This window comes from Carcharodon carcharias, chromosome 4 (assembly GCF_017639515.1).
Source record: "Carcharodon carcharias isolate sCarCar2 chromosome 4, sCarCar2.pri, whole genome shotgun sequence".
Classification (NCBI taxonomy): Eukaryota; Metazoa; Chordata; class Chondrichthyes; order Lamniformes; family Lamnidae; genus Carcharodon; species Carcharodon carcharias.
The window spans coordinates 120,000,571-120,252,956 of record NC_054470.1 but is presented as its reverse complement, the minus strand read 5'-3'; the positions used below and the strand labels follow the sequence as shown (position 1 = coordinate 120,252,956).

Sequence of the window (252,386 nt, the reverse complement as noted above, 5' to 3'; positions counted from 1 at the left end):
GCATGTGTGAGTGTGAGTGCACGTGTGTTTGTGTGTGTACACATGTGTGTGTGTGTGTGTGTGTGTGTGTGTGTTTGTGTATGTGTGTGTATATGTGTGTGTGCGTGCATGCCTATTCTTTAAAATACAGCCAGAAACTCTATTTATCTGATATTGGAATAAACACAATGGGTTCATGTATCTTCGCAAAGAGAATAAACGTTTCTGGAAAAAATCTTGGTCTCCACCCAAAACTTAAATTTCTGTTTTTTCCCTCAGAATCAGATTGACTTGTTTAGGTTCTCATTTTCATATGTCTGTTTAAACTTTGCTTGCTTGAAGTGAAATCTGGATCATAGTAAAACTTAAGTACCGAAAGATTGAAAAATGTGAGGTAACTCTACAGTGCGAGACTGTGACGAGGTCACAATAAGGGTGGTGGCAGGAACCCTGTGAGTAATGGAAGCTCCTTCACCTCAGAACGGAGAACGGCTGTCCTATAGTCACCAAAATGAAGTCCCAATTCCCTGAGTTTGAACACTGGGATAACACAATAGGGGCAAGATAAAAGGCTTCTTCATAAAAATTTCATCATCAACTTTCAAATTGCTGAAGGGAAGGTAGCTCTTTTCAGCTTGACCTGGAACCTGCTTTTCAAGGTAACACTAGCAAGTATCGCAGGATATTAAGGGCACTCCAATTGAATTAACACCAAATCAAACCAGTGCACTTAACAATACAAATGCACTTAAGGGATGCCTCAGAATGATTTGCGACTGAAAAGTTGAAGGGAAGAAGAGGGGGAAGAAAACAAAACAGCTGGTGGATTCCAAGTGGTACTTGTGTCATGTACAGGAAAAGCCATCAGTGAAACCTAAAATACCGGGAAGGGGTTTCAGAATTGCATACCTTACAGCAGGTCATAATGTAGTCTGTCCATTCAGCTTCTCAATATATAAATAAATCACCAGCTTATTTCATTACTGACCTGTAACATCCATTAACATTGACAATACCTGTTCCTGTATTGAAGCAATTTACTATTTAAGTGCGTTAAAGTGGTTTTTTTCACACATTCCAATAACTTCTTAAAATTACTTTCTACCAATTTAATGCTCTGACTTTTTTTTAAAGAAGTATTGCCTACTGTTTTTTTTTTTCTCCGTATATGTTCTAGGTCTCTTCATCCACTCACCAGCAGTAAACATAAATTTATTTGGTAATATAAGATTGTGTTTTTTTTACAGAGATGATGCTTATTACATAGTATTACAAGTGTTGCTGAAAATTGGGGTTTAATGCTTCTATACACATCGACCACACAATCATCACAGTAAAACATTGGGCAGAGAATGATTTCATTACATGATGTGGCAATTAAGAGATGTACAACTCCACTCTGACAGAGCGTACTTGGCTGACGTTTTAGATCCCTATGTTGTGGTGGGCAAGGGGAGTGGGCATAGAGACGGGGCTGATGCTGGTTCCCCAGCTGCATCCAACCACCCCCCCCGCCCCCCCCCGCCCCCCCCCACTCCCCCCCTCACCACCTACACCCCCCCCCCACCGCCCCAGGCCCACTCACCTGGACGTTGGATTGAGGATGCCAGCAAGTGCCATGTGGCCAACTGACTACGGTCATGGCCAGAGGCCGTCTGGGGTTTTCCAATTGGCCTCCAGAGGCATGGGGAACAATGTAGCCTCGTCGAGGCCGCTTCCCTGTGTCAGGCCAAGGGGCCAGCTCTTCAGACAGGCTTGAATACTCTCCCCACCCACCTGGCCTCAGCTGAGCAGGCCATTCAGGGGCAGGAGTTTCCTTACAATGGAGTCCCGAAGCCTGAAGGGAAAATCTGCCCAGAGAATTAACAAGAGACACCCCTGACATACTGGCCATCTACTCAATGTCTAAGGGGTATTATGTTGGATACAGATATGTAGTGGTTGTGTAATTGAATGAATAGTCCAGGGAATGCAAGAACAAAATCTCACAGGGGCAGTTTAAGAATATGAATTCAATTTAAGAAATCTGGAAATAAGAGTAAAAGTGACCATGAAAATTTTGGATTGTCTCAGAAACCTCAATTGGTTCACAAACCTGTCCTTTCCCTGTCTGGGCTAATATGTAACTCCAGTCCCACACCGCCATTATTAATTCTTAACTGCCCTCTTAAGTGGTCTAGCAAGAAACTGAGCCATATCAAAACCACTAGCGATGGGTTGAAAAACCTCCAACCCACCTTCTCAGGGAAATTAGGGATGGACAATAATTTATGTTCTTACCAGCAACGCCTCCATCAAAACCTTTCAGATTTTGAAATTAAAATTTTAAAGGTGCCCATACCTTGGGGGGAATCAGAGGAAATAACTCCATGTTCCTTTCCCAACCAGGGAATGATGTAATGTCTGATGAGACTTAAAACAAAGACGAGAAATGGAAACAAAATAAAATGGGAGGGAAAAGAGAGAAAATTTTATCTCTGCACATCTTTCTAAGAACTGAAAATGTGTGAAATAATAGGATCAACATGAGTATTTCTGTTATTCTTAGTCGCAGGTTGAGTGACTATGCTGATAAGGGAGTGGGTTTATAGAGTTACTGGGCTGGACAGTGTTAAGAAGTTGATTAAGCATCACAGTCATTAACCTGGGATGCTTCATATACACTGGTATACAAGTTAATCCAGATCCTTCACACTCCTATGCTGAGCAGCTCCTCCTGGCCAAGGAACCCAACAGTCTCACCACAACTGAGCGACTAAAGTAAAATATTCCAAAACCAATCACACAATATGTAGAAATTAACAAATGGATTTTAAAATGTGTTGTAATTCTTTTTTTAAAGTATCATTCAATGAAGCATATCGCTTTCCAATTCAGACCATTTGATAATCTTATTTTAACCATCTTGTGCAAACATCATAATTCAAAATGTTTACTTCTACCCCAGAATGTTACAGGGCGCCCATTATTTTGTCTTACAAAAATCTTCCAAGTTTATTGGAAAGTATTATAAATTGGCTACAACTTGGGAGAAAAAGCTGACATGTAACTGTTATAGTAAGTATTTAAAAATTTGGATATTTAAGTACATTTAACAAAATAAATGGCTAGGATCTTAATGTTGCAAGAAGCAGTTATAATAGGTTACTGAACAAAAGGGTTTTCAATAATTATCTAACAAAATTAGCACAAACTTTTAATACTTATTGCGAAATTATACATTTGAGTGGATGTAAATCAAACCCTAGAATAAAAATTACATTTTGGAAATGTACTGTTTTACTTTGCTTTAAAGAATCTAAAATATATTTACAGTAGCTTATACTTGAGAAGGTAACCAATAGGTCTCCAGTTATACTGACAAAGGACAGATGTTCATTTCCATATATATTTAACAATTAAATATACCTAGTGTTATATCTATCCAATTAAATGCAACACTAAATACAATTTAACATTAACAATAATTTACACTTCGTATTATTGAAACTTGAGCAATTTCATTCAGTGGTACCAGAATTTACAGTGAGCTACACTCTGGTACAAAGCATTTAGTATATTCTATCTGTCACTGAAGGACCTCCTCAGAGATCAATAGGGGAATAGTTTGGCTTTCATAAATTTGATGTTTGGTGAAATCAATGCATTTGGAGTTTCTAGAAATCCTTTTATAATAATCATATTATGGAAGCAGTGAGTCTATCTTCGTTGAAAAGGGTGTTAATCCCTCAAAAGGGTTAAACAAACACTAGAATGGTTTGTTACCTGAGCTTTCATTCGTCAGAAAGGTCTGTACAGATTGCTGGCTTGATTTTAAGCCGATTGTAAAAGTTGTCTACTGCGCCCATTTATCTGTAATGGAACTTCATGTTTGGAGCCTGGGAACAGGATATAGTAATGGTTTCTGAATTGCGTCTGACAACTGCAGAAGTCATGCAGGAGGTGAGAAGAGGATTACAAGCCCATCTCGACTTATCTCTGAATACATAGCATTGATGCCATGGTAGGCAGGATCTGTGTGATCAAGCAGGAAATAGGAAACAGAGTTTTGATGACTTTTCCGACAGGTTTCTAGCTAACATGCACTTCAGGAGACAAGATGTGAGTTTATGCAGCCATTCTGTCCCTCTGTGTATTAATGTCTATGAACACACTATCTGCAACAATTTCAGCTAAAATGATCAAATCTGAAACATTTCATCTATGTCACTGTCACTTGGAGACAATTTATTCCGAAGGATGCACTTCAAATAGGGAAAAGAAAAGAGTTTCCATTTACATTAATTCTGCAGCAGCCATTCTCCAATGATCAAAACGTCAGTTGACGGGGCAAATCACTGGTTTAAAATTAACTAACCGGGGATTTCAATGAACACAGGCTTACTTAGAAGCAGAGACATCAATAAATGGAGTGCCAGAGCAATATTCAAACAACTTTCTAAAAGTAAACCGATTAGAATTAAATATTTATCACAGTTGCAGTAGCAGAAATACTGCAGCTATGAAGAATCAAGGAACAGATTGTTAATGAGTGGCACTTTTAACAATGAGTTTTAAAGGTGACTTTATCAAGCGAAACCTGAAATATTTTTAACATAGAAAATGTATCCTAATTAATTAAGCTCAATATTGTTAGTGATGGGGTCGTCTGAATGTAAAAGAAAACAAACAATCAGAAGTTAAGGACTCAATTCTGAGTGTTCAGTCAAATGGCAATGGCTCATGGATGAGAGAAGTGATTGTACACATAATACAAACTCTGCTCCATGGGCAGGGTTTTGGGTTATTGTGCGGGCTGCGGAAATGGTCCACCGCCTGCGATCGGGCCCCGACTGTGATTTCACACTGGCGGCCAATCAAGGACCACCCAGCGTAAAACGTGGCTCCGCATTGGTCAAGGAGGGCTGAGCGGGGGAGGGGGCCTGTCAGCCACCGGGTCCAATGGTGACCTGGCGACCAGTTTAAAAGCGGCCCAGGCAGCCCCTGGAAGGCTGCTATGGAAGGACATCACCAGTACTTTTGCTGTGGACCCGAGTGTGGCTAGACACGACAGGCAGGAGGGCAGGTTGGGTGGGCACTCGCCACCCCCATCCCCCTGCTTTTTGGATGAGGGCCTCCTGGAGGAGGTTGCTGCCAGGAGGGACACTCTTATCCTCAGGGATGGGAGGAGGAGACCACTGCACCTCACCAAGAGGGCATGGGGGGAGGTGGAAGCAATGGTGAGCAGCCATGAGGTGGTGCGGTGCACATGGGTGCAGTGCCAGGAGCGCTTCAATGACCTGCTGCGCTCAGGGAGGGCGAGTACCATGTTGGCATGGGGCAGTGTGCAGATATATTAAGGTGTGGCCATCCCCCCACCCCTGTGGTGTTCAGGGGTGTTAGAGCCTGAGTGCCAAATGTCAACGATGCCGGAGCTAACCAAGTGGGTGAGCCCTGGCTGCTTGGACTGAGTGCCTTGAGGCTCGGGGGCTATGACCTGGATGTGCCCTGTGAGGTGTTCCTCAGGTGGGGTTGCCAGGCTGTAATGGTGCTGCAGGTAGAGAATGGATTCATCAATGCTCCTCTGCTCTTTCAGGAGAAGATGGCCCACAACAAAATAGAAAGGTCACAGAAGGATGAAGGATGCCAGCTAGCCTTCTAATCCTTTCCAGGTATGAGCAAGATGTCCTGGAGCCCAAGAGCCCCGTGCAACTGGGTGTGGAGAGGTGGGGGTGTGAGATGAAGGTAAGAGTTCAGTGCACAGAGGGGAGATTTTTGGTATGTGTAACCATTCTTGCATAGCCTCTTCATTGATGGGAGCCTCAAACCTGGAGTCCACATTGATTGCTAGAAGACAAGGGCACAATGATGTTGATCTCCACTGTCTCACCAGGGTGCCTGGCATGCACAGTGACAGTGTGATGACTCTGTGTAATGACATGTCCTTGCTCTCCCTTTTAGATTCGCCAGCAGGCTCTCTGGATCCCGAAGGTCCACCTCTAACGCTGGAGAGCCACTGAGCTTCTGTAACACCTGCGTCTCACCCACTCTCTGAAGCAGGCAGTGCAGATACCAGCATCTTGGTGGGCATTAGATCAGCAGCTAATATCTTGGTGCACACTTCTGGGGGCTCGTCACACTCGCTTGAGGTGCAGGCTGAGGCAGAGAGTGCCCAAGGCACCGGCAGTCAGAGGGCTGCTGGAGACCAGGACGATGCTCATGCGAAGGCAGATGATGAGACTGTGAAGTCGTCCATTAGGCGGCAGATACTGGATGTCCAGCAAGATGTGCGGGAGGATCTGGCGAAGATCCATGAGGGTCTGCATGCCATGATCTCCATTATGGAGGAGTCCATGTGGATCATGAGCACTCTGTTGACCCTCATGGCCGAGCACACTGCATCTTCCATAGACAGAGTGACGATTCTCGTGGAGAGGCAGCTCCAGGGACAGAATCAGGGGTTCCTGCTATTACACTGGGATCTGCAAGCTTTCATACCAGCAATGACATCAAGTGATCATGGGAGGTAGATGAGGTATCCAGTATCCCAGCTAGGTACCCGCCTATCAGTGGTGAGTAGGGAGGTCCACAGTGATCTCACGTTGGCTCATGAGCTGCCTGTCGCCTCTGCGGGCTCCTCTCACGGTGCTCTGGATGACGGCAGCAGCTCCTTTGCCCCTCTGCCAGTATCTGTGGCACCTGACGGGGCTGTGATGACTGGGGTGATGCCAGCCGTGGCACTGGCTGCTCCCTCCCAGACGGGGCCAGCACAGGCTCCACTGGCCAGAGGACGCCTGCCAAGGTCATTGAGGCCAATAAGATGCAGAGTCAGCAGGCTGTCTCCAATGTCAGTGCCAGCGAGGGGGGGCACCGAGTTGCAGCACTTGCAAACATAAGTTAAAGGCACTGAGAGCACAAAGGGTCAGGTCACGGGTGATATTATATTCATTTATGTTTACTTTATGTATATTGGTCTGGGGTCGAAGACCAGAAACGTTTATGTAAATATTATTGAACTGTCAGAATGAGATAAATTGTGTTTTTGTCTTCACTCGTTTTGTAACGCTTCTCTCCCTCTGTTCTTGGATGGCGAAGAGGCGTCACCAGCCACCTATTAATGGACATCCCTTGTCACCCAGCAGCCATCCATCCAGTCGGGCTGGAGCACTGAAGAGCCTCAGCACCTGGGAGTGTCTCAGGGTGTAAGCATCATGAGAGCTGCCAGGGTACCTTGCACAGATTTGTAGAATCTGCATCTTGTGATCACACACTATCTGTAAGTTCATGGAGTGGAAGCCCTTCCTGTTGACGAAGGCACCGGGCTCACCTGCTGGCGCCTTGATGGCCACATGTGCACAGTCTATAGCACCCTGGACGGGGGGGAACTGAGCAATCGTTGCAAAGCCTCTGGCTCACTTAGCCTGGCTGGCTTCATCCGTACAGTAAAGAATAAAGGTCAGTACCTGCCTGAACAGAGCTTCTGTCACCAGTTTGACAACTGTGGCCAGCTGATTGGGAGACTCCACACAGATTCCCCCACTGAGCCCTGGAAAGAGCTGGAGGCATAGAAGTTGAGGGCCACTGTGACCTTCAGAGCCACTGGCAAGGGGTGTCCACCCACACAGTCAGAGCTGATCTCAGGACCTATCATCTGACAAATGGAGGTCACGGTCTCCCCGGAGAGGCAGAGCCTCCTTCGGCATTGCACCTCGAGCATATTGAGGTAGTTGCTTCGCTGCCTGTAAACCCTGGCAGCAGGATAGTGGCATCTTCTATGGCCCCTTCCACCTTGGACTACCTGCTGGCCCTGAGCCCCTTGTGTCTGTACCTACACCCCCACATGATTCTCCTCTGGAAGCTGCATTGGGATACCTGGCCTCCTCTCCCTTCTGCTCCTCTCTTCCTCCTCAGAGGAGGTGCCACCAGCGGAGGCCACTATCCCCATTACCAGGGTAAGGGGAGGCTGGCTGATACCTGGATGGTTCCATACAGTCTGAATCCTCCGGGGGCCTTGGAGACACCAATAGTCTTGAAATGAAGCCTGGAAATGCTTAGAATGAAGCCCCAAACAGGGAAGAAGCTGCCGATTACCAATAAGCAACCAGCAGCAAACTATCTCCAACACACCTCACAACGCTGCTGACCCTTTTTATTCTGCCCTTTGATGGCCGGTTTTTTGAAGTTTTCTTTTTTTATTCATGGGATTTGGGCTTCGCTGGCTGGGCCAGCATTTATTGCTCATCCCTAATTGCCCTTGAGAAGGTGGTGGTGAGCTGCCTTCTTGAACCGCTGCAGTCCCTGTGGTTTAAGTACCCCATACAGTGCTATTAGAGAGGGAGTTCCAGGATTTTGACCCAGCAACAGTGAAGGAACGGCGCTATATATCCAAATCAGGATAGTGAGTGGAACTCCCAGGGGTGGTGTTCCCATCTATCTACTGCCCTTGTCCTTCTAGATGGTAATGGCCGTGGGTTTGGAAGGTGCTGTCGAAGGAGCCTTGGTGAATTCTGGCAGTGCATCTTGTAGATGGTACACACTGCTGCTACTGTGCGTTGGTGGCGGAGGGAGTGAAGGTTTGTGGATGCGAAGCCAATCAAGCGGGCTGCTTTGTCCTGGATGTTGTCGAGCTTCTTGAGTGTTGTTGCAGCTGCACATATCCAGGCAAGTGGGGAGTATTCCATCACATTCCTGACTTATGCCTTGTCGATGGTGGACAGGCTCTGGGGAGTCAGAAGTTGAGTTACTCGCCACAGGATTCCCAGCTTCTGGCCCACTCTTGTAGCAACAGCATTTACTTGGCTGTCCCAGTTCAGTTTCTGGTCAATGGCAACCCCCAGGATGTTGACAGTGGGGGATTTAGCAATGGTAATGTCATTGAACATCAAGGGTAAATGGTGAGATTCTCTCTTGTTGGAGATGGTTATTAAATTGAAAACTGCTTTGTGAATCTCTCTTTTCCTTCTCAGCCTATTTGCTAAATATTGTCACTATTTGCAGATACTCTCTTACTCCAAATTGTTAATTAATTCTGGCACATTACTTATCACTATATCTAATCTGGCACATTCTCTTGTTGATTCCAAAGCACATTGCCCTACATTTCACTGGATCAAGGAATCTCAGGGCTTCCCCCATTAACTCGACCTGTAAAGTTGCTGGAAGTATAAGCCTTTAAGAGTACAGCAAGGGAAGCAGAGCATTCTTGAGCTTGGTGAACAAGGAGACCAACAGAGGATCTCCAGTTTAATAGGATTCCATGGTGAGCTGGATAACTTAAATAAACAAATTAATTTGCATTTTTGAAGATCTTTTTAACAATTCCTGCTTTTAATAATTCTTGGGAATTAACTTCAAACTATATATCCCACAGCCCTCAAAGCAGGGCTACTTTTGTGGTGGGGAATTACACAAAGAGCTGGTCACTCAAAGGACAAAAGTGTACAATTTTATTCTTGATTAATTAACTCATTGTTTCTATTCAATCAAGAGTTTTTAATCCATGTGAAAGTATTAGCAGGTAAGAAATAGTTAGTGAAAAATAGATCACACTAGCAATGGTAAAAAATAGAGGGTATGGGACAAAGTAAAATTAAGGCTGCAGAATCCATGAGCTGACAATCCCCAGTTCTTTTTGCTATTGTTCCAGAGTAACAGTGTTGTACATTTCGGCATTTGGGGACAGGAACAGAATTTAAATTAGATGACTCAGATTCCTAAGAAGGCTGCTAGCAAATGTTTGCTTTGGAAATAGTTTTGGGTTGTGCTTTTCATTGAAGGAATGTATCCATCGTAGTGCTTTTAGTTGGGAGGTAGCTTTGTGAACTGACCTGTGATCCATGGGCTACTTGGTAACTGACTCAATCTGGGATAGTGACTGGCAGGAATGAACAATTCTTATTTGACACGTCTTCTTGATGGAGAAATATGAAGGAAAGAATACGATGAAAGGAACAGTGCTTTGCTTTTTGCTTCTAATGCATTCAAATGCTTCTCCAGCACTTGCAAAGGGTGCACTCTTAAAGGCCTGTGCTGTCTATTTTTCTTATCTACGAGTAAGAAATTAAATATTATAAACATTGTTGCATGCCTTTTGCTGTTGGCATGCTTGGAAGTAGATGGCAAAAGTCCCAGATGGCTTCACACATAATTTGGTAACATTTCCTTTTTAAAAGTTATTCCTCTTCTGCTGAATTTATCATGAGATTACTTCTCGCTAAGCACCTTCATTACCTGGTCAAAAGGGTGCCAAACGATTTCTTCATGACCCTGTGTCAATTCGGCTATTAAGCTGTCGGTGACTGCTATGGCATGGCTTGTCTACTCATTTTCTCTTCCTGTGCACAAAAGTATCTATTCGCCGCTCAACTTCCTTATGAGTATCTTTGAGATTGGGAAGTCACATCTGGTTTCACATTTTTAGCCCCAAGTGAGGCACAAACCTATGAAGCAGGCAAGTAAAGAATCAAAGATAAAATTGGTAGATTGTCCACATTCGTTGGAGAGTTCTTAAGCACTCGAGAGCTCTTTGAAAGTAAAATTAGAAATCTAAAACAGAGGGTGTAGGACAATAACCAAGAGAACTCGGTGGAAATTATTAAAATTTTCTGAGTGTTGTAACACACAAAGCACTGTGATTATGAAGCTGTTGCACTAGAGAATACAGCAAGGCTGTGAAATTCACTTCCTGGATTAATAGTTCAAGCAGAAACAATGTCAACATTCTGGATTAGATTGGATAGGTAGATGAAGGAAAACGGTTGAAGGGAAATGAAAATAGAGCAGGTGAATGTGGTTATAATTGTTCGCTCATATGGAGGGAAAATGCCAACACTGACTGGTTGGGCTGACTATCTATTTTTCAACTTGTAATTTCTATGTATGTAAATTATTAAGTCAAACCGTAGCCAACTCTGTTCATTGAATTCAACAGTTTGAGGTGCTCTTTAGAACTTCAGGGTAAGTAGAGAGTTCCGCACCATCTGCTCCTGAGTCAATATTAGACTGCATTACCCATAAATTCAAGATCAAATGGGCCACTTTTGCATCACAAATTAGCTGCCAATAGATCATTCCATGTGGTTTTCTCATTTAAAGCATACAATGTGTAGTTCCCAAGTAGATTTACAAATTAATTAATTTTATATTCAACATTAGCATTGAATTGAAAGTCTTGTAAAAGAGCAATAAGATCACAAGTTCATAGAGGCCATGGTTACATTAGGTCAAGCTGCCCTCTAACATGTTCCTTGCCAAAAGACTGGGCATCAATCGAAATTTTCAAGACTGAGTGTCATAGATTTTTGTTGGGTAAAACAATCAAGGAATATGGAGCAAAAGTGAACAAATGTAGCTCAAGTACAGATCAGTCATGGTCTAACTGAATGGCAGAACAGGTTCAAGGAGTTGAATGGTCTTCTCCTGCACGGGGTGTCATACCCAGTGATGGTGTGTCCTATTCATAACTTTAAACATGGACTGCATTCAAAATATTATTTTCTTGAACTGTCCAATGGACACTAACAAGATTGCTAAGATGGCTGCCAAAGGTCAAATGACTTTTGCAATTTCCACACAGACTACCTCAAGTATCTGGAAAGATCCTCATTGAATGACCATGGGCATGGTTCCTCTTTGAATGGACATACCTAGACAAAACCCATTTGTGGAGTTTACACCTACAATGGTTCGTGCAGTCACATGAAACTCAAAATCTATAGACTCCTAGATCCATTCTCTCTGAGCTCAATACATCTTAAAGTCTCCAAGATGTTCCTTTTCAAAGTCAACCAGTACAGAAACTTGGTCTCTTGGTAAGGAAACTACAAGTGACGTACTTTGTGATCTGTTGAATATCCATCTCTTCAAGGAAATCCTGTAATAATTCTGATATAACACACCAGCTATTGATACTAATTAGGCTACCCCTTCAGAATGAAAATGCCTTCTTCAATGGGCCTGTGATGATTGCTTCTTTTTAAGATGAGCCAAACACGACTTACGAACTGTTCCATTGTTTTTAATTGGTAGAAGTGCACTATCTTCTTGAAAATAATCTTGAATATGTGTGAGGGATTGATGCAGTGCTAGTCCTTCAGGGTGAATGTTTGAATAAATAATCCTCTTTATTTAAACGCATCAAAGCTTGCTGCTGATTATTACAAATTAACTACACACAGCAGGGTTGTGAAACACACATACTTCCTTCTTCAAAAACACAATGTTTATGGACAGTAAGGGAAAGAGAACAAGGGTTTCACGGTTTCTCTCTCCTCTCTGTATGTACACTGGACATAAATATTCATATTAGTGAAAGCTGATAAGAACATGAAACAGAAGGTAATGGAAATATACACTGTTAGACTGAGATAAACTATGGTGGATGAGACTGGTGTGGAACATAAACACTGAACACATACACACTGGACTGAATGGCCTGGTTCTGTGCTGTGAATTCTATGTAGTCTTACCTGAACGTTGCTTTAGACCAGAACACAACTTGTGACGGCCCCCACTGCTTTGCTGGCAGGCTGTCGCAGATGATACTGAACAGCTTGATAAAATGGATGAAACATGACAGGGCAGGTCAGCAGTAACACAAAATAACATGTAATTCAATTTTGAAACTAGACTAATGTAAGATACCAGGATAATTTTCCACATGTCACCAGTACTATTATGTGTGTTCTATCAAAGAACCATTCACATGTTGCGAAGTGAGACTTCACTGATCCAAGACAAAATGGCACTTCATACTTTCTCTATTTCACCATTAAAAATATTTTTTCTTTGCCATTTACTTGATGTGACATTTATAGATTGACTGTTTCTATGTACAAATTCCTTTCTCATTTAAGCATTTCTGGTTATACAATGAAGCTTTGAAAATGTCTGATATATTTTGGCTTGTATTTTTTAATTAATCAGCAGCTCAAGATTCTTTTTTGTTTTTACATTTTATGTATTTTTCAAAGCCACAGTTGAGTTTTTTTAACAATCTCCTCACTAGAGTCAAAAGATAGTTTCAGAAACCACATAAGAATTATTTTTTTCTATTCTGCAGCAACACAAAATATACCTTTCCAATTCAAATCACTAAAACAATTTAAAAGGTCTGCTTTATTAATGTACACTCTTTTAAATCAATATGGATGTACAATAAGATGTTGGTATCATAATCTAAGCTCTTAATAATTTAACTACAATCTGCTAAACCGCAAACACATTTCATGAAACCAAGGCTTTTTCCCTCTCTCCCTAAATTACATTCTCATGTCTGTGTTTCAGTGAGACTTGAGCGTACATTCTGAATGAAATACAAGACAGCAAAGTGCCATACCAGAATGGGTAATTTGGCACATGGATAAAAATTGGAATTTTTAGAAACTACTGATGCTGAGATAAATGAGGGCTGATAATGCTGGCTTAGTGATTTATTGTGACCAAATTAGTGGCACCATCCTGTGGAACTATACACGAGGCATGACCTTAATGCTACCTCAGTGACAGAGAAAGAGGAAGTAGGATAAAAATTTGTATTGATCTGCTGATGGGTGCAAGCTGCAAGTATGAAAGCAATGACTTCACTGATGTTACATGAAGAGAGAAGCACAGTAAGTGAATTGTCTTAATGTTAAAAGAATCCTCCGAGATCCAAAGAAAGCTTTTTTTCCATTTTGTGAACATTCAAACGTTTTACAATAGATATAAATATCTGACCTGTTCCAGTTCAAGCACTGTCACGTACTACCTCTGAATCGTTACTGGCAACACAGGGACCACATGCATAGACACAGAGATGGCTGGAAACAAAATTTCAGGGTTCAAACTTTCAACAAGCTTTTTTCATTTTTGTGACTGTGCCTGTCACTTACCCAGCTATTGTTAGTGCAGTTGTTCCAAATTAAAATGCTTGGTATAAATAATGCTAATTAGTTTCTTATGCTAAATATGGAAAAAGAGAAAATAACTCATAAGAACAATAAGCGAAAACTATTGTCCACAAAGATTTTTACATAAGTGGGGAGAGGGAGCTGTGGATAATTTTTAAGACTTTGACAGCACACGACAGGCGCTAGATAATGCAGTTTGCATGATGATGCCATCGCTTTACAACCAAGTTAGTGGTTTGCCGCTCTGAATAAGCAGGTAATTGAAATGATACATAGCTCATAGCCTAACATATTGGTTTAGAAATCCACTAAGAATGTAAGAACATTAGAAACAGGAGCAGGCGTAGGCCATTCAGCCCATCAAGCCAGCTCCATCATTCAATAAGATCATAGCTTATCTGATTGTGACCTTAACTCCACTTTCCTGCCTGCCCCTATAACCCTCGACTCCCTTGTAGATTAAAAAATCTGTCTAGCTCAGCCTTGAATATATTTAATGACCCAGCCTCCACTGTTCTCTGGGTAGTGAATTCCAAAGATTGACGACGCTCTAAGAGAAGAAATTCCTCTCCATCTCCACCTTAAATGGGAGACCCCTTATTTTGAAACTGTGCCTCCTAGTTCTAGATTCCCCCACAGGGGGAAACATCCTCTCAGCATCGACCCTGTTAAGCCCCCTCAGAATTGTATCTGCTTTCAGGTGAAGATGCATCAGGAAGTAGATTTTTGGGCCCATTAATTCTCCCCACAGTAAGTTTCCAATCTAGGCACTTGATGGATGAGATACAGCCCCACTGGGAAGGAAAGAATATTGGCATCTCATCATTCTGGCACAATCTGTGTGGATACTGCTGATCCAGTTAATACACAAGATGATGCACAACATCAGGAGAGAAACATAGGGCTGAATTTAATGCTCCCTTTCCTCCCTCAGCAATGCCTATCTCATGATCCACACCTGTGTCCTGGGGTCCCTTGGTGATCCTAAGCATCTCCCCATGTGCATTACTGGCAGTTGCCATTGCTCCCACTGGCACTGCCTGCAATGGACATCTGCTGGCCAGGAGCTCTCGGGAGCCAGGACCTCCGTCCAGGGTCCTTATTCCCAGGGAAGGCCTGCCACTGTCCACAGATATTTAATTTGGAGGCCTACCCTAAAGGAGGCGACCTGGGACTTTCAGTAGCTCTCCAGTCAACGGGTGAGACCCGTCATCTGCATTAAACACCACTGCCCATAGGATCATGGAATGGTCATTGCACAGGAGGCCATTTAGCCAGTCATGTCCTTGCCGCACTCTAAGATCACTCAGCTCGTCCCATTCCCCTGCCTTTTCCCTGTAGCCCTACAAAGTTTTTCTCTTCAGATTCCCTTTGAAAGTTGCAACTGATTTTATTTTCACCCACACACTCAGGCAGTGCATTCCTGTCCTTAGCCACTTACTATGTAAAAAATGTTTTCTTCGTGTCGCTGCTGCTTCTTTTGTCAATCACCTTAAATTGGTTCTCAAATCTTCTGCCAATGGGTACAGTTTCTCCCTATTGACTTTGTTCAGACCCCTCATGATTTCAGACATCTCTCTTCTCAACCTTCTCTTCTCTAAGGAGAACAGCCCCAGCTTATTTTTATAAAGCCCAGGATCCTGGTCTGCCGTATTAACCACTTTCTCAACCTCTCACGGCAGCTTCAATCATTTGTGCACATATACCCCGGTACCTCTACTCCTGCAATTCCTTTACAATTTAGAATTGCACCCTTCATTTTCTTTTGCTTTTCTAACAAAATGTATCACTTTACACTTCTCTGCATTAAATTTCATCTGCCACATGTCCTCTAGAAGTCTATTAGTACCTTTCTCACAGTTCACAATACTTCCAAGTTTTATCCCGTTTGCAAATTTTGGATTGTGCCCTGCACACCCAAGTCATCCATTAATATTAACCCTAACTCATCACTCATTAATATAGATCAATGAGAACAGGCGTCCTAGTACTGATCCCTGGGAATCCCACTATATACCTTCCTTCAGTCCTCAAAAGTAACCATTCACCACTACTGTGTTATGATCCCAGCTGATGTTACTACTGGACAAGCCAGATCCCAGGGTGGAATCCTGCTTGATAGATTCTAATTTTTGTTTTTTGTTTAAATATGTGGAGAGTGGCTACTGAATAGAGTCACAGGAGACAGCTGATGAACTTTTAACAAAAGAATAAAACATTTATTAAACAAGAAAAGATGAACTATATTACAATACTCCTTCACCCACAACCATACCTTTACAGATATATACAATTTGTAAGGATAACACAAGTTACAAATTCTATCTTATACTCTAATATTCCCAGTAAATACAGAGTCCATGTAAACCAATAGGCGACCTGTGGTCAGACACACCACACTCTGAAACCAAGTGACAGATGCCACCTCAACCAGATGCTATGGATCTCTCATCAACACCCCCCAGACGATTGTCATACCGTGAACCAACCTACCTCACTAAACTCCATCTTTCACATGCATTTTCTCTCATATGCTCATCAGCCATGCCAACAGAACACCACTGCTTCACTTGCCCATAGTGATGAGTTACAGACCTTGGCGGTCTCCTTGGATCTTCTGGCTTCTTGCAAGCCTATATTGCTTTAAGTCTGATTCCTGCAGCTTTCTCCCATTAAGCTTGGAGCCTTCCGCTTTGCGCCTTAATGTCAATTCCACAGAACAGGACCTTTTCCAGACTCCTGTTCTTCCTTTGACTAGAAGGTCTTCTTAGGACCCAGCTTTTCTGTCTCACTCCTTGACTTTGGGACTTTTCAGTTCTTTTGGGAAACCTGCTCCCCCACTCTCCTATTAGACTGCTGACAACTTGGTATCTCCCTTGAGATCCAGAACTCACTTTAGAGCAACTCATCCAGGATTTTTAGACTTATTTTCCTCAGCAGTCTGCTAGTATGTCAGCTAGGAAGAGACTTAAACTGCTCCCTTCACCTTATAGCAGAATGACCAACTGCCCTCAAACTGCTTTTGGTTCCTCTATGTGGGCCTCCTGTTGCTAGGCAACAGCACAGCTTTTCTACCTTGTGTTTGTTTTACCTTTCCTTCAAGAGTCGTAAACTCTAATTAAAATGCAGGCATCTTTTAAAGTGAAACTAAAACTCAAATTCTCCCTTCCTTAACACACAAGTACAGAAATACAAATTAAACTTTATGATATACTTTATTCCTAACACATACAAATATACACATAATTTACTTAAAACCCTTAGTTCCTAACATTTGTTTCCCTTACTCAGCCAGTTTCATATCCATGCTGCCACTGTCCCTTCAATTCATGGGCTTCAACTTTGCGGACCAGCCTGTTATCTGATATTTTACCACCTTTTGGAAAACCACATACATCACATTAACCACATTACTCTTATGAACCTTCTCTACTATTTCATCAAAAAACTCAATCAAATTAATTAAAAGTGATTTTCCCTTAACAAATCCATGCTGACTTTCCCTAATTAATTAATCCACATTTGTCCAAGCGACTGTTAATTTTGTCCTGGATTATCATTTCTAAATGCTTCCACATCACCAAGGTTAATCTGAGTGGCCTTTAGTTCCTGTGTTTATCCTTGCACCCTTTTTTGGACAAGAATGCAACACTTGCAATTCTCCAGTCCTCTGGCACTATCCAGTACCTAGGAATTGGATGATTATAGCCAGTAACTCCACAATTTCCACCCTCAGTGACTTGGATGCATCTCATCCAATCCTGGAGATTTATCAACTTTAAGTACAGAGCCCTCATATAACCGCTCCTCTGCATCAATTTCTTGTCCATCCAGTGTCTCACTGCCTCATTCACTATGACTTTGCAGCATCTTCTTCCTAGGTAAAGGCAGATGTAATCACTAAATGTTCAGGTCTAGATTTTCCTTTTTGCCATTTCTTACATCAGAATGACTAATGGCACATTTCAAACAGATGGCAGTGCAGATCGAAGTGTTATGTTTAAACCAATTTTCTACCCGCTTATTAGCATAACCTCAGGTTAATGTTCTGATGGGCTTAATAAGCAGATAAGTGGTAGGACAGGAAGATTGCGTGTAATTCAAAATTAAAGGAAATTGGGAAATTAAAGTAGAAAAAAGCTGAGAGATGGAAGCTATCAAAGTAATCAAACATTTAATAATCAAGGACAGTAATTTAGATTCCACACAAAAATGCACATTATTGTAGATTTCAATCTGTACACATGGATGCTCCAATAATACACTAATAAAACCACAACTTTAACTTTTCAATCACCTTAAATCAGTGGCCTCAATAATGTACTGTACATGACACAGCAAAAAAAATTTCCAACTCATCACTAACAATACCATGAGAGATTTGTTAGTGTGCCTGTGCATATATATATATTTGATATATATATATATATCAAATACATAATACATATAAATAAATATACACACACAAAGATTGTGTTGAGTATTTAAATTAGCTCAACCCACTCTTGAAACACGTTACAGATGCAAAACAATGTTAAACCAATTATGATGTTCTTTTACCCTAAAGCCTTAAATTAGCATTTTCCAATCAATGTAATATCAACATGCTAACCTGTTATTTTTTGTATAAAGTTTCATTGGTTCTACATTTAATACATTAATTTCAGTGAGGGTTTTATTTGTAATGGATAAAATGCCACCTTTCAGTCATGGTTCAACATTGACAACCAACCTTGCAAGGGGTCATCCTTTCTGAACTTACCGGTCAGAACAGGAGAGAGGATTTCAGTATCAGTTAAAAATCTGAACACTTGACAATGAACTCAAACTTTCCATACTTTATAATATGCATGTTGACCCAATAAATCTGCAGGGAAGAACACCCTGGCCAAAGTGCCAAATTACACACCTAGTAGAACCTCTAATGACCCTGCCAAAGTTCAAAAGCTTAGGGACAGGTCCCTGATTCATGCCACATCACCTCAACTTTTACAATCCAAGTGGAGGTTGGCTGATGGGCTGTGCTTTGACTTGCATGCAGATTCATGCCTAAACCTAGGAGGTTTCCCTTTGCATTCCTGCTGGCTCACCACCTCAGTCACTTGTCTTTTCAGCCTTGGGAAAAGTTGCTGAGAGGCTAAGATGTCTTCTAATGCTCTCCCAGAAACATTCTAAACTCTAAGCCTGTATAATTAACAGCACCAAAATGTAACATGCCAAGAATTATGGTCTGAACCCAGACAAATGGTAAAGATATCACAGCTTCAAAATCAATAAAACCTATATAACATAGAAAAGATATATACTATTATCCACATAAATCATTAACACAAATAAAACACTCATATAGTACATTTTAAACATTATTGGTGACAGCAAGCAAAACATGCAACTACAAATCCACAAAGACAAAGAAAGTCACTAAAGCAATCACTAGCATAAAAACTGAGGCTATATGCAAATCCTGGAAACCAAACCAAAAGCACCTCGAGGGAAATTTTGAGTTTTCAACACAATTATTAGAAATCCAGTCAATAGATACATTCTAAATGGAAAGCTCTTTAATGATCACTAATTTAGTTTAGAATACTGGAAATTCCACTTATTATAACATTATATTGCTACTTTCCACTTGCTAGATTTGGATATTGAACTGAAATGCAAGCTTAAAGCAATTCTGAATTGGCACATATGTTCACTAATTGCGGTTCAATTTCAGGTTTACTTTCTCCGACTTTCCTGACTTATGCCAGCACTTTGCACGTCACGGCTGGCTGTACATACAAGCCCAGAGGTTTCAGTGCACACTCTTCATTTTTTTAGCTGTGCCATTAGAATCAAGGGAGGAGGCTTTCAACCGGTTTGTTGTTTGTTAATCCAGAGGTTGGGGCCCTTTTTGCTGGCAGGAAGGTGGCAAGGGATGTTTTAATATTCTCCAGCTGTCCACCATTCACTTCTACCACTTAATGACACTTTTGTGACCCTAATTCTCACAAATCACAGTTCATCTTAAATATATATATGAAAATTTGCATTTACATTTAGTCCCATGTTGCAGCATACACGTCCCTAGCTTGAGCTAAATGGAGACTATCATCACAATATTCATAGATTGCTGTAGGTGGCTGCAAATACCGAGGAGCTTGTTTTTATTGTGATTTTATTGCAAAATGGTTCACTCGAAATGCGCTCCTGGTGGAAAACTATGTCCAAACTCTGTTGCTGTCACTTCTGTGAATTGAAACGGGTAATAAAGTGACAATGGAGACTCATTTTGCATCTGGAAAGATAGTTAGAAATGTAAAACTATTTTCTTATTGAATATTCTTACCGTACAGCTGCTATTTTGATGATTAAATGTTTTTGGTTGCGGATTTAAACAATTTGCATGAAATACTTTCCATAATTTTTCAATAACTTAATAAGGAATATTGTATTGTGCCAGACAATGAGAAGAAATTTATATTAAAATGGTCTTTCTGAAAACAAAAACGGATTTAAATTTTATGGTACCTCCCAGCGACTGAAAAGCAGCACTGTATTCCTCAATTGCTTAAAGGGTTTGTAAATAAATTTTTAAAAATTTTACAAATTCCTCATTGTCAAGTCAAGTGAAAATACTGCTTGCATCTAAGGGGTTAAAAACTTTAACCAATAGCAATAACTTATAGGGACTATATACTGATGACCAACTGAAAACCACTTCATAAATTGCAGGCACCTAAAAACTTGTCAAAGATGTTGCCAGAACTCGCCTTGTGGTTAGCACTCAGTTCCTTCCTGCCTGACCTATTATTTGATATTTGACCAGTTGGTTTCAAGACACTTGCTCTTTCGAGCTGAAATGTCACAGGGGCTTCATGTCAACTCCCTGACATCTTGGCCTGACACGAGCCTTTTACTTGTGTGTGCTACAAAGCAGAAAATGCAGGGCAACAGCTACGGTTCCGATACGGTGCCATTTCCTTTCTCAGTGAGGGAGGTGGGGGGGCACAATGTAGAGTAGGGGTTAATCAACTACGAGATTCCAAAATGAAATTACATCCTTGTTTTTATTTTTGTCGTCTTCATTTAATCTATCGCTAGCTTCACTTTCCAATACATTTCCCTTCAGCTAAACTATGGGAATGGGTGGAAATTAGGAAGTTTACTCTATCACTATAATAAAAAGGAATGGCAATCTGTATGTGCTTGTTATGAGGCAGGATGAACCCAGTTACACTGTTATAAAACTCCACATCTGGTATCAAAGTGCCTAAATTCAGCATCAGAGTTCTGCAGTGCCACTCGGCATCTGGTTCATGACTCAGGGGTCAGTGTGATTATCTTAACTGCAATGTTTCCAAGCTACTAAGCCAGCTTCTCTGTGCCACAAAGGCCAAAGTAGCAATTACTTCAAAAAAGTCTTTGAGAACATATTAAATGGATTAGTTGCAATAGTGACACTCATTCAGGAACTGACCTTGCACAGTACGTAAACATGTCATCCCCATTTCTTTCAGTACAGTTGTTTCACCTTTCCTTATCAGACAATAACTGATAAGAGGATGAGGTTGAGGGCCTGCAGGGAGCAGATCCAACAGTTAACTCAGTACGTTCAACTGAGCAATGCTATCATCATGTAGCTCAGTGAGAGGCAATCTGACCTTCTCACATTGACCAGGAGTGACATTATTGTGCAGAGAAGAACCAGTCACATCATTTCTGCTCTGCACAACCTGTTTAAAGTTTGCAACTAAATGCTTGTCTTCAGTTCAGTTGACAAGAGAGAAGAGGGGGCTCAGTGAACCATGGCAGGGCTGCCATGAAATGACAGGAATCATTGCTATACATTTCAAATAGCTTTAGCGATCCTATTAAAGTGCTGCATCCCACTTTAAAACAGACATGTATAAAAAATCTTTGATAGATAGAGACTAAAATGGCTTATTGATTTTAAGCCTATGCAAAATTACTTAAAATATGTCACTCTTTTGCATTTAAAATATAGCTGTTCAATAAAAAATGAAAATCAAACATAGATAAGTAACAGATGATCTGTTTAACCATACACACAAGTTTAAAAAAGATTTTCAATCGAAAATTATAACACTAAATACAGGATTGCTTATAATTGCCCTTATTTCAAAAAGGGGTGGTGTTTACTTAATTCAGACAACTGCAAACAAAAAATAGACTCTACAACTGTAATCTAAATGTGCTATGGAAGCCATTATGTTCTGGTCTCGAGGATCCAGTGGATGAACTGACGTGGAGAGAGTAGGATGAGGAGCGGGAACGTGGTCTGCTGTTCCCTGGTGTCTCTCTCAAAAAGCTGTATGAGGTGTCCATTTCTGGACGCAACGGTGCAAAGTCCTGGCTGCTCGTCTTCACGTGTGGTAAGATCACTTGAGAATGGCAGGGGTATGGTTGATCTAAATGGGTCCCAATGGACTGCATGAAGAGGAGAATGGGGGATGATACAGGGGGATGAGGGAGGAAGAAAAACCACAAAAGATTAGATAATCAAATAATAATGGAGTGCAAAAGTGCAATTAGATACAACAAAAATGAATCTAAAAGCATGCTGTGTGCTATCCAAATCTATCCTTCCCATTGCCAAAATTGAGAACCGTAGCCAGTATAAAAAGGTAAATTGACAAATTGATTAAACAGGGAGTTGTTTATAAAATTGATATAAAGTGCAAGCAGAGCAAATTTCTAGAATGCTAATAACCTGCTACAATAAACCCTGCAATTTTCCAAGCCAAGTGGCATTGTGGGTAATGTCACTGGGCTAGTAATCCAGAGGTCCAGACTAATGCTCTGGGGACAGGGGTTCAAATCCCACCATAGTGGCTGTTGGAATTTGAATTTGTTATTACCACATGAGGAGGAGTGAACTGGCTATCCTCTATTCAACCTCCTCTGTTGGTCACAACAAAAGTTTAAGTTTCTTTTTCACAAGGATATGCCCTTTTCCAAACCAGAATGTGTTTAACTATTTGAGCTGTAATAAGGAGCAAATCAAACAATGTTTTTTTGAATCAAAGAACAAGCAAATTTATTAACCACTAAACCCGAGGAAAATAATAAAAACGTGACATCAGGCATTTGGCCTCATGCAGCCATTCAGGTGCACAAACACGGCATCAGAAATAAGGGGAGTCAGAGTCCAATGACAAAAAAGGTAAAAGAACATATGGTTAAGTGTCCTTCTACTGTCCTTGAGATGTAGATTTTAAGTTTCTTGGATGTGGTCAGATGTAGAAGTTATTGCAATTACTATGAGATCTTGGTTCGCTGGTAGGTTTCTGGTAGGGTTGACTTCTTGAAACGAGCAACACTCTTATTCCAAAAGATAGGGAAAGTGAGCAGCTTTCAGCCTGTTTCCTCAGCTGCAGGCTTTCTTGATACCACCTGTGTCACTTGCAATCTCTCGCAAGCGACTGGGCAGCCTTGCTTTGAACTGCCTCACTCATTGTGTATCTATCTCCAAGAGGTTTTGGGTGTGTCTGTCTATAGCACACATTGTTTCAAAATACAGTACTTTGCATTTTTAATGTGTCTTCCTTATACATATCGATAGGTGCCTGGATTATAGGAAATATCTCTCTCTTCACACTCCCCCGAGGGTGGTTTGTTGGTTTCTCACCTTCACCTTGGAATGTGACCTTGCATTTTTAAGCAGTTTCCTCTGTCTCAGTTCAAATTGCAAAATTTCCAGTCGGTTGCAAATTGAAAAATCATGTTTGCAAAAAATAATGGGGCAGAGCCTCATGACATAAAAAAAATGAAATGAGATTCACTCTCATTTCATTACAAGTTATAAAAACACACAAAAAAACATTCACTTCCATTCACTCTCTTAGCCTTAATCTGGATTATCCCATTAATTCTAACTGGATCTCTAAATTCTGGGCAGGGTGTCTGCAATCACATTCAATTTCCCTGCAATTTAGGTGATTTTTAAGTGATATGGTTGGAGAAACAAGCTCCAATGAAATAACCTTGCATTCTGAGTTTTGAATTTCTCCAAAGGTTAAAGGGTTGTGGTTGGTTTAGAATGTGGTCTCTTTGCATCCATCTCAGACATATATCTCAAAGTGTTTGAGAGCCAATAATAAACCTAGGACGTCTTTTCCTCTGTGGAATACTGTTTCTGATGCTTGTTTCGTTTTTTGGAGAAGTACCCCACCTGTCTTTCTATTCCTGATTCATCCTCTTGGATGAGGATAGCCCCTACCCAAAGGACACTAGCATTGATGGCTACTTTAGATACTTGGTTAAAGTCTGGAGCTGCTAGCACTGGTTCGTTCATTAAAATGGCTTTCAAACTCTTGAAAGCTGTTTGGCGTTTCTCGGTCAAAACTACTGCTTCTTTCTGTAGTTGGTCTGTCAGCAGGGCAGCTACAATGCGGGAGTTTGGGACAAACTTGCAATAGAACTCACACATCCCTAAAAATCTCATGACTTCCTGTTTTGTTGTGGGAATGGGAAACTGTACCATTGCAGGTACCTTTGCAGCTTTGGGCAGTACTTGTCATTCATCCACCCTGTATCATAGGTAGGTCACCTGAGCCTTAACAAACTTGCTATTTGTTAGAATGACCATAAGGTCAGCTGATTGTAAATTCTGAAGAGGGCTTCCAGTTTCTCTAAATGAGTTCCCAGGTGTCACTGTACACTAGGTCATCTGGAGACACTACACAATTGGATAAACCTGCGACTACTTGGTCCATCAGCCTTCGAAAGGTGGCTGGGGTATTTCTGAGTCCAAATGGCATGACTCGACACTGGTATAACCCATCCAGAGCCACAAAGGCAGAGATTTCCTTTGCATGGACAGTCAAGGTAACCTGCCAGTATCCCTCGAGTAAATCTACCTTTCTAATGTAGGCTGTGTTACTTACTCTATCTATGTAGTCTTCCAGGTGGGGAAATCGGGTAGGAGTTGGCTCTGGTTACAGCATTGACCTTGCGGTAGTCAATGTAGAGCCATGTGGAACCATCTGGCTTGGGCACGAGCACAACTGGAAGGCTCTAGCTATTGCTGCTAGGTTCTATTAGTTGGTATTCCAGCATGTAGTTAAACTCCTTCCAAACCTGGACCAGCTTTTCCGAATCTAGATGGTAGGGATGTTGCCTTATGGGAGGAAACTCTCCCACATTTACATCATGTAGGGTTGGGTGGTTCAGCCTGGCTTCCTCTCCAGGTGTTTTTAAATGCAGCGAGCAGCCTTGTCATGTTTCCTCACTGTTCTGCATTTAGGTGGGTGAATATGGTGTCCAATTTCGCTGGGATTTCTGTGTTTGTTACCCGGGCAGTAGGGTGTTATTTCCCCACAATACATTAATATTTTGTCCATGTCTCCCTCCAATTCGTTCTCACTGTTCCTCCTGTCCTCCAGGTCTGTTGTTTTTGGACTGACCGTTACCTGCTTGTCCCCTTCTCGGCTGTGATACTGTTTTATCATGTTGCCCAGCCTTTGCTTTTTCTGCGGTGTGGGTAGTTTACTTCTCCAAGCTTCATTGCTACTCTGTACGGGCAACTGAACCGGGCTTTTAGGGATTCACCCAGCATTGGTAGGAGCACGAGCACATAGTCTCCTGGCTGAGAGGCTCAGGCCCTGACACATTTGTCTGTTTTTTCACAGCTGCTTGGGAGAATTTTTAAGTGATCTTGAGCCACATCACAGGTTACCATGAGTCACTCATGGAACACGGTTTCGTAGTCTAACATGGAGACTTCCTCCTTCTGTACTAAAAATTGCTCCTTGAGAGATGAGGACCTCTCACTTGGTGTCCGTGAACCAATTCAAATGGAGTAAACCCGGTCGGCTCATTGGGTGAGTCTCTGGTAGCAAACAGAAGAAAACCTAGTCCTTTATCCCAGTCAATGGCAGTACTCGTGGCAGTATGCCCTGATCTTCGTTTTTAGGGTCTGGTGGCACTGTTCTAGCACCCCTTGTGACTCTGGGTAATACATTGAGGACTTAAATTGGGTCACACCCAGGTTACCTATGACTTCCTGGAATATTCAAGACATGAAATTTGAGCCCTGATCCGACTGGATCTCAGTAGGCAGTTCACACTGGGTAAAGAATTGTGTTAATTTCGTCACCAGTATTTTGGCATATATGGTTCTCAGGGGAATGGCCTCTGGGAAGCAGGCAGCCACGTCAATGATGGTAAGGGTATACTGGTGGCCCCTTTTTGTTTTGGACAGGGGCCCCACACAGTCCACTAGCACCTTGCTGATTGGTTCTCCGAAAGCCGGCACAGGAATCATAAGTGCAGGTTTTATTGCAGGTTGGGGTTTCCCATAAACTGGTGTGTGTGGCAGGTTCTGCAAAACCTTAGTACATCCTCAGGGAGGTGTGGCCAGTAAAAATGCTGGCTGATGCGGACTTGGGTTTTGTTAATACCGACATCGGTACCTCAGCAGCACTGCTACCTGGCGGATCACTGTCCACCCCTTGTTGCAGATGTGAGGGGGGTGGTCTCCACTTCCTCATCAGCACCTCATTTTTAACACAATAGCATTCAGGGATTGTGTCTGCCTCAGCTTTGGTTTGGGCAGCTTGAGCTAACTTTTTTTTTTAAAACAACAGATCAGCTTACTGAGCCACAACCAAGGAAGGTCTACTTATTACCTTCTTAGGGTCTTCTAGACTCCCAAAAATGGTCTCAGATAACCAGACAGTAGGGTGTAGTGCCACTTCAGCCTCCTCTGACAGAGTTTGTCTGGCCAGAGACTGGGTTACCACACAGTCAGAGGAAATTGCAGGCACCTTCTCCTGCAGCTGTTCTGTCTCCCTAACCTTGGTTGGCTTCTTCGAGGCTACTGGGGATGCTATCATTTTTGACTCCACCGGTTCACTACTGAGGAGCAGGGCGACCCTGCTCACAGGAAAACTGGGGACAGCTCCCACATTCACCAGTCCTGATACTAGATTGCACTCCAGTTGCAACTAGTTTAAAGGGATGGGCAAGTACCCTCCTTCAATACTCTTTACCAGCACCTTGCACTTACTGCACTCTTTGGTGGGAAGTTGATTCCTTTCCAGCAGTAGAGTTTTTCTGGCCCCTGTATCCCTCAGTATCACTGTAGGCTTACTCATGTTACTTTGGGGAAATGTAGCCACTCTTCCTTCTGATATATAATCCTTATATCTCACCAGCACTCTCAGTCGTGTGTCTACAGGGATCCCCTGCCGCAGGCAGAGCCATAACCTGGTCTGCTATGCTGTCTGACTCCAATTTTCTGAGTGGTGTATGTGTGCTCCAACAAATCCCACAAGTTTTTCCCTTACGCTCCAGTAATCAACATGGAGGTGTCCGACCTTGTGGCAATTAAAACACAGTCTTCTTAGCCTTACTTCTCTTCTCAGCACCATCCTTTCTTGTCTGACGAGGATCCTGTGTTTCCAGCTACCCCTTCTCTCCCATGGGTGCTCAGTTTCCTATCACTCTCCCGTCTTCTATCCTTCTCAGTTGGTTGGTGGCAACTAGGGAGGGGTTTCCTTTGGGATGAGAGTTTGTGGACTAGCTCATAATCATCAGCCAGAGTTGCTGCCTGTTTGTCCCCTGTTCCTCTCTGTGCTTTCTTATCAGTCAGAAAGGGTATGAAGTTTTTGAACTCCATAATAAGAATTATTTCACAAAGGCTTTCACAGGTGGCATCAATTTTAAGCACCTGTACCCACTGGTCAAAAGCAAGCTGCTTAAGCCATTCAAATTACAGGTACTTCTGGTTGGCTGTTTCTCGAGGGCACTGAATTTTTTGACGTTACGCCTCCAGTATTAACTGACACACATTTAAAATAGCCCTCTTTGCTGCCTCATAGCTTGTTGCTCTTTCTTCAGACAAGCAGGAATAAACCTTGTGAGCTTTCCTGTCAGCTTACTCTGCAATTACAGGGACCAGTGTTGGGCTGGCTATTTTAACTGATGTGCTAACCTTTCAAAAGAGATGAAGGTGGTGTCCACCTCTTCTTCATTAAACTCAGGGGTAAAATTGGAATACTTCAACCTTTAAGTTTGAGCTAGCGGTGGCTCCCTCATCAGGGGTGTCTTCAATGGGCACAGTGGGATCCTTCCTCCTCAGCTCAAGCTGTTTTAATTTAAACTCCCTTTCCTTTTCACTTTCCCTTTCCTGGAATTCTGTCACTCTTTTTCCCTTTCCTCAAATTCTAGTTCTAATTAAAGCTGCTCCAATCTTAATTTCTCCACCTCTAATTTATCTATTTATCACACAAACACATGAAACAGGAGCAGAAGTAGGCCATTTGGCCCCTCGAGCCTGCTCCGCCATTTAATAAGATCAGGGCTAATCTGTTGATGTTTCAAACTCCACATTCCCATCCACCCCCAATAGCTTTAGATTCGTGTTAGGCAAGGGAATCAATCTACCTCAGCCTTAAAAATAGTCAATGACCCTGCCTCCACCGCCATATGAGGCAGAGAGCTCTGAAATCACACAACACTCCGAGAGAAAGAATTCTCCTAATTTCTGTCCTAAAAGGGGAGCCTCTAATTTTAAAACAGGGCCCCCTAGTTCTGGACTCACCCACCAAAGGAAATATCCTTTTTACATCCACCTTGTCAATACCGTTCAGGATCTTATATATTTCAACCAAGTCATCCTTCAGTCTTCTAAACTCCAGTGGAAACCAGCCCAGTCTGTCCAACCTTTCCTCATAAGGCAACCCACTCACTCCAAGTGTCCAAGTATCAATCTAGTAAACCTCCTCTGAACTGCCTCCTATGCATTTACATCCTTCCTTAAATAAGGAGACTAAAACTGCAAACAATATTCGAGATGTGGTCTCACCACTGCCCGTATAACTAATGCATAACATGCTTACTTCTACTTTCGTAATAAAGGATAGCATTCCATTAGCCTTCTTAATTACTTGCTGTACACTACCTTTTAGTGACTCTCGCACTAGAATACCTAGATCTCTCTGCACCTCGGGATTCCGCAGCCGTACTCTGCTTTGGTGTTCTTCCTGCAAAAGTGAACAACTTCACATTTTGCTACATTATACTCCATCTGCCAGATTTTTGCCCACTTTCTCTGCCCATCCATATCTGTCTTCAACCTCCTTATATCCTCTTTACAACATACCTTCCTACCCAACTTTGTGTCATCTGCAAAATTAGCTCCATGCCTTCACTCCCCTCATCTAAGTCATTGATATAAATGGTAAAAAGTTAGGGCACCAGCACAGGCCCCTGTGGGATGTCACTCGTCACATCCTGCTAATTAGACAAAGACTTATTTATGCATAAGATAAAGACAAAATACTGCGGATGCTGGAAATCTGAAACAGAGCTCTGAAGAAATTATGTGGACTTGAAACATTAACTCTGTCTTTCTCGCCACAGATGCTGTCAGGCCTGTTGAATTTTTCCAGCATTTTTTGCTTTTGTTACTCATTTATGCATACTCTGTTTTCTGCCAGCCAGCCAATCTTCTATCCAGGCTAATATGTTACCCCCTACACTATAAGCCTCTAATGTGGCACTTTATCAAATGCCTTCTGGAAATCCAAGTACAGCATACCTACAGGCTCCCCTTTATCCACAGTGTATGTTACTCCTTCAAAGACTCCAATAAATTGGTTAAACCTGATTACCTTGAGTTTCTCTAAGTGCCAAGCTGTAACCTCTTTAATGATCAATTCTAATACCTTCCCCACAACAGACATCAATCTAACTGGCCTACAGTTTCCGGTTTTCTGTCTCCCTGCTTTCTTGAATAGAGGAGTTATATTTGCTACTTTTCAGTCTGATGGAACCTTCCCAAAATCTAGCAAATTCTGGAAAATTAACACCAGCGGATCAACTACCTCATTAGCCACTTCTTTTAACACCCTGGGATGAAGCCCAACAGGATCCGGAGACTTGTCAGCCTGAAGCTCCATCAGTTTGCTCAGTACCGCTTCCCTAGTGCTTGTAATTTCACCAAGTTCCCCTCTCCCTTCTACCTCCTAATTTACAGCTATTACTGGAATGTTTTTATATCCTCTAAGGTGAAGACAGAAGCAAAATATTTGTTCATTTCAAATGCCATTTCCATATGATCCACTATTAACTCCCCATTCTCACTCTCTAGAGGACCAACACTCACTTTACTTATTCTTTTCCTTTTTAAATGTCTGTAGAAACTCTTGCTATCCATTTTTACATTTCCAGCTAAGTTCCTCTCCTCTCACACTCTAATTTCTTTCATAGATTTCTTCTGATTAACTTTTTAGTCATTCTCTGCCATTCTTTATATTCTAACCAATTATCTGTCCTGCCACTCATCTTTGCATAGTTATATGCTTTTTCCTTCAGTTTGATGCTTTCCTTAACTTCTTTAGTTTACCACGGATAATGGGAACTCCCCTTAGAATTTTTCTTTAAAGTAGGAATATACTTATTCTGAGTGTTCAGAAATATCCCCTTAAATGTCTGCTACTGCTTCTCAATGATCCATTCCTTAGCCTAGTATCCCAGTTCAGTTCAGCTAGCTCAGCTTTCATGCCCACATAGTTGTCCTTATTTAAGTTTAAGATATTAGTCTTAGACCCACCCTTCTCCCTTTCAAACTGATTGTAAAATTCAATCACATTGTGGTCGCTGCTACCTAGGGGTGCCTTTACTCTGAGGGCATTAATTAATCCTGTCACGTTACACAATACCAAGTCTAATATAACCTGCTCTCTGGCTGGTTCCAGAATGTGTTGCTCTAAAAAAAAACTCTGAAAACATTCTAAGAACTCATCCGGGCTATTACGGCCAATCTGATTTTTCCAGTTTATATGCAGATTAAAATCACGCATGATTATTGCCATCCCTTTATCACAAGCACCCAATATTATTTCTTGTATACTTTGTCCTACATTGTGATCACTGTTAGGGGGCCTGTAGACTACTCCCACTAGTGACTTCTTTCCCTTACTATTCCTCATGTCCACCTGAACCGATTCTTTCTCCTGATCTCCTGAACTAAGGTCATCGCTAACTATTGCACCAATGCTATCCTTGATTAACAGTGCTACCCCTCCACCTTTACCTAGCTTCCTATTCTTCTTAAATGTCATATACCCCTCAATATTCAGGACCCAATCCTTGTCATCCTGCAGTCACGTCTCCATAATGGCTATCAGGTCATACTTATTTACTTCAATATGCGCTATCAATTCATTTGCTTTGTTATGAATGCTGTGTGCTTGCAGATACAGAGCCTTTAGTTTTATCTTTTTGTTACCTTTGCAACATCTAGTCTTGACTATCCGTGTATTATTAAGTTTTATCTCTGTCCCTTCCTGCTATTCTCGGACCTCATTTCCCATATTACTATTATGGCCTCCTGCCTTGAATCTACTCTTTGATTTGCCACATCTAATTGTTAAGTTTAAAGCCCTCTCTACTTTCCTAGTTATGTGATTCGCAAGAACACTCATCCCAGCATGATTCAGGTGTAGGCCATCCCAATGGTACAGCCCCTAGCTTCCCCAGTACTGGTGCCAATGCCCCACAAACCAGAACCCACTTCTCCCACGCCAGTCTTTGAGCCACGCATTCATCTCTCTAATCTTATTTGTCCTATGTCAATTTGCACATGACTCAGGTAATAATCCAGAGATTATTACCTTTAAGGTTCTGCTTCTTAATTTGGTGCCTAGCTTCTCATACTGACTAAGCAGAATCTCTTTCCTTGTCCTGCCTGTGGCATTGGTACCTACAAGGACCATTATAACTGGATCCTCCCTCTCCCACTGCAAGTTCCTCTCCAGTCCTGAGCAGATGTCCCAAATCCTGGCATCAGGCATGCAACACAGCCTTCTGGATTCTCACTCTTTGCTGTAGAGAACTGTGTCAATCCCCCTCACTAAACTGTCCCCTACTACCACTACATTCCTGTTTGCTCCCCCTACTTGAGTGGTTTCCTGTACCACAGTGCCATGGCCAGCCAGCTCATCCACCCTGCAGACTTCACTTTCTTCCATACAGATTGTGAACAGCTCAAACCTGTTTGACAATTGCAAAGTGTGAGGCCTCACCTCTGCTGTCTACTTGGTCTCATTACCTGCCTCATGCATCCTCCTGTCCCTCACTGCTGACCAAAACAGCCGACCCTATTCTAAAGGACATGACCACCTTCTGGAACAAAGCGTCCAGATATTTCTCCCCTTCCCTTCTGTTGTGCAGTATCTGCAGTTCGGCTTCCAGGTCAATATCCTGATCCGGAATTCCTCAAGCTGCTTACACTTCCTGCAGACGTGTTTGTTGTGAATTGCCTTAGTGTCCAAAAGCCTCCACATTCCACAGCTGCAACATAACACCTGTCTTGCCATTGTTACTTATGTTATTTAGTTAACTTAATTTAATTACTCACTTAATTAACCTAGAATAATTCCTATGTATACTACATCTCTTTCTCCTGTGCTCTGAATTCCCACGTGAGCCTAATTTGCTGCTCACGTAGTCTCCGTCTCACTCTGGCATAGTTGCTTGTCTCCTTGGGTGCCCCTTACTTAATTTCCATCTCTAGATGTTTCGCCACCCAGTTTTTCTGGCTTTTGGGGGGGAACTCCACCTTTAAGTGCCTTGCTACACCTTTTAATTATTCCAAGGGCAGCGCCCTTAACTTCTCCCCGGTTATCTCATTCTGTTCTATGGAAGCATTGACATCAAATGTGGACACCTTAGCACTTTGATATCAGAGACCCAAGAAAACTCTTGCAGATATTAAATTGCTTTTGAAGAACAATATATTTTCCTCACTCCAATTCTCCCATCAGTCTGTGGGAACAATTCTGGACATGGTGCCAGGTGTGAATTTCCTTACAATTCTCCCACTACACCACTGTAACTGTAGTATAAAGCGATTTCTGCCAAACTTCCACCAAAGCTCCACTGCTGCAGCAGGAAAAGCTCTGAGCAAATGCACAGCAGCTTCAGGTCCCACGTTTAGTACAGAAATGTTACAAAAAGTGTTTTTTAAACAACATTTCTAAATGGCTACTCTAAACCAGATTTGTTCTGGCTTAGGCCAATGAATAAAACAGCATTATTAGCAACAGCTAAAAGGAAAATACTCAGTTTTAACCTGCATTAATCCATTTAAAAATGGATTTAGAACTCCTGATTGTGAAAAATGAAACTTCCCACAACAGAAGACATCGAGGTAAAATGCTGGGAGGCATTATTTGGAATAAGAAAGCAATGTTTCTCTATCTGTAGGGAAGAAATTTTCCAAGGAGCATAATTTCTATGAACTTTATAGGGAGGTATTCAGAACACATTACCTTTTCACAGCAAATTTGTGTTCAGACCACTGTATCTGGGCAGACTGCCTTCAGTATAATTGAAAATACTTTACTACAAGATTAATAAATAAAAAGGGTTTTAATTATGTTTTCAGTATTATCTCTTTACATCTGTAAAATTATACCAAATCTCTTTACAAGTTTGTGTCTCCTTACCAAAGAATTATCTTTATTCCATTTGTAAGAGTTCAATACTTATTAGATTACAAAAATATTCCCTGGTCCTTTTCCAAGCAGTACAATTCAGTCTCTACAGAAACATTTATTGTGGGCTCTGGAAAAATAAGTTCCAAGACTTTCCTCCCACTATCCTAAATGAAAGATGGTAAGCTGAACAAAGAAAGTACAAACTTAAGAGAACATTTTCTGATGTCCATATGTTGCTACAGATACACTACTACACATTTTTAGCCCTTCTGGCATGATTTTCCATCATGACAAGATCGATGAGCTTGAAGCTGACATTATTATGTGTACTGAAAATTTGCCAGATTTCAAGTAGGGAAAAGAGTTTCCCAAGTAAAGACAAGAGCAAATAATTCAAAAAACAAGTCACTTCTACATATACCTTTAGGCTTGTTTCTTGAATTGATTTAAATGGGACAACCATTTTAAATAATCCTGTTCCCCCTTACAATGGCACTAAAGTTAAAAAGTTCTTAAAAACTTTGCTTTCCTTCATTGAACATGTTTTCAAATTGTACTTTTTGTTAAAACATTCTTTTTCACATCAAGTAAAAGGAAAGGAGAAATTGGACCACTCACCATCACTGAAAAGGCATTCTGTGCATCAGTGAAAGGGTTGATTACATGCACATCCTAGCTCGAGATAACTGGTGTCAGTTTTATTTGATTAGGCTTGTCTTTGAGACAGTTTTGCGCAGGTACCTTCCATTTAAAAGCACATTATTGCATACAGTAATGAAATGCTTGCTTTGTACATTCGCAGTAGACTGGAGTTTCTACAGGACTGTATTACAAGTCAGGCTTATCTATTCACTCCACCATGATAAATCCACACAGATGTTTAAACCTAAATCATTTGATGATTCAACCCAGCAGAATTCTTTATAATCATATATGCAATGTGATCCGTTCTGCCCCTCTGGGATTGTGACATGGTAAGTGGAGAGACCATAACGATTTCTACAGACTGTACTGTCTACATTTGCAGGCAGTAATTATTCAGATCAGCCATCCCTGCTTTCCGCAAGTATTTCCATTGTCAGACACAACAATGTTTCTGCATACCAGTTAACAATTCCCATCATGTCAAACTGAGCAATAGATGATTAAGATTTCACTTTAAATTTTTTCAATACTAATTGCTGAACCAGATTCTTCACTAGGAACAAGATTGAAAACAAGTTTCAAAATTTAGTTTGCACAGTTGACACAATGCCAGAACCTTTGGTTCAGTCTCTCTGGTTCTGAGCATTTTCACCACTTTTTGAATTCTAAGAAGTTAAAATAAAGCTGAGAGCCACAAATTGCAAACTTCAAATAAAATTAAAAGCTAATTGGTGGAACTTACCTTGAAATGGTAAACATCCCTATAATATTTCAAATCCTAAAATTCTGAAACTACTTTTTGCATCTTTTCTATAATGACTGACATACTTATGGCACACCTATCAGTCATTTTGAATATTTGAATTGTCTGCTGGTCCCACACCCCTTTCTTTTTTCACCAGAATTGGTGCAAATATAGGTTCTCGCCCTGTGTAATTCTTTAAGGTGGACAGCTCTGACCATGGATTTAAAAACCAATGATTGCAGCTTTTATCTACAGATTGGTAAAAACATCCCAAGTTGTGAATTACTAAATGATAAAGAACTATAGTATTAGATATTTTAAAATGTTATTCTATACCTGTAAACTGTAATATTTAAACTATATGAATTTAAGATTGATTTGTTTTATCGGAGTTCTGCTGATTTTAATCATAAATTGTGGTGTCTGACTAATCACTATAATCAACTTTGTGATACATTACAGCAAGAAATTATGTTACTCCAATTAGTCTAAATAAAAGTATTATGTCATTAAACAACATTCTCATGTCAACTGATTCTTGCTACTACTTGGTGGTCTATTCACACAAATTAAGAACCAACAGTCCTTTGAAATAAAAATCAAAAATACAACAGAGTTTTGCAACACGAATAATAGCAATTATTTTAATAGTGGATTACAAAAAAGAAACCATACAAAGAACACAAAAAAGATAGAACATTTTGTTTTCCTTCTCTAATATATTAAATTTTGTAACTTTGATCATAGATTCAACAACAAAAACCTGATATTTGTAAAAACTCCTGAGGTCACTTTCTTTTGAATAGTTTTTTAAAGTTTGTAAATAAATGACTTAAGTTTTCAATGGGATTCTGTAAAAATATATGCATGAACTAAATCAAGTCATGTGATCTAATTCAATAATAATTATTCAAAAAATGCTGTACCTCATTCCTCGTCATAAAACAAAATACATTGCCACAAATAAAAGCTACCAGATACCAAGTTTTGTTTATTTGTTAAGTGACCAAAAAAATCATGATACTGAACAGAATATTTTCCACTTGCAGCAAGGGACATAATCAAGTATCCCCAGATCAGATATGAAAATTAATACTAATGATTCCCTTTATATTATCCTAAACAGAAACTAAACTAGGGTCTTAAAATATTCACTAAACACACCACTCTAAATTTTCCAATTTCAAATTACCTAGTGGAAACATTAAACTGGCAGCATAGTTAAGGTATGTTTATGCCAGGGGCACAAGTTATTTAGGAATTGATACTGAAACTCCCTCAAGAGCCATTAATAACCATCACAAGAGAGTTTGGGGGAGAAATTGGTCCTCGACATTGGCATGAAATCTGGCAATATTCCATGTTACATTACACCCAAACTTCATTCCCATTGGTTCAATGTAAAATGGACTGCCAATTCTTTATTGCCCATGTTCATTCGACTGGCGAGAACCAATCTCACCCATCTGGCTGAACAGGAGTTGCTCCTTAGCAAATCTCATGCAGGCACATGAGATAAAATCTCTTTTAATGTTTCCACAACAGGAAAGGCTTTATTACAATTGGGCAAATAGTTTATTTTTGGATTTACAAAATAAATTCAAATTCATTACAAAATATGTTAAGACACGTTCAATGGTATTTGACTGTAGACTAATGCAAGCATATAACAGTAAGAGTGAGCCAAATGGCAAATTGAAATGAAAGATGTTTTCAAAATCACATTTAGGGAAGGTGAATCTTTGTACTGTAGTAAGCTGCAGTACAGTTTAGCTCTTAATATTACTTTGTAAAACAGAAATTCCCTTCACATTATTAGCCTTGGTGAAATACTGACTTAGCATGTTTCTTCCCAGGTCATTAAAATGTTATTAGATTTGTAAATCTTATAAAAAGTCCTTTTCATGTAGATTTTTAATATTCTGCTTTTTTATAGCTTGTAGCTATCTCCAATTCACTGAACTACAAAATTCAAACAATCTTTTTAAAGCTCCATGCCTTATTATTTTAGGTAGTGTATTATGAGTTGAGAGAAATTTCCTCTATTTTAAAATATAAATCAACACAAATGCATATATTTGCATAGTTTTCTCATTCAGTGGAATTCAACTCTGATTCCATTTGATACCATAAATCTCTGTCACAAATTTGCATTTCTTACATCCCAATCTTTTTATTTAATGGGGAATTTTGTAAAATTAAAATTATTAGTCAAATATTTAATTTAATTAAAGGAAATGGTTGAATGTAACTATTTATCTTGCATAATAGAGCATTGGGCTGTTTCAAATAGGAAACAATACTTCCCTATTTGGTCCTGTTTTATTCTTAATTATGTGCATTTTCTTTCAATGAAATATTTTAATTACTGAATATGTTTGTGAAAAATTAATTTATTTTTAAAAGTATATATTATTAGGAATTGGTAATTATAATATCCATAGATTGGGGTCCAGTCGATCAGTCTAAAGAGTTGAGTGGATACTGCAAATTTTGTTACATAAGCCCACAATTTGTTGAGTATGTTCAATCTTTTTTATCTAACTCAATTATCTTGTTACTTAATGTAGCTTAATTCTCCTCCTCATCCTGCCTATTTAAAATTTCAAAGTGCACCCTACACATGCAAAATGATACCAATGAAGATTGCTGTGTAAACCAAAGTGGTCTTTAAGACCAAACCTAAAGGCAGAATTGTGCAATTAAATAATTCAGTCACAGGGATATAGTTAACTCCATCCCATTATGAATGGCAGTACAATAACGTACAGTGTCAAGACAGCGTTGAGAATTTATTCATAGATTGCACAATTTCAAGAATTGATAGCTGATTTTCAAGTTTTAAAAAGTACGAGTGTGGAGAAATTGTTTACTTTTCATACAGAACCATATCCATATTCTACTGAATAACATGTGATCTTATACCTCTGATATACGGAACATTGAAATGCTTTGTCCAATCATTTGAATGCAGGAACTTGGAAGAAAAGAAATAAGAGTAACAATAGTTGACATATACAGCGTGAAAGCTGAGGTGTCTGCATGCAATAAGGCTAGATTCTGACACATCAGCTCTCTAACAGTGCTGTAGTCCACATGAACTTTGTGACAGGCCTCTGTCTCCTCAGCCACACTTGACTGGCTCTCACTGACACTCAACTGTCAGCTAGCAACCCTTTACCATGGCCCTAACATGCTCTACAGCTTCACCCAATTAACTCGCTTTCACATGACATTGCAGCAAAGAGCTTCATAATAGGTGGTCAAGGTGCAAGGCGCCTGTCTGGCCTGACTGTTCACGCAAAGCAAGAAGTTTAACTACCTGACTTCTGCTTGCTAGTGACGAATAGAAAAGTATAGGCTATATACAAATTACTTCCTTTTTGTCCTCAAAATCCAAGGCATCAGATTACACTCATCTAATACAGTACAATATCTAATAATAAAACTGTCAAGTAAATCACATTACACTCAAGCCACATTTAAAATGTCTTAGGCAAACATTGTAAATATTTAGGGAAAACAAATTCATAGGAATTCCAGATTATATTTCATGCCGTCAAGGAACAAGGGATTGATCACCTTAACCCTTTCATTAAGCTGAGTGTTAATTCATAAGCAGTTAAATCTCTACCTCAAAATGATAATCAAGCATCTTCTCATCTCACTCTGGGTAACCACCCACCCTGCATAGCTAGGACTTATGCTACAAAGTGGCCTTTAAACCTGCAAAATAACATTCACTGAATCCAGTGGGATATAAAGCTACTTGAAGCTTGCAAACATTCCATGGCAACAGCTCAACTGCACCTGTCTAACCAAACATCACCAAAACATCTGAAGGTCAGCTGTGGACTGAAGACAGAGTCTGGTCAAACCCAAACCAGCTATTTGATTTGGTTCTCTGAAGCCAAATTGTTGATGAGAAATCTGAGGCATTGGACTATCATGAAGAAAATATTCATGTAGTTACAATGTCAGAAAGGATAATGTCCTGCAGCATTTCCCTTTATCTCAAAATATTCTTCCCTTTGGTCCTGAAGCTGGCATGAGAGACTGGGTGCAGTTTCATGGACATTAGCACTCTCACCAAAGTATCCACTCTTCCTGGGTGACTTTAGATATTGAATATCAGTTGACTATTTGACAGCAACACGCATGATACTGAAACATGTTCTTGTTAGCTCAGCTGATATTTACATAAGTACGCTTTCTAGTTGTGGTCCTTGGATGGTGATCAGACATAGAAACTCTCCCTAGATCAGCCTAGGCGACACTGAGGCTAACTATTCTGTCCTACCATCATAAAACTCAGGTTATCCAATTCATCCTAGATCAGTATCCAACCTTGGAAGTCCCATCTGTAGGATTCTACACCATATCAGGCTATGCATACATACAGAATTATTAGGGGATTTTTCTTTAAGGCACTAATATACGTAAAAGAACATACTTTAGAATATACTCGGTCACTAAGAGCTAACCTTGAAACTCCTCTAACATTTTTGTAGTCAAAACATCAGTTACAGATTTAAATGCAGTTTGAAAGAGCTGGGCTGTGAAATTAAAGATGTGCAAAACTCTTCATTTTATGTAGAGAGATAACTGTAAAGATATAAAATTTACTATATTATAACGTAATTTGTATTTTTAGTGTATTTTTGTGCTGATTAAGGGGAGGGATGTCAGTGGTAACAAATGGACCATTTTTCCACTTTGGACATCCATTGCCAGAATTAAGCACTCTCAGGTCCGGTGCATCAGACATTAGATGAAGCTTAAAACAGTTTCTGCTTTCCCTGGCAACGTGACTTAAACCCAAACTCAACTCAAAAGTTCCCATTTTTAAACACTGCTGCTGTTTCAAGGTTAACTCGTAATGACCAAGATGCTCTGGATTCAAGAAGCTTAAATCAACATTGTTTGCACAGCTGTAATTAAGTCGTTTAATCAGAAACACATTTGACAGGACAGGTTTTGGAAACCAGACACTACAATAGCTTGTTGTCCAGAGAGCTGATAGTCACGCAAGCAGAATTGTCCAGGTAAATGTAAATGAGGTTAGGAAAATAGTTGGAATTAAGCAGTCCTCCCTTTCCTTATGTTAATATTCTAGTGACAAGAACCAGCAGTCTCATTTCCTGCCCTTTTGCAGAGTCACCATTTCCCATGACAGCTTTATTCAGGAAGGTGGGGACGGGCCAAAGTCAATAGATGAGCTGGTCTGAACTGGCTGTGTGTGTGTGTGTGTGTGTGTGTGTGTGTGTGTGTGTGTGTGTGTGTGTGTGTGTGTGTGTGTGTGTGTGTGTGTTCCAGCTGTAAATTGTGCGAGTGACAAGTGATTATAACTAGCACAGGATGTAGACAACGATACCCAGAAATTTTATTAAAATAAAAGCCTTTTTCTTTCTTTTGGCAAATACACCATTTTTAAAGTAATGAACCACAACAGAACTTTTTGCAAACAGAAACCTTATTTTCTAAGGTGATTATAGCTTGGAAACAAAATTTTCCAATTTCACCCTCTCAACATCTGAATTGGACTGCACTGCACTGACATCCAAATTGCAGTAATTTCTAAATTGCAAGTATTTTTTTGCACCTTATTTTCATGCAACACTAAAGCAATGGTACCCTAGTAAAGTTAGAGATACATGTGCCTTTATCCTCCCCTCTTTGATTGATACGCAGTTTATCAGACTGAGGCATTGTCCTCACAAAGATGGGATCGCTGTTTCTTTTGGGGGAAAAGAGGTTTTGTGACCTGCCTGGAACAGAGTGTCACTACTGCAGGTTTGGCAGGCAGCCCATCTCTTCCTCTAGCTTTCACAGGAATGCTCAGCTTGATTTAATCAAAAATGGGCAAGAGACCAAGCAAAAACACTGGGGCAGGTTCAACCCTGCGAATGCCACGGCACCAAGAATTCAAGCAAAAAACGAGAAAAAAACACCATAGTGGAACAGAACCATGTTGTCACAATTTGAATACCTTTAAGATGGATTACAGAGAAATGCAGATAATAAAAACTTGTCCATTACTGAAGAGAATATTTCCTTCTCTGGTTAGTCCCCTACTGAGCTATTCAAGCTTTAAAACCTGCATTTAATTCTTATTGACAAGCTCCTGAGGGAAAGTATTTGCATGTTGTCTACCCACATTCTGTTTGCTCAGGACATTGTTTCTATATTTGCAAGTTATTTACAAATGGGCACACACAACATCTACACCCTAAGGGCATTTACCCTAGTGGACTATCATCTACATATTATGCATTTAGTCAAAATAAAGAAACCGAATGGTATTGGTCACTAATATTAAATTCAGGAGTCAACGTGGAAGTGAACATTGCATTTTCCATTAATTGATTTATTCAATTAGAAGTCCAGAGACAGCCTCTCTTTTATTCCAAATTAGCATTTCATGGTAGTGAACGACCTTCTGTGGGTTACAAATATAAAATATTGTCACCTGATAGAAAGTCATTTATTTCATAATACACTGTGGCTTCTTGATAATTACAAGCAGCACCATATTGCTCAAGATTAACACAAGTGCCATGTTAAGCTAACCCTGATGCAGGGACAACACAAGACATCTTTGAAACTGTATATCTTAACGTCATTAGCTTCCAGTATAAGCCATGACCATGACCTATAGTACAGTGGAATCTGTATATTGTGGCCACCCATGGGACTAATACAACTGACTGTAATTCACAGATTCAATTTATTAAGCAACTCAGCTGCAGCAGTGAAAGGATTGAACTTTCTAGAATCTAGACATTTTAACACTGTAAAAATTTACTATTTTAGTTCTATGTTGGGCTATATGGAACTGAACTAATGATGATAAATTCTGGAATTCCGAATTCAACTCCAGTTCAATGGTTACCACTCCTCTCAAATATTGCCCCTCCCTCCATTCAACAGGACACAGCAACACACAGAGAAATAACTCGTATCCACAGCAACTTGGACCTCCCCATCTATAGAGATCTTCAAGAACCCCCCCACCAACTCACCACAAGGCTCTATGAAGCCCCCTTTAGACACGAATCAAACATCTCCAACTCCATAACACTGAAACCTGGAGGAAAGCTTGGACAGAAAACACCGTCCCAAATAAACACATTGTTGCGATGTTAGGACGGAGACAACCAGGCTTCAATCTCCCTTGAACAAGCCACAATAGAATACAGACTGGGTAAGGCCAATGTGGCCACCTGATGTACAAGCGACAGCTCAAAACTTTGCCTGGCTGTGACAGTGGAAACCTTGACCGAACCATGGAGCACAGAGTAACATCTTGCCCCCGACTCAATTTTGAGGGTGACATCCTGGAATTACACTTCCTCTCCAGCAGGGCATTGGACTGGTTAGGGGTCATGATATTAAAATTGTGATGATAAGTTCTGCTTCTCAAGTCATACGAAAGAAGAACCACTCCATGTGGTAGCAAGGTCCACGTTCTATCCAGAAAATTGTAAAACCGATTTGTCTAATAACTTTCACAGAGGTAGGTTCAGTGGTTGGGGCGGAGGGGGGCCACGTGACCAGACGGAAAGATGAAGGGTGGAAAACCTGTCACCTGCCCGCCTCCCTCCAATTTATACCAGGGTGAGGAGGCTCAAGGGTGGCCTTTCTGTCCAGAGGTTAATTGAGGCCCATAAATGGCCACTTAAGCGCAACATCCCCTGTCACTGGTGTTTAGAACTGCAGGGAGAACTCTGGCAGGTCGGCCTGGAGACGTGAATGGGATGCCCAACAGAAGTCTAAATACAATCTGAAAGCCTCAGATACTGTGGGAAAAGAGTGGAAACATATGGCAGAGGCAAAAGTTGGGCTCCAAATAGGGCCAGATTGGAGTGGTGGTAGTGGTGGAGGGGGGTGGCCGGGGGGGGGGAGGTGGTGGTGGTGTGTGTGTGTGTGTGTGTGTGTGTGTGTGAAGTGCCAATTGGAGAGGCAAATGCTTGACTCAGCAGCAGGGTACAAACCTTTCATTTACTACCAAAAACTCCTGCTATCATACATACCAGACTAGGCTCTTGAAAGTGGGTCCTGGAGGGAAATATTGTGAATATCATGGTACTGCTTTAGTCAACAGGATCAGTTCTTCTAATGCTCTGTACACACCCGCCGTTCGTGACACCCTCTATCGCAAATTTGTTTACCCACGGGAAAGTGTTTGTACTCCTCATCAGTTTGCAGCCTCAAATCCTTGCCCAGCCGTGATTTAACATCTAAAGCTTCTCATTTAAACATATGTTGGTCCCAAAATAAATAAAAGATTGAATTTAGACACCAAAAGAAATGATGCTTCCATGTTGTCTTTCTCATGTAGAAAGTGCACACTGTGCACGTGTCATTTCGAACTGCATGTGGTTTGCAGTGAGTTACAGGATACAGTAACTCCAAACCAGTATTTTGCAGTAGAGGTACACTGCAGCACTTTACCATAAATGAGTGAGTCACGGCCAGGCAGAAAACATCCCAGGAAAGTGATGACACTTGAACAAAAAGTCACAATTTTAGATGGAATGAAAAATGGTGCAAGTGCTACCATGTTGGCCAGGGAATAATCTGTGAATGTATCCACAATCAGTTATTTAGCATTCTGAAGGAAAAATAAGAGCCAGTGTTAAGTGTTTCTGGTAGTTATACTGTCAGATTAACTTTGGTGAGCAGGAGAGATCCACACTTAGAGGAAATGGAGAAGTTACTCAACTTGTGGATAGAGCACCAGCATCAAAGGAGAACCCCAGTTAATAGTCCAATCATTCGAAACAAAGTACTTGAATTGTACCAGCACATAAAAAGTATTAAAGAGAGTAGTGCTGGTGTCACCAGCGATTTTGAAGGTGGCACAGAGGGTGCCCAGAGGGTGGTGGGAGTCTGGAACTTGCTGCCTGAAAGGGTGATACAGGCAGAAACCCTCATAACATTTAAGTATTTGGATGTGCACTTGCGATGCAATGGCATGCAAGGCTATGGGCCTAGTGCTGGAAAATGGGAGTAGAATAGTTAGGGACTTGTTTGACCGGCGCAGACTCGATGGGCCGAAGAGCCTTTTTCTGTGCTGTAGACCTCTATGACTCTATGTGCCTCTTCTTCGACTTCCAAAGGATCCTCAGCCAGCATTGGATGGTTTGATCACTTTAAAAAGCGCTTCGGGCTGCATGATGTGAAGTTGGTGGGGGAGGCCACTTCAACTGTCCAGGCAACTGCTGGCTGAGAAACTCCAGGAGAGTTTCCCAAGGTGCCGCAGGAATACATTGAGGACAGGGGCTACTAGGCAGTGCAGTTCTTCAACACAGACGAAACTGACTTGTTCTGGAAGATGCCGCTAAGTAAGGCCTACATTTCGAAAGAAGACAGCTCCTGGTTTTAAAGCAGTAAAGAACAGGCTGGCACTTATACTATGTGCCAATTTGGCTGGCTTTAAATATAAACCAATGCTGGTTTATAGGTCAGAAAACCCTCGAGCTTTTAAAGGGAAAAATAAACCTCATCTGCCAGTCTTTTGAAAGGCTAACAGCAATGCCTGGGTTACAGCAGTCGTATTTGAAGACTGGTTTGCCAGAGGTCAGGACTTAGCTGAGGGGAAAGAACCTGTTTTTCAACTTCGTACTAATCCTCGATAATGCACCTGGGCATCCACACCCACTCTCAAAGAGCTATCCAGATGTTGACATTTTGTTTTTACCCCCAAATATGACCTCACTTATCCAACCAATGGACCAGGGGGTCATTGCCTCATTCAAGGCTTACTACATGCAGAGAAGTTTCAGCCACATCCTTCATCTTCTGGAAACAGATCCTTCAACCACATTGCATGATTGCTGGAAGGAATTCAACATCCTCATAGCAATAGGCATAATTAAAGACTCATGGGATGAAGTTAGAGCTTTAACCATAAATGCCTGCTGGAAAAAAGTTTGGCCTGAGGCTGTGAATGATTTCACAGGGATCCCCAATGTAGTTGCAAAAGTGGGCAGGATCGTCGAGTTGGCAAAACAAGTTGGATGAGAATGATTTGAAGACTATCATAAATGTCATGCATGAGTTGTTTCAATCTCATCAAGAGGGACTCTCATGGAAGAATTGGTTGAACTGGTGAGATTAAATGAAACCAAATGGGAGCAGAAAGAAGGCTCAATTCACAACCAAAATGATGGCAGATCTCATAAGACCAGCTGAAGATTTAAAAAACAGGCAACAGGGCATGGTATAAACATGGATCGAAACATTGCCTTTTGTAGACCAATTGACACTGCTATTGCTCCTCACTGAGAACTTTACAAAATTGAAAAATAAAAGGCGAAGCAGTCAACAATATCATTCTTTTCATCCATATCAATGTCTGCATCAGCAACATCACCCACTCCCTCCACTCTCAAGTACAGTACAGTAACATACTGTAATTTGCAATTTGCACTATATTGTAATTGACAAGTTTTACATTGTTGTTTTCCAGCTTTGCCAAACAATTTCTGCAGTAAAATTGTCTTGAATTTACACAAAAAACATAGATTTATTGCCTCTTTTCCTTTACAAATGTCAAACTTTGGTGTGGTTTGAACCCATATAATTTACTCCCATCATAAAGTATGTTCGCCATTCGCTACTTCACCCATCGTGAGATTTCGCGGGAACATAACCCCCGCGAATGGCAGTACTTTACTGTACTGAATTCTGTTTGCTGGTCAAGACTGGAAGAGGATTCAGACTGATGGGAGACCTGCAATAGTCAAGGCCTTTAATGCCCAATGAGAAGCTGAGCTTTACTCTGTTCCTGAATGAAACTGTGAAAAGCACTGAAGACACCAAGTTTGGAGGTATATTTTAACATACTTTAGATTTCAGTGGCTGAGATTTGAAGAATTGCAGCAAAAGGAAGACCACCTCACAACTCCAAATTCAAGATGAAATGTCCACTACTAAACACAGGCCTTCCTAACCAATTGTGTCACTCTCTTTCATAACATGAAAATTAATCTGCATGATGTGATTGCAATTTAACTGCAAATCAGAATGTATGTGTACTTTTGCTAAAATATTTCAGGTTTATTGCATTGCCTTTCATCCCATGGTTTTAATTGCCACTAGGTTTGAAGAAAGTACATTTCATTCTTATATGAACAATCAGATCGAAAAGCTACATTAGAATTCATTGTTGTCACATATCTAACACTGATCGCAAAAGTAAACCAACATTGCGGCAACTCACATAAAGTTGCATCTGGGATTCACTGGCTCACATGACTAACCTGTTGCCTCCCCTCTAAATTTAGATCACAGATATATTAATTACTAAAATTTTGTGTTATTCACTTATTTGATGCAAGGTTTACAGCGAATGAAACTTGGTTCTGAACAGTCTTTTATAGGAAAAATACCTGCAATAAATATCAAATTTTAACATCCACTTCAGAACAGACTCAATAAAATTGGCCCATAACAATCAAACATTCTTTTGTGGACATCTCATGATTTTAGATTATTGTAACCCATTTTATTATTTCAATAAGACAGCAGATTACTCACCTCTAATCACAGGGTCCTTAGTTTTTCAGATATACTCTAGGTACTGTGGTATGGTGCACATATTTTAAGGAAAAGTGATTAGAAACTACTTCCCATCTACCATCTTAAAACTGTAATGATGATCTGTTGTTTTCCAAAATAACACAGAGAAACACAACGCTCTGCAAATTTCTAGAAATAATTGGCTTGAGCGCTTGGAAAGTACTGAGATATAATTCATTCACTGTATTAGAGAACAATGAGACTATGTCAGAGATTATGATGCCCAAGGTTCAAATACAAGAGAAGTATGAATCTTGTAGCATTTAGGATCACAGGGATAGTTTCAACCATTGGATTCAAGGATTTTTGTGTGATTATCCAATCTAACTGAATGATGTTAACTGCTGCTCTTAGCCTGAGATTGTCTTTGCTGGCACAGATATCATAAAACAGTGATATTCTGGGAATGTTGAAACCGAGAACTCTCCAGGTTAAGTAGGATGTCTAGTTAAGTGAAGAACGCTACTGCTTGGAAGATAGCTGATCTTTTCAGTGGTATGCTCCCATCTTTTGGGGACATGTTGGCCTACATGATACACACTTATTCTGTGTACTTAAAGGAGTTGAACTCAGTCATAAGACTTTGTCCCTTTATCTTCAGCGGAGGACATTGTTTGGTGTAAGTACTTGAACAGCTTCCATGCTTCTTTTCACTGTGTGCTGCTGCAGACTCTAAAGGTCAGTAACTTGAGCATCTTTCATTGTGAAACTTACAAAGGACTTCTTACTCTTGAATTTTCTATGCTGAATTTTAAACTGAATTTCTGGGATTACTCAGGATCTCCAAGTAGGACCAACATAAATCTGCAGATCTCACCCAGATTACTGAAAACACAGGTTTTTCATTTCATCTTAGAGATGTTAGTAAAATGGATGTGGCACAATGTTGTACAAGGTACTGACCATGGTAAACAATACACAAAAGGTTTTACTCCTGGGGCTCATCAATTATACTTCCAAAATTAAATAAATCAATCTCAAAATGTGCTTTAGTCAAAAGAATTCTTATCACCAGAGATGGAAGCTGGTCTAGGCGAGAATTGTTTCGCAATTCAGTAATGTTTAAGATGGTCACTTGAGGACCACTATTTATAGGATGCGAGAGAAGGGGGTCAGAGTTCTGACTAGGAAAAGGACCAATGCTCCTTGCGACATCACTTGCTAATATAGTGAACTCATCAAGGTATACAGAGGTTAATAAAGGCAGGATATTTGAATATCCTCAAAGGTATAAATGGTATTTTTACTTCAGATCAAATGTTGCAATCACGTTACCACAGATGAGGAAGGTTATTTGTCCATCTTAGTTTATTTATAGATAAAGATCTTAAAGCTGCAGTATTCACTGATTCAGGGGTTTGCACCTTCACAGATTGACCTTAAAATTCTCATCCGTGTTTTCAAATCTCTCCATTGCCTCATCCATCTCAAACTGTATAACCACCTCTGGCCTATAATGCTCTAAGGTGCACTCCTCCAATTCTGGCCTCTTGCACATCCACAGTTGTAATTGTTCCACCATTGGCAGCCTCGTCTTCAGCTACCTGGGCCCTAAGCTCTGGAATTCTCTCCCTAAACCATCTCACCTCTTGACCTTAAGATGCTTCTTAAAACCTAAGCACTATCCCATGATGTGGCTTGGTGTCAAATTTTGTTTGATAATGCTTCTGTGAAGCACACTGGTTCATTTTACTACATTAAAAGGTGCTATAAAAATCAAAGTTTCTGTTGCATTACATTATACAGGAGTCTACCTCACGTATTTATCACTCTGTGTGAAGAGGGTCCTGATGCCAAGCCTAAATTTGTTTTTCAGTAGTTTGAACCTCTGTCCTTTTGTAATATTTTCCCCTTTCTTTGATCAGGATCATAAAATAGAATAAATTTGCAAAGGCCTATAGCTACAAACAGAAAGCTACTACGAAGCACAGCACAGCATATTTGAAAGTGCTGGATGCGAACAGCATGCTTAAAATTAATTTTCACACCATAAAATATTTATTGTTTGCAGACTAATAGTATGAAATAGAATTTTCAATACACCAAAATGTTGCATTGAAGCTGCCTCACAAGGCACAACTTTTACAAACATTCCTAATTCCCATTCAAATTCTAATAGCTGTTTTCCTTTTATCTGCATACCTCTGTAAAGTATACCCCAAGGAATTATTTTAGCAACCATACTGACACCAGTGAACTGAAGACCTAAACTAACCAATTAAATGGTCCTGTTTTTACAAGCAAGATGACAAAATCAGCAATTTCCTCCACCTAAAAATGCCATTTTATACATCATTACTTGTTTCACCTTAATTTTAATCCAATTAATATTTAATCCGCAACAAATTCACTTCATTTTTATTTTGACTAATTTTAGATCTAAAATGTATACCTTGTACTTATTTCTAGAATTGAATGTGGAAAATTGCCCAAATTATGTCTGGTCAACAAAAAGCAGGACAAATCCAAACTGGCCAATTACCACCCCATCAGTATACTATTGATCGTCAGAAAAGTAATGGAAGGAGTCGTTGACAAGCAGCACTTCCTCAGCCATAACCTGCTCACTGACGCTCAGTTTGGGTTCCGTCAGGGCCACTCAGCTCCTGATCTCAATACAGCCTTAGTTCAAACATGGACAAAAGAGCTGAACTCAAGGTGAGGTGAGAGTGACTGCCCTTGATATCAAGGCAGCATTTGACCGAGTGTGGCATCAAGCAGCCCTAGCAAAACTGGAGTCAATGGGAATCGGGGGGAAACTCTCTGCTGGTTGGATTCATACCTAGCACAAAGGAAGATGGTTGTGGTTGTTGAGGGCAATCATCTCAGCTCCAGGATATCACTACAGGAATACCTCAGGGTAGTGTCCTCAGCTCAGCCATCTTCAGCTGCTTCACGAATGACCTTCCCTCTATTATACGGTCAGAAGTGGGGATGTTCGTTGATAATTGGCACACTGTTCAGCACCATTCACGATTCCTCAGATGCTGAGGCAGTCCATGTCCAAATGCAGTCAGACCTGGACAATGTCCAGGCTTGGGCTGATAAGTGGAAAGTAACATTCGCGGCACCTAAGTGCCAGGCAATGACCACCTCCAACAAGAGAATCTAATCATCTCCCCTTGACATGCAATGGCACTACCATCGGTAAATCCACCACCAATAACATCCATTACCATTGATCAGAAACTGAACTGGACCAGCCATACAAATACTGTGGCTACAAGAGCAGGTCAGAGGCTGGGAATTCTGCTGTGAGAAACTCAAAATCCTGAAACTCCCTTCCTAACAGCACTGTGGGTGTACCTACACTACATGGGCTGCAGCAGTTCAAGTAGATGGTTTACACTATCGTTTCAAGGGCAATTAACAGCAGGCAATAAATGTTGGTCTAGCGAGTGGCACCAACATTCTGTGAAAAAATTAATTTTAAAAATGCATTGCCCAGATTTTGCAGTGGTCATGATGTGAAACTCAGTATTCGGCATCATTGCCGGAAGAAAACTGCAAGTAATTCTAGAGTCTACACATGCAGAATAATGTGGAAATCTACATGTTGCTGTCAATTATTTTACTTTTCTCCAGAAGATGAGCTATTGAGGCACTCCTAGACTATAGTTAATGGAAATCAATTGAGTTGATGAGAACTTAGTCTACCGCTGTCAGTTTCGCTATAAAAACTCTTTAAAAAGTTACACCTTATTGAATGAGGTGGGTGTAATGGGTTTTTAATGTCATACCTCACTGGCCCTGAAAAGTTAGTTTTATATTTGTGAAATGTTATTTTTTTCCATAATGATAAAAGATTCCACATTTTTTTTTACAAAAAGTTAAACCTTTACACTTTTTCAAATGTTTATCTGTCTTTATTTTGGTTTTTACTGTGTTAACTCAATCATAATCATTTAACTCAAACTTTCAGATAACAAATTAAAAAGTGAAGGGTATTTAGCTTCCTGGTTTGCAGTGTGTGAATACTTCAAGAAGACTGGCTGCATGATATCATCACTGCTTCTGCACGCCTGGAGATCTCTTTGGCCTGGCAGCAGGTTCAAACTGTTGTTGGAAAAAAGTGAAATCCACACTGCAGAGCTTGCCAGATCTCTGTGGGCAGCTTTCTTCACAGGTTGGTGGTGAGTAGCATTGCTTTATCGCCGAGTGCAAAATCTGGGCCAATGTCTATCCATCAGATGAAAACTGCCATGGTTTGTACTGGGCTGGTTAAGTTGGCATTAGCAACAACCAATAGACTCTCACTTCATGCTGCGGTCAAAATCGCATTCTTATTGACCCAGAGGCAGAAATTTAAACACTCCAATTACACTATCGTTGAAGTGGAAGGCCATCTTAACAGCAGACTAATATATTGTTCCACTATCAGTATAAAAAAAAGCCCAGCAGCAGGCCAATTGTGAGCCATGTCATGAGAGATCTGCTAGTTTAATATGACTTCTTGGCGTTTTGCATTTAAATGAGATACACAATAAAAATTTCACAACTGTTGAATACATTGTAGCAGGGTCTGAAGAGATTTTCCTAGCATTTTAAAAATAGGCCCAGATTACAAACAGGGACACAAATAAAAAAAGCAATATGTCTGGTAATGGCAGATGGTAGACAGTTGTCAAGCTTTCCATCTGATCTGTAAACTACAGCCTAGAAATTTAATTGTGGCCCTTTTCCAGCACACAGGATGGGGTGGAATGGTGAGGCCCGAGTCCCCCAACTCCCACCTCCAATATTGGGTCTTAATTCCGTTGAACCTGCAAGCTGTGGAGATTGGCAGGCAGCTGGTCTATTCACGATCGAGCAGATGAGGGTAAACTAATCCTGCAGTGGATTCCTCAAACAAACATTAGGTGCAAAGGACTTAAGGTCTGTTTCAGGTGTAGGTACTACATACCTAACTTTTTTGGCTTTAACTAATATGGTGGTCGTTCCATTTCTGGCCCGTAATAAGAATATGCTTCCTGTCTGCTGTGTTGAAAGATTAGAAGGCCGTTTAGTATCCAAGAAACAGTAGCTGCATGACCGAATCTCATGCTGGCATATTTATTAACATGCTAACAGAACATTTAATTTTCTATGGAACATTTTTTTGACAAGCAAGTACACTGCAATGGAAAATGACCACTCATTTGTTTACAGTTTTGTAACATACATGATGAATAGAAATTAATATTTGTTAACTTTTCATAGCAGATAAATTAGTGACAAGCCAAAACATATTTTGTTGTAGTGTTTTTGTTGAAGGCCAAAGTGTCAGCTATATAAATACAAATATTTGCTTAGATTATAGCGAGCATTGTACATCTGCTGCTGCCAACTTAGGGGTGACCTACCTGTAAAGCATTATGTGTGAAAACAGACACTTACTGGAACTAAGCCATTATTTTCACGCAGGCATGCAGTCTGAAGTTCTGCTTTGAGAGCTGCAATGTGTTTTTGATGTGAAGCGATTTCTGTTTCCAGAGCAGTAACCCTGGAGCTAGCCAGCTGGTAAATGTCCATGAAAGTCTGGGTTAAATTCTACCAAAACAGAACAAAAAAAACAAAGGTAATTGTCAACAATGACTAAGCTTATACAGAAATATTTCACAAAGTATTTGATACAGCATATTTTTACTTTTTTATTGAAATGACAGGTTTGGAAAAACAATTCTACTGCTGCTCACAAGTCTTAAACAACATCGCTCCGCTAATATCCTTCATGTTGATTGTATCACAGCTTTTATAAGCAAAGCATTCTGTTTACTGAGGTGTGTGCTTATAGTATACAACACATAATGTAGCATAAAGTGTAGAAATGTCAAGAGTCAAGATCCTGTAACCTTTTGACAGCAACTGTTGTAACCGACAACCTTATCATGAGGCTAAAGTGCATAGTCTATCCAAACATTTTAATATAGTGCTTTATCCTGTCTGTGAACCATATATCAAAACAATTTTTCCCAAAATCACTTATGAAGCTTAGTAAATTATTAGTTTTAAAGTGGTATACAGCTCTCAGAGAACAGTCTGACTGTAGCACATCAGAAAAACAGGAAATAAAATTCTGTTTATGTGTATTATGAAGAACTGATGTCCCAACTGTATACTATTGATCAGGCAAGATAATAAAGTTAACTGCAGAAGAGAGTCGAAATGGTACTGTAGTGCTGGTAACTTTATATCCACTCATTAGTATAAGACAGTTGGGATTAATGGAGTTCTTCATAACAGGTAAACTATATTTCGCTCTTCTAAGAATTGCTTTCCCTTTGGAACTTATCTACTTCCCAAAGTGTAACAGTAAAAATTATTTTCCAAAGCTTGCTAAGTACAGAACAGATTTTAACATACCTCCCGACTGTGCTAATTAGAGGTTACTCCATCTTTGGTGCTTCTGCAATTGAAATCATGTACTATCACCCGAGGCATAATTAGCCCAGATAGCAAGTGTATGTTGAAGAGCCACACAATCGGCACAATTTCGGTATATGCAGCTTGAATAATTAAAAGGGAGAATATTTGTTCAACTTAAAGCTGGAAACACAAGCTGATATAATGATTATACCAGGGAACAGAAATTTCTTACAAGTGTGAAATGTTACTTTGTCCAATGCTAGTACAATATTTGTACCTTACACCATGAAGGAAGAAAAATGAAGCACTGCATCCAATCATGGAAAGGCAACCATTACAGCATTTGGTTGAAAGACAAAATGTATGAAGAAATTAATAAATAGCTTATGACCAAAAACAAATTATTTAAGAGTAATCACTTTAAACAGTATTGCATTCAATGATCAGATAGATTATAAATGCATGCAGTAGAAAGTGATGCTGGCTAAATGCAGATCTTACTGAATAAACTAAGCAAAGAGACCCTTCCATACCTGTTCCCGCTCACTATCTGCAGTAGCTATTCAAATGGTAACCACAACCTTCCATGGTTTGCTTCTCATCTAAGTCCATCTTCAACACTGTGACCACTCTTAACGCTCAAGAAGCTCGACACTGTCCAGGACAAAGCAGCCCACTTGACTGGCACCCCATCCACAAATGTTCACTCACTCCACCACCGACGCACAGTCGCAGCAGTGTGTATCATCTACAGGGTGCACTTCAGGAATTCACCAAGGCTCCTTCGACAGCACCTTCCAAACCCACAACCACTACCATCTAGAAGAACAAGCGCAGTAGATGCATGGGAACATCGCCAACGGGAAGTTCCCCTCCAAGGCACTCACTATCCGGACTTGGAAATATATCACCGTTACTTCACTGTTGCTGGGTCAAAATCCTGGAACACCCTCCCTAACAGCAGCATGGGTGTACCTACACCACATGGACTGCAGCGGTTCAAGAAGGCAGCTCACCACCACACTTTCAAGGGCAGTGGGCAACAAATGCTGGCCCAGCCAGTGAAGCCCACATCCCATGAATGAATAAAAAAAAAATACTGTGCAACAGTCTCAATTTATGATGGTTTCTCTAGAACAAGTTAAGGCAACTTTGAAAGAGCTAAGCACTAAGAGTTCTGCTATAGCACCCCAATAAAAAAAAAATCACAGTATCATAGAACGATGAAGCTCAGGAGACCATTTGACCTATTGTGACTATGCTACCTCTTTGGTAAAGCTATCTAAATAGTCCCTCTCCCCTGGCTTTTTCCCAGAGCCCTTTTCTTTTTTTTTCCTTTCAAGTACTTACCCAATTCTCTGCTGAACATTAATGTATCTGCTGCCACCACCCTTTCAGGCAGCGCATACCAGACCATAACAACGAAGTAAAAATGTTCTCCTCACGTAGCTCCTAGTTTTTTTGCCAATCAATTCTGCGTCCTCTGCTTACCAACCCTCTTGCCACTGGAATCAGTTTCTCCTTATGTATCCTGAGCTATCAAAATGCTTCATGATTTTGAACACATCTATTAAATTCCCCCTTAGCCTCTCTGCTCTAAGGTGAACAGCCCCAGTATCTATTTCTATTCTAATCAAACATTTCAGCATCCTCAACAAGATCTTGGTATCTTTTCTAAAGAATGGTGCCCAGAATTGAACGTAATACTCTAGCTGGGGCCTTACTAGTATTTTATAACATAACGCCCTTGCTTTTGTACTCTATTCAGAAAGCACAAAATTCCACATTTTTAAAAAAAAAATCTGTCATGACCAGGTGGAAGAAGAGTGAACTGGCTTCCCTTCTATTCAACCTACTCAGTTGGTCACAACAAAGGTTTAAATATCTTTTTCACAAGGATATGCCTTTTCCAAATCCAAATGTATTTGGAAAAACTCAGCAGGTCTGGCAGCATCGGCGGAGAAGAAAAGAGTTGACGTTTCGAGTCCTCATGACCTTTCGACAGAACTTGAGTTCGAGTCCAAGAAAGAGTTGAAATATAAGCTGGTTTAAGGTGTGTGTGTGGGGGGCGGAGAGATAGAGAGAGAGAGAGGTGGGGGGGGGCTGTGGTTGTAGGGACAAACAAGCAGTGATAGAAGCAGATCATCGAAAGATGTCAACGACAATAGTACAATAGAACACATAGGTGTTAAAGTTAAAGTTGGTGATATTATCTAAACGAATGTGCTAATTAAGAATGGATGGTAGGGCACTCAAGGTATAGCTCTGGTGGGGTTTTTTTTTTATATAATGGAAATAGGTGGGAAAAGGAAAATCTTTATAATTTATTGGAAAAAAAAAGGAAGGGGGAAACAGAAAGGGGGTGGGGATGGGGGAGGGAGCTCACGACCTAAAGTTGTTGAATTCAATATTCAGTCCGGAAGGCTGTAAAGTCCCTAGTCGGAAGATGAGGTGTTGTTCCTCCGGTTTACGTTGGGCTTCACTGGAACAATGCAGCAAGCCAAGGACAGACATGTGGGCAAGAGAGCAGGGTGGAGTGTTAAAATGGCAAGCGACAGGGAGGTTTGGGTCATTCTTGCGGACAGACCGCGGTCTATCACTTGCCATTTTAACACTCCACCCTGCTCTCTTGCCCACATGTCTGTCCTTGGCTTGCTGCATTGTTCCAGTGAAGCCCAACGTAAACCGGAGGAACAACACCTCATCTTCCGACTAGGGACTTTACAGCCTTCCGGACTGAATATTGAATTCAACAACTTTAGGTCGTGAGCTCCCTCCCCCATCCCCACCCCCTTTCTGTTTCCCCCTTCCTTTTTTTTTCCAATAAATTATAAAGATTTTCCTTTTCCCACCTATTTCCATTATATAAAAAAACCCCCACTAGAGCTATACCTTGAGTGCCCTACCATCCATTCTTAATTAGCACATTCGTTTGGATAATATCACCAACTTTAACACCTATGTGTTCTATTGTACTATTGCCGTTGACATCTTTTGATGATCTGCTTCTATCACTGCTTGTTTGTCCCTACAACCACACCCTCCCCCCCCCCCCCACCTCTCTCTCTATCTCTCCGCCCCCCCACACACACACCTTTAAACCAGCTTATATTTCAACTCTTTCTTGGACTCGAACTCAAGTTCTGTCGAAGGGTCATGAGGACTCGAAACGTCAACTCTTTTCTTCTCCGCCGATGCTGCCAGACCTGCTGAGTTTTTCCAGGTAATTCTGTTTTTGTTTTGGATTTCCAGCATCCGCAGTTTTTTTGTTTTTATCCAAATATATCTAACTATTTAAGCTGTGAGCAATAATGAGACAATAAAACAAGGTTATCTTGAGTTAAAGAAAGAGCAAATTTATTTATCACTAAACCTGAGAAAAAATTAATAAAATTACAATGTCTCACACACACAAACACAGATCAGAAACAAGGGAGTCAAATAAAAAAAGTTAAAAGAATATATGGTTAAGTGTCCTTTGATTTTCCTGGAGGCATAGATTTTAAACGTTGCAGCCAATTTGGGTTAGCTGGTTTCGTGAATGTGGCGAGTTGTAGATGATGTTGCATTTATTATGAGATCTCATAAAGTTGTCTTCTCAAACCAGGTATACACTTGTTCCAAAAGAGAGAGGGAGAGAAAGAGTTTTCAACCTGTCAGTTCTGTTGAAGTCTTTCTTGCAATCTCCAGCAGTGGCTGTGGACTGGTCTGGTCCGTTATACTTCACCTACTGCGTAATTCCAAGGGGTTTAAGGTGGGTCTGTCTGTGGCAGCCATCGTTTCAATATCCAACACTTTAAATTTTCATGTCTCTTCCTTAGATAGTGATGAGTTTCGATGGGTCTCCAAATTATAGGAAATATCCCTCTCTTTCCACTCCCCTGAGGGTGTCCTGTGTGCTTTTTTAACCTTCACCTTGGAAAGTGGCCTTGCGTTTGAGTCATTTATTCTGTCTTAGTTCTAATTGCAAAATTTCCAGTCAGTTGAAAGTTGAAAAATCATATCTTCAGAAATAAAGGGGCGTAGCCTCATGACAAATCTGCCTTCTCAACTTGTTCGGCCACATTCAAAGATTTCTGGGTGTACACCCCCTGGTCTCTCTATTCTTGCATCCAATTTAACATTATACCATTTAGCTTAAACTGCCTCTCCCTGTACTTCCCATCAAAAATATGTTACTTTACACTTCTCTGCATTAAATTTCATCTGCCTCATCTCTGGCCATATACCCAGCCTGTTTCTGTCTCTTGAAGTCTGTTCTTATCCTCCTACTTATTTACTGCATTTCTTGAGTTTTGTGTCATCAGTAAACATTAAAATTAGGCCCTACATACCCAGTTCTGGCCACGAATATTAAAAAAGCAATGATCCTAGCACTGACCCCTGAGAAACACCACTATATACTTCCATCCAGGCTGGAAAAATAACCGTTCACTGCTACTCTTTGCTTTTTGTCCCTTAGCCAGTTTTGCATAATTACTACCAATATCCCTTTAATCCCATGGGCTTTAACGTGTATTGATGGGAGCTCTAGTTTGCCTGAGTGCTCACAATATCAGTTTACTGCTGAAGTATGGAGGGTTTGTGCAATTGCTCCGACAACCTTGCTTGGACCACGTGGCACAAAGGGTCAGTCATCAATCCTTCTCACTCAAACAGCTGTGTCATGTTTGATTACTTCATAATGAAAGCAGAATTCACACTCCCCCACCATGCCAAGAACCTTGCACAGAGAAGCATGATTTACGTATGCAAGAGTGGACTCCTGTTCATACATTCACGAAGCAATTGACCTTTTTAGGTTTGCCAAAGTCTGCTGTTGATAGGCAAGCAGACTGTGCACTTGTGGTGATGCCCTGTACAGCAACTCAGGGCAAACCGCAATGTGGAACTGCTACTGCACAGCCAACTATTGTTAGTGATTATTGCTGCACCTCCATGTAAATGGAAATGCATTGTAACATAAGGCTTCGTTTACTTCTTCAGTAGGGTTCTACAGTAATGGCTACCATAGATGATTTGAGATCTACATGGTTAAGTGCAGCAGTGGCCTTCAATGCCAATGGTAGCAGAACTCTGATGGTTTTCTACTCCTGTAGCCACACAGCTTTCTTAAAAAAACACTGGCCATGTAACTGATAATGCTGGAATGGAACCTATGTCTGGTTTAGTGTTCACTGCTTTCAAACCCCTTTGAACTCTCGGCCTACAGTCTGCTCAAGGGTATGGATGAGGATATATGCCAGCAAATCGCATAGGTGCACTTCAAAAATTTGGCAGGCAAGCATATATTTGTTTTTTGGCCGCATAAATTGCAGAGCAGCTAGAGAGCTAGCAACAGTGAGAGATGAACAAATTTTGGTACCGGAAGATATGCACAAATATATTAATGATTTGGATGAGAAAACCAAGTGCAATTTCCAAGTTTGCTGACGACATAAAACTGGGCAGGGCTGTGAGCTGAGAGGAGGATACAAGGAGGCTTCAGGGCGATTTAGACAAGCTGTGTGTTTGGGCAAACACATGGCAGATGCAGTATAATGTGGATAAATGTGAAGTTATACGCTCCAGTGTGAAAAACAGAAAGGCAGAGTATTACTTAAATGGTGATATATTGGGAAATGTAGATGTACAAAGGGATCCTTGTATGCCAGTCAATGAAAGTAAACAGGCAGGTGCAGCAAGCAATTAGGAAGGCAAATGATATGTTGGCCTTCGTTGCAAGAGGATTTGAGTTCAGCAGTACGGATGTCTTACTGCAATTGGCATTGGGACGCTAGAATAAGGGAAGTAAACACGTGGCTAAAGGAGTGGTACGGGAAAGAGGCGTTCCATTTCATGGGGCACTGGCATCAGTATTGGAACAGGAGGGATCTGTACCGTTGGGATTGTCTCCACCTGAACCGATCTGGGACCAATGTTCTAGCGAAAAGGGTAAATAGGGTGGTCAACAGGACTTTAAACTAGAAAGTTTGGGGGGCGGGGGGGGGGGGTGGTAAAACTCCAAGAAGTATGACTAATGGGAAACAAAGCAGCAGGTTAGCGTGTGGGGGGTGGATTCAACTTCATGGAAAATTATGAAAAAACTGAAAAGAAAGGGGAGCCCAGAAGAGGCTATTAAAGTCCCTAGAACACAAAATAGGACAGGGTGTTTGGAAAGAGCTAGGAATGTAACTTCAAGCACATCAGATAAAGGGACGACAGTGAGAAAGGGGACGGGAAATACAGGACTGAAGGTGTTGTATCTGAATGCACGCAGTATACGAAATAAGGTAAATGAGCTTGTGGTGCAGATTGGAATTGGCAGGTATGATGTGGTGGGCATTACGGAGACACGGCTGCAAGGGGATCAGGACTGGGAGCTAAATATCCAAAGATATACATCCTATCGAAAAGATAGGCAGGTTGGCATAGGGGGTGGGGTTGCTTTGTTAGTAAGAAATGAAATTAAATCGATAGCAAGAAATGATGTAGGGTCAAATGATGTAGAATCTCTGTGGGTAGAGTTGAGGAACCGCAAAAGTAAAAAAACCATAATGGGAGTTATGTACAGGCCTCCGAACAGTAGTCAGGATGTGGGGCACAAGATACACCAGGAGATAGAAAAGGCATGTAAGAAAGGCAAGGTTACAGTGATCATGGGGGATTTCAATTTGCAGGTAGACCGGGAAAATCAGGTTGGTAGTGGATCCCAAGAAAAGGAATTTGTAGAATGAACGAGATGGCTTTTTGGAGCAGCTTGTGGTGGAGCCCACTAGGGAACAGGCAATTCTGGATTTAGTGATGTGTAAGGAGGCAAATTTGATAAGGGAGCTTAACGTGAAGGAACCCTTAGGAGGAAGTGACCATAATATGATAGAATTTATCCTGCAATTTGAGAGGAAAAAGCTGGAATCAGATGTAACGGTATTACAGTTGAATAAAGGCAACTACAGAGGCATGAGGGAGGAGCTGGCCAGAATTGACTGGGAGATGAGCCTAGCAGGAAAGACAGTGGAACAGCAATGGCAGGAGTTTCTGGGAGTAATTTGGGAGACACAGAAAAAATTCATCCCTAGGAAGAAGCAGCATGCTAAAGGGAGGACAAGGCAACTATGGCTGACAAGGGAAGTCAGGGACAGCATAAAAGCTAAAGAGAAAGTATACAATGCGGCGAAGAGCAGTGGGAAACCAGGGCTTTGGGAAGCCTACAAAGACCAACAGAGGACAACTAAAAAAGAAATAAAGAAGGAGAAGATTAAATATGAGGGTAAACTTGCCAGTAATATAAAAGAAGATTGCAAGAGATTTTTTAGATATATAAAGGGTAAGGGAGGCAAAAGTGGACATTGGGCCGCTGGAGAAGTAGTACTGGGGAACAAAGAAATGGCAGAGGAACTGAATAGGTACTTTGCGTCAGTCTTCACAGTGGAAGACATGAGTAACATCCCCAAAGTTCAAGAGAGTCGGGGGGCAGAGGTGAGTTTGGTGGCCATTACCAAAGAGAAGGTGCTAGGAAAACTGAAAGGTCTGAAGGTGGATAAATCACCTGGGCTAGATGGATTACACCCCAGCATTCTGAAGGAGATAGCTGAAGAGATAGTGGAGGCGTTAATGGTGATCTTTCAGGAATCACTGGAGTCAGGGAGGGTCCCAGAGGACTGGAAAATCGCTAATGTAACCCCCCTGTTTAAGAAGGGAGTGAGGCAAAAGACGAGAAATTACAGGCCGATTAGCCTGACCTCGGTCGTTGGTAAGACTTTAGAGTCCATTATTAAGGATGAGATTTCAGAATACTTGGAAGTGCATGATAAAATAGGGCAAAGTCAGCATGGTTTCATCAAGGGGAGGTCATGCCTGACAAATCTGTTAGAATTCTTTGAGGAGGTAACGAGTAGGTTAGACAAAGGAGAGCCAATAGATGTTATCTACTTGGACTTCCAGAAGGCCTTTGACAGGATGCCACACAGGAGGCTGCTCAGTAAGATAAGAGCCCATGGTGTTAGAGGCAAGGTACTAGCATGGATAGAAGATTGGCTGTCTGACAGGAGGCAGAGAGTGGGGATAAGGGGGTCTTTCTCAGGATGGCGGCCGGTGATGAGTGGAGTTCCGCAAGGGTCAGTGTTGGGACCACAACTTTTCACTTTATACATTAATGATCTAGATGAAGGAACTGAGGGCATCCTGGCTAAGTTTGCAGATAATACAAAGATAGGTGGAGGGACAGGTAATATTGAGGAGGCAGGGAGGCTGCAGAAGGATTTGGACAGGTTAGGAGAATGGGCAAAGAAGTGGTAGATGGAATACAACGTGGGCAAGTGTGAGGTCATGCACTTTGGTCGGAAGAATAGAGGCATAGACTATTTTCTAAATAGGGAGAGAATTCAGAAATCTGGAGTGCAAAGGGACTTGGGAGTTCTAGTCCAGGGTTCTCTTAAGGTTAACTTGCAGGTTGAGTCGGTAGTTAGGAAGGCAAATGCAATGTTGGCATTTATTTCGAGAGGACTAGAATATAAAAGCAGAGATGTGCTGCTGAGGTTTTAAAAGGCTCTGGTCAGACCACATTTAGAATATTGTGAGCAATTTTGAGCCCTGCATCTCAGGAAGGATGCGCTGGCCCTGGAGAGGGTCCAGAGGAGGTTCACGAGAACGATCCCAGGAATGAAAGGCTTAACATATGAGGAACGTTTGAGGAATCTGGGCCTACACTCGATGGAGTTTAGAAGAATGAGGAGGGATCTGATTGAAACTTACAAAATACTGAAAGGCCTGGATAGAGTGGATGTGGGTAAGATGTTTCCATTAGTAGGAGAGACTAGGACCCGAGGGCACAGCCTCAGAGTAAAGGGAAAACATTTTAGAACAGAGATGAGGAGAAACTTCTTTAGCCAGAGAGTGGTGAATCTATGGTATTCATTGCCACAGAAGGCTGTGGAGGCCAGGTCATTGAGTGTATTTAAGACCGAGATAAATAGGTTCTTGATTGGTAAGGGGATCAAAGGTTATGGAGAGAAGGCGGAAGAATGGGGTTGAGAAACTTATCAGCCATGATTGAATGGCGGAGCAGACTCGATGAGCTGAATGGCCTAATTTCTGCTCCTATGTCTTATGGTCTTATAGTTATACAAGGCTTTGGTGAGACCACACCTGGAGTACTGCATGCAGTTTTGGGCTCCCTACCTAAGAAAGGATATACTTGCCGTAGAGGGAGTGCACGGTGGAAGTTCACAAGGTTGATACCACGGATGGCAGGACTGTCTTTTGAGGAGAGATTGGTTCGACTGGGCCTGTATTCACCAGAGTTTAGAAGAATATGGGGGGATCCGATTGAAACATATAGAATTCTAACAGGGCTAGACAGACTAGATGCAGGGAGTGTGTTTCCCCTGGTTGGGGAGCCTAGAACCAAGGGCCAGAGTTTCAGGATATGGGGCAGGCCATTTAGGGCTGAGATGAGGAAAATTTTATTCACTCAGGGGGTGGTCAACCAGTGGAATTTTTTACCACAGAAGGCTGTGGAGGCCAGGTCACTGAGTACATTCAAGGAAGAAATTGATAATCTTTTGGATATTAGGGGCATCAAGGGTTAAGGACAGAAAGCGGGAATATGGCGTTGAAATAGAGGATCAGCCATGATCATATTGAATAGTGGAGCAGGCTCGAAGGGCCGAATAGCCTACTCCTGCTGCTAGTTTCTACAAGGCAAGGCTGGCTTGTACCGTAGAACTTTCAAGTACAATGGAAATCGCACAAATGTTTGCTGGGTGGCATCTGGTGGGTGATGGCTACTAACGGCTGAGCTATCTGGGTGTTAATAGTGATTGGCTGGCTGATTTCTGTTCCCCCATTGCTAGCTAGTTAGCTTGATTCAGCTACTCAACTGAATAAAGTCAATGATGCAGCAACAAGAGAGTGTTAATTTTTAATTTTACAGAGTGCTTTTGCACAGCATAGAGCTGCAAACACTTCATAAAGTATTTCTGTAAGTATAAATATTATAATCCAAAATGTAATTTGGGATCAATAATAAACCTCTTCTGTGTGCTCCCATATCTGTTGAAAATAATTGTGTGTGTGTGTGATGCACAACACACCACTGCTGGTAGTCCAGTTGCCAATGGCCACTGCATCCTTGTCTCAAGTGCAAAACTCCAGTATCGTATTTACCGTGCTCAAATTTGTAGTAATACTTCAAAATCTTTCCCTTTTTTGTGATTAAAAACATTAGTTCTCATCTCAAGTAAAATATACTCACTTTTAGATTGTCATTCCTAGATGAATAATTTTGCATGAGTTTTTTCATGATTGACCTTTAACAAGATAAAATGGCCTTTTTACTTGTGCTGTTTAATTCATTTTTGGAGGGGAGGTGCATTAAAAACAGAAATGACCATGAAAATTAGTGCTTTCCATTGACATTTTACCACTTTGTACTGGTTTTTGCTTTGCTAAAAATACTGAAGGCAACACTTTTGGTCCAATAGCTGTAAAATGTCATTTACTTCAAAATAATTTTGTTTAAATCCACTGTAATTGCATGAGCTACAATTGTTCAAGTGAATCAATTTTTAAAAATTGATAACTTTCACTTGTAGGTCCCATGTTTTGTCATAAAATAGAGGGTGTTTTCATCATCAAAACCCTTTAAAAATCAACCCGTTGAAAGGAAGTAGAGGTGGGGTGGGAATCCTCTTAGATTTATTTATATTTGTTACATCAGTTTACTCAAGAGTCACCGTATTCATGAAGTCCCCTCCAAGCTCCAGAGGGACATTTTAAAATAAGAAACATAGAAAAAGTGAGAGATTCGTGGAAGCATAGATACTGTCTGATGAAGCATTTAGATTTATTTCATAATTCAGTAGAAGAGATTTTTCTTTTAATTGTTATTCAATGCCACTTACCCAGTGGAGGTGAGTGGACACTTTTACTTGCCAGTAATACTATTTGATACAACCGCAAACTCTGTAACCGGGGGACAAGGACTGGAGAGGAAAGGTGAACAAGTTTACATTCAATATAGATGGTGGTGAATATATGCAAGTGACTCCACAGGGAGCAAGATGATATTCAAGAGTGAGCTGAAGAGTTTCTTATGGTGAAAGGAATGATGTAACAAAAAAAAAAGCATTTGCAGAGGTAATGCTCAGGGTTCGGGCAGGTAATGCTCAGCAACTGCTGGCTGCCCATTTCTCACTTGAAAAATTGCATCTAGCATCTGAAAACATTTTGGGAGGGCGCATCTCAGTCATTCCACAAGACCGAGGCCTGTCTGATACGGGTCTGTAATAGGGCAGGAAGCCCATCGGATACAGGTCTGTAATAGCACGACAGGTCTGTCTGATATGGGTCTGTAATACTCGAGAGGCCCATCTGATACAGGTCTATAATAGTGCAAGAGACCCATCTGATACAGGTCTGTAATACTCGAAAGGCCATCTGATACCAGTCTGTAATAGCACGAGAGGCCTGTCTAATGTGGGTCTGTAATAGCATAAGAGGCCTCTCTGATGCAGGTCTGTAATTGCACGAGGGGCCTATCTGATATGGTTCTATAAATAGGCAAGAGAGGCCTGTCTGATACGGGTCTGCAATAGTGCGAGAGGCCTGTCTGGTGTGGGTCTGTAATAGTACAAGAGGCCTATCTGATACAGGTCTGTAAATAGGCAAGAGAGGCCTGTCTGATACGGGTCTGCAATAGTGTGACAGGCCCATCTGATGCAGGTCTGTAATAGTGCGAGGCACTTGTCTGATTCGGGTCTGTAAATAGGCAAGAGAAGCCTGTCTGATATGGGTCTGCAATAGTGTGAGAGGCCCGTCTGATACAAGTCTGTAAATGGGCAAGAGAGGCTTGTCTGATATGGGGCTGTAATAGTGCGGGAAGCCTGTCTGACATGGGTCTGTAAATGGGCGAGAGAGGCCTGTCTGACATGGGTCTGTAAATGGGCGAGAGAGACCTGTCTGACACGGGTCTGCAAATAGGCAGAGAGGCCTGTCTGACACGGGTCTGTAATAGTGCGAGAGACCTGTCTGATATGGGTGAGAAAAGGTATCTGATAAGGATCTATAAATGGGCGAGAGAGGCCTGTTTGATAAGGGTCCGTAATAGAGCTAGAGGCCTGTCTGATGCGGGTCTATTTTTAAATTCATTCACGGGACGTTGATGTCACTGGCTGGGCCAGCATTTATTGCCCCTCCCTAGTTGCCCTTGAGAAGGTGGTGGTGAGCTGCCTTCTTGAACTGTTACAGTCCATGTGGTGTAGGTACACCCACAGTGCTGTTAGGAAAGGAATTCCAGGATTTTGACCTAGCAACAGTGAAGGAACAGCAATATAGTAATATGTAATAGTGCAAGAGGCCTATCTGATTGGGGTCTGCAAATGGGTGAGAAGGGCCTGTCTGATATGGGTCTATAAATGGGCAAGAGGCCAGTCTGATACAGGTCTGTAATGCCTTGAAAGGCCTGTCAGATGCAGGTCTGTAAATGGGCTAGCAGTATGCTCTCCTGAGACAGGTAGGAGACTGCTTAATGCAATTTTGGACCTACGCCCAGATGCAATTTTCAGGCACATATGATTGCTGCAAATTTTGTGTCCACTCCATTTGTACCAGGCAGCAAGCAGGCTAATCAGCGGTTCTTACAAACACAATTGGAGGCAGCTCAAAAAAAAATCAGGAATCTTCTTAGTTGTTTTCTTGAGTGGACCCAGGAGGAGTGGTCCCCCCAAAAATTCCACTTCCCAGAACTAGCCAGCTAGTATGGCATCATGCACTCGGCAGCAGTTTGGCCTCAGAATGGCTAGGCAAAATGCCGACACAAATGGATGGGCAGTGCCCCCCCATGGTATATTTCAAATACTGAGACCAGCCAGATCATCCACAATGGTCTTTTCATTCCTATGTTATAAAAACACTGGTTTTCTCCAAATGGTTTTATTACTGAGTGGTGGCTATCTAATATGATTTGTGACCTGGTAATAATACTATGTTCATTATAATGCAAAACCAGGCATTTTGGAAAACAAGTTTTGGCATTAAAAAGTTTTCTTTATGAAAAGGAAAACCAGTTGGGCATGATTGCATTCCTATACTTCCCAGACTATTAATTTGACAAGTGGCGATATAATTAAACAAAGTAGATTGTTCGTATCCTTGATTATATGATTGTTAAGCAATTTCATGTAATTATTTAACACAATTTTGCTATTACCTATTTCTCCATTGGGATTATAGGTTTACAGTTGATTTTAAATGTTTTCAAATGTTCAGCTTTTATTTAGATTTGTCTTTAATAGCAGTTGATCATAATTGAAAATTGTTAATAGTTGATTAAACATACAAATTTCAAATTTAGTGATCCTTGCATCATATATTTTGTTTAACCAAGCACCCTGGTGTAATTGCTACAGGTTTGCAGGGTCTCATCATTTTTCAAACTAACATTAACTTATACAGCTGTGTAAATTTCCTGGCTCAATGGACAATCATAGAATAACCTGTTAATTAACCATTTAAAACATGCAGTACATGATACAGTAAGAATAAGTATATCTTATTTTCTCTCTTCCAATACTTTTCTTCCCAATTTAGTGTATTCCACACTATTTTACAACACGATGTGCCGCAGACACATTTACATTAAGACTTTTTTTTCAGCATTCAGAAATATTATATTCCAGCTTGATAACAGTGGTAGTTTTCATATTCATGGCAGCATTTCCAGTAACTGCTTTTGCTTAAATTATCATGCAGAATAGGGCAAATCAGGGTCAGTTTATGTCAGCTACTTCAATCTAAGGAACTTCATCAGCCTTTGTTTCAAGGCATTATGCAAAGAAAACTGACATTAAGGGAGCTTTAACTGACAGCAAATGAAATCAATCAGTGAATCACTAAGCCATAATAAACAATCAACTCCCGAGTTTGAGATTAACTCTGTGCGCTGTGGCGGACCCTAACCTGGAATGAAGCAACCTCCAGCCCATCCTTCAGTCCCTTTGCTTCGAAAGTCTCCAGGTGCAACTTGGGTAGCTGCAGGGTGAAGTCATTTTTTGCTGTCACAGACCATGACAGTGAGATCTGATCTCTGACCTGCGGAACAGAAAACAGCATCAATGGTAATTCCCCTTCAGACACATTAACTAGGATGAACTGGGTCCCCTTGAGCCTGCTGAGTGGACTTGCATTGATCGCTAGGCCTGAAATCCATGAATAAATTTAAGGCTAATTGATTTTTTGTTGCAAATAAATCAGTAATTCAGAACAGCCACTGAGAATTTTAAAAAGATAGTGTAGTATTATCTGATTGAATTTTTTTTAAAGTTGCCAGGAGTCCTTCTCAAGTCACCAGAATACTTTCCTTAAACCCTTGAGCAGTTAAATTCTTCTGACCAAGTCTACAACAATCTTCTCAAAGCAGTGGTTAAGCAGTCTCTAGGCCATGTCCTTGCATTTAAAAATCTTGCACAGTGAAACATTAAAGACAAGTGCAAGTTATAAACATGCAGTAACTGGTTTTGATCTTGAAGCATGAAACAAGCAAGCTGTTTGTATCACACTGCCACCCGGTGGAAAAATACACTTTTTCACTAAGTTATGGTACTAGAAAAAGCAATACTCTTAACAAGATTAGAAGAACATTTTAAAAAGAAATAGCAACATTAACTGCAAACCCACTGAAGTTGTAATTTGTTGCTTTTTGCATTTCAATATGCAGATGTACAGACTGAAAATTGGTAACCATCTTCGGAAATAAATAATCTGAATGCAAAGTAACTGATTTAATAAAAACATTGCAATTTGTGGTCGAGAATCTAGCCCAACTCGGAAAGAAAATGCATCTAAACAGAGGTAACAAATATTTATTTTGCAAAAAGGCTGAAAGATACACTTTCCTGTCTTATTTCACTGGGTATATTCAACAGAAATAGGTGTTTACTACTAAAATACTGATGAAAAATAGTCAGTGGAAATCTAGTACTGTTGATGTTAGTGGCCAATGAATAAGTTGGCATGAATTAGTGATGTGTTGATGTTCACAGCTATTGCAGCACTTAGCTTTAACACATCAAAATTAATTCTGTTGTGTATTATTCAACAGAATCACAGACTTCTTATTCGTCACTGTTTCTTCATGAAAGTCTTTAATGTTGCACTTCTAAAAACACATTTGTGTTTTTCTTCTGCACTAAAAGCTTTAGGTACATTCAAGCTAATAAGATCCTTTCAAAAACATTACCATTGCATTACACAGTTATGTAGAATTATTAATTCTGTTAAATGTCAGCAACAATAAAAAGAGAAAATCAGAAAAATTGTAACAGTTGCATGATTCCAGAAAAGTGAGCAGTATTGCAGACATTTTATAGAAAATAGACACCATTATATATTACAAATGTGAGCATCTCAAATATACAATTACCTCTGGGGCATTTGAAAACATGCATACAAAATACAGCGGTGCTTGAATAATCTGCTAAAGGGATATTTTTCCAGCCAAATAAGACTGCTGCAAAACAATTCCAATATACATAAATGCTGTGAGCTATTGTATAAGAATATCAAGAATTATGGTTGAACGTAAACTAGATCAACAAAGTCACACAGTAAAAACATATGGTGAGAGATCTTACTATTCTTGCACCAACACAAAATTATTGGGGTCTGTGTAGAAATGCAACTTTACACTGTATAAAGTTTTCACAATGCTCATTAACATTAACAAATGACATCTGCATTGTGCTATGTGGAAACACTGTCAGTCTGGTTCCTAGTTTTATTTTTAGTGGGTGCATGTACCTTATTCTGTACAATACCATTACTAGTACTTTGGAGCAGTATGAAACCATTTCTCTTGGCCGTTATTGAAAGTGTTTAAAACCTTTATAAATTAAAACACCGGATCACTGATCTGATAGGTCAGAAACTTGCAATCATCCTCTGTGTTCTTTCCTGTGTTCCTCATTTACATTACTCAGATGTAATTCTGGCATGACCAAAAAGGAGGACAGAGATGCATTTAAATAAAAAGACAAACTTATGCTGGGGCATGAAACTGTGTGCCATGTGTGAACATTTTCTTTCCCAAAACATCATATGAAATGGTGTTTTTAGTCTACCATCTGACACACTACATAAATAAAATTCAGCAGCTATTAATTTCTCTGTCCAACTGCTGATTTTAAGTCCATGAAAATTAACATTCAATCTATTTCACTGCATATCACACTTCCTATAAAAATAAAAGTGCTTGAAATAATTCTACACTAAATATTTACACTAGAGTGACAAAACATAATGTTCGTAGTTCTCTACGTTACAAAAATACTCCAATAAAATATATGCTTATATGCTAGATTGTCTTAGAGCATCCCAAAAACCATCAAGGAAGAGAAGTGGTAAAAACTATCAAGCCTGTTTCTTCAGTGGTAATCTCAGGTCATTGCACCATGTCCAAAAATGAGAGGTTTCCAATATTCCAAATCTCTATTCCATCTTGGCGAATAACTTGTGTATGATATTAAACACAATACTTGTTCAAAAAGTTTGAGCCTTTCTCAGAGAGCATTTAAGAGTCAACCACATTGCTGTGGGTCCGGAATCACACAAAGGCAAGGATAGCAGGTTTCCATTAGTGGTGGGTTTTTACAACAATCAGCAATGATTTCATGGTCATCAGACTTTTAATTCCAGATAGAATTCAAATTTCACTATCTGTTGTGGGGGGATTTGAACCCGAGTCCCCAGAGCACTACCCTGGGTCTCTGGAATACTAGTCGGTGACAATATCATTATGCCACTGCCTCCCCAAAGAAGAACAACACCACCACAATAATACAAGATAGACAATGGCAAACTCATAAATAAAGCAACAACAATAAAATGGATAGGTACTGAAATCATATTTACTATTCAATGTTATACTTATTTTTAAAAAGTTATTTTGTAATTTTTTTTAAATAATGAAACATACAGACTCAAAATATTTGAAAGAATAATTATTAATAAAAAAGAGAACACATATCTAAGGGTTGTATTTTTCATCAAAGTACTCCCCAATTTTGTACAGAGAAGTAACATTTTTAAAAAAGTATAGATTTTCTCAGATGCTGGAAGGTGTGTGAGCTTGGGGTTTCTTTCCCTGCTGGGCCACTCCGTGCACATAGATATATTTCCTGTGATCTTAAGTAATGGAGCAAGAGCCAGAAGTGTGGATGTGGGCCTTAAACACACTACAGATTCCTAATCTGCATTAAGATAGCCAAATTTGAAGATGCAGGATTTTAATGGGTTTGGGGGTTCATTTAGCCTCAAGAGAATGCATTTTAATACACTTTCAAAATATGTTGAACTAATTTGGGAGTTAATATTGTAGTAAGCTGTGGTCAACCTTTCAAGTACCAAGAGCAAGAAATAGAAATTGTGTTCCAATAAACAGCCACAGGTTTTAAATATAGTTTGCTGGTTGCTTCACAGATTTCCTCACTGCAGAAGCTGCCAGTATAAGTAATCAAGCAAGAGTTTCTGAAATCTAGCACAATGTGACTTTTGGTATGCTTTTTTCTCTAATCCAGGCCCTTACAAAACTAGGCTACCAACAACTACTGACACTGAAACCTGTTTCACTCCTATTTCAGGTGACAATGTCTGGCTTATTTACTGGTACAGAGGATGCCAGCTTGCAGATGTATCCATTGGGTCAGAATGGAAGGAAGGCTGTCTGCTCGATTGTGGCTAATCCGCATTTCTCAAATCAGAATTGAATGGTGCAAAAAGCCACATGCTAGTTAGCTTCCCTGCTTTAATTATTGTAACATTGTAGGGCAATTTTGAATTTAAAAGTGAAGGAAAATACTTTGGAAAGAGTTCGCGCCTTATGTGAAGATATGTTGCCTTCCTTTACCCCAATCATGTCCTTGTGTGTTTGTCCCACTGTAAATTAGTCTACTTTGCCCATTTGGGTGCACACATACCAATTTTTTAACTTCTTTTCTGCAGCATCCGCACAAAAGGTAATTTTTTATGACAGTTTATTTAGATAACAACAGAGTATTGTAGACGGGATCATAATAGAGCGTCTTGGTACCACAGCACTAGTGAATTTATTATTGTGTTCCATTGTCCCTTTTAAATGCTATCCTTCTGCTTTACCCAATACACTGCTGGTAACAATGTATTGAGTGGCTTAGTAATATTGGGCAATGAGGGTAGGAGTGGGGGTAGAAAAGAACAATACTACAATCTAGTGGTGCTGATCATTACTTAAGAGTGCAATTCTAAAACCCAATTTTAGAAAGCAAAGATAACATTGGATAAAAAGTAATTTGTTTTCTGAGAAATTATTACAAAAAAGTCAGTTTTTCCTTTTGTTTTATTAAGCCTCTTTTTTATTCCAGGGCTTTAACTTTAGGAATTGGGATTTCACATTTCCCCTGTTGTTCAAGTACCAGCAATTATCTTGGCCGAGCAAATACGTACAAGATAGAAATACTGTGATGCAATTTTTATGGAAATGCTTGGGTCTTGAGTGAACTAATTCTCCATGCTTTGGGCTGGACACAAGGCGTTTGTGGATGTAGGAGAGCATATCCCTTAGGAGGCTATTGGACCTGCATGCATACAAATTTTTTGCTGGTAACAATTATCACAAAAATGAACGTGCTCAACAAGGGTCTACTCATCTCTAGTTCTGTAGTAAATGTGTAATTAAATATTAAAATACTTCTGAAAAATCTTTCTTTAGCCTTTTTACAGAAATTCAGGCTGATAAAAGGAAAAACTCAAGTGAATTAAAGTGCTCAGATTTTATCAACATCAAACCACAAGTGATTTCTTTTGCCGTCTCCATCTCACAGCTACAGTCAATAGATCTAAATATTTTACTGCACCCTGGCCAATTTATTGTTTGATGTTTAAAAACTCACCAAAAATCAAAGAAAATTCATTAAATCAGAGCCCTCCAATGAGTTGCTATCATCTTTGAAAGTTGAGTTTAACTGCAATATTGATAATTCTCTTTTTTCTGTGACATCAGCCACTAGGGAAATGTTTGGTGTCAGAATACAAAAGAAGATTGCCAATAACAGCAGGGAACAATGTACATATGACACCAAAGACCAAACAGTGTGGTATTCTACACTGTTTTTCTGTCAATAATATCTGATTTACTACTCCTCTCTCTCTCTCTGCTTGCTGAGCTCCTCCAAGCAAAGTAGATGATATCCTTTTTTTCCTTTTCTACATTAAAGGGTATGTATTTGAACAGGCTTTGCATTAAAATGCATTTACTGGACAAAGTTGAGCTTTGCTGGGGGGGGGGGGGGGCGGCGGCATTGGCAAAACTTACTAAAGACTTCATTTGTGCTACTCTGAACAACTATTTATTTAGCATGTTAACATAACTATATGCTATAAATAATAAACATATGTAACTGCATACTACAGTCATAAAATCTTTTTTGGGTCAGTGAATATTTACATTTCAAATCCAGGGGAAATGCAAGTACAATAGATGCTGTTGTCAATGTCAGCAGTGTTAAATTTACAGCATATACATTTCACTGCTAGGTTTTCAATCAACATTTTCACATTTCTGAAGTACCTAACGGTCATTAAACGAAAGAGTTTTCTGAGATTGAACTATTTTAGGTCAAAAATAAATCTCATCTGCATGTTTGTATAACTGACACTGAATATACCAATCTTTATTCAACCCACCATTGCAGTAAATGAAACAATGCTCCACAGCACATTTTCCTTTGAGATGACAACTCTGAAGGGAACTGAAGTCAACTTTACATCATGGTCACTAACAGAACCCACTCTGTGTTTAGCATTGTGGGCTAAAATTATTATATTCTTTAAAACTGCTACTATAAACAGACCACAATGTGGATATCTATGGAATACCATCTTATCCCAAGCGCAAGGAAAACCTTCATAATTAATGTGCAATTTTGTCATTTCTATGTTATGCATGAAGGATGAAAATGGTATCTTACATCTAACTAAATCGCTAGCTTGGTCATTCTACAAAAAATAACAAAAATCTTTACAACTTTTAAAACACATTATTTACACTATTACAGGGCAACTATAAAACTTTGCTTGACCACTTAACTTCAATTTGCAATAACAAACAGTAAAGAGTTGAACCTGAAGTGACTGTGGTCCCATGATATTGCTATTATCAAAATTCTTGGCAGTAAGGGTCATAGGACAGAGAAGTACTGATGCAGTAAGCTTGGTAATCAAAAGCAGAATCCAGGAAACCTTGCATATGCAAATAAGAGACTGATGTTCCATTTACCAAACTGGTTTGTCTGAAACCAGGTCTACATGAACCAACCTGTGGTCCTTGAACTTAAGGGGGCCACTGCAGGGTGCCACTGGGAGGCACAGAAGTGCACTTTACCAGTCCTCATATTACCCATGACTCGTAACTAACCACCCTTTCCTTCCTTCCTCTCTCCATCCTGATTGCCGCTTCCTTCAATCACTCCCTCTTCCGATTATCAAGATATATAGCAGCCCACAATTCAAGTAGGTTTTGCCAGCTTGCTGGTGAAATGTATCAGTCCCTAAGCCCATATTGGGTACGCCTTGAGCCTACTTGTTCGGGTGCACCAGCCTGCATAGAATACAAATATTAAGCTCAAGTATGCTTAAAAACACACTAATCTTGCTTCTGAATTTATTACAAAATTATTACTGCAATGCTCAGCTCGGTTGGGTTTTCTTTGTGCAATTATTTTTTTCCTCTTTGACCATTAATCATATTATTTCATCCTAGTATTTTCCTCTGACAAAACAAAAACCCAAATTATCCCTTCTAAGCTTAAGAAGGTAATATACTTCAGGATGTGGGAATCTCCACTGACACTGAATATACCACTATTTATTCAACCCACCATTGCAGTAAATGAAGCAATGCTCCACAGCAAATTTTCCTTTATTCTTACAGATCTCTTGAATGAGCCCTGGCAAAACCTACCTTCTAAAGAAAGCCAGAGGGCAAATGTTAGTCAAACTTGGGATTTAAATTCCAGGACTGTAGCTGCTAGGCAGTCTCTCAATTAATTCTAATTTTCAGATATTAGATGACTTGACTGATTGCTATATAATCAATTATTACTACAAATATATGGGGGTCCTTAAAAGGAGCTCTAATGAGGTATTCAGTTGATCAAGGTTTGAATTTACCAGCCACTGTAATGGCATTTCCACCACTAAAGAGAGGGAGGAAAAAAAAGTAAATTACTCAAGCTAGGAGTGCTGTAATCCTCATGCTCCACATGGATTTAGCCTCAAAGTCTATACTACAAATGGGAACAGCTGCACGTTTGCCCTGTAAGAATTTGCATGGAACAGCCCAAGGCCATGCTTATGATATCGCATGGGAGTTCCTCCCACTCAACACTTCTCAGTGATGTACCTACTTGGTACTACTTTGTTTACTAAAGCTCTGCAAAATTTAACACAATTTAATTTTGGCCAAATGGCAATCATGATCACAGTAATAATACAGCTGCCCATTCATCAAATTATTACCAGAATGAAATTGGCATTCCATTACTAGAAATTTAGCTTTACTTTAGGGACTGTAGTCATCATTGCTTCAATGAAAATTAGTAGATTACTTAATCAAACAAGTACATATTCCTTTGCACTACAATATAATGATTAGCTGCTAATCACATTCTGTTCTTTTGACTAGCAGACTGTTATAATTTATTTTTACAAAACAGAACTGCTTTTCCCTCCGTTGTTCAAAATCAGTTTGTTTACTGATTTTCTCCCTAAAATCCTGAAAACCAAACCTGTTCCATAAAATGTCATTGTGGAGCTGAGTGAGTGAGAGAGAATTAATAATTACCCTACTTCGTTACTGATTTAAATGCAAGGGTCAATCCTGTAATTCTGCTTCTGTTAAACTCAGATGAAATTTTACAAAAACAGCAAGTTCCATTTGTTTGCAGTTGATAGAAATATGAAGCACATTAAATTTCATTATAAACTTCATAGTTTAACATTGAAAAACTGAAGTTTACAAAAGGAGGAGAACTGGGCCATGCAATGTCTGGGAATGTAATATTTCAGTCATTTTTGTCCTGTTAAATTGCTAGAGCCACAACTTGTCAAGCGTGAGAGAAACTTCCAGGTAAATGAAAATGTTAATAAATTCTGGCAATAATGAACTGTTCCTCACTTCAGTTCTTTATTAAGCAGCCTTTCTTGAACTTCAGACAGGAATATTAAAATATAACTTGTTATATTTATGTAGTTCCTTTCATGTTAAAAGAAATGTTCTATGGCAGTTTCCAGGAGTGGTTGATACAGTAGCATCCTATAGGACAAATATTAAAACTCACAGCATTTCAATATTTACAATTTAATTTGAATGCATGGTGGAAAAGGGATGTAAATGGACTCTGGAAGTTAACATATTCTTTATGCTGTATCACCAGTAGCAAAGGCTGAGGGTGATTTTTGTTTTATAAAAAGTCTCTGCCCAAATACCCAAAACAATTATTCAAATAAGGTATGGTCCAAAAAAATATGCTTTCCTGAAAAATATAGGAACAGGAGTAGGCCATTCAGCCCATCGAGCCTGATCCACCATTCAATATTATAGCTAATCATCCACTTCAATGCCTTCTCCCCCACGCTATCCCTATATCCCTTTATGTCATTGGAATTTAGAAATCTGTCAGTCTCTGCTTTAAACATATTCGATGGCTAAGCTTCCACAGCCCTCTGAGGTATAGAATTCCAAAGATTCACTACACACTGAGTAAAAAAAATTCTCCTCATCTCAGTCCTCAGTGGCTTCTTCCTTATTTTGAAATTGTCCCCCCAGGTTCCAGTCTGCCCAATCAGGGGAAACATCTTACCTGCATCTACCCTGTCTATCTCTAAATATTTTGTAGGTTTCAATGAGATCAACTCTCATTCTTCAAAACTCTAGAAAATTACAGGCCCAGTTTCCTCAATCTCTCTTGATAAGATCGTCTCACCACCTCTGGAACTAGTCTGGTGAACCTTTGTTGCACTCCCTCCATGGCAATAAAATCCTTCCTTAGTTAATGGGACCAAAACTGCACACAGTATTCCAGGTGCAGTCAAACCAAAGTACCATACAACTGAAGTAAGGTGTCACTACTCCTGTACTCAAATCCTCTTGCAATAAAGGTTAACATTCCATTAGCCTGCCTAATTGTTTGCTGCACTACATGTTAGCTTTCAGTGACTCATTGACAAAGACACCAAGGTCCCTTTATACATCTACACTTTCTAACCTTTACCATTTAAGAAATACTCTGCACATCTGTTCCTTCTACCAAGTGGATAACCTCACATTTTTCCACATTATATTTCATCTGTCATGTTCTCATCCATTCACTAAGTCTGTCCAAATCCCCTCGAAGCTGCTTTGCATCTTCCTCACAACACACATTTACCCAGCTTTGTGTCATCTGAGAACTTGGAAATATTACATTTGGTCCCCACATCCAAATCATTGATATATATTGTGAACAGCTTGTCCCCAAGTACTGATCTAGTTACAGCTTGTGAACATGTGAATGACCCGTTTTTTTCCTACTGTTTTCTGCCTGTTAGCCCATCCTTAATCCGTGACGGTATATTACCTCCTTCCCATGTACTTTAATTTTGCTAACCAGCCTCCTGAGAGGGAGTTTATTGAAAGCCTTCTGAAAATCCAAGTATACTACGTCCACTAACTCCTCTTTCTCAATTCTGTTAGCAACATTCTCAAAAAATCTCCAACAGGCTCATCAAACATGATTTCCCATTCAACGCCCAGTCAGAGCGTTATTATCTAAGTATCCTTTTATCACACCCTTTGTAATGGATTCCAGCATTTTCCCTACTACTTATGGAGGTCTCTCTCTCTCCCTCCTTTACAGTGGGATGACATTTATAAATTTGCAGGAACAGTTCCAGAATCTGTAGAATTTTGGAAGATGATCACCTATGCTTTCATTATCTCCATAGTTATCTCTTTCATCACTCTGGGATGTAGAATATCAGGTCCTGGGGGTTTATGAACATTCAGTCCCATTAATTTTTCCAATACAACCTTTGTACTTATACTAATTTCCTTCAATTCCTCATGCTCCCTCATACCTTGGATCTCTAAATCTGGGAGATTTCCTGTATCCTCCTCAGTGAAGATAGACACAAAGTAATCATTTATCTTATCTGCCATTTCTCTATTCCCTATTACAAAATTCTCCTGACTCTGCCTGTAATGGGCACACATTTCTCTTAGCCAAATGTGTCCTTTTACATACCTATAGAAGCTTTTACAGTCAGATTTTATGTTTTTTGCTAGTTTACATTCATACTCTATTCTCCCTTTATCAGTTCCCTGGCCCTCCTTTGCTGTATTCTAAAATCCTCCCAACCCTCAGGTTTACTACTATTTCTGAGGCAACTTTACAAACCTTTACTTTTAATCTTATACAATCTTTAACTTCCTTTGCTAGCCATGGTTGACTGACTTTTCTTTTTGGGGTTTTATGCCCTGACGGGATGTATAGTTGCTGTAAACTATGTAATAATTCTTTGAAAACTATCCATTGCCTGTGTACCGTCATACCTTTTATTGCATATTTCCAATCCACCTCTGTCAATTTGCCTCTCATACCTTCATAACATCCTTAGTTCAAATTTAACACCTTGGCTTCAGATTGAACCACCTCACTTTCAAACAGAATGCAAAATTATATCATATTATGGTCACTCATTCCTAAAGGCTCTTTTACAACAAAGCTATTAATTAGCTCTTCTCATTATTGTCATGAAGCTATTAATGTATATAATATTGTTAGAAATTTTTTTTTTAATAGAGGTTTAGTCTGTGGGTGTGTCTTAATTGGATTAAAGCCAGCTAGTCTGGGTGCTTTGATGTATAGTAGTTTTGACATGTAAGAGAGGTAGAGTGCATTTGCATTTTGTTGAATAGAGCATTCAAGAAGGGGAGTGAAATCTACACCTAGCTAGCAGAGACCAAGCAATGTTTATATTACTAATAAAATTGGTACTATGAAAGGGGTTTTATTGTTAGAAGAGATAGAGTTCAAAGGGGCTGGTGATACAATGAGAATTTACATTCAAAGAGATGTGCTGGGTATGACAGACAGCAGTTTCATGTGTGCAGGGCAAAGGCATGTAACATCAAAGCAGCTGTAAGCCTACAACTATCTACACAGGAACCAAAGTGAAAGGAACTTCATTTTGAATTTGTACGGTGAAAATGCTTTGCCTGGTGTCTGCTTAAAATCTATGGATTCCTGTTGCCTTAGTGGAGATTAGTTTGGGAATTTGTTAGAGGTTATGATAGTAGTAATTTGTAGCCATATGTATATCTGTATATATAAATTAATAAATGTCTCATGTAGTTTAATATAAAAACCTCTCGAGAACTGGTGGTCTTATCCCTGAATTTAGAGCTGCATCTCAAACATACCAGTTGAAAATATAGGTTCTGACAGTTGTTTAAAGTTTCCCTCTGGGATTTTAGCCTTTATCTTACTGCTGTGTCATAACATTACTTAATACTAGGTCTAAAACAGCCTGTCCTCTAGTCGGTTCCTCAACATACTGCTCTAGAAACTCAACTCTAACACACTTCAAAAACATGTCCTCCACAGCATTAGTGCTATTAAGCCATCCAAGATCACTGCGCTACATGTTTCTCCAATTTCCTGATTATTACCATGCCCCACACTACCACTACTGCTTGGAAGTTATAAACAATTCCTACCAACATTTGTTACCCCTTGCTATTTCTTAGCTCCATCCAAACAGATTCCGCATTTTGTTCTTCCGATTGGAGATCCTCCCTTACTAATATACTGATCCCATCCCTTATTATCAGCACAACACCAACTCCTTTTTCTTTTTACCTGTCCTTCTGAAATGTTGAATATCCTTAAATATTCAGTTCAAAGTCTTGGTCACCCTGCAGCCATATTTCCTTAAGGGCAATTAGATCATACCATTTACCTCTAATTGTGCCTTTAAATTATCTACCATGTTGTGAATGCTGCATGCATTCAGATAGAGTGCCTTAACTTTGTCTTTGACATTGTTCCACATTCTAAGCCTAGTTGATGCTCGCCTTCATTTCACCTGCCTTCTAATTTTGCTTGCTACTTTTCTACTTCCTGTTACCAGCTTTATTTTCTTCCAATTTGAGCTACCCGTCAGGTTCTCACTCCCTGACAAGCTTGTTTAAATGCTTCTCAACAGCACTAGCAAACCTCCTTGTGAGCTTAAAAGCAAACTACTGTCGATGCTGGAAATCTAAAACAAAAACAGAAAATGCTGAAAAAACTCAGGAGGTTTTCAGAAAGAAGGGTCATGCGGACTCTCTCCACCGATCCTGCCAGACCTGCTGAGTTTTTCCAGCATTTTCTGTTTCTCTCTCCCTGTGAGGATGTTAGTCCCAATCATGTAAAGGTGTAACCCGTCCATCTTGCATAGATTCTACCAGCCTCAGAACTGGTCCCAATGCCTCAGAAATCTGATACTCTCTCTCCTATACCAATTCTCCAGCCACATACTCAATGGATCAATCCTCTTATTCCTATGTTCACTAGCACGTAGCACTGGGAGTAATCCTGAGATTACTGCTTTTGAGGTTCTGCTTTTTAATTTCCTTCCTAACTCTCTAAAATCTGCTTTTAGGACCTCATCCCTCCTCCTGCCTATGTTATTGATACCAATGTGAACCATGGCCTATGGTTGTTCACCCTCTCTCAGGAGGATGCCCTGCAGCTGCTTCATGACATCCTTGACCCTGGCACCAGGGAGGCCACACACCACCCTGGAGCCATGTTTGCAGGTGCAGAAATATCTGTCTCATTCCCTGACTATCGAATCCCCCATCGCTCTTACTCTTCCACTCTTTTTCCTCCCCTCCTGTGCAGCTGAGCCAGCTGCCGTGCCATGGAATTGGCTCTGGCGGCACTCCCCTCATCAGAATCCAAAATGGAAAACTGATTAGCCAGATCAACTCAGAGGACTTCTGCACTACCTGCCTGGTTCTCTTACACTGCCTGGGGTTCACCCATTCCCTCTCTGCCTGCATACTCTTAACCTGCAGTGTGACCACCTCCCTAAACATGCTATCCGCCTAGTTCTCTGCCTAGTGGATGCACCACAGGGACTCCAGCCACCACTTGAGCTCCGTAACTCAGAGCTCAAACTTCTGTAGCCAGTGACACTTCCTGCAGATGTGTTTGGCGAGGACATGTGGTGCATCTATGACTTCCCATATAACGCAAGATGCACATTCCACTCAGCCAAGCTGACTTGCCATACCATAATTTAAAAAACTATTTATTACAATTAGAATAAGTAGAATAACTTACAAGTCACTCACCAATCAGCTTCTTCTCCTGTACCAAAGAAAAAGAGTCAACCACTGGAGGCTGAAAAGGGTAGAAAAAGAAAGGAGCACCTCCCTCACCAAACTCCCAATTTGACACGCTATGCACTCAAAGCAGCACTCAGTGCAGACCAAGAAGCACTGAGAATCCCCTGTTTTTACACTCTGAAAAAGAAGTGAGTCAAGCTTCTGAAAAAACAGTTTAAGCCAGCTACCTAATTAACTAGCTGCAGCTAACATACATTGAGACTACATAACTACAGACTCAAATTCTTTCGGACCCATATAAAGACAGTTGAAAGGGCACATTAAGATTTTTAAAAATTAAATTCCAGTTTTTGCTCTTTACTCTACCACTTCTATTGAGGGCCTCATGCTGCAGTATGTTAGTCAAATGGCTATTTCATACTTGCGCACTTCAGGAGTGTGAGTGTGAGTGTCACACATTTCCAGCAGAGGCTGTTGGATAGAGAAGCCCAACATATTTTTTTTCCTTCTGTAGATCAGGAAAACCAATTATTCCTATAACATCATCCATCTACAGGTTTAGCCAGCTGAGGCACATTAGGCGGAATTTAATAGAGGTGATGGGGGTCTCGCCCGCCAGTTGGAGAGGCAGTGAGAGCCCGGCGTCACCTCTTTTTAGGAAGGTCTGTCGTACTAGGTGCTAATCAGGCACTTAACTGTACAGTGGCAGGCCTTCCTGGGATCAAGGACTCCTGGGGGCAGAAGTCCTAGTTGCCGAGGGTTATCAGCAAGAGGCCAGTGGCTCTTCGTTGCTCGGCAGCTCCTGCAGAGAGGCAGTGGCTACTGCCAGTAATGCACCCACCCGAGGCCCAGGATGTCAGAGACCCCCCCAGGCACAGGTGAGTGATGGTGGGAGGGTAGTCATGGGTGGGAGTCGCAGGAGGGGAAAGTCAGCAGCAAGGACACTGGGTTGACTCTCAGCGGGCCCCTCCTTCCCAATGCCTTTGAATGGGGTACACCCTACACACACCACTGTTCCCCCACAAAGAGCCCGCAAACAGCCCCAACAGCAACCCTAACACTCCCACATGCCAAGTCTCCTGCCTGATGCTGGAGGAATACCAGTCGCAGGATAAGGCCCTTAAGTGGATATTAATTGTCCATTTAAAGGTCTCAGTTGGAAGCAGGGCAGAAAGGTCATCCACGGACCTTCCCCGCCACAGACCTAATTAGGGCACTGGTGGAAAGGCAACAGAGTCCCCACTCACCATCATCCCGCCCGAGGACATAGGACTGAGAGAGAACATAACAAAGGTCTTTCAAATATTGAGTAGCATAGACAATATAGATGGAAGCTCGAAAGGTGAATATAGAACTCAAAGACATAAGTGCAAAGTTAGCAGCCTGGACAAATTAAGTTAATTCACTCTAATTGAAAGGATGAACATACGAACAAGGAGGAGCCGGCCATTCAGCCCCTCGAGCCTGTTTCACCATTTATCATGGCTGATCTGATAGTAACCTGAAATCTGCATCCCACATACCCCCGATAACCTGTCACTCCCTTGCTTACCAAGAATCTATCCACCTTTGCCTTAAAAATATGCAAAGACTCCGCTTCCAACAGCTTTTCAGGAAAAGAGTTCCAAAGACTCATGACCCTCAGAGAAAAAATTTTGCCTCATCTCTGTTTTAAATGGGCGACCCATTATTTTTAAACAGTGACCCCTAGTTCTAGATTCTCCCACAAGAGGAAACATCCTCTCCACATCTACCCTGTCAAGGCCCCTCAGAATAAACATCTCAGATCAGAATAAGTCTGAAAATGATTTGATTAGCTATAGTTAAAAATGATCAAATACCTCCTGGAACAGGGTGGATCCTGGTCTGCTGGGATCATAAAACTGGTGAAACTGACTAATGCAGCATGTAAGTTTAGGTAAATATGCTAAAGTTTTGTTTAATTATCTTTGAGAGGGCTTGCAGAGCATTTCTCAAAGAAATTAAAAAATTGGTCAAATAAGTTCATGATAGAGCAAATCTGTGGAGTGAGCTGATTTGATATATGGATGAAGGATCAGCCACTCCATGTTACTGTCACTATATCATCAGGATTTGTGCTGAGCTGGAGCATGTAATGGCTGTGGAGCTTAGATATTGAGGGCATCATAACAGGTTTGTTCATCTTTAATCTTTAAAAGTTGGAACAGAAAAATATTGTTAAACATGGCAATAGCATATTTTATCTTCATCCCCAAGACCCACTCCCATCACTGCATACAACTCCTGGCAACAGACCCCAATAATATTGGCAACATGCTTGATATTACTACTCTGCATTTCCAGGCATTCCTTAAATACTTTAAGTGATTTCAAATTTTTCCTTCAGGGAGATGGAGCTTGTCTGAATGTTGTAAAATTGAACCAAGACATTGTGTACTGCCCAGCTGTTCTGTAAAAGCACAGCTTTGATCCATCAAGGTTTTTACAATCTCTCTGCAGTTAAAAAAAAATCCCAAGTTTAATTTGACTAGGTCAGAGTGACATGAAGCGATGCAACTGATGACACATTGAACACTCCAGCTGTTTGATGATGACAAACTGGTTTAAATATCTAACACCTGCACATCTTAAAAATTGATTATCAGAAGAATGTCCATACAAAACTTAGCCATATCTCCCTGATTGTGCTAGATTATGTCAGGGCCAACAAAGTCGGTTGTTAATTTGCTTAATTTGCTCTCGATCATCATACTACCATTTCACTGCGCTATATAAAATTAGCATTGGAATTATATACAAATAAATATATACTTAACTAGTTTGCAGTAATACTTGGAAAGATGAAATTCAAGATAGGTTTTCAATGATGCCAAAAGCATTTTCTCAAGCATTCAAAAAGTTGTGATTTTTTATTTTTATCATTTTAACCTCTGCCACATACTCTGCTAATTTGCCACCGATTTCATCCTCCTTCCTGGCAATTCTCTCTGCGTAACCAGACCATTTGTAACGTTGGCACAATATTCAATTCTGACCTCAAACTTAAATATATTGATTATTACAACAGCTCACTTCCACTTTGGCAACATTTTCCACCTCCGCCCTTACACAAAAGAAAATCCTACATGTTTCTGTCACTTCCAGAAATGGCTAGTCTAACAATTTCCTTACTGATGTCCAAACTTCCTCCTTTAATAAATTCCATATTATGTCTAAGCCTCCACCTATTATATACTAAGCTAAATCATCAATCACCCTCACTGGTTTTCACAAGCTCCCATTTCCCCAACATATTAAACCCTTCCATAGTCTTGCTCCACCTTTCTTTCTGTATAACCACAGAATTAGCTCAACCCACAGTCAAGTAGGTTTACACTTTATACTTTTGTGCACAGATAACAATTACATTAGTCAGAAACTAATGGTCAGCATCTCAATCAGGACAGCATTTTGCAGTAGTTGTGATTTTACAGGTAAAATCAATACTGAAAGTCAAGGTCTATTATTTTCAGAGGACCAGTTCCACGAGTTCTAGGAAAATGGCCACAGAAGCATTATGCATATGAGCACAACCTTGCCATTGAAGCTGATCTCACTGGATTTGGGCTTAATTTACCCCATGTAGGTTGAGCTTTCCGCAGAGACCATAATGAAAAGTGGGCTGCAAGTCTTTTGCAGATTTGAAGGATGTTGTTAGTGAAAGGCAAATGGCTTCATATCGCAGGATAAAAATACTGAAGCCTTTTTCAAGTTTCAAATACGGTCACGTTTTTGCTACATTCAAAATGCCAATCAAAAATGCCATTATTTGCCATTTTATGTAGAGAAGCAACATAGCCATTGTACCACTTTCCAGTTGCCATACTAATACATTTGCATACTTTTCTATTTTGTCAATTTGCCTTTATCCATCATACTTACAGAAAGCTGTTCTAGTCAATTGTACATGGAGGTCAAACAAACAAGAGAGACAGTGCTTAGGACTTTCTTTCTGTGAAAACTTGTACCAGAGGAACTGGGCAAGATCATGGTACAAAAATGAAGGCCTGACAAGCAATAACTGTTACCAAAAGTAAAAATATTTTGGATTTCTATTCCAGACTCGAAAGCTTATCCTCTGGGAAAAAGAAGCCATGGCAATAAAGCATACAAGTGAGAGTCAGATGCCAACTACTATTGCACTATTGCATGTCTGGCTGTGAATTGTACACAGTCAAGTATGGCTTTCATGGAAAAAGCACTTGATTTTGTCTCACATGAAGAGAATGAAGCAGCCCTGGGTTGCATAAGTTCTGCCTTAAGGCTCTCTAGAGATGATAGCTGGCGTCATATGGAAAAATCTCATCCATTTAATAGAATATGTAACACATCACAAAAACAAAGGCAAGAAACAAAAGAGGGAAGGCAAAGTTAAGGAGTCACTGCTGGAGCTTTCACTTTCAAGATCAAAAAAGTACAATTGAGTCTTATCTGATTTCCAGAGGAAAACATTTTCCTGCAAAATTACAACTTGATTTGCATTTGGAAAAGCCTGGATGTAAACCATTTGTTCTTCTGGTTACAATTAATTACTTCACATAAAGGGTTGTGAATGTTCCATTGTTCAATACATTTAGGCCTAGGATAGATAGATTATTGACATCTTAGAGAATCAAGGAACATGGAAAGCGGATGGAAAAGTGGAATTGGGAGTGGCAGTTCACCAGCACCTTCTCAAGGGCAAGTAGGGGAATGCTGGCCCACCCAGTGAAGCCCACATCCCATGAATGAATAAAAAAAATTGAAGTCAAGATCAGCCAAGATCATACTGAATGGCACAGCAGGCTTGGAGATGGGAGGGGAGGGGGATGAGGGCGTACAGTCTACTCCTGCTCCTACTACTTCTGTTCCTGTGCCATGAAATGGTTAGTATTTCACAAGCTGCTGGAATATCTTATTTGATCTGTTGCATGCATATTTTCTATTACCATCTGCCTAGCCTTTTTGAATGATTTGATTAGTCAATTACTTTTCTTTACACATATTATACATTTATTGTAGTACAGACGCCCGTTTATTTCTTTATAAGCAAGTCATTTATTGTAGCAATGTACTACAGGACACAAATAAATTGCCTATTGTGAAATACTATAGTTTTAAATAAAAGGTAGCTCACTCCCTCCATAAATCTAGTTGGATTTTCATCTATATAAAAACAAAAAACTGCAGATGCTGGAAATCCAAAACAAAAAAAGAATTACCTGGAAAAACTCAGCAGGTCTGGCAGAATCGGCGGAGAAGAAAAGAGTTGACGTTTCGAGTCCTCATGACCCTTCAACAGACCTTGGTGAATCCAAGGAGAGGGGTGAAATATAAGCTGGTTTAAGGTTGGGGATTGGGGGTGGGGGGTGGGGGGAGGCGGAGAGAAGCGGAGGGGGGTGGTGTGGTTGTAGGGACAAGCAAGAAGTGATAGGAGCAGATAATCAAAAGATGTCACAGACAAAAGAATAAAAGAACACGGAGGTGTTGAAGTTGGTGATATTATCTAAACGAATGTGCTAATTAAGAATGGATGGTAGGGCACTCAAGGTATAGCTCTAGTGGGGGTGGGGGTGCATAAAAGATTTAAAAAAATGGAAATAGGTGGGAAAAGAAAAATCTATATAAATTATTGGAAAAAACAAAAGGAAGGGGGAAGAAACAGAAAGGGGGTGGGGATGGAGGAGGGAGTTCAAGACCTAAAGTTATTGAATTCAGTATTCAGTCCAGAAGGCTGTAAAGTGCCTAGTCGGAAGATGAGGTGTTGTTCCTCCAGTTTGCGTTGGGCTTCACTGGAACAATGCAGCAAACCAAGGACAGACATGTGGGCAAGAGAGCAGGGCGGAGTGTTAAAATGGCAAGCGACAGGGAGGTTTGGGTCATTCTTGCGGACAGACCGCGGTCTATCACTTGCCATTTTAACACTCCACCCTGCTCTCTTGCCCACATGTCTGTCCTTGGCTTGCTGCATTGTTCCAGTGAAGCCCAACACAAACTGGAGGAACAGCACCTCATCTTCCGAATAGGCACTTTACAGCCTTCCGGACTGAATATTGAATTCAACAACTTTAGGTCTTGAACTCCCTCCTCCATCCCCACCCCCTTTCTGTTTCTTCCCCCTTCCTTTTGTTTTTTCCAATAATTTATATAGATTTTTCTTTTCCCACCTATTTCCATTTTTTAAAATCTTTTATGCCCCCCCACCCCCACTAGAGCTATACCTTGAGTGCCCTACCATCCATTCTTAATTAGCACATTCGTTTAGATAATATCACCAACTTCAACACCTCTGTGTTCTTTTGTCTGACATCTTTTGATTATCTGCTCCTATCACTGCTTGCTTGTCCCTACAACCACACCCCCCCTCCACTTGTCTCCCCAACCCCCCCAACCTTAAACCGGCTTATATTTCACCCCTCTCCTTGGATTCACCTAGTTCTGTTGAAGGATCATGAGGACTCAAAACGTCAACTATTTTCTTCTCCGCCGATGCTGCCAGACCTGCTGAGTTTTTCCAGGTAATTCTGTTGTTGGTTTGGATTTTCATCTATCTCACTGTCAAGAAATCTGCCAGTAACACACAATGTTATGTTTGAAATATCTGAATTTTGATTTCATCTGCTGATCTATTTAGTATTGGGGCTGGGCATTCTAGGCAAAACCATAGATTCCAGAAACAAACAATAACAGACAGGTAAAAACGCTCTAGTCTGTCCAGCCTGTCCCACATAACTGTGATACCTTGCCTACTAGAAGATATACACTTCCCACCCCTCCCAAAAGCATGTGATCTCCTGGGAGAGGCTTAAAATCAGATAAAAACCCATGGCAATATGCGGGTAAGAAATCAAGGAAATTCCTTGCTGACCCATTTAGGCAATTAAAACTAATGCAGGAGATCTCTTTGGCCCTGAATTTCCTGCAGTGCCTGCGTCCTTTTGTAAAAGGTGATATCCGCCCCATCTAGAAACAGCTCCAGCTCTCGCTTAAGTATACCACAATTTAAATTCAGCAGTTCACAATCCAAATTTTATGGCTGATGTAATATACATCACGATAGGGGCTGACAAGCGAGAATGCATTTGGAAGAACCATTTGAAATTAGCTTTCCGAGCAGAGACTGATTTGCTCTCAATGTTCTGTGCATAGTGCAAATGAACCTTGTGGATCAGTAAATATGTTTAAAAAACACAATCACTTTGCTTTTCACAATCAAAACCTGCTAGGCACTGACCACAGTGGACACGAACACTGCTGTTACTTGCTGGGGTCAATCTCCAGTGCTATCCATTACCCATGCCAATCTGTAAACCTTACTCACAATCACAATGCAGTCTATAAACAGTATCCTATGAATGCAATAACCATAGAATAATTGGAATTAAAGAAACGTTTCCACCCTTTAAAAGGGAATCCAATTTTATCAATGTGATTTAATAATCTGTCTCAGACTTATAGTCATGAAGTTTTACAGTAACATACTCTGAAGTGAATGTTGGGTAATTGAATTTTGCTATTATTCATTGACCTAATCAATGATAGATGCTATTATTAATTCTAGTGAAGTGGGGCAGGGTGGGGAGGAGAGAGATAGAGAACAAACTTTAAAAGAAGTGATTTCATTTACAGTGCTTTTTCAAAAACACGGTGTTCATTAGCCTTTCTCTGTAGAGAAATCATGTGGGAGAGGTTGCCAAAATTTACATTTTGCCATTTGTCCTTCAAGTTATTTTTCATCTGGCAGATCAAATGAAACAGAGTCCAGACTGATATTTCAACTTGGGTAATTTATATGTCCAGATTGATCTATAAAACAACATTCAGAGGATAGGGCTTCTATTTGGAATTTACACAACATCCATTGCAGGCAGGTTAGTAGCTTATAACATTTTTGAAATTTAAACATGATTCCTAAATAATGGCCCAGAACTTCCTAATTGTTTCTCCCTCTATGTTGCTAGGACTTCATTGAATTGTGGTGGAAACTCCATTTGCACATATAAAAGTAGGGGCAAATGTTTTCCATTGCTCAATAAATGTGAATCCTTCATAAGTGCAATGCTCATCTTATTAGTCTTTGCTATGTGCTTTATAGTTGTAATAGTCAGGGAACAGGAAAATCATATGATGTCCCTGAGTCAAATCCAAATAAGCTCCTTAAAGTATTCAATTATTTGACCTTTTGTCCTTCTTTATGAACTTCCCAGCATCAAGGCGCAGGCGAGCATCGTTACAGAATGGAACAGTTTTCTACAATGCAGCTTGCAACAACATCAAGTACTCCTAATTCAAGTTTTACACAAACCTATATTGTTCCAATAACAGGCTTAACCCAAACTCAGAAGAGCACACCCTACTGCACTGGTATGACATTTCGATTTCCCACACCATTTACTCTTATAGCTGTTCTGAGGCTAATTAGTTCCAAATTATGGGAAGTTTCATACGGTGGATTCACATCCATAAGCAATTGAGCAGAGACTGCCCAAAATCACTTCCCTTAGGGTCCTTCATGGCCAAGAGAAGAAAAACCTTAATTTGGTGCTAATTGGCCTCAAAACAGCCGTAAGGATATATGGTGTGGGAAACAAAGGCGTACTCGCAAAGCATGGGTGCTCTCTGAGTATAGGTTAAAGTCTATTCTGGAAGCTCTGTAGGTGGGCTACACCGAATTTAAACCTAGGTCCTAAGCATAAAAGAAGTCTTAAAAAATCTCACAAAGCAGTTCTGTGAAATACACACAATCCGTGATGATTCTAATTACTTTTTAATGTGAACCAAGTATTCCCTTCCCCACACATACAGGTTTACTTTTTAGACATTGAATATTTAGTTATAATTTCAAAATACATTTACATTACCTGCTTCAAGGCACCATCCACACCTCTCAGGTAACTAACCAAGTTTTCTCTGCCTCTGTACAGGGGGAAAAACAGATTTGGTCTAAATATGAAAGAAAGGAAAAATCTTAACTTTTAAGTTGATTTTTCAGAATAATAAATAGTTTGTAACACAAACAACCTAATCTTGAAAAATGCCCTACTATTAAAGCTAGGGAAACACAGCAGAGCTTTGTGCATTAAGTCAATAAGTCATCAGTTGCAATCATGTATCATTCTGGTCCATCATAAGGCTAAATTTAGTATGGCTTACATAGGCTAAGATTTCAGTATATTTAAAAACCTGACATCTCCACAATTATAAAACTACAGCTTGAATAAAGTAGATATTCAAAAAGCATTTATGTAGTAAAATGTCTGAAATTCTAAAACAATATAGACTTGAATGTACATAGTGCCTCATATAAAATATAATTTTGCTAAAAATGAGCTACTAGTATGTGCAGGAACTTTTGTTACATCAGTAAACATGACAAGATTCCCTAGGCAGCAATGAGAAGAATGATCAGTTTATATCAGCTAGGACTACCGTTCTCATCAAATAGTTCCATGAAGTCTTTATTACCCACAGAAACTATGATCACAAGCAAACGGGCCTTAGTTTAAAGGACAGTACCTCCCTACTGCACTGGAGTATCAGCCTACAATATTTGCTGAAGTTCTGAATGGAGCATGAACCAGGGAATGTCTGGCTCAAGGGTGAAATACTACCAATTCAGCCAAGCTGACACACCATTTCACTCTTACATTTTAAAATAAGCAAACAACATAATGTGTTGAATGAATCTTTCAACCAAACTGTATGGCGAGCTGATTACAAAAATTTTAATTGTGAATAATATCTAATAATTCAGCAGAACCCCAGCTATGTGGAAACTACTGAACATCTGCAATAGTGAGATAAATCTCATTTATCATCTGCATCATTTTATATATATCAAGTCCACACATCTTCAGGTGGCTAGATCCATTTGCCAGGAGGCTTAATTCTTTATTTCTGAATGTCTGTTTTTTACCTTGTTCTATTAAAATTCTGAGTCAAAGCACTGTTGACACAACAGCAAGTGTGCTAATGTCAGCTAAAATGTGTTGTGTTAATAGAGCTATCTTATCCTTTCAAAAGATTTAGAAAGGTATTTAAATTAAAAAGGTTGGATTACTATTTTAATTGGCCAAAGACAATTCACAATTATTGAAACCTATGACTGAGGCCACAAATACACAATGACACTAAAATAACCTGCTATTTATTACTTACTTTTTGCTAGGAATAAAAATGCAAATGAATAATAAATGTTCCTTTAAATACAGATTCAACATCCAATGTTCAACTTAAATTTGACAAGGGAGCTGCAGGGCCCGAAACAGCCACCCCTAAAATAACTGGTTGGAATGAGACCACAAGATCACACTAGGCAGTCACTAGCTAGGCAAGTTGCTGGGAATGGGGGCTGCAATCAATGGGGCAGGGGGCAGTGGCTGACATTATATATGTGGGTACTGGGATTACAATCCTGTTCCTTCAAGGCCCACAAAAATCAAAATTATTTTTGGGGCTTCTTTGATTCCATGGAACTTATCAGATGAGCACAGTACAGGCTTAGACTAGACCACGTCCAACCAAAATTGGCAGAGTTCTGTTTATGCAACAGGATTCTTGATTTCCACATTATAAAATGGTGCCCAGAACCTGAAACAAGCAGGACAACAGGCAATTGGGCCTATCCGTTCAGAGGAGAGAATGATTGACCTTATAATTCTCAACAGTAGATTCTACCATTTGTTTCTGAACTTTTCCCCCAATTATTTTCTACTAAAAACCCTTCTGAGTGCCTGAATTGATCCTAGCTTGTTTTAAGTATGGCCCCCAAAGCTCCATGCTCACTTTGCTGCCTTGCAGAGGGCATTTTCTGCATCTTGGATGCTCTCCTCAAGTTGACGCTTGTCCTGCTCCAGCTGGGCTAGGTTTTTGTTTAGCTGACGTAAAGATTGATCTTTTCTCCTTAGTTCCATGTTTGCTTCTGAGAGACTCTGAAACAGGCAGAATAATCTTGTTTTCATAAATTCTGTTTGTGCCACTGGCAAAAAAAAACAGCTAACTTCAACTATTAACTAGAGCAGGAATCTAGAACTGCATATATCTATATGTAGAAATGGTAACTGCAATCTAATTGGTAATTGCTTGCATAGCAGAATTTATAGCAAAGATATAATTGGAGAACCCATGGGATCATTGTTTTAATTTCACACATGGGAGAACATTCCTAGATAAAATGTAGGTCTTAAAAGCCTCTCAAATGACAAGACAACATCCTCACAATATTAAGAAACTTAAATATCTTGAACATACAAATGATTCCACATAATAACCAAAAGCAATTTTTAAAAACTCTCTATTTCGTCACATTTTAATCAAAAAATAATAAGAAATGCTGAGCCACTGCATTCATGCCTTCTTGGACAAAGGCTTTACAAGCTGAGCACATTATCACTCTCAGTTAACAAGGACTTTGGTAGATAAAGCACCACAATTTTTTTTTTTAATTCTTTCATGGGATGTGGACATCACTGGCAAGGTCAACATTTGTTGCCCATCCCCAATTTCCCTTGTCTGAGTGGCTTGCTGAGCCATTGCAGAGGGTAGTTAAGAATCAACCATAATGTGAATCATTCACCTTGCTGTGGATATGGAGTCACATGTAGGCTAGGCTGGGTAAGGGTGGCAGATTTCCTTCCCTAAAGGACATTGGTGAATCAGCTGGGTTTTTACCTCAATTGAATATAGTTTTATGGTCACTATTACTAAGGCCAACTTTCAATTCCAGGGGCAGAATTTTCTCGTCGGGTGTATGGGGGTGGGCCCTACACACCAACACGTAAAATGATGCACGATGACGTTGGGTGTGCATCCCGATGTCACCGGGCATCATTTCGATCTTCCATTTGGCGGGCGCGCACCAGAGTCGGCTGTGCACCTGCCGAACTGTCAATGGCCTGTTAAAGCCATTAATAAACTAATTAACCAAATTGACAGGGCTGCCCATCCAACCTTAAGGTTGGCGGGCAGGCAAAGGGCCCAAGCGGCCTTCACGTTTTGCATGAAAACTCATCCACAGGGTGTATGAGGTTTCACGAAGGCTTTATTTAATGAAAAATTTTTTTTTGACACTTTGTAAAGGTATCCCAGCTCATGTGACATTGTTACATGAGGGGACATGTCTGAATAATTTTTATCTTTCCTTTTTTTTTTTTACAAACTTTAAAAGTGAACTTTATCTCCCTGAGGCAACTCCGTGCCTCGGAGTTTTCTGCAAAAGATTGCAGGCCCCATCTCTTCCTCCTACACCTGCCCGCAAGGCAGCGCTGGGCGCTACCAACCGTGCGTCACACTGGGTGTGCCTTAATTGGCTCGCCCACGTAAAATGACAGTGCACAGCCGATTGTGGGTGGCGATCGACTCCGTGCCTGCCCACACCTGCTCCCGACCGGCCCACCCAACAAGCAGAAGATTCTATTTACGTTATTAATTGAATCTAAATTCCATCAGCTGTCACAGAGGGATTTGATAGTGTCCCCGAGCATTAATCTATTACTAGCCCAGTGATATTACCACTTTGCCACCGTCTCCCCTAACTACAATGAGTCCTCTATCTGCTCTTCAATAGAAATCAACTCAAATTCTGGTAACTTCAATTTGGAAGTTCACATGCAGACTACTGAAATTTGAATTATTTAAACTTGATCTTACAGTTTACTAAAAATAAATAACTGCCAATGCACAAGTTAATGTCTCCTTAGGTCACTAAGAACTTGGATTGGCATACGATTATAAAGGGTTTTATAAAAATAAAAGCAAAAGACTTGTACTTATATAGTACTTTGTATGGCCACCAGACCTCTCAAAGTGCTTTAATGACAATGAAGCACTTTTGAAATGTAGTCATTGTTGTAATGTAGGAAATATAAACAGATTCATAGCCAAGGGAAAATAAATGTTTAAGTACAAACATTATCCATACATGTATTATATCTTGATGGTCTGGTACATTGGTCTATTAATTCAATGCACAGTGACAGGACTTGGGTATTTGCTGTAATTTCTCCACAATGTGAGTTATCTGTACGGCCAAGACAATCAGTGTACAGTAAAGCAAGACAATGCTGCTATGGGTTGCAAATATAGATTGATGTAACAGAGCCTTGCTTTCATTACAGAGCAGATCATGAGGGGAACAACATCCCGTTCATAATTGGATGGGCAAAATTCTATATTAAAGAGTTACCCATATTTTGGCACTAGTTAGCACACACAGGCTACTTGTTGATGTGGGCACACATCCTATGGTCCAGGTCACCATATCACTTTAGTGAAATAACAGTCATTCTGCAACTTTTAAAAAAAATAAATCTTATTCAATGTATCACTGCCCTTAGAGAATCATCACACAGCAGGAGAATTATAGAGTATTATAGTGTTTAGTGTTTATATCTACTATGTATCACAATAGACAGTTTAAAAACAAAAATACTGGGCTAAGGTCCCAGAGGGTTATCAATGTTCATGAAACCTGACCTCAATTTCAAATAGAAGAGTGAAAAAGGGGAGAAACATTATGCTGTCGGGGTGGATAATATGGGGAGGATGTGGGAGCAGAAATCAAACACTTTCAATCTGTACATCTGGATAAATGGTGTCAAATCTGAAAGAATGTTTTTTCAAACACTATGCCAATGTGGTTTATGCTAGTAATGCAAAGAAAATAGGAAGTTTTGATGCATGCATTTTGAGATTATTTCAAAGGCAGTCATTTTAATATAAAGTTGTTAATTCAGTGAAATACATCCTAAAAATCACCACTTAATTTTTGGGCTATTCTGGTAACTTGAGTTCTTTCATTGCCAGAGTGGGAAGCATAATTTGGGAGATACTGCTGCAATTAATCTGCTAGTCAGAGACATTCTTAGAATCATAGAATGGTTACAGCACAGAAGGGAACCATTTGGTCCATCAAGTCCACATCCGTACTCTGTGAAAGCAGTTCAGTAGTCCCAGCCATTTTCCCCTTAACTCTGCATTTCTTTTTTATCTTTTTTATCTTCAATTGCTTATCGAATTCTCTTTTGAAAGCCACAATCGAATCTGCCTTATCCACCTCTCAAGGCTGTCTATTCCATATCCTAACCACGTGCTGCATAAAAAAATGCTTTTTCATGTCACCCTTAGTTCTTTTGCCCAACGCCTGTATCCTTTGGACACTATTCTGCCAGTTTACTAGAATTTTGACAGAAGCAAATTTTCTGCTTGGTGTAAATAGTTCTATAATGATGCCCCAACAATGAATAAAATGGACATCAACTGCACACCCACCTCCTCCCATCCTTACATTTCAATCATTGCCGTCAAATATAGAAAGGGGAGTTTCCATGAGTGCAGTCATGATTCCATGCCCGAATTAACCAAATTTTAAACTAAGTTTAAAAGTCAAAGCCTTTATATTCTACCTTCTACCCAAACCATACAAATGAGGGGTAGATTAGGGTGCTTGAAGAAATTACAAGCCAAAGCAATAAATTATTTTAAAAACGCCTACCATACATGACCTAATCTTCATTAACCTTCATCAGATTATCCTACGTGTTACTTTGGTGGATAAACTAGAATACAACACCAAGTGAAATTTCCATCAGCTACAGCAACCAAAAAGATGACTAAAACGTCCCCAAATCAATAAAAAGTACAAAACTTGGACACAGTGTTTGCTTATTTCTGAAGCTCACAATTTTCATGACCTTATTTATTTTCCTTGTCAGGGTTACAATCTGTGGGGAAATGTAAACCAAAGTAACCAAATTTACCAAAAGGCCCCTAAAGAATAAATTACCAACACACTTTTTGTGATGACTACTTTAACACAAATCAGAATCAATATAAATTAAACATGAATTAACAGGCGAATAATACTTTAAAAAAAAAGGTCAATTTCACTTTAAATAGTCAATACAACAACGGTACATCTTTACAGAACAACAAGCACCCACATTACTTCTCGCCAAATGTGGCACCACGTAGCTGCACAGTTCCACAATATGCTGTTCTTTATTCACACAGAGTAGGTCAAGACTCCTAGCTGACAACAGCTTTCACCTTTGAGTTTCACAGGTATGATCATCATCAGCAAGGCACACTTCTACAAACCCTCTCTCTCTTGGGTCACAACAGCCCTGATGTAGCTTTCCGGGTTCCTTTTCAACTGACCAACCAATCATTAACACCCCGGTTCATGGTTTGGCCACTTCTGGCAAAGCACGTAGCTCTTCAGCATCTCTGAGCTATTCACACAGCTTTCCAAGTTTTAGGCCTTTTTAGTCAGCTCACACAGTATGCCCACGAGATCCTGTCTCATTTTTTGCCAAACAGAAAAACTGACCTCTTCCTGACAGTGATTTGCTTCTTTTCCTCACAAGAATTCTCTGTGTTCCTCCTTCTGTCTCTGTCCGCTTTCTCTTTGTCTCTGCATCAGTGTGCTGATTGCCTTCACCCTCCAGCACCTCTGCTTGTAGCTCTCCTTTGTGTCTGTGAGCCACATGGCTTCTTTCTTAACTTCCTTCCTATTTGTATTGCTTTCAGGTCATGGATCACCAGGTCACATGGACCAGTGTTTATTATCCAAGAAAATTATAATTGATCACATTACAAACGGTACAAAGTCTTTAAAACATCCTTTTCAACATTCTTAAAAATAATTACAGACTCCACAGACCTTTTAAAGAAATTACAAATTTTCCTTCCTGCATTGTTTCTGGGTCAAAGGTCATCATAGCAGTCAAACCAATTTATAAAAACAAGTGCTGTGATAGCTAACATGACCAAATCTATTATTACTGCTGTATTAACCAAATTCACAGTTGTAATTTCTTCAATGAAAGGCAAAAAATGAGACAGGAGCTCTTGGAGGCAATGTGGAGCTGGCTAAAATAGTCTAAAACCTGGAAAGCAGTGCGAATTACGAACAGAATGGAGTCTAATAGTAAATAAGATTAATTCCAAAATGGTAAATAATTAACTGTGGAATCAAAACATGTAGCTGCTTGGGTCCAGCTTCACTTCTGCTTACTTGTTCCATGCGCGAATTTGAAAAAGGTTAAGGTGTACTTTGTCTACTTTTCCCTCTAAGGGTAATCTTATTTATTTATATCTACAACATAATAAACCTTCTCTCTAAAGTAAATAACTGCTGTATAATTCAATACAAATAACGTAGCATACAAGTGCAGGTAGCAGAGCGAGATACACATGACATCATGACAGCCAGTTAAGGAATGCTCCTTGATCTATTTCTTTTTGTACATTTGTTTCAAGTCCTCCCTCTATTATTCCTTAATTAAAAAGTTCTACTAAATTCTGTCCACTATTTTTGTCAATAACAAAGTATGTAAGCTGGTAACATTCAAATGCTTCCTCCAGAACAAACCTTGCCAGGAGACCTAAATGCTGCATTTTGATCATATTTAAATCAGGGAACAAGAGGAGACTTGGGATCATGCCAAATACTTAGTCCTGGTTGCAAATCATCTTTTGCTCAGACCAGAATTTTATCCTCTGATATTTTTACCTAAACAATGTTCAAAAATGAGGGGGGCTGTCTCAATACTGCCAGCCGCAAAAATCAGGGGCCAGCTATAATGAGAGACTATAAAACACTGTAAAATGATTAAATATTTGTGAAAGCATGCAAAACTTAATCAGGGGAAAAAGAAGGAATTTTATAAAAAATACTTTACAGGTTTTTTTTTTTACAAATTATATAAAAACAGACATCGTTTTATTGTTAATAGCTCTATTAGAAATCATATTTCTTTTGTTGGTGAATATATAATGCATCTAAAGCATTTTTGCCTGTAAGGAGTAGTTAGGCATCAGGTTTCTATCATATGTTATCATTCTTACTCTTCATATATGCTCAACTATTGCAACTGGAGTTTAGATTTTGTTAAATGTCTTCGGAGTCCCTATCTGTAAGTCCGCTGCCTGGATTCTTCTTTTACTCAAATTATCAATCTTATGCAGCGCAACTTTCTGAGATACATGATTCGATTTTTGCCTTTATCGCCTAGCATTTTGCATCACTAGAGTGATGAGCAGTCAGGAAAATTGGGCATTGAGGATCTCAAGCCTGTTACAGAACCTAGCTCATGTTCCTTTATTTAATTTCAATGGAAGGAAAATCAAATGAGTTCTATTACCTGCACATGATGGTCCATGTCTGATTCTACTTTGAACTCCTCCCAAGTGATGGTTGACAACCCGGCAAAAATTACAAAATTTTACCCTAAGTCGTCAATTTATTTGCAGGTTGAAAAGCTGGCAGATTGCAAAAACAGCAGAAGCTTTCAGTATGGAGATACTGCTGGACCTGAGGCAACAGAGTAGTTTCTTTATGTCACTTACGATTCCAGAAAGAATGCTGCAAACTGTGTTCACTTGATGGAAAAGGAAGCCATTCAAGGGCACAGAAACATTAACTACTAAGTCAGAAAAATGTGCAGTTAAACATCACAGGTGACAAACTACAACTTATCATGCTGCAATTCACTGAAATTGTTCAGAATATTGCTTTAAATGTTCAACACATTGACAAGAGTCACAGAGTTCTTAGTCTGCATCTTCCTTAGGCAATGTTTGTTACATTGGGATCAAACTATAATCTTTCCATATTATGTCTAACATTTCCAGCATCTGCAGTATTCTGTTTTTATATCACCGATATCTATTTACGTTCCGACAGGACCACTCGGCTCCAGATCTCATTACAGCTTGGTCCAAAAAACAGGAACAGAGTTCCACAGGGGATATAAATAATCACAGGTATTCCACAAATTTCCTTCATTATACCAGGAAATAATAGTCCTTTTAAATTAGCAAATATTTTTGCTACACATTTTTCAACATTCTCCAAGATATTTGTTATGCTATGACAATTAGACAGCAAGTTATTATAAGTAACTTATAAGTTACTGTAATCCTCAAATATTTTCTGGATATATATTTGCTAAATATTTCAAGGTCCTCTTCAAATCCATTCCACTTTAATCTTTTATGTATTCAACTTCATTCCAAATGCATGGGTAATTCTAATGCTGTCTGGTAGGAAACAGTGAAGAAAAGGATCTGTGAAGTAGCTGTGTTGTGATACATGACAGAGTACATTCACATGTGCCTGTAAGTGAGGACATGGATACAATTGTCATGAGGCAGACTGATGAAGCTGTGCAACCAGCTGCTGCTGGGGTCAGGGGTCACAGGAAGGGCATGGTGGTTTCTCCTACAGAGGTCCAGCTACATCCAGTGTTTGGGGGTGGAGGGGAAAAGAGGTCTGGTAGTGCCAATCATTGCTCATGCATGCTCATCATTGGTGCTGGAAGCCAGCATTTGGAATTCTTTATTCATGAACCAAATGGGGATAAAGAGTGATGTGGCCTGCATCCATGTGCCAAAAGAACATTTGTCATAACAGCCCATGGTCTAAGCTTCCTCACAAACAATAGGAGATGTATCAGCTGAGTACTAAACCGCTTGTTTATTATCAATGGGCAATGCTGAGATACACCAATTAGTAATTTTAAAAGAGTTAAACTTTTCCTCAGCTCAGGTAACTTTTAATAATATTTTGCAGTGAATATTTTCAATTTGACTCTTTGTTCTTTCAAAGTTTGCCAACCAAGTAAATGATGTAATTTGCCCAGAGTTCCTGTGAAACAGAAGTCAATTCAACCAGCTTCATATACATAATTTATTCAAAACATTAGTCTCCAATAAGTTTTGAAAACATTCAGGAAAAGAAAGTATAGGAATACTTAACAATCAATCGGCATGACTGTAAATTTACTTCAAAACAAATTGATGAGTAGTGTACCTCTCTGGCTAAATCCCAAAGCTACTCATTGCCTGATCACGAAAACAAAAAAGTCTTTAATATGATCTTGCAAGTTCTCAGAGTTCATTTCCCCACAATCATTTGGGAACTTGTAAAGACAGATTCCAATTAAGAGTTCGAAACAGCTAAGACAATAGTGCTGTATAATACAGAAGGTAAGCTACATTAAAAAAATAAGGCTGCTGAAGGTTGGAAATTTTACTTACTCTTTTATCTTTCAACTCCTTGGGATAGTGCGACATGAATATTAAAAAATTAGTAGTAAAGACAGAGGGCTCCTATATGCAAGTTCCTTTAAAATAGAGTTTAGCACAAATTTATTGTTGTAATAAATGTCAATTGCTTACATGGAATGAGGTTCAACTAATCTGGTGACTGTCATTCTGCCAGTTTATGATACATTTTCCAGAGCATATTTGGTAAATGGCAATTTACCTCCCTACCTTAGTAATCTCCTCTAGCCCTACAATCCCCAAAATTAACAGTGCTGCTCGTAATTCTATGTAATACTCCAATTCTGGCCTCTTGTGTGTGTCCGATTTTATTTGCTCCACAGTTGGCAGCCATGCCTTCAGCTGCCTAGGCCTAAAGCTCTGGAATTTCCTTCCTAAATCTCTTTGCCTCTCTCTCCCCTCCTTCAAAATGCTACTTAAAACCTACCGCTTTGACCAAACTTTTGTTCATCTACCTCAATATCCCCTCATGTGGCTCAATGTTTGATAATGCTCCTGTGAAGTGCCTTACTACATTAAAGGTATGAGATGGTCTACACTCTGCAAATTAATCAGGGTAAGCGTACCTAGGCCAGAAAAAATAACTGGGCAACTCCCATATCCCACAATTTTAAAAGACAATGAATGCTATAAAATATTTATTCCAGGCTCAGCTAGACAGATTTTTAATCCACCAAGGAGTCAAGGGTTATGGGGGCAGACAGGAAAATGGAGTTAAGGCTACAATCAGATCAGCCATAATTTTATTGAATGGTGGAGCAGGCTCAAGGGGCAGAATGGCCTACTCCTGCTCCTAATTCGTCATCTTGTGTTCTGAGACTTGAAAGTCCACTTTCACATCTTAGAACACAAGAACTAAAAGCTTGAGTAGGCCATTCCATCCCTCGAGCTTGCTCTGCCATTCGCTAAAATCATGGATGATCTGAATGTAGACTTAACTTCACTTTCCTGTCTACACCCATAATCCTCGACTCCCTTGCTGGTCAAAAATCTAACTGAGCCTTTAAGATATCCAATGACCCAACATCCACTGCTCTCTGGGGAAGAGAATTCCACAGACTAATGACCCTCAGAGAAGAAATTTCTCATCTCCATGTTAAATGGGAGACCCCTAATTTTTAAAGTGTGACTCATAGTTCTAGACTCCCTCACAGAGATAAACATCCTCTCAGTATCCACCATGTTAAGCCCGTTCAGGATCTTACATGTTTCAATCAGATCATCTCTCATTCTTCTAAACTTCAATAGGTATTGTGAAGATGGATAATTTATTTTCATATTTTTGGGAATATGGTGGTATTCTGTACAGAAGGCTGTGAGAGTGTGTGTGTGTGTATATAATGAAACTGGGGGAAGGTTATTAAAGACAGCTTGTCTGACGGAGCAGAGAGATAAAAGATAAAAGTGCTAGATGCATGTATTTGTAATGAGAGGCTATGGTGAAGTTAAATATACAAGTAAATAAGTTGGATTTGAAATATGCATTGTAAGTTAAGTAGAAGCTTGACTTTTCAGCTGTTAAATGTCAAAGGAAGTTTAGAAGTAACAGGGGACTTTTACACCTTACAAAGGGTTCACAGGTAAACAAGAAAAGGTTATTAAATTTTATTCTACCCAAAAGTGGAGGCAATAGGAAGACATGAAAGATTTTTATATTTTGAAAAAACTGAATTCAAAGAGTTGCTTAGGACAATGGAATCTAAGATCAAAGAGGGAAAGGATATTTAAGGAAAGATGTTTAGTTGAGTTGTGTTGGCTGTGTGGGGGAGATGTTCTGAGACCAGCGCTGTGCTGAGAAAAGTTGAGAATTTGAAACAGACATCCCGTTTCAATCCAGAGAAGTCTTCATTTTTAGAAAGTATTCTGTTCCTGAACTGCCTTCAGCTTTTTTTCAACAACAGAATGGGAGAGAGTGAGAAGTTGTGTGGTATACTTAATTAACGTAGCAGCAGGTTTGGCCTTGGGTAATATTGCTGGATTCTTATGATTAAAATCTATAAGGGAGCTGTTGCCAAGTAGTTTAGTTGTGTGTTCTGACCAAGTGGGTTTTTTGGGGAATGTTTTGTAAGACTGCTTTAACTGTGTCATTTTAACCTTGTGCGTTTGAGATTATTTTTCTTCTTGTTAGTAAGTCTTTTAATTTTAAAATCCTAAAAGTATTATTGGGATTCTATGTTTCTGGGATCAGTAGTTTCCCGTTGTTTTCAAAATACAAGAAAGTTATCAGTACGACAAGTTTCCCTCTGGGATCTGCCTTGCTCAGCAAATAACGTCGGCTGCAGTTCTAACAGTACAGGCCCAACTTGTACTCATAACAAATCCCCTTCATCCCAGGAACGAGTCGAGTGAACCTTCTCTGAACTGCTTCTAATGCAATTATATCCTTTTTCAAATAAGGAGGCTAAAACTGTACACAATACTCCAGATGTGGGCTCACCAACATAACATAGCTTCCCTACTTTTATATTCCATTCCCCTTGCAATAAACACCAATATTCCATTGTCCTTCCTAACCACTTGTCGCACCCACAGACCAACTTCTTGTAATTCATACACCAGGACACCCAGGTCTCTCTGTACTGTAGAGTTCTGCAATTGCTCTCCATTCAAGTAATATACTGCTTTTCTATTCTTCCTGCCAAAGTGGACAAATTCATTTTCCCACATTATATTCCATCTGCCAAATTTATGCCCACTCACTTAACCTATCTAAATCCCTCTGTAACCTCTATGTCCTCCTTACAACTTACTTTCCTACCTCTCTTTGTGCCATCAGCCATAAGTTCAGTTCCTTTATCCAAATCATTGATATAGAGTGGTATTTTCCCAGATTTGCACTAAATGCGGTAGTGGGTGGGTAAAATGGAGTCCCACCCACCAACAAAACTGGCAGGTTTTGACGCCGTATCATCCTGAGCTCACCTCATTATTTATTCACTCCCGCAAAACACACTGTTTCCATGGCGGGCAAGCTGTCATTCGCCTGCCTGCCATTACATCACACTGGTCGTCATCTTTAAAAGGCCGCCGCCAGCAAGGCACTCATCGCCATGAGCTCACCACCACTGGGAGACAGGGCCAGCAAAGGAAAAAAAAAGACTGCAGCACCCCCCCCCAACAATAACTTCAACGACGGGTCCCTCGAGCGACTGCTGGATGCCCGCCAAGATGTGCTCTACCCCCGCTCTGGCTGCAGGATGGGCAGCGAAGTCACCAACCTGGCTTGGGAGGCGGTGGCAGCAGTGGTCAGCGCAAATGCCCTGCAAAGGAGGACAGCTACCCAGTGCCGCAAAAGGATGAATGATCTCCTCCGATCTGCCAGGGTAAGTCACTCTTTTCATCACTCCCAAACCTCACACTCACAAACCTATCACACATACACAGGGCCCTCACTGCCAATGCAAGGGACATCACCATTCACTTTTTCACACATACCTGCATTGTCCTCAGCTCGTCCATGGGACCACTCACCACCCACACAGGCCAGGCATACTTATCATCTGACCCGGCTGGCGTCCTAATAGACTCTCCCCATCTCTATCCACGCAGGACAAACTGGTACACAACAGGAGGGAAAGGATGCCGACAGGTGGAGGGATGCCGGAGATCAAAGTTCTGACAGAATTCGAAAACAGAGCTATCCAGCTGGCCGGCAATGACCACGACCAGTCCTGTGCCGAGGGTGAGATCGGTGCTGCTCTACTAAGTGAGAATCCAGCAGTGCAACATCCATCAGACAACCGTGCTATGAATGATGTGTCTTCTTTCACAGGCCACTGTCATGCACTAATTATCTCTCTTGTTTTCACAAGAGTAACCTCAGGCCGTGGTGAGACCGTATCTCGAATAGTGTGTGCAGTTTTGGTCTCCTTATTTAAGGAAGGGTGTAAATGCATTGGAGGTGGTTCAAAGGAGGTTTACTAGCTACCTGGAATGAGTGTGTAATCTTATGAGGAAAGGTTGGAAGACAGGGCTTGTTTCCACTGGAGTTTAGAAGAGTGAGGGGTGATTTGATTGAAGTATACAAGATCCTGAACGGCCTTGACAAGGTGGACATCGAAAGGATGTTTCCTCTCGTGGATGAGTCCAGAACTAGGGAGCACTGTTTTAAAATTAGGGGTCACCCTTTCAGGACAGAGATGAGGAGAACTTTATTATCTGAGGGTTGTGCGAATTTGGAATTCTCTGCCTTAGGCGGTGGAGGTGGGGTCATTGAATACTTTTAAGGCAGAGATAGATAGATTCTTGTTAGGCAAAGGAATCAAAGGTTATTGGGGTTAGATGGGAATATGGAAATCAAAACACAAGATCAGCCATGATCTTTCTGAATAAGGGAGCAGGCTCAAGGGGCCGAATGGGCTACTCTTGTTCCTATTTCTTATGTTCTTATCAGCCAAACAACCGACAGAGTCCATGACCCAGGGTCTCCAATCAAGCCCCAATGAAACCTCTGAAGAGGAATCTGGAGGTACCCTCCCTGAAGGCCCATCACAGCGCTCACCCACACCCTCCAGAAGCGCAGAGACACACCTTGGCGGGACCAAGCTTTAGAGTAGTCTCGAAATCACAATATGGTGAGCACGTTACACTTTCTTATCCACAGCAGGTGGAGGCAGGAACTTCCCAGGTCCCCGTAACTCGGGGGACTGTCGGAGGCCAGAACGTTGCTCAGTCCAAGTCAGATAACGAGCCTCTGGACTCTGGTAATGTTACAGTTGCTGGAGCTGCAAAGGCAAACTAGGGAACATCAGGAAGTGATGTTCGCTGCACTCCTCAGATTGCAAAGCACGGCGGAGGAGTCTGTCCGCCTTCAGGCTGAGGTGATAGCGCCGTCATTGCAATGCAACAAAGTCAACATTGGCAGGATGGCAGCCGCCATGGAGACCTTGGTCCAGGACAACATTCCTGCACTGTTGCGCGGGCTGACCTCCATCGCTGATGCCATAATTGGCCTCCAACAGGGTGTACGCGAGGGGTGCTGGGCAGCTCGATCTCACACCAGCTACCCCTTCCACTCATGGAGTCAGCCAGGGGCCCTCGGGCACCCATATGGAGGAAGATCAGCAGATGCACACTCCGGGGCCATCCACACAAGTGACTCTGGGAGTGACCGGTCCACCCAAATCCCCTCTTCCTGTGACCTCCGCAGCTCCAGTTTCACAGGCCAAGGAGGGTGCCACTGACACACAGCAGGACCCCAAAAGCAGGCTGGGGCCCTCCAAGTCTCGGCCCTCCAGAGGACGCTCGCCAAAGTCATCACAGAAAGGCGTCACAGTCATCCTCATCCCCGTCAGCGTCCTCCTCATCAGAAGAGATGTGCAGCTCCTCCATCTCCTCCTCAGCTAGCTCCTCTCCCTGTTGCAACACCAGGTTGTAAAGAGCACAGCAGATGACGATGATGCATGACAACCTCTGCGGACTGTATTGCAGGGCTCTACCAGACCAGCCCAGGCACCAGAACTGCATCTTCAGCAGCCTGATGGTCTGCTCCACCAAGTTGTGAGCTGCTGCATGAGCTTCATTATAGCATCGCTCTGCTGCAGTCTGAGGCCGCCGCACGAGTACATCAGCCATGGCCTCTGCAGGTAGCCCTTGTCTCCTAGGAACCAACCCTGCAGCCTCTGTGGACCCTGGAAGACTGCAGCGATCCTCGAGCAACTCAGGATGTAGGCGTCGTGCACACTCCCTGGAAACCCTGCACACACCTGCAGGGTTTCTGGTGGTCGCCTACCAGCTGCTTGTTCAGTGAGTGGAAGCCCTTGCGGTTGAAGTCCACTGAATGCAGCGGCAGGGACCTGAGCACCCCGAGTGCAGTCAATCGCACCCTGCATCTGTGGGAATCCTGAGATCAGGGCGAATCCAATGGCTCACGGTCTTGGGCAAAATGCACAAAGTTGTGTGCTATGGAGAAGATGGCATCCGTGACCTCATAGATGCATTTGTGGGTGGCAGCTTGTGAAATCCCACAGAGATCACCTTGTGGAGCCCTGAAAGGAGCCACTGGCATAGAAATTGAGCACCATGGTCACTTTCACAGCCATTCACAGCAGTGGATACCCTCCATGTCCCCTTGGCACTAAGTCCTGCAGTAAGCAGCAGATGTGAGTCACCAGCTCCCTAGATATGCGCAGTCATCAGTGACACTGGTTCTCAATCATCTGCAGGAATGGCCTTTCTTTAGAACTATAGACCCTGGGTATCGCTAGGTACCGGCCAGCCACGGCTCGCTGTCGCTCCTGGATAGCGTGTGCAGTAGCCCAAGGTGCCCTTTCTTGATGAGATTGCTACTTCTGCCTTTGCGCAACCAGGAGCCTCAGTCACTCTCTCCTCTGTCTTCTATGGTCTCTGTAGGCCATCCAGCATACAGCTAGGTCACCAGGATCCATGATCCTGACGTGGTCCGCCTGCAGCATGAAAGAGACAGAGAGAGAGAGATGTGGTTATCATGGCTGTGCTTAGCACCTTTCCTGGCCCTGTGTGACTGTCCCTTAATGTTTTCTGTAGAGTGTGCTGCATGGCGGCCCTGTCAGCCTGCGACATGGGGGAGACAGGTCCCAACCAGGATGCTGAGATTGCATGGGGCTGTGAGCTCCTCCAGCCGTGGCTGCTACATGGCCAGCGTTGGCGAGTAGGTTGTATAACGTGTGCAGTCCAACTGCTCCACAGCCCAATTAAGTGGTGGTGGACTCGAAGTCTGTGCTGGGGATGGGGAGTAAGGTCTGGAGCGCTTGGTGAGCCTTTGGTGCCTCCGTGTTGCTTGCATGGGCAGGTAGGGTTGGGGCCTGACCGCAATCATATCACTGTGGCTGCACCTCAATTGCAGAGGCATTGTCAGTTTATACAGGTGTCCCTAATGTATGGCCACTTCCCTTGCTTACCCTGATCCCCACCTTGATTGCCTGTGCGCGGAATGCAGCACCAGGGCAACACTCGCCGGGGGAGGGGGGCTGGGGTTCGGGGTCAACAGTTGCCTCCAAGTCTGGCCAGCCCTTGCCCCCGGACCCCCCCCCCCCTCAGCCCCGAGCAGTCACCTCCAAGGCAGGCCAGCACTTGCCCCCCAGACACCACCCCCCCACAGCAGTTGCCTCTGGGGCCAGGCATCAGTTGTCCTTGCCCCCTCCCCTCCCCACCCCGGCACCAAAGGCCTGTAAACAATAGGCGAGCTGTGGAGAGCACTGCTGCTCATTCACCTCAGTTCCCCCAAAGTGAAGGCCACCAAGTGCAACAGTCTGTGTGCTGTTGTGAAACACTGACGTGCTTTCCCGCCGCCATGGACTGATGATACAGCGGGGTTCCAAGAGCCTAGCGGGATGGCCTTTTAATTATATGTTAATGTATTACAATTAGTGCCCCGCTGACCCATGGCGGGAAACGCGGCCCACCATTGGTGAGCTAAGCGGACAATCGCAACCTGCCTTCCTGCTGTTGTGAAGCAGGTCGCACCATATTTTCCGCACATGCCACCTCATGCCCATCACCAGTGGGCTCGGAAAATTCCACCTGCAGATTGTAAATAGGTGAGGGCCCGGAACTGTAATAGCTTGCCAACCTGACTGACCTATTTATCTTTACTCTCTGCTTCCTGTTAACTAACCAATCCTCTATCCGTGTAAATATGTTACCCCCTCCGCCATGAGCTCTTATTTTGTGAAGTAACCTTTGATGTGGCACCTTATTGAATACCTTTCTGAAATCCAAGTACACTACATTTATAGGTTTCCCCTTTATCCACATAGCTTGATACTTCCTCAAAGAATTCTAATACATCAGTCAAAATTTCCCTTTCACAAAAACCATGTCGACTCTGTCTGATTGTATTTTGATTTTCTAAATGTCCTGCCATTACTTCCTTAATAATTGTTTCTAGCATTTTCCCTATGACAGATGTTGGGCTAACCGGCCTATAGTTTCCTGCTTTGTCTCCTTCCTATCTTGAATAGAGGTGTTACTTTAGTGCTTTTCCAACCTGCTGGGACCTTTCCAGAATCTTGGGAATTTTGAAAGATCACAACCAATGCATCTACTATTTCTGCAGCCATTTTTTTAAGACTTTAGGATGAAAGCTATCAGGTCCAGAGGGCTTGTTAGCCATTAGTTCCAATAGCTTTTCCAGTGCCTTTCCCCTGGTGAATGTGATTGTTTTAAGTTCCTCCCTGCTTTTTACCTCTTGATTTTCAAGTATTCTTGCTGTTTTTTGGTGTCTTCTGCAGTGAAAACAGACGCAAAATATCTGTTCAACGCTTTCACCATTTCCTTGTTTCCCATTAATTCCCCAGTCTCACCCTCAAATGGATCAATGCTCACTTTAGTTACTTTTTTCCTTTTTAAATACTTGTAGAAACTCTTGATGTGTTTTTATATTTCTAGCTAGCTTTATCTCATACTCTAATTCCTTCCTCAATATTTAGTCATTTTTTGCTGATTTCTAAACCTGTGCAATCTTCTACCACTAATCTTTGCATCTTTGATGCAATCTTTAATTGCCTTAGCTACCCACGGGTGGTGCATCATTTTCCCGGAATCTTTTTTTCTCACTGGAATACTCTTTGTTGAGAGTTATAGAATATCTCCTTAAATGTCTGTCACAGTTTCGCTACTGTACTACCTTTTAACCAATTTCCCCAGTTCACTTTAGCCAACTTTGTCCTCATACCTCTGTAACTGCCTTTATATAAGTATAAGGCACTACTCTTAGGCCCACAATTCTCGCCCTTAAGCTGAATGCAAAATTCAATTATGGTTATGATCATTGCTACCTAGAGATTCCTTTAGTGTAGAATCATTAAAACTGCCTCATTGCACAATACCAGGTCTAGAATCGCCTGCTCCCTGGATGCTCTAAGAAATGGTCCCAAAAAACAATGAACTCATCTCACAGGATACCTTTGTCAATCTGATTCATCCAAATCTATGGGCAGAATTTTACATTCGTTGTGCAGGTGCATGCCCGACATGCTGGAACATAAAACGGCATGCGATGATGTTGGGCATGTGTCCCGACATCATCGCGAACTCGCGCGATATTTCATTTGGCGCGCGCACGTCAGAGTCAGCTGCACGGCCACCGATAATTGAAAGGCCTATTAAGGCTATTAGCTAGGTAATTTTATGCTGCCTGTCCAACCTTACAGTTGGCGGGCAGGCGAAAAGGCCAAGGGGCCTTTATGTTTTTTAGGAAGCCTCATCCACGAGCGGGATGAGTTTTCCTAAAGCTAATACTGATGAAATAAAAGCTTTATTTTGAAAATAAAAACATGTCCCATCTCATATGATACAGTCACATGAGGGGACATGTTTCATTACATTTTTAATGTCCTTAAATATTTTTTTTAAAACGTGCTTTAATCTCTGAGGCAGCTACATGCCTCGGAGATTGAAGCGCTCTTTTGCGCGCATGGGCGAACTGTGCGCCAGGCCCGCTCTCCCTCCTCCCCCCGCCCACACAGGCAGCGCTCACGCTACCGCTTGCATTCCATGCAGGGCGGGCCTTAATTGGTCCGTCTGTGGGAATTCACGGTGCGGAGCCAATCGCGGTCGGCAGGCAGCTTCCTGACTGCCCCCGCCCAACGCAGGAAAAATTCAGTCCTGTCCAGATTAAAATGCCCCATGACTATTACTGTATCTTTCTTACAAGCCACCATTATTTCTTCCTGTATACTTCTTTATAGTAACTACCCTACAGAGTAGTTAGGAGACCGCTCAGCTACTCCCATGTGGCTTCTTACCATTGCTATTTCTTATCTCTACCCAAACTGATTCTACACCTTTAGAACTAAGGTCATCTCTCACTGTTGGGCTGGAAAGGAATTTGCAGTGGGAAGGGGAGGACCCAGTTGCCGAGGTTCATGTTGATACCAACGACACCGGCAGGACAAAGGAGGTTGTTCTGCATAGGAAGTATGAGGAGCTTGGCACCAAATTAAGCAGAACCTCTCTGGATTATTACCTGAACCACATGAAAGTTGGCTTAGGAAAAATCAGATTAGGGAGATGAATGCATGGCTCAAAATCTGGTACAGGAGAAGTGGGTTCCGGTTCGTGGGGCACTGGCACCAATACTGGGGAAAGTGGGATCTGTACCGTTGAGATGATCTACATCTGAACCATGCTGGGACTGATGTTTTTGCAAGCTGCACAACTAGGGAAGTAGAGAGAGTTTTAAACTAAGTAGTGGGGGCAAGGGTACAAATTTGGGAATACGTGGTAAATCAAAGAGTAGAGACAAGGCAAGAGAGAAAGATGTTATTACTGGAGATGAAAAACAGATAGTGACAGGAAGGGATAGAGTACAAAGCTAAAAGTAAATCAACAGATGAGTCTAAAGGTTATAAAACAAATCAAAGGATAAAACTAAAGGCTCTGTATCTGAATGCACAAAACATTTGTAATAAAACAGATGAACTGAGATCGCACATAGAAATAAATAAGCACGATTTGATAGTCATTACAGAGATATGGCTGCAGGAGGACATGGATTGGGACCTGAATATTAAAAGGATACAGGGCATTTAGGAGGGAGAGGAAGCAAAGAAGAGGTGGAGGGGTGGCTCCATTAGTTAATAATGGTATTAGTGCAATAGAGGCGGATGACCTAATTTCAGGAAACTAGGATGTGGAAACAGTTTGGGTAGAGAGGAGAAATGGTAAAGGCAAGAAATCATTTGTGGGAGTTGTGTACAGACCCCCAAATAGTAACCACATGGTAGAATGGAGGAAAAGGGAGAAATAAAGGGAGCTTGTCAGAAAGGCATGGCGGTAATCATGGGAGATTTTAATCTACATACAGACTGGAAAAATCAGATGAGCAAAGGTAATCTAGATGAGGAGTTTACAGAATGTTTGAGATAGTTTCTTAGAACAGCATGTTCTGCAGCCAACCAGGGAGCAGGCTGTACTAGACCTGGTATTGTGCAACGAGACGGAATTAATGATCTCATAATGAAGGCGCTCCTAGGTAGCAGCGACCATAATATGATTGAATTTTACATTCAGTTTGAGGGAGAGAGGAGTGGGTCCGAGAATATGTTTTTAAACTTAAATAAGGGCAATTATGAGGGCATGAAAGCAGAGCTGGCTAAATTGAATTGGCAACTTAGGTTAAGGGATAGATCAAATGTTTGCCACTGCACCTCTATTAAGGGGATATTTCAGAATACACAGAATAGATACATTACAATGAGCAAGAAAAAGTCTAAGGGACGGACACACCATCTGTGGTTAACTAGGAAGGTTAAAGATAGTATCAAACTTAAAGAGCATATAATTGTACAAAGATAGGTGGTAGACCAGAAGATTGGACAGAACATAAGGAACAGCAAAGGATGACTAAAAGATTAATAAGGAGGGAAAAATTAGAGCACGAGAGAGAGCTAGCAAGAAATATAAAAACATAGTAAGAGTTCCTATAAATATTTTAAAAAGAGTTAACAAAAGTGAGCATTGGTCCTATAGAAAGTGAGTCTGGAGAATTGATAATGGAAAACAAGGAAATGGCAGATGATTTGAACAGATATTACGCATCAGCCTTCATATAGAGGATACAAGTAACATCCCAGAAGCAGCTATAAATCAGGAAAAGGAAGACAGGGAGGAACTCAGGAAAATTACAATCACCAGAGAAGTGGTACTGAGTAAGTTGTTGGAGCTGCGGGTTGACAAGTGCCCAGGTCCTGATGGACTTCATTTAGGGTCTTAAAAGAAGTGGCTCATGAGGTAGTTGATGCATCGGTTTTAATTTTCCGAAGCTCCCTAGATTCAGGGAAGGTCCCATTAGATTAGAAGATAGCAAATGTAACTCCATTATTCAAAAAGGGAGGGAAACAGAAAGCAGGAACTACAGGCCAGTTAGCTTATCAGTCACAGGAAAAATGTTAGAAACTATTATAAATGATGTATCGGGGCACTTGCATAAGTTCAAGGCAATCAGGCAGAGTCAACATGGCTTTGTGAAAGGGGAATTATTTTTACCCAACTAATTGGAATTGAGGAAGTAACGTGCTGTAAAGGAGAACCAGTGGGTATACTGTACTTAGATTTCCAGAAGGTAGTTGATAAAATGTCACATCAAAGTTTACTGCAGAAAAGAAAAGCTCATAGTATGGGGTTAAAATATTGGCATGGATAGGAGATTGACTAAAAGGAAGCAGAGAGTAGTCATAAATGGGTCTTTTTCAAGTTGGCAAAATGTAACGAGTGGTGTGTCACAGGGATCTGTGTTGGGACCTAAACTGTTTACAATTTATATAAATGGCTTAGATGAAGGGATGGATGGGATGGTTGCTAAGTTTGCTGATGACACAAACATAGTTAGGAAAATAAGTTGTGAAGAGAACATAAGGAGGCTATAAAAAAGATATAGATAGGTTAAATGAGTGAGCAAGGATCTGGAAAATGGAGTATAATGTGGGAAAATATGAAATTGGCGATTTTAGCAGGAAGAATAAAAGAAGCATACTATCTAAATAGTGAGAGTTTGCAAAGCTCTGAGATGCAGGGGGATCTGAGTGTCTAGTGCATCAATCGCAAAAGGCTAGTTTGCAGGTACAGCAAGTAATTAGGAAAACTAATAGAATGTTTTCATTTATTGTGCGGGAATTGAATACAAAAATAGGGAGGTTATGTTTCATTATATCGAGCACTCGTGAGACCACATCTGAAGTAGTGTGTACAGTATTGGTCACCTTATTTAAGGAAGGATGTAAATATGTTGGAAGCAGTTCAGGGAAGGTTTACCAGGCTAATACCTGGAACAGGCAGGTTGTCTTATGGGGAAAGGTTGGACAGGCTTGGATTGTATCCACTGGAGTTTAGAAGAATAAGAGGCAACTTGATTGAAACATAAGATCCTGAAGGGACTGATAGGGTGGATGTGGAGAGGATGTTTCATCTTGTGGGAGAATCTGGAACTAGGGATCACTGTTTAAAAATAAGGGGTTGCCCAAACCAGATGAGACAACATTTTTTCTCTCAGAAGGTCGCGAGTCTTTGGAATTATCTTCCTGAAAAGGCAGTGGAAGCAGTCTTTGAAGCTGAGGTGGATAGATTCTTGGTAAGCAAGAGGCGATAGGTTGTTGGGGGTAGGTGGAAGGCGGATTTGAGTTTACTATCAGATCAGCCATGTTCTTATTAAATGGTGGAGCAGGCTCGAGGGACCAAATGCCCTCCCCTTGCTCCTTGTTCGTATGTTCATATGCAATAACATCATCCTTAATTAACAAAGCTACCCCACCACCTTTCCTAGCTCTTGTCCTTCCAAAATGCCAATTACCTTTAAATATTCAAGTCCCAGCCTTGGTCACCTTGTAGCCATGTCTCTGTAAAGCTATCAGGTCATACATATTTATTTCTATTCAAACTGATAATTCTTCAGTTTTGTTACAAATGCTACAGGCATTCAGATACAGACTCCTTAGTTCTGCCTTTTTTCCCCCTTCAAAGAGGAAGATATTGTTTTATAATTGCCTTTACTTATTAAATATTTTGATCTGATAACCTATAGCCCATTTCCAGATTACTGCCAAAAAATGGTGGTGAATGGAGAATCATATTTCTATAAATTGCCAAAAGGCAGCACTTAAGATGAGCACAAACACAGGTAAGGTATACACCCAACAAAGTGCCAATCACTAACTATTTTGCATAAGTTTCTGACTAGAGTTTCCGTTTTTAAGTTTGAATTCCTTATATATAAGTTTTTATTAGCTCTTCAAATATCTATGCTTCAACACCTTTGGATGAAGAAATCATTGCAGTTAACTTTTCAATTTTATATTTGCTGGATTTTTATATTCATTAAAAAGAAATATCTCAAGGTTAAGAAATCATTTTGAAAACACTCCTATCTGAATTGCAGTGAAATGCAAAATAAAGCTCCTTTCACTTTCGCCCAACAATGTATCTCACAATTCCCCACCTGCATAAGAGCACTCTCTAGTGTATTATCGTGACATCAGTGCCATGTTAGAAATTCTTGTGATTTGTCTGAGCAACACAGCTAATTCAGTTTCAATCGCCTGCCAAGGGAACCAGTTTCTTGGTTCTGTAGCATTTTTTTTTTATCTCTGAAGCCAGGAGGATCTGGATAAGAGAGCATTCTGATTTTGCTGAAGTATATAGACCAGGTTATCTGTAAAATAGGATTCCCTGGGTAGCAAGTTGCACTTGGATTCCAAAAATGGCGGTAATGAACCCCTAAAGCAATTCTGTAGATTCTGCAAGTGTTGAGGCCATACTAGCAAGATTAAAATAGTGTCACTTCTTGGTAGATAACTTTTAGCCATGTACTTGACAAACAGTGACCCTTATTATTTCAGTCCACTGCAGGTACACACTAATGACCCTCAGACCAGGTATCCTGGTTTTGTGCTGAAGGTTATTTTGTTACACAGAAAACTTCTCATAATATTTTGCTCATATGTGGAGTACTGCTTATGAAGACGTGCCATTGGAAAGGTTGTCCCATCCGTTTGTGTATTCTGAACACCTGAAGGGATATTTGAACCACTACACTGGAAGCACAGCTAGCGTTGGTATTAACTGCATCAGGCTTTAAAAAAGATACTTCAAGAGTTTAGAAGCAATTCAACAATGAACAAAATCTCCAAGTCAGATTATCCCTGTAATATTCCTCCTTCTAGACAGTGGGATTAATAAAAAGTGATTAGATTATTAGGATTGCACTGTAAAGCGTTAAACTCCTCTGCCCAAAATGGATTAAGCATTTTGAATTCTTTCATATGGCAGATCAGTAACATTTGCATAACATGTTCATTAATCATATACAGTTTCTTCCCCCCTGACTGTTATTATTGTGCACTAAAACTTTTCATAGTGACTGATAACATGCCTGTGCAAAACTGACAGCAACATTTAAAGACTTCCTCTACTCACTAAGCCACATCATATGCTTTACACTGGCCTAATTAAACCTCTTGACAAACTTAATGATTCTGAAATTTTTAACCTTGGAACTGAAAGTTTCTGCCTACCTTTGTGTAATACAAAAATAATGGTAAGTCGTTGGATATCTACTAATTTCTAACAAGCATCAGTTCACGGTTCTTCTCGAGTATGTGATGGCTTGATATCCAGCAAGCATGCAGGGGAGAACAGGATAAATCAAGTTTAATAACTCTGCTCCTAATTGTTCCCCCAATGCTCAACTCTAATTACTCAGAGAACTCTCTCGACTGTCACCTGATATTAAGTTGTTGGAAGCTGAGCGTGGAACAGTGAGATAATCAATAAACATTTAGTGGGCAAAGGGATGAAGATCCTGCTTTACAGTGGGAAATTGCAGCACCCAAAGCCCTTCTGCTCATGACAAAGCCTATGGGATAGCCAGACTGATTGCAAAGCAATAATCCAAAGCACTGTTTTAAGGTTCTGAGACCTTCAGGCAATTGTAAGTTAGAAAGGAAAAGGTGAACACGGTCATCCTAATTACAGCCCACTTTCACACATTTCACACATTAGCAAAGACAGGCCAATTAGGTGGAGAAAAAGATAAGGAAAGTTTTATTTGTATACTAATTAAACCCTGATGAAATTAAAGTAAAAATGTACTGCCTAGTAATTGTGTGTCTGAAAGAGGTCAATATGGCTACATTTATCTGAACTGCACACAGTATTGGAATATCACAGCTTAATCCAAGACAACACAACTGCTGCACCAAGAATCATAAAAAAAATTATAAGCTAATCATGTAAGTTGAGGGTGTTACATTTTGCCTTACTTGCAGTATTACAACCACAGCAGAGAATGCTATCCATCATAACAGGCCCAATTAGGTGGAGAAAAAGATGAAGAAAATTATATATATATATATACATATATATATAAAAATAATATACACATTTTTTACGTATATATAAAAGTACATTTCACTCAACATTCACTTTTCAAAATTTAATTTTGACTTTGCAAAATGTGGTCATCTGAACCATAATTTCAGTAATGTTACAAAACATTCCTTCCAAGCAAAGTCAGGCTAATGTTAATCATGTTTCTGTAGATTTATCAAAACGCACATAGGTCTGTGTAAGTAGATGGCTTATCTATTTTTAAATCTTGCTAAACATAAGTGAGTACAGGTTTGTTTTGCTTTGAACCTTTATACAGCAGTTTCCAAATTGACATAAGTAGCCCTAAGGCATATCAGAAGACTAACTTCCTAAATGTATGACTTGATTGCACAGAAGTATAGTGGTTAAGTAATGAGACAGGGTGAAAGTTACAATTTTGACAAAGAAGTGTATTGTATCCAACACAAAGTATAGGTACAGAAGGATATTTGCACATGAGTTTAGCACATTGTTCTCCTTGGTAATACATAATTTTTTCTCCAAAAAATGTTCTTCTATTTCTGGAACCTGGGTTGGAATCCTGCTCACAAAGGCAAAATGAAGCATCTTTGCCTCTGCACCAAAGCTCCAATGAGAAAATAGTTTTGCACAGTCTCAACTAAGCTTCTAGTATGGGACTAGAACATAAGATGCGTGCAGAAACTAGCACTCCAACTCCTGCTGCTTTCATAATGCATTTTTACTGTTGGTTTAACATCTCTTGAGCATCAACCAGATGAACAATATATATGTGCTGGTGGTAAGGCAGCTCAAAAGAAGTTCTCATATCAGTAATGCTGTACATCAACTGCAGTACATAATTAATTGGTGCAAAGTTCTATGAGAAAGATAAATGCTTATGATGTAAAACTGCTGACTTCATTACACTATTAAGGTTTTAATGGCTGAAAATAGCTAACAATTATCAGTCTGTTGGAAAATAAATAGATAATTCTGGGTACATTTTATACATTTGAAAATAAGTTCATCAATAATAGTTGTATATAGTGTTGTAGGATAGTGGGGAGATATTTTTCTGCTTGATTACACTGGCTTCACAATTCATGCAAATTGGGCCAAATCAGCGCCAAAAGAAGAGGGATTTCAATGTGTAAATTATATCCAGTGCAAATCGAGTTTCTATGATCTTTTGCCCTAGTTTTAAAAATGCGCTGGAAGGCAGCCCTGCCCACAAAGCTGGCCCTGCCCCCAGTTGAATTAATCACCATGGCAAGTTTCCACTAATTATGCCCATTTGCAGGCCAATAAAGAGGCTCTTAAAATCAAGCATTTATTTTCTTTTAGGCACACAGGCACCTTTTAAAAGCATTTAAATAGTAAAATAATATACCAACAAACTGGTGAATGTACACCGGCAAAATTAGTAAATGATTCCATTTAAAAAAGCTAAAGTTACTTTCAGTTATTTAAAAATCAGCTTATTCACAAGTGACGGACTAGACATTCTAATTAAAAATGCTTATTTTTGGCTTGGAGCAGAAACTTGAGAAAAAATTCAATTCGCAAAAGCAGTGCAATTTTGAGCGTAAAGTGAGCCCAGGTTTCCGATTGTGCCCAAGAAGAAACTCTACCCGGTTAGGTGTAAATAGCCTTTTACACATTTCCCTAGGGTTTTAGCTTATATTCTACTAGATTTATAAGAGATCAGAAGAACCCTGCAAAAATTCTATCTTCAGACATCTTGCACACCATCTTGTTGTGAATTCTGAGCTTTCAAAATGGTGTATAATAAAAATTAAGTACCTGTACTTTCAAACACAATTTTAATTTAGAGTCTTTTACTGGACTGCCATTCAGGATTATCTAAAGTATATCAAGGCTAGTAAACTAGTATAAAACGTAAATAAATTTTGATTCAGTACTAGATGCATTTCAGAATATTGAAATTATTATCAATGGCAGTGTCGCGGTTTTATTATACCATTGTTTTGGGTTAAATCATTTTTTTAAACAGCGATTAAAGTGATTGACAAAGCCTATGGGTGCGTGCCTCAGCATTATCGGCTAAGTGCAATGAATGATATACCACTGAATCAGTCAGACAAGGAACATCTTGCTGAGTTAATCAATATTAGGCAAGCAGTAGTTGGGCACCACAGCTGGCCTTCATGTCCCAGGGTAGAGAGAGAAATCAGACAAGGTTTCTTTTGTTCACTATTCAGCAGCCCCGCCTGGAAAATGCAGGTTTGCAACTGCCAATTGACGACACATTTGGGCTTAACTGTGCCATCAACTGCTGAATGGACTCCTAATAATCACTGTCTGAGTGCACATATTAACAACAGACACAAAGGAGTGGGAGAATGCAGCATCACAGAATCTTAGCAGAGTGAGATTCAACATCTTCAGGAGGGGAGTGGGAGAGGAGGGGAGAGGGGGCGAACAAGGGTGGAGGAGGAGGGGAGGGGCGAACGTGGGCAGAGGAAGAGGGGAGGCGAACGTGGGCGAGGTGGAGGGGGGGTGAACATGGGTGGAGGAGGAGGGGGCGAACGTGGGCGGAGGGGGAGGGGGGGCAAATGTAGGCAGAGGAGGAGGGGAGGGGCGAACGTGGGCAGAGGAAGAGGGGAGGCGAACGTGGGCGAGGTGGAGGGGGGGTGAACATGGGTGGAGGAGGAGGGGGCGAACGTGGGCGGAGGGGGAGGGGGGGCAAATGTAGGCAGAGGAGGAGGGGGGGCGAACGTGGGCGAGGAGGAGGGGGGAGAACGTGGGCGAGGAGGAGGGGGGAGAACGTGGGCGAGGAGGAGGGGGGAGAACGTGGGCGAGGAGGAGGGGGGAGAACGTGGGCGAGGAGGAGGGGGGAGAACGTGGGCGAGGAGGGGGGAGAACGTGGGCGAGGAGGGGGGAGAACGTGGGCGAGGAGGGGGGAGAACGTGGGCGAGGAGGGGGGAGAACGTGGGCGAGGAGGGGGGAGAACGTGGGCGAGGAGGGGGGAGAACGTGGGCGAGGAGGGGGGAGAACGTGGGCGAGGAGGGGGGAGAACGTGGGCGAGGAGGGGGGAGAACGTGGGCGAGGAGGGGGGAGAACGTGGGCGAGGAGGGGGGAGAACGTGGGCGAGGAGGGGGGAGAACGTGGGCGAGGAGGGGGGAGAACGTGGGCGAGGAGGGGGGAGAACGTGGGCGAGGAGGGGGGAGAACGTGGGCGAGGAGGGGGGAGAACGTGGGCGAGGAGGGGGGAGAACGTGGGCGAGGAGGGGGGAGAACGTGGGCGAGGAGGGGGGAGAACGTGGGCGAGGAGGGGGGAGAACGTGGGCGAGGAGGGGGGAGAACGTGGGCGAGGAGGGGGGAGAACGTGGGCGAGGAGGGGGGAGAACGTGGGCGAGGAGGGGGGAGAACGTGGGCGAGGAGGGGGGAGAACGTGGGCGAGGAGGGGGGAGAACGTGGGCGAGGAGGGGGGAGAACGTGGGCGAGGAGGGGGAGAACGTGGGCGAGGAGGGGGAGAACGTGGGCGAGGAGGGGGAGAACGTGGGCGAGGAGGGGGCATGTGGGCGAGGAGGAGAGGGGCATGTGGGTGAGGAGGAGGGCCATGTCAGCAAGGAGAGGGGAACATCAGCAAGGAGGGAAGGTAGAGGAGAGGGGGAAAGAGGAGAGTGTGCAGCAGAGAGGAGAGTGGGTAAAGGAGAAGGTAAAAGTTAGAGGACAAAAGCAGTGGAGGGGGAGGGTTGAAGGGGGGAGCAAAGTGGGATGGGAGTGTAGGGGAGAGAGGGGGGTTAGAGGAGAGGGAGAAATAAGATGAGCGAGGGAGGGAAAGAGAGGGAAATTGAAAAAAATACATTTAACATTTCTCACAATTTATGCTCCTGATAAACCAACAATGTTCAATAACAAAAACAAAAATAAAAATAACCTGGAAAAACTCAGCAAGTTTCAAGTCCGTATGACTCTTCAACAGAACAGTTGTGTTGAAGTGTCATACGGACTCGAAACGTTAACTGTATTCCTCTCCGCAGATGCTGTCAGACCTGCTGAGTTTTTCCAGGTATTTTTATTTTTGTTTTTGTTTTGGATTTCCAACATCCGCAGTTTTTTGCTTTTATCTTAATGTTCAATAACATGTTGATTAGATTTTGCAAAAAGTTGTCCTATGGATGAAAGATTATCAGGAGGCCCACCCTGAGAAAAGAGTGACGTGACAATGCTTACTGCTGGAAAATCAAAGAGGGTATCCCACAGCGCACTGTTAAATCTCAAGGTCATCTCCAGAGAAAACAGATCCATGTAGTTCTTCTTCAAAAGGCAATCTTTGCATTTCAGAGTGTTCTGTAGATGTCCTGCTTCTTCAACCCCATCAACTTTCAAAAAGTCTGCTTAAGCAGATACTGCATGTAACCAAAACATACCTTATAAAGCAGCAATAGACAGGCAGAAAATAAAGCAGCATTAAGCCAAACAGATCTAAAAACATAACCATTAATTAATCAAGAAAAACAAAATATTTATAAAACCCAATCTCATGAGGAAGAATTTTCCGGTCGGCGAGCGGGGGTAGGGTCTGCTTGCTGACATGTAAAATGACGCGCAGTGACATTAGGCTGGCATCCCGACATCATTGCACATCATTTAGATCGTCACTTCAGCGGGCATGCACTGGAGTCGACTGCACGCCCATTGAACTGTCCAATGCCTATTAAGACTATTAAGAAAGTAATTAAAGTTGTTAAGAATGCTGCCCATCCAACCTTAAGGTTGGCGGGCAGACGAAGAGCCCAGGCGGCCTTCGTATTTTTCATGAAACCTCATTCACAGGCAAGATGAGATTTCATGAAGGGTTTATTAATTAAACAAAAATTTTTGAAAAAAATTACTGGACATGTCCCAGCTCATGTGACAGTTTCACATGAGGGGACATGTCTTTAAATTTTCTTTTTCTTTAATTAAATTTTTCATAACTTAAACTAATCTCCGTGCCTCAGGGAGATTTCTGCGCTCTTTCGCGCCCATGCGCAAAAGAGCACAGGTCCCGACTAGGATCCTAAAAGTAACTTGGGGCACAAATTAAGAGGGCAGGAAGCAGCCTCAATGATGTTTTCACCACGATGTCTAGGCTGGCAATTTCCAAAGTTAAAGGAGGGATCTCTTACAGCGAGATTGCATCCTCCACTTGGATTTTTAATTGGGCAACACAAGCCCATTGTGTCTGCCAAGATAAGTCAAAGGACTGCTTTTCTAATGCCTTACTGGAGTTCTTAATGAAAATAGTGAAAATAGAAAGGGTGGAGAAACTGTTCCCAGAAACCACAAAAGCATCCCCAAGATTGAAATGACATTTGTCTAAACAGTGGTGGTTGGAGGAATTAGTGCCGTCAGCGCCTGTGTTCAATACAGTAAGGTTCAATGTCCTCACATGGGCAGTGAGGTTAAGTACAACGGATAAGTTTGAGGTGATGCACTTGGGCAGGGCACAGGAATATGCGATGAATGGGAAGTACCGAGGATCAGAGGGACCTTGGTGTGCATGTCCACTGGTCCCTTAAGGTAGCGGGACAGGTAGATAAGGTGATTGAAAAGGCATATGGGATACTTGCCTTTATTAGCCGAGGAAGAGAATATAAGAGCAGGGAGGTTATGCTGGAACTGTATAAAACGCTGGTTAGGCCACAGCTAGAGTATTGCATGCGGTTCTGGACTCCGCATTATAGGAAGGATATGATTGCACTAGAGAGAGTGCAGAAGAGATTTACCAGGATGTTGCCTGGGCTGGAGAGTTTTAGTTATGGAGGAGAGATTGGATAGACTGGGGTTATATTCCCTGGAGCAGAGGAGATTGAGGGGGGGGACATGATTGAGGTGTATAAAATTATGAGGGGCATAGATAGGGTAGACAGAAAGGGACTTTTCCCCTTGGTGGAGGGATCAATAACCAGGGGGCATAGATTTAAGGTAAGGGGCAGGAGGTTTAGAGGGGATGAGAGGAAGATTTTTTTCACCCAGAGGGTGATAGGAATCTGGAACTCACTGTCTGAAAGGGCGGTAGAGGCAGAAACCCTGATAGCATTTAAGAAGTATTTGGATGTGCACTTGCGATGCAATGGCATACAAGGCTATGGGCCTAGTGCTGGAAAATGGGATTAGAATAGTTAGGTACTTGTTTGACCAGCGCAGATTCAATGGGCCGAAGGGCCTTTTTCTGTGCTGTAGACCTCTGACAACTCTCCATCCCTCAATGGGGCTGAGTCAGATACAGTTACATCGTCACCCCCTTAAATCCTCTACATTGTGGCTAGCTAGCCAAGAGATCAATTCTGACAACACAACACAGTAGAAGACACAGACATCAGCATGAATGGTCTTCTTCAGGGCCCGCAGTTTTTGAGCAACAGGTTACGATAATCTCTCACAACACCCACCTAAATACTTCCATCACTCCCTTGCCCTCATTTTCAGCAAGTCACTTCCAGAGTACAATCACAAGAGCAGACTGCAAAGCCTCACATTCTAAGCAAACTTACCACTTCCTTTCCTCTCTCCAAACCATATGGTAGCACCGTTCTCTTCTCTCATACTACCAAGTTGCACAAGCACCAACTCCTCTCGCCACTCCTTCACTGCTGTTTAAATTCATAACCTACTCATCCCATCTTCCTTCTTCCCAATGTCAGCATTTGCACAATATGCACAAGTCCACACATCACTTACCTTTTTCAGAGTTTTTTGCTCCTGAAGATTATATCTCTGCTGATTTCATCAATTTTCATAAATTGCCTTTGTTCATTTTCAATATTCCATACCAAATGATAACAGAATGCTATTTTTTTTCCTGAAACATCCTAATTGTGTCTTTTTTAGGATTGAAATTAACATTGTTTTGTGCTTCTTTACTGTGAAGTCTGGTACAGAAAAGGCTATTGGCTGAGTAATATGGACACCTCGATATTTATGCTGGAACTGGTACACCACATTTACAGTGGACTGTGTTAAAGGCAGCGAAGTCAATTAGAAAGTTAAAGAGAAAACAAGACAAGATCGCTCTATGAAAGTGGTTGACAGCCTACCTTTACAGCCTCAGATAGGGTCTGATCCTTTTCTGCTTCTTCATTGGAATGTAGCTCCAGTTGCAATCCTAATTCCTGCATCTGATGTGCTTGTTCATTTAGTAGCAGCTGGGCCTGCTGCTCCCTGAGCAAGGCATTATTCAGCTCTTCACAAATACTCCCAAATCTCTCAAATGGAACCATTTTCTGGGTCTATAAGAATAAGTTAATGGAAATAGGCACCAACTTATTTAAGCTTTCCTCAAAGACTATTTGAATTACAAGTGACAGACAGTTACCACTGATGAAATATGTCTGATTTTAATGTTGCTCATTTGTAGAACAAAATTATTGAGATTTTTTACAATTCTGATTAATTTGTCTTTATTGCTGAGTTTTGTTAATTATTGCCATCAAATTGATCCTGAACAGTGAATGTTAACAATTCTTGTTGTGGCGAGGTGGTGGGAGGGTGGGGCATTGGGCAGTGATCAAGAGCACCCCTACCCCAGGCCAGAGCTGCAGAAATCAATTATAGCATCCTTACTGCGATCTCAGGGAATGGATGTGTAACCTTCTTGGCCATAACATACATGACTGAAACAAAAACAGAATTACCTGGAAAAACTTAGCAGGTCTGGCAGCATCGGTGGAGAAGAAAAGAGTTGACGTTTTGAGTCCTCATGACCCTTCAACAGTTCTGAGGACTCAAAACATCAACTCTTTTCTTCTCCACCGATGCTGCCAGACCTGCTGAGTTTTTCCAGGTAATTCTGTTTTTGTTTTGGATTTCCAGCATCCGCAGATTTTTTGTTTTTATTTTTATATACATGACTGACATAGTCATCATCATCAGGAGACTCCGTTTTCTGGTAAGATCATTGGGGTCCATTTGTGGATCATTATAGTTTCAAAGTCAGAATCCAATTCTGTCCTTCATTTTCAAAATATAGATTAAGTAAGATGCAAATAAAGATATTGTCCTTAAACTAGACCAAAAATTCCAGAAAGCCATCAGCAAATTGTAATTTGTATTGATAAGGGTTAGAGTAGTTTAGTGGTTATTTTACTGGACATCTAATCTAGAAAACACAAGATCAAATCTAACCATGGCAATTTAAGAATATGAATTCCATTTCAAGAATCTAGAAATTTTAAAAAATGATGGTATTAGTAAAAGTAGCTATGTAGCTGGCTGATTCTTTTAAAAACCCAACAGGAAGGGGAGCCTCTAGTCTTATGTTGGTAAATGGGCTTTCTGATAACTAGCTACCAATTGGTATCTCCAACTGTTTTTGCACCCTCCTAAAATGGGGTCTTCAAAGTAAAAGATCTATCATTCTATTCAGAAACCAGCAAAGCTGAAGAGATCATCATCAATGAATGTATGATTTGGCACCGTCAACATTCATAGTATCATAATTTTTATGGTTAGTAAACTAGGAGAAAACATATCAAATAGATTGTTATGCTGGATCAAATGTAATCCCTATACTGATATAAATGTGTTTTCAAGGTACAATGCACAATTCCAGTGTATACAGATTTGCATTACTGCTTCAATAAATTCCTGTAATAACTTTTTATGACTTCACTGAGTGACACTAAAATTAGTTTGTCTATTATTTTACAGACTCCTAAAATCTCTTCGTAAAACTGAAAAATCAGAGCAGCATGAAAAGCCAATAAATTTGTGCCATTCAGGAGGCATTCTAATTAAATCACTCTTAACTATTAACATTTCATCCATTCTATTTCTTTCTTGGCTTTAAATTAAAAACTTTTCTAATAAAACAAACTGTCAGTCTGCTTGTGCGAATGTCTGAGTTAACACTAGTGGCATGAAGATCTTAATGCCACTAAAAATACACTTTCATATAATGCAAACAATTTTTAGGGAGTGCAACGTTGGAACCCTGGAAAAATGCCCATGAACAAGATAGCTTCTATTTAACCTTGAGATTTAGAAAAGCCCAAAGTAAAGAACTGTTCACCTTCATATTCTGCTTGAGGTCGCTCAGTTGCTGTTCAAGGGTCTGATTTTTCCCACTTTCTCTTTTCAGTTCATTCATGTAGTTTTTGAGTTGCATAAGCTCCATACGCAAAGAACGACGTTCGACTTCTGCAGCATGCAGCCTCTGAGTAAATTCAAGGATCTGTTTCTTCAATATTTCTACACAATTCTGGTAGAGAATAAAAAAAACTAATACATTTCAACTTTCATTAAATTGATTTAAATACTTAAAATCATAAAATAAAATCAAGAAGGAACAGAAGTTGACTGGACTATTAGTCTTGCATAATTGAAATAAATTACAGCCACCTTATAAACTTGAGTTGAGTTTTTAAGATACTGGAATTTATTGAGAAGTAGTGCTTGCTTACCAGTCAAACGAAGGTTCCTATAAACTAAAGATTTTTACTGCTGATAAAACTTGCATTCAATCCTGACCAATAATCATTTCAGTTGTTAGTTGACCTTCACACAATAAAAAGTTTTATTCTGTAAGAAACGAGGTGGATGCTACAGAAGAAAGATTTTATTTGTAGTTTCGGGTTTCTATTGCAGAGTAAAATTAGTATGGACCCTCAATCCACAGAGTATCAAATCATTTACTGCTACAAAAAGATCTTATGACTTCTTAAAGCAAACCTTGGACTTTTTTTTAAACTTGGGATTAAAAACTGTTCCACTACACTGAGGTTGAGTTCTTTCATTTTGTTGAGCAAATCTACATATAATTTGGAGCAAAAATGTATGTTGTTATTTCATAGTTTGTTTCAAATTTAACATTTCTAAGATTCCATTGCAGGAAAATGGGATTAAATTAAATAGCACTAGTGGAGGAGCGAGCACTGTCACATGAATACTGGGCTAATTTGCCTCCTTCTTAACAGGAATTTCCATGAATGAGTAAAAGCATGGTACCACCTGTACTATTAAGAAATTATGAAACTAATTTCAACAGTTTGACTGCTAAGCAAGCATTATATCTCAATAAATTCCAATATCCTAAAATTTTAAGTCAAAATCTCAAAATAATATTGTGCAATAGTCTGAAATAAGGCAGACTGGATTTAAGCATTTCACCAATTTAAAATGTTGATGCCAGTACAGTATTCCAGCAAAGAATCTGTGTGTTGGCGCACTTCAGTTTTAACAATATTATTAGAACTGATCAGGTTGATAAATGGATTAGTCACTGTGAATTACTAGCATTACCTTTATGGGCACAATAACCTGTAGTCCTTCTTTCCTTGCCTTGGCATTGGTGTTGCACAGTCCATCACCCAGTATTTGTACTAATGATTTTTTGTGCCCATATCCGAATTGTCTATTACACCACAGTGGAACATTTTCCATTTCCACAATTAGTCTGTCCATGAGCTTTGAAAAGGAATCCTTGGCTGCATTTTCCATTGAACGGCTTGAAAGATGATGATTGCGATCTAAAGAAACGAAAAGAAAAGAATTACCTTGTAAATGACTATTGTTTCATTTAATTCTTTATTTCATAATTCTTTATTTTATTTAAATAAGCTTATTAGATGGTCCAGTCAACTAGTTAGGGAAAAATAAATAAATAATCTATTTTACATGAAAGTGCGTAACTCCACCAAATCTTACTATCCCTGAAACCATAATATTTACATCTGGAGTTAAGCTGTAATTTACCTTTTTATTCTAAGGCAATTAAATTTTTACTACTAGCACAGTTACTTATTTCCCCAATGGAGCTTGGTAATTATCCTTCTCATATGATGGTTTTATGGCCTCAGTACAACAAACATGTTCTACTCACTGCTAGTTTTGTCAGGTTTATAATTAATAAATGTGTTTTGTGTAGATAAATGAAATTATCATTTGTTAGTGTGCTCGATATACCCTGGATTTCCAAGTGGCTTCAAGATTTAATAAATGTCTTTTTCCCCCTTTTCAGGTCTGCGTTCCACTGAAAATCCTAATCCATCTGTTGCTATCTGTACATTAAAATGCAGACATAATTAAAGTTTATACATTCCATAGCACTGATGAAGAAAAACAGGTTCCCAAACTGTGTAAAGGATGACCATATCAGAGCAAGATTGTCTTGCAGCATATGAGGCTTGAAATGAACACCAGACTATTTGCCAAAAGCAAGTAATTAAAGCAGCAAACTCATCAAGTTTACTAATTACTGTATTCACTATTATAGGGTTGGTAAAACAAGGTGCGATTGTTTCTCAGTGACTGTGACAGCAAGGTTACAAATCAAATTCAATAACTGAAATGATTTTAGTTATTCAATATATTCTTTCAATTATAAAATGATTCAATCTATATTGTTATTGTCACCGTCGCTGGATCAAAATTCTGGGACTCCCTCCTTAAAACAGCACTGTAGGTGTACCTACACCACACAGACTGCAGCAGTTCAAGAAGGCAGCTCACCACCACTTTCTCAAGGGCAATTAGGGATGGACAATAAAAGCTGGCCCAGCCAGTGATGCCCACATACCGTGAAAGAATAAATAAACCTGCTTACGATAGCAAAGCATTTCTAGCTACTTTTTAAAAGTATAATTGGGTTGAAACAAATTCATTTTATAACAGAGAAATAATTCTTGATCAGTTGATGTAACCTATTAGTGGAAACTGCACAATGTTTTACTAAAAGGATCAGAAATAATGTTTCCAGGTTGCTGCAAAACCAGAGAAAAGCCAATCCTTCTGAACCAGGATCAAGCAGTGCATTTTGCATTAAATTGACTCTGGTGAAGGACGTCAAGCTGAGTTATCTAAGAATGTAAATAGTTTTAGTTTTTTCTTAAAAATACAGAGGTGTGTTGTGACAGCTTTTCTTAATGCAAGTCCTTGAATTCCATGGTGCTCAAATATTCATCTCCTGCCTCAATTGTTATAGAGATCACATTCCATGAAAAAACACAGCTTGATCAGGATTTTAGGAAGATGAATAATTTTGCGCTACCTGATCATTAGCTATATGTATATAAAAAACACAAAATGATTTATATTAAATGTACCAACACCCTCTCCTTAAGATTTCCAGCCCTGTACAGTGTCAAAACCAAGCAATCCAGGTATTTCTGATACACTAGCTCCCACCTAATGGTCGATGACTGCACTACAGTTGGAACTGGAACTGAATTTTTGCTTCTTGTGAGCCAACATTGAAATGGCACAATCAGTTTGTTTTGCCTGGAAACAAAATTGCACAAGAATAGAATTTCACAATTCCCACAATATATTTTAGCATTGTACTTCAATTTCCATGCAATAGCTGGGGCCCATCTGCATAATAAAGCTCATGTTCAATTTCAGTGAACTATTACATTACAATGGAAAAAAATATACTTGAAACAGCAGTCAAAACACAGCCATATATACTCCTTTTGTAATCTGTACAACAAGTTAACAGATCCTTTGGAGCTCTTACAATCATGGGATCAAAAATATTGATCAAAAATATTGTAAAAATATACAAAAGGATTTTGTATATTACAAGACCCAAACACAAAAAAGTTGTTGATATCATTCCAGAAAAAAAAAACATAGCAGCATGTAAATGGATTTTGCTGAAATATCATTGCTTCACATGTCTAGATGCAGATTTCAAAACTTTAGTCCTGGCCAGTCGTATTTTCAACTCTTGAATAGCCAAGTTTCAAAACATAAGATAATTTTATGATTTAGATATGCATTCTTTTTTGTGTAGAATTGATTGCCCTCAATTGTTAATGCAGCTTGGAGGACTCAACATCATGTGACCCACAATACTGTAAATTGGCCATCAGAATACATGCTGCTCCATGCACTTTTGGCCTCTAGTCGCATAATGAACAGGTTCTAATGATTTATGCAAGCAATATTACATCATGGGCCGCCGGTGCAGCGTGAACACCACGGGCTGCTGGTGTCGTACGTCCATTCCATGTAGAATTACACATGGGTATGAAGATGTGTTACTGGACTAGCAATCCAGAGTGCATGATACAAAACTAATGAAGATTTTAAACTGGGTCAACAAAAAGGGAGATTTGAGTATACTTGGGAATTGGTGGACAGGTGGCATTGTTAGTAGGTTTGATCATTTTGAGTCCCTCAATCCAGCTCATTTCCATACATTAGAAACCATAGTAGTACCAACACACACAATTCACCCCATATCTTCCCCCCTACTAGGGCATAACATCCAATAAATGTTCTTTGTTTTTGGACCTAAAGATCTTAAAACTTGCTGTCACTGGGAGTTTCTTCATTTTATAGCTTGTCTGTTGTAATTAAACTGAGAAGAGATTAATTACCATGATGAATCAACAACTTCATTATAATTACATTATGCTATTACCAAGATGCTAGAACTGAATTGACCTTAGGGTTTTTTGTCCGGTGATTCCTACATGAGTTCAAATCTCACCATGACTGATTGAAAATTTGAATTCAATATTTAAAAAAAGGACTGGTATAAGTGGGAAAAAAAAGTGACCATGAAACAATCAAGTTGTCTGAAAAACCCAACTGGTTCATAACAATCTTTAGCAAACAAAACTTGTCATCCTAGCCCACTCTGGCTTTTACATGATTGGCTCTTAACTGCCCTGTGGTGCCAACACCTTCCCAGGGCAAATAGGGATGGGCAACCCTCAGCCAGCTATTCCCAAATCCCAAGAATGTTTTTTTTATATATAAAATGGTTATTTGCACAATAACCAAATTAACAGCAGTCGGTAAGGATTCAGAAGGGATGGGAGGTGCAGAGGCCAGCTGATGCCAGAATTTCTTTGGGGCTGGGGATGAAGGAAGGGGACATGATTTCTAGCCTCAACAAGATAGGGCCTGTTTCTACCCTCAGTACACCGATGAGGGAGGTGGTGGCGTAGTGGTATTGTCACTAGACTAGTAATCCAGAGACCGAGAGTAATGTTCCAGAGACCATGGCAGATGGTGGAATTTGAATTCAATAAAAATCTGGAATTAGAAGTCTAATGGTGACCATGAAACCATTGTCGATTGTTGTAAAAACCTATCTGATTCACCAGTGCCCTTTAGAGAAGGAAATGTCTCTGAAATGGCCGAGCAAGCCACTCCGTTATATTAAAGCCTGAAGGAATGGAACCAGATCGACTATCCGACATCGATCTAGGCAATGGCAAACTCAGTTCTAGTGACCTTGCAAAGTCCTCCTTACATCTGAGGGCTTATGCCAAAATTGAGAGCAAGCAACAGTCTGACAGTCATACTCACACAATCAAGGCAATGTCCCAGACACCACGATCACCATCCCTGGGTATATCCTTGTCCCACCGGCAGGACCGACACAGCAGAGGCGGCAGCACAGTGGCATACAGTCAAGAGGGAGTTGCCCCTCAACATCGACTCCAGACCCCATGAAGTCTCATGGCATCAGGTCAAACATGGGCAAGGAAACCTCCTGCTGATTACCATGTACTGTGCCACCTTCAGCCCCCCAACCCTCATCTAATGAGTCAGTACTCCATGTTTGAGCACTACTTGAAGGAGGCACAGAATGTATTCTGGGTGGGGACTTCAATGTCCATCACCACGAGTGGCTCGGTAGGACCCCTACAGACCGAGCTGGCTAAAGGTCTGCAGCACGTGGTGAGGGAACCAACTGGAGCAAAAAACATACTTGACATCATCTTCACCAATCTGCCTGCCGCAGATCCATCTGTCCATGATGGTACTGTGCTAAAAGGGATTGATTCCGAACAGATCTAGCAACTCAAGACTAGGCAACCATGAGGCACTGTGGACCATCATCAGCTGCAGAACTGTACTCGACCACAATCTGTAACCTCATTGCCCAGCTATCCCCCACTCTCAACCCTGGTTCAATGAAGAGTGCAGGAGGGCATGCCAGGAGCAGCACCAGGCGTACCTAAAAATGAGGTGTCAACCTGGTGAAGCTACAACACAGGACTACTTACATGCCAAACAAGCAGCAAGCGATAGACAGAACTAAGCGATCCCACAACCAATGGATCAGGTCTAAGCTCTGCGGTCCTGTCACACCCAGCCATGACTGGTGGTGGACAATTAAACAACTCACTGGAGGAGAAGGCTCCATAGATATTCCCATCCTCTATGATGGGCAAGCCCAGCACATCAGTGCAAAAGATAAGGCTGAGCCACTTGCAACAATCTTCGGCCAGAAGTGCCAAGTGGATGATCCATCTTGGTCCCCTCCGGAGGTCCCCTGCATCACGGATGCCAGTCTTCAGCCAATTTGATTCATTTCACGTGATATCAAGAAATGGCTGAAGGCACTGGATACTGCGAAGGCCCTGACAATATTCCAGCAATAGTACTGAAGACTTGTTCTCCAGAACATGCCGTAACCCTAGCCAAGCTGTTCAAGTACAGCTATGACACTGCCATTTACCCGGCAAAGTGGAAAATTGCCCCGGTATGTCCTGTCCACAGAAAACAGGACAAATCCAACCTGGCCAATTACCGCCCCATCAGTCTATTCTCAATCAGCAGCAAAGTGATGGAAGGGGGTGTCAACAATGTTATCAAGTGGGGCTTGCTTAGCAATAATCTGCTCACTGATACCCAGTTTGGATTCCACCAAGACCATTCGGCTCCTGACCTCATTACAGCCTTGGTTCAAACATGGCCAAAGAACTGAACTTCTGAGGTGAGGTGAGCGCGACTGCCCTTGACATCAAGGCAGCATTTAACCGAGTGTGTCATCAAGGATCCCTAGCAAAACTGGGATCAATGCAAACTCTCCATTGGTTGGAGTCATACCTAGCACAAAGGAAGATGGTTATGGTTGTTGGAGGGCAATCATCTCGGTTCCAGGACATCACTGCAGGAATTCCTCAGGGTAGTGTCGTAGGCCCAATCATCTTCAGCTGCTTCATCGTAAGCTGACCTTCCTTCCATCACAAGGTCAAAAGTGGGGATGTTCGCTGACGATTGTACAATGTTCAGCACAATTCGCGACTCCTCAGATACTGAAGCAGTCCATGTCCAGATGCAGCAAGACCTGGACAATATCCAGGCTTGGGCTAAGTGGCAAGTAACATTCGTGCCACACAAGTGCCAGACAATGACCATCTCCAACAAGAGAGAATCTAACCATTGTCCCTTGACATATTCAATGGCATTACCATCGCTGAATTCCCCACTATCAACATCCTGGGGGTTACCATTGTCCAGGAACTGAACTGGCCTAGCCATATAAATACTGTGGCTACAAGAACAGGTCAGAGGCTAGGAATCGTGCGATGAGTAACTCACCTCCTGACTCCACAAAGCCTGTTCACCATCTACAAGGCACAAGTCAGGAGTGTGATGGAATATTCTCCACTTGCCTGGATGAGTGCAGCTCCAACAACACTCGAAGCTTGACAGCATTCATAACAAAACAGCCCGCTTAACTGGCACCCTATCTGCAAACATTCCCTCCACTGCCAATGCATAGTGGCAGCAGTGAATACCATCTACAAGATGAACTGCAGCAATTGGTGAATTCCAAGGCTCCTTAGACAGCACCTTCCAAAATCTCAACCACTACCATCTAGAAGGACAAGGGCAACAGACACATGGGAACACTACCACTTGGAAGTTCCCCTCCAAGCCACTCACCATCCTAACTTGGAACTATATCGCCACTCATTGTCACTGGAACTCCCTCCAGAACAGCAGTCTGGGTGTACCTACACCACATGGACTGCAGCAGTTCAAGAAGGAAACTTACCATCACCTTAAGGGGAATTAGGGATGGGCAATAAATGCTGGTCTAGCCAGCGACGCCCATATCCCATGAACGAATACAAAAAATAAATCACTGGGGTCCTATATATACTGTTGGATTCTGATAGCACATACAAGTGAGGTTCTTCCCCGAGTCAGTCGGACCCCTCAGCTGCTGATGAAAACAACAGGGTTAAACTTGCTGCGGGGCAAGAATGGAGCAGCAAATAGGGCCACTCACTTCTACCTGCCTGGTTTCTGCCAGGCAGTTATGAGTTAAACACCCCACAGCCCCCAATTAATCCAGTGGTGCTTTGCTATATAGACTGAGTAGGGTCTTAAAGGCAGTCTTGATTTGTACAAATTTGCCTTGGAAACAGTTTTCTCAATAAAGGGATGAAATGGTAGGGACATGTGCAGAATGTTTTGGAATAAAAATTGTTGCACTATTGTTTGTGGAGTGGTTCTGTGGTGGAAAGGGGAAAGATGTAGACAGTACTATCTGTATAGTGGGTGAATGTAAAAGGTAAGAGAAGGCCTCCTTCTCGGAGCCCTGGAGAGGGAAGGATTCCAACAGCAGCAGTGGATGCAGGCAGATAAACAGCAACAACCTACAGAAGGTATAGAACACAGACCGTTGCCAGCTGCAAAACACTTTCCTGCCAACCTGCTGCAGGAAAAAGAAATGTTTGAAGGCAACCTGCAGCCAGGGAGGCTGTTGCATCAATCACTGTTTGACAAGACTCTGCAAATGTACCCCAGATGAGTGATCCAATGGTTATTTTCTCAGTTTCGTTGCCTGATGAGCAACATGTTCTGCCAACTCTGACTGCACCAATGCACTGCCTGGACACTGAAACATTCCTGAAGATATAAATCTTAACAGTACATTGCAAATAATGTGCAACCATTTTTATTTCCTAACCGTCTCTTGCGTGTGTGTAATTAATATTTATTTCGACAGTGCTCATCTGTCATGCACATACAGGGAATGGTGTGTGTGTGTGCGTGTGTGCGTGTGCATGTGTGTGTGTGTGAGAGAGACTTAACTGAATTAAGGACAGGTGGTCTGAAGGCTTTAATGCACCAGAAGAGAAGCGAGGTTTGAAATGCTAAATAAGTAAACATGGCTGAAGTTTTAGAATGTGAGGTGTAAAAGGAAACTTTGCATTTGGAGATAAACCAGAGTACTCATGAATTTCAAAGAGAGGGTGAAATGTTACACTTAGCCAGAATAAGTCAAACAGTGTGTTAATTATTCCCAAAGCTTACTGGTAAAATTGGTACTTTGAAAGATTTTTATTATTAGAAAGGTAAAGTCCAAAGACATATTGAAACAATGGCCAGAATTTTTCCGTAGGCAGGTTGGGGGTAGGGCCTGCTCGCCGACGCAAAAATGACGCGGGATGACGTTGGGAGGGACCCCCGACGTCATCCTGCCCCATTTAAATATTCAGGAAGGTGGGCGGACAGCGAAATCAGCCAATTGAGGCCATTGACAGGGTAATTAAGCCACTTAAAGGGCCTGCCCATCCAACCTTAAGACTGGCGAGCAGGCCAGGAGCCCCAGTGGGCTTCTGACAATACATGAAACTTCATCCACTTGCAGGATGAGGTTTCATGTCTGTTTAAAAAATCTTTAATAACATTTTTGTCATATTTATTAACATGTCCCATCTCGTGTGACATTGTCACATTTGGGGGACATGTTAATAATTTTTTTATTATTCTACTTTTGAGGTTTATGAAACTTTCAGCGCTCTCCCTGAGATAGCACTTAGTCTTAGGGAGATATGCGCTCTTTCGCAAGCATGAGCGAAAGAGCGCACTTTGACAATTGGGGAATCCACCCCTCCCCACCCCACACAGGAAGCACAAAGTGCTTCCTGTCGAGCAGCCTGATGGGCGGGCCTTAATTGGCCCGTCCACTCAAAATGACGGCAGTGCCCGCTTCGGCAGTGGCGATCGGCTGCCTGCCCATCAAGGACAAAATTCTGCCCAATTCAATTTACATTAAAAAGGGAGAAACATGCATAAAGGAGATGAGATTATGTGTGAGGAAAGAAGGCAATCTAAAATCCAACACGTGTGAAAAGCCTCCAGCTTCTATGTACCAAGCTACTGCCTGTAGGAACCGAAGCTAGGAGAATTCACTGTGGATATCCCTGCCCAGGGTATCATGTGCTTTGCCTGGGTCTATTAAAATCTATTTTGTTTCTTACTGTTCCTTAACAGAGATGTAACTGGGAGCTAGATTAATTAGGGGATCTAGGAGTTATCATAGTAGTAATCTGTAAACCTACGTATATGCTTAAAATCTTTTCTTCTATTAATAAATGTTTAATTTTGTTTTTATAGAAACCTATCAGACTCGGTGGTCTTATTACTACTGAATTCAAGGCACGTATCTTGAAATCAAAATACAAATTGCAAAACAATTATGGCAGTTGTTTCAAGTTTCCCTCTGGGATTTGAGCAGCTCAGCATTTACCATCTGCTCTGCCATAACATTGTCTTTGGCACAATGCATGTTTTATTGTGTTCTACCTATTCTTGGATTCTTAAGCACAAATTCAGTGGTAGAATTAAGTGTGGCGGCAGCTTGGCATTCTACAATGGGGACAACAACGCCAGGACATGTCTGTTTTTTTTTCAGCTGAGTCACAAGGTTACCTTGCAACTACTACAGTTTGACTCTCACACTGACTGGCTTTTCCTGCCTACCATGAGCCAACTGCATTACACAGTTGTGCATCTCCCTGGCAGATATATGCTCCTCCCCCTGCTGCTGGATGTTCTTTGGAATCACTACTTCTTGTCTCCACAAAGGAAGATGAAGCTCAACATCTAGGTTCTCTCTAACCAATCCCTTAATCTCTCCAAGCAAGGAGTGACAGCCATGTGTAAACTGAAGCCCCAAATTCAGGAAGGGTTTAGAAGGATATGCTGATGAGGATAGATTAAGTAGGGTTGGAGCAGGCTCGAGTGAACATAAACACTGACATAGATCAGATGGGTAGAATAATCCATTTTTCTGCAATATGTTCTATGTAGTTCTATATAATCTTTAAAAACTGTAGTCACAGGGTTCATGGTCTCATAGCCTCTGCTGTCTTATTCAGGGATGGCATGAGAATCCATTCCCACAACCTATGGACATGGGAAGCAGCATTTACTCTGTTCACTACATCTCTCCCTGCTTACTCATGTTCACTTCCACATGAGGATTTCCTTTCTGCATCAAAGTTTGCTAACCTCCGATGTTAAATCTCTTCAAGCAGCAATGTTTGTTCATCAAGGGGTTAGTTTAGCCCCTGCTCCCAGGCATCTTGCCTCCCTGCTGGTCCACAAAGCAAGAACAAACATTAAGGTTTTCAGAAAGTGACTTCTCTTTATGAGCTGCTGTTCTACAAATTTCCTGTCGTCCTCTTATTTATCATGCTCCCTGTATTCATGAAAAAATGAGGCAGGGATATGTGCTAATCAGTAAAATGAACTGATCTTGTTGAATCCAGCAAGGCTAACATCCCACTACCCACCTGAGACATTGGCTAAGAATTTCACTACTGAGGTGGAAAAAGACCTCCGGATATCATGATCTGCGCTCTGGTGGATGAGTCAGATGCAGGATGGAGTCAGGATCACCAACCCCAGAAGTAGAGCATAGGGGTCAATGGGGGTGGTCAAGGTGGGCTGGTTAAAAGGCAGACATTGGTTCTTTAAGATTTTGTCCCAGTTGTGTTGTAAGGTTAGGCCCTCTAGCCCTCATCACCAACCACCTATGGCCCTTTATACGCCATGCTAACTCATGCTCCCACACCCACCCCCCATTGCCCTTTATACCCTCCATGCCAACTCACCCAGTATCCACTATGGGCAGGCCTCAGGAGCAAGGTGGAGATAAATACTAAAAAGTGAGAGACAGTACGAGAGGAGGACTCTGGGACAAGCAGTCAGCAGCAACTGGAGGAGAGTGCGAGCAGAGGGCCCTGGGACAGGCAGTCAGCAGCACCTAGAGGATCTAGTCTATCTAGAGGATCTAGCATCTAGCCTATATTCAAGTAGGAGTAAGGATAAAATAAAAGCAAGGGCCCATATTCTATTTAGTTAAGATATGTCTGGGGAACTCAGTCCTGTGGTTTGCACATCCTGTGCTGTGTGGGAAATCCTAGACACTCCTGGCAGTCTGGATGACCATGTGTGCAGGAGCTGCTTCCGATTGGAGCAACTCGAGCTCCGGGTTTTGGAGCTCAAGTGGCAGCTGAGGGCACTACGGTGCATTCACAAGGTTGAGAGGTTCGTGGATAACACAGTTCAGGATGTGGTCACCCCGCAGCTTAAGGAAGTGCAAGCAGAGAGGGAATGGGTGACTGCCAACCAGAGCCAAGGCCATGGCACTGTGGGTGGTCCAGCTGCTCAGGGCAGGAAGAAGAAGTGTGGAAGGGCAATGGTGGTAGGGGATTCATTACTGAAGAGAATAGGCAGGCACTTCTGTGGCCATAGACATGACTCCAGGATGGTATGTTGCCTCCTGGTTGCCAGGGTCAAGGATGTTACAGAGCAGCTGCAGGACATTCTAAAGGGGAAGGGTGAGCAGCCAGAGGTCATGGTCCATGTTGGGACCAATGACATAGGAAGAAAGAGAAATGAGGTCCTGCAAGCAAGACTTTAGGGAGTTAGGTAGGAAATTGAAAAGCAGGACTTCAAAGGTAGTAATCGCTGGAATACTCCCAGCACCACACTGTAGTGAGTATAGGAACAGAAGGACAGAGCACATGAATGCGTGGCTGGACAGATGGTGGAGGAGGGAAGGCTTTAGATTCCTGGGGCTTTGGGACCATTTCTGGGGGAGGTGGGACCTGTACAAGTTGGACTAATTACATCTGAACAGGAACGGGACCAACATCCTCGCGGGGAGCTTTGTTAATGTTGGGGTGGATTTAAACTAAATTGGCAGGGGGATGGGATCCTGAAAAGTAGTTGAGGGGAGAGAAGCAGAGATGGAATTAGAAGTTAAAACACTAGTAAGTGAGTCTGGAAGGCAGAGGAAACAGAGGCTAGATAAGAAAGAAGTGAGTTTAGCAAGGCTAAATGGAATATATTTTAGTGGAAATAGCCCGAGAAATAAGACAGACGAGCTGAGGGCACAGATAGGCACATGAGAGTATGATATCATAGCTATGACTGAGACTTGGCTAAAAGGGTGGGATATGCAGCTCAACATTCCTGGTTATTGGGTATTCAGACAAGATAGAGCGAGGGATAGAAAAGGAAGGGGGGCTGCAATATTGATCAAGAATCAATTATAGCAGTGAGGAGGGATGATATCTTGGAAGGATCATCAAATGGAGCCATATGGGTAGAAGTAAAGAAAACAAAAGGGGCAAACACACTGTTGGGTGTGTACTATAGGCTCCCAAACAGTCAGGGAGAGATAGAGGGCCAAATATGTAATCAAATTTCAGAGAAGTGCAAGAATAATAGGGCAGTAACAGTCAGGGATTTTAACTACCCAAATATTAACTGGGATAGTTTTAGTGTGCAAGGTAGGGAGGGAGCAAAATTCTTAAGTTGCTTCCAGGAGAAATTTTTTAAGCAGTACGTAGAAAGCCCAACAAGGGAGGGGGCAGTTCTGGACCTAATATTCGGAAATGAGCCCGGGCAAGTAGAAGGCGTATCAGTAGGAGAGCATTTTGGAGATAATGACCATAACCCAGTTAGATTTAAGATAGTTATGGAAAAGGAAATGGTGGGGCCAGGAATAAAAGTTCTAAATTGGGGAAAGGCTTGGGCTGACAAGTGGCAAGTAACATTCATGTCACACAAGTGTCAAGCAATGATCATCTCCAACGAGAGAATCCAACCAGTGCCCCATGATGTTCAATAGCATTACTATCACTGAATCCCCTGTCAACATTCTGGGGATTACCACTGACCAGAAACTGAACTAGACCAGCCATATAAATACTGTGGCTACAAGAGCAGGTCAGAAGCTAGGAATCCTGCAACAAGTAACTCACCTCCTGACTCCCCAAAGCCCATCCACCATCTGCAAGGCACAAGTCAGGAGTTTGATGGAATACTCTCCACTTCAAAAACAGAATTACCTGGAAAAACTCAGCAGGTCTGGCAGCATCGGCAGAGAAGAAAAGAGTTGACGTTTCGAGTCCTCATGACCCTTCAACAGAACTGATCTTTCTTTACAAGGAGAGGGAAATATAATCTGGTTTAAGGGGGGGGTGTGTTAGGATAGGAGCAGACCATCAAAAGATGTCACAGATAAAAGAACAAAAGAACACAGAGGTGTTGAAGTTGGTGATATTATCTAAACGAATGTGCTAATTAAGAATGGATGGTAGGGCACTCGAGGTATAGCTCTAGTAGGGGTGGGGGGGCATAAAAGATTTAAAAATAATGGAAATAGGTGGGAAAAGAAAAATCTATATAAATTATTGGAAAAAAAAGCAAAAGGAAGGGGCAAGAAACCGAAAGGGGGTGGGGATGCAAGAGGGAGTTCAAGACCTAAAGTTGTTGAATTCAATATTCAGTCCGGAAGGCTGTAACGTGCCTAGTCAGAAGATGAGGTGCTGTTCCTCCAGTTTGCGTTGGGCTTCACTGGAACAATGCAGCAGGCCAAGGACAGACATGTGGGCAAGAGAGCAGGGTGGAGTGTTAAAATGGCAAGCAACAGGGAGGTTTGGGTCATTCCTGCTGACAGACCGCAGGTGTTCTGCAAAGCGGTCGCCCAGTTTACGTTTGGTCTCTCCAATGTAGAGGAGACCGCTTGGGAGCAACGAATACAGTAGACTAAGTTGGGGGAAATGCAAGTGAAATGCTGCTTCACTTGAAAGGAGTGTTTGGGCCCTTGGACGGTGAGGAGAGAGGAAGTGAAGGGGCAGGTGTTACATCTTTTGTGTGGGCATGGGGAGGTGCCATAGGTGGGGGTTGAGGAGTAGGGGGTGATGGAGGAGTGGACCAGGGCGTCCCGGAGGGAACGATCCCTACGGAATGCCGACAGGGGGGGTGAAGGGAAGATGTGTTTGCCTGGATGAGTGCAGCTCGCACAACACTCAAGAGCCTTGACACTATCTAGGGCAAAGCAGACTGCTTAATTGACACCACATCCACAAACATTCATTCCCTCCACCACTGAAGCACAGTAGCAGCAGTGTGTACCATCTACAAGATGTACTGCAGGAGTTCACCAAGGCTCCTTCGACACCATCTTCCAAACCCACAACCATTACCATCTAGAAGGACAAGGGGAGCAGATAGATGGGAACACCGCCACCTGCCATGTCCCCTCCAAGCCACTCACCATCCTGACTTGGAAATATATCACCGTTCCTTTACCATTGCTGGGTCAAAATCCTGGAATCCACTTCCTAACAGCATTGTGGGTGTACCTACACCACATGGCTGCAGCGGTTCAAGAAGGCAGCTCACGAACACCTTCTCAAGGGCAACTAGGGATGGGCAATAAATGCTGGCACAGCCAGCGAAGCTCACATCCCGGGAATGAATAGAAAATAAATACTGAGGGTTTAATACGACACAGTCCTTCGAGGAGTATAAAAAGTGCAGAGTGGAACTTAAAAAGGAAATTAGGGAAGCCAACAGAGTGCATGAGAAAGCATTGGTAGAATAAAGGTAAACCCAAAGGGGTTCTCTTTAAATATCTAAAGAGCAAGAGAATAACTAGGGAAAGAGTAGGGCCTGTTAGGGACCATAGAGGTAACCTGTGTGGGGACCCAGAAGACGTGGGTGCAGTCCTCAATGAATACTTTGCATTGGTCCTCGCAATGGAAACAGACGACACAGGTGCAGACATCAGGATGGAGGACTGTGAAATAGTAGAGGAAACTAACATGAGAGAGAGGAGGTACTAGTGGGTTTAGCGTCCTTAGAAGTGGATAAATCTGCAGGCCCAGATGAGATGAATCCCAGGCTGTTGAGGGAGGCAAGGGAAGCGATTTCAGGGGCCCTGGCAGAAATTTTCAAATCCTCTCTGGCCACTGGTGAGGTGTCAGAGGACTGCTAATGTTGTCCCGTTGTTAAAAAAGGGAGGAAGGAGTAGACCAGGGAATTACAGGTCAGTCAGTCTAACCTGGGTGGTGGAGAAGTTACTCGAAAGAATTCTGAGGGACACAATATATTGCACTTGGAGATTTACTGATTACTTGGGGATAGTCAGCATGGATTTGTTAAGAGAAGGTCGTGTTTGGCAAATTTGATTGAATTTTTTGAGGAGGTAACCAGGAGTGTTGATGAAGGTAATGCATTTGATGTGGTCTACGTGGACTTTAGCAAGGCTTTTGGCCCCTCAGGGCAGACTGGTCAAGAAACTAAGAGCCCATAGGATCCAAGGCAAAGTGGCACATTCGATCTAAAATTGGCTGAGAGGCAGGAAGCAGAAGGTGATGGTAGAGGGATATTTCTGTGACTGAAAGTCTGTTCCAGTGGGGTTCCACAGGGCTCGGTGCTGGGGCCCTTGCTGTTTGTGGTTTACCTAAATGATTTGGACTTAAATGTAGGGGGTATGATCAAGAAGTCCACGGATGACAAGAAAATTGGTAGGGCGGTAACTAGTGAGGAGGGTGGCCGTAAACCGCAGGGGGACATCAATGGACTAGTCAGGTGGGCACAGCAGTGGCAAATGGAATTCAACCTGGAAAAGTGTGAGGTAATGCACTTGGGGAGGGCCAACAATGCAAGGGATTACACTATGAATGGTAGGACCCTGGAAAGCACTGAAGATCAGAGGGACATTGGTGTGCATATCCACAGATCCCTGAAGGTAGAAGGACAGGTAGATAAGGGGGTTAAGAAGGGATACCAGATACTTGCCTTTATTAGCCAAGACATAGAATACAAGAGCAGGGAGATTATGATGGAACTGTACAAAATGCTGGTTACGCCACAACTGGAGTACTGTGTGCTGTTCTGGTCACCACATTATAGAAAGGGTGTGATTGCACTGGAGAGGGTGCAGAGGAGGTTTACCAGGAAGCTGCCTGGGCTGAGCTATGAGGAAAGATTGGATAGGCTGGGGTTATTTTCTTTGGAGCAGCGAAGGTTGAGAGGGGACCTAATAGAAGTGTGTAAGATTGAGGGGCATAGATTGGGTGGATAGGAAGGCACTTTTTCCATTAGTAGAGGTGTCAATAACCAGGGGGGCATGGACTTAAGATAAGAGGTAGACGGCTAAGAAGGGAGTTGAGGAGAAATTTTTTCACCCAGAAGATGGTGGGAGTTTGGAACTCACTACCTGAAAGGGTGGTTGAGTCTGAAACTCTCGTGACATTTATCTAGTATTAAGATATTCATTTGTGTTGCCATAGCCTCCAGGGCTGTGGGCCAAGTGCTGGAAAATGGGATTAGTGTAGTCAGATCTTTGTTCACTGGTGTGGACACAATTGGCCGAATGGCCTCCTTCTGTGCTGTTGGTGTCTATGAGTCTAAGACAGCTCTCACTATACAGGCTTGATAGTTAAAAGAACTCCCATTCATGAAAGTTCGTTCTCTCACTGGCACCTGTAGCATTGTTTGTTCTATTCTTAAATGAGCTGGGGATTTAATTATCTTCAGATCATGACAGTTAAACAGACTTTATTCACCCTTCAAGAGCATTAATATAAATTCGTGACTCCCACAGTGCATGTTAAGGCCAAACAACAGCCAAAATGGGATCTGTTTAAACTCCGTACCTCGCCCCCTTTCCCCTATTGGCAAAAATTGCATCTGTTGGAAATGGAAGCGGGACTTCCACATCCAGGTCCCGCCCACCATTTTTGAATGTCCACAGAGTCTTCCCAACTCAAAATCCAACCCAATCTTTTGTGTTCACATAATAATCTTGGTTCTACTTTTTTATGTTATGATGCGGCAGATGATGTGTGCCAGGTAGATCAAATCCACGCGGGGAACTTAATTGCGCTATCACAATGGTTTTGCAATTTGTATTTATTTCGAGATGTGTGCACTTAATTCAGAAGTAATAAGTCTATCAAGACATTAAGATTTAAAAAAAAACTAAATTAAAATATTAACAAAAGAAAAGATTTCAAGCACATACATAAGACTACAATTACTACTATAATGATTCCTAAAATTCATAATGAACCTAATTCCCAGCTACACACCCTTTAAGGCAATGGTCCAAAAATAGAGTTTAGATTTTAAACATATCTGGCAAATTAACACAATACCCTCGACAGTAGAATTCCAAATGGCTTTTCTCCAGCTTCAGTTCCAGTGGACAGCAGACTTATGTACAAATACTGGAGGCATCATTAAGGCTATTTCACTCACTTGTGAGATTTCACATGGCCTTTTCCTGACACATAGCCTCATTCTCCTTTATATATATTTCTCTCTTTTTAATATGAAAATTCTATTATTTCATAGGTCTTTGAAACTGTACCTTCCTTACAATATAAAAACTTTCATGTTCCTACCATTTGTCAGTAACCTTTGGGAAAATAAATGCATTCCTTAGCTTTGTTTTTCTGGCTTGTTGTTAAAAAATCTCCCTTGATTTATCTAAAAATGCAAATTCCCTTCACACCTTACATGGTAAGCCAACATCCATGCTTACTCATTAGCATATCAAGCACCTAGCTTCTTTTTATGAGTTAAACCTTGTAGTTGACTTGACTCCAAATGTAATTAAATCACAACACAGACAGGCCCAACTATACTTACCCCCATAAACCTACTTTACAATAAACCAGAAAACTATTATGAAAGTTTTCATGCTTCCATGACTTTGAGCTCTCAGAATTGCTCCCATCACCTTTGTCACTCCAAAACTCCAATACTAAAAATGACAATATCTACATGGTGTGATTGAAATAAAGAGCAAACTACAGTCTGGTCCAATAACAGGGAAGTACCTCCAATGGAGTTCATTCACAACAGGGAGGGTATATCAGGTTAGACCTGTTGAACAGATGAGTCTAGCTAGAATCTATGGGATAATTCCATATTGAGGATTCTCAGATGGCATCAATTGGCACTTGATTGAGACAACTTTAATGGCCCCCATGAATTTCCTGTTTGAATAGTAATAATGGAGCATGATATTCATTCATCCACTTAGCTATGTACTGTTGGGTTTAACATGGGATTAGCAGAGTTGGGGAAATAATTACAGAAACGTCTGCAAACACAAGAATGATAGCCTGTTGCTCCCCATGCTGAATTTATTCTGGATGAAAATTAAGGCATTTGTTTCCTGGGGAAGTGAGTTTGTTTAAGCAATGGACATTGATTTAGTTCTAAGAGCCCAAAGCCAGTTTTTGTATTCTTGACTGGCAGGCAAAATGATCTTTTAATGTTTATTAGGCTACTATTATCACTTCTCAAATCCAGATCTATACTGGTACAGTGCGAAAACCCAAGGCAGGATTGAAAACTATTACTGCTATTATCCAGAAATGGGCAGTTCGATGCAGAAACCATGTCCATCAGCCATTGAAATTGGAATTTAACAGCCTAGTGTCTAAAATCCTCGGCATGACTAAATACAGCCAATTCTGTAAGTTATAAAGTGAGACCGCATATATCTTGTTTTTGTTTTTACTCATTTTGAAATAGCCCATTGGCTGATAATGCTTCGTAGAAAACCCATCTGTAGCCTAGTCAGAAACATTAAATAACTAATAGCCACTTGGTAGCACAGAATTTGAATATTGCTGAAAAGAAAGACATGTTGCCGACACCTTTCATCTTGCACTCATCAGGACAAACACGAGAATACCAAATTTCAAATGATAACAATTTATATCATGGGAGAAAAGGGTGCCAATTGGTTGACTCATCAACTCTGAATAGCTGAGGCATTGCCACAGAGAAGCCGAAAGGGAACTATAGGCTCCCCAAGCTCCTAAGTAATTTCAAGTAATTACATCAAGTACTGAGGACTCAAAATACATCTGGGAGAAATTAGCTGATGATTTGGCATTCTGGCCACTTTTTATAGAGGGAAGCAAGGACATCTCCCATGCACAGCTTGACATGACCTCCTTTCGTGCCACATACATGATTCTCTATGACGAATTAGATAAGGGACAGATGTGTGCAGAATGCTGAATGAAAATTCATTTTGTGTGAATTCTGCCCAAAATGACACTGTAACCTTTTTTTATTATTCTTCCACAGGATGTGGGCGTCGCCTGCAGGGCCAGTATTTGTTGCCCATCCCTAAGTGGCTTTGAACTGAGGTCATTTCAGAAGGCAGTTAAGAGTCAATCACGTTGCTGTGGGGCTGGAGTTACCCATAGGCCAGGCAGGGGAAGAATGGCAGATTTCCTTCTCTAAAGAAGATTAGTAAACCAGATGGGTTTTTACAACAATCAATGATATGTCATGGTCGCCATTACTGAGGTCAGCTTTATATTCCACACTTATTAGTTGAATTTAAATTCCACCAGCTGCCGTGGTGGGATTTGAACCCATGTCCCCAAAGCATTAGCCTGGAACTCTGAATTACTAGTCCAGAGACATTATCATGATGCTACCACCTCCCCAATTCACATAATGAATTTCAAATAGCACTAACATCCACTACGTTCAATTTATTGTATCTGCACCACCACCAGTCCCCATTCAAGCCACATTCTATTTAGCTGCAAGTTCACCAGTTGGTAGGAACCAGGGTGAAGAAACATATGAACATACGAACTAGGAGCAGGAGTAGGCCACTGCCCTTCAAGCCTACTCCGCCATTCAGTAAGATCATGGCTGATGATTGTAATCTCCCATCTATCTTAGATAACCTTTCACCCCATCGTTAATCAAGAATCTATGTAACTCTGTTTTAAGAATATTCAAAGACCCTGCTTCCACTGCCTTTTGAGGAAGAGAGTTCCAAAGACTCACGACCCTCAGAAAAAATCTCATCTCTGTCTTAAATGGGTGACCCCTTATTTTTAAACCGTGACCCCCTAGTTATAGATTCTCCCACAAGAGAAAACATCCTCTCCACAACCATCCTGTCAAGACCCTTCAGGATCTTCAAGGTTTCAATCAAGCCACCTCTCACTCTTCTAAACTCCAGTGGATGCAAGCCTAATCTGTCCAACCTCTCCTCACAAGACAACCCGCCCATTCCTGGTTTTAGTCTCGTAAACCTTCTCTGAACTGCTTCTAACGCATTTGCATCTTTCCTTAAATAAGGAGACCAATATCGTACACCATACTCCAGATGTGGTCTCGCCAGTGCCCATACAACTGAAGCATAACCACCTTACTTTTGAAATCAATTCCCCCCTACAATAAACGATAACATTCTATTAGCTTTCCTAATTACCTGCCGTACCTGGTTACTAGCCTTTTGTGATTCATGCACTAGGACACCCAGATCAGAGGCCATTGACAATTATACACAAAAGATAATTTGATCTTCATTATAAAAGTGGTTTCAAGTTTCTCTGCACAAAGGATTGTGATTGTTGCACACCACTGAAGCTTCAAGACACACATAGTTTACTGACTTACACTATGTTTGGAGTTTGTAAAGACATTTTCAAAGCTGAAAGTTCAGAATTGTTGATTGCTACCATGAATGATTTAAAGCAGAAATCAGCCAATTGTGGATCCACTATTAGTCAATGTGTACTGAAGTAAAATTAAGTAATAATCTCCATTCATCAGCAATGTAGATAGCAGTTGATGACTCTTGGCTGCATTAAATGCTAAGGGGACAAGTAGAGACGTTTAATCGACATGCAAAAGCAGCTTATTGCCGAGAACATGCAAGACAACTTGAAAGCATCACTTTACAATACATTTAAGGATATTAAACTTTATACACCATCAAAGCTGCTGCATGTCAGAGAATACAAGATCATGTCAGTGTACTGTGACTGAGTTGCAGTTAGCTGGTGCATGTCTGCATACGAACCACAACAGTCACATAATGCATTTATGATGCTGCAATCAGCTTATTATACAGCAAAATAAATGAAAAGCTCCTTGAAGAGCAGCAATTGTCTGCTGTACCTTACTGAAAATATTAGCTAACAACATAGTCTAAAAATCCATTATTGCAATAGGTTCTCAATGTTGTTATAAAGTTTGCAATGCATCATTCTTTAATGATCATAAAATATACTGTGTGCATTTGGCGAGTTTGTAAAAGGTTGAGTTTTCAATTAGGTTGAACATAAATGTGCATTTTTAATATTAAATGAACTGGTTAGGGGAAAAAGACTTCATTTTTCCTACAGAATGAACTATATGATCTACTTACGTGATTTAGTGATAACATCCTGTAACTCAGCCATAGAATCAACTATTGCAGCCAATAGGTCAGAACTGGAAAACCATTCAACAGCCTGGGTAAAGCGGCTCTGCTCACTTTCCTGTCCTAGCAAAAATGTGACAAAGCAACATGACAGTACATGTAGTAACAACAAAAGGCACAGACCAATGTGTGTACAGAAAAATATAAAATACCTATACTAAGCACTGTATAAGGTTTTGTTAACCATTCGTGTGAACTCCAGTAGAGAAAAGGTTTAATTTGAATATGGAACATTCTTTGCCTTAAAATTTCATCGGTGTTTATTGTACACTTTGTAGAAGTGGAATTGTATTTGCTTTCTTGGATGTACTGTTAAATATTGCTTAAGTCCTCACCACGTGACATCTTGCCTTTTTCAAGCAACCTGTTAACAAAATAATTTTCTGTATCAAAAGCTCAATTTCACTAGAACAGATTTTGAAAAGTAAATAAGATGATTTAGCAAATCCAATCTAGATGAAGATTGAAACTTCCGCTTTCTGGTGCCTATAAAAATGGAGCTGTTGCAACAGTTTCCAAAATAGAATTAATTTGCAGTACAAAATGGTCTATTTTGTGGAACTAAGTTAAAACAACAGGACAGCTTGAAGACAATGAATCTGTCACGTTGATTTTGAGAGAATGGAATTATGGTTTGTTGTTGTTTTGAGTTTCTATTAGTTATCCACTTGGATACAGAAGTTGTGGTTACTCCCACTTGTGGTCTGAGCATCTCACTGTGCCCATACAGTTCAATATCAAATTAAATAAGCATATAAGCAAAGGGATGAATGAATCATGACTGGCACAGATCTGCGTAACGTGCAGCCTGTGACCACAAACCATCTAGACTTTGAGGGAATGGAATCACTTTGTCTCTCAAGAGATGCCAGGCTTGAGAAACTGGAGTAAAGTCGAGAGCACCATGGATCCGGGAAAAGACCACTATGCATGCAAATTCAAGTACTCTCTCTTCCTGCTTTGCTTTGTCTGTGGGAAAAGATATGTGGATGTTATTTTTGGTAAAGGGAGCCATACTTACTGTTGTACATTTTATATATTTGATTTTCGCCATACCAATATAGGGATGACACTAGTTTCAAAGTGTGCAGGAGCTTTACAGAATGTTACACAATGCCTACTCCATGTTTCAGCTCATATTCTAGTAGCTTCTGCGTCAGTTTACTTTTCTCTGAGTCTGCACACAGAATTAGCTAATCAAACAGTGAACATAGATCAGTTACCAGACTTACATAATCAGGACAATTGAACCACTGAACATTACACCTACCTCTCTGATACAATGAACGATGAACTGGAAGATGTTACTAATGTCATCTGCCTCAGCCAGGAAGGAGTCTTTAACATTAAAGTTAAGGCCACAGCAACCTCGATGGCTACTAGCTATGCTGCCCATGCTCTTCTCCAAGGCTCAGGTTGTGACTGTAGCAGGCTAAATAGTGCCATCCTCCTTGGTGAAATGGGACAGCTGGGACATTGCTCCTCCAAGAAGTTCATGTCAGAGAACTGTTCCCTGTAAACCCACTTTGGGGAAAGCCTCCAATGCCGTGCTCTCCTTCTCCCTCTTCAACCTAGTCCTGATCTTTCATGTGTTTCTCGCTGCTCCCTCCTCCTCCAGCCACAAAAGCAGCCAAGCAAATCACCCAAAACTGCAGTAAACTGTTTATATGGCAGCCAAGATCAGTTCAGCTCAGGATGAGCTTCTCAGCAGGTATAAATCTGTTCACCAGGTCAGGAAAAAAAATCAGAAAAATGCCCAGGAGTTGACCAGCAACCTCACATGACAATCCATCAGCTAGCCTGTGTGTAATGGGTAAATCCTTGGAGATGAAGAGTCCTTCCCGTCTGTTAGTTCCATGGGTTACTGGGCAAGTTGATCACAAGTCAGGCACTGGGGCAGCCCAATATCGCAAGATGGTCCTACAACAAGCAGACCCAAATTTTAATCCTTCAGTCAGTGATTTAAGCAGTTCTGGTGTGCACTCCGGAAGCTGTGAAGCAGCAATTTAAGTATGTGATGAAAGACCCACCCCACTCGCCATGCTGGATGCTTAGACACCTGTGTTAAGATTGAAAAATGGGCATGCAGTGATTAAATTTATAGGTCTGTGTGGGAAATAACCTACCCTGGGTCAGTGTGTCACTTTTCCCAAGAACAAGAAACAAGAATAGGAAAAGAATGTATGCCTAGGGCACAATCCAAACTAAGATTAAACAATACCCCATTCAAGGAATCAAGATCATTCTAAAGAAGTTACATGGATTAATAAAATGTTTAGTCAAGCTCAATTCCTTGTCACAAACAACTCATTTCCTTGTGTGGCTAACATTATCAAGACTCCTGCCACTTGGCAATTGATATCCAATGGCTGGTCTACATTGGGATCCCAGGGCATCAGTTACAAATACTTTAGTTCTTATTGCAAGGGTGGAAACACTATCTTAGATTTTCCTTGAAGAAAAGTTCCTTTACAGGCCAATGAACAGTAATGCACAAATCCAAGAAACAATACTTTCGAAACTATCAATCTTAAGAATGCTTTTTGGATCTTCTCATTGACTTATCACCCACATTCTACAGGAATACAGAGATCATTTCAGTAAATGCTAGAACCGCATAGAAGTTGTCCATTTAGTCCATCATGTCAGCTCTTTGAAAACACTACCTGATTTTTTTTTTTAATTCATTTTATGGGATATGGGCATTGTTGGCTAGGCCAGCATTTATTGCCCATGAGAAGGTGGTGGTGAGCTGCCTTCTTGAACCACTGCAGTCCATGTGGTGTAGGTACACCCAAAGTGCTGTTAAGGGAGTTTTACTCTCCTGCTCTTTCCCCATAGCCCTGCAATTTTTCTCCCTTCAAGTTCCAATCCAATTCCATTTTGAAAGTTCCTAACAACTCTTCACTCACCATCCTTTCAGGCAATGCATTCCAATGTCACAGAAACTCACTTTTTTTTTCCTCGTCTCCACTCTGATCTGTTGCCAATTGCCTAATATTTGTGCCATCTGATCACTCCCTGTCCTGTCAGTAAAAGCAGTTTCTCTATATTTTTAATAAATACCTTTAACAAATACAGATACTTCCATCAAATCTACCCTGAACGTTCTCTTTTCTAGGGAGAACAACTGCAGCTTCTTCAATCTCACCACATATATGAAGCTCCTCATCCCTGGCATCATTCTAGTAAGCATCCTCTGCAATGTCTCGACATTCTTGCTAAAGTGTGGTGATCTGAATTAGACACAATACTCTATGTCTGGGTCTAACCAATGATTTATAAAGGTTTAGTATTTCTTCTTTCTTCTTTATGTTTCATACCTCCATAAATAAAGCTAAGCAACCATATACTTTTATAATTCTTGGTAGTACAGAACTTGAGTATTGCTGGAAAAAAAAAGACAGACATGCTGTTGAAGCTTTTCATCTTGCATTCATTAAGACAGATTCACAAAAATACGAAATCTCAAAGGGAACAAGCAGCTTGGGGGACAGCCATTCCCCAGTTCATGGCAATGCCTTGACCAGAGCTGACCTGCCTGGTTTGAATTTAAACAAAAGCTTGGCAGTTGACTGTTCCTTGGTGCATTCTCCATGGCAACACCTCTACCAGAGTCCACTTGCCAACCAATTACCATCCTCCTCATGCAATATAAATTGCTGTTTCATTTGAGATCTGGTATTCTTGTGAATCTGTCCTGATGAGTTTAAGATGAAAAGCTTTGACAGCAAGTCTCTTTTTCAAACAATACTTCTATTACAGTTTTCTCATTTTGTCCTGCTCCCTTCAAAGATTTATGTAAACCCCAGATCACTCTCTTTCTGCACCCAATTTAGTATCTCCTCATAATTAAATGCGCTGCTGAAAGGGTGGTGGAAGCAGATTCAGTAGCAACTTTCAACAGTAAGTTGGCTAAATACTTGAAAAGGAAACATATGTAAGGTAATGGGGAAATTAAGATGGGCTGAATGGCCTTCTTCTGTGCTCTATGATTTTGGTCATAATCTACTGAACTTTCTAGAAGAACAGCAGAGTTCATATGTTTTCCATTTAGCATTATATTTTATTTTTGAGGCTCCTAAAAGCTAATGGTATCCTAGTGGAGAATATGGTGCCTGAGTGAAGCTGATAGCTTACTTCAGACTCCGGAATGGCTCTAAATACATGGTTCCTGAAATAATCTAAACAATTTATGTACGTCATTGCAGTGTAAATGGCAAACTCCTTCTATTGCCTGTTTAACCCAACCATCAGAAGTGATGGACAACCATTGTGCTATAAGTTACAAAAGGTTGATGCCTCATGCTTCCCTAGTAATAGATAGGGCCCAATTTTAACTCTAATCAAATGGGTTGAGAGAGTTAAAATCTTGTCCATAATGTTGATGGGAGCTAGGACAAAACTGGTAGAGCTTTGTTTGGCATTACCCACCATCAGTAGTTGAAAGATGGGCCATCTACAACTCACACATAGTGTCGTGTAACTCAAAGGCCTTAAGGGGGCTATTGGCATGAGTTCTCCTTGGACCTGTAGGCATGGATAGTGATATCATGATGTCATCCAGCAGCTTAAAGTTTATTGAGGTAATTTCCAGACCTTCAGCACTGAAAGAGTGGCTCAACTTGTTAGATCTTCAGACCACGGAAAAACCCATTCTACAAGATATCCTTTATTGGAGAAAGTGGATTCTTTTTCATGGGGCTTCAAGTGATTCTGATCAGAGACAGAGATGTGATGTTCTCTAAGAGTTTCATGAAGTGATTCTCAGGGAATCCCAAAGATCACCATGGGAAAAAAAAATTCAGGATTTATTGCATCCAAGTTTCCAAGTCATTGTTGGCACAGGCAGAGGGTGTATCATTCACCTTTTCACATTGCAGTTATCCAATCACAACTCCCATGGGAAGCTTCATCCTTTTAAAGAAATGTCAACTTTTCAAAAGAATGGGGAAGACATCATTAGAAAGTTCATCTTTGCTGCACACGTGTGGTGAGAGTCATGGGTTGACACTTTATAAACAAATACAAAAAACAATAACTCAAACCAGTTTACTTTATAAAAATGTTGCACTGTAAAACATAAAACATATGCACACGACAGCAGCCATTGATGGTTACATATAACGCTGACAACCAGGGGAGAGGAATGCTTGTTTTGTTTTTATGTGTGCTAACATATCGCTACCAGCTCTTGTCAGTCAGTCACACTGGAAGGAGGAACAAGAGATGGGCAATGGGCAGAAGTTTGCAGATTCATAGTCCTTCACAGGAAACATGCTGCTCATTAAATGAGTTGCATCAATTTGCACTAATCCAAGAATTGTCTAGAAATATACAGGTAAAGATATATTTTGTAGCAATTAAATTATTCTATAAAATACATTGCTCAATGTTTCTAGTTTCAGTACTTTCAAAAAAGACTGATATATGTTGTAAAGTGTTGAAATTTCTCTCTTTTCCTCCTGCTTACTGCCAGTAAAAGTCAGATTGAGACAAAAGATGCAAGATTTGCCCTCTTTTTGAAATCTGCTCCAATCCTCCATTCCAATCTCTGCCTCTAATTTTGGGTGGCTGCTCACCTTCTGTTCCCTGGCCAAAAATTGATTTTTACAATCACTACACTGCTGCCTTCTAGAATTCTCTTCCTAAACCACATCGCTAAAATGGATTACCTGGTCAATATCACATTATGGATTGTGGAATCTTGCTGCGCACAAATTAACGACTACATTACCAAAGTGACTACATTTCAAAATTACTTAATTGGTTGTAAAGCACTTTGGGACATCCTGACATTGCGAAGGATTATTATACAAGGACAAGCCTTTACTTCCTTCTAAATCATTTTTGACTTTCTACTGCCCTGGCATCAATCACCCCCCCCAATGATCGATGCATTTTGCATACATAGTAAGCATATTCTTCCCATTGACTGATAAGCAAGAATAACTCATTAGTATATAATATCAATAAAATAATTTTCAGGAACACTGTTTTCCCTCGACTAGCTGAGATTGGCTTTCAGAACTTCAAATAAGGGGGCAAAACTTTTGAAAACCATTGTTCCAGTGAGAGAAACTTTACCATGGAAGGTAATGGTGGATATGATTTGTGGACTTCAATGGCCAAAAACTGAACTAACCCAAGAATCTACCCAGCTGGTCTTCTCTGATACTACCATAAAACTTCAACGGGATCCTGCCACCTTTTATTTGCTGCACCTGAACAATGATAATTTAGCTGACATCTGAGTGAATGAGCAGTCATCCAGCTGTTTAAGATAATGAAATTTGACTAAAAATTGTTTCATGAATTAGTAAGTTTCAGTTAGTTTGCATTTGCGGTGGTTCAATAAAACCTTTGGTCAGAAAAGTGCCAGCTTCACTTTTCTGGCAGCTGGTTAACTCAGATGGTTAAGTGCGGTGCTAACAATGCCAAGTCATGTGTTCCATCCCATACTGGCCAATGTGTTTGTTCCAAGAGAAATCTACCATCCCTTTGTCAGTTCACAAGGGTGAACCCTGTACAATCTGCAGTAACTATTCAACAGTTGGAACAGAGCCCATTTGGGTTAAAACACTCAAACAGTGGAGCACTTTTCCGCTATATGTCTGTTCAAGAGGGTCATGAATGAACTTGAAACGAAGAAGAATCTTCCTCCATGACTCATCATTTGAAATCATTTTGAGCCCTCAAGGGAGTATGAAATTGATCAATTCCTAAATTTTCCATGGAGAACCACATTTGCTGGCAATGCCTTGACCAGAGCTGACCTGCCTGGTATTGAATTTAAACAAAAGCTTGGCAGTTAACTGTTCCTTGGTGCATTCTCCATGGCAACACCTCCACCAGAGTCCACTTGCCAACCAATTTACCCATCCCCCCTCTTCTCAACATTTACAGAGTAGGCATTTAAATTCTCCCCATAGGTTCCTTATAATACTGTTGATAATCAACACAAAGCAATGAGCCATAAATTCCTCCCAATAACGAGTGAGCAAATAGCTGTGAATTCCTCAGCAAAGGCCTTTAGGATTTGAGACAGGCATCAAACAAGATGGAAACTGAACAATTAAAATCCAAAGAAAGTTTTAAAGACTGCTTCACATTTGATGAAAGGCCATAGCATCTGTAGTGTCTAACAATCTCCAGTGCTACATGGATAAACCTCAATCAAGAGAAACCAAGCAAAACTTGACGGTCATGAGTGCTGTAGATGAATCAAGACCAAAAAGAATGGAGAGAAACCAACTGTTCTAACTATCGAACAAAACTGCATACTACTCCTTACAGTAATCAAAGTCCTTTCTGAGAAATGCTTCTAATGTCAGTTAGGTCTCAGCTCATGCTACAATTGTCCTCAGGCAATGGAGAAGAGAAGTTGGCCACATTTCCACTTCCAATTATTCCCCAATGACCCTGACTGGAAAGATGTGCGTCAGGCCAGGATTGAATCATGCTTGGCTGCAATAAACTCCGTAATCAAATAGATTGCCAAAACTCATTGTTTGGGCTGACACATTGAAAAAATGATCAAAAAGGCAATTTTAAAGTTACTGGCACCCATGAGACTGCACCACCACACATCTAGCCCTCAAAAGGGAGGTGAGAATTGGCAATTAAAATTTGAAGATAATACATTTTGAAACAGAACCTGCATGCGTTTCTTACATACAATCTTTCAAGGCCAATTCAGTGTTGCAGATCTTAATGTACACCAATTAATATTAAAGAATAAATAAATTCTAAGGATACCTTAACACATTGCAAAGTCAGACTTGCGTTGAGGTGGCACCAATTGAATACCAATGGTGGACTAAAGGGTTTCCTGTCAAATGTCGGGTTGTCATTGGATAATATTGAACCAGGTCAACAAGAATACCAGCAGTGCCACAGTGTTCAAAGTCTACTGACTGAATAGCAGATTAACGAAGGATTGGACTTCCCAATAGGAGGGTGGAAGCTGTCAATCACAGTTTTTCAGTATCCAGTTAGTGATGTTCCACTACAGATTTTCTTGATTCATGAAGGGCAACTCTTCAAATATTCATGGTCACTTACTTCTAATAAATGTCTAATTTGGGAGCACAGAATATATGACAAGGATCAAATGGAGATTTAAAATGGGAGATGAGCAGCTAAAACATTTGGTGATCGCTTTCAAACTAGAAATGCCAACCAGGCCAGTACTTACTTGAATGAGTGATGTAGAATTTCACTTTGCCAGTGCAAATTGCAAGTCTTGGTTTGTTCTTAAAGCCTTCAGTCCAGGTAAATAGTGGCTTACATCCTAGGCTGAAGGCACGAAGTCTATTGGCCGCTATGATTGCAATAACACTTTTTCTGAAAACCTGAATCAATCCTTTTTGAGGCTTCTTTTTTTTCCTCAATTTGCTTGGATTACTTTCCAAAGAAAGGACCTGGACAACAGTCCTGAGTTCATTTTTGAAATATTCATAGGTGTGTATTTGCTCTTGAAGGAAGTCCTTCTGCACAGACAGTTCACAGGATCTGCTGTATAATGGGTACAATGCACCTGCCATCAGAGCACAAGCTGCCAACAAAGCAACATGCTCCTTCTGTTTCTGAGACAATAGTTCCTTCGTAATAGACAGTTCAAGGGTCAGCTTGTCCTTGACTTTTTCCAGGCTGGATAATTTTTCTTTGGCTTCTTCTGCTCCAAGATGGCATGTCTGTGAAAAGTTATGGAATTAAGCTACTTGTAATTCTTAATTCTGTATTAAATAATTCATTAATTCTTTTCATTATGAATTTATAAGAGCAACAAAACAGCTTCTAGCTAGGTTTTTAATTATGATGGAAGTCTCCAATATTGAAATATCTGTGCTATATCCTATTTCTTTAAAAGATGTCAAAATGAGCTTGAGTCAGCTGTATTCTCTGCTCAGGAGTTCCTTTGTCTTTGTGGGGACAAAGGACAACTCAAGCAAATAGGAATAGTTGTTCAAGCTTGAGAGCTTGAAGATTCATATCAGAGCCAAATGGACTACACACAAGCTGTTTGATAAAAAAAACTCAGGTGCCAAAGGCAAACAAAGTGCCCAAAACGACCAGGAAACGGTTGTCCACATCCTATTGACATGAACGATAATACAGATTAATAACATGATTTCTTACCCAAAGAGAAATATTACTTTGATCTTGAGTACATATTTTTGCATTGGAATCCAGAAGAATTGTATAATAGTTGTGGGTTTTCCTGTATCGCTAGCTCTCTATTTGCCTTCGCATTTCCACCTGGTAACAATGGGAAGGGTTCTATGGAATTGGCTGTCCATGCAGAGGCTTGATTAAAATAATTTTGCTAAGATTTTGGATTCTTTGGTATTTTATTTTGGAGATTATCATCTAAGTCAGATACTGTCCTGCTGGTTACTTGGTCTATTTTTTGCTTCTGTACAAAGTGTTTTTCCTGAAAGTGAATTTAACTCAGCTTTAGGCTGAAAAATACATTTGGGCAATGTGGTATTTTCCATCTTTCAGGGTGGACAGGAGCTCATGATGGGAAATCACCACCACCTCTGGTGTGAAGTAAGGCAAGTAGGTAACTATTATTCCTGGAACTTTATGGAAACTGTTCAAAGTATTGGAAAAATCCAGTTGTAACAGCAATAGCTAAAATTTGTCTACATCAAAATTATCAGAATGCATTGGTGAGATGGAGGCCATCTTTACCTAGGCCATTGGCAGCACACTGATCATGCAAGCAAAAATGCGGGCAATTCTTTTTCATAATCCTTGGAATAGGTGAAACAGCTTGCTAAAGCTCCAAAGTAGTTCCACCTATGTGAAACAGAATGGTCAGAACACATGTTTTTCAGATTTGTGCATTATGCATTGAATGTAGGTGAAGAAAGTTCAGGTTGTGGCCCAGCAGTAAGGCTGACTCTGCAAATTCTCAGCTTAAACTGCAGCAATGCTTACTGGACAAATAGATTTCAGTTCTTTCCTTTTTGTATTCTCTGTTTGTTCTTTCAACAAGAGTGCTCCCAAATGTTTGGAAAATTGGGATGGGCCCAAGCAGGACTGGTTCACATCCTCCCTGAAAAGAAATATTCCGTCCTGTTTCAGAGGTCCCCAAAAATACATGGGTAAGGGGGTAAGTAGGAAAAACAGAATGGCAGTGCATTACTTAAATAGTGATGGATTGGGAAATGCCGATGTACATAAGAACATAAGAACTAGGAGCAGGACTAGGCAATTCAGCCCCTCGAGCCTGCCCCGCCATTCAATATAATCCTGGCTGATCTCATTTCAGCCTCAACTCCAATTTCCTGCCCTTTCCCCATAACGTTTCAACCCATTACTAATTAAAAATCTGTCTATCTCCTCCTTAAATTTATTCAGCGTCCCAGCATCCACTGCACTCAGGTAGTGAATTCCACAGATTCACGACCCTTTGAGAAAAGTAATTTCTCCTCATCTCTGATTTAAATCTACCACCCCTTAGCCTAAAACTATGGCCTCTCATTCTAAATGCCCCACAAAGGGAAACATCCACTCCACGTCTACTTTGTCTAACCCTTTAGCATCTTACATACCTCTTCTAGATCTCCTCTCTTCCTTCTAAAGCTCACCCTTGTACACCACTGAAAGCAAGCATACAGCAAGCAATTAAGAAAATAGAATGTTGGCCTTCATTGCGAGAGGACTTGAGTACAGGTGGAAGGATGTCTTACTGCAGCTGTACAGGACCTTGGTGAGACCACACCTGGAGTATTGTGTGCAGTTTTGGTCTCCTTTGTTAAGAAAGGATATACTTGCCATAGAGGGAGTGCAGTGAAGATGCACTAGGCTGATACCAAGGATGGCAGGACTGCCATATGAGGAGAGATTGGGTCGACTAGGCCTGCATTCACTGGAGCTTAGAAGAGGGGATCTCATTTGAAACCTATAAAATTCTGATAGGGATACACAGACTGGATACAGGGATGATGTTTCCTCTGCTTGGGGGTCTAGGACAAGGGGTCACAGTCTCAGGATACGAGGTAGATCAGTTAGGATTGAGATGAGGAGAAACTTCTTCACTCAGAGGGTAGCGGACCTATGGAATTTCTACCACAGAAGGCTGTGGGTGCAAGTCACTGAATATATTTAAGGAGGAAATAGATAGATTTCTAGACTCTAAAGGCATCAAGGGGTATGAGGAGAGAGCAGAAGTATGGCATTGAGATAGAGGATCAGTCATGATCATACTGAACGGCAGAGCAGGCTCGAAGGATCGAATGACCTCCTCCTGTTTCAATAATGGTCACAAACTTGTATCTCAGCTCGCCATAACGGATTTTCATTTGGGCATTCAGATGTCTGGCATGCAAACAAATTCATTACCGTACTTATGAGATACAGCCAAACTACTGAGTAATCCACACCTGTAGAATTTCTGTTTGTAAAGAATTAAAACTCTCTCCCCATTTACACAAATCTAGAGAGCAGAGCTACAGACTTTTGGAGCTGAGTATTAGAGATCTCACAAATGAATGCAGGAGAACTTCTGAAGTTGAGCTAGCCAAAAATCATGTAGCTTATCAATAATGCTTTGTTAAGCTTCCAATTGCTTGTTTGGCTAAGAACACACTTCTTATTAGATCGTTGTGCAGTGGGGCTGTAAGTGTTGTTAAATGGGAAAAGACTCATTCTCAAGTGACAGAATTACCCCTCTGGGTTCAATCGTGCTATTTAGTTAATCATCATGAATGCAAACCTGCCTGGCTCAGTTTTTAGAATCTTAAGGTCATCCATAAAGGGTCGGTTAGGTTCTGAATCTCCAATATAAAATCATCTTCGAATTATGTCATCCCCTCAAAAAAAATCACACATAACCATAGTAGATGGGACAACGAAAGTGACCAATAATCAGTCGGACTTTAAAGAAATTACCTGTAAACTGAAGCACATGGCTTTATCAGTCCCCCTCACTGTGCATATCACAACATCACATTAACTCATCCACACTCCATCACATATAATCCATAGGAGCTTCTGTCAATACGGGGTACTACTGGATGGTTATGGAGGTGGATAGCAGAAGAGCTTTTTCTTCCTGTCCTTTTCTACCCTCTGTGGGATAATGGGATACCCTATAATGGGATTTCCTGTATTTATCTTTTTATATGGAAAAACTATACAACAGACATCCGAAGTCTGATGGTGGTTATAGGAACTCTGAGAATAGCAGAAACATGGCCCCAATTCTCTTTTATGATACTGAAGGATGAAAGTAAAAATCCAAGGATACATTGGATAATTTCACCAGGTCCAAAATAGAATTCCTGTCAGTCAGGTTCTCTGGAAGTTTGAACAGGTTTTATTGTCAAAGGAAAATGTGACTAAATCTCAGTGTAGAGGAATGTTGAGTAACAGCACTAATTTTCTCATCCTCATCTCCCAATTCAGGATCCTGTATTTCTGAATAAACTACTAGTTTCAGGCAATTTGTACAGCACTGTTTGACAGTGGCTATATAACACTGGGATCCATTGGAACCTGTATATCTATTGGCACAGGTACTTTTGCTGTCAGCTGTTGTGCACTAGAAGCCATTGTTGTAGTCATATGCTGCAAGAGCATTGCACTATTGGAGAACATAACATGAAAAGAACCCATCAGAAAATCTGATATTGGATTCCTTGATTGATGACTTACATTTGGTTTGGCATGAACTGTATGGGTGAAAGCATTTCTCAATTGATGCTAGTTCTTTACGTTATTCAACAAAATCACTGTCGATTAGGAGTAGAATACTAATCAGTGCCAAGATCCTTGTAGAATCCTCTGAAGTGCTAATTACAATGCCAAGGGGTGGTTTAATCATCTGTATGTCAGCTGAGGATTTTCCATGCCTTTGTTTTTTTTAAACTTTTTAAAATTATGGTTGTCGCTGGCAAAGTCATCACTTATTGCCCATCCAAAGAAGGTTATGATGGGCCTTCTAGATAGTGTTCAAATAGCCCACTGTCAGGGGGAAGGTAAGAGTCAGCATTGGCGTGGGACTGGATTCACACAAAGGCCAGGCTGGTTTCCCTTTTTGAAGGACATTAATTAACCAATGGGGTTTTTATGGCTATCTGACTGCTTCAAGCTCACTTACTCACAGCAGCTTTTTTATTTTCAGATTATTACTATTTTTTTAAAGCTGAATTTAAATTTGATCTTACATTCAGGGTGTTCCACTCTGTGCTTTGTGGTACAGATCTCTGGTTTACTAATCCAGTAATGCTGAAAAAAGACATGTTGTCTAAGTTTTTCGTCTTGCACTCATCAGGGCAATTCTTGCATTTATTTCAGCCATACTCAGTTCTGTATGACCAAATGACTATTAGTCTAGTAGCATAATCACTGTACAACCTATCACTGCTTTGTTTTGAGCTATCTTACGATTGGAACTGGAAGAAATTGTATAAGCCCTTATGAACCCCAATAATCACTACCCCTAACCTAGTTTTGAGTCAATATAGAAAGTTGTTCAGTTCCTATATACCTTCTGCTAGATCTTTCTTTAATGATTCCTATCTGTACCAGATTCATTCCATGACAGAGTTAAGCATGTTTACTGCAGTAACAATAAACACTGGAAGGAGGGAAAGGAAGGAGCTTCTATATTTTGTATATAGTAACAAAATGACTTAAGGACAAAGGAAAAATACCACAGATGCTGGAAGTCTGAAAAGCAAGAAAGAAAAATAATGGAAATACACAGCAGGTCTGGCAGCATCTGTGGAGAGAGAAACAGAGTTACCATTTCAGGTCAATAACCTTTCATCAGTTAATGAAACATTATCTGTTTTTCTCTCTCTGCAGATGCTGCCAGATCTGCTGACATAAGGACAAATTGGATATGTGCCGAGTTCTCCATCAATTTTGACTCTGTACGCAAACATGTGGGTATACTCGTCGGAAACAAATCGAGGACAACTTAGGCAGCTGCTATTCATCCCCACAGCTACTATCAATTCAGTTACACTGGTATTACCTGTGCCCTTGAATGAACCTCCCCAAGGAGTCCAGAGTAATGCTCCTCCAGATCTATTTTCTGTTTTTTCCAGCTAGCCTCATGCTCTTTCATCTGTTCAGTTAGTTTATTGAAGGTAGCTTCTTGGCTTTGCTGCAGATGATGTATAGTTTCATCCTTATTTCGACAAATGCGCTCCATGTATGACTCCTGTAAGTTCCAGAATTAGGATTGGGTTAGAAACATTCATCTAAATATGTACTGTTCAGGTCATAAATATGATTCTGATCTATAAACTTTTATTTGAAAGAAATGTTTGTTTCACAGTTGACTGACTATAATATCATATATGACTATTAAATTCCCAAACTGCCATATCTGAACAAGTGAGAACCATTAGGAATATTCTTTCTAGACATAAACACTTGGATTTCTTATGGCAAATGCCTAAGATGTGCTTTACTCCATTTACACTGTCAAAATTGACAACTTAAAAAATTAATGAGCGATGAATATAAAAAGTCATTCCTTGTCTGTATTGTAAAATTCTACTACACAGCATTTTCAAAACTCATATTTACAACTTATGGAATAGTGTAAATCGTAGCGTATAAGTCGACCCGGTGTTATCCAGCCCCAAAAATAATGCTTTTGCGTACACTCAGCATATAAGTCGACCCTCCTTTTCAGCCACAACATGCCATACATGAATTGGTTGTCAGCCCCAATTTTAGACCCCGCAAACACATGTTTTAATTATTGTTACCTTATAACTGAACGCAAAGGATCAAGCAGACAATATGGACTGTGTTGTGAAGATGTGCGAGAGTTTAAGACATGCCCACTCTTTGCATTTTTTGCTGATGACATTTCAAAATGGCAACCACCCACCTGGCAATTCACTTTTATACTCAGCGTACAAGATGACCCCTGTTTTTGGAGGGATTTTGAGACTTCAAAAGGTAGACTTATACTATATATAATGCACAATAGCAGACTATTCAATAGGAGAAACCAACTACCTCAGTGAGCGACAAGTTTGGCAAACAAGTTATAAAGCTTGGTAAACAAGTTATGAAGTTTCTACTGCTCAGTTTAGAGTTTGTTTTTCTGTTTACAGGGATGTGAAGGCACCATACAATCAGAGGGGAACACTACTGTGTGTACTTAATAGGATAAAAGGACGATAATGGAATAGCACATTGTCCATTAATGCCTTTGGAACCTAAACTAATGGCAAAGTCAGTCAGGTATGACCCATGAAAGGGGTGAAATTCCTCTTAAGAAAATGCAACTCTGCAACGAATGAACAGCTAACGAATCAGCAGCAGCACAGAATTGAGAAATGTGGGAGTTATGGGAATAGGATTTAGCACCTAGTCACTAAAGTACAGAAAAAACTGCAAGTCCACACAAACATGATTTAAGTTAAGGCATCTTTAATTTGAGACAAACCAAAGAAAGAAAGATACCACAATGAACTTTACCTATATCGCATCAGTGACAAATAAAAACAGAAGGGAATTAGCACAAATCGGGAGGTCAAGCTGCAAGGCCCGGTCTGGTTTAGGGAATGCAGAATACAATAGCTATATATCCAAACATGTAACACCAACGTTTTAATGCGATGTCAGCCATAATTGGGCAGCCAATTTATAAAATATGACACTGGTCACTTAAGTAAAGAGCCCATTGTCATTGGACCCTGTCCAATTGAGGGCTTCCAATATCCCATTCTGTGTACTGTTGTGTAGGGATAACAGTTTGCAACAAAAACAAAATGGATGGCATTGATACACGGAATTGAAAATGGGATCCTCTGCCTGCTTAGTGAAAATAGTGGAACATGCTATATCATATCAAGTGTGTCAGTAGTGACTCAACTGGTAACACTCTTGCCTCTGAGTCAAAGGATCGTGGGTTCAAGTACCACTCCAGGATATGAGCACAAAAATACAAGCTGACACTCCAGTGCAGGTGGGTGCAAAAGATCGAATGGCACTATTTCAAAAAAGAGCAGGGGACTTATGCCTAGTGTCCTAGCCAATATGTGACCCTCAATTAACATCATAAAAACAGATTATCACATTCTTCAACAAGAACTGGAGCAAACATACTGACGTTACTGAAGTGGAGGAGTTTCTGGCAGATGTGTACCTGCAAGAGCAGATGACCAGTGGTCTTGTGTCTTAAGACAGATGAAAGCCTTTCTTTGGAGAGGAAATTATAGATCGGCTCCACATTAACCTCAATTATGAGGAAAGATTGGAGAAGTTGGGACTGTTTTCCTTGGAGGGGAAAAGGCTAAGAGGAGACTTGATAAAAGTTTTCAAAATCATGAGGGGTCTGGACAGAATAGATAGGGTGAAAATGTTCCAGCTCGTAAATGGATCGAGAACCAGAGGGCACAGTTTTTAAAGTGTTTTGCAGAAGAAGCAAATGCGAGGTGAGATAAAAACTTTTTTCACACAGCAAGTAGTTAGGATTTGGAATGCACTGCCTGGAAGTGTGGTGGAGGCATTAAATAAGGCATTGGATGATTATTTAAATAGAAACAATGTGCAGGGTTATGGGGGAAAGGCAGGAGATCGGTGCTAAGTTAAAATGCTCAGACAGTCGGTGCAAACACGATGGGCTGAATGGCCTCCTTTAACAATTCTGAGAAAATTGAAGCCACTACAAACTGACCTAATCCTACATTTATCACATTTGTGGGTGTGTGCAAATTGGTTAACGAGTTACCCACATTACAACAGTAACTATACTTCAAGAGTACTTCATAGGCTGTAAAGTGCTTTGAGATATTCAGCAGTCACGATAGGTGCTATATAAATGCAAGTCTTTTATTTTTCCCCCAATGGTTCAACTGATTACACAAGTTCCTCGAAGTGGTTAACTGCCAGCCTTACCTTTCAAAGTTAAAATCTACACATTAGTTATAGATTATAGAAAAGATAGAACTGCATCAAAAAGTGTGTGGAGCTTTGTGAAGGCAGCTGATGCCATTAATTACCTTGATAAAAGCAAAAAAACTGCAGATGCTGGAAATCCAAAACAAAAATAAAAATACCTGGAAAAACTCAGCAGGTCTGACAGCATCTGCAGAGAGGAACACAGTTAACGTTTCAAGTCCATATGACTCTTCAACAGAACTAAAGAAAAACAGAAAAGAGGTGAAATATAAACTGGTTTAAGGGGGAGTGGGACAGGTAGAGCTGGATAGAGGGCCAGTGATAGGTGGAGTTAACCAAAAGATGTCATAGACAAAGGAATAAAGAGGTGTTGAAGCTGGTGATATTATCTAAGGAATGTGATAATAAAGGTACAGATAGCCCTAGTGGGGGCGGGGTGGGGGTTAGGGATCAAAATAGGCTAAAAGGTAGAGATAAAACAATGGATGGAAATACATTTAAAAATAATGGAAATAGGTGGGAAAAGAAAAATCTATATAAATTATTGGAAAAAAGGAGGATCAGAAAGGGGGTGGGGATGGAGGAGAGAGTTCATGATCTAAAATTGTTGAACTCAGCATTCAGTCCGGAAGGCTGTAAAGTGCCTAGTCAGAAGATGAGGTGCTGTTCTTCCAGTTTGCGTTGAGCTTCACTGGAACAATGCAGCAGGTCAAGGATGGACATGTGGGCAGGAGAGCAGGGTGGATTGTTGAAATGGCAAGCGACAGGGAGGTCCGGGTTATGTTTGTGGACAGACCGAAGGTGTTCCGCAAAGCGGTCACCCAGTCTGCGTTTGGTCTCTCCAATGTAGAGGAAACCGCATTGGGAGCAGCAAATGCAGTAGACTAAATTGAGGGAAGTGCAAGTGAAATGCTGCTTCACTTGAAAGGAGTGTTTGGGCCCTTGGACAGTGAGGAGAGGGGAAGTAAAAGGGCAGGTGTTTCCCCTTCTGCAGTTGCATGGGAAGGTGCCATGAGAGGGGGTTGAGGTGTAGGGGGTGATGGAGGAGTGGACCAGGGTGTCCCGGAGGGAATGATCCCTGCGGAATGCCGCCGTGGGGGTGAAGGGAAGATTTGTTTGGTGGTGGCATCATGCTGGAATTGGCAGAAATGGCGGAGGGTGATCCTTTGAATGCAGAGGCTGGTGGGGTGATAAGTGAGGACAAGGGTGACCCTATCATGGTTCTGGGAGGAGAAGGCGTGAGGGCGGATGCGCGGGAGATGGGCCAGACCCGGTTGAAGGCCCCGTCAACCACCGTGGGTGGAAAACTTCGATCAAGAAAGATGGAAGTCACGTCAGAGGAACTGTTTTAGAAAGTGGCATCATCAGAACAGATGCGACGGAGGCGAAGAAACTGAGAGAATGGGATAGACTCCTTACAGGAAGCGGGGTGTGAGGAGCTGTAGTCGAGGTAGCTGTGGGAGTCGGTAGGCTTGTAATGAATATTGGTGGACAGTCTATCACGAGAAATTGAGACAGAGAGGTCAAGGAAGGGAAGTGTCAGAGATGGACCATGTGAAAGGAGGGGTGGAAACTGGAAGCAAAATTAATAAAACTTTTCCAGGTCCAGACGAGAGCATGAAGCAGCACCGAAGCAGTCATCAATGTACCGGAGAAAGAGTTGTGGGAGGGGGCCGGAGTAGGACTGGAACAAGGAATGTTGCACGTACTCCATAAAGAGACAGGCAGAATTGGGGCCCATGCGGGTACCCATAGCCACACCTTGTATTTGGAGGAAGTGAGAGGAGTTTAAGGAGAAATTGTTCAGTGTGAGAACAAGTTCAACCAGACGGAGGCGAGTAGTGGTGGATGGGGATTGTTCGAGCCTCTGTCTCCATCCTTGATTCATTTTGGGCCATAATTTTATTTAATGCGTTTGTTTTTTTTTAAAAAAAAGCATCAGGAACAATTTTTTAAAAAAAGCTTGAACATTCTAGCACAAAATAAAATGTTTTCAAATCAGAACCTGGGTATCGTCATAAATTAGTTTCAACTGAATGTTAAGCCAATATTGGTAACAGGGACCTGCAATGGGAAAACAGAATACTTTTCCACTTCGGTTACCCACTCTAAACATACAGTTTGGGTCCTGCATAAACTGAATGGGGAACAAAGACACTTTTGTGCTGTCTCCACAATGTAACTTAACCTCAGCCTCAGTGAAGCACCTTAAACTGTGCCAGGGTGAGCAGCAATTCAAATGGTCTGACTTACATTATGTGAACTCGTTCACTAGGAACTAGAATAAGACTGACTAATCCAGTCAATTTCAAATCTTTATAATCAGAGAAACTTAGACATGCCCAGTGTTCCTGTTCCACACAGGCATAGTATTCCTTTGTCCATGTTTACAGATGAAAATCACCTTTATCATGATTTACTTTATTATGATGTTTGCCATATAAGTAATGAAATGAACTTCTTTACTCACCCCGGCTCATGCTGGAACATGGTTCCACAAGTTCAGATTGCCCTCTAAGCTTTCCCCAAAAGAACTACTCTAAATGTGCAAGACAAAATTGAAAAGTAGGGAAGTTATGCTAAACCTGCATTAAACCTTGGTTAAACCCTACTTAGAATATAGGGTGCAGTTCTGGTCGCCATATTATAAAAAGGATATAAAAGGTACTGAAGAGGGTGCAGAGGTGATTTACAAGGATGATGCCAGAAATGTGTGGGTACACATATTAGGAAAGGATTGACGGACTGGTTCTCTTTTCTCTTAAAAAAAAGCGGCTGAGTGATGACTGAGTCGAGATCTCTAAAATCATAAGAGGTTTTGGTAGTGTGGATACAGAGAAAATACTTCCTCTTGTGGGGAAGAGCAAAACTAGAGGTCATCAATATAAGATATTCACCAAGAAATCCAAAGAAATAAACACACCAACATGGGCTGTTTGGGCTGAATAACCTGTTTCTGCGTTGATTATCTCATGTCATAAAGAGATAAGAAGTAAGAGTAGGCTGTTCAGCCCTTCAAGCCTGTTCTGCCTTTCGATAAAATGAGTGCCAAAATTCTACTTGATTGTAACAGGACATGACAGCTGAATCTAATCATGTCAGTGTGCAAAATCCAGGCGGTTTGCAGGAGTCAGTGAAAAGTAACCAGCAGTTGATGATTTTGTTCATTCCCAGCTGAAATGTGCTTGTTCAACAAACACTGGCAAAAGTTATAAACTTCCTAGTCTGTGTACCACATACTGCACTACAGCCACCCACTCAAACATCATAAAATCCACTTCCAAAACCAACTTTTAAAGAAATGAAGTGTTAAAACAAATGTCTGACAACAAGTTTGATATTCAATCTTGCAGCTCTGCTGACATCCATAAACCAGTGGAAGTCAGCTGGATCCTCATTAATTATCTTATGTTCCTTAATAATCAGAACAAAAAGACCCTGCCGGAATATTAGGGTTAAAATTGTAAAGCACACATAGTATGCTTATAGAAAACAGGATATAAACTGGACTATGGCCGAACAGGCACGCACAAGCAGTGTACACAATAAAATATATTCGTTATGATTAAGGGTTTTTTTTTTAATTTCTCTCATGTGAAATGTTCTTCAATGCCAGCTATTGTGTACCATGCACCATATCCAGAAATCTAGTCATTTACAGACAAGTGTCAGTTCGGTTAAGACTGGCAGATCATCTTTAAAGAGAAGGGTAACACGGCAGAATAATCAGCACCTCATACTACTTTTGTAATGTGACTATTGCATTTAAAGCTTTAAAAAAAAATTGATTGAATTTTTCTTTCATGCGAACACACCATGAATACAATACCATTAATTGTTTTGAAAAAAAAACAAGAAAAATCTCACTAAATAACTAATGAAGAATTAAGTCTTTTGATTTGTTAGTTTGCTGCATGTATTAATTTCAAAAGCAAATGTCAACATGAAGGCATTGCTTTCACAAATCCTGCAAACACAACAGTGAAAGCACAACAATACTCGCGGGACTAGTTGTCAGTTGCAAAGTTTAAATTAGAAATCAATTTTGTTGCAAGCAGACGGCTTTAGCCAATCACAGCACTGAAATTAATGCTGGGCTAAAAAGCATACAAGTAAATCTTAGAACATTGCATTTTTTTGCCATCTCTTGTTTGGCATCCTTTTCTCCTTAAGCTCAACAGTCACTGCAGATTACAACCACTGATCTAAATATATATAGATTCCAGTGTTAACTCCTTAACTTTCATGAGCTTCTCTCAAAATCAGGGGAAATAACTGAGTTTTTATTTTGGTTGTTAACTAATTGATTAATTAAAAATAAAAATTAAAAATACAATAGTAATAATGAACTTGAAATAGCAATTTTCATTTCCTGTATACATTGCAATACACTGAGCAAATTAGGTGTTTACATGACAGTAAAAAGACTACACTTCAAAAGATGTCAACGACAATAGTACAATAGAACACATAGGTGTTAAAGTTAAAGTTGGTGATATTATCTAAACGAATGTGCTAATTAAGAATGGATGGTAGGGCACTCAAGGTATAGCTCTAGTGGGTTCTTTTTTTATTTTTTTTTAATAATGGAAATAGGTGGGAAAAGGAAAATCTTTATAATTTATTGGAAAAAAAAACAAAAAAAAAAAGAAGGGGGAAACAGAAAGGGGGTGGGGATGGGGGAGGGAGCTCACGACCTAAAGTTGTTGAATTCAATATTCAGTCCGGAAGGCTGTAAAGTCCCTAGTCGGAAGATGAGGTGTTGTTCCTCCAGTTTGCGTTGGGCTTCACTGGAACAATGCAGCAAGCCAAGGACAGACATGTGGGCAAGAGAGCAGGGTGGAGTGTTAAAATGGCAAGCGACAGGGAGGTTTGGGTCATTCTTGCGGACAGACCGCAGGTGTTCTGCAAAGCGGTCGCCCAGCTTACGTTTAAATAAAAAAAAAACCCACTAGAGCTATACCTTGAGTGCCCTACCATCCATTCTTAATTAGCACATTCGTTTAGATAATATCACCAACTTTAACTTTAACACCTATGTGTTCTATTGTACTATTGTCGTTGACATCTTTTGATGATCTGCTTCTATCACTGCTTGTTTGTCCCTACAACCACACCAACCCCCTCCACCTCTCTGTCTCTCTATCTCTCCGCCCCCCCACACACACACCTTAAACCAGCTTATATTTCAGCTCTTTCCTGGACTCGAACTCAAGTTCTGTCGAAGGGTCATGAGGGCTCGAAACGTCAACTCTTTTCTTCTCTGCCGATGCTGCCAGACCTGCTGAGTTTTTCCAGGTAATTCGGTTTTTGTTTTGGATTTCCAGCATCCGCAGTTTTTTTGTTTTTAACACTTCAAAAGTGTTGTCTCTGGCTGTCTGCCTGGGCCTGATGCAAAAATTTGGAATGCTTTTTTATGTGAAAGGTGCTATATAAAAACACATGTTTCTCTTCTAAATTTGAACCACAATTAATAAATTCAGCAAGTTAGGTGAAAGGAATTTACATAAAGTTTGAATAAATTAAATGAAAGAATTTAATTAGCCAATTTGAACAGCAAGAATGTAATGACCTTGAAGTAGAGAATGTTCACCTAAGTACAACACCACAGCATAAAGGAAGTATAACATACGTAGCAAGATAATATTACATATACACATATCTGAATGAACCAAGAGGCTTAATACAGTGAAAACTAAAATCAAGAAAACATTCTGTGGATACCCTTAAATACAAAATGTGACACAGTGCCAAGGGATAGTAAATATACTGTTCACAGAAGACTGTTAATTTTGCAGGAATTGGAACATATTGAAAGGAGCAGATATTTCAGACAAGCTGATCATTAATATATTGAGGAAATTAAGGGAACACAGGAACCAGGAACAACCAGAAAAAGATATTTAAAGAAGTGTTTAGCAAAATTGATGATGCTTTTGCCCTATCTCTAAACATTGTTAGTAACCTATGATTTCCACTCTTTAAAAAGGAACAATATAACAACCTAATGAATTATAGGCTGGTCAGCTTAACATCTCTTGTGGATAAGCACTGAATGGTATGCAGAAAAAGAGAACAACGGAATACCCTAGATAGGTATGACATACAAGACAAAGTCAATGTGGTCTTATGGTTCTTGCATAACAAATATATTGAAGTTGAGGAAATGACAGATCTTATTGGAAATGAAAATACTGTAGATGCTCAGCAAGGTTTTTGATATTTTGCTACAGAAGTAATTTCATGTCTTCTTACATTAAAACAATTCTTAAATTCACCCACTTGCTTGTTTTTTGAAGCATCTGGGAGAACAAAAACTCAATCCGTTTTATTCTAATGTAACTCAGGAAATTCTGCATTTCCCTTGGCTGTATCAAACAAAGAACTGCAGGCGCAGATGTAATTCCTTGAGTTGGCTAGAGTGTCAGCACCGAGAAGAACATCAACTCTTATCTGAAGGTTTTGAGAGAAGCAGAAGTCTTCCAATAAAATAAGGAAGATACTCAAAAACACAAAAGCTAAATTTCTGCGTCAGAAGGCGGGGGAGACAGGGTCATTGAATATTTTTAAGGCAGAGATAGATAGATTCTTGCCAGACCTGCTGAGTTTTTCCAGGTAATTCTGTTTTTGTTATAGATAGATTCTTGCTAGGCAAGGGAATCAAAAGGTTATCGGGGTAGATGGGAATGTGGACTTTGAAACAAGCAGAGCAGCCATGATCTTATTGAATGACAGAGCAGGCTCGAGGGGCCGAATGGTCTACTCCTGTTCCTGTTTCTTATTAATATATTTTTATTACGTTAGAAGCCTTGAGCCTGTAAAGTTGAATCTGGGAAGACAAGATTGCAGATGAAGGGTTTTTGAAAACCTATTTTAAACAATTTGAATACTAGATTGTAATCTCGCATTTACAGTGCCATCAGGCAGCAGTTCCACTTGGTGTAATTGCTATTGTAGCCCAAAGAAATGTGATTTGGCCCCTTTAGTTTTTTTCTTAAATTGATTGAGGCTACAAGCAGTCAGCAAAATCAGAGTTCAGTTTTGCTGACTTAGGAATGTGTAATTTGAGCCCATTAGGTGAAATGTGAAAAAAAAATCATAGGGCAATATGTTGTACAGTTTTTTGTAGTCTATAGATTAGTAAAATGCAAATTTCAGCTATGAAAAATGTTTCAGATAATCTTAGGTCATCACTTAAGAACTTCCACCTGTATTCCAAATATATTTTGTTTTTAAAGCAAAAATTACACTAAGTGGAAATTGATAGCATTCACATTCAGATAACTGCATTAAACTATCAACTTCTTCTTAACAAAAGCACACATCCCAAAACACAATAAAGCATTACTTATCACTGTTGGTCAAATTCCTTGAATGGTCATCAAAGCCCTTACAATCAAAAAAAAAGGCATGCAGCCAGCAGAATAAGACCATTCCCTCCACCACAAAATCAGTTGAACATTAAATAGTATAACAAATTCATAATCAGAACTGAAATGAGTCAAGAAACAGCAGAATGATTTTTTGTATTTTGCAATATCTGGAAGTTTTGTTTTTGGAGACAGTGAAACACGTCAAAATAGACAACTATTTATTTTAGGCACTGGAGTCAGGTACAGAATGGATCAAATACTAAGTAAATTCCCTTCTGCAATGCAACCTCAGGGCAACCTCAGAAGTACTCTAGTTGAATTCATATGGCATCCTATTTCCTAGAATAAAAATCCTTAAATATTGATTGTGGTCAATTGCTAGAGCTTCCTTTCTGTTGATCCATATCCACTGAAAGCAGAATTGAAACTGCCCAAACTCACTACACATAGGACCTTCCTACTAGAGAAGAGTCAGTCTATGTTGGAGTTAAATTTAGGTCCCAAAGATGAAAGACTATCACGGTAATCCCTTGTGCCATCCAGAAAGTTATCTCAACCTATTAATGTACGTAACTAAGCAGGAGAATACTTCACGCTGTGCGTTGTCCTTGGTACCGGCCTCCAAGACTATTCTATAGCACCAGCTCCAATTAATTGTGCAAATCACACACAGATGCCTACTCCTCCTTGCCTTACCTTATTCTTCAGGCATGATTGTAAATTATGGCAGCTTGTAGATTGCTAGGCAGGCATCAAAAACATAACAGGGAAATATAAATATTACTCATGATCTGTATCCTCAAATTGCAGAGTGGAGGACAGCATGGGCTTCTATTTATATAAATTATTTTGCAGGTGTACATTCTCATGTACTATGAACGAGATTTTGTTCTATTGCTGAAAATGAACAAAGACTTCAAATTTTCTTCTTGGTAAAACTTAGATTAATTTACTTTCTTCTAATTAGGTCCCTATGGCTAATTCTCAGTAGTAGAATTAGCAAATCTGGGAAATAGTATATAACAACATTTAGATTTGTTTGTGAGACCAATGGTGCCTGGAGAATTCACTCAAGCTTCAGTTGCATTTGCATGCCCTCAGATACGGCATCAAACTGTGTCTGAGACAAATTATAATTAAAGTTTCTGAATTATTAAATAGGAATTTCCTTTTGAAATAAGTTGACTGTCAAGCTTTTTTTTTAAAAAAAATCATGCTGTAATGCAGACAAATGTCAATGGATTTGACTAAATGGTTTGCAACCTCAAGAAAGTTACCTTTTCACTGGCCCTGCTAAGATCTGAAGTAAGGACATCAATGTTCTCTTGCAGAATGGTGCACAGCTCTGGCCAGGAGAATTTTGCCAGCATGCCATTTGGTTGCTTCATGACTACACAGCCTGCTATTAGGCGCTGATACAAACTGTGAAGGAAGGTCAGTTTTTCCTGTGAGAAAAACATCAGTGTATTAGAATATGGTCCAAAAGCTCTGCAAGCAAACAAAAAAACAATGAAAATGTCAAATTAAAGTATTGAAGTTTTCTTCCGATAACTATTTTGTGTTATCGCTACTACATACAGAGGATGGCAGAAACTAGTGACCTGACATGTGGACAAACCAGCTCAGATGGCTGGACGGCTGGTTCGTGATGCAGGGTGATGCCAACAGCACGGGCTCAATTCCTGTACCGGCTGAGGTCACCCAAGAAGGCCCCACCTTCTCAACCTCACCGCTCGCCTGAGGCGTTGTGAGCCTCAAGTTAAACTTACCACCAGTCGTCTCTCTCTAATGAGAGAGCAGCCCATGGTCCCCTAGGACCACAGCGACTTTCATTCATTCAAAGCAGCTACCAACAATTCTATCCACATAATGCAAGTGCATATCAATTTATATTTACATCAGGTTTTCCCTATAATTTACTATTACAGAAGACGGGTTGATGAGCTGTACTCTGATACCAAAGCAACTTTTCAGACACCCTGCCCAGAGCAAGTAATCACACCGATGATCAGGGCACTTTCACTAAACAAATAGGGAAGCAGTACTTGGACAGCACAGAAAAAATAATGCATTTTGTGTGTAAGAAACTTTAATACAGATGGTTGATTTTCCTGCAGACTGCTGCTAAAAAAAAACCCAGGGTTAAACTACGATATCCATTATATGATATTAGAAACCTTTAGGTTCAATATAACCATTAACTTTATTACCACCTAACTTAAACCACAAGGACTCATAAAAATATTGAAAACTTTGATATTAAATTAATAGTTTGCATCAAATTCTGTCCAATCTTGAACTTTGGCAACATTTAGCATTGGCAACATTTGACCGGCACACGCTGACATGGGAACATAAAAACAGCAAACCAAATAGAAAATACACTATGCTAAAAGAAATTCATGACTGAATGGCTTACTGAAAAGAAATTGTCTGTTAAAGTATGCACGGGTGCAACATGGTTTGCACTCGGAAGATACTCAAACTGCTCAAGCTCAACTCTCAACTTGTATCATCTGAATCCTAATAAACAATCAAACCATCTGTAACTTTCTGGGTCACATGAAATTACAGTAGGACTAGAACTACTTTACAACAGAGATAAAAACAAAAAAACTGCAGATGCTGGAAATCCAAAACAAAAACAGAATTACCTGGAAAAACTCAGCAGGTCTGGCAGCATCGGCAGAGAAGAAAAGAGTTGACATTTCGAGTCCTCATGACCCTTCGACAGAACTTGAGTTCGAGTCCAAGAAAGAGTTGAAATATAAGCTGGTTTAAGGTGTGTGTTTGGGGGGGGGGGGGCGGAGAGAGAGAGAGAGAGAGAGAGAGAAGTGGAGGGGGTTGGTGTGGTTGTAGGGACAAACAAGCAGTGATAGAAGCAGATCATCAAAAGATGTCAACAACAATAGAACAAAAGAACACATAGGTGTTAAAGTTGGTGATATTATCTAAACGAATGTGCTAATTAAGAATGGATGGTAGGGCTCAAGGTATAGCTCTAGTGGGGGTGGGGAGAGCATAAAAGATTTTAAGATATTTAAAAATAATGGAAATAGGTGGGAAAAGAAAAATCTATATCATTTATTGGAAAAAAAAGGAAGGGGGAAACAGAAAGGGGGTGGGGATGGGGGAGGGAGCTCACTACCTAAAGTTGTTGAATTCAATATTCAGTCAGGAAGGCTGTAAAGTGCCTAGTCAGAAGATGAGGTGTTGTTCCTCCAGTTTGCGTTGGGCTTCACTGGAACAATGCAGCAAGCCAAGGACAGACATGTGGGCAAGAGAGCAGGGTGGAGTGTTAAAATGGCAAGCGACAGGGAGGTTTGGGTCATTCTTGCAGACAGACCGCAGGTGTTCTGCAAAGCGGTCGCCCAGTTTACGTTTGGTCTCTCAAATGTAGAGGAGACCACATTGGGAGCAACGAATGAAGTAGACTAAGTTGGGGGAAATGCAAGTGAAATGCTGCTTCACTTGAAAGGAGTGTTTGGGCCCTTGGACGGTGAGGAGAGAGGAAGTGAAGGGGCAGGTGTTGCATCTTTTGCGTGGGCATGGGGTGCTGCCATAGGAGGGGGTTGAGGAGTAGGGGGTGATGGAGGAGTGGACCAGGGTGTCCCGGAGGGAGCGATCCCTACGGAATGCCGATAGGGGGGGTGAAGGGAAGATGTGTTTGGTGGTGGCATCATGCTGGAGTTGGCGGAAATGGCGGAGGATGATCCTTTGAATGTAGAGGCTGGTGGGGTGATAAGTGAGGACAAGGGGGACTCTATCATGTTTCTGGGAGAGAGGAGAAGGAGTGAGGGTGGCTGCGTGGGAGATGGGCCGGACACGGTTGAGGGCCCTGTCAACGACCGTGGGTGGAAAACCTCGGTTAAGGAAGAAGGAGGACATGTCAGAGGAACTGTTTTTGAAGGTAGCATCATCGGAACAGATGCGACGGAGGCGAAGGAACTGAGAGAATGGGATGGAGTCCTTACAGGAAGCGGGGTGTGAGCAGCTGTAGTCGAGGTAGCTGTGGGAGTCGGTGGGTTTGTAATGGATATTGGTGGACAGTCTATCACCAGAGATTGAGACAGAGAGGTCAAGGAAGGGAAGGGAAGTGTCAGAGATGGACCACGTGAAAATGATGGAGGGGTGGAGATTGGAAGCAAAATTAATACATTTTTCCAAGTCCCGACGAGAGCATGTAGCGGCACCGAAGTAACCATCGATGTACCGGAGAAAGAGTTGTGGAAGGGGGCTGGAGTAGGACTGGAACAAGGAATGTTCCACATACCCCATAAAGAGACAGACATAGCTGGGGCCCATGCGGGTACCCATAGCCACACCTTTTATTTGGAGGAAGTGAGAGGAGTTGAAGGAGAAATTGTTCAGTGTGAGAACAAGTTCAGCCAGACGGAGGAGAGTAGTGGTGGATGGGGATTGTTTGGGCCTCTGTTCGAGGAAGAAGCTAAGGGCCCTCATACCAACCTGGTGGGGCTTGGAGGTGTAGAGGGATTGGACGTCCATGGTGAAGAGGAAGCGGTTGGGGCCAGGGAACTGGAAATTGTTGATGTGACGTAAGGTGTCAGAGGAATCACGGATGTAGGTGGGAAGGGACTGGACAAGGGGAGAGAGAAGGGAGTCAAGATAACGAGAAATGAGTTCTGTGGAGCAGGAGCAAGCTGAGACGATCGGTCTCCCGGGGCAGTTCTGTTTGTGGATTTTACAACATGCTTCCACTCAATGTTTAAGCTTTTAGCTTTAGGTTTCTTGCATTATCTTGGGAATCCTGTGTAATAACAATTTAATTTCTTTCTCGGGATGTGGGCATCGCTGGCTAGGCCAACATCTATTGCCCATCCCTAATTGCCCTTGAGGTGGTGTTGATGAGTCGCCTTCTTCAACCACTGCAGTCCATGTAGTGTACATACACCCACAGCAATGAAAATATGAAAAGAGCATTCGTTTAGTCCACTAACTTGAGTTTCATTGAAAGTTTAGAACTGACTTAAGAAGATAAAATTGAATAAAAACAGAAAATGCTGGAAAAACTCAGCAGGTCTGACAGCATCTGTGGAGAGAGAAACAGAGTTAACGTTTCGAGTCTGTATGACTCTTCTTCAGATTCTTCAAATTGAATACTTTTTTTCAAATTGGAGATTAGCTGTTCTACAGGTTTCTAGCAGGAACACTATCTTAACTACAGAGTTTGGCATTCCCATTTTCCACAAGTTTCTGTCGAAAAAGAAATCAAGTGAAATCATGTGAGTGAATACATATTATGGGGTCAGAAATAAAACAGGAAAGTTTCAGAATCAAAAAGCCTTGGATTGTTCTGGAAGAAACAATGTTAGAAAAAAGGAAAGTATTTTAGGAAACTACTAAACACTTAGAACTCTCTTTACTAAGCATAATCCAGAAGAATTTGGCATGCATCATTAGCCATAAACTCAATGTTTCCCTCCCTTGGAATTTCATTCAGCCATCTGCATTCCATACAGGTGACTAAAGAGTATTCTGCTTTCATGTTGCTAATTGATAGATGATTGCCACTTTAACTACCTCCCCCTTCTGTGATTCATCTTTCAATCTTCATTCTGATTGGGCCTACAATCAAAATATTATAACCTACCTTTTCTCTTTACAGACACTGACAGACCAGTTATGTATTTGCTCTGATTGCAGTTCTAAGGAAAGATTATCGACCTAAAATCTCAACTGTTTCTCTCTCCACAGATGCTGATAGGCCTGCTGAGTGTTTCCAATGTTTTGTTTTTATTTCAGATTTCCATCATCTACAGTACTTTGCTTTTGTAATGTATTTCCAGCATTCTGTTTTTATTTCAGGTTTCCAGCACTTGCAGTTTGTTACTTTTATTTTACACACTAATGTTGGTGCATCTCAGTTTAACCCCAATTTTGGAATTCATCACTTTCAATCCAAAAATCAGACTCTTGTTCCACAATGAATGGTACATTTTTTTTAAAAAAGACTTATTTTCATCTTATCAAGTCATAGGGTTCAAAATTCACCCATGAACTAACAAGTTCTACTCTGATCAAATACAACCAGAATTACATTCTTCATCTCCATCATGAGGATTACCACTCAGTTTTGAAAAGCACACAGAGACAACTCAAGTGATTCTCAAAAACAAATTAAACCAACTTCTGCATTTATAATCATCTTTATTGAAAGAAATGTTAAAATGTATATCAATAATTAAATGCCTGAGTCATTAATAGAATGTAACATCAAGAGTAATCTTTCATCATCATACAAGTGTAGATCATCTCAATTTCAGGTGGATGAAGCCCTCATTAATATCAGGTTGTGTTTGTTTGTGGAATGCAAGGAGTATATTAATTTTTGGCATTGTATTTCTGCTCCTAGTATCCCATATACAACTTTAATTAGCCAATTCTTTGAAATATTGAGCTGCACAATTAAATATGATACATCTTCCAGAAAAAAAATCATTTAAATCTCAATGGCTCCACTGTTCACAAGTGCCAACATTCATTAAGCAAGCACTCTTTTTTTGCCTAGCAACAACAGTAGTATATCTGCCAAGTAAAATGATTTGTTCTGGAGACCTTAACTTCTAGCCATAATATCTTTACACAATTGTTGATCAAAATTAATATTTAGTTGTGTTTGCTGTGGAGGAGTAGTGAGAACAACATTATAATGCTTTGTTGCTCAGCCAAAAAGTGCTACAGTACTGCTGATGGCCCGGATTACAATAAACAGGGAGTCTCAGTGAACTATATCTTACACCATTGTGAATCAAATGATGCTTCAGCAGACTTTCACAAAAAAACTTTACCCAAATTTATATTTGCCCATAGCCACTCAGAGAAAGGAATAATTCACTCCTAAAAGTAGGCCTGGATATATAACTAATTTGTGGCATTTAAAAAAGATATATGCACACACATACAAGGAAGAAATATTATAAATCAATAAAAATATTTTACACACAAGTACAATAATATTTGCACAGCTGCCTCAAAGTTCCTCAGCTCAATGTGAAGATGACATATATTATACAAACATACGTACCTACAAATGAGGAGGAGTAGGCCACTCGGCCCCTCGAGCCTGCTCTGCCATTCAATAAGATCATGGCTGACCTAATTTTAAACTCAACTTCACATTCCTGCTTATCCCCGATAACCTTCTATCACTTTGCTTATCAATAATCTATCTACTTCTGCCTTAAGTATATTCAAGGATTCTAACTCAACCACCTTTTGCAGGAGAGAATTCCCAGATGTCTCAACCTTCAGATAAAATTTTTCCTCATCTCTCAAATGGGCAACCTCTTTTCATGGGCATGGAAAAAGGGGCACAAAAATTGGCATTAGCAGAAAAGTGGTATTTCCAAATTTTAAAGCCAAAATTCCTTTTTAAAATATATTTATAATCTTCTAGGTTTCCTACAAATTCCAACTCACCACAGGACATCAGTCAAATCCATCCGTTGTGATTTTTCAGCATTTTGCCTGGCAGAAACAAGGCAATGGCACTCAAAAAATGCTGGGAAATGAATTACCAGACTCTTCCTGTCCACAATATGACCACCCTCATCTTCTCCAGGACCTACCACATGGAGCCCAGATTGGCATTTTTAAAATGATGTTTACCAAGACATGGATCGCCCCATGCAAAAACACCGGAAGGAGAATCCAGATAAGTTGGCAAGCATCTAAAAAGGGAAAACTTAAAATTCAATTGGAAAAAGGCAGGGAACAGGACTGAGTGGATAGCTCCTTCAGAAAGTTAAAGCAGTGGCTAAAGTCCTTCTAGTTTACTGTATGATTCAATGGTATTTTAGGAACGTTAAGACCAGTTGGACTGCAAAAGTCTTAGGAACATAGGAAGAGTAAGCCATTCGGTCCCTCGAGCCTGCTTTGCCATACGATTAGATCATGGCTGGTCTTCTACTTTAACACCATTTTACCACACTATTCCCATAATCCTTTATTTCTGGATATTTTTAATATCCAGAAATCTATCAATCTTTGTCGTGAACATACTCAATAACAGAGCTTCCACAGCCTGCTGGGATAAAGAATTCCAAACATTTGTCACCTTCTGACTAAAGAAACTCCTCCTCATCCCAGTCCTAAATTGCTTATCTCTTATTCTGAGACTGTCTCTCCTAAGTCTAGGCCTCCTCAGCCAGAGGTAACATCCTTCCTGCATCTACCCTGTTGAGCTCTATAAGAATTTTGTACACTTCAATAAATCACCTCTCATTCTTCTAAACTCTAGAGAATACAAACCCAATCTCCTCAATCTCTCCATAGGGCAATCCCACCATCCCAGGAATCAGTCTGGAGAACCTTTGTTACATTCCTCTATGGAAAGTATATCCTTCTTTAGATAAGGAGACCAAAACTGTACACAATACTCTGTTTAGTCTCATCAAAGCTCTATACAATTGCAGCAAGACTTCTTTACTCCTGTACCCAAATCCTTTTGTAATAAAGGCTAACATACCATTTGCCTTCTTATTGCTTGCTGAACCTGCATGTTCGCTTTCAGTGATTTATGAACAAGGCCACCCAGGTTCCTTTGGACATCAATACTTCCCAATCTCTCACCAGTTAAGAAAATACTCTGCATTTTCATTTTTCTTACCAAAGAAAATAACTTCACATTTTTCAACATTATATTCCATTTGCCATGTTCTTGTCCACTCACTCAGCCTGCCTAAATCTCCTTGAAGCTTCTTTGCATCTTCTCGGCCCTGTATTTGTAACTTCCTAAACTTAGGTAAAGTAAACCCATTTTGTGATTTGTCCTTTTAAAAGAATGACAACATAAAAAGAAATGAGATTTGTTGATGTCTTAATATGTAGTGTGGAATGGTTTCAAGGTGGCTTTGAATTTATAATTACCATGGAGGATGAATAGAGACCAAGTATGATACCTATTTTTTCTAATCAAAAAATATTTTCCTGATGCTAATGTTATGCAGCATAAAAGACAATCTACTGCATATGTTGTCATATACTGGACTCTTGCACTGACCAAGTCAAATGCAATGGCAAATACTGGGAACAACATTATACAATGGTCACAAGATTTCTGCAAACTTGCCCATTTATGCTATCAAACTACCAGCTTCCTTGCTTTAGTGTCTGATGTTCCAACCACCAGACTTTTCCATTAGCTTTTTATTTGTTATTTTAAAGTTAATTTATGAAAAGAGATATAGAAAGAATGGTTGAAGAGTCATACGGACTCGAAATGTTAAGTTGAATGTATTTAAGACGGAGATAGATAGGTTCTTGATTGGTAAGGAGATCAAAGGTTACGGGGAGAAGGCGGGAGAATGGGGTTGAGAAACATATCAGCCATGACTGAATAGCGGGGCAGACTCAATGGGCCGAAGGGCCTAATTTCTGCTCCGATGTCTTTTGGTCTTATGGTTAACTGTGTTCCTCTCTGCAGATGCTGTCAGACCTGAGTTTTTCCAGGTATTTTTATTTTTGTTTTGGATTTCCAGCATCCGCAGGTTTTTGCTTTTATTATAGAATGGTTGTCTTTGGCTTAATTGGCACATGACCACATTCTTGATTTTCTGAAAGCAAGAAAGTGTAAAGGCAAATTATATCCAGTAGCGCTGCAATATCTGTGTAATGGCCACTTAAGGATTATTTTTTCCGCTATGAGGTAGAAATCAAGTAGGAGGGTGGGGTTAGGGATTCCTCCTTCTGAGAGCCTCTGCATTGCCTCTGTTGAGGTCCCTGCATTGACCCCAGCACTGACCTGCTTTCCTGGGTTGGCCTCGTTCCCTTTGCACCCAGTGGGATTCCCACCATCAGGAAGGAGCCCACTATGAAAGCAAGAAAATTCCATTGGTGCTGCAGTGGACGGGCTGCCCAGCCAAAGGTGTATGATCACAGTGGAGACATTGAGGCAGCAGCAGGCCTCAGATACACCTTTCAGGAAAGACCCAGTAGGAAAGCTAATACACATACACAGGCCCCATTAAATCACCACAAAAATAAGAGGGATACAGATATTAAATAAAGTAATAGAAGATAAAACACTGGACAGTTTTTCTCCTGCAGCAAATATTAGCAGACCTTAGCACTACAAATGCAGTTTATCATCAGCTCACTGGTGCTACATCACTGCATCAATTTATTACTCATTTTTTCCCTCCATTAGCATCTTAAGTCTGGTCAGAGTGCCAACCCTAGGCTATTATGATACACTTAGATGTTACATAATTAAATATCTCTGTTATAGTGTTTTACTCTCACTTCTGGAAGAATCAAAGAGGCATTTTCAAATTAACTAGAGCTGTTAATTACCAATTATCAATTCAGTGCTGCAGTACTGTTCAAGAAACTTTACAGACTACACTTTTTAGCAATGAATAACAGTTTACTTCTAGATTCCATTTCTGACCGACATATTAGTGTCTGCAGATGTAACTAGCAATAGAGTGCCCATGACTCAGGGCACTGGGAGTTATGAGGCAGCCCTTTCCCAAAGTGCAACATGTAATTTTTAATGTATGCATTTAGAGACACAAAATCTGAAGCTATATCTTCCTTCTCACTGAGTCCTGCAAGACATGAAGGATGAAATATAAAAAGGAAAGAAAATGAGATCCTGAAGTTCACTGCAGGAAAAATTGCAGCACTAAAGTGCCAGCATGTTGTGCTATAATTTGGTCAGAAACATCCAAACTTCAACAGTGCGTTTAGAATCTTCCCTCTTTCAGGCCAAACAGAATCTTGTATGTTGCCAAGTAGTTGCATAAAAATGCATAAAATTTTCCACAAGGGACAGGTGGTACGACACGGTCCAACTACTTACAGTGTTCCGCAGCAGCATGGCCAGACCCATCCTTCGCAACACCAGGGACATGTAGAACCTCAGCACACAGTGACACTTGGTGTTTGCGTACCGAGGGTCTACGCACAGCTTGATGCAGCCACACACAAAGGTAGCCATCAGGATGAGGGCGATGTTCGGCACGCTTTTTCCCCCTTTATCTAGAGGCTTGTACATTGTGTCCAGGCAAAGACAAACCATTTTTGACCTCCCGATAAAGCGAAAGATGGCTCAAGTGATCGCCATCGCGCAGGAGTGAGGAATGAGCCAGACCTGCGCCACGTACAGCAACACCGAGAATGCCTCACACCTGATACCAAGTTTTCACCCACAATGGAGAGGAAGCGTCGCTCCCACATGTCCAGTTTTCTTTTCACCATAGCCACTCGCTCCTTCCAGTTTCTAATGCATGCCCTGGTCCCTCTGAACCATATCCCAGCACCTTCAGGCAGTCTGTCCCCTTCACCGTCAGGTCAAATGATCGGTCAGCCCAGTTCCTAAAGTACATGGCCTTGCTCTTGCCACAATTTACCTTGGCTCCCGAGGTCAACTCAAACTGGTTGCAGATGTTGCTAGTCTGCACACCGACAGCGGATCCAAGCAGAAGACGGTGACATCATCCATTTACCCCAAGTATTTGGACCATGCTGTACTACCTGTGGAAAGATTTATGCAGAGAAACATCTTTGACCACAAGTCCATCAGGCAGTAGTTGGCACGTAATGTTCTAGAGGTCCTGAGGGGCAAAGGAGATGGTGAATCCTGTCGGATTGGTTCCCCAAGCAGTCTGTCAAAGTCATTTGGCAGAATACCTCATCGCCAGAACTTTCCAACAAGCACCAAGCTGGTGGTGAGAAAGGCCCACCCCATCAGATCTTCCTATACGTCAGGAGTCTCACCCCCTCCACACGCTGCCCTCGAGGTGGCTGTGGTGCAGAAGAGACCGTTGTTCACCTCCTTGTGGAATGTGCCTTTGGAAAGAAGGTCTGGAGAGAGATGCAGTGGTTTTTGTCGAGGTTCTTCCCGAGCAGTTCCGTGACTCAGGACTCTGTGCTCTTCAGGCTGTTCCCAGGGACACACACCAAGACAGACATCAACTGCAGCTGGAGGATCATCAACTCGGTGAAAGACGCTCTTTGGTCTGCCCGAAACTTGTTGGCCTGCCAGTGCAAAGAGTTGTCCCCGAGTGAGTGTTGCAGACTAGCACATTCCAAGGTCCAGGACTACATGCTGGTCGCTGTCTAAGACCTTTCTGCCATAGTGCACCAAGGGGCTGGGAATTGTAGAGACCCCCCTCAGGCTGTATGACTTACATTGAATGTATGCAGTGACTACTAAATGTATCACAATTTAGTGAAGCACCTCAGAGTGGAACATGATCCATGTCGACAGCTTGAATACCATTGCACTGTCTGGCTCTCTGTAACGATCATGTTGAAATGTCTATAATGTTCATTGATTGTATTGAATGATCAATTCAGCATCCATAGGATGAAAACTGGAATATGATTGCACCTTTTGTGATGGCCATTTTGAAATGTTTTGTAATGTTCTTTCAGATATTTTATGAATAAAGTATATTTTTGCCAATAAAAAGTAGTGGCATAAAAACATCACAAAAGGTGCAATCATATTCCAGTTTTCTGCATAGATCATAGATCATCCTGTGGATGCTGAATTGATCATTCAATACAATCAATGAACATTATAGACATTTCAACATGATCATTGCACAGAGCCAGACAGTGCAATGGTTTTCAAGCTATCGACGTGGATCATGTTCCACTCTGAGGTGCTTCACTACAATTGTGATACATTTAGTAGTCACTGCATTCATTCAATGTAAGTCATACAGCCTAAGGGGGTCTCTACAATTCCCAGCCCCTTGGTGCACTATGGCAGAAAGGTCTTAGACAGTGACCAGCATGTAGTCCTAGACCTTGGAATGTGCCAGTCTGCAGAGCTGCACAGCCAAATCACCTGCCTAACATCTTAAACAATTGGATATGGGTAGAAAAAATAAGTTCATTTGGAAAAAAAAAACTCTAGAAAGAATATAGTTGCAATTTTGTCATTTTGAAGGGGAATTGCTCATTTGGAGAGCCGATGCAGACACAATGGGCCAAATGGCTCCCTTCTGCACTGTAACAATTCTGTGATTCTGAAACAAACTGATGTACATTTCTGGTTACTTTAATCATTGTTCGACTATGTCTCCTACATTACAACAACAACTTCGCTCCAAAAGTACTTCATTGACTATAAAGTGCTTTGACACGAGTGGCCGTGAAAAGCACTATGTAAGAAAAGCACTATATAAATACAAGTCTTTCTTTTTGAATTTTCAAAAATAGGCATTTCTAAAATATAATTTTTTATTTAATGCTTCTCAAGTGAATTTAAATCCTACCAACTGTTATCGTGGGATTTGAACTCAAGACCCCAGAGATTAGTCTGGGCCTCTGGATCCTTAGTCCAGTAGCATTACTACTACTCCACCACACCACTGTAAGCCAATCATACTGTTTTTCGGTCTGATGTATGCAACAAAAATCTCCCCAAATTTTGCATGTAAAAGTCAACATTTATTCTTCTCAAAAACATGAAAGTCTCTAAATGGTGACAATATTCACATGTATTAAATCTGAAAATATTAAATGCAGGCTTTCAATTGCACTTTACACCCATAAAGCCCTAATCACAGTTCTTTTAGCCATATTTCAAAATTATGTTTTTCAAACAGAGTTCTGTTCTAGATTATAAAATTATTTTTTAATGTGGTAATGTTACTAATGGTGTTAATTTTCCTTTATTTCTGCATGACATTGTGCTTGCCACTCAATTTCAGAGTAACCGTTACGTGAGTAAATGGAGAGTTCCCCAGCTTGCTGGAAAAAATATTTCATGCAGCTAAATCATGCCAAGAGAGTTAAGCATAGGAGTAATTACAAGACAAAAACTTACTTACTTCAGATAACATCATGACCTCGAAGAGCAAAACTCGAGGTGTTTAAACATCATTTGAGCTCTCATGTGACTGAAATGACTGCGTGTAAATAATATTTAGTGAACTAAATGAGGGCAATATTATTCTTTTTTGTTTATGACAGGTCTCAGGGGACATTCATGATCATATTTGCAATGAAATATTAATGATTGCAATATAAAGACTACAAGTTTATCAAGTGATAATCAACAGTGTATTACTAGCAAACTATCAGAAAATTTAAATTCTCACATTCAATTCTGTGGAGATTAAATGTTTCATAACGATGAGTCCTCAGATCAGGTCTGTTACCTATACAGTAACAAAAACTAAAGACTAATCATTATATAAGTGAATGAGTGTAATGCACTTCTCACAAATGCTAAATTAACTTAGTGAGAGAGCTGTCACATGCAACGATAAATAAGAGGATGGGCCATATACATTGGTGCTTCACACATCAAAGCAATAACAAATATTCAATTTAAGAGATTATCTTACAATCCATCACAATACCTCTGTATCCTTTTGATGAGCTCTTGTAAGTTTTTGAATTTCATTTTTCGCTTCAGCAACGGAATTTTTCTCCCTCTCAAAGTTATGTTTCACATTTTGTAGCTCTATGTTCATAGTGTCAATCAGTGCATCTTTTTCAGAACATTCACTGCGCCAATGATTTAACTTTTTATTAGCAGATGTCAGGTCTTCATGAACTTTCTGAAGAACAAGAGTTTATATTAATTCAAAGCAGGGATCTTCTGGCTACCTTTAACACTAATTGAAAAATCTTCAGCACTTGTTATCAAATCAAACTTTTATGTTGCCATCCCAGCATTTTATCTCCTTTAGCAAAAAGAGAAAACAAAACTGGTGCTTTAATTCAAACTTTAGGGGGAAGAGGATCGAGACAAGCGATGGTAATTTCTTAATGCTGATGAAATTCTGAGGCCACCTCAAGTGGAAACTTAGTACACAATCTAACGAAGGGCTATTTTATTACCAGTACCTGCAGCTCATTAATTCTTCTGGAAGAAACCAGAGCCATTTTCCATGACATTAACTTCAGTTCACAAGAATGCTTTCCTAAACGCAGAGTATGTAAGATAACTCAAAAAAGAATGCACACAGCACTGGGTAAAGCTGGAGGCAGATGAAACGGATTTGGATTTCCGAGCCTCTTATAATGAAGCTTGGAAATGTAATGCTCACCATGAAACAAAATCTATGAAAAATCATATATGGCTGCAATATGCTTCCTGATTGCCAGTTCTATCATCTTAGTAATGCTGAATGGTTTAAATAGTCCACCATATGTTGAGTATTCCATGAAAAGGGGATACAAAACTATAAAAAGTATAAAATATTTCCATTTTAAGTCTAAAATTTAGTTACAGAAATTGTGCAAGACAGCAGAGAGTCCACAGAAGTGGCTGTTAGCCCAATATTTGATTATTTCTCGATTAAGGGCCAAGTCATCAAAGATAAGCTTCTTGGATTTGAATGAACAGACATTGGTGTCATTCTGAATCACATGCTAGCCATCTAGCCAACTGAGCTAACTAGCCCTCTTTTGTTTCTTTACTACAACCATTACCACATCCTTTGCCTTATGTTCCATGACATCTTTGTCATGTAATCACACCTGCCCTCTACCCTGCCCCAGAGCTTCCCTTTTGTTCTTTCTTCCCCTCCCCATTCCACCAACATAAAACCCATCACATTTCTACCTTCCTTCAATTCTGAAGTAATATTTGACTCGAAACGTTAACTCTATTTCTCTCTCTACAGATGCTGCCAGACCTGCTGAGTATTTCCAGCACTTGCCATTTTTATTAGCAATTGGATGGAGTCCAGTATTTGTTGGTGAAGCCTTTGGTATAATTCACCAAAGACAGAGAATTACTTATTGGGCTTGGATCAAAAACTTTAGGTTAATAATGTGAAGTGCACCACTTGAAGTTCAATCCTGTTTGTGCCCTAATGTTAGTGGTCTTCATTGCAAAACCCATGAGCCACTGCTGGCTCACATTGATGTTAAGTGTGGCTCCCCAACCTGTGATGTAGTGCTGCTGGAACTAGAGCTCCAGCACCTCCAACCAGGGCCCAGAGAGCAGAGTGCAATAGAGTGGGGTCCTGGGGAGGAGAAGCTGGGGGCAAGTGTGAGGGCGCTGGCGTAGGAGGCATTTTCTTAGAAAGAACAATGTATTCTGCTGTTCAATTAATGTCCTTTCTTCCTTTGTGTTATTGCAAGCAGGGGCGAATCAGGCAATGGCTTCTATTATAGTAGTCAGTGTGACTCTCACATTACAGGTTTTTTGCTAAAGTGACCCTTGCTTGAAAAATAGTGAAGATCGCTGTCACATGGAATCTGTTGGCACTCAGCATTTTAATTGTGAGCCTGTCGAGGATACATCCACAGCTATCATCAGAGACTGCAGTGCTCACTCTAATCTGATTTAAAATTTGATTTTCTGCTTGCACAAGTTCAAAGTTGTCATTGCAACTTAAGGGAAATAAATTGCTGCATCTTTATCATGTATAAATCCAAGCCGAAAACAACAATGAGATTAGGTATAATTGCTTAAATTTAACATTGGTAATATGCAAATATTTTCCAAAACATAACTTGACTTTGTTTAGTGCAAAAATATGATATAGAAATCATATTTGCTAAATGAAGGTAGCAGGCCAGACACAGAGGGTCAGACTCAAAGGCTATGTATAAAACATATATTTATTTTAAATAACTGAACAGCTATTTAACACATCAATTAAATTCCTACCTCATGATTGGCATTTTGTGACCAGATTAACTCTTTGTAAGCCACACACTGTTCATTTATCTTCTCATATAAATCCTTCATTTTGTTAAGCTGAAACAAATATAAATATAAGTGGATAAGTTTTACAACTAAGTTCATCATAATTCATTTTCTAAATGCACAGCCAGTTTCATTTAGATAGGGACATGCAAAACTAATACTTTTATATTTGTCCACATGAGAATATCATTGCGCATGCTCAAAATTCTTGTGTTTCCGTTTTATTCATAATGGGCTTTTTCGTTCATGGGTTTTTATATTTTCACTTCCATAGCTGTCAAATGTGACAGAAAATCTACCGTCATTTACAATGAGCTACTGAGATATAAAAAAAAAGCCTTGTCAAAATAAATTAGCTTTTCGGCTAGTAAAATTTCTCCTTTTAAGATGTTTCTGAATTGGTCTTACCATAAAATCTTCCCTAAAGATCGGTCATCTTATACTGATATTAACTTAGAGCCTAGAATTTTTCACATTTCTGCTAGCAGCTGGATTGCAATTGTCTTGATCAGATTTGAGCAGTACAAATCCATTATTGTATTTATATCTTGCTTTCATTGAGTCCTCCTACTTTAACCAAGTTCCATTGTTCAATTCAAACTGTTGATTGAATTGCTCAGTTAACATTTCTGACTCAAAGTGGTGTTCATATGAAGTAACCGATCAGCAAAAAACTCAACTTCTCCCCTCTCCTTTTGTGCAAACAGTATGTGAGTTTGTACACCAAGTGGAATCAAACTGATGTGGCAGCAAATCTGCAGTTTGCACTTTTGCGCCTCCAAATTGGTCCCAGTACAGGCCTGGTCCCTGCAGTGGTTTACTTCAGGTCAAAACTGATTCAGATCTCATTTATAATACAAAGCCACGCTCAAAAAAAAAAGCTCTGTACTTCTGCAGTTTTGCCTCCTACTAGTAAAATTGCCCCACACATAATACAGCTCAGTATCACAAGGAGAGAAAAAACAATCAAAGCACATGGCTCCAAGCAGCCCAAATATTTCAAATCATCGCTCAATCTGTGTGCCAATCAAAACAGCTGAACAAATTATTGCCATTGTCCTCCTGTAACTGATGGCTTAAAACTAATCAAATAAATCCTTTTTTTAAAAAACAAGCCTGCAATTACATCTCCTTACACACACATTGCCAGAGAAAGCAAAGTCAAAAATAATATTACACCTTCTGCTGCTAAATTTTTCAACCTTTTGCAATCACATCACGTGCTCCTGTGCTCCCCTTTCTTACAAAAACAAGGGCTGGACTTTTCCCTCCGAAGTAGGAATTGGGAGGCAGCTTCGATTCAGGTCATTAACCTGCCTCTGTCAGCAGCCTTCCAGGAAGCAGGGTTTTCCAGAGGTCGGGGCTTCAATAACCTTAGAGGCGGGTCTACTGCCAAAGGCAAGGGGGCAGAAATGGAGGCAGGAAACAAGGGAAACATACCACATAAATTAATATTTCCAGATAAAATTTTCAAAGTACAAATTTCCCACTTTTGGAGGACAGTTGGAGGCCTGGAACCTGGGACAGGCGAGGCTGGTGGCACATTTTTTAAAATGGGGTAAGACCATGACTCCGCCCCCCTGCCCCAGCCATGCTCAGGCTCTTCAATGCAATTTCGAACTGCATCTTCTCGCATGGGTTTATAGCCGACCCTGTCCCCTCCCCACCTCCACTAGGCTGGTCTGATTCCGGACAGCTGTTGATCATTGGCCACCTCACGGAAAATTGGAAAACTTACCAGGGACGCACTCTTAATGAGCCGACAACAATACAAATAGAAACAGACCAATTTAGAGGCCAGCTCCCTTCCCCACCTTTGGAAAACAGCAAAGGGCAAAAATGGAGATAGGATTTCCAGTTGCGTTGCTTGGTGGCCATTTTTTTTGCTACCCCACCTCCATTCCATCCCAAATGTCAGAGGGGGAAACTCCGGCCAAGGTGTTTGTCAATAAAATTCATTTTGATATTAGTCACTGTAAACACAATTAGTTGTTGCGTCTGTTACTGAATTCCTACAATGTTTCTATTGCTTTGACTGTGTTTTTGTACTTACTCTGACTTTGTTTCCATTTCCCCACCATCCCCCCAAGCCCACAAGACTTTTTAAATGGGTCTTATTTGGAAAAGCAATTTCTCTTCTCAGTAGGCTTCCAATAGAATAAAACAATTTTTTTTATCTGTTCATCGTAATTTCATTATATGATGTTTTAACAAGCTGAAAAAAGTTAATGCCATATTATCAAATGTAATTGCTTAAGTGAAGAAATCTCTAATTTACAAAAAAGACACTTCAGTAATTATTCATTGGATAGGGAGAAGGCAAAAGTGAATAAGAGAGAGAAGACTGAAATGAAACTACATTGAGGGTTGGACTGTATAAAATATAAAAATACTAGTGAACAGCAGAAAAAGCATTGCTGGGTAGCATTTTTTGCTCTAAGAATCCAAACAGCCCAACATGTAATGAGGTCCGATAAAGCTTACGGAAAATTAATCTTGTAATCTTTTCCTGAAATTAAATTAGGCAAACAAATTAAAACTTATGACAGTTCAAAAACAAGAAGTATGCATTTAAAGCAAACCAGTTTAGCAGTACTTAATAAGCAGATTTGAACGTAACAGTCATCAGAGAGCTTTAAGCAACAATGTAATGGTAAGCAACATTTATTTTTCAATTTGCTAGAAACAGGAATTTTGGCAGACAACCTCCCTCATTACTATAGAAAGCAACTTTTCATCAATGTGTGATACAGCTGATCGAGTTAAAAAGCATTTAGATGCAAGGTCCTAACTTTAAGTCCATTTTGCCCAGATTACACCCTTGCATATCTTTAATTAGTTAAATGACACATGGCCAGCTTCCTGCATGCATGCATCTTGGACAGCTGATGCATAAGCTTTTTTTTAAAAAAACTTGTCGTGTTAAAGGAAAAGTGAATTGAAAATAAGATTGTATCAGACTATTTGTTCTAATAGCTTTTCTTAACGACAGAATTTTTTTTCCCGGGACAAAAAGCAGTTGGACAGTACATCATTCACAATTCTGACCGCAGGATTCAGGGGCTGCAAGTTTTATACCCAAGGGCTCCTCCATGCCCAAGGCTGCTGCTTAATCATACACCACAAGGACTTTTGTTTCTTTTGCCTAAAGTCCACTACCCTGCTGCTTTCATTAGTTCAATAATCATTTAGTAAATTCTAATGAGAAAACTACTGTGATGGTAGCCAATTAGGAATCAGAATCATGTTAAATTCCCAAACACCTCAAAACTTCAGGGTCCTTGTTAGATTGGTCAAAAAAAGTCAGGGACTATATTCCTATGTGCATGTATACACAAATATTCAGGATGCCACATCATTCAATACTGCACTACAGTCTATGCGCTGAACTGACAACGTATTATTCTGCAGCACTTAGAGATCTGGAAAAAAATACATTTGGTGTTAGCTCCAGTAATAGCGTCTGAAAATGTGATTATTTCGAACTTCTGGGAATCACAAGACATAACTGTGCTGTTCTGAGATTTGCTCGACCTATTATTTTGATGTCAAAATTTTGTTTTTGAGTGAATTGAACAGTACAACACTTAATTTTGGCAAGTGCAAGACATTTGGGAGTTATTTCAAAGTCAATTTCTATTCAAAAAGCTGAAGGGAGGGTGGGGTGGGGGTGGTACTTTTCATTCAAAGAGGGGGTGGCAGGCAGTGAAGACAGCCTGAGATTAATTCAAAAGAGTTTCCCCTCCATAGATATCAGGCTACCTCATCCAGGCTTCAGAGCCCCTGCATGCCTTAGCAGTAACCGCTGTTCTTGGTGGTGCTGCTGAGCTGCTGGCCCTCTGATTGGTCTGGCAGCTCTAGTTGGGTGGCCAACCTGCACAGGATGGCAAACCCAGTTGCAGCTTATTCATGAGCTGCCACTAGTAAAAATTGAGGTGGAAGTCCCATGGTCTTCCAAGTGCATTTGAGACCTGGACTCACATCAGACGTCAGGTCCCTGCCCTGAAAGGTTGTGGTAATCTGATGTGTAATATACCTTTAAGAAGATTATAATGGAAGATCATATGATCTTCCAAAAGCAGAGTAGTGCAGGTTATCATAGTAGTCAGTAGGAGTAGAGTTAGAGTCTGTAATGTAGAGAGAGGGTTTGAGTTGTAAGCACACAAGTGTAGCTGCTGAGTTCCTTTGTAAATAAATAATGTGTTCTACATAAGAACTGTCTGCTGATCTACTCTGTCTATGGTACCAACTCGGCCCTCCCGAAACAAACTGCAACCCGGATCCATCAGTCCAACTAAATTAGTGACCAGGGTCCAACAAAGGTGCAATCCTGCCCTTAATTTCCAAGTTTCCTTGTTTTTTTAAAAAAAATACAACACCTCAACCTTATTTGTGTTGAAACTCATTTGCTAATTATCTGCCTAATCTGCAGGTTAATTTGTAGGTTTTTTTTATATTTCTCAATGTATTCTCCCTTGTCATGCTCTCCTCTGCTGTCCATGTACTCAGTGTGTGCCCCTGCCTATCCTCAATCTTTCCTTTATGTTTTTATTCATCCATTTCAGTAGCAGCAACTAGGGTAGTATTGTATGGTTCATGGTGCAAACACATCCATCCAAGCCCAGTATTTTAAGGGAGAAGGCACTGAGTAACCATATGCCAGATATGTTCCCATCCAATCCTTTACTGTGGTTTCACTCCAACTCTTAACAGTGATGTTCACACCCATCCATTTTAACAGAATAAAATAATTCAATGCTGTAAATAACTTTGAAGTGCCCCAATTACTGCCTTTCCAAGAAAACCATTTCCCTATTCACAGCCACAGCTTCACTGTTTTGATTTTGGATTTGCAAACTCAGATCTAGGACAAATTTATTAAAACATCATGTCATCAATCAAATGTGGTATTAATGGGAAATTCCAGGGTCAGTAGTAGAAATATAGTTCATCAATCAAATGCAGGTATTTATACCCATCAATGAAAATATACATAGATAACCAGCCAAATAAGACTAAAGCACCAAGACAAAACAGTGTTGTTTCCCAAGACAATACTTCTAACTTTGAACAATGACCTTGGGCTAATTTAAAAAGGGCAGCCAGCTAACTGCCTCATTAATACCAAGTAACGCCTACTCTTCACACCTACTTACTATTGCCCACCCACAGAACTTAATGTTTAAATGAGCATTCCACAATGCAGGTCAAACGAACAATATTTGTAATTCACTCAATATTTATATCTAAGTAAAATTGTTTGAAGCATTTACTTGCTTTGTAATTGGAGATAGCTTTTTAAAAAATGACATCCAAGCTCCTTTTTCTGGGCTGGCTGCATGCATGTACTTATTTCTGATCATTGGCAAAAACTCCAAGTTCAGACATAAAATGCCTGATGTCAAAAAATAGTTGAATAATTATGTATTAGCCAGTCGAAGATAACTAACAGAGATCAGAATTAATCAATCAAAGCTATATAAAACTTCAAGTCTTGTAGAGGCAATACATACCTCCACGATGGACTCTCGGTAAATGCAATCTATGGTGTGATCCAATGCCATACAGGTCAGACAGCCTTGGGTTCAATTTACAGTCTGTTTCAGATTGGATAATTAGACCAGCCATTGAGGACATTCAACATTTATCTAGGCATCGCTGCAGGAAGGCAGGGAAAAATCTCCCAGGTTTCCCACTACTGATAGCTAACTGGTGACCTTTGCTGGAGGACTGAATATGGCCTGCATGTATAAGAAAGAAGATACTATAACTGATAAGGACAAGGCCAAGAATATAGCATCATCAGGAGGATCAGGTTACTTGGATAACTTGAGTTAGGGTCAAGAGCCAAAATTGGATTCATGTACATAAATGCCAGAGCCTTTAAAACTAGAGGCATGGCTGATAATTATGTTTTAACATGAAACACAGAGATATGACTAATCTAGGGTGATATATAAGTATCTGACAATCTGATTCAGGGTATTTAGGAAGAAAGAAAAGAGGGGGTTGTCTTACACATGGGAAGTTAAGGCGGTGCCACTGGAAAAGCTATTGTGCGAAATTCTCTAGCTACATGTGTAGCAAGAAAAAAGCCAGACAAAATATGAAGTTTTCCTAGACAGTTTGATCAAAAGAAATGGAATGACTTGTTATTTTATGACAAAACTTGAAGTGTGAACAAAAGGCTGATGATAACAATTGGTAACTTCAACAATACCAAAATCAGAAATGTTCCAGGAGAAGGGACACTGAATATGTCAACATCGTTCACACTGTCTCCTGACTGCATCACGAACCTCTCCTGAAGAGCAGTTTGTCTTCTAAATTTGTTTTTTCCCCCCAAGTGGCTAGATACTATTTGGGGAGTGGAAGAAATTGAATTGTTAAGCTTCAACATTCAATCTGATTGGGAGTAAGTGCAGGCACAAATCTTAGCATACAATTTAACACAAAAATGTTCTGGGATACAAGGACAAAGTTTAACAACATTGACTTGAGGATAAACTGTTCTAGAATAAATGGACGTCCTCTGAAAATATTATGCAGGGTCTCGATATCAAGAATAAACTTTTTGTCAGGGCTGAACAAAAACAGCTCTGAAATGTTAGAATGGGACAATTAAAACAGGAAGCTTGTAAAGCATGTAGAGAGATAGATAACCACAGGACACAACAGAACTATAAATAAGCAGGTCTATATTAGAAATGGGGTTATCAAGAGAGAATTGGAGAGGAATATACTGTACCAAAAAAGACTTTAAAAAATTCCTTCAATACTTTCAATAAAAGAAAAGGACGATTCCAGGAGGAAATCTAAGCCCAGAGATATTCACATGGTTTAAAATGAAAATTAACAGAAGATACTAAACATGTTAAATAGGTTGGAGGGTTTTTCAACAGGAAAAGCAAAAAAAAATTGGTGTTTATTTCAGGACTCTGAAGCAGAGACTCTTAATAGGCTGAAGGAACTGAAATTCCCTTAGAAAATGGATTATATCTCAACAAAATATGATGTGTGAAATTGACAGATTTGATGAATAATAAACTGAAACCAGGCAAATGTTATTTTTTTAAATTCTTTCATGGGATGTGGGCTTTGTTGGCTAGGCCAGCATTTATTGTCCATCCCTAATTGCCCTTAAGGTGGTGGTGAGCTGCCTTCTTGAACCGCTGCAGTCCCTGTGGTGTTAGGGAGGGAGTTCCAGGATTTTGACCCAGGGACAGTGTCATTCCTATACTCACGGAAAACTATAAGTCTATGGTTTCCTCTAAAGAATTAGGAAACTAATGGAAAGAATGATTAAAAGTAGAACTGGAATAGTACCTATATGAAAATAATCTGATAAATGACAGCCAATATACCTTTAGAAAGGGTAGAATTTTTTGACCAAAATAATGTTTAACTGATTTATTGGAATTCTTTGAAGGAGTTATATGTGCTGTGGATAAAGGGGAACCAGTGGATGTACTGTACTTAAGATCCCTAGAAGGCATCTGATAAAGTGCCACATCAAAGGTTATTATGGAAAATAAAAGCTCATGGTGTAGGGGGTAACATATAGGTGTAGACAGAAGATTGGCTGGCTAACAGGAAGAGAGAGTTGGCATAAATGGATCTTTTTCTGGTTGGCGGGATGCGACGAATGGTGTGCCACAGGGATCAGTGCTGGGGCCTCAGCTTTTTACAACTTAGATAAATGACTTGAATGAAGGGATGATTGCTAACCTTGCTGATGATACAAAGATAGGTAGGAAAGTAAGCTGTGAAGAGGACATAAGGAAACTACAAGGGGACATAGAGAGGTTATGCAAGTGGGCAAAGATCTGGCAAATGGAGTATAATGCAGGAAAATGTGTGAAATTGCCCAATTTGGCAGGAAGGATAAAAAGAAGCATACTATCTAAATGGTGAGAGATTGCAAAGCTCTGAGATGCAGAGGGGTCTGGGTGTCCTAGTGCATGAATTATAAAAGACGAGTATGCAGGTACAGCAAGTAATTAGGAAAGCTAATAGAATGTTATTTTTTATTCAGGGGAATTGAATACAAAACTAGGGAGGTTATGCTTCAGTTGTACAGGACACTGGGGAGGCCATATTTAGAATACTGCATTCAGTATTGGTCTCCTTATTTAAGGAAGGATGTAAATGCATTGGAAACAGTTCAGAGAAGGTTTATTAAGTACATGGAATGGGTAGGTTGTCTTATGAGGAAAGGTTGGACAGGCTAGGCTTGTATCCACTGGAGTTTAGAAGAGGCAACTTGATTAAAGGCTTTAAGATCCTGAGGGGTCTTGACGGGGTGGATGTGGAAAGGATGCTTCCTCTTGTGGGGAATTTAAAACTAGGGGTCACTGTTTAAAAATAAAGGGTCACCCAGTTAAGACAGAGATAAGAAGAATTTTTTTCTCTCAGTGGGTCATGAATCTTTGGAAATCCTTTCCTCAAAGGCAGTGGAAAAAGAGTCTTGGATGTTTTCAAAGCACAGGTAGTGCAATGGGGTGAAACGTTACTGGGGATAGTTGACAGGTTACAGCCAGATCAACCGTGATCTTATTGAATGGCAGAGCAGGCTTGAAGGGCCAAGTAGCCTACTCAGACTCCAAATTCGTATGTTCATATGTACTGCAGATATTTTACCTTGAGCAAGTGACATTTTTTTTATTCATTCATGGTATGTGGGCGTCACTGGCTGGGCCAGTATTTATTGCCCATCCCTATTTGCCCTTGAGAAGGTGTTGGTGAGCTGCCTTCTTGAGCCGCTGCAGTCCATGTTGTGTGGATACACCCATAGTGCTGTTAGGGTGGGAGTTCGAGGATTTTGACCCAGCGATTGTGAAGGAACAGTGATATATTTCCAAGTCAGGATGGTGAGTGACATGGAGGGGAACTTCTAGGTGGTGGTGCTCCCATCTATCTACTGTCCTTGTCCTTCTAGTTGTTAGCAGTCATGGGTTTGGAAGGTGCTGTCGAAGGAGCCTTGGTGAATTCCTGCAGTGCAACTTGTAGAGACAGCTGCTTACTGTATGTCGGTGGTGGAAGGAGTGAATGTTTGTGGATGCGGTGACAATCAAGCGGGCTGCATTTTCCTGGCTGATGTCAAGCTCCTTGAGTGTTGTGGGAGATGCACTCATCCAGGCAAGTGGGGAGTATTCCATCACACTCCTGACTTGTGCCTTGTAGATGCTGGACAGGCGAGTCAGGTGAGGAGTTACTCGTCACACTTTTCCTAGCCTCTGACCTCCTCTTGTAGCCACAGTATTTATATGGCTAGTCCTGTTCAGTTTCTGGTCAATGGTAACCCCCCAGGATGTTGATAGTGGGGGATTCAGTGATGGTAATGCCATTGAACATCAAGGGGTGATGGTTAGATTCTCTCATGTTAAAGTGATGAGAAAATTATTTGGTCTAGCGTATCTGGGCTTCCAGAGAGTTTGTTTGAAAGTACCATGCAAGAGGAACTTTAATATGCTACGGACTGTAGATATCAAAAGTAAGTATGGTACAAACGGGAAGAGATCGAGGTTGAACAATGCAGTGTAACTGGTTCAGCTTGTTGTTAAATCTGATAAGCAATTTGGATGTTCCAAATCCAGTAGGTCCCAGTAACTCTGTTTAGGATACAAAAAGAGCTGTTTCGCTGAAATCAAAATGGAAAGCAGTGGCATAGCAGTAATGTCACTGGACTAATAATCCAGAGGCTAATTGCTCAAGGCACAGGGGTTCAAACTGTAGGTCATAAGCAGCAGAATTGTATACAACCACAATCTGTAATCTCATGGCCTGGCATATCCCCCACTCTACCGTTACCATCAAGCCAGAGGATCAACCTTGGTTCAATGAAGATTGCAGAACTGCATGCCAGAAGCAGCACCAGGCATACCTAAAAATGAGGTGAGAACCAAGTGAAGTTACAACGCAGGACTACTTGTAGGCCAAACAGCGGATGCAGCACGTGATGGACAGAGCTAAGCAATCCCATAACCAATGGTTCCGATCTAAGCTCTGCAGTCCTGCCACATCCAGTTGTGAATGGACAATTAAATAACTCACTGGAGGAGGAGGCTCCACAAGAATCCCCATCCTCAATGATGGAGGGAGCCCAGCACATCAGTGCAAAAGACAAGGCATTTGCGACCATCTTCAGCCAGAAGTGCCGAGCGGATGCTCAATCTCGTCTCCTCCAGAGGTCCCCAGCATCACAGATGCCAGTCTTCAGCCAATTCGATTTACTCCACGTGATATCAAGAAACAGATGAAGGCACTGGATACTACAAAGGCAATGAGCCCTGACAATATTCTAACAATAGTGCTGAAGACTTTGGCTCCAGAACCAGCTCCGCCCCTAGCCAAGCTGTTCCATTACAGCTACAGCACTGGCATCTACCTGGCAACTGGAAAATTGCCCAGATGTGTCCTGTCCACAAAAAGGAGAAATCCAACCCAGCTAATTGCCACCCCATCAGTCTACTCTCAGTCATCAGTAAAGTGATGAAAGGTATCATTGACAGTGTTATCAAATAGCACTTGCTTAGGAATAACCTGCTTATTGATGCTCAATTTGAATTCCACCAGGGTCACTCAGCTCCTGACCTCATTACAGCCTTGGTCCAAATATGGACAAAAGAGCTGAACTCCAGTGATGAGATGAGAGTAACTGCCCTGACATCAAAGCTAGAGTCAATGGGAATCAGGGGGAAAATGCTCCACTGGTTGGAGTCTTACCTAGCACAAAGGAAGATGGTTGTGGTTGTTGGAGGTCAATCAGCTTGGTCCTGGGACATCGCTGCAGGAGGTCATCAGGGTAGTGTCCTAGGCCCAAACATCTTAAGCTGCTTCATCAATGACCTTCCATCATAAGGTCAGAAGTGGGGATGATCTCTAATGATTGCACAACATTTAGCACCATTCTCCACTATCAACATCCTGGGGGTTACCACTGATCAGAAATTGAACTGGACCAGCCATATAATTAATGTGGCTACAAGAGCAGGTCAGGGACTGGGAATTGTGTGGCGAGTAACTCACCTCCTGACTCCCCAAGGTTTGTGCACCATCTACAAGGCACAGGTTAAGAGTGCGATGGAATACTCTCTACTTGCCTGGATGGGTGCAGCTCCAACAACACTGGAGAAGCTCGACACCATCCAGGACAAAGCAGCCCGCTTGATTGGCACCCCATCCATCGTCTTCAACATTCACTCCCTCCACCACCAACACACAGTGGCAGCAGTGTGTACGGTCTATAAGATGCACTGCAGAAAATCACGAAACCTCCTTCAACAGCACCTTGCAAACCCACAACCTCAGCAACCTAGAAGGACAAGGGCAGCAAATGCATGGGAACACCACCTGCAAGTTCCCCTCCAAGCCACACATCATGCTGACTTGGAAATACATCGCCGTTCCTTCACTGTCACTGAGTCAAAATCCTGGAATTGCCTTCCTAACAGCACTGTGGGTGTACCTACACCACATGGACTGCAGCGGTTCAAGGCAGCAGCTCACCACCACCTTCTCAAGAGCAACTGGGGATTGGCAATAAATGCTGGCCCACTCAGCGATGCCCACATCCCATGAATGAATTAAAAGATAGATTTTAAACTTTCACCGACAAGCAGTAAACTCAGATCCACAATGAAGGCCAGAATTTTTCCCTCATCGGGCAGGGCTGGGACGGTCGGGAAGCCGACCGCCACTTGCGATCGGCTCCACACCGCAATTTAATGCGGGCAGGGCAAATAAGGCCTGCCCTGCGTGGATTGCGAGCTACAGTGCTCAACGCTACCTGTGTGGGCGAGAGAAGGAGGGACAGCGGGCCTAGCACACAGTTCGTGCATGCACGCAAAGAGCGCTTTGATTGAAGCACTTTTTATAGACAGTAAAAAATTTTAAAAACATGTCCCCTCCTGCGACTCTGTCAAATGAGCTGGGACATGTTTTTAATTCAAAAATCAAGATTTCAGTTAATGTTTATTTGCTTTAGGAAACGTCATCCCATTTGTGGATGTGGTTTCCTAAAAAAATGCAAAGGCCACTTGGCTTTTTTGCCTGCCCACCAACCATAAGGCTGGACGGGCAGCGTTAATTTGATTTTAATTAGCTTGTTAATGGTTTTAATAGGCCTTTCAATTATCGGCAGGCACGCAGCCAACTCCAGTGCGCGCCTGCCTAACGAAATATCGCGCGAGTTCGTGCTGATGTCCAGATGCACACCCGATGTAATATTACGCTTGGGCCTGTCTGGCGCGCACCCACACGCCGAACAAAATTCTGCCCTAAGTTACCAACCCAGAAGCAGTTTCAAGTTAAATCATTTGAAACTCCTGAGAGAGAAAAATCAGTTTTAATTTCCAAAAATCAGTGTAGATTAATTAAGCTTCCACTGTGGTAAGAAAGCCAAGGAACAGAATCCCTATGAATTATCTCTCTCTTAAGAGTTGTAAACTTATTATTTTGCCCACTCGGGTTAGGTGGAATGTTGGTAACTATAAATATACGTTAACGCCTGCTGCTGACTGGAAAGGCACCAGGGACAATTGTACATTCACTCAATCCACACTGCAGCCACTGGTGCCATGTGCAAATGCTTCTGATGACTTTCCGGTTGGCAGCAGGATGAAACTTGTGCCCAACTCCTGGGCAATTACCTTGATTTTGAAAGTGTTTAAAATCAGGAACTGAAAGTGAACAGACACTTTGTGCCTCAGACCCATTCCGCTCTAGGTCCAAAAAGACACCCAGAGGCTTTGAAAGAGAAACAAGCGGCTGCATCTACAGAGGGGTTAAGTCCCCACACTGAACACCAATCAACTTGTCTCAATCCATAATAAATCAGACCATGAAAATTAACAAAATAAATGGGTTATTTAAAATTTTTGAACGCTATTTTCCCCCAGCATTCTAAGGTTTTGTGCAGAGAGTTCCAACACAGCCTGGGTAGTTCAATGGGACTCTTAATTCCAGGGTCATTGTTTTGAAACCTACATGAAGCGATTAATATTTTCTTAAATATTTTATTCAATTTTTTTTTAAACATTGATTTTTTTTATCAACATGTTACAATCAATTCTCCACAGTCTTGGAGTTTATTGGAAGTTGGGAATCTCTGAAATTTTACTGAAATTTCCCAAATATATCTCTTCATTATTTTCTGAATTATCAGAAGCATGTTTTACACAGGCGACAGTTGATAAATGATGGATAAATTAGATGCAAGATCTTGCAATTGGTTAAGTGCTGCATTGACCTAAAAATGGGTAACTTGAACTTTGCTAGTCTATTATGGCCAACTGACACTCTGACACTGCGTCCATGTAGAAAGTGTACCTGGTGTTGTGGTACAAATATTTGCTGCCATAAATACATGCAATTACTTACATGCTTATTCATTTTTTCCAAAAATAGCTCTTTGTTAATTTAAACTGAAAATAAGATTTAAGGTGATACTTTATTACTTTCAATGACCAGAGCCATTGGGTAAATTTAGTAGCTAAGAGCAATGTGCCAGGCAAGGTTTTCCAGCAGCTACCCAGCTTGCCTCGATCTGAAGGGAAGGAAAAACTCTTTCACAAAGGTATGGCAGGCTGGCATTCACCAACGAGAAGAATCAAAAATATGAGAATCACAATAACTTAGGGCAAGGTGGAATATATAGCACAGAAACAGACTATCCAGCCTAAAAAGTTGAAAATGGTGTTCCAGCTCCCCACAAGCCTCCTCCCACCTTGCTTCATAAAATCCTAATCAGCTAATCTTTCTATTCCTTTCTTCATCATATGTTTATCTAGCTTCTACTTAAATGTATATGTGCTATTCCCCTCAACCACTCCCTGCGGTACCAAGTTCCGTATTCTCACCACTCTCTAGGTTAACAAGTTTCTCCAGAATTCTGATTGGATTTATTTGTAACAAACTGATATTTATGACCTTAGATCTCAGAGGAAAGGATGTTAGAGAAACAAGGGGATTTAAGGAGGGATCTCCAGAGTAAGGAGCTTAGGTCACCAAGGGCTGTCAAGAGTGCAGTGAAGGGATTGACGGATGCACAGGAGACCAGATTTGGAGGAACGCAGAATTCTTGTTGTGCTTCAAAGCTACAGGATGTTGGAGATTAGGAGAATTTTAAATTTGGTAGCTTAAAAAGACCCAAAAACTTAACAAGAAGACATAGACAGAGATAGACAGGAAAGAAGCAGAATTATCAGGAAAGTTAACTTGAAACAGGACAAGAGATTGATTGGCACAGATAGAACTTAATTACAAAATACTATCTGCCACCACCAGAACCATTTAATTTGGGAGATATAACATATATTAGACAGAAGCCATTCACCCTTAGATTGTATTGTTTGTTATAACAATGTAAATAACTTTGGTAAAAACAAAAAACAAAAAACTGCGGATGCTGGAAATACAAAACAAAAACAGAATTACCTGGAAAAAGTCAGCTGGTCTGGCAGCATCAGCGGAGAAGAAAAGAGTTGACGTTTTGAGTCCTCATGACCCTTCGACAAAACTAGGTGAATCCCAGGGAGGGTTGAAATATAAGCTGGTGCAGGTCTGGCAGCATCAGCGGAGAAGAAAAGAGTTGACGTTTCGAGTCCTCATGACCCTTCGACAGAACTAGGTGAATCCCAGGGAGGGTTGAAATATAAGCTGGTGCAGGTCTGGCAGCATCGGCGGAGAAGAAAAGAGTTGATGTTTCGAGTCCTCATGACCCTTCGACAGAACTAGGTGAATCCCAGGGAGGGTTGAAATATAAGCTTATATTTCAACCCTCCCTGGGATTCACCTAGTTCTGTCGAAGGGTCATGAGGACTCGAAATGTCAACTCTTTTCTTCTCCGCCGATACTGCCAGACCTGCTGAGTTTTTCCAGGTAATTCTGTTTTTGTTTTAAATAACTTTGGTGTTTGCCTCCTATTTGAATGTATATTGGTAAGTGTAACCTTAGCATGAGCCCTGATAGCAAGTATGTAGAACACTATTTTCAGGGTTCATCACATTTAGAATTTTAAGAGCAAGCCCGATCATGTGTAATATTCCTTATTGGGCTTTTTGTCATACTGGCCAAAAGATTACCTTAAAGGCATGACCTGCCACAGTATAAAGGAGTAATGATGCGTTTGTTCAAAATGAAAAAGGAATACAAGGTAATAAATATATAAACTTCAGCAATGTCAATTATATATCATGCAAGCACAGTGTACCTTGATTTTCTGATGGCAAGGTAGGAAATCCTGTTCTAACCCCGTATTTTTGTAATACATTAATTACGCATGGCATGAACAGTTACCTACCACCCAGTTGTACACTACTCAAAACTTTCCACCTCATGACCAGCAAGAATCCACTTCTGTGCAATAGTAACACAGGTACCTCAGTCGGAGGGGATTTCAATGGCAAAATTGAGAAGAGTGGAGTGGGTGATAGAACACAAACAGAAAAGGAAAAAAAGCAATTTTTTAAATGGAGAGACAAATTGCTCACCTGAGAGGGATCTCAATCTACTTTCAAAGAGCAATGCTTTCTGAACATCAAAGTCTCTGGGGCCATTGGAGAGTGTGCTTGTGAACATGTTGTCTAAGGTGCAGAACACCACAACCTGTACATGTGTTGTGCCTAAGCATGGAATCAAACCATGAAGAGTGTGGAAACCCCAAGGGTATTTTCAGCAGAATTTTCCATGGCAAAAGCATAAAGCCAATTGTTTTGGCAATTAAGAATGCTCAGACTACAAGCATAAAGTCCTTGCTCTTTAATGTCTCTTCCTCCTTGAACAGGCTTGGAGACTGCATGGTGAGAGCTGTTTTTAGGAGTTTCACTAATCTCACTGCTACCAGTTTTGCAATCCGGCAGATTATGTTGAGATGATGTCAACTTGCAGGAACAAGAATGGCCTCAAATGTTATTGTTTAGCTCTCAAATAACAATGCATTAGTACTGTTTTGCTGCAATCCACTGATGATTGCACACGTGCAGAAAAGCAGATAGAGCCTTAAGTTGCCAAAATGGCACTTGGACAATGCAGCATGTCAAAGGGGAGAACTGGTGTGGTACACAATAGCAAGATAAACGGACCACATATACAGAAATAAGAATTGTCTGGACTTCAATTGGGCTGTGTCCAGAGTGCGTCCTTAGTGTGGTATCGATTACTTTATCATCAGCTGCCAAAAGTTTGCTTGCCGATTCCACAGGAGTTGGGAAATATGTCACTGAAGCTGAGACAAATCCCAACCAATACAACTGACAATGGTATTGTTGTAGCTTGGGGCACTGAGTCCAATGGATAGCAACAGTGGGGAGGGCTGCAGTGGGCTGCCCATCCAATTTTGCCCGTTTTACAGAACCCTCGAAAATTAAAATTATCCCTATTGGATAATGCAAGAACAGTAATCAAAAAATATTCAAAAAGGCTATTTTTTTTTTTAAAATGCATCTATTGCAATAATAGCTGATACCAGTGTCTTTTTAATCCAACTGCAATATGAGCCAGTCCCTGCTTTACTGCGACACAACTGCAGGGTCAGTCACATGCTGCTGTACATGGATGTCGAGTGGCAGATCATCAGTTAGACACCACAGCTTGCAATTTATTTTCTCTGACAGTTCATTCTTCTTTCTGTCAAACTATTCCCTTTTGCTTTCACTAGAGCCACCCTCCTAGTCTCCTATCTGCTAACTCTGGCACTGTTTCACAACTAAGAACATTTCTGAGCCAGAGCCTGCTGTGTCAATCCCTCCACACTGCTGGGGATCATGTGACATTTATCTTCATTGGTAACAATTCACCATGGGTAACATGTTCCTAGTTACTTTGAAGTCTCTTGTTCGGCGTCGGCAGAATTTTCATAAAGTATTCACTATACTATTTCACACTCTTGATGCAGAAGGATCAAAAGGTTTCTGGAGCAGTTAGAAATGTAATTATTTTCTCAGTTATCTAACAGTTTGCAATATCCCTCGAAATTCTCACATGGCCAAAAACTCCCTAATTTTACTTTTTGAAACAAAGACACAAGTGCAACATTTTGAGCTGCTTGATTAATAACATTCAGAAAGACAATGGGTCACTTTATACACTAATGTGGTAACTGTCATTTTACAATAAGTATTTAAAGAGAGTGTGAATTGCCAGATATTCTGTTGATAAACATGCAGTTACAATCATGTATACAGCCTGTTGAGCAAATGGGCAATGAAGCCTCAAAATATTTCTTCTGCACCCTATTTCACAAAATAAGCATTTGAATCCAGTGAGATGTTCTTAAAAGCTCTTCTAAATTGATGGTGTGGCCCTGCAATAATGTTTGCTTTTCTTGGATTAAACACTATGGCCACATTTTATGTTGTTTCCTCAGACACCATAGGTATCTGCAAAGCTGTCAATCCTAAACTCCCTGTGGTCACTGAAATCTCTCATGACCTTTGTAATGAGTGGGTAGCACATACTGCTGCAGGCCAAGGGCTGTATCTTAGGCACCAAACAGTGCAAGTGTTACCTCATTAGATGTGTCTTCTAGCCTGCTCTGGTAATCTGTCAAGGTATGTCTCAAATTCTCAAGGACAACAGAGGGGTTTAAGGGTTTTTCTTTGTCCTTGCGACTGCCTAAAGGAAGAAAAGGGAAGACAAGTAAAGCTTTTAAATATTGTGTTATAATACCACAGCTAGAAAATAGATACTATGTCTAAAAACCACTAAATTTCACAAACAACTTACAGAATGAGTCAATATCAGTCTCTATCAGTGCATTTATAGATTTACTGAACAGGGAGATATTGCATGCTTAATGAGGTCTGAAGTTATGAAGAGCTTACAGTATAACAAGAATTGCACAACAAGCAAAACATAGAAATAGAGCTATTTTTTTATTGTCATGTTTCAATAAACCAATCTGGTAAATGATGCATTGATCTCATTTCCTCCTTGCAGCTATTCACCAAAATGTAAAATTTCTATGTTAATGTCACCCTGAAACTGCTATAAATGATATAATTCTAATTATATTCTTCTAATTTGTATCAATTGGATCAGGTATGCATTATGATACTGCATCTCTGATTTGCAATGTTAAAAACTTGGCATTGCTAATCTGTTTAGTCAAACTAACCTGATGAGCAACAGTTACTTTTCATGAATGGGACAAGAAAAAGTGTTTCTACAATTCCAAAAGACAGATGGTCAGAGGAAATTACAACGGTGTGTAAATTTGGCGCGAACCCAATTTTTATCAAACACATGGTCTTTTCCTGATCCTGTTATATTGAGGAAATTTATGGAAACAATATGGCACTTGAACAAGTTTGAAAAAAATGCAAAGGCAACCTTTTCCACAACAACTTGTATTTTAATAATGCTTTTAACAAAGTAAAATATCCAGAGGGCTTGTATATGCAGGTTTGTAAACAAAATATGACACAAGGCATGTAAAGAGATATTATGGCACATGGCTAAAATCTTGGTCAAAAGGGTAGGTTTTAAGGGAGTACCTTAAAGGAGGAAAACAAGGTAGGGAGGCCAGAGGATTTTAGGGAGGCACTTCAAGAGGTTGAGTCCTCGGCAGCTGAGACACAGCAGCCAGTGGTGGAAAAATAAAAAAACTTGGTGGTGGTGGTGGGGGTGGGGGGGGGTGGTGCACAAGAGGCCAGAATTGGAGAAACGCACATGGTTGTAAGGTAGTGGACTACAGAGGTAGGGAGGAATAGTCATGGAAAAAAGGCTGAGAATTTTAAAATTTGAAATGTTGCTCAGGAGCCAATGTACGTCAGTGAACACAGGGGTGATGGGTGAACAAGATTTGACGGGAGTTAGGATATCAGCAGCAGAGTTTTGGATGATCACAAGTTTATGGAGGGTAGAAGACAGAAGTGGCCAGGAGCGTGTTGGAATAGTCAAATTTAGAGGTAACAAAAGCATGGATGATGGTTTCAGTAGCAGATGTGCTGAGACTGCCCAACTGCAGCACTATGCTTCAGTTTTGGAAATAGATTTTTTAGTAATGCTATGGATATGTGGTCAGAAGCTCTCATCTCAGGGCCAAATACAACACCTCCGTTGTGACAGTTTGGTTCAGCCTCAGAAGATTGCCAGGGAGAAGGGATGGAGTGAGCAGCTAGGGAATGGAGTTTGTGATAGGGACCAAAAACAATGATTTTAGTCTTCCCAATATTTAGTTTGATTAAATTTCAGCTCCCAAATCTGTATGCAAGAGTGGAATGCATTATAATGCACAGGTGTGATTTCAGGAAGCAGTAGTTTTGTCTATCAGTTGAGATTTCAGAATAAGCAGAATTTAATCATTGTTTTTTTCCCAGTTTTTTCATGCGACTGGAGGGAAGAAATAAATCTATTGCTACTCTCATAGATGCAACAGTATTTTTCAGTGTTTAAAAGGTTTGAGATTATTGGGAAAATACATTATAACTTTAAGCACGTATATTAAATTGCCTGCTTTAAGTATTACCATCCTCACTCTTTGAATGTAGTTTAACCTCCTCATAAAACTAACCATTCTGACATTGTTTAGCACCAGCCATCTTGGTAGTTTACAAGTTTGTTCCAAATCACATCTCAATTATGAGCCAGAAGGAGCACAGGTGGAAAGTTGAAAACAAAGGGATTTAAAACAAGCACGTTAATACAGGGATTCTCAAACTGTGGGTTGCGATCCCTAGTAGAATTGTGAGATGAGATTTTAGGGTCATGAGTTCAGAGGCAGCAATGGCTGCTGAGCTTGGACTGATTTCTGACTGATGCAAGTCAGGGATTTAAATCCTTGCATTTTTTTTGTTGGTGGGCAAGGCCTAATGGACTGATCTGAGGCCCGAATGCTGCTGCAAAAAAAAAAAAGCCTGTAAAAAGATAGGTGGTCATTCTTTTTAAAAAAAAAGCTTGCCTTTTCATCAACTCCCCTCAAGCTCAACTCCTGTTCCCCCAACCCCGGTCAAGAGCTAAAGCCATCCCCACCAACAACTGAAGCCTCCCCTTCCGCCTGCCACCCGAAACAATTTTGTACTCCCCAAAATTTTTACTCTGGGGTCACAAAATCTGAGGCATTAAATGGGGTCACACTGGGAAAAAGTTTGGGAAGCACTGTGTTAACAGTTAAGTTGCAAATGTCACCAGATAAGGCAATGAATCCCTCACTCTTTTGTATATGTTAAGCAAATATCAGCAAATCTTCTGGATGTTCCAAATTAATTGTGCTATCACTTGAATTTTCATCTGCATCAAAAAGTTCAAGAAAACACCTAAAGTTTTATTATCCCACTAAGCATGACAAAAAAAAAATCTGAAATGGGTACCAATGTCTAAGAGTACCACCTGCACCAGAGGGCCAAAAATTTGGTATGAACAATCTCCAATTGTACTAGAAAATCATTCCTTTGAAACCCTTCATCAGTCTTCACAAACATCTATTTGATAAGTTTAAGGCTCGTATTTTGCTTTAGAAGCAAGTAATGGTGAGGCTATCAGCACTCTTATTTATTGAGCAGTAACACCCAGTGCCTACATGAGCAGTTAAATGCAAAAATCAGAAAGCTATTGTCAGAGTTGTCCTGCGCATTGGAAGCTGTTCAGAGAACGTTTACTAGACTAATACCTGGAAAGGGTGGGTTGCCTCATGAGGAAAGGCTGGACAGGCTAGGCTTGTATTGACTGGGGTTTAGAAGAGCAAGAGGCAACTTGGTTGAAACATATAAGATCCTGAAGAACTTGACAGGGTAGATGTGGAAAGGATGTTTCCTCTTGTGGAAGGATCTAGAACCAGGGGTCACTGTTTAAAAATAAGGGGTCACCCATTTAAGACAGATAAAGAAAAATTTCTTCTCTGAGGGCTGAGTCACTTTGGAATTTCCTTCCCCAAAAGGTGGTTGAGGTAGAGTCTTTGAACATCCTTAAGGCAGAAATAGATAGATTCTTGATAAGCCAGGAGGCGAAAAGTTATCATGAATAGGAAGGAATGTGAAGTTAAAATTATATCAGCCTCCGTCGCCTCTGTTCTGATGATGCCACTTTCAAAAACAGACTGAAGGTGTTCCGCAAAGTGGTCACCCAGCCTGCGTTTGGTCTCTTCAACGTAGAGGAATCCACATTGGAAGTAGCGAATGCAGTAGACTAAATTGAGGCAAGTGAAATGCTGCTTCACTTGAAAGGAGTGTTTGAGCCCTTGACGGTGAGGAGAGAGGAAGTAAAGGGGCAGGTGTTACACCTTCTGCGGTTGCATGGGAAGGTACCATGGGAGGGGTTGATGTGTAGGGGCTAATGGGGCAGTGGACCAGGGTGTCCCGGAGGGAATGATCCCTGCGGAATGCCGCCGTGGGGGTGAAGGGAAGATGTGTTTGGTAGTGGCATCATGCTGGAGTTGGTGGAAATGGTGAAGGGTGATCCTTTGAATGCAGAGGCTGGTGGGGTGATAAGTGAGGACAAGGGGGACCCTATCATGGTTCTGTCAACCACCATGAGTGGAAAACCTCAGTTAAGGAAGAAGGAAGACATGTCAGAGGAACTGTTTTTGAACGTGGCATCATCAGAACAGATGCGACAGAGGCGAAGAAACTGAGAGAATGGGATAAGACTCCTTACAGGAAGCGGGGTGTGAGGAGCTGTAGTCGAGGTAGCTGTGGAAGTTGGTAGGCTTATAATGAATACTGGTGGACAGTCTATCACGAGAAATTGAGACAGAGAGGTCAAGGAAGGGAAGGGAAGTGTCAGAGATGAACCATGTGAAAATGATGGAGGGGTGGAAATTGGAAGCAAAATTAATAAAATTTTTCCAGGTCCAGACGAGAGCATGAAGCAGCGCCGAAGCAGTCATCGATGTACCAGAGAAAGAGTTGTGGGAGGGGGCTGGAGTAGGACTGGAACAAGGAATGTTGCACATACTCCATAAAGAGACAGGCATAACTGGGGCCCATGCAGGTACCCATAGCCACACCTTTTATTTGGAGGAAGTGAGAGGAGTTGAAGGAGAAATTGTTCAGTGAGAGAACAAGTTCAGCCAGTTGGAGGAGAGTAGTGGTGGATGGGGATTGTTCGGGCCTCTGTTCGAGGAAGAAGTGGAGTGCCATCAGACCATCCCGGTGGGGGATGGAGGTGTGGAGGGATTGGACGTCCATGGTGAACAGGAGGCAGTTGGGGCCAGGGAATTGGAAATTGTTGATATGATGTAGGGTGTCAGAGGAATTGTGGATGTAGCTGGGAAGGGACTGAACAAGGGGAGAGAGAATGGAGTCAAAATAGCAAGAAATGAGTTCCATGGGGCAGGAACAGGTTGACATGATCGGTCTGTTGGGACAGTCCTATTTGTGGATTTTTGGTAGGAGGTAGAGGTTGGAAGACTATGAGATTGGAAGCTGTGGAAGGAAGATCCCCAAGAGGAGATGAGGTCAGTAACAGTCCTGGAAACACTGGCTTGATGCTCAGTGGTGGGGTCATGGTCCAGGGGGAGGTGGGAGGAAGTGTCTGCAAATTGATGCTCAGCTTCTGCGAGGTAGAGGTCAGTGCGCCAGACAACAACAGCACCACCCTTGTCAGCAGGTTTGATGACAATGTCAGGGTTGGACCTGAGAGAATGGAGTGCAGCAAATTCAGAGACAGGTTAGAGTGTGTGAGAGGAGCAGAGAAATTGAGATGACTGATGTCACGTCGACAGTTCTCAATGAAAGGATCAAGAGAAGGTAAGAATCCAGAGGGCAGGGTCCAGGTGGAGGGAGAACATTGGAGAAGAGGACGGGGAGAGGACTCCTGCCCAAAGAAGTGAGAACAGAGACGAAGGTGGCAGAAGAAGAGTTCAGCATCATGCTGAGCCCAAAATTCATTGAGATGAGGGCATAAGGGTATGAAACTGAGTCCTTTGCTGAGCACTGAACATTCAGCATCAGAGAGGGGAAGGTCAGGGGATATGGTGAATACACGGCCGGGACTTGGATTAGAAGACGGGGTGGGGACAGAGCGGCGGGCTTTGGTCTTTCCATTACTCTGACACCAGATCTTTATGTGTCTACCGCACCCCCCCCAACCCTCCTTTCATTGCACCAGCAGCAGCACCTGTGCGTTCTGTTGCCGAGGCCCCAAACACCTCCACGACCACACTTCATGTCTCTCTCTCTTTCTTTAAGACTCTTCTTCCCATCCATCTCTTTGGTCAAGCTTTTGGCCACCTGCCCGAATCAACCCTTTTTCTAAGTTAAAGATCCTAAATGGTGTGTTAGCCATGGATCAATTGGTAGCAACTTGCCTCTGAAAAAAATTCTGGGTTCAAATCTGATGCCAGGACTTCACAAAAACCAAGGCTGACACTCCAGTACAGGACTGAGGGGCCGTTAAAGGTGCTGTCTTTCAGATGGGACGTTAAACCAAGACCCCATCTGCCTGTTTGGGTTGACAAAAAAGATACCATGGCACTATTTTGAAGAAGAGCAGGGCATTTAATCCTGGTGTCCTGGCCAATATTTATCCCTCAATCAACATCATAAAAAATACAGATCATTTGGTAACTACCACATTGCTGTTTGTAGGAGTTTGCTGAGTACAGATTAGTGGCCATGTTTCCTACATTGTAACGGTGACTTCACTTCTATACTTCATTGAGTGTAAAGCACTTTGTGATGTCCAGTGCTCATGAGAAGCACTACATAAATGCAAGTCTTTCTTCCTTTAAGTAAATGCAGCTTCTCTATCATGGGGATCTGATAAACACAGTTGAATGTGAATTCTTTCTTCCTTAAATCCAATGAATCTATTCAGAATGGTTATAGCTTTCAAGTTACAAGCTGTTTTCTTTGCTTTGAATCTAGCAGGGTTGAGCCTTAAAAACAGAAACTCTGTTGGGGTAGGGTGAAAGGGAAATCACGATGTATACAGACAATGCTTTCTCTTATAATGCAACTTATTTATTTCCTGTCAGCATTTGCAGTAATCTTGCAGAGAACATTAGGAACGGCCTTGCAACAATAAAAAGTATCATTAATAATTACTAAGAGGAGGGATACTACTGATGCCTGAAATGATAGGGCAGCTTTATCTGTAATTACAAACTTAACCTACTGGTTTAAATCTTAAGTGGACAAGGTGCAAAAATCTTTCCAAATGAATTAACATAATAGCTTAACTTAACATACAATTAACAAAGAAAAAATATTTAAATCAAAATTATCCTCTTTTATCAGATACGGGACATTTTTGAAAACACTAACCATCCTTCCAGCCTCATGCAAAACAAAAACAATTGAAGGAGACAATTTGAATACAATATTTACTTATTGAGCTGACATGCCAAATAGAAGAGCACAGTGACTTCATAACATCATCAGGCATTAATAAATGTAGCTGCTGTCCTGGGCTTTACTGCATGGACTGTATCAATTTTTTTAAGGAGCACTTTGAACAGATATTCCAACCTTCTAATAAAGAAGAATGCGTAACATTCTGGTCTAATTTTTCCATTCCTCTTTAACAGAGAGCCCATAGCTTTGAAGCACAAAGAGGCTCTGTTGGAATGATCCCAAGGCTTTCAAAAGTGGCATGTATAAGCATGAGGTCTTGCAACAGTTCAAGTTAAGATTTATCAAAATTCACTAGGAAACGGTTCCTAAAAGATGGGAAGACCTGACTGTAGTGCAATTCCCACTGTCTATTCATACTCATCTAACTTGGTATAGACATCGCAAGGATAAGTATGCATGTTAGAAGCCATTTGGCCCATCACATCTTTTCTTAAAAACCTATCACATGTAATTATCAAGCAGAAACCACTTTAGATACAAAACATTAAAAACAATGGATGTTTTGCGGTTTCTTGGTGAATAAAAATACTTCAGAGCTTAGTTAGCTATTGAGCTTGACTTCAAATTGAATTTTCTCAAATGATTGCTCATCACTGGCAACAGGTCCTTGCATAATATTAGGATGGGATTTGGTTATGTGAAACTTAACATTTGAGTTATTATTGTAGCCTATTTTTAACTCTATTTTTAACTGCTTAATTTAAATTAGTTGACTGCTGTGGTACAGTGGTTGTGTTACTGTACAGGCCTGAACTAAAAAAAAACAATAAATTTCCACTTTGTTGTATTATTAACATTTAATTCAAAGTTTTGGGCAATTCTAATTATTAGCAGACAACATGGTAAAATCAATGGCATTAACTGCTGCAGTACCAGATTTAAGTAACATGTATAATTATTCTGCTATTACTCTTGTCACTTCCAGAAACAGGAAGGAAAATATATATGTCTACATCATCCTGGCTACTTTTTAAAAAAATGATCATTTTATAATGAACAAATGGCTGAGCTTAAAATGGCCACCATTGACCACATGATGACAGTTCTGGAAGTTTCTGAGCAGTTTAAACATGGACAAAGGCTAACACATCAAACTCCTGGAAAGTAACACTCCTTGCATTGTATAAACATTTCAGCCAAGCCAGCACAAAGGATGGTAGACGAGATGTCTGCACAAGCCAGCTATGGACAAAGGCAGAGCCATTTGTGACTCATCTCCAACGATGTGCTTATGGTTCTACAGTTACCTGCTCAAAACACAATGGATTTTAACAAGAGGCCTTGTTCACTGAACAGCTTGACCTGAAACCACCCTATCGCGTGACTGAGATTTGAGCTGTTTGAATTACTTTAATTATATAGCTTTTAGATTCCATCTTCAGCCTGCTGTTCAACATGACAGGCAGGCCACACAGCAGCAAGCTCTGGCCAGGTTGGACAACTGGCCCCCATCTAACCTGACTCTGCTGGGAAGATTTTGTACTATTGCCTACAGAACTGAGTCAATCTCTGCATGCCTACTTCATCTTAGGACATCAACACCACCAGAAAAGCAAATCTTACACCACTGGTTGTCAGCCAGCCGAACTCTGCAAAAGAATTCCTCATTGGATTTTGATTCTGGACTCACGTGAAACCATAATTCTCATTTTTATCATGGTGTCGGCCTTGAACTATATTTCCCTCATCCCTCTTATATTGCAGGAATGCAAAAATGGGCGTGTGTGTGTTTCTGTGTGTATAAAATAAACCAACCCTCTTATTTTACCTTATCTTGGGTTTGCTGTGGGGTTATTAATAGAGGATTTGATCACTCTAAACCGAAGGGTTGGGAACATATGCCACCTCTTATAAAAGGTAGAATTCAAAAATCAAAAACACCTTTCTGTTTACGGACAGGTAATGAATGGAGAAATCAATGCTGTTCTAAATTAAACACCCTCCTGTCCATAGCACTGTCTTATAATTATATCAGTAATATAACCTGACCATAAACTATTAGCTCTGAAAGATAGGAATATGCTGGTTTCAGCAAATCAGAGTTCAAAATAAATGAATGGCTTCTTAAAAAAAAGGATTTAGTCTTTAAAAATCACCAATAAAAATTATAACGTTAGGAATACTTCATTTGGCAACACCAAAATCATTAACCTTGAATATTCATGTGGAATATCATATACTGCAGACAATTTTACAAAAATATGTTATAATTCATCTTCAGGTGTCTGGCCTCTCTGAAGAAGAATTCACCTTGACTTCATGTCTGAGGCAATGCAAGCAATGAGGGAGGCGGAGAGCCAAGGTTAAATGACAAAACATCACACTTCTGCACCTAGCCCCGGAAATGTAATTAAAGTGGAGCTCCCAATCAGTAGGCCTCCCAACCACCTTATGCTGGATTTATAATGTTTTTTTTTAAATCACATATTATTGGGTTGGTATTTTACTGATGAATGCAACAGCTTTCCTGGAACATTCCTTTAACAACTGCATCAACACAAAGAATGCTGATTGAGACAAACTCTCAGTAAATGTGGCAAAGACAGAAATTTTACTAGATTCCTCATTGTAGAATACCTTTTCACTGCAGCAGTGTCCCACTGACTCCTCTGAGTATGGAATAAAAGTATGTCCTTTGCTGCAAAAATGCTCGCTATATCTAACCACATGCAGTGACTATTTAAAAAGTCTATTTAATGCAACACAGGTTGCTTTCAAAAGAATCTTTAGGCCACAAATCCAAAAAAAATGCAAACCGCACTAAACCATGGATTATCTACTGAAATGTAAACATTAACCAGTACACTAAAAGAATTTCACACATGACCCATAGTGGAAAAGTTTTCCAATGCCTCACATACAATATTCACTTCTATTCTTTTAAATGCTGAGGTAACAACACTCATTGTTGTCCTAAATAACCTTCCTAAATTGGCAACCACTAAGTTGCTCGAGATGCTGCAATATTTTGGCTCGAGTTACATAAAAAACATCTGGTTCCTTTCCATGTATTTTACTTAGAAATCTGTGAGGGCCTCTGTTCCCTGCAGGAATTATAAGCCAGCAAGCTCACTCTTTACTGCCTGTCAAGCTGACCCTAGCACTTGTAAATCAAGCTCTGGCTCTACAGCACCAGACTTACATTCTGTCACCTTTTCTCAGCCTGCTTGGCCACTGCACTGCTGTGAGGACCACTCTTATCTTGTCATCAGATCATTGCATGTTGAGAAGAGGGATTACAGCGGCATCTGCAGAATTCCCACAATGCAGTGGCTCTTGGAACACTGACAGCTGCATCTGTCATTTCATACCATCAACTAACCTGACGTCCGTAGGCCTGACACAGCAAAATTGTCCAAAAGGAGTTCTAGCTCTCTCATGCTGCCCCCGTATGTCTCTTCCAGGAAAGCCTGCCGTTTCTTTGCCTAATAAGAAGATAATTAAAACATTACTGCAATAAATTTGCCTCTGCACTTAAGGATTGAATAGTATTCACGGATTAAAACACAACCAAAAATGTTCACATTTGAAAGCACTTATCAGGAAAATAAATTCTCTCATATGCAAGACCTTACTTTGTTACATATGTTCGTTTGGTTAGGGTAAGTATACATTTTTTTAAATCTGTACAGTGTAACCATTAAAATATTTAATAATTTATCACAATGCAGCCCAGAAATAGTTCTGTACATTAATCTTTAGTTACAGCATGTGGAACAGTGTGGACATTTAACTTCAACATCAAGTAGCCGCATCAGCGGCTGAAAATACCTGGAGAAATATTTGCTTCCACTGGAAATGAAATAATTAAATCTATTGTTCTGGTATAATATTTCAAAAGCACCACTTTACTTAAAACGTTATGTACTTTTTTGGTGAGATTTAAGTTACAGAGGCCATTACGATGGCCGTGTGTCAAAATATCTATGGGCATAGCAATCTTGTACTATTCTGCTTGCCTTTTTTATTAAAAAGCACCCTTCATTGTTAAGAGGTGGAGATTCCAGTATCCCATAACAAATCAACCACATTAAAATAAAATCATCCTAAATGTGAAATATATTTACTTGTTAAATGGTGAAAAATTGAACCTATAAAGACTCAAGACAGCTTTTCACAGCTGGGAGCACAGGTGAGCAAACTGCACAGTTCTGTGACTCATTTCCAATAGGAGATACAGTTTTACTGGGCAGGTGACCTTTGCAAATATTCTCCTCCCATAGCAAGTAATCCGGTTTGCTGCTCAAAGAGTCAGGGGGTGCAGACTTGAATGGATATGGCAGAAAACTGCTTTAGCCATTCACCACCAGATCTGCTTGGGCCACAAAGTACTAACAGATCCTGCGTTCATTTAATGGTTTCAGTCTTCCCAATAGTTAATTCCGGGCTTCATCTCCTTCCTGCCAAGCCAACCAAATCTCAAGTATTTATTCACTTACATTTTCATTATATGTTATGAAGGTGTATTACATAAAATATTAATTTATGACTCAACTGGACATAGCTAGGCACTGAACTTTTTTTTTAAGAACACTTTTCCTGAGCAAAGAACTTACCGCAGCTATGTTGTGTTTGCAAAGGGCACAAGCTGCTTTTATGGAGAGGCAGAGTGTACGGAGCTCACAGAGAGAAGTCATGTGATCCAGCTCGAGTGTAAAAAAAGATATAGGGCAGAATTTTCTGCCTGTCGGGCGGGCAGGTCGGACCCAATCTCCGGTGGGCGGGAAGCCGATCCCCGCCAGAGAAGTGGGCCACACTGCCATTTTACGTGGGTAGGCCAATTAAGGCCCATCCAGCATGACTCGTTATGCGCTTCCTGTGCAGGCGGGGGGATTCCCCAAAAGCAAGACCGCGCTCTTTCGCACACACGCACAAAAGAGCGCACATCTCCCTGAAGCTAAGTGCTGCCTCAGGAAGATCACTTCCACTTTGAAAAAGATTAAAAATATTAAAAAAAAATTCTTAACATGTCCCCCTCATCACACGAGATGGGGCATGTTCATAATTTACACTATAACTTTATGAAACTTTCTAAAACCCTGAATGAAACCTCATCTCACCGGTGGATGAGGTTTCATGTTTTTTCTATTGCCCACTGGGGCCGACCCACCAACATTAAGTTTGGACGGGCAGGTCCTTTAATTGTTTAAATGATCCTGTCAATGGCCTCAATTGGCCATTGACAGGTTGGCGGGCCTGCAGCTGAGTTTGCTGCGCCCCCACCTTGCTGAAAATTTAAATGGGGCAGGATGAGGTTGGGGTTCTGCCCGACATCACCCCACGTCATTTTACCCGTCGGCAAGCAGGCCCTGTCCTCTGCTCACCAATGGCAAAATTCTGCCCAAAGTAGTGGATTTTTGAACAGAGACTGCCACAGTGGCAATAGCCCCATCCTTCTTTCTTCTGAAGCCTCTCTGAAAGCTGAGCAGTTTGTGATTTGAAAAACCCACCAGAAGACTTCATTGCTACAAGCCAAGAGTTCTTAAAAGAGAATTCCGAATCAGCACCACTGTCTTCAGTGAGAAAGCCCAGGCACCAGCACTACTGTAGAGCAGCACCCTTCAGCTGTGAACAAGCAACTGGACAATCTGCGAATAGTTTTTTTCCTGACTTTGTTACTTAGCCAAGTTTTTAATATCTCATATCCTGCAGTACTTTATTTTTGCATGCTTGGGGGAGTTGCATGTGTGTTGATTTTGCATTAGTGGGTAGTTGAACATATTTGTAGACTTTAAACCTTTTGTTAATGAGTTCTGCATCTTTACCCAAGTGGGTTTCAGCAATAAAACAAACTCTTTACTTGTTAAAGTATGGAATCTGGCTGGCTTATTTATTGCACTGAGCTATACACAGTTAAACATATTAAATTGGCAATATGACCTCCTTTTTAAATTCAAACTCTTATAAATTCATCAAGACTACTTCAATCGCACCTTCCAAACCCATGACCACTATCATCTAGAAGGACAAGGGCAACAGACACATGGGAACACCACCACCTGCAAGTTCCCCTCCAAGTCTCTCACCATCCTGACTTGGAAATATATCACAGTTCCTTCACTGTCACTAGGTCAAAACCCTGGAACTCCCTTCCTAACAGCATTGTGGGTATACCTGCACCACATGGACTGCAGCGGTTCAAGAAAGCAGCTCACCACCACCTTCTCAAGGGCAACTAGGGATGGATAAAAAACGCTGGCCCAGCCAGTGACACCCTCATCCCGTGACTGAATAGAAAAAAATAAACTCAGGAGTGGGACAAGAGGTGTCAGTTCACCCATATTCACCTGGTTGTTACAATATATAGCCATCCCTTTCCCTTTTTCTGATTATAATGTATTGATCTCTTATGGTTCAGTTAAGGAAGACACACATATAAAATGTAAACTTGTCCATTTTCGTCACAGCAGCCAAGTGAACTGCGGAGAGTTTCTAACAATTTCGGTTTTTGTTCCATAAAAGTTTTAAATGTAATTTCTGCAGTAATGTAAATGATAACTCGTACTCTTTACCAGGATTGAAAAAAAGAACCAATGCTAGCTGAAAGATGTGCGCGCAGGTTGTTAAGCTTCAAAAGCAAAACTCCCAAATTTGGCACTAGGGTGCTGTTTAAAAGCAAATTCGAACCAAAAGGGGTTCACTCAAGACTAGTCGAACTTCATTTACTATCTTCATCAGCAGAAACAGACATATACAAACTCAAGTGTCCACAGGTAAATACTACAGTGCACCATCCACTTTTATTTTTCCAGCACTTATAATAAAGGCAGTCATTGTAACCTTGCAAGTAAACAGACCTACTGTGCCAAAACTGTGGATACTGTTCAGCTCCATATTCTGCAAAATTCATTCTTACTTTTGTTAGTTCATCCTGAAGATTTTCACAGTCTTCCTCATGTCCTTGCAGGCGTTTTGAAAGGTCAGCAATTATATTATTCTTTTCTCCAATTTCTGCTTTCAGCTGTGTTTTTGTTACTGCACATTCCTTTTGTAATCTTAAGGAGAAAATGGCAGGTTAAATTAACATTCGTAAATTTAAAGCCAACTTATAAAAATTCCACTTCCATAATTTAACAAGTTACCGAATTTGCTTAATTGTTAGCTTGTGTAATTTAGCAATGTATCGCTTATTTCTGACACCATCCTCAAAACATAATTCAAAAGAAACAGAGCAATCTGCACATTATAGGGTATAATTATTTATATAAACTCTTACCGCTGTAACTGATTAGTCGTTTCTATAGCTTTTGATTTCTCCCTTTCATATGAGAGTTCTACATCTCTGAACTGCTGCTTGACCAAGTCCAAATTTAATGCTGCATCTGCATGGCTTGACTTTTTCACTTGCAACATATTTTCAAGGTCACGGATGCGCAACTATAACAGGAAAAAGATTACAAACGGTTCAAAAATTAGGCCAACCGTAATGGATGCTACTAACAGTAATAAATCATTTGATCAAGTCTCAGAAATTCTAGTTTTTGATGTGCACACCATCCACAAGCATAATTCCAAGAAAATTAGCATTCTGCATATTAGGCATATAATCATTTATATAGACTCTTACCTCAAAAACTGAAAATAAAATTAACTTCTGGTGACTTTATAACAGGTGAATATTTCCTGCATGTGTAAATGAGACACAGGGGATGAAAATGATCTATGCCAAAATAGGCTTATAGCGAATTGGCAGCCAGTTTCCACAGAAGCTCACAGACCAATAGTTCAAAAGTCTAACTTGGTTTGAAATTAAAAATCCTGGCAATAATATTTTCCAAATAAATGGAAAATCAAAACTGGCAAGGTAAAAATTGGCTGTCAATTCACAAGCCCATTCCACGCTACTAGTGGAGGCCGCCTTCAACCCCATTGTATTTCTTAAATTTGTGAAATACGCTACCTTTCAAAAAAAATTGTCGGAAAATAAATTATTATATATTAAATACAAATTAGCTTTTATAGTATCAAAAGGTTCTAAGATTTGGCTGGCTTTATTGTTTTACAACCTAAAATTATTTCTACCAAACATTTCAATAGGCACAAGTGATCCATTAACAGCTGCTTACTGTCACTCATGCTAACTATGCAGATTATACTTTTGGAAGAAATATTTTTGAGATGTTTGGGATAGCTTTTCAATTTTGCCTCTAGTAAATGTGTGAACTAACGCTAGGCATCACACTGATTAAATTCAAGGTGGAGATCTTTCTACTTAATGTGCCACAATATCCGTAATATAGATTAAGAGTCATTTTGGAGTGCATTATAAGTCCTAAAAATAAGGGTCAAATGACATGATCCACAAGACTGGCAATTAAGCAATGGATAAAGGTGATTTGAACTCTGTCACACCTGTGAAATTAGCATCCAAAGTGCACGTCAACATTCCATAATGCACAGCAGTGTTGTCCAATGGAAACTGACTACCCACAGGGATAGCTATGGTGACACATGCATAGGTTTTAGCAGGAAACGCATGACACAATATTTCACAGAGATACGTGTACTTAACATTTACCACACAGGGTCTAATGTTACAACCAAGTGTTCAGAGTCAACAGACAGCACAGGACTCTAATGTATTCTCCACCAGCAAGGAAAATCTGTCAAAATCTGAAGGGTCACCATAATAGATCCTGGTAGAGGCTGAAATCTGTATATTTGTTTTGTGAACATTCCAACATAGTTTCTGCAGGAGAGGAGGGATGAGATTAAAAGCAATTTCATTAAAACTAATGTTCAGAGGTTTACACTGTGGCACTGTGACCCTTAGGAGGGTATTTAGCCAAATACTTTATGCTCCAAAACTAAATGATGGACTGTAGCGTACTTAGATCTATGTTTTTCCAAATATTTTTGAGACAAAATGTGGCCTGTATATGAAGTTTCTACATTATTAACTTTCACTTTCAAACATCTGTACTAAATACTCAAAAATAGTTTCTGTGCAAGTATTTCAACAGAAATATTTTATGAATCAAAACTTTATATTGCTTTGATGAAACGAGAAGAATTTTAATAATATATAAAGGTTTGCACCTGCTGCATAAACAATTTGCTATTTTCTCCTTAAAAAAATGAATGAAGGATAATTTAGCTTTACCTGAATAATTTCAGAGTTAAATTTTGATTCCAGATGTGCAGCTCTTTCTGCCTCAATGTTTTCTTCCAATGTCTTCACCCTTTGTTGTGCTACCTTAAAAACCAAGCAATTGTCAGATTTATTAATTCAGGGGTTGCAAGCTATTGATATTCATAAATAATTCTACTTTTTTCCCCCTCTTCTTCCCAGTGTTATGCTCCGTGGGGAAACTGCAAACCAAAGAAACCATATTGACTGAATGACCCCCAAATGAAAGAAATTACCAAAAAGATTCCACTTTTTGCAGCTTTTACTTTAACACAAATCATACCCAATGCAAATTAAACATAAATTAACAGAAAAATGATGCTTCAAATAAAAGGCAAGTTCCACTTCAAATAGTTGGTACAATGAAGACACATTTTACACAACTATAAGCACCCACATCACTCCTTGCAGATGCGTGGCACCACATGGAGTTACAAAGTTCCCTAACTCAGTCTCTGGTATGCAGGATCTCTCAATTTCCCACTCCATCAATTTAGCCCTCACACAGTCGTACTGTATCCAAGGTCCCCGGAGAAAGTAGTCACCCGAACTGCACAAACCTGAAGAACCTCCTTAGCTAGATTTAGTTGTTGGCACAGATTCCCCAGAGACTCCCTTACCCTACCTCTTTAATAAACCCTATTAAACGGTCTGGTCAGCAGTGACAAAACTGAAACAGCAGCAGTAACATTGTCCAATTCACAATCCCTGCTACACAGAAACACACACCTACTGTTAAATATACCTTCTCTGTTCTTCCCTCTGCTGCAGCTCCTCTGTGTGTCTGGTCACACCGTTTTTATATCTCAACTTTGTTCCTGTTGGTACCATTTCCAGGTCAATCAGGTCACATGGACCAATATTTATTATCCAAGAAAGTTACAAATGATCCCAACTCTTACTAGTCCTTTTCAAACATTTGTAAAAACAATCACAGATTCCACAGACATTAAGGAAATTACAAATTTCCATAATTGTACTGCTGCCAGGTCAAAGGTCATTACACCAGTAACTAACATTGGATTCCACCGTGTTTGCCTTCGATCAGTCCAGCTACTGATGTATTAGACATAATGGCCTGAAACACAGAGAGATTGTTTTTCCCATCACTTTAACTTCAGTAACACACTAACAGGACCCCTAGGGAAATGATGCAAACAAATGTTTTTAGCCTTTTTCACCACTTCTCTGGAGGTACTGCCAATCTCCTGCCAGAGTTAAGGTGGAAGACCGGGAGAGCCCCCACAGAGTTTCAATACCACTATATTTAATTCACTGCGTCTGTAATATTGCCATACAATTTTATTCAAGGAAGCCTAGCTGTGTATGCAACAAAACAAGAATTACAGCAATAATTAACATTTGAATCAGAAAAAAAGGGAGAAAAAGGTGCATGCAAATCTCAGCACACATTTATTTTTGATGAATCATGATTTTATGGATTGCTCTATCACATTCGTTACAGCATTTGTGCCAAACATATGAATTACATCCTATAACAGAATGCATGCATAGCAGGGAGGAGAAGTATCATAGCATTGTGAAAGCGCATTCACCATATGGACTGCAATGGTTCAATGAGGGAGCCTAACACCATCTTCAAGGGCAACCAGAATGGGCAGTAAAAGTTAGCTTTTTCAGTGATGCCAATACCCATAGATTGAAACTTAAAAAGTTTTTTCTTAAATTAAATTAATTTTCAATTTCACATCGCTTTGTGGGAGCTTGCTGTGCGCAAACTGACAGCTGCTTTTTCTACATTCGAGCAGATAGTACATTACAGTGAATGAAGTACATTTTGAAAAGTGCATTGAGATATACGATAGTTGTGATTCCAATGCAGCCAGGTGTATTTCTCCACAATTTGGCAAAGCGTTTCCAAATAATCAGGAAGTTAGTCCTGAGGCACACATAAAAGCCTGATAGCAGATTCCCTCTCGAAGACTGGAGTACATTAAAATAAACAGACACTCAAATAGTACAGAGTGAATTCTCTATTATTAGACATGTTATCACCATCTGTCTCTTCCTGTAATTCATATAGGTGTTAAAGATTCCATGTCACTGTTCAAAACAGAAAATGCTGGTAATACTTAGTAGATCAGACAGCATCTGTGGAGGAACAAACAGAGCTAATGTTTCAAGTTGATGACCTTTCATCAAAACTGGGAAAAGTTAAGAGATATAATAGGTTTTAAGCAAGTACAAAGGGAGATTTAAAAAAACTGAAACACTTTGATTGGCTAGAGAGATGAAATGCAGCCAGGAGAAAGGAAACAGAAACCAATGAAGGTGAAAGATGTAGAAGAGACAAATGGAAATCCGATCAGGCAGGAGAGCAGAACTTCTCTCAGGAATGGCCATCTTGTGGAAGTTCCACTCTCCTCTCCAAAGGGATTTCTGTTTGTTTCTTTTACCTTGCCCACTTTCATTGTTTTTCATTCTTCTCCTCATTTAATCACTCTTGCATTGCAGCCTATCACAGTCCTTCCAGTTTGTTCATGCCTGCTTCCTACTTTCCTGACATTTGTACTTCAACCAGTTACACATTTTCCAGTTCTCAAGGCTCACAGACCTGAAACATTGTTTCTCTCTCCACTGATGCTGCCTAACTTGCTGAGTATAGTATTTCCTGTACTGTGTGCCTTTACTCCAGCTTTCCAGAATCTGCAGTATTTTGCCTTGGTTTTTTTGGGGTATGCTGATTAATCTTGCTCCCTCAACGACCTTATCAAAACAGATTGACTGGCTGTTCATTCATTTGTTGTTTGTGGGTTGTTGGCTGCGGCATTTGCCTTTAAGGGAAAGTCAGTCAGTCCATTTAAAATAATTGAGAAATATGAAGTACTGTTTGAGTACAAGACTTGCTCTTTTCAAATTGCTGTGATTGAGATTTATCTATAGTTTTTATTTGTCATGAGCTTTTAGCAAGTCAGTACAAATACAATTCTGCTTCCATGCAGGAAAATGAGAAGATAGGAAAAGAGTTTTGCACAGCTGTGGCAGGCTGGATTCACAGGAAGTGGGAGGGCATTCAACTTTGGCTCCAACAAAGTGGAATATTTCCTTAATGGAGACTAGAAGCTGTGAAGGAGCAAAGGGATTTAGGTGTTGATGTACACACATCAGTAAAAGTTAGTGCACAGGTACAAAAGAATATTGAAAAGGCTAATGGAACGATGGCATTCATCTCAGAGGGGTTTGGAATTTAATAAGACCACCTTAGCAATGTTGATGGGAGTAGAAGTTACAAAAGGACATAGATTAGTAACTGGGCAAAACTGTGGCAGGTGGAGTGCAATATGGGGTAATCTGAGATAATCCACTTTGGATCCAAGATAGACTAATCAGAATATTTTCTTAAGTCTGGGAGACAAAAAGCTATGGAGGAGCAAAGGAATTTGGTGCTCACATACACAAATCACTAAAAGCTAACGCACAGGTGCAAAAAGGTTTATACAACATTTCCTCTATCTCAATGAAGCTGGAATACAAAGGGGTGGAAGTTATCCTTCAGTTGTACAGAGCTTTAGCCAGGTCCCATCTGAAGTACCGCATTCAGTTTTGGTGCCAACCTCAGGAAAGAGGCATCAGCTTTGAGGAACGTAGCCAGCAGTTCAGTAGGTTGAGTAATGATCTACCGGAGGTATTTCAAAGGATTAATATGTAGAAACAGAGAAATTATTTCCTCTACAGGGGAATCTAGATCAAGAGTGCATAATCTTGAAATTAGAATGAGGCAGTTCAGGAGTGAAATCAGGAAGCAGTAGACAACCACAAGTAGTGCTGTGAAAGCTATGGAAATTGTTCACAGGATGGGGGAGGAAACACAACCATCATTGCCTCCTTGGAGAAATGCAGTCTTCATATGCAGTACCTCAGAGAACTGCAGATATATAAACTCTAAGGTGGTAAGGCTTACCACGAGTTCTCCTGTTGCTCAGGATACCCCTTCCTACTGCTGCAGCTCCTCCCCCTCCTCCAGCCAGAATAGAATTCTTAGTAAGTTGCACATGATGGCAAGAGAGGTTTTCTATGGTCAACAGTGTAAACACAGTACTAGCAGCTGCAGAAGGATCTCAGTACAAACCACAAAGCTTTCACAACCTAAAACTTTGCAAAAGCCGGCCAGTGGTTTACCCGAGAGAAGCTGAGAATTCCTTCAGGTATTGCTGAAAAATGGCATCCTCTAGACTTGTTCCACCCATGGTTTGTGGGCAGGTTGCAAAATGTTGACAGCAAAATAAATGGAAACCAAAATGACAGAGAGACCCTAAAATCAGTACAGGACTCCAATATACAAATGTTTATTAGGTAGGAACTCTGACTGCCTATCTAAAAACCCTCTTGAAAAATCACACAAAAACCTCTGATGTAATTTGTTTAGACTTTATCATTCAATTTCATGCAGCCCTGTCCACAGCAAAAATAAAACTGGATGGTAGGCAAATAAAAACCACCCCCTTTATGTTATTCTTCAAATCCACTTTCTCTTTTTCTATTACCTAGAACAGATTTCACACATGATTCAACTGAGGCAAAGCACTAAAGATGTGCTGGCATGGCTGTCAGAAACAGAATATGTTTTTCATTTGACACCAAGATTGCTGCCAAACATAAAATTACTTTGGCGAGAAAACGTACGAAAAAAACTCTTCAAAGTTTAAGTCAAAAACTTTTAAGCAGGTTTTGTTGCTGGATGTTACACTTTACTCAGAGTGTATGTTTAACATCACTGTTAACAATGCAGGGGTGTGGGAGGGAACTTGGCTCTGCTGCACAATCACAGAATATCAGAATTGGTACAGCACAGGAGGCAGCCATACAGCCCATCATATCTGCCCCGGCTCTCCAAATGAGCAACTCACCTAGAGGCAAACCCCTGCCTTCTGTTCATAGCCCTGCCATTCTTCCTTTTCAGGTAACTGTTATTTCTCTTTGAAAGCCACAACTGATCCTGCCTCCACCACACTCTCAAGCAGTGCATTCCAGATCATAGTCACTCACTGCATGTAAAAGTTTCTCATATCGCCAATGCTTCTTTGGTTAATTATCTTAAATCTGTGCCCTCATTCTTTCCACTAAAAAGAACACGTTTTTCCCTCACCTATTCTGTCCAGGCCCATCATGATTTTAAATACCTCAATAGTGCCAGGTAAGTAAACCATTTTGTTCCATCCTAAGCCCCTTTTAAATGGACAGACATAACTGTGATTTCTCTCATATGAATAGGTAACTTCAATAAGTAATGTATCTTAAAGATAATTAACAATTTGGCTTCATCAATCAGTTGCTTTTTAAAACACAAGTTTGAACGTTAAGAGCAAAGGCCTGAGGTAGCCACTTACTTCCAGCTCCTTTTTCAGTCGCTCCTCTCGGTCACTACTATACTCAAGTTCATTTGCCTGTCGTGTCAGTGTCTCCCTGAGATTGTTGCGCTCAACTTCTAGCTCCTTTAATCGTTTTTGCAGCTCAACAAATGTTTGTTCCTGGCCCTTTATGAAAAATAAGATTAACAAGAATCAGCAATTTAATTGGAGATTTCCACTAACTGAATAGCGATTTTCTTCAAAGCTTATATCACAACTTGAGGTAAAACAGGCACATATTATAACTGGATTTTAGGCTTCTATGTGAATGTATTTAGCATGATCGCTCAATTATTAGCATTAAATAGGTTTGTGATGAGTGCAATGCAGCACTCAATTTTGAAAAACATGCCCCTAGATCTAATATAAAAAAGCCCCATAAATCCCAGTGTTTATATTTTGACCGTGTATATAAATGGCAGCCAAAAATGTACAGACAGAAATGAAAACCTCAGAAATTGAGCATTGAAGTTGGGACGTAGAATTGAGAAACGTCAGCTTACATATTATTATGAGACATTTTCTATGCAGTTTAAACTGGAGTCTTCATACACTTAAAACTTCATCATCCAGGCTCTTGCTCTTTTGGATCTCTCTCTGATACCTCGTCTAGGGAATGATGTGTATGGTTCAAACATTCTATCAAGACTGCTCTATAAATCAACCACAGGGTATGTGAACGCATTGCTCACCCTCATCTTACCTCCACTAAAGCAATTGACTTTTGCTTGGTGCCTCTAACACAACAGCAGAGATCAGAATTTATTACCATGTGGGAATTACAGAGGCGCGCACAACCATTTCGTGTAACTTTTTACATTTCTGCCTATTGAACAAATCTTGTATATTAATGACACTGAGAATTATCAAAAAGACAAGAATCAGCAGGGTACACGAAACAGCATCAGCAATTGCATTGTCTTTTTTTTTAAACAAAGTCATTGTGTGTATGAAAGGGGAATTTAAAAAGTTTTAAATAATAAGTACAGTAAAATATATTGTAACATATGTTATAGAGGTGACTTACATGCAGCCTGGGTGATTCCACATATTTGTACAAGTGCTATCAGACTGGTCTGGATCCCAATAAACAGGTGTCTGAGATAGTAACACGTAGTGGCAACAGGTTTCTTATAATAAATGCTGGTATTAGCTTTTCCAGGATTAGGCAATTCACTATACAAAATACCGCTGGAACCAACTATACAGAAATATCATATGTTTCAAGAGGTCCTTCCAACAATGCACCTTCATTTTGAGACAAGCACTACAAAATTTTTGCTTAGCATCTGAGCTACAATCATTTGACTCGTACTCAACATTTTATACTCATGCCATAATGCTTTGCAGCAGTCTGTATTAGATGATTTTATTCCAATTGCAAAACCACTATAGCTCCTTTTGATGCAGCCTGTTTATGCAGAATTGTGAAAAGTACAGGGTAAAGGACACTATCCGTAAGAAAGCCATTAGTGGCTTGGCAACAGCTGATATAATAGCCATCTATAACTATCCTTGATTTCCTGTCATTAAAGTAATTTTCAATATAATTCACTGCACCTCCCTTTTTCCCCATCTTCACTAGTATTCCTAATTCAATAAAAGGTACGAGATGAAGTGGCCACTGAAATAGATGCTGTTTTATCCATGTAACTCAGTTAACATGGAATTCCACAAAATAGCTACACCATGCTCTATTCCAAATGCATACTATTGCTTATTGATCACATATGCTCAGTAAAGGATACAAGTCTCAGCAGTCCGCTGCCTACTATTTCAGTTAATACTCTGAGTTTCTTTTTATTCTGGATTTGTTATCTCCAGATCTGCTCCCAGGCCAGTCCAAAGACTAGATTCCTGCTGCAATCAATGGGATCATTTTGTATACATGATCAGCAATATCGCTAAAGCAGCATCATGTCAGGAAGACTGTAGATAGGGAAGATGGGGTGCTTCACTTTGCTATTTATATTTAATGATATTAAAAGGTCAACAAATATTTTTATAGCTTTTTCAAATGAGCAATGGAAAAGCATCTTTAGCCAAAAGTACTTCCCTGGACTTTGCTTTAACTTTAAGCAATCGTTAACAATGTCACTTGTTCTAGTCCAGAAAGGCAGGTGGTAAAGGATAGAACTGTAGCCTATATTTACACACTTTTATGAGCTTTTATTTACGGAGATACACAATACAAATATGCACCTCATAATTCACACCACAGTTTCAGTGTGTTCCTATTTATTTTTTATGGAGCACAAGTGAATCCCCAGTTAATGACCAGCACCTGCAGTTGATTAAACACAATTTGTAAACAATTAACATTACCAAGTTCTTAAAAGAGTTCCCAGTTCCTGTTCAATTTTTAGCAGAATACTCCTGTGCAGCTATCAACAATTTGTGCGCAAAACCAAATGTAGCCACATAGAAACATAATTATGGTGTTTTACTGACACTATGTAATATTAGTTATTTTCAGTTCACATTATTTTACAATGCAAATTTACTGTCTAGTACTAGAGCTCACGTAAAAATACAATTAAATGATTACATGTGACTGGGCATCTTAAAATCTCAATGTACAGTTGACTTAAGTGCATGTCAATGGTCAATAGCTAAACAATTGACAGATTATTTTGAAGCAAAGTAATACCACATTTACAATGATTTACACAGATCTAAGCTGCTTATCTTGTCCTCTGACTTACAGATGCACCAGATATACTCTTCAAAAAGTGCAATCTATGAAATCACCTTTTATATCTGCACCAAGCCAGCTTATGTTTCACCTGTCCAAATTTCTACCATATTTCTCAACTTGTCTTCCTTCATCATTTTCCAGTATCACCTTCCATGAGTAGATAGAGAGATTAAAATTAAACTGAAGCTTAAAAGGGTCATCTGATAAAAATTATAGTCAAAATATCATGAGGAGCAAAGTGAAAATGAAAATTAGAAAGACAAAAAGGGAATGGTAAAAGGGTTTTATAAGAATATAAAAAGTATAAGAATACAAGCAAAGGGTCAGTGTTATTAAATATTTTTCATCATTTTTCACAAATGATGCTGGAAGTGAGGATGTAGGTTTACTATGAGAATATGGAATAATTCTAGAGATTGCTATAGAAAATGAATTGGTTCTGAAAAATTAGTAAAACTCGAGGTGGATAAGTCAGCAAGCTCTGCAGGCATGCACCATAAGTCGCTGAAAGAACACAGAACAGATGGAAGGAGGTCTGGGTCTGGGCAATATTTTTCAATCCTTCTTAAAATCAGATCATGAGACTGAAGTGCAGCTAATGTTACATTAGTGCTCAAAGGAGGGAGGAGGATAAACTGAGTAACTATAAAACAGTTAGTCTAATATTAGTTATGTAAAAATTCTTAGGACCCCTCTTTCAAGGTCAAATCAGTGAATATTTAAAATGCTTACGCTAGCTGATCAAGGATAGCCAACACAGATTTGTCAAAGCAAAATTGTCAAATACCTTTAAAATCTGCATATTTTACAGCCATTGCATTCCCTTTATCCATACAATCAGGTTGTCATTTCAAAAACTTAGACTTGGCCAAACACAATTTTGCTTTGACAAATCTGTGTTGGCTATCCTTGAAGTTTTTGAAATGACAACCTGATTGTATGGATAAAGGGAATGCAATGGCTGTAAAGTATGCAGATTTTAAAGGTATTTGATAAAATGTCTCAAGGAGGCTAATTAAAAGAATTCAGACCTACAGTATAAAAGGAAATGTAACAACAGGAATAGAATATTGGGTGATGGAAATGAGAAGTTATGTAAATGGATGTTCCTCTTTACAAATGAGGCATCCAGGTATCAGTGCTGGATGACTATTTTTGGTGTACTTACAGGATATATAGGATTTTGTCTTGGATGTATGGAGCACAATCTTGAAAATTGCCGACAACACAAAATGAAGGGGCTTGGCAAAAAGCATGGAGGACTATAAAAGACTTTGGGAATGTTGGCAGGCTAACAGACAGTAAAATTAGGTGAAAGAAGCAATTTAATTTAGATAATTGTGATGTAATTAATTTTGAGAAAAGCCTAAGAATCAAACAATATATTCACCGGAAAGATGCTGAAGGGCAAGAGTGGCAGAGGCCCCCAGAGGGTCAAACACACAATTCTCTGAAAGTGCAAGTGCAAATAGGTAAAGAGCCATGTTAAAGGGCAAAAAGCATTTTGGATTTTATAAATATGAACATAAGCCTACAAGTGTACAGAGTAATTCTGAGTTCGCACAACACATTGTTAACAGCATTAACTGTTGGCTAACCAATGTGCAGTTTTGGGCACCAGTTACAGAAAGGGCATTAAAGCCAGAGAAAATAGTGTACGTTCACTGTGATGTTAGTAGGGTCAGGGAATGACAGGTATGAGGAGAATCTTGAGACACAGGGCAGAAAAGGCTAAGTGCTTAGACAAAGTGTTTCCATAGAATTAATGGAAAATGGCTTTTTCATCTGGTTGAGGAGTTAGTAATAAATTCTCCCCAACAGCAAAGGGAAGACATTAAAATAAATTCTTTTTTGCAGTGGATTGTTGGGAACATGGCTAATACAATGGATAGAAAAGATGGTAGATCCAACTTAATGCAGAGAAGTGCATGATTATGTATTTTGATAGAAACTACAGTATAGAAATGTATTCTGAATAGAAACAATTATGAAGGGAGTCATTGGACACTGGTGGCTGTGGGCAAAAATTGGTTGCCATGTTTCCCACATTGGAACAGTGACTACATTTTAAAAGTAGTTCATTAGATGTAAAGTGTTTTGGGATATCTGGTAGTCATGAAAGGTGCTATAGAAATTATGTTTTTTTTACTAGTGTCAACTTAGCTCAGTGGTAGCACTCACCTCCAAATTTGAAGCTCTCAGTTTCAAGTCTCACTGCAGGACTTGAGCACTAAATCAAAGACCAACACTTCATTGCAGTCCTGAGGGAATGCAGTACTGTCACAGTACTTGAGGTGGTAAGCTTCCCCCTTAAAGGCCACCACCAAACAGATTGACTGGGCGTTTTAGTGGTGTTTGAGACTTTGTAGTGTGTAACTTGCTGCCACTGGTGTCACAGCTTCCATTTCCAATGGATGTGCTTTAGGAGGAGACCCAACTCAAAAGTCTCCATTCACTACAGAGAGTTATTTTCAAATATGTATATTTGCCATACAAAACTGCAGAAAACCTGAAACAAGAAAGTATTCCCTTTACATTTAGTTTTACAGGGAGACTAAAAGAGCATTGAAAACTGATACTGAAGCACATATATACTAAGGCGAGTAAGAACATGTGAGGGTAGGGACGGGGGTGTGGAAGAGAGAAAGGAAGAAACTAAATTAAAAATCGATGAAACAAAGATCAAAACACAGAAGGAGCATCCATCTGGCAAATCTATTCTTAAAACCAACTTTTGTTTGATGTCGATAAGTTCAATTCATTTATCATTCCGCTCCTTCCATCCTCAGCCACTCAATAACCCACCTTATATTGCTTGCATTAGATTAATGGACCTTTGTTTTGGAATTTTACAAAATAATTTATGCATATTTGGCATCCACTTACACCACGTACTTCATAACATGGAAAACATTCAACACTTAAGGTGAATTCAATGCACTGCCCTATTTCTCTGTTCACTTCTCTCACATACACACAACCTGTGCTTTAGACTGCTTTTCAGAAAATGGCCAGGAGAGGTCATTATCTGTATTTGGAAATGTTTCATAACAAACTTCATGTACAACAGCTTCCTATCTTAAATAAAAACATTGTGGCTCCCTCAAATTATTTTCTTCATTGTTGTTCTGCTGTTTTTTGTACCAATTCTTTCCTCTTTAACAAGATTAAGGTTTTACAGAAAATATGAAATTGTAAAGTTCAGCAGTCAAAAGGCATTGTTAACTTTTTAAAATCCTGTTATTCACCGAATATTTCATGTAAAAAAAAGGGTACAATTATATGGACCACAATCACGCGGCTCTAGTTACATTACATTACGTCTTCAAGGACAGATATGTCAACTTACTTGCTCCAAGTACTAATTATTGGTGAATTATGACAAATGTATCTGGTTAGATTTTACCAGTTAAAACCTACAAAGTGAAATCTTACTCAAAAGACACAGTTGCATATGACAATGCAGATGGAATAGGCGAAAATAACTTCACAAAGCTGGCACCTTAATGCCGGTGAATAATCTTCAGCAGGCTTAACAGGAGAGTGGTAAACTTTGGTGGTTCAGTGGGGAAGAGAGGATAGGTTAGAGTGGGAACAAAAAAATTGCCACAATTAAAATAATGTTGCAACTGTGACATATGCAATAACTTAACCATGGATATATTTTTAAACTTGTACTCATGGCACGTTATTGAACTAATCTAGAGAATATGCCCAGATCTATGAAGGATTGAACTTTTTAACCTGCCCCCTCATTGCAAGGCCAGCTGCATGAGAGATGGCATCATTTCAAATCAATTTCAAAGTTGCAACTCGCAACCGAGAGTTCATAATCTGAAAGGGATTGCAGGAGTGGTGCCTATTAAAGGAGTGAGATTTCTTTGCCAAGTCATTCAAATTCTAAACAGCAATTATTATTGAAGAAGAAAAAGTTAATTTCTTATGTAAGTCAGAACCTTAAACAGGCAGACTACCCAACAATATAGTACAAAAACAGATATTGAGCATGTTGCAAATCTGAAATTAAAAACAAAGTGCTGGAAAAACTTCGAATCTGGCAGCATCTGTGGAAAGAGAAACTGAGCTAACGTTTCAAACTGAATAAGACTCTTTTTCGGAACTGGAGTAGAAACATGATGGGTTTTATAGTGTTGAAAGGGGGAGGGAGAAGTAGAACATCAGGAACGGTCTGGGATAGGTTAAAGGGCAGGAGAGATTAAATAACAAAGATGTGGTAAAGAAAGCAAGCATTAGTCCAGAGGAGGTATTAATAGAAGAATAATGGATAGCTGTCTTAAAGCAACAATGTGAAAACAAAATACAGACTGGCCCTTGGCAAAAAAAAAAATCAAAATAGAGGGCAGACTTCATGATCTGAGATTATTGAACTCAATGTCGAATCCAGTTATAAAGTGTCTAATCGAAGATGAAGTACTGTTCCCCCAACAACTCTGGCACACCAAGGATAAAATAGGTGAAAATACAAACTACATATTTACAAAGGGTGGGATTCCATCAAGAAATTGTATTTTTTAAAAGCAATGTGATAAATCTTGCTTTTTTCTTTTAAAAAAAAGCTCTTCCTCAATTTGTTGACCACATACTTCAGCTGGAAAAACATCTCTCCAAAAATTCAGTCACATCACAGCAGAGGAAAAACATTATTTTGCAACTTTCTGATCCAAGTTCTCTAAATGGTTCAGGGTTGGGGGAGAGGGGTTGGAATTTCAAGTCACACCTGTGGCATGGATCCTCTGCACTGTAACATTAGTGAGACATGCGTGCCCGCTAGCTGGATAATGTGTTACCCATGTACGAGAGCTCCCCAAACTTGCCCCTCTCTATGGGGTCTCTTTCTAAGATACAATCAAACCACAAGCCCTCTTTAAATAGGCTTACAAGGAGGAATTGCAAAGAGAGGAATTTTTCTCCCTTTGGTCTCTGTTCACTGCCTCCTCACTACAGTATTACTGCATCCCACCACTGTTATTTTAACCTAGAAGTGCGTATTTCTAAGGATTGTCTCTCTTTCAGGGAAGAAAAAAGTAATGATGAGGGTAAAGTGGATTTGAAAAAAAAAATGTTTTCAGCCAAGAAGAAGAATACATGCAATGTTAAGAGGGAAATCTGTACAGGACAATGTATGCTGGCTACACTCTTTGGAGATGGCTCTTGCTTTCAGATAAAAGTTGTTGCAGTGGTAAGCCTTCATTCCTTTCTCCAGCCCTGCTGTGATCGGTTGATCCAGATCTTACTTCCATGCACCTCGTCGCCCTTCAGTGTTATCTATCGGAATGGAGATAGATGAATATATCACAGGTGGAGATTTATCTACTGAACTGTTGTGCGCTTGACAGGTTCTATTCAAGAGATAAAAAAAAAACTGCGGACGCTGGAAATCCAAAACAAAAACAGAATTACCTGGAAAAACTCAGCAGGTCTGGCAGCATCGGCGGAGAAGAAAAGAGTTGACGTTTCGAGTCCTCATGACCCTTCGACAGAACTTGCGTTCGAGTCCAAGAAAGAGTTGAAATATAAGCTGGTTTAAGGTGTGTGTGTGGGGGGCGGAGAGATAGAGAGACAAAGAGGTGGAGGGGGGGGGGTGGGGGTGTGTGGTTGTAGGGACAAACAAGCAGTGATAGAAGCAGATCATCAAAAGATGTCAACGACAATAGTACAATAGAACACATAGGTGTTAAAATTAAAGTTGGTGATATTATCTAAACGAATGTGCTAATTAAGAATGGATGGTAAATAGGTGGGAAAAGGAAAATCTTTCTAATTTATTGGAAAAAAAAGGGAAGGGGGAAACAGAAAGGGGGTGGGGATGGGGGAGGGAGCTTACGACCTAAAGTTGTTGAATTCAATATTCAGTCCAGAAGGCTGTAAAGTCCCTAGGCGGAAGATGAGGTGTTGTTCCTCCAGTTTGCGTTGGGCTTCACTGGAACAATGCAGCAAGCCAAGGACAGACATGTGGGCAAGAGAGCAGGGTGGAGTGTTGAAATGGCAAGCGACAGGGAGGTTTGGGTCATTCTTGCGGACAGACCGCAGGTGTTCTGCAAAGCGGTCGCCCAGTTTACGTTTGGTCTCTCCAATGTAGAGGAGACCACATTGGGAGCAACGGATGCAGTAGACTAAGTTGGGGGAAATGCAAGTGAAATGCTGCTTCACTTGAAAGGAGTGTTTGGGTCCTTGGACGGTGAGGAGAGAGGAAGTGAAGGGGCAGGTGTTGCATTTTTTGCGTGGGCATGGGGTGGTGCCATAGGAGGGGGTTGAGGAGTAGGGGGTGATGGAGGAGTGGACCAGGGTGTCCTGGAGGGAGCGATCCCTACGGAATGCCGATAAGGGGGGTGAAGGGAAGATGTGTTTGGTGGTGGCATCATGCTGGAGTTGGCGGAAATGGCGGAGGATGATCCTTTGAATGCGGAGGCTGGTGGGGTGATAAGTGAGGACAAGGGGGACCCTATCATGTTTCTGGGAGGGAGGAGAAGGCGTGAGGGCGGATGCGCGGGAGATGGGCCGGACACGGTTGATGGCCCTGTCAACGACCGTGGGTGGAAAACCTCGGTTAAGGAAGAAGGAGGACATGTCAGAGGAACTGTTTTTGAATGCAGCATCATCGGAACAGATGCGACGGAGGCGAAGGAATTGAGAGAATGGGATGGAGTCCTTACAGGAAGCAGGGTGTGAGGAGCTGTAGTCGAGATAGCTGTGGGAGTCGGTGGGTTTGTAATGGATATTGGTGGACAGTCTATCACCAGAGATTGAGACAGAGAGGTCAAGGAAGGGAAGGGAAGTGTCAGAGATGGACCACGTGAAAATGATGGAGGGGTGGAGATTGGAAGCAAAATTAATAAATTTTTCCAAGTCCCGACGAGAGCATGAAGCGGCACCGAAGTAATCATCGATGTACCGGAGAAAGAGTTGTGGAAGGGGGCCGGAGTAGGACTGCAACAAGGAATGTTCCACATACCCCATAAAGAGACAGGCCCCAGCTATGCCTGTCTCTTTATGGGGTATGTGGAACATTCCTTGTTGCAGTCCTACTCCGGCCCCCTTCCACAACTCTTTCTCCGGTACATCGATGATTACTTCGGTGCCGCTTCATGCTCTCGTCGGGACTTGGAAAAATTTATTAATTTTGCTTCCAATCTCCACCCCTCCATCATTTTCACGTGGTCCATCTCTGACACTTCCCTTCCCTTCCTTGACCTCTCTGTCTCAATCTCTGGTGATAGACTGTCCACCAATATCCATTACAAACCCACCGACTCCCACAGCTATCTCGACTACAGCTCCTCACACCCTGCTTCCTGTAAGGACTCCATCCCATTCTCTCAATTCCTTCGCCTCCGTCGCATCTGTTCCGATGATGCTACATTCAAAAACAGTTCCTCTGACATGTCCTCCTTCTTCCTTAACCGAGGTTTTCCACCCACGGTCGTTGACAGGGCCCTCAACCGTGTCCGGCCCATCTCCCGCGCATCCGCCCTCACGCCTTCTCCTCCCTCCCAGAAACATGATAGGGTCCCCCTTGTCCTCAATTATCACCCCACCAGCCTCCGCATTCAAAGGATCATCCTCCGCCATTTCCGCCAACTCCAGCATGATGCCACCACCAAACACATCTTCCCTTCACCCCCCTTATCGGCATTCCGTAGGGATCGCTCCCTCCAGGACACCCTGGTCCACTCCTCCATCACCCCCTACTCCTCAACCCCCTCCTATGGCACCACCCCATGCCCACGCAAAAAATGCAACACCTGCCCCTTCACTTCCTCTCTCCTCACCGTCCAAGGACCCAAACACTCCTTTCAAGTGAAGCAGCATTTCACTTGCATTTCCCCCAACTTAGTCTACTGCATCCGTTGCTCCCAATGTGGTCTCCTCTACATTGGAGAGACCAAACGTAAACTGGGCGACCGCTTTGCAGAACACCTGCGGTCTGTCCGCAAGAATGACCCAAACCTCCCTGTCGCTTGCCATTTCAACACTCCACCCTGCTCTCTTGCCCACATGTCTGTCCTTGGCTTGCTGCATTGTTCCAGTGAAGCCCAACGCAAACTGGAGGAACAACACCTCATCTTCCGCCTAGGGACTTTACAGCCTTCTGGACTGAATATTGAATTCAACAACTTTAGGTCGTAAGCTCCCTCCCCCATCCCCACCCCCTTTCTGTTTCCCCCTTCCCTTTTTTTTCCAATAAATTAGAAAGATTTTCCTTTTCCCACCTATTTACCATCCATTCTTAATTAGCACATTCGTTTAGATAATATCACCAACTTTAATTTTAACACCTATGTGTTCTATTGTACTATTGTCGTTGACATCTTTTGATGATCTGCTTCTATCACTGCTTGTTTGTCCCTACAACCACACACCCCCACCCCCCACCCCCCTCCACCTCTTTGTCTCTCTATCTCTCCGCCCCCTACACACACACCTTAAACCAGCTTATATTTCAACTCTTTCTTGGACTCGAACGCAAGTTCTGTCGAAGGGTCATGAGGACTCGAAACGTCAACTCTTTTCTTCTCCGCCGATGCTGCCAGACCTGCTGAGTTTTTCCAGGTAATTCTGTTTTTGTTTTCTATTCAAGAGATGCCTTTTTTTCCCAATCACAAGGAATATATTGGGTCCCTGGTAAAAGTAGCAAGTCTGGAAATAGCAGAAGACTCCTGTTGATGCAATAATTTGACACTCAGAGCAGCCTGCCCAGGCTAATGATGCAATTCTGCTGTCAGGCCTCAAATCCACTTGCAGCTGGCATGAGAAGTGACAGTTGTGGACAAACAAACAAAATGACAAGATCCTGGGCTCTTTCCCAATCACAAGTGTTAGTGATGCTTTGCCTAGACGCAATCCATTGTCTCCCCACTGTGGAAAGTAAAAGGCTTTGATAAAAATCACACTTGGGTCCATGCCTAAAGATTTTGTGCAGAGGCCTTTGCTCCTACTCCTCCCATGCATAGTCACAGGTAACCAGATTTACATACACATTTTAAAAAAAGAAATTGTAGAGAAGCAAAAGGGATAATAGCAATGCTGGATTTGCACAATACACCTTGCTGTCTCAAAATAAATGATCCAAAATCTTTGCTAATTTTTCAGAATCTTTTACATGAGGCTTTGAAGATCATAATGTGGGCATTCTGCCCATGGAGTTCCACCTTACTGAGACAACATGAAATCAAACTACTGAAGAATGGGATCTGAAGAATAGAGAAGGCCACCCCACATTCCCACTCGAAGGCAGTTTTCTTTTGACACCAAGATAAAATAAATTAATTTTCACTACGTTTGTTGGAAGATAATCCAGATTCTCTCTCAACACATATCTTCTATCATAAGTGGACGGATGCCAGCGATGTCACTGGCCTTCTATCCAGCTTCACCTGTCCCACTCCACCCCCCCGCTTAAACAGTACATATTTCACCACATTTCTACTTGTCTTTAGTTCTGAAGAAGAGTCATAAGGACTCGAAACGTTAACTCTGCCTTTTATTCTCCACAGATGCTGTCAGACCTGCTGAGTTTTTCCAGCAATTTTTGGTTTTGTTTCAGGTTTCCAGCATCCGCAGTATTTTGCTTTTATCTGCAGATACTGGGCGGGATTCACTGTAATGGGGACATTGGCAACAAACATCATGGCCCAGGGTTTGTCATCATAACGATAATGAAACTGTCAGCATTCACCACCATTACTCTGTGAAACTGACAAACTTCTTGCATGCGCAGTTAAACATGGAATCCAAAAAGTTGCCATCAATGATTCCCCACTCCTCCATTTGGTACACTGTTGAAGTCCTCGCAAATGGAAATCTCAGAAATCATTTGAATTGATGTGAACTTCCACTCCTGCGCTATCATCCAATTCATTATAGCGATATGGAGTTACCCTTGTTGAATGAGGTGTAAATGGGTTTTTAAATAGTATACCAAGTCAAATCACTATTAAACTACCTCCCTAGCCCTGAAAAGCTAATTTTATGCCTGTGAAATGTCAAATTTCTCTATCATGATAAAAATAACTATAGATTACAGTTATCATTTTTCAGCTTCTATCTTAACGCCATGTTTATTTCCTAATCAGAATGAAGGATCACTGCTTTATGGATTACTTCCTGGTTTGCTGCCTGTGAGAATTCTTCAATGTGTTTGGCTGCTTAGAATGTTTCATAACATCACTGTTGCCAGACAACAAGATCCTCAATAGCTGAAGCCAGGATGAAATTGACAATTGGGAAAGGTGAAATTCATGCCACTGAGTTCACTAGCTTTCTTAGGAGGTCAGTGGTGAGTGCCTTCACTTTGCCACTGACTGTAGAATCAGGGCACATGTTTTGCTCCCCAATGATCAAATTCAGAGGACAAGAATAACTCAAATACATTGCAGCAGAGGCCAATGGCTGATGCAGATTCACAAAACAACAAGGACATAGTTATGGGCATGTCTCAGGTCTAATAACATGGGGATGCATCGTAGTACGGACAGACAGAGTGTCCAGGTTAAGTTCAATCTACTTGATGAGTTTGCACTAGAAAGGAATAAATATATAAATTGGTGTTAGAGGATCTCATATACACAAGGTTATCTCTTGAACTGCATATAATATCTACCCTCGTTTCATTACCAATTGTAGTTTGAGCTTAGCATATTAGTCAAGAGAAGATCAATTCCTGTCTGGCTGTCAAAACACTTAATTTATTACTTAATTGAGGTGTAAAATTTCAATGAAATTCCTATAACAAAAATCGGTAAAAACGTTACTACCCTCAGGCAACTTACTGATCAATTGAATACTTTACTGATTCTGAGCTCTCCAACTCCCTATGTAACACTAAGTGGCTGTGTGATCACAGCTACATTAGTTCAGCAAATGCAACCTTACCATGGATTATAGATGGGGCATGGTGCTACAATAACTACCTATCTACTTTTACACTGAAAGTGTGTCTGTGCAGCAGGGCAGTAGGCCTTACAAGTTATGGCATGGCGTAACTAATGGTGTTAGTCATTCACACTGTAATTTTCTGGATTTTCTGCACTATAACACAGCATATGCGTAGATAGCAAATAATGAAGACACATGTTTTCCGCATAGTCAGGTTCACTTATCTTAAACAAAGTCAAAAATTCCTTTCAGAAAACAGCTAACAGATCATTTTAAATTCACAATGTTGTCAATTTACAGTTTTACTGGAAACAGATGTAGTCAGAAATTTTATGATTTAAAGCAAGCTGACTTCTGTCAAAGTCCATGCAATGATTTTGCAATGAGATTAACAGTTAAGGGATTTCACCTCTCTTGAATGACTTGAGAGATGAAGTCAGCTTAGTCTTACTCAATGTCTACTCAAAAGGACACACTTATGTGCCTTATAAGATGTTGTAATATGTCTTTAAGTATGACATCGTTAGAAGGAAAGTGTGTTATGCGATCAAGTTCCACTTTTGTCTTTGAGAGCACACACACACAGCTCTGTTTCTGATATCTTCAAGCTTTCTACCTATGTATAGCTGTCCTTATGTGCCTAGTCTAAATAAAAGAACCCACAATGTGTTTACCCAGTCCCTTATGAGTGATTGGTGCCTTTATATCATTAAAGCAACACAACGGTGAGATGCTGTAAAAACCATACCAGGGCAGAGGTGCAGTGCATGGAAGAGATAGCAATCATCTCACATTCTTTTATTGTATGCCCCAACAGTAAAATGAACAGGTTTTTCCTTTGGTGTACATGCCATCTGCGAAGAGGGGGAGGCAACGTGCATGGAAAACAGAGAAGAAAATCCCTTTTTTCAGAAGGGCAAAGATGCTGCACTTGTACACAATGAGACCCAGTTATTATACACACTCCCAACTTTCTGTATTTGGCATCAAAGAGTCTCCAAAAAGAAAGCATTAACAGCATGGGCAAAATCAGAGAAGCTTGGATAGAGAAAGAGAACACCACCAATTCATAGTGAACATTTGGATTATGGAAGTTGCAGTTGTGTGATGGGCAGAGTTTCTGGGCATGAGGCATTGAAGAGGGTCTTCACATAGCTCAATTACTGGTCATTACTGTAGATTGCCCAGGATCACAACAGTTTACAGACAAACGCACATACATAAACACAATTTTGGAAAGAAGTTTTGGTTATTATTTAGTACCTGCAGGATAGCATCAATTCGATTCCTTTCAGCAGTCAGGAACTCATTTTCTGTATTACAGGTCTGAATGATTTTATCCCTATCCTCTTGTTCACTTTTGAACCTCTGTTGATCATCTTCCCTTGCATGTTTAGAAATTTGTAGAGTTTTTTCCAATTCCTTCACTTTCTGCTGAAGTTCTGAATTTTGTACTGATAACACAATAACAGAGAGCAATTCAGATGCTGCCGAAACCAGTTATTTGCAGTTTTGATTTACAATGTTAATCTACAGTATTACAAATTACAAAATAATTTCACATTAATCGTGTAATATACTACACACATTAGATTACATATTGCAATGGCTGTCAATCATAAACATTTATTGAAAGTGTAAGCAGATGCATGCAAAGGGATTTCCAAGTACAAACTACAATGCGCCATGATGCACAAAACATACTGGATATAACATATTATCAAGTCTCCAGCGACATTTTTCAAGGTGAGATGAATGATACAATCTTCTAAAGACTGAGTGTTATTCCATGTAATGTATGAAGTACTAATCTGCTTCCAGATTGTGACCTCAAAAAGGCATCTTTCAAAGTCTAATTGTTGTTGAGTAAGTACCACCTCAGGTCAGAGGTTGATTATCTGTTTGGCGAGGGAGCCTTATAGATTGAAAGGATTCCCAAGTTACAAGTTCCAGATCTGAAGCATCATTTTTAAAATTAATTTATAGCATGTAGGCATCACTGGCAAACTAGCATTTATTTTTCATGTACATATATTAGACAATTAACTTTCTTATGTTTTTTAAAACAAAATCTCAAATGCAACAAACAAGACATGCACTGCAGAAACTCACCAAGGCTCCTTAGATAGTACCTTCCAAACCCACGACCACTACCATCTAGAAGGACAAGGGCAGCAGACACATGGGAATACCACAAACTGCAAGTTCCCCTCCTTGCCACTCACCATCCTGACTTGGAAATAAATCGCTATTCCTTTCACTGGGTCAAAATCCTGCAACTCCCTCCCTAACAGCACTGTGGGTGTACCTACACCACATGGACTGCAGCGGTTCAAGGTGGCAGCTCACCACCAGCTTCTCAAGGACAGCTAGGGATGGGCAATAAATGCTGGCCAAGCCAGTGGCATTCACATCACTTTAATGATTTTCTTTTTAATTGTCTCCCAGGATATTACAGGTGGTATGCTGTAGGAGGACAGGCTCTATATCCAATGGAATGTTTTTCTGCTTAGGTGAAGCTGTATCCCTTTAATACATAAAGGGGTCTCCCATTTAAGACAGGGGTGAGGAGTTTCTTCACTCAGAGGGTCATTAGTCTTTGGAATTCTCTCCCTCAGAAAGCAGTGGATGATGGGTCATTGAATATATTCAAGGCTGTTAGGCAGATTTTTGATTGACAAGAGAATTAAGGGTTAGAGGGAACAGACAGGAAAGTGCAGTTAAGGCCACAATCAGATCAGCCATGCTCTTTTGAATGGTGCAGCAGGCTCAATGGGGTGATTGGATTACTCCTGCTCCCATTTTTAATGATTTTATAAACACCTGAAAAACTCAGAAGTTTAATTGTTTTAATCATCACAAACCTGGCTCTCTTTCTCATCTTTATTAAAAAAGTTTGTTGGGACCTAATAGAGGTTTCAGATATTCAGGGTCCCATGTAAAGTGGCCTTGCTGTTACACTATGCACCCTTTGGAATATCATGATGTGAGCAGAAAATGTGCTCTAAATATATGTGCATGTTATTTTTAACTCTACCCACCATTCTGAGCACAGAAAGAAAATGGTGGCCAAAGCTGGCAAAGGAATTGTTTGAAATATTTGATTGATCAATTCTTTTGTACTTGCTTATTCACGGATTATATATTTAATTGTTCAATTTTCCGGCTATCGATTTCTCTTTTTTTTTAAATTGGTGTTGATGTATTCATATTTAGACAACATTCAATCATATAGATTGCAATGTAATCTGAAATTTGGTATGCACCTAACACTTTTTTTGTAATTTACTAAGTTATTGGTTTTACAAAATGCAATACAACTTAATTCATGAAAGAGTTGAAATATAAGCTGGTTTAAGGTGTGTGTGTGGGGGGCCCCCCACACACACACCTTAAACCAGCTTATATTTCAACTCTTTCTTGGACTCGAACTCAAATTCTGTCGAAGGGTCATGAGGACTCAAAACGTCAACTCTTTTCTTCTCCGCCGATGCTGCCAGACCTGCTGAGTTTTTCCAGGTCATTCTGTTTTTGTTTTGGATTTCCAGCATCCGCAGTTTTTTTGTTTTTACAACTTAATTCATGACTATTTATCAGTTTTTGCTATAATTTCCTTCTGGAAACATTAGATTTTCTTGTACCTTTCAATTGTGCATTTACTTTATGAATAGAGTCTACTCTGTCTTCTGAAGTGCATTTCACAACACAGGCTTCCTTCTTGGCCACAGCTAGCTCATACTCCAGGGTCTGTCGCAGTGCCTCTCCTTTCTCCAGTTGTGCCCGCAGTCTAGCAACATGGCTTTCAAATGTTGAACGCTGTGAAAATAAAAATAAAAATAAAAATAAAAATTGCACTTAGAAAAATCTAAAGTGCAGTTTTTCCTGCAGCTTTATATTTGGTAATACTGAACCTCAGTGTTGCCTCGGGAAGTGGTTCGACAACAATGCAACAGCATGGACAGTATCACAGAACTTGCTTACACAGCAGGATGGAATAATGTAATCAGTGAAATGTAAACAATTCTTAATGTGGCAAAAGAAAAACTATATTATTTCCTACTCTATCTTTTTGCATTTCATACACAATACACATTTGCACATTTTCTCCAACTTAATGCCCAAGAGGTCTACCGGTCAATCACTTCCAAATATTAAATCATTAAAAGTCACAACATGGAACAAAAGAGGTAAATTTCAAATGGGGCAATTCATTATCCTTACTGGATGCACATAATATTTCAGGTTGTGTACTGGCTGTTCAAGGCTACAAAATTAAAATTAAAGATCAGATTATCAAACCATAACACTAAATTCCAGGAACATCAAGTTGACTCTGAAGGCAATTTGTTCCTTCAAAAAGGAGATTTTTTTTTCCAGTGAAATTTACCAATTGAACACTTGGATCCATTCCAACCTCCATCTTCCATGAATTTCAATTGGTCTAAAATTCCACACACCAATCTTATGCTTTACTAAGCCCAGCTTGCTTATCATCTTTATTCCCTCTGACCCATGGATCCTTGAAACCCTCAACAAATTGTACAGCTAGTATGCAGCCATACACCCAACCCCTCTGCTCACACACCTGACTTTGGGGTCCTGTGCATCTCTCCACTTTCAGGGGCAAAGACTTCAGCCATGTCAGCTCTACTCCTTACAACTTCTCAAATTTCTCCAATCAAACCCTCACCACCTTTAAAAAGCTTCCTAAAACCTATTCCTTTAACTCCAATCATCTCACCTAATCATCTAAGAAATAGAATGGACACGTGGGATCATTAAGCCTGCTCTGCTATTCAATATAATCATTGCTAATCATCAGCCTCAACTTCACTTTCTGACACATTCCCCATACACCCACAACCCCCACCCCCCCAATTTGCTGAGATGCTAAAAAATTTTTTATCTCAGCCTTAAATACATTCAATGATGGAGCACCACAACTCTCTGGGGTAGAAAATTCCAAAGATTCACAACCCTTTAAGTGAAGAAATTTCTCCTCATCTGAGTCTTAAACGATCAGCCCCTTATCCTGAGACGGTGCTGCCGTGTTCTAGATTCCCCAATCAGGGGAAATAACTTCATTGTCTACCTTGTCCCTTCAGAATCTTCTATGTTTCAATGGGATTACCTCTCAATCTTCTAAACTCCAAAGAATACAGACCCAATTTGCTCAGCTTATCACAGAATAACTCACCCATCCCAGGGACGAATCTAGTGAACCTTAGCTGTACCGCCTCCACTGCAAGTATTGTCCTTCCTTAAATATGGAGAGCAAAACTGTGCACAGTATTCCAGTTATGGTCTCATCAAAGCCCTGTACAATTTTAGCAAGACTTCCTTAGTACTTTACTCCATTCTCCTTGTAATTGGGGCCAACATCACCCTGCAGGGTTTCAGCACTCATGCCTTTCGTCTTTAAAAATGTCTCAGAACTTATTTTTTCCATGCTAAGCATACTGTATAAATACAAAACATCATTGCTCATCAATACCATGAGACAATCCGGAGATGGTATCTGATATCCAAAAGTAGAACACCTAGAAAGGTCGCCCACACAGACACCAATATAACTGGAGAGATCAACAAGGAAAAATTTGAAGAAAAGTAATTATACAAAACTACAATTTTGCTGAATTCACACCGCTGTCTGCATGGTGCAAACGAGCACTAATTTCATACAAACTAGACATGCCTACAAATAATTCTGCAAGCCTACCTCTTCATTAAATTTGCTGCTTAGTTCCAATTTTTCTTTTTCCAATTTGTTCAGCTTCCACCTGAGATCTGTAGACCTGCAGTCATCATCCCCAGGTTGCAACTGTTTCATTTGACTCTGGAGCTGATTAATGGTACTCTGCAATCTAAGTTTAAAAAACTTTCAAAGAATACATTTATATAGCATATTTCACGACCTTAGGACATCTGAAAATGCTTCCTGGCTAATGAAGAACCTTTGAAGTTGTAACATGAGGAAACATTGCTGCCAGTTTGTGCACAGTAAGGTCCCAAAACCAGCAATGAGATATATGTACAAATAGATCATGTTTGCAGTGAGCTTAATTTAAGGGGAAATGAACAGTACACAGTGAGGCTTCCTCGGCCGTTTCTCTTTCATTACCGCCCTGGGATCTGTATATACACCCATTGGGCAGGCAGGCTTCAGTTTAAAGTCCAACAAGATTGTCAACTTAAATTGAAAAACAAACCTTAGATACTTCTAATTTATAATCATGACTGATAAGGCATTTTCATTCCTGGAGTATTTTCCAGTCATATTAAAAACATTACAGAAAATACAGAATTATGCCAAATTATTTCCTATATATAAATGATTAATGATCTGGCCAACATTACCTATTTCCATGAATTATTACAGCTACTTTACCTCTCAATTTCATTAGCAGTAGAATTTCGCCTTTGCTGAGAAGACAGTCTTGGGTTGAGATTCTTTGGATCTGTGCTTGTTCTCAGTTGAACAATCTGGGAGCCGTTACCCGTCCCTTCAAGGGAACGTCGCAGAGAATCGTGCAAATCTACAGCAGACATAATTTCCTTGCCCCTACATGTTTTGAAACCTTGAAGCAAATAGAAATAAAAAGGGTTTCATAATTTAAAAATAGATACTAAGAGGTTATTCGACAATCTAGGGAAATCAGTGGTTTGAGAAAAGGTCTTATGCGCCACGCTGTCTAAAACGGTCGCACACACAGGAACCCGTGGGAAAAAAAAGTTAGTTACGGCCTTAAATTCTTCTTTGAAGTAAAAATTGTTTCTCAGTGCAATCATGGAATTTGTTCTAGGTCAGTGCGTGTTGAAGAAAAAAAGGGCATTCTATCCGAAATGTGAATGATCCAGTCCCTACACTAATCCGCTGTCACTTTAATCAGGATGGGTAAAAGAGGATTAGGAACAATGAATCTAAGACACACGTACTGCTCACTTCTCGGCCACTAACGAATTCGCCCCGGCCTTGCGACCATTTCGTGCTGGAGAACACGGAAAAAGTCGTGTTTGTAACCAGGGGCATTGGGCTCTCCTGTGCTGAATCGAGAAGGAAAACAATGTCAAAAAGTAGGTTAATTGAGGCGTAAAGTATACAACTGTTTTCTGTTATTGTAAGTCGGGGGGTGCTGGGTCAGGGCAGCAGCCAGTGCGGTGCACAACTGTTGCGTTTGACAGTCGAGCATTGTGAACAAAACACCGCCTGGACGGCCCTGCATCCCCAGCAACTACAGGACTGCATGTTAAAATGCAGTGCGAGTTGGGGGGTGGGGGTGCAACACATGGGCAAGGGGCAACCGTGTAGACAGGGGGGGCTGGGGGCACCACAGAGGCAGGGGACACTGAGGGCAAGGGGGCAATTGTGCAAATGGGGGGGCTGGGGGTACCACACACGCAAGGGGGAGACCATGCAAATGGTTGGGGGAGGGGGGGTGCAGGAACACAGCGCAGGCAAGGGGGAACCACACAAATTGGGTAGCTACTGGGGGCACCACATGGACAAGGGGGCAAGCCCACATCCCGTAAATGAATAAAAAGTGCAGGTGGTACAGGGACACAATTCAGCTGCTACAGTACAAACTTTTTAAACTACTCCATGTTTAGGGGTACTTCATACAAGAAGCCCAACCCCCTCATCCAGTCTGTCTTTCTCTTTACACAGGGGTGTGGGGTGGTGAATTAGCTAAAAATTGGAGATAAGATACACAGGAAGTAGGAGACAGTACAATTACTGCAACATAGTCATTATGTTACAAAAACAGAAAATGTTGTAAAAACTCAGCAGTTCCAACAGCATCTGTGGAGAGAAAAACAGTTAACATTTCGAGTCGGCATGACTTCTTCAGAGCTAAAATTCTGAGGGACGGGATTAATCAGGGATAGTCAGCATGTCTTTGTCAGGGGAGATCATGTCTAACAAATTTGATTGAATTTTTCAAGGTGATAGTTGTGTAGATGAGGGTAGTGCAGTTGATGTGATCTCCGTGGACTCCAGTGAGGCTTTTGACAAGGTCCCACATGGGAGAATGGTCAAGAAGGTAAGAGCCCATGGGATCCAGGGCAATTTGGCAAATTGGATCCAAAATTGGCTTCGTGGCAGGAAGCAGAGGGTGATGGTTGAAAGTTATTTTTGTGATTGGAACCCTGTGACGAGTGGTGTACCACAGGAGTTGGTGCTGGGACCCTTGCTGTTTGTAGTATACATGAATGATTTAGACATGAATATAGGAGGTATGATCAGTAACTTCGCAGGTGACACGAAAATTGGTGATGTCGTAAATAGTGAGGAGGATAGCCTTAGATTACAGGATGATATAAATGGGCTGAGTGGTGGCAAATGGAATTTAATCCTGAGAAGTGTGAGGTGTGCATTTTGGGAGGACTAACACAGCAAGGGAATACGCAATGAATGGTAGGACTCTAGGAGGTATAGAGGAACCTTGGTGTACAAGACCATAGATCCCTGACGGCAGCAGCACAGGTAGATAAGGTGGTTAAGAAGGCACATGGGATATTCGCATAGAGCATAAGAGCAGGGAGTTATGTTGGAGCTGTATAAAACGCTTGTTAGGCCACAGCTGGAATACTGTGAGCAGTTCTGGTCGCCACACTGTAGGAAGGATGTGATTGCACTGGAGAGGGTTCAGAGGAGATACACAAGGATGTTGCCTGGCTGGAGCATTTCAGCTATGAAAAGAGACTGGATAGGCTAGGGTTGTTTTCCTTAGAGCAGAGAAGGCTGAGGAGGGACCTGATAGAGGTGTACAAAATCAAGAGGGGCATAAATAGGAAGAAACCTTTCCTCTTAGCTGAAGTGTCAATCACCAGGGGGCATAGATTTAAGGTAAGGGGCAGGAGATTTAGAGGAAAATTTTTTTCACCCAGAGGGTGGTTGGAATCTGGAACACACTGCCTGAGGAGGTTGTAGAGGCAGGAACACTCGCAACATTTTATTATTTAGATGAGCACCTGAAATGCCATAGCATACAGGGCTACAGGCCAAGTGCTGGAAAATGGGATTAGAATAGATAGGTGCTTGATGGCCAGTACGGACACGATGGGCTGAAGGCCCTCTTTCTGTGCTGTATGACTCTACGACAAAGCTGAACTGTTTGTATCCATCTTCAGCCAGAAGTGCTGTGTGGATGATCCATCTTGGTCTCCTCCTGAGGTCCCAACATCACAGAGACAAGTCTGCAGACAATTCAACTCACTGAACGTGTTATGAAGGAATAGCTGAGTGTACTGGATACAGCAAAGGTGATGGGCTCCAACAACACCCCGCCTGTAGGGTTGATGACTTGTGCTCGAGAACTAGCTGCATCTCTAGCCAAGCTGTTCCAGTGCAGCTACAACAATAGAATCTAACTGACAATGTGAGAAAAAAAACAACAAATTCAATCTGGCCAATTACCATCCCAGCCTACTCTCAATCATCAACAAAGCGACAGAGGTATCATCGACAGTGCTACCAAGCAGCACTTCTGGGAAAAATTCGGTGATGCTCCGTTTGGGTTCCACCAGGGCCACTCAGTTTCTGACCTCATTAAAGTCTTCGTGTAAACATGGACAAAAAGAGCTGAATTCCAGAGGTGAAGTGAGAGTGACTGCCCTTGACATCAAAGCAGCATTTGACAGCGTAGCATTAAGAAGCCCTTGTAGAATTGAAGCCCATAGCAATGAGGGGAGAAACTCTCAACTAACTGAGGTCATTCCTAACACAAAGGAAGGTGGTTGTGGTTGTTGAAAGCCAATCATATCAGCCTCAGAACTTTACAGTTGGAGATCCTCAGGTCAGAGTCCTAGGTCTAATCATCTTCAGCTGCTTTGCCAATGATCTTCCTCCCATATTAATGTCAGAAGTGGGCACAGTATTCAGTTCCATTTACAATTCCTCAGGTGGAGTTTAATGGACTCAAATAGCAAGTAACATTCATGCTAAGCAAGTGCCAGTCAATGACCATCTCTAATGAGAGAGAATCAACCACCTCCCCTTGATATTCAATGGCATTACCATGGTCAAATCCCCCAATATCAACATCCATGCAGTCACTATTGATCAGAAACATAACTGAACCAACCACAAAAATACTGCGGCTACAAAAGTAACTCACCTCCCAACTCCCCAAAGCCTGTCCACCATCTACAAGGCACAAGTCAGAAGGGTGACAGAATTCTCTCCAGTTGCCTTGGTTGAGTTCAGCTCCCGCAACACTCGAAGCTCAACACCATTCAGGAAAAAGTAGCCATATGATCAGCACCCCATCCACCACCTGCACAAGGTGGCAGCAGTGTGTACCATATGCAACATGTACTTCGGGGACTCAACAAGGCTTCTTCAACAGCAAGCCCCCCCCCCCCCACCAAAATCATAACCTCCACACAAAAACACAAGAATTACGAGGTGTAGGCCATTCAGCCCCTCAAGCCAGCTCCACCATTCAATAAGATCATGGCTGCACTGATTGTGGCCACAACTCCACTTTCTGTCTGGCCCCCATAACAGTCGGCTCCCTTATCGATCAAGAATCTATCTAACTCAGCCTTGAATATATTCAATGACCCAGCCTCGAGATGAAGGACAGCAGATACATGGGAGTACCAGCACCTCCAAGCTACCAGTTTGAACTTGGAAATACATTGTTTCAATGCCCTGGGTTAAAACTCCTTAACTAACAACACTGTGGAGCACCTACAACAGCAGACCATCACCAATTTCTCAAGTACAATTTGAGATGGACAATAAATACTGGTATTGCCAGTGATACCTACATACCATGAATGAATTAAAAAAGTGGGAACCAGGTTCCAGAAGGTGGGGTTGGTGTAGGTCAGGTACTCAGGATGGGGGTAAGGTACAGAGACTATCGGCAGGGGAGGGGGGTGCACGTGTGGGAGGTGAAATACCATGAGGGGGTGGGGGCAGGCAGCATATAGCTGGGGATTTGGGGTCAGATAGCTGAGCAGGGCATCCCACAATAGGTCAGTACCCAGGGGTGTGGGGAGTGGAGGGGGAAGGGGAGAACAGTAGGGTGTTGGTGCCCAGGGGAAGGGGGAAGGTTCAGGGTTGTGCCCAGGGGAAGGAAGGGGGTTCGAGGTTGGTGCCCAGGGGAAGGGGTGGTATTTGGGATTGGTGCCAAGGGGAAGGGGGGTGGTTGAGAGTTGGTGCCCATGGGAAGGGGGTATTTGGGGCTGGTGCCCAAGGGAAGGTGGGTATTTGGGGTTGGTGCTCAGAGGAAGGGGGGTATTTGGGATTGGTGCCCAAGGGAAGGGGGGTATTTGGGGTTGGTGCTCAGAGGAAGGGGGGTATTTGGGATTGGTGCCCAGGGGAAGGGGGGTATTTGGGATTGGTGCCCAGGAGAGGGGGGGGCGGTATTTGGGGTTGGTGCCCAGGGGAAGTGGGGGGTTGGGTTTAGTGCCCGAGGGACCACAATCTGTGCTTCATCAGATGGGCACCACCCCCAATAAACCCCATCCCGGCCCAATAACGACATGAAAACAACCCACTTGGGTCTTATCAGTTCCCGATGCGGCGGAGCTCCCACCTTCTCCCTCGGGCCGGTGTTTGAATGTCCCGCGCGCCGCCTCCACCCCGGAGCTGGAGAACAGGGAGCCTCGAGCGGGGCGAGCCGTCAGTTTAAAACTCAACTGACTTCCTGCCAGCTACTTCCGCCCCGCAGACACACGCGGTCATGAGGTGTGGGAATCCTCACTCGGATTGGTGAAAAGCGGCTGATGCGCTCGGGTGTCGATAGGCACGTGACAATGGGCGGGGATAGGCAGTGAAGTTGCCTGGTAACGGGAGGAATCTGCGCGTGCGCACTGAGCGCTACCAACTGTCAACGGCTGGAGCGGCTCGCGGGGTGAAAGGGCGGGAATGAGTGAAAGAGCGATCGAGAGCGAAAGAGATATGTCAATATTTTATCAATTACATTGTTAAGGCTTGTTAATATCAATTACATTGTAAAGGGAAACAGATAATGGGTATTTGAATACATATAAATAGGGGAGCGCTGGGACACTGGATGTGGGTGAGTAGTGTTGACACTTTACAAGGTCAATCAGCTCAGCAAGGAAAGGCTCTGTGTCTTAGTTTTGACTTCACCAACTGATTTGAATCCTGTTAAACAAAGAGATACAGAAAGAGAGATGGTCAGTACTGAGGGAGTACTGCCCCGTGGGAGGTTCAGTGCTGAGAGTGCGTGGCCCTGTTAAAGGGTCAGTACTGAGGGAGTGCTGCACTGTCAGAGTGTCAGTACTGAGGGAGCATTGTTCTGTCAGAGGGTCAGTACTGGGGGAATGGTGCACGGTCACAGGTACCCTCTTTCAGATGTGACACTAAATCAAGGTGCTGTCACCCTCTCAAGTGGACTTTCTGACTCAGGTGAAAAACAAAGGCATGGCTGACACAATGAGTGAGAATATAGGACATGCCAAAATATCTCTCTACAACAGCAGCTGATGAACAGTGTTCCTGTAGAAACAAGTTTAGACAATAGGGCTTGGAGTTTCCGCCACAATACATCACAGAATTTTCAGCATAAATTGCATTTGACACAAGTCGAGTTTTTGCATTCTTTTCAGCCAGTTTTATAAACATTCTGCTAGAAGATTCCCATCCACTAAACCACTCAAACCCCCTTGGGTGAATTACTCACTAATGGGAGTTTCTGCTAATTGTGCTCATTTTCTGGTCTTTGTGGTCGCTCCAAAAATTAACCTGGAACTATTGGGTGAACAGACACTGATAGATTCAGAAGCAAAATACTGTATATGCCAGACATCTAAAATAAGAGAAAATGCTGGAAATACTCAGCTGGTCAGCCAGCATTTGTGGAGAAAGAAACAGTTAATGTTTGAGGTCAATAACCTTTCATTATAACTCACATTTGCAGGATAATGGTGCAGGAACCAGGGAGTTTCTCTCTCCACAGATACTGCCAGACATCAATAAGTTGTAGTTTCAAAGGGTTTGAATGATTTTTTAAAAATGTACTAATGAATCGACTACTGTACCCTGGGGAGAGTTTTCTCCCTGTCCGGGAGGGGGTTTGGACTGGAATGGGCGCGGGTGGGCGCGCAGCCGATCACCGCCATTTTACATGGGCAGACCAGTTAAGGCCCACACAGCATGACACGCACCC

General features: G+C 40.8%; 1 protein-coding gene across 2 annotated transcripts; it reads right to left on the bottom strand.

Annotated features, from left to right (window-relative positions):
* Nucleotides 1–21,841: 21,841 nt before the first annotated feature.
* Nucleotides 21,842–250,872, bottom strand: LOC121276941 (coiled-coil domain-containing protein 171-like). 2 transcript variants are annotated; one of them, XM_041185646.1, is made up of 25 exons: nucleotides 250,788–250,872; nucleotides 245,627–245,816; nucleotides 244,958–245,102; nucleotides 242,880–243,054; nucleotides 240,502–240,692; nucleotides 225,624–225,770; nucleotides 220,249–220,341; nucleotides 218,362–218,522; nucleotides 218,002–218,140; nucleotides 214,468–214,570; nucleotides 204,359–204,465; nucleotides 186,814–186,903; nucleotides 184,547–184,747; nucleotides 171,479–171,646; nucleotides 159,938–160,126; nucleotides 154,139–154,637; nucleotides 145,888–146,004; nucleotides 125,130–125,356; nucleotides 123,901–124,089; nucleotides 121,928–122,119; nucleotides 90,793–90,938; nucleotides 88,869–88,923; nucleotides 66,561–66,692; nucleotides 51,654–51,806; nucleotides 21,842–22,280 (listed from the first exon to the last, which is right to left on the bottom strand). In XM_041185646.1, the coding sequence occupies exons 2-25, from the start codon at nucleotides 245,785–245,787 to the stop codon at nucleotides 22,026–22,028; spliced, it is 4,035 nt and encodes a 1,344-aa protein (XP_041041580.1). In that variant the 5' UTR covers nucleotides 245,788–245,816; nucleotides 250,788–250,872; the 3' UTR covers nucleotides 21,842–22,025. The 2 variants fall into 2 exon arrangements, with proteins under 2 accessions (XP_041041580.1, XP_041041579.1); XM_041185645.1 differs by having other exon boundaries at nucleotides 250,750–250,861.
* Nucleotides 250,873–252,386: the final 1,514 nt, after the last annotated feature.

Excerpts from the sequence above, each read along its gene's own strand:
- LOC121276941 (XM_041185646.1), bottom strand. The coding sequence starts at position 245,787 with ATGTCTGCTGTAGATTTGCACGATTCTCTGCGACGTTCCCTTGAAGGG. Across the intron at positions 218,141-218,361 it reads ACGACTAATCAGTTACAGCG|ATTACAAAAGGAATGTGCAG; the intron begins GTAAGAGTTTAT and ends TTTCTCCTTAAG. Across the intron at positions 184,748-186,813 it reads CACAAAATGCCAATCATGAG|AAAGTTCATGAAGACCTGAC; the intron begins GTAGGAATTTAA and ends CTTGTTCTTCAG.